Source organism: Ochlerotatus camptorhynchus, unplaced genomic scaffold (genome assembly GCF_037179485.1).
Source record: "Ochlerotatus camptorhynchus isolate MF236.1 unplaced genomic scaffold, CSIRO-AGI_Acam_v1.1 ptg000130l, whole genome shotgun sequence".
NCBI lineage: Eukaryota > Metazoa > Arthropoda > Insecta > Diptera > Culicidae > Ochlerotatus > Ochlerotatus camptorhynchus.
In genome coordinates, this window is record NW_027040620.1 from 616,576 (window position 1) to 860,368 (window position 243,793).

At 39.0% G+C, this 243,793-nt stretch overlaps 4 protein-coding genes across 4 annotated transcripts in view; 1 reads left to right on the forward strand and 3 right to left on the reverse strand.

Moving 5' to 3' along the window:
• Fur1 (Furin 1) overlaps window positions 1–59,178 on the reverse strand; it is a 650,713-nt gene extending 591,535 nt beyond the window's left edge. Inside the window, exon 1 of the mRNA XM_065220676.1 lies at window positions 57,902–59,178. The gene's annotated coding sequence lies outside the window, so the exon portion shown is untranslated. The remainder of the gene's footprint in view (window positions 1–57,901) is intronic.
• Window positions 59,179–82,563: 23,385 nt separating this feature from the next.
• LOC135700151 (mitochondrial potassium channel-like) lies at window positions 82,564–83,777 on the reverse strand. Its single transcript, XM_065220570.1, has 2 exons — window positions 83,127–83,777; window positions 82,564–83,058 (listed from the first exon to the last, which is right to left on the reverse strand). The coding sequence occupies exons 1-2, from the start codon at window positions 83,628–83,630 to the stop codon at window positions 82,579–82,581; spliced, it is 984 nt and encodes a 327-aa protein (XP_065076642.1). The 5' UTR covers window positions 83,631–83,777; the 3' UTR covers window positions 82,564–82,578.
• A 3,337-nt stretch (window positions 83,778–87,114) lies between these two features.
• LOC135700208 (protein fem-1 homolog CG6966) lies at window positions 87,115–240,238 on the reverse strand. Its single transcript, XM_065220651.1, has 8 exons — window positions 239,248–240,238; window positions 105,336–105,495; window positions 105,076–105,276; window positions 104,787–105,005; window positions 104,538–104,724; window positions 103,848–104,484; window positions 103,530–103,769; window positions 87,115–89,097 (listed from the first exon to the last, which is right to left on the reverse strand). Exons 1-8 carry the CDS (start codon window positions 239,320–239,322, stop codon window positions 88,912–88,914), a joined length of 1,905 nt encoding a protein of 634 aa, XP_065076723.1. The 5' UTR covers window positions 239,323–240,238; the 3' UTR covers window positions 87,115–88,911.
• Window positions 163,622–164,851, forward strand: LOC135700152 (uncharacterized). Its single transcript, XM_065220571.1, has 2 exons — window positions 163,622–163,952; window positions 164,013–164,851. The coding sequence occupies exons 1-2, from the start codon at window positions 163,725–163,727 to the stop codon at window positions 164,505–164,507; spliced, it is 723 nt and encodes a 240-aa protein (XP_065076643.1). The 5' UTR covers window positions 163,622–163,724; the 3' UTR covers window positions 164,508–164,851.
• Window positions 240,239–243,793: the final 3,555 nt, after the last annotated feature.

Consider the following 243,793-nt stretch of genomic DNA (forward strand, 5'->3'; position numbering starts at 1 on the left):
TCGGAACGGAAATTTCGACACCGTGAAGCTCTTGCAGGAATCCTCTCCATCATGCCGCTTCCTGGGTGGCAGAAGAGAGTGCCATATATTCAGCCTCGGTGGTGGAAAGTGCTACGGTGGACTGCCTCTTCGAGCTCCAAGCAGGAACACGTAGCCGGTAATGGAACGCCGAGTTTCGACGTCGTTCGCCCAATCCGCATTGCTGTATCCTTGAAAGTTCTGCTCGCAGTTGGCCCGATACACCAGCTTGTAGTCCTTTGTACCTTTCAGGTACCGTACTCATCTTCTCTTTCTCTACCACAGATTCGGGTTGCATCACTTTCGTCAACTTTTGGTTTACGTCCAGGGTGGTCGATACGGAGTTGGATCCGTCCATCCGGAATCACTGCAGTTTGTCAAGTTTGTCAATGTAATGCTCCTGGTCTATGGCTACCATACCATTGGATCGGTTGACCCGCAGTCCCAAGGTGTGCTTGACGTCCCCCAGGTTCTTCATTTGGAACTCTGAACACAGTTGTTGCTTGCCTTCGTCCACCGGGGCTTGATCGTTGGAAAACAGTAGAAAGTCGTCAACATAGACAGAAATGATGATCACCTTTCCATCGCCGAACCGGAAGTACACGCAGGAGTCATAGTTAGATCGCTGGAACCCAATCGCCTTGAGTTTCCGATCCACCTTCTGGTTCCAGATACGGCTCGCCTGCTTCAACCCGTACAGGGCCTTCTTGAGTCGGCACACCTTCGTCGATGCCCGCGCGTCCCGGAAACCTTCCGGTTGTTCCATTTGGCACACCAGCAGATCGTATTTGGCCGCCATTGCCAAAAGGTAGCGCATGGTTGCATACCGTACCACGGGAGAATACGTTACGTCGTAATCCTCACCTTTGACTTGGGAATACCCTTTAATCACCATTCGTGCCTTATGTCGTTCGATGGAGCCATTCGGCCCCGTCTTCAGCGCATACACCCATTTATTTTTCAGTGCTCTCTGACCCGCCGGTAGATCGACAAGGTCCCATGTGTCGTAATCCCAGTCACTATGACAAACTCCAATTGATTTTTTTTTCAGAATTATTTTCCTGGGAATTGCTAGAATTAATAATAATAGGGGAAATGCAGGTAATGTCGGCCTAGGTGTCCCTAATATGGGCCCATACATAAATTCAGCAATCGACTAAATTTTCAATAGCAACCAAAAATATCCATTAGTAACGTCCCAATAACGCGTTCATCTAGATAAAATTGATAAATAGCAGATTTTTAGCGATGGGCCCAATCTTAGATCCATAGGACAACATTAGAGACATTTCCCTTATGAAGATAATTGCAGAGTGAATTCAGAGTTGTTCCGCAGAAGATTTTCAAGAGTATTATGGAGGGAATTGTAAGAAAATTAATTTTTTTCATATAAAATGTCGAAATCATGAAGACAGAAAAATTGAAATATTGAGGCTTGGATTTTTATAGACTTCATGCCTAGAAAATTATATGATCCTGGATTTAGAAAAATCTTCAAGATTCAAGGCGTTTTATTTAAATTAAAATATTCCGGTCATGATTTACGGTTAACTATGACATAAAAGTATGCTAACTTTCACAATACCAAACCTGCAAAATGCTTGTCGTTGCTGACACAGCATGTCTGTAACATTGCCGTGAAGCATGCTTCATCTTATCATCGCCACGTATTTGCAGATTTCAATTGCAATACTGCATGGCAATTAAATACTAATAAATAGGGTAAACGCTCCTATAGTTGCGGTACGTTAGAAGCCTTAGGTTCCTATAGTTGTGTATTGAGTCCCTATGCACAACTATAGGAACCTAACGCTTCTAACGTACCGCAACTATGGGAGCGTTTCCCCTACTGCAATTTCCATATTTCAATTCTAATACAAAAGTTTGAAGTGTAAGCATTTCAATCATTCTGTACTGGTAATTATAGTTAAAAATATTTTGCAACTAATAATGGAAAGCTGGATAAAACTGGATGAATTCTAAAAAAAAACTGGAAGATTTCCAACTTTAACTGTTTGGCTGGATGCGTCAAAAAACTGGAAGAATCCATCATGACGTTTCATGCATTTTTAAGTCATTTGGCATAAACAAATCGAAAAATAAATTTTGTGTAGACACCCCCCCCCCTCCCATATTTTTAAATTAAATTAGTCTATTCATCACAGTCACCGTCTAGCATATTACGCCCAATTGATCAATCGATCCATCAAGTAATAAATAGATCGAGTGACTTACCAGCCTATCCACTTACTAATTTATTTACTAAGCCATAAACCAATAGAACAAACAGACACCCAACTGACCAACAAACCAACTAACTAATAACAAAACCATCCTTCATCCAATCCAACCTTTATGCATCGACGGAACCATCGACCAATAAACCAAACTACTGAATGACAGATCAACCGACTAACCATCTTTGTTCCTGAATCACCCCTGTAAAGTAAGAAGGTTGGTTGGGTGGTTGGCCAATCAGCTTATTGGTGGATCGGTCGATTGGTATGTTGGTTGTTTGATTGGTCAGTTGGTTTGTTTATTTATATCTTGACCGATCAACAATAATTGTAATCAGCTCCCAACCTGCCAAACTACAAACTAACTGACCAAACATCCAAACGGTTATGTCTCTGATTCTCCGCCATATCACGTAATTAGGACGGCCAGTTGGTTAGTTAGTTGATCACTTGGGATAAGAGCTGAACCCATGGTCAGTTGAGGTTGAGCATTTTCCTCATTCACTCCGGAATTATGGGTAAAGCAAGTCCTTACCAATTCTCAAAAGTCCTAAATCAAGGGTTATTTCTAAGGATTTTTTGGAGATAATAATCCTTAATTGCTGGAAGACCCAAGCAGGTAAAAATGACTTAATAATACCAATTTCAGGTATGAAAATAGCATAACTGGCAACCTAAGTATGGTATGAGTGAGGCTGAAAATAATACCTCAAAAATATTCTACGAATAAGTAACTAATAAATAATGTAGTTATTACAATAACAAACGGATAACAGACGCTTTTTTAGATGCCAGAATACCATAGTTTGTTATTTGGAAGGTCTTCTAATACCAATTCAATAACTCTTTCAGGTGTTTTTATCTAAAAACTGAAAGATCACATTTTGTTATTTTGGCATTCGTTTGATATTTTACAAAATATTTCGATAACTGAATAATATCAAAACAAGGTTTTATACTGTAGCCGACACTGGCCGATCTAGGCTAAGCCTGCGGCTTAAGCGCCACTCCGGTAAAGGAGACCGCAGGCCACGTTGAGTTTGCCCGGATGAGACTGCCTCAGGGCGAGTCCAAGTGAAAATCTTCATAGAAAGAAGAGATCGAGCCAGCTTGACTACTACCGAATTTGATCGAGTAGAAACCCCTATTGCGAAACAGCATAATCTCTCACAACATCGAAATAATTCTAAAAAGCTCCCGGTAAGAGAATACACAAACCCTAAACGACGTTCCACGTCAAGTTCTCCTCATCGGTAGCTTCACTTAAATTCCGCCAGAGGCGCAGCCGCAGCAAAAGAGGTACGCAACATAACAGTCAAATTCCGACCACGCGGAAGACAACAACATAATTACACGGACCCGAAACAACGTAAAAATACTTCTTTCTCTCATTCTAATATTTGATAGGATTGATCAACAACATAACATCGATTTCAAATCAAAACATTTATTTACGAACGGAAAACGGTAAGTTGATTTTTATTGTTTTTAAACTAAAGCATGCTTTTGCGGATCTGTTGTGATTGTTTGTATTTCTACTCCTTTTTATTCTACTTCTCTATACTTCTAGCCCTATACTTGTGTGCGTTCGGTACAACTACCTCCTATCTGTGCTGTGCTCTTCTCTGTCTCCTCGGTTAATCCCACGACGATGCAGCAAGCGGGAAACGACGAAGCTTGGCACCCGGGTGTCTATTATTAATGGGTTGGGTGGGCGTCCATATCTGACGATACGTGCGCACGATTTATATGCCTACACCCAACCATTAAATCAATGGACTTGTCCACATATTAGCAAAATATGCTCTTCGACCTTATGGTCGGCAAAAAAGGTCCTCCGTGGCGCCTTCGCCGGACGCCATATTCAACAAAGAAATTGGAACGGACTCACCAGTTGGTTTTCGCTGCTGTTGTTTGCTGCGCTGCTGTTATCGACAGCGACGATGATGTTCGACCGTTGGACGGCCAACGATTTCCACGTGGGTGGACGGTGATCTCTCCAACAATGGCAGTTGGTATCCACCAAGCCCCGATACGCGATGAGAAATTTGATCGCTTTCCACCGGACAAGGTGACGGTTGACGGGATCTTTCGCCCCGGGAAAGCAGGTGATGTCGTCGGAAGTTGGATGTAGTCGTCGGCTGTTGAAATTAATATTAAGCACAAAACACAAATGTTGTTCGACAAGCACTTTACCTGGCCTAGATTGTTTTTCTATGCACACAAAATCTAACCTATGCCGCACACTACATTTAGCTTATTATTCGTTATAACTAAACAATCCACGATAAATTAGAATTTTAAAACAAAGTAAAACCACGTTGATTTCACTCACTATACAAAACTATACCTTAACGCGAACAAAACGACACACTTCCACTGTAAACTGCGGTTCGGACGAAAGTGAAGCGAAACCGTGACCCTCAGATTAGGGAAGGTGACCTCGGCCGAACTTAACGGAAGTTCGATTTTCCCGCGAACTTCTTCGAACGAGATCGGTAATGCGAGAGATTATTCTGATCGTTGACCCTTCGTTCAAAGTCGGGTGTAGCCACACTCTCTCTTTCCCCAACTTTCCCGAAGGTTTCCCTGGACTCGGCCTTGGGAGAAACTACGCAAGGTCGAGTGGCGTTACTCGCGAGGCATTCCAATTTCAACGTAAATCAGCTAGTGTCGTTTCGCTACTGGCATAGTTTTTGGCGTATGGATTAGATCTATTTCGTGCAAATTTTATTTATGACTAATTTAATCTTTACAGCATGGAGCAAAGGCTACAATACCACAAGCATACCAAAATCTGGTATCATACCACATTAAGATATTCATTTGTTGTCGATTAGCTATCAGTTCCTGCTCGGGGAACTTACCCTAGAGATTTTTTTCATCAGCATTAAATATAAATTCATACAGAATTGAGTGGCATTATAAACTGACCTGCATTACTCTGCTGAAAGCTTTCAACAATAATTGCTAAGAACGTTCATAATGTTCAATTTAACTCAATTTGCGCGGTTCTATATACAACATTAAAAGCATCAATTTGCGTACTACCATGTTGAAAATGCAATAACAAATATGAAAGCATTTCTCCCTCAACGCAGCAAAAACAATAACAAAATCCAATCTATCCCCATCAGGGGAGCATTCGCGACAACAGAGTTCTTTTTTTTTTGTTCATTCGCTCCCATCCGTGTAGAGACATCCAATTTCTAAGCACAGGAAAAATAAAAACCCCATCACCAGTGTAGTAAGTGACAGCTCACTTCAGTAGAAAAAAAATAATAACGCTTGCAAACCCTATCATCGACGTTCGTTTCTACGCTTCTTATGCCTAGGCGAACTTCAGAATTCAAGTAAACTGAAACCTTTTTTTTGTTAAAACTAATCTGAAAATCGACCCTCCTATAGTTTTGAAACTTTCAAATACTTTTATCAGAGCCGATTTGGATAAGAAAGATTGGGTCTCGCTGGAGGTGAATTCCCTATATTTTTTTATTCTGTCCAACTCATTCGCTTTGAACGAGATCAACCGAAGCCGCCGTCACCACCACAACCACCACCAACTGTAGAAGTGCTACTTCTTATATTGCTGATGATGCTGCTGCTTGGTAACGACGATTGCTATGAATTAGATGTATACAAGAGAGTTTTTTTTCTCGAGGAGAAAATATGACGAGTTGGAAACAGGGGAGGCAGCACCGGGGAAGGGAGAAGGAGGAGAAGGTGACTAAAATTGTATGATCAATCAGTCGAGAAATGCTTCGATGCTGGATTCAGATGTGAAGTGTTGTACTTGTACCATTATGGGGGGAAAAAGGGTGGTTTTTGTTGGCATTAGTCATATACTAGCATTTTAAGCACTTCTTACGGATTGTTAGCATTGAAAGCTTCTAGATTATGTTTCGAAAGGTTGTTTTTTTGCGAATGCAAGCATTCTTACTAATGTAAGTACCATAGAAGAGTGTTCTGGTGTAGTGGTTAGCATCCATGCTTTTCAAGCTAAAGGCCACGAGTTCAAATCTTATTCCACGTCAGGAATGACCTAAATGTGTTTAAGTGACTAATACAATATGAAAAAGTATTTGAACATGCTAAACAATTAAGGACAAAGATGAAACTGATATTGGAACTGTTCCAAATTAAGATTTTATTTTATTTCAATTATTAAGGGAGATGTACAGAGTAAGTACAAATTTCAAAAATGGTTTTCTCTGAGACGACACTTCAGATTGCACAAAGCTCTCGTCGATGTTTCCCATTTATTTTTTCGCACAAAATGATGAGAGCTTATTCAAATCTAAAGTGATGTCTCAGAGAAAACAATTTTTAATTTTTATTCACTCACTAGGTCACTTTAACCTTAACGTCTAGTGATCTACTTAGAAATCGGTTGTGATTTTGGATAAAACATGAGCTTGAAAAAACTGCAAACTGTCGTCTTGCTCACTGGACTATTGAGGAACATGCGCATGGACATTAATGCACGTACAATTTGTAGTTGCTACTCCGCGATCGAACAGTACAACGAAATTTGCACACACACAAAAACAAATATTTAGGATTAGCAATCCATTCTGTGTAAAAATTCTAATGTATCAAAATTAACCGTCGAATCTTCTACAGCGGTGGTATTTTGCTTACACAAGAAACGAGAAGTTTACGAATTACACAACAAAGTTGCAAAGTGCAAATTATATCAGATCAAGATTCACCATGGTGTGATGTGATCTATTTTTTTTAAATTCTTTATTAAGGAGATATTTAGCCCAAATAAAGGTTTAAAAAACAATGTGTGATGTGCTCGTTTGTTTGCTTCGCGACAATACTTCTTCTTCTTCTTATTCACATTTCAAGCTTATTGCTTAGTTCATATTAGCTTATTGCGTGCTCTCAGCTTAGTGTTCTAAATGCACTTCCACAGTTATTAATTGAGAGCTTTCGATGCCAATACCAATGCATGAATTTGTATATTGTATGGCAAGCACAATGATACTCTATGCCCAGGGAAGTCGAGAAAATTTCCAACCCGAAAAGATTCTCTCGCCCGGACCGGGAACCGAACCATGCCTTTACTGGCTAGGCTATAAGGCCCGCGACGATAACAACCCTACATTTTGAAGGAGCTTGGGAATAAACCCATGATATTTAACGCAGTATACAAAAACGGTCGCCACCGGGCCACCGAGCCCTTTATATCGAATCCTCGATTGAGTTGCTGTTATTATTGTTCAATCCCGCCAGCGGCTTAAGGGGGTTACGCCTACCTGCAAGACCGAAAAAAAGCAAAAGTTTGGATTTTTTTTTCTCGAAAACGACGCAACATATTGAAAATCGGTTTTCTGCACACATTAAATGGTACATTTATCAGTCGATGCTGTAAAAACGAGGTCCTGGTGCCCCGCACGGCTGCTCCCCGTGGACGATGTTCTAAAAACGCTTTTTGCGGTGCCAACTGCGGTTTGTGATGTAATCATCTGAAATAAAAAAAATAAACCATGCCTAATCGTTAAGCATGTGTTAAACTAGTCCTTGATCGTTCGGTTTTTTTTTTTTTTTTTTTTGACAAAATGGCGGCTTTGCAAAGTTAAAGTGCCGATTTTTGATCCTTAAAATTTGTCTTTGATCGGCTGTAAAAAATCGAAATTAAATGATAGACGAAATCCGAACGATCGTGGACTGCACAAAATAGTACTGAACAGAAATCAAAACGAATCGGACGAATCGAATGTATACATTTCGAGAAATTTTTGGCACCGGTTTTGAAAATATGATTCCGAGATAATCGCGTTTAAAGTTTCAAGTTGGGTTTAGTCCACTATAAGTGAATATTTTTGTACGTCGCATAACTTTCACAATTTTCATCGGATCAACTTGATCTTTTGAGGAAATATTCTTGACTTTATATACTTTCGATTAGGACAATTAAAAAAATCGATTTTTTGAAAGTTTGCAGGTAGGCGTAACCCCTTAAGCGACGACGACAACGATTGTCACGCGAAATTAAACATCAGAAGGAAAAAGACAACGAAGAAGCCATTCCGATTGGATAAGCTCTCTGGAAGGGCTCAATAGTGATTGTCGAACAACACACTTCTCACATTGGCCATATTCGGATATTTTCCAGGTGCCTCCGAGGAAGTGGCCAGAATCTGAATAAAGTTTTGATTTTTTTCCAGCAGTTTGCTGATCTCAAATTTTTCTTTCTTAGTTTTTTTAGTGGATACAAAGTGGACTTATACAAATCTTTGCAATCCAAGGTATGAAAAAAAAATAGTGGAACATTTTTTAATCAATCTGAAAATAATTTCGACAACATTCCAGGATCCCAGATGTCATCCTGAAGTATTTTATAAGGTTTTAGAACTTAGAAGAATATTTAGGATTCTTTTTTAATGTTTAGACCATTAACAACTAACAAATTTTACACGAGTAAACAGTTCAAAACAAAATAGAATAATTTTACACAAAGTTGGTTATTGGCATTTAAAATTAAATTTACATAACTAGTAAACAGCCTCAGAGCCTGATACACTGGAGTCGCTTTTTACGCGGGTGATACGTCCCGCGTAAAAAAAACCGCGTAAAAAAAAACCGCGTAAAAAAAAACCGCGTAAATTCCGGAATCCGCGTAAAAAAAAACCGCGTAAATTCCGAAATCCGCGTAAAAAAAACCCAAAATCCGCGTAAAAAAAAACCGCGTAAATTCCGGAATCCGCGTAAAAAAAAAACGCGTAAATTCCGAAATCCGCGTAAAAAAAACCGTGTAAAAAAAAACCGCGTAAAAAGCGACTCCAGTGTATCTCCATCATCTATCAATGTTTGTTAATTCTGGAAAACTTAGATTTGCAAAACTTATCCTCCTACCTAGAATTGTTTCCAACTTAGGTTGAAGATGATTCCAAAGAGCGCTGGTGTGTTGGTAATTGATGAACTTGTGCTCTTTACAATGTTAGGGCAATGTTGACACATAGGACTATCGATTCGGTTCTGTCGATGTAGTAGCGCACCATGTGGAATCTTTCCATTTACTAACAGATAGTATGTAGATTTCTCGTTTGAGGTAAGACCTTTAATTATTATGTTGCTCCACACTCTTGTCCATACGTTAGATGATTGCATTCTCTTCCGTGATTTTTGGTTTCTTCAGCTTCTCACGATTGACATTATGATGGAATGTAGCAGAAGGATTTTCTCTATGTTGCCCGGGAATATAGAGCATTATTTTGGCACCCATTGTTCTTTGGCAACGTGAGCTGCTCAATGGGAACCCTGGTTGGATAGCGTTCCCAAATGAAGCTGCCGATGCTAGAAACCAGAGCCTTGATGTAATGAGCGTGTTCACAACAATTAATTTCTGATGTAATGTTAGAATTCTCGATTTAAACATCCACATTATCCGAGATGTTTTTCTGATAACATCGCCCCAGTTGGAGTCAATTGTTTGCTTTTGGGAGTTGAAGAATGTAATCCCCAAAATTTTAATCGACTCTCGCACACTTAGCCAAACAGTATCGTCTCCTGTGCGTTGGAAACCAATGTTGACCGCGATCGTTTTTTTTTCAGTTCAAAAGAGATCCCGAAACACGATCAAAATCCAGGAAAACTTCCTTGATGATAGGCAGCTTGCGGTCGTCAGTTATGATTATCGATATGTCATCTGCATATGCCACCACCAGATCCAGCGGGTTGTTACAGATAATGCGTAGTTTTTTTAGGAGGGGTGGACATATAGGACGAATAGGTGCATGCTTAAGGAATCGCCCTGTCTAACAGAGCGTTGGATTGGGAATTTTGGTGAGATTTCCATTTATAAGTAAACTAGAACTAGAAGCGGACATAATCTTCCCTGAGAGTTGCACAACATTTTGGTTTAATTGGATGTTCCGCACCACAGTCATTAAATAGTTTTTACTATCTCGATCGAAAGCGTGATCAGTCATAGGAAATTTATTTTTCCTTACCTACGTCTGTAATTTAATTCTGCAATTCTATTTTTGATTGCATTTGCCTACTGCTTCAAAAATAGTTCGATCAGTATTTGAACATTTTTGAAGGAACAACATAGAAGGAGGAAGAAGCCGTGAGTAGCTGTGGGCCATCTATGGCAAGCGCGTCATACTAAAGAGTATAAACAGAGAGAACCCTGCTTAAATTCCTATTCGTACACCAATCACAAGCTCCTGCTGCAGTTAACATTTATAACATTTATTATATAAGACCACGTAGTCCTACGTCACCATTGCGTACAACCCCATAGGGCTGTCTCTTTTTGAATTGAAGGTGTACAAAATTTGTAGAAATTTTTTTAAAAGAGAACGTTGATGAAGAGAATCGATGAAAATCACTTGCACTCTTGCTTCCAAGTTTGGTTATAAGATTACAACTCTGGAGAACATTTTGTGTGGTCGTTGGGGGCGTGTGGTGCTGAATATGGACAAACAGGCACAGATAAATTCTATTCCAACTTTCTGCTGTAATAAACTTGTTGGCCCTGAAAAGGGCCGTTTTGTTGCCAAAGTGGGCGATGATTTAACCTCCGCTTCGTAGACGACATCCATGGCCGCTTACGCTTGGCGTGTTCAGAGTAGGTGACAACATCACGGATCACATTTTCCAGGAACACCTTCAGCACACCTCGTGTTTTCTCGCAGATCAGACCGGAGATACGTTTGACACCGCCACAGCGAGCCAGACGACGGATGGCGGTTATCACGAAGAACCTTGCGATGATGCTTGACGCCTCTTTTACCAAGATTTTTTCCTCCTTTGCCACGACCAGTCATTGTTCCTTGTTGGGTAGAAGAGTGGACTACCTAACCTGCCAAGACCTTCCTACTGTTGCTATTTCTGCTTGTGCTGCCTGCTCACCACGGCATCCGAAGCGAACATGAGTTGAGGCTAGACAGTAGCGCTCTTTTAGGTTAAAGCAGAATGATGTACAACCAAGTGGTACTCGATTATGACGACTGGGTTTGGGAAGAGCGTTTATTTAATGAAAACAGTGATAAAATTATCACTTTTTATTTGTATATTCGACAATGCTTGACATAACCACTTTTTCAACAGTTTCTTGTTGAATATCTTTAGTCGGAAGCATTGCTATTGGAGCGTAGAAATATTTCTGAACGATTGGTGATAAAATTATTGAAATTGCTTCAAGGGCAGCTGAGTTATTAATGTTCAAAATCTTTCATAATTTTGTTACATTTTTGGATTTCAAAAAGTGTACTCCCATATAGAAATCACAGACATAGTCCCACGTAAAAAAAACTGTTGATAACAAAAAATGCAGTTTTAAGATTTTAAACATAGGTTTATTAGATAGCTTATCAAAAATACTAACTTTTCTAAAATGGACACCAGAGACACTTTAAATTGATCGAACATCAAATTGATAAATTCGATCGAAGTTGTCTATAATTGGTCTACATTTGTCAACTTGTTACTCCCAACTTAGTTTACCATTTTTGGGTAGGTTCAGTTTTGAACGATCAGGGTGGATTCTACTCAAATGTGGGTAGTTTTTAAATGACGAGACATTTTGCTTAAAAGATGGCGTATTTTAAAGATCTCAAATTGTAAAAAATCATGGTTCTTGGACATGGACACATTATAGCATTCTGACACTAATTTCAATTTATGATAAATTGAGGAAAATTCTAGAGCAAATCTAGAGCTAATTCCAAGGGATTTCTGGGGAGAATTCAAATTGAAATTAACTATAAATCTCACGCAAATTTGAAAAGACTTCTGACTTAGTGTTTCAAGAGAATTACAATGAACTAAAGGTGAATGCCACACAAGTCCTGAAAAGACTATGGGGATTATGAATATATCAGTGTTCACTCGACTGTCGACAGAAACAGGCCACTCTCGATGTGTGTCACGCGATCCTCTGTATACTCGGCAGCAACCATTGCGTGGTCCTCCTAATTGTTCTTCATCAGCAGTTCTTTCGGTCAATGCGTCGTCGCATTCTAAGTTCGGAGGAGCTTTCAAAGTGAATTAACCCTATGACAACCCTTATAATGATATGTCTACAATCCTGATGATCACCTACGGCTGAAAATCTCTTAAATTTTGAAGAGATGAACTAGCCTATGGCTAAAAATCTCTCTAATAAAGGAAAAAAAATCTTAAATTTTGATCAATCAATGATTGAAACAGAAATTCTGAGGAGAGCTCCAAGGAAATATGGGCAATAATTCTAAGAAAATTTAATTTAATTCAAATTCATTGCAGAATTTCAAACTAGTCCGAAGATAGCTTCAAGCGAATTTATACAGGAATTTCGAGGAGTTTTCGGGAGCGTTTGGCAAGAAATGTTGATCATGTTTCCAAAGAAACTCCGAGTAGTGTTCCAGAAGATTCTGAAGAAATTCCCAAGGGAATTCAAAGGTAAGGTGCATTTTGAGAATAATTTCAAGGAAAATTCAAAGAAATATTGGGATAATCCTTTCCTAAATTTCAAATGGCGTACCAAGAGGTTCCAGGAGAATACTCCAAGCGAATTGCAAAGAAGATTAAGATAAGAAATTCAAACAAATTCCCGCAACAATTATTAAGAATACGCACATAAATGTACACTGGAGTCGCTTTTTACGCGGTTTTTTTTTACACGGTTTTTTTTTACGCGGTTTTTTTTTACGCGGATTTCGGAATTTACGCGGTTTTTTTTTACGCGGATTCCGGAATTTACGCGGTTTTTTTTTACGCGGATTTTGGTTTTTTTTTACGCGGATTTCAGAATTTACGCGGTATATCGCTTTTTACGCGGTTTTTTCTTCCACGGTTTTTTTTTTACTCGGTTTTTTTTTACGCGGATTTCGGAATTTACGCGGTTTTTTTTTACGCGGATTCCGGAATTTACGCGGTTTTTTTTTACGCGGTTTTTTTTTACGCGGGACGTATCACCCGCGTAAAAAGCGACTCCAGTGTATAGTGATAGGGCCTCCCTTAGCTCAGTCGGTAAAGGCGCAGCTACAAAGCAAGACCATGCTGGAGGTGGCTGGGTTCGATTCCCGGTCCAGGCTAGGAATTTTTCGGGTTGGAAAATTTTTCGACTTCCCTGGGCATGAAGTATGATTGGACTTGCCACACAATTATACCAATGCAAAAATGGTACAGGCATCGAAAGCTCTCAATTAATAACTGTGGAAGTGCATCTTAGAACACTAAGTTGAGAGCACGCAATAAGCTAATATGCGATATGCAATAAGCTTGAAATGCGAAGAAGAAGAAGAAGAAGAAATGTATGGTGAATTTCCAGAGGTTTCTGGAGAAAATTCCTAAAATGTTCTGCACAGACTTCCGAAACTGTTATGAGAAGGTAAAAGTAATTCTATAGACAATTTGGATTAATCATAAGGAAATACTAGAGACATCTGTGAACATATTCAGAGATAAGTTCCAAAGAAATAATTAAGTATTGAAAAACTTTCCAGGATTAACAAAAATTCTCAAGGTTCTAAGACTTAGATTGAGAATAAATACCAAGACCCAGGTTTTAGAAAACTGTTCAAGATTATGGAGCTAAAAAATTCAGAAAACTGTAACAGTAAGGTATGTGATATCTCACAGTAGGTAAAATCTACTATGGACGTGTCAGATATGAAGTTTTTTTTAGATTCTGGGGCATGAACAGTTTTCAAGGATGTGAAATCAACAAAAATATTCGAGTTGAAAGACAATCTGAGATATAGCTCATTTGTTTAGAACTAAGACTTAATTTTTGGTATCCTGTACTATGGACAAGTAAATAATTCCGTTCTTAAAGAAATATTCAACATTTTAAGAGAAATGATTGAACTATACGAACTAATCGGACTTGGATTATAAATAAAAATAATTCCATTAATTATTTCAAGATTGGAACTCCCGGTTTTTCCTGGTTGTTTTCGATTCCCGATTAATTCTCGATTTTCCCGATACTGATAAGAGAAATATTCGAGATATCGAGATATCTAGATTAATATGATAGCTTTGGACCTATCTCTATAATATTGAAATCAGAATTCATCTGTAACAAGCCCAAATAATAATAAGAAGATGATGATGGTTATCAAGCCGTTTTGAAGATTAGCTAGTTTGGTACTTTTGAAACCATTTTTGGCGTTCTTAGGTCTGTTTTGGCGTCGCAATCAAATTGCCACCTCTATTTCGAAACCTAGCTACTAACCTTGTCCGAGTAATATTTAAAACGCATGTCAGCATTTCGATTCTCATTGTACTCTTGATTGCTAAGCATGTGGCAAAAACAGTAATACCGCGCCAGCCTCAACTCCACCTCACCATCCAATAAAAGCGGAACTCCTTAAGGCGTTGAAATCCTTTCATCACAAATCGATTTTCACAAATGTTATTTGCCAATTTATTTGGATTAGAATCGAACACGGTCGCACTCTTGCTCTGCACAAAGCTGCTGTCGCTACTGCTCTGAAACGCTACGATGTTGTATGGCATACAGCAGTAGTTCCACATTTCCAGACTGGGTGTTGTTGCTCGATGAAGTGAGATTGATGGAAAAAGAAAATCGGATGGCGAAGAGAGCTGGCGTAGTGGTACTATATAGCAAGAGCTGATTTCGAACCGGCAAATCGGTGGGAGGATCGAATTTGGGAAAAGATTGAGGTTATTGTTGGTTGTGAAAACTTGTGACCATTGTGTGATGCGGGTGCATTTTAGTTTGAAACGAATTGTTATTGATTAAAAAAAAGGGGTTCGAAAACACACCGGTTCGTCACACAATGTTATCAATCATACGGAAATTGAAATCCAATGGGTAGCGAAACGGGAAGGCACATTTCCGATAAAAAGGTTTTGTTAAGTGCCTGCTCAAAAACGGAGCCATCAATATCGATGCCGGTGATCGGAAAATTGCGTGTTGGTTGTTTTTTAGGGTCATTTTGGTACTTCCACATGACGATGAACGACTCTGGTATTTCGTAGAATGCAGTAATTGATTCGGGAAAGCGTGAATTGAAGTTCGCTGGAAATTGATCGAAAATTTCCATTGTGATAAAACATTTAGGAACGAAGTGATTGGTCGAAAATGTAATGTTGTACCACTAACTAATCATTCGGCGAATTAATCTTTCAGTCAATCGAGTTTTGGCAAATTGTCTGCCTCTAAATCACTTTACTAATCGACGCCAGGGAGGCAGCTCCCACATCTGGACCCTGACTATCGACTCATCAACTCATAAACCGGGGACTAACGGCTTTAATCCCAACGGCACCGACTGGGATTGAACCCAGGCCCTTTGGGGTGAGGGGCTGTCCACAACACCTCCGGCGCCGAAAATCTGATTAATCTAATGGGACAATTGGTCGAATTGGCATGTTTCGCCTCCGTTAGGCTGTCCTATCATTCGTAGAGCATTTCAGCCATGTCTTTAATTTTACACGCCTTCGTCAAACAATTTACGGCAGTAAAAAAGATCAAATTCCTCATCCGTCCGTTGAAGCGAAACACATAACTTTACAATCTAAATGAAAACTTTTCAATAGCTCCACACATTTGGGTTCACCAAACAGTCTGGAGCAATTTCCCTCGTCATCGGTGTAGGGTGAACCACGTTCATTCGTCTTCTGCTGGGATGCCCGAATCCCCTCCGCAGGAGGACTGGGCGATAAAATATTCATATGCAGTAGCGTCGTCGTCATTGTTATTACTATTATTATTATTATCATCATCATTGCTATTATTACATCCCGGCCCCGACTTCGGGCGAAGCGAGTAAATGCATATAGTGATTACATTATGGATGACAGCAAACTCCATATTCTGGGACGGAGGCGGGAGGGTGACGAAGAAAATGGAGCCCGACGTCGTCGCCGTCGCCGTCGGGCGAATTTATCAATTCTCCCTGGAGGAAAAAAGTGAGGAGTCTTGCCGTACGCTCGCGGTCCATGAAATTTATCGGCACCTCCTTCGGGGTTTGAAAAACGATCGTCAGAGAATAGTGATTCATTTTGAAGGGTGGTAAAAGGTTTGCGGTTGAACATATTTCCCTTAAAGCACCACTTTGCTTGTTCGGCTCGGAAGATGCAATAAAAGTGAAAGCCATTTGTTTTTATTTGGAACGCACACAATAATGTTTTATGTTACAAATCGTATCAGCATCTTGTAAACAACTTCAAGGGCCCGTTACTGGTATGAAGAGGAAGCTGAAACATTCATGCCATTTTTTTTTTCTAGAACCATGTGATTTGTTTTATTTGAAGTTCAGAGTCACGAGAAAAATACCATGGAATCAATATGTTGGATTTCCGGATAATCCAGAATGGCCGTAAAATTACCATACCATGAGAGTTATCGTAAAAAAATTGAGGGAAAACTTTGTGAAAACCAAAAATCGAACATGTAACGAAATTATGAAAGATTTTGAACGTTAATAACTCAGCTGCCCCTGGACCAATTTTAATAATGTTATCATCAATCGATCAGAAATATTTCTACGCATCGATCTGTTGAAAATGTTGAAAATGTGGTAAATATCAAGCATTGTTCAGAAGCGTCGAAATAACTAACAAATCCACCAATTGCGTACATGCATATGCTGCTTCCCCAACACAGTCATCAGAGAATCGTTTCTAGACGAAGCATGTCGAAGTGGCATTCGTCTCCTATCTTCGGGCGTGTGTGAATAGGAGGATGCAATTGCGTAACCTTTTGCATACTCATTGCCATATTTAGAACTACACGCCCCTAACCACCTAACAAAATGCTCTCCAATCTAGTCTTGTAACCAAACTTGGAAGCAAGTGCACTCTACGAAGCACCCGTGTCCAGCAGCAGCCGGGCCGAGACTCTTCCAAGTGCCCATACGTCGTTGAGGTATCCTTCACTGCGTCCTTCCAACCCGTCGAAGCCACCTAGTCAACCCGTGTCCAGCAGCAGCCGCGCCAAGACTCTTCCGAGTGCCTATTCAAGGTTGAGGTTTCCCTCGCTACGGCCTTCCAACCTGTTGCAGACACCAGTTTAACCCCATGTCCAGCAGCAGACGAGCCGAGTCTCTTGTGAGTGCCCAATCCCATTCCGAAGAATATGGGATTGTCCGGTCCGATTTGCTGATCCAGCTGCCTACACGTCATCATCATCTTCCAAAGGCTTTAAGCCTGTGATACCATCGGCTCTTTTCAGGGCCACCAAGATTTTCCTAAAGAGTTAAATTTCTGAGCATATCCCAACTAAAATTCATATCAGAAGTTTCATTTCAGGGCAATCATAGTCATACTAAAGAGTATAAACAGAGGGAACCCCGCTCAAATTCATATTTCTACACAAAACACAAGCTCCTGCTGCAGTTAACAAATAACATTTATTATATAAGACCACGTAGTCCTACGTCACCATTGCGTACAACCGCATAGGACTGTCCCTTGTAGTGTTTGGCGTAGGACTACGTCTGTGATTTCTATATGGGGGTACACTTAGTGAAAACCGGAAATGGAACATGTAACAAAATTATGAAATATTTTGAACATTAATAACTCAGTTGCCCCTGGACCAATTTTAATAATTTTATCGCCAATCAATCAGAAATATTTCTACGCATCTGTTAAATTTAAGACTTCATCATTTTTTTTTTTTCATAATGTCACTACTGAAAATTGCACGAATGTGTAACTGTTGCTATGATAATTAAAATTATCGCCGATTGCTTGCGAAAAATGATTTCCCTAACACAGATTTCAAAGTCGAATTCCATCCGGTCTCACCAAACGGTGTTTATTCAATAACCGCGTTGTAAGTGGTGGTGTTCTCCAGTACACAACGAAACGCTCCCCGCAAGCAGCGAGCTGCAGCCCACATGAGCATGCATAGAAGGAGGAAGAATGCGCACCGCTATTGATCGGAATCAGTAGCTCTTCATGAGTCGCTGTGGGCCATCCATGTCAAGCGCGTCATACTAAAGAGTATAAACAGAGACGCTAAGAGAGTATAAACGCTCAAATTCCTTTTCCTACACAAAACACAAGGTTCTCTGCAGTTAACAAATAAGATTTATTATATAAGACCACGTAGTCCTACGTCACCATTACGTGCAACCCCATAGGGCTGTCCCTTGTAGTTTTTAATAATCTCCAGTATCCCGCAAACAATCGCTATACACTAAGGAATTAAAATGGTCAGCGTGAACATAACCTGTTTCCCAAGATAAGCATTTGGATTACGAGAAGCGAAGTTAAACTTTACTTGGAAAATCGCAATCGAGTTTGTATTACGCACGAAGCGAAGTCAAATTTTACTTGGAAAAGCGCAATCGAATTTGGATTACGAGAAACGAAGTTCAATGTTACTGGGAAAAGTGCAATCGAATTTGGATTACGAGAAATGAAGTCAAATTTTACTTGGAATTCGGATTACGAGAAGCGAAATCCAATTTTACTGGGAAAAGCGCAATCGAATTTGAATTACGAGAAGCGAAGTCCAATTTTACTCGGAAAAGCGCAATCGAATTTGGATTACGAGAAGCGAAGTTAAATATTACTGGGAAAAGCGCAATCGAATTTGGATTACGAGAAGCGAAGTCCAATTTTACTTGGAAAAGCGCAATAGAATTTGAACTAAGAGAAGCGAAGTCCAATTTACTGGGAAAAGCGCAATCGAATTTGGATTACGAGAAGCGAAGTCCAATTTTACTTGGAATTCGGATTACGAGAAGCGAAGTCCAATTTTACTTGGAAAAGCGCAATCGAATTTGAATTAAGAGAAGCGAAGTCCAATTTACTAGGAAAAGCGGAATCGAATTTGGATTAAGAGAAGCGAAGTCCAATTTACTGGGAAAAGCGCAATCGAATTTGGATTACGAGAAGCGAAGTCCAATTTTACTCGGAATTCGGATTACGAGAAGCGAAGTCAAATCTTACTGGGAAAAGCGTAATCGAATTTGGATTACGAGAAGCGAAGTCCAATTTTACTTGGAAAAGCACAATTGAATTTGAATTAAAAGAAGCGAAGTCACTAGGAAAAGTGCAATCGAATTTGGATTACGAGAAACGAAGTCCAATTTTACTTGAAAATTTGAAACGAATTCAGAATACGAGAAGCGAAGTTAAATTTTAGTTGGAATAGAGCAATCGAATTTGGATCACTAGAAGCGAAGACAAATTTTAGTTGGAATAGAGCAGTCGAATTTGGATTACGAGAAGCGAAGTTAAATTTTACAGGGAAATGCTCAATCGAATTTGGATTACGAGAAGCGAAGTCCAATTTTACTTGGAAAAGCGCAATCGAATTTGAATTAAGAGAAGCGAAGTCCAATTTACTGGGAAAAGCGCAATCGAATTTGGATTACTAGAAGCGAAGTCAAATTTGAGTTGGAATAGAGCAGTCGAATTTGGATTACGAGAAGCGAAGTTAAATTTTACAGGGAAATGCTCAATCGAATTTGGATTACGAGAAGCGAAGTCCAATTTTACTTGGAAAAGCGCAATCGAATTTGAATTAAGAGAAGCGAAGTCCAATTTACTGGGAAAAGCGCAATCGAATTTGGATTACTAGAAGCGAAGTCAAATTTGAGTTGGAATAGAGCAGTCGAATTTGGATTACGAGAAGCGAAGTCAAATTTTACTCGGAAAAGTGCAATCGAATTTGAATTAAGAGAAGCGAAGTCAAATTTTACTGGGAAAAGCGCAATAGAATTTGGATTACGAGAAGCGAAGTCCAATTTTACTTGGAAAAGCACAATTGAATTTGAATTAAAAGAAGCGAAGTCACTAGGAAAAGTGTAATCGAATTTGGATTACGAGAAACGAAGTCCAATTTTACTTGAAAATTTGAAACGAATTCAGAATACGAAGTTAAGTTTTTTCAGAAGCGAAGTTAAATTTTAGTAGGAATAGAGCAATCGAATTTGAATTACTAGAAGCGAAGACAAATTTTAGTTGGAATAGAGCAGTCGAATTTGGATTACGAGAAGCGAAGTTAAATTTTACAGGGAAATGCTCAATCGAATTTGGATTACGAGAAACGGAGTTCTATGTTACTGAGAAAAGTGCAATCGAATTTGGATTACGAGAAATGAAGTCAAATTGTACTTGGAATTCGGATTACGAGAAGCGAAATCCAATTTTACTTGGAAAAGCGCAATCGAATTTGAATTACGAGAAGCGAAGTCCAATTTTACTCGGAAAAGCGCAATCGAATTTGGATTACGAGAAGCGAAGTCAAATATTACTGGGAAAAGCGCAATCGAATTTGGATTACGAGAAGCGAAGTCCAATTTTACTTGGAAAAGCGCAATCGAATTTGAATTAAGAGAAGCGAAGTCCAATTTACTGGGAAAAGCGCAATCGAATTTGGATTACGAGAAGCGAAGTCCAATTTTACTTGGAAAAGCACAATTGAATTTGAATTGAAAGAAGCGAAGTCAAATTACTAGGAAAAGCGCAATCGAATTTGGATTACGAGAAGCGAAGTCCAATTTTACTTGCAAAAGCGCAATCGAAATTGGATTACCACAAATGCTTTTACATGGCTATCCAAAGAGAGTATTCACGATTTCTAGAGAATTTCTTTTTTAATTTTGAAAAGAAGTTTATATGCCTAATGACGGGATATTTTTTGTTTCATCAGGAACCACTAAAATGACTATAATTCCGAGTTAGCACAACATTTGCTTGAATCTTGAAATTAGTTCTATGGAAAAAAATAAATCCAGAATCAAGAACATTGTACGGGATCTTTGAAATTTTCAAACCGAACATCTCTTTTTTTTACTAGTTCGTTCATTTACTAGGCTCAGTCGTGTGTGACACTTTGCGGAGCCAAAAATCAGTAATGTTTGAATTTACAATTTAAACAGCAGTAGTTCTAGGTTAGTATTGGGTACCAATTACTCGTGGCGGGCTCGAGGTTAATGGGTAACAATTTCGATTGGAAGGAGCTAGGTAGGAAACAGGTTTCTGAAGCCTCCTTTAGATACTACTCTCAAACGGTTGACCAAATGCTGGCTGGGCAGGGGCAAGTAGCACGGAAACAGGTGGATAATAAGACTGGGACACAATGGCTGGAAAATGTGTTGAATGGAGGGGATGGTCACATCAAACTCTAACATCAGACAAACAAAGGAATTCGTAGATCGCCTGCATGTAGGGAAGATCGCGGGTTCCCAATACATCTCTTACTTAACGGAAGGGTTGTCTACCTCGGGCCACTAGGGTATCCAATACCCGAGCAATGCCAAACTGCTGTCAACGAGGTTCCTCTGTAGAGATGTGCGTCTAGCAAGTGGTGATTGGACATAAGTCTTGACATCACGCGAATGAATTCCCGACTTACATCCAGACCTTTGAACCACGCTCTCGAAGAAACATTTGGAGTAATGGAATGTTTTACTGGGATGGAATTACTTGTCCAATCGTTTTGCCAACTTAGTAGAGAACTCTGACGTACTAATGGGAAAAATTCATCATGTGAAATTATTATATCATAAATCTCGCCTAGTTATGCACCCACCTTTACGAGAGAGTCTGTCTTCTCATTGCTTGGGATTGGACCATTGGTGAGAGGACCCATACAAAGGTAATCCTATATGATCTTTCGACCAGCAAACTCATCTGCTCCCTTACCTTTGAAAGCAAATAAGATGAGTGCCTTCTACCTTGTTTCATCGACCGAATAGCCTCAATCAAACTGAGACTATCCGAGAAGATGAAGTGATGGTCTGTGGGCATGTCGGAAATCATCCCCAATGCGAAGTTGATTGCTGCTAGCTCAGCAACATAAACGGAACAAGGTTCCTGGAGTTTCCGGAAGGCGGTTGAATATTCGTTGAAGACACCGAGGCCAGTGCATCCATCAATGCGTGATCCAGCAGTGAAAAATCATCTATTGCAATTGACTTGTTGGTACTCTTTATTTAATTCTGGGATATAGATTTCAAAAAAAATCCTAAAAAAGTCCAGTAGAAGTTTAAAATCTGCAATTTTTATCGAAGTCCGGCAATTCAATTCAAAATGTTTAGATAATATCAAAAAATAAATACCATTTCCATGCAACATTTATGGTTTTATTGAGATCTTCAAGTCCACTCTAAGCCTTATGAGCTGCCGCTCATCGCAAGTCGGTCCCTGTTGCGTTTTTGCCAAGTGGAAGTGGTAGCTAATCAGCTATAGTTTCATAATACTGAATAAAATCATCAACTTTGTTATGGAAAAACAGCTAAACGGGTTGTTTGTACCATTGCACAAGAAATTGCGGTACGAAGCTAACTTAAAACATGAGCCATGAGCGGCAGTAACCTCTTCAAAACCATGATAACACCTAAAATGTTACTTGGGTTGTGTTCCCTTTACGATTAAATCGGCCACAAACCCGATGTGTTCAACCATCCTAGCCACCAAAACATTCAACGTTCTGTACGCAGGTTGTAACATTTTCCCTCCTCCACATCATCATCTAATCAAATCCGACAACGTAAGATAAAAGCATGTAAATTTCCAAGGTTTCCCCATCCCGGAACAGATCAACTTTTCCCCAACCCCCTGAAAGCTATATTACCATCACAACGCGAATTGCGAAAACGTTTCCGATTTCCACTAAAACCAAGCATGCCATTTCCCAATCCGAGACGAAATCAATCCCGGTCGGAGTTAATAGATCCCGAAGCCATTTTCCACCGAAACCCGCCCGCAGCCATTCAGTTTCGAGAAATGTTGATCCTTTCGAGTAGATACAATTTCCAACATAGATACACACTTATACGCTCGGAGCTTTCGATGGGATTTGGCATTCGATAGCTGGGAGGTAATTGTTTTTCCAAAATTCCCCCGGACTAGCACTGGCTGTCTCGCTCAAAGTCCGAGTTCAATTCGATTCGATTGTTTTGAACAATCTAGATTGGATTGGAGCACTGGAAAGCCCAATTTTACTTTCGAGTACCCGGAGTCTTCGAAAGCTCTTTTCGAAGAAAACTTTCAACGCCTTTCCTTTCAGGGAACGCCTTTTGTCAACACTTTCCGGATACATAAGGCACCAACGACGTCGACGGCGGACGAGACAAGACAGGGCCACCGAGTAGTCGTGTTTATTTATGACCAGATAAGTTTCGCTGGTACCATTTTATCCCGAAACTGCTGCGAACTACTTTTGTACGGTCTTCTTTGCCACGGTCGACGGCGATGGCGGGGCTTGCCGCACTATGTGGCCCTAAAGTTGGCAGAAATCGGTGCAGAAGTTTTATGCGACCGTGCTTAGTACCCGAGGTTGACTTCCGCGAGAGCTGGTAAGCTAAACTTCCACCGGATGCCGATGCCGCTCCTTTCCACTAGGGAAAAGATGCAAAACTTTTCGCAATCTTGTTGAGGCTGCTTTCTTATGTCACTTTTTTTGGGTGTTGTTCTGTCGAACAAAGGAGATGATCAAGTTTTTCCGGGATCCGCTAAAATTTGATATGCAAATTATGAACCTATTGCTGAACGGAGCACTGCTTTTGGGCACATCCACTTGTCAGGTTTTAACTTATCCCTCAATCTTCCATACAATATCGCATCCAAATGAGGTTCATCAAAAGCGACAAAACTTCAATCGAATTCACAACCAACCCGAGTCGGGACATCTCTAACATCTCGAAAGGGAAGCTCTGGATTTGCATTCATGCCCTTTGAAAGGCTCTTCCACCACCGCCGGAATGCAAAGCGAAAAATTTCACGAAACAAATCTTTCGCATAGTTCGGCAAGCCCTTTGGAATCAAGTTTGTCGTCGTCCTTTGAACGTGTCACCGTCAGCCGAGCCGAAAGCAACGACGAGGACGTTTGCACATTTTTCGGTTGCCAAAGGGATAGAGAAAGAGGGCACTCGATAGTGCATGCAGGAGAAGGGTAGCGAAGAGGGCGAGGGCACTTTTGCTGCTCTACTGTGTTCTAGAGAAACTTGTTTTTTTTTTTCAAAAGCGGCGGCAGACACTTGACTATGGAAGTTGGATAGATCGATCTCTTTTGAACTTTATTCTTCAAATTGTCGAGACACGTTTGAAAACTTTGGGTTTGGTGGTGATTCCAGCAGAAAGGGGTTAGATTTGTTTGATCTCGAGAATTATGAATTGTGTGGTGGAAAAAATTAAGATGGCTAGCACGTTGGATCAACGTTTTCATGCTATAATTAACAATTTAGTCAAGCTTCTGCATTAATTGTTCATCAGATGTCACCTGCGTTGGTTGCGTTGACATCTATCGGAAACTACGCATAAACTGTGTTCCATTAGTTGTTCACAGAGGACAGTGCAGTCAAAAAACCAAGAAACCCCTTCCACAGACTACAAAATAGAGTACCTGACACTGCAAAACATGTTTGGTATCCCTATATATGCATTTAGATTCACATCCGAAATACCTCCTTTTTAGCATTCTCGACACAAAAAAAATTCCCAAACAAAGAAAAATTGTGAAATCCCGTAAGGGAGGAGCCTAGGAAGTATTGTTTGTGCCGAGTATGCTTAAAAGGAGGAACTTCGGATGTAAATCTGAATGCATAACTAAGGGAACCGCTTTGCCAGCTACTCTATTCTGAAGTCTGTGAAAGGGAAATGACAAATCGTGTGTCATCAAAATACATGGCATATAACACAGAGTTCTTTTCGGAATTTTTTCAAAAATAAATCTTGAAATTCTCACTGGAAGTTCCTTGAAATTGTCTGTAGAACACTCTTAAAATTCATCCTTAGATTATCTTCGAATTTTGTACTACAGCTTCGATTTTTTTTTATTGTCCGTAGAATTCCCATGCAATTCACCTCAGATTCTCAACCAACAATTGAAAAGGATCTATTAGGGGAAAATTCTCCCACCGAGAATTGTCTTCAAATATTGCTCAGAATTATCTAGATTCTTCTGGAAATTTGCATGGAATTCTCATTAAAATTCTCAAGAAATTCCAGTCGAATTGCGCTTGTAATTATCCTCGGACTTTCTTTACACATCCCCGCATAATTATGTTGGAATTGTACCCTCAAAATTCTCTTCCCTTAGTATTTTTCACGAATCCTGGAAACCTATTCACTCTTGGGAGTTCTAGTAAAACCTCTTCTAGAGATTACCCTGAAGCTCACTAAAAATATTCCCTGAAATACTTTGGTGTTATCTCTAGAATTCATTTCAAAATCTGCTCATATTTGTTTTAGAAAAAAAAAATCGAAAATTCTCTTATTAGTTCTTCAAAGTGAATGTATCCTGAAATTCTAATCCAGTCCAAGGGTCTTGAAATCTTACTGTTTTCAAAGAGAGGACGTTTTTTTTCAGATTTGTCATCAATGAATGTTCCCGGTGACTTCAAATTCCCAACTTTTTTACGGTTTTCCCGATTCACTGGTCACCCTGCATTTTACATATGAAACACTTGTTTTTAATCCCATTATACTTTTTTTTTCTTGAGCACATTTTGAGACCCAGCTCCGCAAGGAAATTGTCCCGGATAATACACTCAACCAAAAGAGGTAATTCACGGACGGATTCCTCCGGTGGGAAATCGTAAAAACAGCGCTTTCACCTCCAACATTCTGTAGGTTGATTCCATCTAAATTGCAATAACAGCATCATTACAATACTAAAACTTCACTGAGAAGCTAATTTTACGAGCTACCAATGAAGATCTAGAATACTCAATAAAGCCACGCTATGCTGTCAAGGCAATGCTTGTACACGTATATTTAAATCATTATTCAATCGTAAAAGTGATATTCCAAGCAATCAAGAAAAATCTTCCCAAGCAAGACCATTATTTTTAAGTTCTCATTTAGTTAGTTCTCTGAGCAAGTCAAGCTATTAAGAATACATTAAGAAACAATAACTAGAAGTATTCAGAAAACATCATCATCTTCTCTTAAAGCTGGATTCAGACAAGGCAAGTCAATTGATCAACTCAGTTGAAACCATACCATTCAACTGACTTGATCAACTCACTCGAATTGAAAAAAAAAGTTGAACCAGTCTCAACTATTCAAGCCAATTGAATTCAACAGAGCTGATCAAATGACTTGCCTAGTCTAAACCCAGCTTAACTCTTCACCATTCTTGCATTTACACAAAAAGGCACTCCAATGCGCTTAAAGGATTGATTTTAGTTGGACACAGCTGGATCGAGCAAACGCACCAATCTACTGGAAGGTTAAATTTTGTCAGACGCGATCAGGAGTAACATCTATTAAAAGACGCACGTGCCCATTAGCAGCTTAAATTTTGCAGCATCTAACAACGTCTAGCGTCAAGGGAAATGGATTTTATCTCAGTTCAAATCAGGAATGTGACAACACCCAGTGGGAGCTGAATTTATAATAGACTCAAAATCATCGCAATACCCTTTTATTTGATTAACTTTTGATCAACTTGCAAAAATACAACATCAAGCATTAAACAACCCCAAGTTCGCAAATCTATTTGAAATTTGAAATGAAATACCATCCTCCAGCTGCACTAAGTAATTAAGTTGTTTGGATCTAGCGAAGTCAGTCATACTTATTAATGAGTTAAGAAGAAAGATTTCCCTGAATTTTTATTAAACTCCCTGAAATTCCCTGATTTTCCAGGTCTAAAAATGAATTTCCTGATTTTCTCTGATTTTCCATGTTTTTTTTCAGGTAGTCGACACCCTGTTAATTGTAGCACTAATTTAACACTAATTTCCGAGATAGACAGAACGACAAAGTCCATGAATGATTTCTTCAGGTTGTCGTTCAATTTTGTTGACCTAAATAGGCATCTAAAGCGTATTATTTCCACATTTCTAAATGTCGTGAAAAATAGCCCTGACTAAATGGAAAATTTAAGTATTTCAAGGTTTATTTCAAGAGTTCACATGACCCTCTACAGTAAATATTATCGATTTTTATGGTTCCTATTCCGATCATACTTGAGATAATTCACTCAATCACACAAAAATTCACAGTTTAATTACCGGCCACAGCAACACCAGAGCATCTTCAGAGCAAGTCCGGCAAACCTCCAGTGGAGGTACAGTAAAGGTTCAATTTTATCACAGTCAAACTTTTTTTTTTACGTGAATATTTTGAATCGTGATATATGCAAAACATAACAAAATGATTGCTGAAGTAATTTTCTTATAGCAATTTCATTCATTTTTCTTTAATCGAAAACAACATATTAAGAAGAATGGCAACTGTGCCAGTATTAATGGAGCTGCGTTTGAGCAAAGGGGAAACCACCGGATAGACAAATGAGAAATACGCTAACTTCTCTTTTAAGTTTGTCATCTATGCTATCATATTCGTTCGGAGTTTTAACCTTTAAGCGATAGATGGTGATATTCTGTCTGTCTTTTGTCACTTGCATTGTCCATTTTTGCCATAATTCAGGCCAAGCAAAATATTGTATAGCAAATACTTGGGTAACATGACCCAAGTAACACAAATTCATAGAATTATGTTGAGTAAACTGATATACAACCAAAACTAGTCATACAAAGGTTATATAAACTGTTATTGAACATGTGTGTTGCTTGGGGAATAAGTGCTATATGCTTTTCAAAACACACAGCGATGAAGAACAGTGCATTTTGAAATTTAAACAAATAAATGGAAAGGTTCCCATCCGAAGGATCTGCAATAAGCCATGATTGACTGCCTCCGGTCTGCTACTCTGTTATTGCCAGATTAGCTACAATTACTCAGAGATCCAATAGACGATGCTTGGGACTAGCAATCATCCTCGATGTGTAAAAACTGGAGATCTAAAAATAGACAATACCAGCATCGGCCGCGCCACTATGTTGGAAGCCGGGAAATCCTCTGCACTTCCGTGAGAAATCACTGGGATACTGGATAAAAGGGCTGGGTTTGCAGCAGGATTCGTTTTGGTAAACGATAAGCTGGATTGATGTTCTAACGATCCTATAACGCAAAGGAGGTCTTTTGCTCAGTAAGCAATAACATTGTCCGCTAGGCGAACGCACCACTTGAGATCAAGTTGTTGGTATTACCATGTACTCATATTAACGAATCTTGAATGTGGAGGAGCTATTAGCTATTAGCGATATTAGCTTGAAGATTGACTCATGATTTTCTGCTCTGTAAGTTAAAACGGTTGCTCTAAGGCCACCGAGCCCTTCATATCTACGATCGCATTGTTGTTGCAGCCATCCCAACCCGGCACCGACGACGATAGCGAAAAAGATGACGACCATTTCCACAAAACGATATTAGCTTCATTTGAACTAGAGACGATAAAACAAAACAATTATTCTAATCTTTTAAATTTGTCGAACCTCTTAACGGAATCCCTTTATGAAGAACTTTGAGTGTGTTGGTTTATTTCCTTTAAATTCCGTTATAATTGCTTATCTTTTGACAGATACGCGTATTTCGTCTACTACTTGCAGACTTCATCAGTGCCAAGTGCTCAACACCACTGAAGAATCCATCTTTCATCTACGAGGTATATAATAATCAATAGGTACTCAAATCAGCAGGTATCCACTGCCATGTCTAACAGGTAGAGGCATGCTACGATCTGCTGATTTTAGTACCTATTGGTATATAAACCAATTGGAAAATAAACCAATACACTCAAAGCTCTTCATCTAAAATGAAGCTAAGTTCATTGCGAAAATCATTCAAAACGGGTGTTAAATATAATTCAAAATATGTCTCAATTAAGAGGCAGGCAAATCAAGAAGACTTAAGCAGTGTAAAAATCGTTTTGATGAATAATCAACATTGCAAAAATTGCCTTAATTTCATTTTAGAGCTACTGAGAACGGGTTAAAAAAACATTCGATGATTCTGAGGCTTTAACATTTGGTTAGAGTTTCTAAGGCAATGAATTTTTTTTTTTCAAGATTTTCGACTTTTACATTTCGTGAAAAAATAGCAGATTAGCGAAAAAATAGCGTACATTCGACAGATAAAAATACTCAATATTATGGATTGCAAAAAGACCAAAATCCAAGATTTGAACAAATTTCCCATTCCCTAAACTCTAAAATACCGAACAATCTACGAAGTTCTACATATTTTTATTGATTTCTAAGAAGGTCCCTGAACTTTTGTAAAAACTCAGTTGACAAAATCAGAAACAGTTTACATCTTTTGTCACCCATAATTTTTGAATGTAGAAATGAAGACATTTTGTCGATTCCCTTCATACAACGAACGATTTATGGTCAGCTAGGGTCATGGTCTATTCTAGTTACGCATATGGGAGCTTGTATACGAAAAAGGATCCACAAGCTTGCAGAACTGGAGCAGAGGTTTAAACAAGTCAGTTCAGTGAAATTATTTAAAAAAAAATTTAACTGGGCTTCATTTTGGGAATTTGGTTTCAAAATTAGTCTTGACAAAAATGACATTAACTCAATTTTGAACTCAGCTCTGTGAAGATTCTAACGCAACTTTGGTCGTCTTTACTGCCCTTAGGGGTCTATTTTTTATGGTGGAGCTCCTTATTTATTATTTATGTAAAATTTAGCAACACAATTGTAAAAAATACGGCTAAATTTCTAAAGAATGAGCATTGCAATTCTACGAATTACCCATAAACATATTGCGAATGATCCATGGGAGTAGTAGTAAAATTATGTTTATTTCTGTTGATTATGATAGTACATTGATTTAACATTTTAATTGATTAGCCTACCTGGCTCTTCATCTTTATTTAATTTGATATTCTAATTAAATATTTGCCTTTGGGGGTGTGTTTTGTTTGAATTGAAAAAAGTGAAAACCTACCTAACTACGAGTATAAGTTAACCTAACGTGCTAGATCACGTATGATCTGATGATTTGATCTCAGACAGATGTCTCTGAACCTTTCGAGGATCAATACTCTCCGTTCTTCTAATGTCTGAATTCCAGCCAGGAGGTGGATCTCATAATTTCCAGTCCGCTGGGTTCTGTTTAGGACCATCCTAAGGATCTTGTTCTGGATTCTTTGGAGTTTAAGGTGATGGCATTTGGCACAGCTCTCCCAGATTGGCATCCCGTATTCTATTACGGGAAGGATGATTTGTTTGTAGATAGCAAGCTTATTTTTCAGGGATAGAGTAGACCTCCTTTTGATGAGTGGATACAGTGATCTTATCAAGATGTTACACTTGGTTTTGGTTTTGTCAACGTGCTCCCTGAAAATCAGCTTGCTGTCTAGTGTTAAGCCGAGGTAGACTACCTCTTTCGACCATTCCACCGCTGTGCCGTTCAGGCAGATCTTATTATTCACCGGCCATCTGGGAGATTTAGAGTGTGAAAAGATGATGACCTGGGTCTTTGCCGCGTTGATAAGGATCTTCCAGCTGTTGAAATATTCAGACAGGACGTCCAGGCCTCTCTGAAGTTTGGCAGTTAGAGCTCCGATGACCCTACCCTTGTAGACGATGGGTCTGCGAACAGAGACAACGATCCACCATCAGGGAGAGCCGGCATATCGGAGATGAACAGGTTGAATAGAATGGGGCCAAGGATGCTTCCTTGTGGAACCCCAGCACCGATATTGAAAGCATTCGATGTGATGCCATTCAGAGAGACTCGGAACGTCCTGTTCGATAGATAGTTGTTAATTATCTTCACTAGGAAGATTGGAGACCGTAGTGCTGCAATAGGAACACCAGGCCATCATGCCAAACATTGTCGAACGCTTTTTCAACGTCCAACAATACCATGGCAGATGTTTTCGAAACAGACTTGTTCCGTCTGAGAATGTTTGTAACTCGAATCAGCTGGTGGACGGTTGAACGACCTTCCGAAAACCGTACTGTTCCTCGAGTAACAAGTTGTTTTCTTCGTCAGATGTTAGGAGCCGGTGGTAGACTGCTCTTTTGAACAGTGTCAGATGGCTGTAGAATCTGGAACTCAAGTGTTTGAGTTCCAGATTCAGGATGTTGTTGAAACCTGGGGCCTCCATGATTTTAGATGATTTGATATAGGTCAACAACAGTTCGCCAGCCGTAATCTCGGATTCCTCGTAAAAAATATTGGGAATCTGATGGGAGGTTAGTTGCATTTTCAGCAACCTCAGCTTCGTGAGAGCTGACGATGTTTTGTCCGAGATAATGGGAGCTGACGAAGTGGTGACCTATCGCGGTAGCCTTCTCTTCAGGAGTTATCAGATGAACCACTGATCGCCGTAACGATCCAGTGGGGTCAGTGGTGGAATGAGTTATGGCTTATTTTTAAGATTTTTGGTTAGTTTCCAAAAGGGTTTTGCACAATCTGGGAGAGAGCGGATCCTGTTAGCAAAGTCCTGATTTCTGAGGTCCACCATCGTGGCTTGAATTGGTTTTTGTTTAGACGATTACAGTGGGTCTTAAGGACATACAGACCAGAGCGTTGGTACTGCCTTCGGATGGTGTTACGGAGTCTTGTAAGGTCTTCGGGCGTTTCCGGAAGGACACCGTAGTCGACACAGTGTTGCAACTGATTCCAGCTGACACGATGATAGTTGCGTCGAGAAGCTTGGAATCGGTTGACGGAAGCCCAGCTTTATTGAGCAATACTTTTCGTTTTATACATTTTCATGGTCAATACCTGATTCATGCTAAAAGAGTAATTAATTAATAGTTCTAGCGCCGAGTGACTTAACATATGGCTTGTTTAGAATTGCATAATGGCATTCTTTGGTCCGGGCGTTGGCTTCGTTACCCGGAGTGGTTTGCTTTTTTTGTGGCTTGATTTATTTATGATGTTCAGTTCGGATGGAAATAAGCTACTACAACTTCCCTGAATTTCTCTTCAGAACTACTCTGAAGGTCTCCTCACAACTACTCTGAAACTCTCCACAGAACTACTCTGAAGGTCTCCTAAAAAATGTTCTGAAGTTCTCATCAGACTTATTTTGAAACTGTCCACAGAAATACTTTGTAATTCTCCTCAGAACTACTCCGAAGTTCTCCTCAGAATTACTTTGAACTTCTCCTCAGAACTACGCTGAAGTTCTCCTAAAAACTTCCCTAGACCTACGATGAAGTTTTCAACATTTTCCTGAAATCTACGAAGTTGTCTGAATATTCTCTTGAAGATCTTTGAAGAACTTTCCCGATAGTCGGGGCTCCCCTAAATATATCTTTACTGCCCAGAAGCTCTCTGGACTTCCCTAAAATTCACAAAACTTTCATTTAGTTCCCACAGTGTTCCTGATATTCATAACTCCTCTCCGAAGCTCTCGATATTTCCCCACTGTCCATGATGCTTCTTCATTTTTTTTTAAGTTAATGCAAAGAGACGATCACTGAACTTCGGAGAATTTCAGAGCCCCTTGGATAGTTTTACAAGAATTCAGAATAATTAATTATTCAGAATACTTTCTACTGCAACTGTTCAATCAGTAATCCCTCACATATTTCTTCACTATGTCAGCTGAATCAGTGTTCATTCAAATAACTGTAAGACTTCATGACTTCATGACGATTAGCTAGTTTGAAGATCTTCAACTGATTGAAAGTGCAAATATGATGCCGTCAAGTAGATCAAGTTTTATTCTGAAGATCTTGGACTGATCAAAAAAATCAATGACGTATGCATTCTTTTAAGATGCAAGCTCAGGGATTATTCAAAAGATCTCCCGGTAGGATTTTCTAGTGTTAGTGCATTGGAATTGGAATGCATTGGAATCAGTTGAATTCAGATCACCAACGCGGGTGTTTCAAGAGCTGCAAGAAACCGATGACCAATATATTATCTTAATTTCTTCGGTAGGTCTCCTTCCACAAGGTTGATCCATCCCTAAAGTGTCGAAATCCCTGATTTTCACATACTTTTATTGCCTTTCTGACACACTGTGCAGTATGGTAGGAATGTCTGATAATGAGAGGAACAATGCTTAATTGGCCATCCACCCGTCACACTTTGTCATTTGCTAAATAAATCGGCATCAACATTCCACATATTATTGATGGAAGCAAATCTGAATATCAAACTAAGTCGTAGGCGAAAATACCCAGACACTTACCTTCAGTAGCGAAAATAACACGATGATAAGCTAGTAGCTATGCTTCGTTTGTCTCTCGTTCCCACTGCGAGGTCTGTTATCAGGCAAAACGCGAACCACGATGATGAACCGCTGTTCCAGGCGTAAACAGATTACGAAATACGTGCCACGAGACACTTGGGTAAACAACATAAGACTGCAAAACGAAAATCGAATATCACACCTCACTTGTACATATAACCATTCTTTGGCACCTTCCAAACGGCGGACAAGAGTGCTCCGAAAATCAAAGAAACATAATTACCATGGAAAAAAAATCGAACGAAAGAAATCATCACCACCGCATTAATGCAATTACATTCAGCTCATTCCACCAGCCCCAGAGAGGCAGGCTCGGGTTGATGTGGAGTTGTATTGCACAAAACCTAGCCGAATTATCAATTTTCACACATACTGTAAGCGCGTCGCGTCGCACCGGGCTCTTCTCCGCACATTTCTTCCCTCCCCTATATTCTAGCAAACCAATCTACTCTACACGAGCAAAGCCGTTCATACTGGAGGATCTCTTCAATTATTAACAACAAATTTTTCACGATTTTTTTTTCTTCTTCGCCCCGAACGACGACGACGACTACTATGAAGACGACGATCTGCGTTGCGCTTCCTTCCCAGTTCCAGTCCCAGTCCGACTCTAATTTATAAATATCGCATCATCATCACCATCGTCATCGTCAGTAGCAGTCAGCAACAGCGATGGCTCTACAAAATGTTCACAGTGGAATCGATTCCGGAGATCGATCGGTACCTGCAATGAGGGAAACGGAAGGGAAAATATGGTTAGTGTTCTGGGGATACAAATTGAACTACATTGTGTTACTCTATAAATTTAAAATTCCGTCAAATTTAATTCGTTAAACAGCCAAGTCAATTCTGATTAATGAAAATATCATCCGCAAATAATGATTATGACCACACTGAATCACCCACCATTCCCCCACTCATCACAAACACTCGCGGGAATCCCCTCGAAACGATTGATCGGATTCCGCGAACCGGAGGCAGCAACGTCTAACTATACCACCTCATCAGTTGTAATTCTACAGCCTGACCGGCCGGCAGCTAGCGTCACAATGCGAATTCATCTTGGCAGGATTATTGCTTAATTTTTAATGAGATCCCCGAGAATCGACGGGCTTTTAATCTTTCGTTCTGGCGCTTCAAATTTCCAGGTCAACGCGTGCGCAGCATTGCAAACTGCAAAAACACTCGCTCGCAAGATGATTACGACGACTATGTACAGTGTAGTTCTTTCGAGAAAAATAATTGCCAGCAAAATGTAAACAATACTGCATACATACCTCGGCCGGTGCGGGATGATGAGGATTTACAACGCTGAACAAAGAAACGGAGGATTTTCCTTGTTCTTCTCGGGTCGTATGTAAAAGTGTAATGCATTTTTGCGTTTGTTCACCCTGTATGGAAGAATTAATTTACTCACATCATCAAATCATGGACATAAACGCATTGGATTAAAGGTTGTTATGTTTTGAAGATTATTTTGGGATTAATTATTCTAGGAACTGAGTTCCGATGGGTAAATAAATGAAGTGGGATAGGAAGATTACTTTGCTACTCAACAAAGATTGCTCAGGTCTAAACATCGTAGGAGTAATAAAATAGGAAAAGTTTCTCGAATGTTATCGTCTGATGTCACGAAAAGCCTCAGAAACTATTCGGCGAAATTACTTTCGATAAAGCTGGTCAAGTGGACAAGATCAACTAAATTGATGTAGAGCAGGGGTTGAAACTGTTGACGTGTTTTACTACACTCGCTTCGTTGTCGTGCGTGACAGTCTGTTTGTATTCGTACTCTCATGCTCTACCGTCGTTTCTCTTACACAACACAACCGGTAAAACAACATTCAAGCAAAAAGAAAATTATCAAATAACTATCATATGACATGTGTGATTTCGTTCTAATTCCTCAATTTGGTGTAAAATAAACCATGTCTGATCAGAAATGCTATTACTAGGACATCATTGCTTGCTATTTTCAGAATTCACACAAGCACAACATCAGCAGCTCTTATTATGAGAAAAACTAAAATACATACATACATTCGTGACGGTCTTCGGCGAAAATGTCGTATAACAAAGCCTATCATATGACATTTTAGTTTGGTACTGCTATTTGATATCTTGTTTTGCAAATGTCGGAAGCAAAGGCAGTCAATTATCACAGAAAATGTGTCGACTACGGTGACCGCTTACAAGACTGATGTAGAGAAATTTAGTTCGAAAATCTGTCGTTAGGTGGTACTAGCGTGTGCGATGGGTCATTTGTCCGAATGCCACTAGACCAAACACCATTGGTCTGAAATTATAAAAGCTTTACACTTTTCATTATACGCAGGGTTGGTAGCGATCACAGCTGTAAAAATAGTGATTTTAGTGACCATGCCAAATAAGTGACCAAATAGTGACTTATAGTTGTAAAAAAAGTGACTAAGGTCACTAAGAGAAAATAAATTTTTAATGTTTTAGACTTTTTCTATAAGTATCTCATAAACACTTATGTACGATACGAACATTTAAAGCGAAGAACTGCAAAAACCTGGAAAACCGGGAATCCTCAGGAAATGTTGTTTTTCCTTAAAATACCTGGAAGGCTCAGATAATTTAATAATTTTCTTACTAAGGATATTTTAAAGAAAAGAATGAATTTTAAAATCTACAGTGGACCAATCCTTCAATAACAAATAAATTTAAAAAAAAACAGAGGTTTGAATTTTTTTTCTTGGTTTGGAACATGCATATTTGCCAGAAATTTCAAATTTGATCTAGTTCTAGACTTAAAAGCTAAACTTTCAAGAATCTGGAGTCCAAAATCCATGCACAGTTTTGAAAGCTCGTGGAATTTTATTATAATTTCAAGCAGTGATGGAAAAGTTCGCGAAAACTCACTATGACTCGCGAACTTTTCCCTTGGTGAACTTCGTGAAATATCGCGAACTTTTCCAACACTGATTTCAAGGAAGTTCTTGGAAAATAATCTTTCAGAAAAACATCAAATGCAATCTGCTTTTAAGGTAGATCTGAGGAATTTAAATTTCTTGTGAAGCCTGATAGTTTTGAGTAGAATTTCAAGACACCCTGAATTCAATTAAGCATATTTTAATGAAAACTCTGAAAATTTCTGAGGAGCACAACTTCTTCAGAGCAAAATTACAGTTTGTGGGAGAAAACGAATCCGGAGCATAAGTCCTTGGAATCTTTTTGAAAATACTAAAATGAGGATTACAATTAAATCTGAAATAACTCCAGCACATCTTCAAAGGAATTCGGAAAATAAATTCAGAAGGATTTGCCAAACAAATTATGAGAAGAAATCTAAGGAATTTGTGGGGAGAAATGCCCCATGGAGACTTTCAATGTGAGTAGAATTCCAAGGGAAGGAATGAGATGCAAAAGGAAATCCGAAATGAATTCAATGAATATTCGGAATTTTTTTTCCAAAGGGTTTCTTATTGTGGAGAATTTCAAGGTAATTCCGAGGAAAACTAAAAGAAAATTGAATTCGTTTATTGAAATGTTGAGGAATATTTCAATGGAAATCAGAATGGGCTATTCTAAGGTTTTCAGAACTAGTTGAAAGTTCCCAACATTTTTCTGAAGTTAATGAAACTGCCTTGAACTTCCTTCTAAGTTTAAGAAACTAGCCGGATGCTCACAATACTTCTCATCAAATTCTTAAACTTCCCTGAACTTTATAGAACTTCCTAAAGCTTCTTCAATGTGTCTAACGATCATGGATCTCCTCTAAAGGTTAAACAATTTGCTGAACTTCTCTAAAATTCTTTTCTGAAATTCTCAATACTTCTCTAAAGTTTCTGCAGTTCTCATGAATGTAGTACTGCGCTGAATTTAATTGAACCGAACTTTTAAACGTATGTGAAGACCTCAATTAACTTTTTAGCGTCTCTGAAGTTATCTGAAAATCTAGGAACTGCTTTAAATTTCCCACTAATTTTCTGAAACTAATGTAACTGGCCTCTCCATTTTTTGAAGCTTACTTAACTTCTTTCAAATACTCCCGCATGTTGCTAATGTTCATAAAAATTCCTGAAGTTCGCGGATCTCCCCTTAAGCTCCATAGATTTCTATGAAGTTCTCGAAATGTTTCTGAAGACCACTTTTGTGCTCCCGCAATTTTCATGGAATTAGAACGAAATAGGGGAAATGGCTCTAAGGTTGGCTTATGGATCTAAGATTGGACCCATCGCTAAAAATCTGCTATTTATCAATTTTATCTAGATTAACGCGTCATTGGGACGGTACTAATGAATATTTTTGGTTGCTATTGAAAATTTAGTTCGATTGCTGAATTTATGTATGGGCCCAAATTAGGGGCATTTAGGCCGACATTACATCCATTTCCCCTAGTTCTATGATTTTCACTGAAGTTCTCAGGATTTTTTAGAAGTTCATGAAACTTCCCTTAAATCGACACTAGTTTAAAACTTCTTCAATAGTCTAGACTTTCCTTGTGGTATTAAAACTGCCTAAATGATTATTAAATTTCCTTAAAATTCTCTAGACTGCCCTGAAATTTCAGTATTTTTTAAGAACCCGCAACTTTACAGAAATTCAAGGATTTGCCTTGAAGTTTCGACAATTTTCCAAAAGTATTATAACCATTATAAACGCTCACTTATTTTCCCTGAACATATCTATGGTTACCTGAAGTTCTCTAAATTTGTTCAATAATACGGCAAATTTTCTGATATATATTCATAATTCCCTGACGCTTCTGACGGTTTTCGGATCAATCATAGAGTTACCCCCTAATTCCACGGAACTCCTTGTAAGTCTCTGCAAATTTGCTTAAAATAATGGGATTATTCTGAAGCTATCTGATCGTCCTTGAAGTACTCGGAACTTCGCTGAATATCATGAAACTATCTAAAAGTATCTAAATTTATTAGAAGTTCTCTGGTTCTTGAAGATATCACTGCTTGCTAAAAGTTCTCGCATTTTTTTTTCAGTAATGGAACTTCGTTGATTTTCTCTAATCAATTAAGCTAAGTTTTCGCATTTTTTTAAGTTCTTGAAATCTCTACGCCTTAAAATACTCTCAAGTTTTTCGGATGCTCATATGATTTTAATCACGTTCCAGAAATTCTCTCGGAGCTTTGCTGAAGTTTCCGGAAATTCCCAGAGTTTTCCGCAACTTCTTTAAGGTTTCTACAATTTCCTTGAAATTATTTCAACTGCCCTTTGATTCTCCAATCTGTCTTGATGTTCTCGAAGCTTCCCTAAAGCTCTCAATTCTATTGAAGATCTTGGTTCTGCTGCTGGAATGGAATTCCCGTAAACACCTTTTAATTTCTCTGAAATTCTCTGGACTTCTGTGAAGTTTCTGAAATATTTCTAAAGTTTCCATGAATTCTCTGAAGGACTCTGTACTTCCCTGAAATTCTCGGAATATCTTAAGGGTTCTCGATTTTTTTTCAACACATCATGGAACTATCCTGAATTTTTCTAAATTTACCGATTATAGATCTTTAAACTACTCCAAAAGTCTGGACTAAAGCTACGGAAACTGCTCTTAAGATCTGAAGAAATTCCCCAAAAAATCTCTAGATCTAACTTTTCTGAGGTACTAAAACTTCTTAAAAATTTGCACAATGCCCCTCATGTTTCCTATATTTCTCATGTTCGCTTGACACCTGTGAAGAGATTCTAGGAACTTCATATAAGTTCCCGAAAATTTTCGGATGCTAAAAGAACCGCTTTGAGGTTCTTAAAGCTTCCAGTAAGTTCCCCATATTCTCAGCGTATTAACTTCCCTTATGTTAACACTTCCCTGAAATTCTCAGCATTTCTTTCCGTTACTCAGAACTTCTCCAAAGTTCCAACATTTACAAACTTGAAATAAATCATTTATTTTTTCCTTGATTCTGGCACTTTGAATATTTTTAATATCATGAACTTGTACATGGAATACGAAACTTCAAGATGTTGAATAATTTTAGATCGTGGACTTACTCAAATTAAGTAAGTTTTTTAACTTTATTAAGTGAGAAATTAAGTAAGTGTTAAACTTCAACATTCAATGGATTTGATTGTAAAGCTGTTTCTTTAAAACTGATTGCCATGTCTTAAAAACGTTTTGGTAATTTGCTGTTGTTTTTGATCCACCAAAAAAAGCACATTTTTAACGCATTTAAAAAATAGCTTTTTTATTATAAACCTGAAATGTATCCGTTAAAGTACTGGAAAACCTTGGAAAAATCAGGTAATTTTATTTAGAAAAATAAGTAGACACCCTGTAGATAGCGAAAGACGATTAAACGCCACAAAGCAAAGAATGATCAATCTTGAAATAAATTCACGCTAAAAAAGTTGAAAATAGTGACTGATTGCAAGAAAAAGTGACTTTAGTGACTTGGCCTTAAAAAAGAAACGTTTTAGTGACTGGCTTGAAAAAAGTTACCAAGTCACTAAAAAGTGACTCGCTACCAGCCCTGCATACGGCATCAGTAAAGTTTAAGAAAAGATTGAGCAGCAACATAAAAAAAGGCAAGAATGATTGTTACAATATGAAAGAACTACTCATGGAAAAATCTGCTATGAAAAAAGTTTAAACTAGAAATGTCTTCATGCGAAAATTATGCGATGAGAACAACTCATAATTGAGTCGGTTTCGACTCGAACATTGGATGGAAAATTGGACTCCGTGAATGAGAAAAATTGTCCACCGTTTATAAGCTCTATGAAAATACACTGACTAGAATGTTCCTGGTTTTTCCTTATATTCAAGCCGACTCGTGATGAAAAACAAGAAAAATTTTACTCTCTCAATTTACAACCCCATTGCATAATTTGAGTCGAATTCAAATCAATTTGAGTTAGTCTCACCGACCGTGTGCTCAAATTTTAAATAAGAAAAAAAAAATCATCATTAGCTAAAAATTCCTCCCATGTTCTATATGAAAAATCTCGAAATTTATTGGAAGAATTTCTTGCTAAAATTTACCATTCGTGATTCGCGATCAATCATATAAATTCGAGATGTTTTTGCTTTTTTCTAGCGTGCTGGAGAAAACCTTACCTTAGTTCGAAGTATTTCTGGTTAATTGACAAAGTCATGTGGTATTCGGTCATTGTGAGAATTGTTATGTACCACTTCAATACTGTTACGCATTTGACCAGAAACTTTTGATTGCTGGGTACATTATCACAGAGCTTTGGAAATGATGTGTCTCTTAAAGAACAATAATTTATAGTGGTCCTGAAAAGAACCGTTTTGTCGTGATCGTTGAGTAGTGCTGAGCTATTAGGGTGTTCAACACAGATGAGGCTGGCGAGCTGTATGTTGTTTGGAACGAGAGTGACGCGCTTGGCATAGATGGCCCACAGCGACTCACGAAGATCTACTGAATCCGATCAGTAGCGGTGCGGCTTCTTTTTCCTTCATCGGTGAATGGACGCTCATGTAGGCTGCAGCTCGCTGCTTGCGGGCAGCCTTTCGTTGTGCACCGGAGAGCAATGTTCAATGTAGGATTGGGCGATCTCGGATCGATCTTTTTGATTTCGATTTTCGATTTTTAGGATCACTTTACTTTTTAAAAAATCGTAGAAATCGATCTTTCCGTTTGATCTTTTCGATCTTTAAAGAAGCAAACGAATGTAATTAATGAACATAGCCTCAAAATTAGCATCAGCATAGTCGATCCTAATGTCTTGATATGTTGCCTCTTTGAATATTACGCATTATGACGGTTAGGTTAACAACAGGGTTACTTTCATTCATTTCGCATAAAAAGCTGTTTAATGGAATAATGGAATCATGAGATATTATGATTATGATGATATTTTGTATTTGTAAGCAGCAAGAAGAGTTTGTATAGTTTGTGTATCATGCATAAAACCTGACAATTTCACTTTATGAGAGTCGTAATAAGCGATTTTACTATTTTCTTTCACTCACTCTAGATTCTTCGCGAACAGCGTTCAACGAAATGTTCAACGGAACCTTCGATCTCACCTGAAAACTTTTTGGAATTATGTGAATGAGCAACGAAAGGAGTCTGGCCTTCCATCGACTATGGTACTGAACGGCGAAGAAGCTTCATCCCCTCAGGACATTTGCCGTCTGTTCTCAACCAAGTTTGTGAGTGTATTCTCGGATGAGAACCTACCTGACGAGCACGTTTTTCTAGCAGCCAGTAATGTTCCAAGGTCCGGTCAATCTTTGGCAGCTATCAACATCGACCTCGCTATGATAACTAGGGCGGCTTCGCAACTGAAGTCTTCATTTAAGCCTGGACCTGACGGAGTTCCTTCCGTCTTTCTCAAGCAACACATCGATAGCCTGGTGGCTCCTCTCTGCCTTCTGTTCGAAATGTCCCTCTCCAGTGGGGTGTTTCCTTCCTGCTGGAAATCAGCTGAGATGTTTCCAGCGCATAAGAAGGGATGCAAAAGAAACATCGACAACTATCGCGGCATCACATCGTTGTGTGCCATATTTAAACTGTTCGAGTTGGTCGTTATGCAACCATTAGTCTCTCACTCCAAGCAGCACTTGAGCGAAGACCAGCATGGTGTTATGGCAGGGCGGTCGACTACTTTCAACCTACTGTGTCTCACCTCGTACATTACGGAGAGTATGACAGACCATATGCAAACAGATGTCGTCTACACTGACCTATCAGCCGCCTTCGACAAGTTGAACCATCCTATAGCGATCGCCAAACTGGATAGGCTCGGTATAAACCGCAGTCTCCTACGATGGTTCGCATCCTATCTATCTGATCGTCAGTTGGAAGTTGCAATCGACGACTGCCGATCTTCTTCGTTCCCTGCCACTTCGGGTATTCCGCAAGGTAGCCACCTCGGCCCGTTGATATTTCTTGTGTATTTCAACGACGTCAATTTCGTCCTCGACGGTCCACGACTGTCGTTCGGAGACGGCATGAAAATCTATATTCGAATCCGAGCCATCGCTGACTGCTACCTTCTCCAACTCCAACTCAACGCTTTTGCTAATTGATGCCAACTGAACCGCATGGTTGTAAATCCAACAAAATGTTCAGTAATCACGTTCTCACGGAAGAAACATCCAATTACATTCAGTTATATCCTAGAAGGCGTTGACGTACATCGTGTGAATCACATTAACGATCTGGGAGTCATCTTAGATTGTCAACTCACATATAGCCAGCATATCTCGTACGTGATCGACAAGGCATCCAGAACGCTCGGCTTCATTTTCAGGATAGCTAAAAGTTTCACGGACATCTACTGTTTGAAGTCACTTTACTACTACTCCCTCGTCCGGTCGGTGTTCACCACATCTCAGATTTCTACATCGAAAAAAAAATGATAAGATACACTTGATGTAAGGTAGAATCAGCACGATTTATTCAAATTGTTGCTCCAAAAACCACCTTTCAAAATTGAGTCACTTTTACAATTTAAAGCAACCCAGTCCAGCTTTCGCGATTGTTTATGCCAGTCACTTCCAAAACCTCTAAACTCGTAATGCAATTTACGATCGCACAGCTGTGCTGCTGCTCGACTTTTTCAGCTAAATATTCCCGGTCTACATTTAAAACTTTTTGCCCCTCCTCCCCCCTCCGGATCTTCCCCCCTATGCACCAAACCTGATTTGCACAACCACGCATCGACCGAAGGAATTCCCTCAGAACGATAAAATCACCCTGAAACGAAAAGAAAATACCGAAAACTTTCTACTGCCCCTGCAGCTACAAATACCGTACCGCCAGGTTGGGAGTCGTTGTTGTAAAACTGAAAACGTACATCAAACAACATAATTAAATTTTCACAGCTCGACTGGCACTAAAGCCAGGCGGGCGGGCGAAGCGAAAACTAAGACCCAGAACAGAGCGAAACTACACGACAGAGACCCAGTTGTTATATCAGGTACTTGTCCACAACAACAACGACGACAAACTGACTCAAGGGGAAGGTGGCTGCTCGTAGCTGCATCATATACAAGGTGCAACTTTGCGCGCAAAATGAATTTGAAAGATGCACACGTGCTCTACTTATTTCTTTTTGTCTTTTATTGTTCTTGCCCGTCGAGTCACATGCGAATGAAACGTTTTCCCTTGAAAGAAATGGAAAACTTTCTGATTGTCGCGGTTGGCTTCAGCGGCGAAGCGGGCCTCTACACGGTTGAAGCACGTCATGATCGATCGTGCTCGGAGCAAATCGGATAGGTGGTTTTCGAGATGCCATTTCGAATAACCCGCCAAGCCGACTTTTTTTCTGTCCGTGGACCTTAGAACGTCTATGTCAACCCTACACGGTCGCACAGCATCATCATCATCATCATCATCATCGTTGCCAGGGTGTAGCAGCCAGTAGTGTCCTCATTGCTTTTGCCATCTATCTCCCCCTGTGCTTTGCGAGATCGCTCTTTGCAATTTCATCTTTCGCTCACATCGTGTACGGTGTTTTTTTTTTTCTTGCCTTCGTTTTCAGTTTTGAAGAATAGGTAGGTTATCCAACTTACCTACTTTGAACGTGCTCGACAAACTGCACGGACACACAGCCGTACACTCTCAGGTTAAGACGTTGAAACACATGCACATATCTATGGTGGTACAAGACTTTTTGCTCATGTACTGTCTTTTCTTAACTTTGCTTTATTGTTGGAGGATTCATCTTTGTTCTTGATTTTTGTTTTTGCTTTGCTCTTAACATTTTTTTTTTGCTTTTCTCTAGATAGCACAGAAACTTTGGACTTTTCTTCTGATGCAAAATTGAGGCCATTTCGAATGCTTCTGTAACCAAATAAGGCAAATACATCAACATTTAATGTGAGTGTGATTTTTTTTTAACATTGGAAGTATAGTGAGGTCTCAAACACAGGAACACAAACAACAGAAAGTTTACATCTGCCCATATCGATTTGCATACCATTGGAAAGTTGTTTGACAATTTTCTCAAGTGTAGAATTGTTTTACTCAGCTTCGGCTGAATCCCGTCAAACAGTTCAGATTTTGGAATGCTTGTGCCCGCATGACTGTTATAAAATTTGGTTACATTCTTGTTTCGTCAGAGCATGTTTTATTGGATGTGAAGAACCAACTGAGTCATCAAAACTGTGCTTTTGTCGTTATTCTTCGGATTCGCCTGTGAAAATCTACGTCGGCAGTGAGCTGTACTGTTGACAGCCAATTAGTATGTGATGAACTGTTTGGTTCCTGTTACAGGTATCGCGTACTTTCTGTGGTTTTTTCTCAAACATATGTTGTTTCGGTTAGCCAGGTGAGTAAATTTTCTTGCTGATTGATGTGTTTTCCAAATTTCGATAACCTGTGCTGGAACAGAGTTTGTAGCTTCCTCTCACTGCCGAACATTATTTGCTGCTCTGTCAACCTCCATCGATTTTCCAACGACTGGGAATCCAGCAGTTACAAATATACTTTCCTTCTGCTGGGTGTCGATTCAATAATGAAAAATGAATTCCCTGATTTTCCAATCGTTTTTCTGAAAAATTCCAGACAGGGTTGAAATGATGGTCATAAAGGAAATCTAAATACACAGTTTTGTAACTAGGCTTTACTGAAAAATTATACCTTTATGGTTTGATTACTACGTAAATTGTAAAACTCGTCATTTATTAATAGGAACAATTTTTTATAGTTGTGGTAGTTGCTATTTTTGGTTCCTATCAGTGGCGTCCCGTAAACTCACTTTTTACCTGTGCACCAATTTTCAAAACCAGATTCAATGCCATATTCATACTCGAATCGGTTTAAAAATACACTTAATCTTCTAGTTTACTCGATATCCATCCATTGCAAGCAATATTTTGTTAATTGTTTATGTTTTGAGAGTTGGTGCACAGGTAGATTGATGTTAAGGAAACGCCACTGGTTCCTATAATAGAGAAAATTATTGTTTCTTATGGATTATACTACACTCTCCCCCCGAATAACGCGAACTCGGTCTACACGAATTCCATTTACGTTGGTCTCGAATGATTCCGTTTACGCGAGGGAATCGCGTAAATGGAGTACACGTAGCATATGGGATTTGACCTAATAGGGACCAAAATGAAATATCCCGCGATCCTGGACATATAGAAGGTTACTATCTTCGGCAAGATAGACCTAATGGTTGGTGAACAGAAGTTCGGAGTTTTCTCACTGCGCGGCGCTAGTGTGCTTGAATTTGATTCCCTAGTTCGTTATAACTTGAAATCCATGCAATAGATAGAAGTTCGAAATTTTCTCACTACGTGGCACTAGTGTACTTAAATGAGTGATTTCCTTGTTTTTGTGATATCTTGAAATCCTTGCCATCTACAGGGTGTCCATTCAAATTCCATTTTTCAATTCCCGTTTTTTCCCAGTTATTTAAAAAAAAACTCTACCTTAAACAAAAAAGGCGTTCAAAAATAATCCTTTAAAGATAATACAATATGCAGGGCTGGTAATTGGTTTATAAATAGTATTGACTACAATAACCATAAAAGTTACCATATAGTAGGTCGTATGAATAAAAGCGTTTACTTTACTTCTCCCATAAGAAAAGCACGAGAAAGTAAAGTAAACTCTTTTTATTCATACGGCTCAGTGACTTTAAAACAATAAAAAAGTGACCAATATTGACATTTATTGATCGGAACGATATTAACTGACATAATCCCAAGCCATCGAAACTTCCTCAAAGTACCAAGGCTGCAAAATTCGTGTCGATTCATAGTTGACATGGCTGGTTCTCAACAATGCAATGATCAATCGATATGATTCAGCCACCAATCGAAAGATATGGCTATCTAATTTTATTTTGAATAGACAGAAACCCAGTTGGACCTGGGTTTGGCCAACCGGAACGGAAAAAAAACCCGGAGAAGGGGAGAAGGAGCTCATCGATTCTTCCGGTTCGCCTCCTAGCATCGTGCTATAAGGTACCAGGCGATAACCAGGGTAGTTGATCGATAGCTCGATGACGTCATTTCGTTGGCGTCTGCAATGGAAAATTCTCATAGCAGGCGTTGACGATGGGACGTTGTCGAGTTGTTGAATAGCAACTATCGTGGTAACTCACCGATTACCTGTCGATCTGCCAAATTTGGAAAGACGTCTGCATTGAATTGTCTCATATAATAATATTCCGCCCACTATATCACAAGAAATTGCGAGTAGCTGAGTGGAATAGAGATAAGTTAAGCATTGGGTACAGGACCAAGTCTCCCCTGGGTGGTGCCAAAAGATGAGCGCAATAGAATCATCAAGTTGCCATAAGGCACGGAATGAGACTATTGCATGGCTGGGTAGTCAAAGTCTTTCATTCGTTAGTCATTTCAGGTGGATTAGAACAGGTTTAGGTTTAGGGTGGGCGTTGGCCAGATTTGGATTTTCCAGATGTAATCCTGGATAGGACCCTGTCAATGAACATCGCGTGAAAGTGGAACTTAATGAAGGCCTAAGTACTTTTTCGCAGTTTTTAGTTTTCGGATTTGAAAGATCGTCGGTTACAGTGGCCTGCTTACTGAGCAGAAAAACGCGGTCCCAGATCCTTACATATCAAAGAGATTTATGGTCAAATCGCTTGTGTATCGTGTATTTTGCGAAAATCGTTGTTGTCGTTGGTTCCGGGTTTGAATGGATACACAAATTTGAGCAACGGTATTATGTGATATGAGGGGCTCGGTGGCCTTAGAGCAACCGTTTTTGCTTACTGAGCAGAACCATCATGAGACTAATCTCAGGCCCATCCACATTAAAGATTCGTCAATCGTTTTATTTGTTAATATGACTACATGGTAATAACAGCAACTCGGTGATTAAAAAGGTGCTCGTCTGCCTAGTGGCAAACGTTTTTGCTTACTGAGCAGAAGACCGTGGGTTTAGTCCCAAGCTCCTTCGCGTTATATGATCGTTAGGACATCAATTCAGCTTATCGTTTACCAAAACGAACCCTGCTGCAAACTCAACCCTCTTATCCAACATCCCAGTGATTCCTCGTGGAAGTGCAGAGGTGTTCTCGGCTTCCATCAAAGCGAGTGTCATGTCAACACAATCCTTCCCATTCCTTTCTTGACCTGTGTTCGGGCGCGGCCGGCGCTGGTATTGCCTAATTTAAGATCACCAGTTTTTACACATTGAGGATGATTGCTAGTCCCAAGCATCGTCTATTGGTTCTCTGTGTAATTACAGCTGATCTGGCAGTAACAGAGTAGCAACCGTGGCCGGTCAATCAAGCTGAAGCTCGGAACGGAAAAAAACCCGGAAAAGTCCCTAGCAAAATGCGTGACGATTCATGTTGACATGACTGGTTCTCGGCAATTTGGTTACCACATCTTAAGATTGAGCCACTACTTGAAAGGTATGACTATCTACTTTCAAACGGAACAGACAAGGGGGTGGCCAATCGGAACGATAAAACCCGGGAAAGGTGGCTCTGTGGAAATTCGGATTCACCGGGAAAATGGTCAATTCCAGAAAGTAGACTTAGAGATCCGCGATTTTTTCTTAATTGCATACAATAATTAGCATAGAAGAAAATAGTCAACCGGGAAAATAGTCAACTCTTAAAAGTAGACCTGGAGATCCGTGCGTTTTTAGAAAATGCGAAGAACCCTCAGTTAAGAAGATATATTTCATTGACATATTGATTTGGTCCCCCGGTGTCCACTAAATGCCTTTCTGGATATCCGGATTCACCGGGAAAATGGTCAATTCTTAAAAGTAGTCCTAAGGCTGCGTGAGTTTTTTTTTCTAATTTGCATAAAATCATCAGGGTGGCAGTGAATTTCCATTTTGAAATTCCTGGTTTTCCTGGTCAATGATTTAAAAATTTCCTGGTTTTAAAAACCATGTATAGATTGTTCCAAAAAGTATAAGCACACTTTCAAAATAACAAAAAAGTCATGTTTTTTAAGTTTTAATAATTTTATTTGGCAAATCATATTTGTATTTGTATTTCAAATGATATTTTACTCTCGTTTAATCAACATATTTAATCATAGCCAAGACTCCTAACTTTTCCTCGAACATGACCCATTAGCTTCTGCACAGTGGTACTTTACACCATTTTGACCACTTTTGGTCAATCTTTTTTGAATTTTTGGATGTCGTCCGCTGGTTTTATTAATTTTCGAAGCTTTGCTTTGGTTAAAGCCCAAAAAGTCTCGATTTGCCGTGCCTCCGGGCAGTTCGGCGGATTCATGTCTTTCGGCACGAAACATACATTTTGAATTTTATACCATTCTAAAGTGTCCTTTGCGTAATGACATGACGCCAAATCAGGCCAAAATACTACTTGACCTTCGTGCTGCCTGATCATCGGCAACAATCGCTTCTGGGGACATTCCTTAACGTATTTCTGAGTGTTCATCGTCTCCGTTGTGATGTACGGACTAGATGTTTTACCACACTCGCATATTGCCTGCCAAACCATAAACTTCTTACCGAATTTTTCGGTAAAACTTGCCTTCTCCGTTTCGGGGATGTCCTTGCCTTTGCTTACAGTATAGAATTGTGGTCCGGGAAGCGATTTGTAATCTAGTTTCACGTACGTTTCGTCGTCCATTATTATACACCCATAATTTCGACACAATAACGAATCGTAGAGTTTGCGGGCCCATGGTTTCACGGACGCGGCCTGTTTTGGGTTCCTTTTGGGTTTTTTCTGCTTCCGGTATGTTTTTAGCCCAAGTCTTTCTTTGGCACGCATGACGTTACTCGACGTTACCCTAGTTTTTTCGCAACATCCCGAACGGAAGTCACTGGTTTTCGTTTGTAGGCATCCCTGATCTTTTTATCGATATCCGGACTTTCAGGACCGGATTTCCGGCCACTCTTCGGCGCATCTTCAAACGTACACTGTTCTCTATGTTTTTTAATCGCAGTTCGTACCGCTCCGACGCTTACACCCTCTTTCTTGGCCAATTTTCTCAAGGAGAGTCCGCTCACAGTGCACCATTTGTGCACGATACTTTTTCGTTGTTCCGGAGTAAGACCACGCATTTTGACAGGAAACACAAAACTGAGCACTTTTTTGATGCTATGTCATTCAGAAATGAGCAAACAAAAGGACGCAGCCAAAACATGTTGAAATATTTCATTATATTCAAAGTGACCGTTAAAATAAGGTGTGCTTATACTTTCTGGAACAGTCGTTATTTAAAAAACAATTTTTAATAAAAAAAATAAAGTGAATCCTTGTACCATCATTCTTTGCGCAATGCGGAATTTCAAACCAAAATAGGTAGGTTCTTGTGAATGCCCGTGAAATCTTTATCTGATTGTTTGCTGTAAAGAAGCTAGTAGGGAGCCGTGCTACTTCGTCGTATCATGGCGCCTATTTCCGTTCTATTTATGTGCTAAAACTATAATAGCAAAGCGTTTTCACTCATGTTTTTGCAAAAACATCTTTGCTTAAAAGATTAATTACGATTGACACTGACGAAGAAAAGCTGAGATACGACGGACTAGCACGGAGCCCTATCTAATGTCTGAAATTTAGAGATCTATAAGCCCCTAAATCTTGAGATTTCTGTTTTTGAAACTGCGATTTTTTTTAACTTTATTATTAAGATTTTTAACCAACGGGCTAGTTTATCTCAAGGTGAAATTGCGAAGTGTGATATGAATGAGGACTCTTTTAACAAACCTTTGCTTCTAACAATTTTACAAATTTCCAGTTCGTTTAGATTTTCCGCAAATTGTCAACGATTAAGGATCTTATTTAGCAGAATTTGGATTACAATATGATTTCAAAATCATATGATTAAAAGATTTCATAAACAAGGCTGGTTTAATAACTCTTATTATTAAAAAGACTGACTGCTTAGAAACTCCCTAAAGTTCGTAGAACTTCCCTGAAGCGTTAAGGTCTTTCCTCTTTCCTGAAGGGTTCATTGAAGTTTGTATTGCCTGAATTTCATGGGACTTCCCCGAAGTTCGAAGGACTTTTTTTAAGATCTTAGGATTTCCCAGAAGTTCGGAGTTTTCTGAAATTCATAGGAATTTCTTAAATATCGTAGAAGTACCACGAAGTTCGTAGAAATTCTCAGAAGTTCGTAAAACTTCCTTCAAGTTCGAAGAACTTTCTTGAAGATCTGAGGACTTCCCTGAAGTTTGAAGGACTTAACTGAATATATCTTCTTCTTCGCATTTCAAGCTTATTGCATATCACAGCATAACTGAATATATGAGGACCCTAAATTTAGAAGAGCTTCCCTGAAGTTCATAAGGCTTTAAATATCGAAGGGTTTGTGGGTCTTTCCTTAAGCTCCCATGAATTTCGTAGGACTACCTGTAGTTCAATCGACTTCTCGGATTTTCTAGAAACTTTTTTGAGCTTGGAGAACTATGTTAAGTTCAGAGGACTTCCCAACAGTATTGAAGACTTCTCTGAAGCTCGGAAAAAATCCATAAGTGTCTGTTCGGCCATGAACACAATGCAATCAGGTGTGGACTGGATCGGAACGCCAACAGTGTAGTAATGGCCCGAGGGTAATGTGCATCACGAAAGAAGAAAGATCTGGGGCCATGAAAAGGGCCGTTTGTGACACAATTACCACGGAACCGATGAAGGACACGGATGACCAGGATGGACTAGTGAAAGAAGTTCGTTGCTGCTCTACTTTGATTTATTGTTCTCTACAGGAAAGTGCTGCTCCTGAATGCAGCACCGCTGGGTACAATTATTGCTGCTGCTAGTCTGCTTCCGGTTTCTTCTGTTACTGCTTCTGTATTAAGTCACTTGTAGACTGCTGGTTTACTAATGAACGATACGCGTGAACAGGCCCGGTATATATACACACTCGCGACCCGACCAAACACCAATCACACGCGCCGTCGTAAGGAAAAAATATTCTTCTTCTTCTTTGCATGGAATGTTCTAGAAACAAATTGCGTCGTAGGAAATTTCACTTCTCGCTGGGAGCGTTTGATCGCGGACAGTGTCATAGGATTATCCTTAAGTTTTAAGCAATGCCTAAATGCCGTAGAAGTTACATTAAATCTGTAGAAAATTCTGTAAAATTCTTAGTTATTCCCCAAAGATTAAAGGACTTCCCTGAAGTTCGTAAGACTTCTCTGAAATTTGTAGAACTTCTCTGAAGGTTCGGAGAGATTTCCTGACCGTCGTAGGTCATCACAGTAGTTCACAGGATTATCCTGAAACTTGTAGGACTTTCCCGAATTTTGTAGAACTTGCAAGTGCCTTATCTGAAGCTTTTAGAATAGAATTTTTATTGAACATAGTAGTTAGTTACGCGTCGGCACTGCTTAAGTCTGCTATCAATTAAGCACAAATCATGCATGCAACTGATTCGAGAAAAAAATTAAATTAAAAATAAATACAAAATATACTTACTAAATTATCTAGGTAAATTTTGTTGATCAATGGCTAGTAGTGTGAAAGATTTAGCTTGAACAAAATGGTTAGTTTTGACCTGATTATAAAAAGAAACTTTGACATACATAAAATTTAAAACCTATTTAAATTATACAAACAAGATTATTTTCCTAATGGACTTATGAAATTCCTGGTCTTTTCCCGGTTTTTCTTGGTGAAAATAAATTCCCGACTTTTTCCCGGTTTTCCTGGTTCACTTGCCACCCTGGAAATATCAAAACTGAGGCTTTCGTAGTGTGTAGTTTGGCATTCTTCTCTAAAATACCTTGGTATCATCCGTAGAATTCCTTGGATATTCACGTCAAATTTCCATTGGAATTTTCACTGATAATTCATTAAAGACTTCTGAAAATCTAGCACAGACCAATATCTTTGAAAAGTTTCCAAGGTGCAGAATTTATTATCGAGAAGAGGAAGTTTATTTTCCCCGATTTGTCCTTGAAATTTAAAACATTCCAAGTTTGTTGCCCGGTGTTTTAAAATTCCTTGAAAATGTCCGGTTATAATTGTTTATTTTTTAACAGGTATGCATAACCACTGTAGACTTCCTTAGTGAAAAGTACTCAATTTAAACATTTTGATGATATTTTTTTGCACACCCTATATTGGATGGGAGAAAGTGACTATTTTTAGGAAAATAGTGACTTTTTGGCATAAAAGTAACTTTTTAGTGAATGACTTCAAAATAGTGACCAAGCCACTAAAAAGTGACCAACTATCAGCCCTGTACTACTTTCCTCAGATATGTACAAGTGCTTTCTGGAATTTGTTTCATGAAATATCACAAGGACCAATAACCCATGAAGAGTGGTCCAGTACAGTGATTCAAGCGTTCGATACATTTTATGTAAAGCACACATATGTCCTGGATGTTGATATGATTGAGTGATGTGTGAAAGAAACTGCAACCATCTCGATATAAATCTACAAAAAAAAGCCTTACTTATTCGATTAAAGATCTCAGCAAGTTCATTACCCATTTCTTACCTCGATTTGCTCCATGATACGAGAAGAGGTCCTTGGAATAACAATGTTCTAACCATTAGAAGTTGTTGTCTGACTGTTTCCGAACTTCACGCTAGGGGCAGACATTCATCCAGTTGTCTTACATCTTACATATAAAACAATTGTCTTTAATCCCACTATATTGTTTTTCCTTAGGTTCCGCAAAATAAAATCCAGATAATACACTGAACCATACGCTAATTCGCGGCCAGATTCCTCCGGTGGGAAATCGCAAAAACAGTAAGTTATTTTTATCTCAATTGCAACACAGTACTTTAGTGTTGCCAAAATCAAACGGATTTATTTTTAAATTTAATTTAATAGAGAAAATGGCTCTAATGTTGACCTATGGATCTAAGATTGGGCCCATCGCTAAAAATCTGCTATTTATCAATTTAATCTAGATGAACGCGTCATTGGGACGGTACTAATGGATATTTTTGGTCGCTATTGAAAATTTAGTCGATTGCTGAATTTATGTATGGGCCCAAATTAGGGGCATTTAGGCCGACATTACATCCATTTCCCCTATAACGTTGATTTTGAACCACAGTCTTCTTTATGACATAGACGTTATTGACATAGACGTTATTGACATAGACGTTATTGACATAGACGTTATTTACATCCGTTTGATTTTGGTACGGTGCCAAAATCGAACTCTGTTGCAAAATCGAACAGGTACTGTATCTGTAGCATCACAATACATACTTAGCTGAGTAGTTAATTTCCTTTGCTAACCTTGAAAACCTGAATACTCAATAAAGTCACTCTATGCTGTTTAGTCAATGCTTGTCTACGTATCTTTGATCTAAAATTTCTAGTCCAAGCAACCAAAAAAATCCGTCCAAGCAAGACCATTAGCCGAAATTCTTAGTGAGTTGATTCGCTGAGCTATTCAGGCCGTTAAGAACACAATAAGGAACAAGAACTACGAGTACAGTGAACTCTCTCCAACTCGGCATTAAAGGGATGATCAAGTTACAGAATTATTGAGTAATAGAATTACAATCTCATTCAAAATCGCTATCACATTAGCCACGAAATTCATGTTTGCTATGGTTATATAACTCGACATCCAGTTAGTGGACATCAAATTGTGAAGAATTGACTGGGACACAGCTGGATCGAAGGATAAATTTTGTCAGACGCGATTAGGTGTAAGATCTATTAATTTTAAATTTTGCAAAAACTTACAACGTTCAGCGTCTACGGAGATGGATTTTTATCAAACCGCAGGGACTCAGTTCAACTCAAGAATGTGCCAACACCCAGTGGGAGCAGAATTTAGATTACAGCCAAATCCTCTAAATATCATTTTATTCGAGTAATTTTTGCTCAGCGTGCAAAAATGCAACATCAAGCATTAAGCAACCACAAGTTCGCAACTCTGTTTGAAATTTGAAATGAACAACCATCCTCAAACTACACCGAGTAATTAGGTTGTTTGAAACTAGCAAAGCCAGTTATACTTATTAATAACAGGGTAGTCAGTGACTATTCATTTTGAAATTCACGGTTTTTTTTTTCCCGGTTCAAATCTTAAACATTTCCCGGTTGTTGATATTCAACAAAAAACGAAATTGTACGCATTTTTTAAAACGTTGCCAACTGTAAATTTTCAGTGAATATTTGTGAGGAAAATAAAAACCAAATTACAGAAAGTGTTAGAAGTGTTGAGTGCTATAGGAAAAATTCAACTCTATGAGTCACTTAATGTATTCAAAACAATTTATTGATCTTTCGACATACTTTGAAAATCGAATCCTACCACTTTTTATGCTCGATACATCTTATGATTTCAAAGCAGGTTATAAGACAGAATTGTGAAGAATAAGAGATTTAATTAAAAAAATGATTCAGAAAAATGAACCTGATACAAATGAGATTTAGAGAACATTGATAGTGATATCGGATAAAGAAAATGTGTATTCACTCCATTGTCTATACAAAACATAAACATTAACCTTTCAGTACTCGGCTGATGTACAAAGTTAAGCACGAAAAAATATATGTGAAACCTACTGACGTTTGAGTTCACTCAACATAAAAAAACTATACATGGTTCATGAAATTTAATACCCACGACCAATAGACCAATACTTGAAAAAAAAAATACTGAAAGAATATTTACTAAAAAGATAGATTCCCAAGATTCTGGGGCTTTGAAATTTGTGTTAGAACTTTTCTTCGAAATTTGGGATTAATAACAACCTTCGTGATGCAAGATTTGGAGAAAAAATAGTTAAAATGTGAGAGTTTAAAATTTTTCCAAGATCACAGATTTGAAGATGAAAAATAACATATTTATTAAATAGTCTTGCAGTCATAATTGTCAAGGCTCTGAAGCATTTTAAGGGTTATAACAAATTACAGAACAATCGATAGAACCTTGCGGGCAAACCCTGGAATTTGCAGTAAAATTTAAAAGTATTCAAAGTGTTGATTTCAAACAACTATTGAGGAGGATTCCCACATAGTTTTCGAAAGAGAATTTCTGAGCAGAATTCCAGAACTATTCTGACATGAAGTTCTTAGAAATTGTTAGAAGTTCTAAATTAAATTATTAGGTACTGTTTGAAAATTCCAAAGGAGAATTCAACAAGACATAGAGTTCTAAGAGTGTACTGGCGATAATTTCAACCCTAGTGTGATAGATGTAGCAGAGCTCCAACAAAATTTATTGCAAAAAATTGCTAATAACTAGAAATAAACTCTTTAAAATACTCCAAGGGGCTTCTAAATTGTAATTCCGAATTTCGAAAGATTTATGCTGTTTTGAATAGAGTTAAAAGAATATTTTGAAAAGGATTTCAATGAAATCAAAGTCTCCGAATAGGTTTAAGGGACAATTTCTTAGAAGGGGTTTCAAGGAAAATCCAAAAAGAATTCAACGGTAATTATTACGCAGAGTGTTTTCTGGTTAATTTAAGAATAATTCTATAATAATTGAGAGCAAAATTCCAAGTTCATTCTGAAATTCATATCATAAGAATTTTGAATAAAAAAACCCCGGAAAAAAATAGTTCAGTTTCAGTTTTTACAAATATTTGTTTCTTAAGTTCAGCATCTTCAATATTTTGTTTTAAGGCCCATGCACTTTGCATCTGAAATTGATTCGCAAAAATCAATTTGAAATGTTGCTGAGTGTGTGAAAAGAACATTTTTTGAATTGCTAGGTGATTCTGAGTAGAATTTTATGGGAATCGAGAATTCTGAGATTTATAAACAGAATTTGAATTTCAAATCAAATGGAGAAGAGTTTGTAAGTCTAAAAAAGGAAAATTTGTACTGAAATTTTGAAAATATTTGCAAAGGAATTGAAGGGAAGATTCCGAGGACATAAGTGTGAAAAGAGTTCCCATGGTATTTATTGCGAGATGAAGAAGAATCTTCGGGAGAATCCCATGACTATGCCGAGAAAAATTCTAAGATAATTATGGCAAAACAAAAACTGTTTGTTGCTTTTGAATAGGTTAATATTAAACCATATGGAAAAGTGACACATAGGGGAAATGTCTCTAATGTTGGCCTATGGATTTAAGATTGGGCCCACCGCAAAAAATCTGCTATTTATCAATTTTATCTAGATGAACACGTCATTAGGACGGTACTAATGGATAATTTTGGTCGCTATTGAAAATTTAGTCGATTTATGAATTTATGTATGGGCCCAAATTAGGGACAGTTAGGCCGAAGTTACATCCATTTCCTCTAAGTCGATAAAGTCGAAAGATCACGTCGCAATTGTCCTATTATTTAAATGGAAGTAAATCCCTGCACTTAAAGTTCTGCGTTTTAATGTGGTCTGTGTTAAGGATTATCCGGATCTTCCGAAAGGCCAGTTTGTGGTCATTTCATGGTCCACATTGAATAAAAAAAATATGGATAGTGGTTGTCCTGGGTCTGGAGTCTAGATTCTATCTGGACCAAGCTTCATAGACTATGGTAATTCTAGGGAAAATTCCACGATGATTCTGAGGAGGATTCAAGGTCGGAGATGAATTTCAATAGGGTTCTGATGTGTGATTGTAAGGTAATCACGAGAAGAACAAAATATTGCATTCTCGGGATAGTTTCAAAATAATGCTGGGCAAATGTCTAGGAAATCATGACGATTTCCAATGTAACTCCGAGAAGAATACCAATGAAACTGAATTTGCAGGTATAATTGCGAAGCAATTCTCAGAAGAAATTCAAGGGAACTACAAGGATTATTCTAAGAAGGATTTCTAGAGAATTCTGAGGAGCATTCCATGTGAATTTTAAAATAATTTGTAGCAGAGCTCCTAGACAATTTTGAGCAGAGCTTCAACATTTTTCTTGGGTACATTTCACTGGAATTCTAAGGAAAGTTCATGTGAATTTAAAATAGAATTATGGAAGAAAACTTTACAGGATTCTTGAGATAATCATAAAAAAAGAAAAGAATCTTAAATCAAAAATGCAGTTGCTTGATCTGTTAATAAGTTCATTGCCAATGATTATGATTAATGAATAGTTATTAAATAATGTGAAGCACATGATTAAGAATAGTGATTATTATCATTAACATTAATCTATAAAACATCATGAGTAGTATATATGGTTAATCATCACTCTTATTAATCAATTGTGCTTAATTTTATGATTAATCACTAACGCTTTAGGTAAAATTTGCTTCAGGTTTAAGATTTGAACAGTAAAATTCTCCATGGGATTCCGAAAAACATTTTCATTTGATTGATATTCGAACAATATTTTTATGTGGTCAGACAAGGATATTTCAATCGTTACTTGCTCAATTTTAATACTTTCAGATAAGCTGGCGTTACCTAGAGATATATCAAGAACCCTGACTCTGATTCTAAAAACCAATTGACTAACTGGTTTTAGTCGATTCCGCTCTCGTACTCCAGGATAGTTTTCGGTTTGATTTACCATGAGTAAATTTGATCCCAAAATTCCCTACTAATTGAGGTTCTTCTACATGGTGTTCTATCACCAATCACAAGCTTCTGCTTGTCTCATTTCACCGCAAATTAATCCCAAAATGCCACAACACACGTAACAATTCCGGTGCGATTCACCAAACCACTAAAACTTCAACATTAACCGTAGGTATACCTTTTTGGTTCTATTTTTCCCGGCCAGAAGACTCCTCTCCGGCCGAAAAACCCGGCAGTTTCTCGATGTCGCACACACAAACAATAAAACCGAAACGCTAAAAATGCACTTGCCTACATGCCGTCGTCGTCGGCTTCTTCCTCCCTCATAGAAATTTTATACAACACAAATTCCCAACCAACAAACGATGCACCGTCGCTTCGGCACACGAAAACCATAACCACGACTCAACTCGGTCGAACGCACGTACCTTTACATGAATACAATCAACACGACCACAAGTAGGTAGTGGCCCCGGATCGGTCCTCCTCTGCTTCTAGGTGGGCGCTCCTTTCCCGATGTGTGTCGGTATTATAAAATTTATCTTCAATGATTATTTTGTTTACTTCTTCTTCCTGCTACACGACGAGAGCTACTGTCGTGATTTCTGTTGTTATTGTTGATATTACTCGTTGTTGTTATTGTTCTTCTTCAGCGCGACGAACACGAACACACAAGACCACTTACACACAGATAAATCCAGCCAGAACACGTTTAGGATAGCGATGTTAAAAAAAAATCTATTAACTCTTTCGGCACGCAGAAACTCGCATCAAAGCGGAACGTCAAATCACGCACATTACAACAGTGACAGGCCTCAATCTATCGTTTTGTAAAAAACTGAGATGATTGTGTTATTGCTGATGCTGTGGTCTTCGTACAAACGTCAAACAACACCACTTCTTCTGCTCATTGCCTTCTTCCGAAACCCGAATGCGAATTGGATGGACGACAAACGAAAATACCGTAACACTGACACCTTTTTTCGATTGGAAAAAAAATTATGTTCAAGATGCGTTTCTGACATCCAATTTAATTTCTTTTCAATGAAAACTCACACACATTGGCCACTTTTCCGACTCCCAACGACACACGGCGCCACGGCGGTCTGATTTCTTCTCCAAGTTTCGGACGTCTTTCGTGTGTAGTCCCGAAAACAAAAAAAAAGAACACTGGCGACGAGGAAAATGATTTCGCTCTTTCCTTCTCCGAACTCTCACCTCACCACCACTTCCAGAACCGACGGTGGTGGCTATTGTCTGTCAATTTCCGCAACCGCAACAACCAATCTCGCGCGGGGGCACCGTTTTCCCAAAAATGACCCCAACGAAAGTGTGCCCGGAAGATTCCGAAGCGCGCAGTAAACACTTCAATTGACGGCGGAAAATAAAAAAAACTCCACTCGAAAAGGTCAAACTGCCTGGCCGCGCGACGACTACGACGGGGATCCGCTAATCAATCTCGTTCTTCATCTCTTTACTTATTTGCCTCTCTGTCTCACTTCCGCGCACACCGCACACAATACTTTTTTTGCCGTCCCGTTTCCACACACCGCTTTCGCCGTCGTCGTGCTCCACTCCGCGTAGTTAACTACTTTCAATATCCAAGAGAAGAACCTGACTTGCCTTGTCTTGGCAGGAAAACCAACAACCACAAAACGGTCAATCGAACAAACGAACGAACGAACGCACGAACGGGGGGACACATCCAATCCCGTCAGCTGATCCGAAGTGACTGAAACGATTCGCCGACGTTCGAGCCGAACGGATCCCGTTCCGCTTTGCTCTGGCTGGATTGGAATTTTTGCGCCGTTTCCGCCATCGCACACTGTTTACTGCACGGCGAAAGGGGACGTGTGAGTGCGTTCCTGAAACGACTTACACACACCTGTCAACAACGCACAGCAGGCATGGTGGGTGTGCGTGTGTTGGGAGTTTTGTTGAGAACGGACAAAGTGTCAAAAACGAGAAGAATCTGCGGGAAAGTAATCGCCTGATGATTCGATTTCAAGCAAGCAATTAGATTTGAGTGCGGTGCACAGAAACGACATCTTACGGGTTACCTTGGAAGCCATCAAGTGAAGAGAGACGAGAGAAACTGAGCGGGAAACTTTCTATCGAAACACGTGGTTGACGGTCGGTTTATTTCACGATTTGAAAATTAAAAAGCATTAAATTTTTACAAGACGTTTCTGATTCAACTGATGAAACAGTAATTATAATTAATTTCTTCACATGACCTCACCGCCACTTAATGATGGTAGGGGGCGGTGAGTGTTTTGATTGATTTATTTCCTTTATTCATGAGATTTTCAGCCGGGGTTCATCTCCGAAAGGGTGTAAGGAGGATCCTGCTAGGGTTCTCAAAAAATTCCGGCTTATGCGCCAGACGAAGAAGTCGTCTGCCGAGAATTGCAGATATGTGTGCCCAGCTAGCAGTTTTCTCAACCCAGCAGATTCCACCCACTAGAGTAACCCAACGACCAAAAACTATCAACGTCCCAAGTCATTTCATCTTTTCAATATTCCAAGTTTTGTTTCCGGTTCTATCTTGATTTCTAAAATTCATCATTAGATTTTCCCTGTCATTAATCATTGACATGGGTGAAAACACAGTCACCCCACTATCATCGTCATTTCAAAACAAATTGATTCGAGCACTCGAATTCACCTTTTGCCTAAGCACTAGGAGCAACCAACTCTAACGCTTCTATATGAAACGATCGTTTGACCGTTTCAAGGGTGTTGGGTGTTGTGAGTGTCTTTTTTTCTTTAATTAACCACTTCATTCGAGCAGATAAAACGACGTTTACTACCACTCGAACTTTGAAATGAAACATTATTTTGAGATTTTTTCTTCTAGAACCTCGAAAAAAGTAGCCAACATTTGTGCGTTTCACAAAAAAATAGAACTTAGTTGGTCCAGTTTTGTGAAATCGCTGGTAGAAAGTCACGCCAAAACTGCTTGACAAAGTGGTCAATTGGAGACATTATTTGTTATCAAACCCCTCTCAAATTCCCTGACAATGCAAACTTCCTGGATTTTGAAAATTTCACAAGTTCCTGTATCTTGACCGTATATATATAATATAGCCAATGGGAAGCGAGAAAATATGGTAGCCTGCCATTCGTCGTCTGGCTCAACGTGGTTATGTCAAGCGTCTCCGGTCTGATCTTCGAGGAAACCCGAGGTGTGCTGAAGGTGTTCCTAGAAAATATGCGTGATGCCGTCACCTACACTGAACACGCCAAGCGCAAAACCTTCACGGCCATGGATATCATCTACGCTCTGAAGCGACAGGGACGCTTTCGGAGGTTAAAACTTATCACCAATGTAACAAAACGGCCTTTTTCAGGGCCACCAAGTTCATTTCAGAAAAGAGTTAGAATAGAATTTATATAGAGTATCCCCTGCTTCCAAGTTTGGTTACAAGATTACAACTCTAGAGACCAGCGGCGCCCGTGGTGTAGTGGTAAGCGTCCCAGCAGGTCTGGGTTCAATCCCAGTCAACGCTGCCGGGATGTTCTGAGGCATAACATCTCTGATCACGCCTTCCTTCGGGGCTCCTGGTTCATGAGTTGATGGGTCGAGGTAGGGTCCAGGTGTGGGCATGCACAGTTGTACACACCAACTGCTAATTTGGTAATAAATTTTCACTCAGATGTTGAAATTTATTTTTCTTTAAAGTAATTGATAGATTAGGCTCATAGTTTACTACAGATATGCGAAGATTAGGTAAAGCTTAACATTTGAATCAACACTAATCAATTTAACACTTAAATTCCGAGATGTGTAGTGAGCATTTATCACCTCATTTTTACAACGCAAAAATAAATACAGTTTATTACTAGCATTAAAATCTACTTTATTTTACATATCTATAACAAGCTGACACTCTATTCTATCTACTGCTTCAAAAAGAACTATGTTCCGTCAACTGTGTGCAAAATTATAAGCAAATGAGCAGTTCGTGACCAAAACTGTGTATGCCAAGCATGGGTGTGGGTAGCATTGGTGTTCAGTACGGAAAACAAATCCAAGGAAAAAAAACAGCATTTAGTGTGGTCGTTGGGGGCGTGTTGTTCTGAATTGACAACAAAATGTTCCGCAATTGTATCCTCCCTATTCGTACACGCCCGAAGATCGTAGACGAATGTCACTTCGACTTGTTTCATCTAGGAACCATTCTCTGATGACTGTGTTGGGGAAGCAGCACATGCATGTACGTAATTGGTGGATTTGTTAGTTATTTAGAAGCTTTTGGACAATGCTTGACATTTACCACTTTTCAATAGTTTCAATTTGAAAATCAACAGTCAAGAGCATTGTTATCGATGCGTAGAAATGTTTCTGATAGATTGGTGATAAAATAATTGAAATTGGTCCTGGGGCAGCTAAGTTATTATCGTTCAAAATCTTTCATAATTTCATTTTACGTTTTTCATAAATTGTACCCCCTTCTTCCCGAAAGACGTAGTCCTACGTCAAAACATTGATAAAAGTAAAAGTTTGCATTGGTTCTTTTTTTTTTATAGAAAGCAGTTATCTTTCAAAATAAAAGTAATTCTACTATCAATTCAAAAGTTGCTCACTCCTAGGCCCACTCCCAACTTTAACAGCGTGCTTAAAAACAAACTTTTGGCATGAATGCACATAACATATGTGGAACTCGGTCATAAAAAATCGACCCCATTTCAGTGATTTCAAGTGGTATAGTAGGACATCGATCTGTCAAACTGATTATACCAGCTGTAAAATGAGAAAGGAGGTCAAGGGGGTAGTTAATTCTATTAATATAATGAGGTTTATAATTCTATGTCTTCTTAGCGCTCTTGAACTCATGTTTACGTTCTTTATTTTTTTAATTATATAAGTATCGTTCTTTATTTTTAATCATATAGTTTAATTTATAAATATAAATTATCGTTGGCATAAAACAGGTGACATTTTTTGAAAATATTTTAAACTATGACCTGCCACCTAAAAAACGTAATTTTAAGCTGCCATGGGTTAACTGTTAACAATTCAATTATGAAAGCGATGCGTATTGCTTTTCTGTAATTATTACCAAAAAATTTTTTTTTTCAATTTTCTTTCTCTATGATAATAAATGTATGTAGGGGAAATGTCTCTAATGTTGGCCTATGGATCTAAGATTAGGCCCATCGCTAAAAATCTGCTATTTATCAATTTTATCTAGATGAACACGTTATTGGGACGTTACTAATGGATATTTTACCATAGGAGTAAAGAGCTAGAAAGCCACCGTCAACGTCAATACTTACACGTTATTTCAAAACTACTCCAATTTGGGTAGAATTCTCCCAGATCGGTCACAACTGAACCTTCTCAAAAATGGGTAAACTATGTTACGAGTGACAAGCTGACACATGAGCAACATTGACATGGATTCGACCGACGTTGTTCAATTGTTAACCTCCCAACATAGTGTCACAAACGTAAACACTGACTTTTCCACGAATTTCTTGAGAATGAAAACTTGCTCTTTAAAATGTATTCATGTTTTGTCTGTTAAGAAATCAGCGATACGGTCTTTGGTGAACTCATATATATTCACCAGCCAACCTGAACCAGAAATTGATCGACGAGAAACTTGCTCACTCGCCCTTTCGGAGGTTCATCCACCAGTTCATTCGGAACAGGAAGCCTCTCCTTTAGTACAAAGTACTAGTGCAGCGTACAACGTTATTTTCATCAGCCAAGCTGAAGCGGAAAGTGGTAAATGTGAAGCTCGCCCACTCGCCCGGTCGGTGCTTCATCAACTGGTTGCTTCAGAAGAGGAAGCATCTTCTTCAGTTCAGCGTACCGTAGCAATTGACGATTTTTTTTCCATAGTGAAGTTATCACTGATGCGAGCACTCGGATTCTTGCTGAAGGTCTACCTCGACCGACACCGGTAACTTCAAATGAGTCAACTTCATCTCCAACTGAGACGCCTGTACTTCGCAGCAGTTGCAACCCATTACATGAGCTATTAAATCAATCCGAAGAGGGCAAAGACATGGGTGATAACCACAGCCCAGGTGGGCGAGTTGTGGGAAGCAAAACAACTCCAACCTTAAATATTCGTGTTTTTAATTTCAGGAGAATTACTACATAGTTAGAGAAGGTGTCAGAAAGAACCATGGAGGTAAAATTGCCATCAAAATCGGTAATCTAAAGAAGAAGAAACGCAAAGCCGATGCTTCGGAGGAACAACACACTATTGGTCTCAAACGTAGTGCACCAGCGGATGAAACAGTTCGTCATCATGACGAAAACAGCACCCAAGCTTACGAATGGCTCGTCCTGACTATAGAACTCTGGACAACCGTAACAGATAAATGGCCCTTGAGCTTATCCAAGCGCAAACCCTTCTTGTTAGCACATTTGGCCGTAGCTAAAGCCTTTACGTTCTTCCCTCACTACAAAAATCAATACGGTATCTCTCATGAACTGCAGAAATATTGGAGCCACTGGATTGTGCTGTTTCCGCTTCGTAAGCTTCCTCCCTTGTCGCTGATTGCAATATGAAATTCATCTGGTAACTGGAGATTAGACTGATGCAAAATTTGAAATTTTCGCTCCACAGTGCTCAAACGGTTCCAAACTGGACCCTGATTAGCCTCCTAAAATTTGAACTCATTTAGTGAGAAACTGACTTGGCACAAACCATTTGAAGTTTATATGGGAATTACTATGGAGAAACCATAATTTCGATTCATATGTGTTTCAAAATTCATCAGTTCACTTTACTTTAGAAAATGATAGCTGAGCTTCTTGAAAATTTTCACAGCTACAACTTTGTTACAGACCAGTTTTCGATCAAATGTAAGGAACAAAAGTTATTAATGATTCAAGTCACTGATGTATTGTGATTATGCTCAATCAACTGTTCAGCAGGCAACATTGGTGTTTTATGGCGCGTAGAATAGAGGACAAAAACCATGGCTACTATGTCACACTGCAGAATACAGTGTTGCCTACAATACAGTTGCTTAATCTTGCCATAAGATTATCAATCTCTTAAACAATTAATAATTATTTAATTTGACGTTTGGCTGAAAAACGATTTTCTGCAAAGTTGTAGCTGATAAAAATTCCCATAAGAATAGCAATAGAATTTGTCAACAGTACAATATGTAAAAAGGCTAAAAGACAATGAACAAAAAGTTTTGTTTTCCCATAGTAAATTCCATATTCAAATGGTTTTTTTTTTCCTCTGTTCGGGACATAAAACTACTGCGACCAGTAATTTGATCGATTGTAGTATATCCCGTGTCCTTAGTTTAGTGCATGTCGTATTACTCCATCACTATTGAGAAATGATGAAGCATTCGATTTTTTACAGTTGTCATTCTCGCATTTATCGCAAGGATCCGACTCTAATTGAAAGGTCCCGCTATTTATACCCTTCGGAGTGTTGGAACACCCTCCAAAGGCGCGCTCCTTTGTCAATCAAAATTGGATCTCTTAGCAACAAAAACAAGCAATGACACCGATAATGACCATGCATCAGAACCCTAGTCTTAACCACTTCAAACTAGGGAACAATGAATAGAAGATTTGGAATCACATAGGTGAAAACTAACTCATTTTTTCCTTGTTTCAAGATCATCCTCGGTCAAGGAAACCCGGGGACTTGTCACTATCAACAAGGCATAAAAAGTAACAAGGACTAAGATGTGTTCCTTTGATTACTGAAAAATCCTGTTCCCCTAGTTTGAAGTAGTGAGGACTAGGAATCGGTGGTAGATCTTACATCCCGTAACGTACCACGAAAAGGTGATCTACCCACGTTACGGGGCTATTCAAATGGTTTGTGCCAAGTCAGTTTCTTATCAAATGTGGATTATCAGGAGGCTAATCAAGACCCGATTTGAAAACTTTTGAACACTATGGAGCGAAAATTTCAAATTTTGCCTCAGTCTACTGTAGATGCTGGCCGTTTTTGTGAGCTCCCTGTTCCTAAGCCCTTTCAACAATTAAGCCCTGACGAAACGCTCTTGTTCAGAGGGGCTGCAGCCGCATAGCCTGACCTTCTCCTGGAGCCTGGCATGGAACGCCACAGCAGATTATCCAGTTCCTTGCATCGTCTCATGTTCGGCTGCTGTGTCCGTCATGGATTGTAGGTAGTTCCGCACGTTTTTCACAAAAAACTGTATAACAATCGGGTTCCGCTATTGTCGCCGCCAAAAGCTACTTTCTTCTCCGGTTAGGGAGAGTCTTTCGCTTCCAGGTCAGACACTGTTTCTTGATTCTAGGAGCTACTTTTTTCCCCGGTTAAGGAGAGAAGTTTTCACTTCTAGGCCGAAAGTTCTTTCGGATTCAAAAAAAGAGAAGAATCTGGAGTAACCTACGAAACTTAATTTTATTCAACAAAATTGTACAAAGTGATCTTACGGCTACGTGTTGCACAGTTTCCTCCAGACGGTCTGGTTTTATGTCAAGAACCATAGGAAGCCGGCGGTTATTTCCAAGAAAGGACAATAATGTACCAAACCTAATGCATGCTACTGGTAAATCTGTATCTCCAAGCCTAGGCAACTTCACTGTGCCTGCCCCGGTGGAAAAGTTTTGGATTTACCTATCTCGGATTTCTCGTGATGTGACTCCTGAGCAAATTGGTGAGCTGGCCAAAAATCGTTTGTCAACCGACGATGTTGAAGTTATCCGACTGGTTTCAAAGAACAAAGACGTCAGCACCATGTCTTTCATTTCTTTCAAAGTCGGTGTCTCAGCAGATTTGACGTCGAAAGCTCTTTCGTCTTCTACATGGCCCAAAGGAATGCTATTTCGTAAATTCGTGGACAACCGCAGAGTCGAAAATTTTTGGAAGCCTCAAGGATTGTTACAAATAAACATACCGCAAACAACTCCAAAGTCCGCCAATTCCAGTCATCAATCATCTATGACGGAGTGATATTGCCGGGTCAGGAACTTGAACCTCAACACCACATTTTTATCAACCGATTACCGGGACGCTCACTTGCCACTAGCATTTTGGAAGCCCCTGATCCCCTCATCACAGTCGAGCCTCTCCTGCCATCGACCTGCAGTCGTCCCGGTCCTGTGTTTGAGTCCGGAAACGGGGTCTTCCAAAATCCAACCACAGGCAAGTATGATCGCTTTCTGAATAATTCCGTCCCTGAAACGATTATCACTTCTAGTCGAACTTCAACAATGAACTCCTTCGTGATTGACCCATGTTGGACACCGGGACGCACGCCTGCCATATGTGTTATGGAAGCCCCTAACTCATCCATCACAGTCGAGTTATTCCTGCCAGCGACCTCCAGCCGTCCCTGTCCTGTGTTTGGATTTGATGAAGGGGTCTTCCAAAACCCTATCTCAGGCAAGTACGACATTATTTCGAACAATCCACTTCCTGAAATGTATTATGCCTACAGCCGATCATTTCCGATGAAAGCACAACCTGCTTTATTCAACTCGACACTCGGACGCACACTTGCAACTAGCCTTGTGGAAGCCCCTGATCCTATCATCGCAGTCGAGCCTATGCTGCCAGCGTTCAACAGTCGTCCCAGCCCTGCGTTTGAGTTAGGAGAGGGGGTCTTCCAAACTCCAACTGTAGGCAAGTATAATCAGCAAGCAACAACTGCTCTGTCTGAAAAATTCTTGGTTTCCAGAGTGCCATTGTATATGTCTGCTCCTCGACAATTGTGGTCTGAAGATAACATTAACAGTATACCAGCCCCACCATACCAGAAGCCGAGACGCTCCACAGAAAATTCACCGGAAGAAGCATTCAGATCCTCTGATCTAGTCCTGCCGAAGATTGACGACTTACACTATTATGATGAATCAACTTCTGTTTGTTTACTGGGACGCACTGCCGTTGGCATCATGGAAGCCCCCGAGCCCCCCGCCACAGTCGAGCCATTCCCGCCAGCGACCTGCAGCCGTCCCGGCCCTGTGTGTGGGCCTGGTGAAGGGGTCTTCCAACCACTCGTTTACGGCAAGTATGAACTCGTCCATGTGAATTCAACTGTTGATCCGCCACTTCGTTTCAGTTCATCTTCGCTTATGGCCACCACTTCGAGCCTTTCTACGTCAGGTGATCTTTCGCTGCCTGATAGTTCACCGTTCTCTCGTGCGGATCCTGGACAAGTTATCATTGACACGGCTCGCACCGAACCCTCTAGCGGTTTACGTGTATACTATCAGAACACCAGGGGGCTCATGACTAAATTGGACGATGTTTATCTGGCTGCGCTTGACGGGGAATATGACGTTTATGTATTCACGGAAACTTGGCTCGATGGGAGGATCAATTCAGTGCAACTGTTTGGTGACTCTTTTACTGTCTACAGATTAGACCGTAATTCATCCAACAGCATTCGTACTCGCGGTGGTGGTGTGCTCATCGCTGTTTCCAACGAATTCGCCTCCTGCGTAATCTCCAACGAACTATTTACTACAATTGAAGCGGTTTGGGTTAAGGTCAGCCTCACTTCGCGGGACATCCTCATTGGAGCGGTGTATATTCCCCCTGAACGTCGACATGACTGCACCACAATGCAGCTTCATCTGGATGCTATAGAATTTGCATCGTCCATGGCTGATATAACGGATGTGCTTCTTCTGCTTGGTGATTTTAATCAGCCTGGGCTTAGCTGGTCACCCTCAGGCCAGGGTTATGCGTTTCCAGATCCGATTGCATCTTCAACTACTCCTGCCAGCCGCTTGCTTGTTGACGGCACGGCTTTTCATGGACTGAGCCAGATAAACCTTGTTCCCAATTTCCAGTCTCGTTTTCTTGACTTGGTTTTTGTTAGCGAAAGTGCACTTCTGGACTGTGTCGTCGTTGAAGCGCCTGATGTCATCGTTCCTCTTGACAATTTCCACCCTGCTTTGGATATATCTATCGCGAACGGATCTCAAATTCGTTTTGATGAAACCATGACTGCCACTCGGCTCAATTTCCGGAAGACCGATTTCCGTTTGCTGAGACGTTCCTTGTCCCGGATCAACTGGAATGTGTTGAATGACCTTGATATCGATACAGCAGCCGCTCGATATAATAGCCTTTTGCGCGACTGTGTTTGTGCTTCAGTACCGAAGTGCCAACCTCCAAGAAAACCGCCTTGGTCTAACGCTACTCTCCGCAACCTGAAACGAGTGCGATCTAGAGCTCTCCGTGCTCTCACTCATCGACGATGTACCCTTACCAAGCGAAATTTTTCAATTGCCAGCAATGATTATCGCCACTACAACAAGCTTCTTTACAAGAGGTATGTCATTCGTACTCAACATAATCTGCAATGCCACCCCAAGGGATTCTGGTCGTTTGTGAATACTAAGAGGAAGGAAACTGGACTGCCGTCAAAAATGTTTCTCGGCAATGACGTAGCATTGACAACTGAGGACAAATGCAGCCTATTTGCTAGGCACTTCTTAAGCGTCTTCTCGAATGACTCCCCATCGCAAGCAGAAATTGAGCGAGCCGTCCGTGATGTGCCAACCGACGTCGTAAACATGGATGTTTTTGTCGTAGATGTACAAATGGTTCTCTCTGTGATGAGTAAAACCAAATCATCATTTTCACCAGGTCCGAGTGTTATTCCATCTGCAGTCCTAAAAAAATGCTCCGATATCTTAGCTGCTCCGTTGTCCTTGCTCTTCAACCTGTCACTTCGTCAACAGAAATTTCCCGCACTATGGAAACGGTCTACTATGTTCCCTGTTTTCAAGAAAGGAGACAAACGCAATGTGGAAAACTACCGTGGGATTACCTCGCTTGGGGTTGAATCTAAGGTGTTTGAGTCGCTGATAAATGAGAGATTGTTTGCTTCCTGCAAGCATTACATAAGTACATGTCAACATGGTTTCTTTCCTGGCCGCTCCGTGGAAACTAATCTCGTCAGCTTTACGTCGTTCTGTATGGAAAATGTATGCAAGAAACTTCAAGTGGATGCCATCTACACTGATCTTAAAGCTGCGTTTGATAGAGTTGTGCACGACGTTCTGCTAGCAAAGCTTGAAAAAATTGGATGTTCTGTTTCCTTCTGCAGCTGGCTTAGATCGTACCTCGTGCAACGTGAAGTTACTGTATGCATTGGAAACTACTCATCGTACTGTTTCTCGAACAGATCAGGAGTTCCACAGGGTAGCACTTTGGGACCAATGCTCTTCTCTTTATTTGTGAACGATGTAACGTTTATTCTACTACGAGGAGGTAAATTGTTTTTTGCCGATGACTTGAAGATTTATCTAGTCGTTCGAGGCTATGCCGACTGTTTAGAACTACAAAACCTTCTTGAAATCTTTAATGATTGGTGTGAACGTAATTTTATGGTCCTGTGCGTCTCAAAGTGCTGCGTAATTAGTTTCCGTCGAACTAGGACTGCTATTTTGTTTGATTATAACGTTGCTGGAACTGCAGTTCAACGTGTCGATCACGTTAAAGACCTCGGTGTCATGTTGGATGAAAAGCTCACATACACTCGCCACTTCTCAACCACGATCGACAAAGCTAATCGACAGCTTGGATTCATGTTCAAGATATCTAAGGAATTTCGTGATCCTCTGTGTTTTAAAGCCCTTTACTGTTCATTGGTACGCTCACTACTGGAATTCGCGAGTGTAGTCTGGAATCCCTACCAAGCTGTATGGAGTGGACGATTCGAAGCTGTTCAACGCAAATTCGTCAGATACGCACTGCGCTATCTTCCATGGAGTGACCCGCTGAATTTACCACCGTATGCTGACCGCTGTCGTTTACTGGGTTTGGATACTCTTGCTAAGCGACGAAACATATCGCAGGTCGTCTTCGTTGCTAAAGTTTTACTCGCAGAATATGATGTTCCTGAGTTACTGGCCAAAATTAATCTGTATGCTCCTGCCCGAACACTCCGTCCGAGAACCTTGCTACATGAAGTAGTACATGCAACCAACTATGCTGCAAACAGTTCCTTTGTCGCCATGATTCATCAATTCAACGAAGCCTCTGACCTATTTGACTTTGACATCAATGCCTCGATGTTTCGTCATCGTTTGCTGTTGACCAATTTTTAATTTTTAATGAGTGACTACATTTAGATTTAAGTGTTTCATTGAGACTATCAAGTCAGATGGACTATAATAATAATAAATAAATAAATAAATAAATTAGCAACTTATAATTATGTAAAACTTTTACATGATTTGTCCAGGGTTTTACATATCCCTTTCAATACCGGACTTTTGACCTAATTTTGCCTATTCTATTAGCTAGGATTTCGATCGCCCTTGAAAGGGTAAATTTGTGTTATTTCGATCCTATATACTATGCCCTCTCAGATCTGGGATTTCTCGGGTTATCTTGTAAGTTTATTTCTTTTTGTAACTCAGATCTGATATGGCTCTACAAATAAGAATGAGACATTTGTAACGTTTAAACATTATAATTATATCCTTCGTTAAGGATAAACAGAGAGGGAAAGCTAAACGTAACCTAGATGCGCAAGCATGCCATGCGTGGGCGTGTTTATCCTACTTGAACGCAGAAACGTTCCTAAGTAAATACTGCAGTTAGATTATGTAAAACGAGCTCTCGCTCCTTTTGCCCTACTTTTCATTTCGTATTCTTGGCCTTGGTATCAACGTCAGCTAGGGCTATGCAAACGGGATGCAACTGTGAGTATCTTTTGGTTTTGGTTTGAAATTAATTGCCTCGCGGTAACATTCCGGAGCCCGTAAATCCTTCTAGGTTTACTTATATATGATCGTTATTCCGCGAGTGTTTCGTCATTTACTTTGTGTATCATTCCCACAAAGCATTTTTTTTTTTAATGATAGTTTCAACATCTTGGTGTTTCAACACCCGTTTTGATGCTACTTGTTCTTTTTTATTGTCTTCATTTGAAGAAGCTTCTCCTGGCGGCTCAACATCCATAATAGCCAATTTAACTACTGGTCGAGTGTATTCTCCAGAGGCTGTTTTCACAACAGCCGATCTTACCTGACCATCCTTGCCTACATGTGTTTTCAAAACAATTCCCTTTTTCCACTTTGCCTTTTGATCATCTTCAGCAATCATAACGATGTCTCCTTCCTTGACATTTTTCACAGCTTCCGACCATTTTGATCTTTTGGCTAATGAAGGAAGGTATTCGTGTAACCACCTATCCCAGTAAGTTTTAGCCATAGTCTGCACTTTCTTCCATTGTTGTCTAGTGGCCTCTGCCTTCGACACATCATTCAATGATGGTTCGGCACCGCCGGCACAACCAATTAGGAAGTGGTTTGGAGTGAGTGGTTCGTCATCCGTTGCATCTAAAGATATTTTCGTCAAAGGTCTACTATTTATTATATTTTCGATTTCTGTTAATAACGCACGGAATGTGTGTTCTGGCATAGTTTGATTTGGTAAAAGACTTTTAACTTCTTGAACCAATCTTTCCCATGCTCCACCAAAGTGTGGAGATGATGGAGGGTTGAAATGCCATTCAATTCCTCTTGACGCAAGTCTGTGCTGAATCTTTTTTAGTTCATTGTCAGTTCCTACAAAATTAGTACCGTTGTCGCTATAAAGGAATTTTATTCTGCCTCGTCTGTTCTGCACTGAGTTCAAGCATAATAAAAATGCATCTGCAGACAGATCATGGGCTATTTCGAGATATACTACCCTTGTTGTAATACATGTAAACAATGCTCCCCATCGTTTTTCTGTTCTTCGTCCGATGGACACATTGTACGGCCCAAAGTAATCTACTCCGGTATGGGTGAATGGTTTCACGAACGGTTGCAATCGACACTCAGGTAGAGGTGCCATTTTAGGGGTATTTATCTTCGCATTTTCATTTTTACAATGTTGACATTTTTTTATTGTCCTCTTCATTCCAGCATCTATTTGGATAACATGATATTTTTGTTGCACTGCTGCTATCGTAGCCTTCATTTTTTTATGTTTAAACTGTTCATGTTGATTTTTCAATATTAAATCAACTACATGATGCTTTGCTGGAAGTATGTAAGGATATCGAGCCGCATAAGGAACGCACTCTGCATCCTTATATCGTGTTTCTGATTTTATTGTACCATTTTGATCTAGGAATGGTGTTAGCGTTCGTATTTTGCTAGATTTGTCAACCGTCTGTTTAACATTGAGTTCCGTTAACTCATCTGTAAATGCATCCCATTGAGTTTTCAGAATCAGCAAAATTTCTGCCTTTTCCATATCAACAGCACTGATGGTCTTATCGAATCTCAATTCTTTGTTTGTTTTAGACCTAAGCCACTCTATATATTTTATTGTAATGCATACAGACCTTTTTAAACGGTCCCAATCCGAACACCATTTAACGTTCAGCCAATCTAAATTTGGTTTGCTTATGCTCTTTATTGAATGTACGGGACGTAATTCTTCATGACTTAAGTCTGAACTATGATTGTCCAGCTTCAAAAACGCGGGTCCTTCAATCCAAGACGATTTCGATTGCCTTACTTTAGTTCCTTCATCAGCCGGGTTTGCTGCTGAACTAATATATTTCCATTGTGATTCAACGGTGCTTTCGAGGATTTCACTAACACGGTATTGAACGAATTGTTTGAACTTTCTTAATTCAGATTTGATCCAACTTATGACTGTTTTTGAATCGGACCAGTATATAACCTGGTCTATTTGTAGTCTTAATGCTCTCTGTACTGTATTAGATAATCTTGTCCCTAATACAGCAGCTTGTAGTTCTAAACGAGGTATTGACATTATTTTCGTGGGAGCAACCTTTGATTTGGCAGCAACAATCGTTACATCAATGCCGTCTTTGCTTACTGTTCTCATATATATAACAGTAGCGAAAGCGTTCAGTGAGGCGTCGCAAAAAACATGAAGTTCTCGACGTATCACGCCTTTAAAATAAGAGTAACATCTTGGGATTTTTATCTTAGATAAGGAAGACAATCTATTAATCCAGGTTTGCCAAGTCTTATTTATGTCATCGGGAATTTTATCATCCCAGTCTATACCACGTCGCCATAAATCTTGCATTATTATTTTAGATTCGATTGTTATATGTGCGATTAACTCAAGAGGATCATACACACTCATAATAAAAGACAACACTTGTCTTTTTGTCGGTTCCAACATTACTAAATTGGGAATGTTGATTTTAAATGTAAGTTTATCGTTTTGCGTGTCCCAATACATACCCAGGACCTTTTCATATACATTTTCGTTATCATCCAGTTTCACTTCCTTTATTGGAGAGATTCTATCATTTGGTAATTGCTTCAAGCAGGACTTCGAATTTGATATAAAATTCCTTATTCGGAAGTTAGCTTTATCATGTATCTGAATGATGTCTGATACAGTTTTTACAGCTTCTTTCACTTCGTTGAAGCTGTCTAAATAATCATCTACATAGTGATTTTTAATTATAGCCTCAACTGCTTTAGGTCTTTCATTTATGAATTGTTTAGCATTTTCATTCTTGACAAATTGCATACAAGCTGGTGAGCAAGTAGCTCCAAAGGTCATTACTTGCATTTCATAGATGTCCAATCTTGTATTAGGTTGCTTTCGAGATACCATTCTTTGTGATTCTCGATCTTCTTTTCTGATTTTCACCTGATGGAAGGCCTCCTGAATATCCCCGGTTATTGCTATTGGACCTTCTCTAAATCTCATCTTTATATCAAGAGCTGACTCTGTCATGTCAGGTCCTGCTAATAATTGTGAATTTAAAGAAACTCCATCAATCTTAGTTGCCGCATCAAATACCATTCTTGGTTTAGGCGGTTGTTTACTTTGGTTGATAGTTATAAAATGAGGTATGTAAAAGGTTCTCGCAGTCTCAATCATATACTCATCAGGACTTAACTTTTTAAGATATCCTTTCCTTACATACTCATCAATTTGTGTACTATACCATTCTTTTAAAGAAGAATCCTTCTCTAATTTCTTTTCTAATAACAGAAAGCGATTCAGAGCCGTAGAAAAACTATTTGGAAATTCGACCTTATCATTTTTCCACAAGAGACCGATTTCGTAACCCTTATCAGTTGGTTTCCATGTTTCTTGCATAATTTTTAGAGCGCGTTCGTCTAATTTTGATATTAATTCGCTCTGAGGTACCTTTACGCCAAAGGCTTCTGTAGAGAAGTAATCTGCCATTATCTCCTTCATTGTTTTTTCTTCTTCATTCACCTCATTCATTACAAACACATGATTTTTGTTTTCGGTGTTATTTCGGCTGGTACCGAATATAACCCATCCCAACTTTGTTTTCTTGGCAATAGGTTCAGAAAATCCACGCGATCTTTCTTCAATACCCTTAAAGAGATATGCATGTGGTAATCCTAATAATATCGTTGGGACTGCCTTATCGTAAGATTGCAGTTCTATTCCCTTTAGATATGGGAACTGTTCTTGTATTTGTTTTGAATCAATAGATTGCATGGGTAAAGCCAGTTCATTAATTGTACGTAAATCCTTAAGCAAAAACGATTTCTCGTTTTCACCTTTGATATGGACTTGAACGGTCATACTCTTAGTTTCTTCTTGGACCTCTCCGTTTGTCCAAGCTATAGTCATAGGCTTATTAAATCCTGAAATATTCAATCGTTCAACTACGCTATTATGAATTAAGCTTACCGATGAACCTGAATCGAAAAATACGTGAGTTTTTAAACTGTCTTTTCCGTTGTTCAAAGTAACAGGCAAAATTTGATAATACACCATGTTGTGTTTTTGTACGTGACAGTTTACTTTGTCAGACGCAATAGTGGTTTCAGAACTTTTCCTTAATTTTTCTTTTTTATCAGTTCTTGGATGTAGCAATCGATTATGTTTACTGGTACATCCGTCAATATTGCATGGTCGTGCTACTCTACAATTCTTTAATAGATGATTTGGATTGCAACATGAAAAACAAAGTTTCTTCTTCATTATAAACTGTCTTCTTTCTTCGGAAGACAATCCTCTAAATTCATTGCATCCTGTTAATCGGTGATTTTGTCCACACTTAAGGCACTTAGGATACCCTGTACTGTGGTAGTTCACTCTATCGGGTCTTTCCAATCTGGAAAACTTTTCATTTTTAATCCCCTTATCAGCTATCAACATTGTAGCCAGTTTTTCTTGGGGCTTTAACCATTCATAGAAATCACTTAGCGTTGGAGCGATAAATGGATTTAATATAGTTGACAATGTCTTATTTTCATTTACATGCATCAACCATTGTTGATGCAGCCCATTGGGTAATTTTCCCGCCAGATCTCTAATTAATCTTTGATCATTTAGATATTCCTTATGATCAAGACACGTCATATTAATTACCAAATTCCCAATTGCAGAGATGAAATCCACCATTGTTTTTGGGGTTTCCAAACGAGGATTTCTAGTTGCAAGAACCTCTTGCAATAATCCAGAATAAACCAATTTTACACTTCCAAATTGGTCCTCTAATTTTCGTATTATCAAATCCACATTATCGGAGTCGAGAAGAAGTGCGCTAACCGCGCGCAATGCATCTCCTTTTAGACTTTTCTGTAAACGGTGTAAATTTTCAAGGTCCGAAAAATTTCCCCGCTGTGTGGTTTCGAGGTATGTTTTTTTAAATCTTGGCCAAGCTTTGAAGTTTCCATCAAAATATGGCAACTCCAGTAATGACTGTCTTAAAATGTATTTTTCCGTTGTGTTTTGTCCGCTAGCATTGATACCATTAATTTTTTTAATGATCGCTTCGAAAGCTTCTACTTGGCTATCTGCATTAGTCTTGTATTCTTTCCTGTTTTGAAGAGTTTGTATTTGCTCTTCCTGTGTAGCCAAATGGACTCTAATCTTAGTACATTTTGTACATGTCCAAGGCTCTTTTTTCTTCGGTATGTGATCTAATCCTACACAGGTCAGGTGGAACCAGCGATCGCAATCGTCGCAGGTCACCATGTTATCACTGTCGTCTTTCTCAAAACAAAGACGACAGTGTCCGTTTTTATTAACAACAAATTTTTCACTCATCTTGTTTTTTTTTTTTTTTTAATTTATAAATTTCTATCTGATAATCAACTCTGATAATTATCTGATAGTCAACTCTGATTTTACTCACACTTTAATCTGAACTTTTTTGATATTAATGGCCTAGCAGCTCGCCATTGGTCTGCTCCTTGCCACTGGACGTCCTTCTAGGATTTCGGTTGGCCTATAGCTTTTGTGATATTTTCGGCCTTCAGCCGTGGGAGTCCGGATTTGATGAACTGGTAGCCTTGTTGCTTGTGGTCTGCTTCTGGCCTTCAGCCGTGGGAAAGTGCGGCGTTTTATTACTCTGGCTTGAGCTACTTCTTTGTGGCGTGGTGTAAAGTGAATTTGCTAATATGTTGCCGGAACACTTTTTCTTTATCGGTACCGCGCCACAAGGTCACTGGAAACACCTTGCTTACACAATACACTCCCTTTGGAAAGGGTTCATTTAGCCACTTTTTATATTTCTTTACTTTTTTTAATTTTGCAACCTGAATGTCGATTTCGTTGAAATACTCGACCAATTCATCAATTTCTTTTGCAAATCGTTCATGTCCACTTCCACCGATGTCCGGATTTTCTGAAACTTTTCAGATCACTTTGGCTCCACGGCCCACTTGGCTTTGACAAGCCCAAATGTTCGAACTATCTGACCTTTGTCAGATTGACACTTTGGCTTAACGGCCCACTTGGCTTTGACAAGCCCAAGTGTTCGAACTATCTGACCTTTGTCAGATTGACACTTTGGCTCAACGGCCCACTTGGCTTTGACAAGCCCAAATGTTCGAATTATCTGACCTTTGTCAGATTTGCACTTTGGCTCAACGGCCCACTTAAACCGCCAACTTTGCGGTTCTTTGCAGTCAGATTTCGACTGACTGCTATTTGGCTTAACGCCACACTATTTGGCACAAAGGCCCACTGGAACTGCCAACTTGCGGTTCTTTTACAGTCAGATTTCGACTGACTGCTATTTGGCTTAAAGCCACACTATTTGGCACAAAGGCCCACTGGAACTGCCAACTTGCGGTTCTTTTACAGTCAGATTTCGACTGACTGCTATTTGGCTTAACGCCACACTATTTGGCACAAAGGCCCACTGGAACTGCCAACTTGCGGTTCTTTACAGTCAGATTTCGACTGACTGCTATTTGGCTTAACGCCACACTATTTGGCACAAAGGCTCACTGGAACTGCCAACTTGCGGTTCTTTACAGTCAGATTTCGACTGACTGCTATTTGGCTTAACGCCACACTATTTGGCACAAAGGCCCACTGGAACTGCCAACTTGCGGTTCTTTACAGTCAGATTTCGACTGACTGCTATTTGGCTTAACGCCACACTATTTGGCACAAAGGCCCACTGGAACTGCCAACTTGCGGTTCTTTACAGTCAGATTTCGACTGACTGCTATTTGGCTTAACGCCACACTATTTGGCACAAAGGCCCACTGGAACTGCCAACTTGCGGTTCTTTACAGTCAGATTTCGACTGACTGCTATTTGGCTTAACGCCACACTATTTGGCACAAAGGCCCACTGGAACTGCCAACTTGCGGTTCTTTACAGTCAGATTTCGACTGACTGCTATTTGGCTTAACGCCACACTATTTGGCACAAAGGCCCACTGGAACTGCCAACTTGCGGTTCTTTACAGTCAGATTTCGACTGACTGCTATTTGGCTTAACGCCACACTATTTGGCACAAAGGCTCACTGGAACTGCCAACTTGCGGTTCTTTACAGTCAGATTTCGACTGACTGCTATTTGGCTTAACGCCACACTATTTGGCACAAAGGCCCACTGGAACTGCCAACTTGCGGTTCTTTACAGTCAGATTTCGACTGACTGGAAGTTCGCGGGCTCAAAACGTCGGAAAACGTCCTCCAAGATTCCTCTCTGGAGCCACCATGAAATGTCGCCGCCAAAAGCTACTTTCTTCTCCGGTTAGGGAGAGTCTTTCGCTTCCAGGTCAGACACTGTTTCTTGATTCTAGGAGCTACTTTTTTCCCCGGTTAAGGAGAGAAGTTTTCACTTCTAGGCCGAAAGTTCTTTCGGATTCAAAAAAAGAGAAGAATCTGGAGTAACCTACGAAACTTAATTTTATTCAACAAAATTGTACAAAGTGATCTTACGGCTACGTGTTGCATTAGCAACTTATAATTATGTAAAACTTTTACATGATTTGTCCAGGGTTTTACATATCCCTTTCAATACCGGACTTTTGACCTAATTTTGCCTATTCTATTAGCTAGGATTTCGATCGCCCTTGAAAGGGTAAATTTGTGTTATTTCGATCCTATATACTATGCCCTCTCAGATCTGGGATTTCTCGGGTTATCTTGTAAGTTTATTTCTTTTTGTAACTCAGATCTGATATGGCTCTACAAATAAGAATGAGACATTTGTAACGTTTAAACATTATAATTATATCCTTCGTTAAGGATAAACAGAGAGGGAAAGCTAAACGTAACCTAGATGCGCAAGCATGCCATGCGTGGGCGTGTTTATCCTACTTGAACGCAGAAACGTTCCTAAGTAAATACTGCAGTTAGATTATGTAAAACGAGCTCTCGCTCCTTTTGCCCTACTTTTCATTTCGTATTCTTGGCCTTGGTATCAACGTCAGCTAGGGCTATGCAAACGGGATGCAACTGTGAGTATCTTTTGGTTTTGGTTTGAAATTAATTGCCTCGCGGTAACAGCTATACTTGATCTTAGCTGGACTGCCCTTACTATGGCTTGGAGTTCCTTTCCTAAACAAAGGAACAGTAGCTTTGAACGTTGTACGGGATTTACAGCGTTTCCCAGAGACACCGCTATCTCAATGTTCTCAATGAACCTATTCCACGCTTCCCACATTTTGTTTTCGGGAATACCATTCGGGAAGGGTTTAATATGCACTCAAAGATTTAGTAAAAATCGGCAATGACCTTCCGTAATCGCTCGATCTTCTCAACGCTTCTCGATTTCGCTTTCCTTGGTTCTTCGGTCGACGTCCCGATTACCTGGGACCGTGTCGGATCCATACGATCTTCGCTTTCGCTCGACGGTGGTGGTGAATAGACTGATGATTCGGACGTAGTGGAGCATGAGGTCGAACTGGCGCAATCAGAGAGTTGATCACCCTGTTCCTGATCACCCTCACAGCTGGATTCATTCTCGTTCGTCTCTTGTATGGTGTCCTCCGAGTTATGCGACTCATCACGTCCACTTTCCGAACTGCCTGCAGCACGGATGTACTTTCCTTCGTGCTCCATTCTGATTTTAGGGGTTATCCCGAGGGGGACGACTCTATCTTCGATGCAGAAAAGATTGTGTTTTGCTGTGGCTAGCTGCACGCACGCTGAGTAGATAGAAGGAAGATTTATGTCCATTTTGAAGATTTCCTGCAAAAAGATGAAGCACGATGCAAGTAGATGCGAGAAATTAAAGATGATTTTTCGAAGAATGATTCGCTAGTGTGAGATTTTTTGAGCATCTATAATTGAGATTTAGATGTGTCGCCTCGGGTTATCCATGCTTCTCGCCGAATCGTTTCGTAACTGTAACCTGTAATTTGCAATAATCACAATGTTAAAATCTATGAACTAGAAAAGGGGACGATTTGCAAAATCTGTCAGGGCTAGCTCTATGACATTCAGGTACAGAGCATTCCTAAAACAACTTTTAGCTGGATTTAGACTTGCTTAGTTGAGTTGGATTCAAAGCATCCCGATTTTTTTTTCATTCGGTCAACACGAACCGATGTGTGTGATAGTACTCTGGGGTTCTCACGACCTACCCAGGATTTTTATTTTCGTGACCTCCGCGGTCACCCAGCGAGGGTAGAACAAGTAAACTTGACGTTGTAAAATGGCACTTCTTTGTTCCATTGGCCATTTTGCACCTACTGTGCCAGAATATATTTTTTTATGTTACCTCCGCGGCCTTTTATTTATTGAGAAGACATTCTCTTCCTTCAATTTTTTTATTGCGGTCAACCCGACTCGCATAATACATACATGCTTTTTTGTTCAGTAAAGCTCACTTTTCCCGAGGGGGGCGACTCTATCTACGATGCAGGGAAAATTGTGTTTTGTTGTGCTTTGCTGCGCACACGCGGAGTAGATAGAAAGAAGATTGATGACGATTACTGTAGTAACTGGAGCACCTAGGTTAAAATGAAATGTAATTTATTTTGAATTTGAAACAAATAAAGAGTTAAAAAATAAAAAAAAGAAATTGATGACGATTCTGAAGATTTCTTGCAAAAATATTATGCGCGATGCAAGTAGATGCGATAAATGAAAGAAGATTTTTCGAAGATTGATTCACGAGTGTGAGAATTGTTGAGCATCTAGAATTGAGATTTAGATGTGTCGCCCCCCTCGACTTTTCCATTGAGTTATTCCCGTCATGAGCAGGTCAGATTTTCTAAAATAGTTTGTGCCAGGTTCCTGACAGTCCAATTATCCAGAATTGTGCTCCTGGCAGGCTTGCCAAAATGTGAGAGCACAACACGCTGGAGTCTTACGTATGACGCAGGGCGGACAACTGCATGTCTTACCTCGAGGTCGGTCAGCAATCGAAAGAGGACGATATTGCTGGCTTCTGCTAAGAGGAAGAGGTGACAATTGGCTTCTTCCTCTTTTATTTCTATCTCTATCTCTATCTTTATCTATCTCTATCTCTATCTTACGCACATGAAATCGGCCAATCAGGAGCTGGTTCACGTTTGACAGAAAAGTGGTTTTTTTTCGCCCCTGTATTGTCACCTCTTCTCTTGGGGCTTCTGGGCCTCGATGACGTGTTGCCAGTATTCATGCAATACGTCATCGAGGAGTGTTGCCAACATCCTAACATCCGCACCTGCTTGCATCACACATCATCTTGAGCATCGTCATCAAACTTCTATCTATCTACTCAGCGTGCGCGCAAAACACATTTTTTCCTTCATCGTAAATGTCTGTCAAATTTAATTTTCAATTTTTTCGCTTAAAATGGATCAGGAAATTCCGTAGAAATTCAATAAACTATGTACAACTTCAAGAAACTTCGAAGAAAATTACTGAAATTCTAAAGAAGTTCAGGGAACTTTGTAGAAGTGCAGCGAACTTAATCGGAATACTGAGAACTTTGTAGAAATTAAGCGAATTGCGTAGTTGAAGATGCTAATTTCGAATAACTGACTGAAATGGTAATTTTTATACGATAGATGAGGAGGAGATGAAAGTATAGAATTGATAATTCCGTTTAGAATACGGCAGTGTGAAAATTGCATATATAAGAGTAGATAGCGAGCTAGGACAACTTTTAAGGAAGGCACAAATCGGTTTTATCATCTCTCTTTACCAATACCGTAGCAATGTAAGGATATTCGAAAAAGTTCATAGAATTGCTGTTCATGGAACTTCGTAGAAGATCTGCCAAAATTGTAGAAGCCCAGCAAACATCATAGGAGTAGGAATTCAGGAAGTTTCGTAGCAGGTCAAGATGTATTGTAGAAGTTCAGCATACTTCATAAAGGGTAGTCACTGAACCGGGGAATAAGCGGGAATCGAAAAGAACCAGGAAATAACCGGCAATTTAATTGGAACCTTAAAATAATTAATCGAATTCTTTTAATAAATATGCTACGCTCGATACCTCAAATATTTTTCTTAGAATCTTGATCATTTCTTCAAGTTCAGGAACTTGTTTATTTTTCCATAGTTCCAGACATTAAGTCTGAAATCTAAAAAATACTAGCAATGTCCCTGAACATTATCAATATTTTAGATAAGTTTGAAAAAAAAATATGCCGCAGAAAATCTCTCTATTTCTGGGATATTAAATGCATGTCCATGGAGGATTTGTAATCTCACATACCTCACTGTTACATTATTCTGAAATTTCAGGTACATAATCTTGAACAGTTTTCCAATACCAGAATCTTGAAATTTGTTCTCAAGCCAAGTCTTAGAAACTTGAGAAATTTTGTAAAGCCTGGATCTTAAATTGCAGTGTTCGAAATCTCGAAAAGATTGCTTTTTTTTTATCTATAGATACCTATGTATATTTTCCAAGATTTTCCTTAGGATCGTTCCAAAATTTCGTTAGAATAACCACTCTTTAAGAGACATTCCCAGAAATCAAACGGCACCTTCTAATCCCATGAAAAACTCTTATTTATTAACATTTGGTATGAAAAACCTGTAAACCCGCACGGTATTCCTCTTCAGATAGCTACCCCAACCTTCCGTTGCTCGTTGCTTCTGCTCTTCGGTTGCCTTCAGCGCCCTGAATCGTTCCCTTTCGTCTTCCTGCTTTCTCAGTGCTACATACTCTGCGATGTAGTCCAGCGAGACACCCAATCCACTCAACTTTTCATCCACCTGCATCAATCGACTGACGCCTTCGCTTGTGGTCTTTTTGATGGCTTCAAACTGCGTATTCCGGTAGTAGTAGTTGATGGAAGTGGCAATGATTCCTAGCAGGGCACCCGCGCACGAACCGATAATGGACCAGTACTTGACATTGTTTGCCTGTGTCCGTTCCTTCTCGTGGGACGTCTTTACGGCTGCCGTCAGGTGTGAAAACAAGTCCCGTTCCTCCTGATCGACAATCTGGAAGATTTGATTCTTTTCCTTCTCCCGGGCTATCACCTACAACAAAAAAAACAGGTAAATTCATTTCAACTTCGAACTCCCAACGACAACCGAGCTCAACTCACATCGAATTCATCCCTGATCAGCTCCACATAACGATGCTCGCCGCGAACTGCTTTCTGCAATTCCACATGGATATCCTGCATCTTTTTACGGATCAGCGTCAGTTCCAGCAGAATGTGCCTCCGGCGTTCCTGGACCAACTGCAGTTGGTCCTGAATCTCAATTACCTTGGCCTGGGCGGTAATGACTTCGCTCATGCCGCTAAATTCATTGTAAAACGATTGCGCTTCGTACAGTTTGCTTTTGGCCAAATCGAGCAGACCGATTCGCCGGAGTGCCACATTGCTGCCGGAGGTGGTCGATTGTTGCGCCTGATGCCGGCTCGATTGTGGCTCCTGAAGGGTTATGTACTCAAACTGACCTTGCTGTTGCTGCTGCTGCTGATTAGGGTCGTCCGTCGTCGAGGTAGCTTTGTTGGATGAGTAACCACGGTTAGCAATGATGTAATATCTGCTTCCGTGAACAGTTCTCCAGCAGGGAGCAAAGAGTAGATTTTTGGTGAGCATAATGCGTTGATTATTCTAGCCACTACTTTGTTGACTGTGAAAAACTTGTAGAAAAATTATTGCAATGCATGATTAAAGGGAAACTGATAAAAATAAATGCATTGTTTGCTAGGAATCAGGAGAATCACTGATAAGATTCTATTTTTTAGTGCGATTTAGTGCAGTTTTTTATGTGCTCTCCGAGAACTGTCAAAATCAGATGGAACATCAAAACAAACCCAGTGCAAAAATTAAGGGCATCAGAGTGGCTACAGTGAAACTGAATGCAGCCGGTCGATCCTGAAAAAATGATAAATTATTTTTTGTTCCTGCGTTCCCGGAAAAAAAATAACCATACAATTACCATAAAATAAAATACAGTTACAACGAAATCTATTGTCAACTATCTATCTTATTTTACGTATATTGTACTATAAATTTTAACATATAGTTATTACAATAGATGTAAAATACGTCCCATATTGTAAGGATTTTCAACAATAGAACAACATTACAATTTACGGTAAATGGCTCAAGTTTGTTCTGAAAAAAGTGACTCTAAGACCAGAAGGTCCCGAAATAACGTGCTCAACTCTGGTACTCTCTTCGGTCCCAAGCTAATCGATTCACCCCTCGAAACATAGGAAAATCCACTAACCCCTCATTTTATCTGTCAAACTTTCATAGCGAATCAAATCAAACATAGTGTAGTACTGGAATTTATACTAGAATGCGCAACGTTAGTCAATTTGCTTGGGACCAATAGGCTAGTCAAGTAGTGAGCCAATTTAAAATCGTTAGTTTCGTATTGATTGTTGGTTCTGCTCGAAAACCGATTGATCGGTAACACAGGGGTTTTCGAACATGGAAAATAACTTTCGAGATGTCACTTTTAGCGAAGACAACAAATCAAGAAGATTGGCAACTCTTCCATTTTCTCATACGAACGCCATGAGACGGGTACAATCGTGTCATCTGCCGCTCAAAGGTAAATGCTTCGAACGAATTTGATAGCAAAGATTACATCCTCAGAAGAAGGGTTTGTGTATTTGTTAATTTTTCTATGCGTTGCTACCACCTTCACTCAAGCGCAGCGCCATTGTATCTGTCGCTTGGATTCTGGCAAAGTTCTCGATGTGTTGTCTTCGCATTTAGGCTGTGTTCCATGTGGTAAATTTTCACTTAAATTTGACATTTCGAAAATTAATTAAGATGTTCGAAAATCCCTATGTTGTTGATCGGCCGATTTTCGAGAAGGTTTCTGTCAAAATTGATTCCTTGTCTGTCAGAAAGAAGTCTGCTGGAATAGCAGGTTTATTTGAAAATTTTCCATCTGTCAAATTTAAGTAAAAAATCACCAAATGGAAGACAGTCTTAACCACGAGTTAAATTTAACTCGGCTATTAGTTTACAGCCTTAGAAGCTTTCAGAAGTTTCTTTTGAAAGCTTGTTGTGGCCATGCTCTGTCTCTTTCTCTCTGTTACAATTAGTCCAGTGGCAGGCGCGTAGGCAACATGTTATACCATGACAGCGGGCCCAGCACAGCAAAATAAACGATTTGAGCCCGGGACATGCTGCCTTCTGTCAAACGCTGCTGTTGGTATAGGCCTTGTCTGGTTACAACCAAAGGGCGATTTTGTTCTGGATGCAATAGACCTTTTTGACGTTTGATAGTCTTTCTCTATCCAGCACACATGAATGAATGAACGGTTTGTTTTCCCACTAATCTGTTTCCCTCTTGCTTGCACTCGTTCGATTTAAATGGTGCAGTAGTGTGCGCCGATTAAACGTCAAAAAGCTCTATAAGATGATCCAAGAGACGTAACTCTGTGGAACTGACAGCTAGAAATCTAGAGCGAGGGGGAATACAGTGAGAAATTGAGAGCAATCCAGAGTAGCTCTGAGGAACTCTTTTGCTCTCTGATGAACGATTTTATTATCTCGATTGTTTTGACAGCGCAGTCCAAGGAACGTTAGTTTTTTCATCCGGTGATCTATGCCGTAAAATACACTCAATTCATCGGAGAACCTATCAGCAAAACAAACATCACGCAATAACGTTGCTATTTGGATACAAAATAAATGGAGCTAGGGGGGCGTATGTGGGGGTTTGGTGGAATAGTTTGTACGTTTTTATTTTTTGTTCTAGCAACCGAGACCCTCACAGGACTCATCATCAAGCACATGTCCCCACCAGAGCAGGTAGCCGGAAGGGAATATCAATTCGCTTGCTCTAAGCATCTGGATGCTCAGTACTACCAACAATCAATACGAAACTAACGATTTTAAATTGGCTCACCACTTTAGTAGCCTATTGGTCCCAAGCAAACGATTAACGTACCCTATTCTAGTTGAAATTCTATTACTACACTATGTTTGTTTTGATTCGCTATGAAAGTTTGACAGATAACATCAGGGGTGTGTGGATTCATGCAGAACATGCAGGGGTGAGTGAAATAGCTTGGGACTGCTTGGGACCGTTGTTCTGGTACTGAGTGAGCCAAAAATAATAATGATTTTCTTCGGGACCCAGTGGTCTTAGAGTTACCTCTATGGTACTACGGTAGCAAGATCCTGGTCAATTTCATTATCATTGCAAATAGAAAAGTGCGCTGCATCATCAGAGTGATTTAAGAAAATATGCAAAACTTCAATGAACTGGTAGAAAACGAGATTCTTTCCTTATTTAAATATTGCATCCATTTATTTTCTTGTTGTTGTTGTTGTTGTTGGAGTTTCGATTTGTTGGCCCGAGGAGCTGTGCCTCATAAACGCCAGTCGCTGATTTATTTTCTTCATTCATTGTTTTCGTTTCGTTATCAAACTGACGTTTGCATGGTCAGATTCCAAAACTATATGCCCTACTAATTTTGCTTTCGTAACAAATTAGATTAGATCCCAGAGCAAACCAGAGTAACTCTGAGAAACTCTGAGTAAAAGAGGTACTCAAATGAAAGCCGTCTTCCCCCTCGGTTAACTCGGCAAATGGTTCACAGCCTAACCCTGCTATCCCTGCATGGTTATTTCTGACAGACAAGAAGTTAGACTTTGACAACCGTAGCTGAGTTTTGCTCGAAAATCGGCCGATCGAACAAGGAAAATCACTTGCGAACCACGAATTAAATTTAACTCCACAATTCGACAGTGAGCATGCAGTCTATGCAATCCTTATGCAAAGTGGGACTCTTATGCGTATAACGGCAGTATACGCGATGATCGATTCTCTTCATTGATTTTCTCTTTGCATTGCTACAGCTAAGTGAAACAATTTTCTAGAATTTGTTCAATGTAGGGTTGTAACAGGATGTATTGGCTATCAAAAGCAACAACAAACGCACCGAGAAACGTTAATTCTAGCTAGTTATTAACTAAAAGATCCCAGTCGGCGCCGCCGTTTACGCCCTTATGCATGCTAACTGTCGAACTAATTCACAGCCTAAAACTCTGAAATTCATCAGAGAGGTTTTCTTTCGTTTCAACTTCAACGAAAACTATCCATAGGTCATTTTTAATAATTTTCGTTCTGTATAATCTTTCATAATAATAATAATCGTTCTGGTTCCTTTTTTGCAGCTTTGTTGTTCCTATTCGCTCTTATCCTTTTTATTTTCCATTTTCCTAATACCTATTTTCATCTTCTATTTTCCGTTTCCAGTTCCGGTAGGATACAGGTTTCTATTATACATTCGTCAACGCGGGTTAAAATGATACATTGCCTGCTGTTAACATGGTTCACTTATTATCTGCTTTGCTCTCCTTTGCTGTAACACATATGCAAATGGCGATTGTTTTGTTTCTTCTCATTCGTCCAATTCTCTATCCACGGCTACGTACTGGATGTCGAAGTATGTATGTGTGCGGGGGGTGTGGTTGATATTCGCAAACGTTGTTTCTCCTACTGGTTTTTTATTGTGTCTATATGTCACTACAATTGTTTAGTTTTGCTACTTTCATTTAAACGCTATAAGTCTGTTTTATTGCCCGTTCAACTGTTTATTTTTTTCTCGGGTTATTACACCAACACAGCACTATTATCCAACGATATAGATTGAGAAGCAGCAAGTTATAGTACCAAGAGTAGTCGATAAAACGATGTTTGTTTGTAAATTGTGATGGCGAGATGGTGCTCCGATATCACGGGACAATGTAGCTAAAGGTGGTGTTGTATGTTCGGTACCGTTTACATATAAGACCGAATAGGATTGATGTTGCAGTGAAGGATTTGATTTTGATATTTCTCTAGCTAAAGTTCCACCCGGGTGGATCAAAGATTAGGGAGCATTTTTTTTATTTGTCTGTTAAATGAAATTGTTCTATATTCAGTTATGTTTCGCAGATAAACCGGCTGCTTAGTACATTGTTCGTTACATTTTAATAACACGGGGGAGACTATGTTTACCTGAACACTTTGAAAATGAAATGAAGATGAAAATTCAATACATTCTAAGCGCTAACCTAAAACGTAAACGGTAGGAAACTGTATGAATCGTTCCACTAGAATAATAAAGCTAACAAAAATAACGAGTTCAATGAGCGAATAAATGAAATTTCCAGGGAGTTGTTCTCTTTAAAACCTATATCTTCCTTAACTATCACCGTACGTTTCTCACGACGTTTGTTCGTCTCTTTCTCTCACAAGCTTAAGCATATGTAAAGTTGGCATAGGAAAACTTAGGAGCTTCTATAAACTAAACGAAAAATCTTACTGCGAACACGAAAAATAAACTTAAATCTTCTCATTTGTAACGAAACCCACTTCAGGGGGTTCAGACACGTCCGAGGCTAAAAAAAAACAGCTGAATAGTAGCATTTCTCGTAGCTTTACTGCGAGCTCATCACAAAATAGCGAACTGTCACATTAGTTAAGAAATGAAACCTTCCTGGGTGTGTGTCTCGCAGCCGAGCTAAAGCCTGCTCTGAATAGTTGTTTATTCTTTACACTCTGAAATGAAACTCATCACTCTAGTCCGTTTTGAATTGCTCGCTCAAATCGGTAGCTGACGGTCGTAATAATCAATGAAAATCGTGTCAAAATTGTGATTGAGTTAGTGAGCATTCATCAAATCTAAGTCAGCACTTTTTCGAAAACTTAAAACCTGTAAATAGGTGTCAAATTCTTTACTACTCTACACTCACTCTCGCTCTCATTAACCTTAAATTCCAAAAAAATATCCAAACTTTCTGGAAGCTACAAAATACGTACAGCCACGAACGGGCCTGGGGATTTGTCCAACTAAAACGATCAATATCCTATACACATTATTGCTACCGTCCTGCCGCCGCCGTCGGGCGACTCCTAGGTCTAGTGGGAATCGATAAACTCGTACAAACACTTGGGCACCTGGTTGTGGTATTCGATGGCGTGACGCTGCAGGACCCGGGCGGCCAGACAGGACAGGCGGGTGTACTTGATCGGGTTGACCAGCTCGTGGAGGCGTTGGTTCTGCAGCAACGATTCGAACGTGTCCCCATCTAGGTTTTTGGTGTCCTGAAAGAGCGGAAGGGGAGATTCAGATTCAGAAAAGGAGGTCAATAGCGAGAATTCCAAGAACTTCGGGACAATTCCGTCACTTCTATTTTGTTCTATTTTGTTTCGAAAGTTTCGATATTTAACGGGAGTTTCTGTTTGTTTACACTAATTGTTGCTTGAAGCTGCAGGAGATCCAGGAATTCTCACGTTTGCCGAAATTTCAAAGGTTTCTGACGATTCCCGGGGTATTGAGGCTTTATTCTGAGTTCTTATGTCGTATACCAATAAGCTCATAACAGAATCGAAAAGCGGCAACAAGTGAACGCTATTTATGTTGATTTCTCGAAAGCCTTCGACAAAGTACCCCACGATCTCGCCATTCTAAAAATGGATCGCCTTGGGCTACCATCTTGGATCATAAATTGGCTGGAATCGTATCTATCGTCCCGTAAAGCTTTCGTTAAGGTTCATGGTGCTAAATTCGTTGAGTTTGCAATTCCATCTGGTGTGCCACAAGGAAGTCATTTAGGTGCCGGACATTTGAGACCGCGTACTCGGTCTCAAATGCTGAACAACTAGGGGAATTTACGTATTCTCGGCAACCTAAGCAGCGACCTTCTTTCTATAGCCTTTTTCTCTAAGGAACGCACACATATGCAGTATTGGTTTGTTTACAATCTTTTGCTGCCAGCTGCTCTAACAATTTCAGTCGAAAGAATTGTCAAAAACTGTTTTGAAACGCTTTTACAAAGCTCCAATCTTCTCTAGTGAGAGCGAGTATTGTCGGCAACCAGTTTTTCTTCGGCAACCGTTCCATTTGAACTGCATGTAAATCCGCTGTTCTATTATCGGCAACTCGAAATCAGCTACAATTTGTAGTGCGTGTATTTCATTTCAAGAAAACCTTGCTAGATTGCTTTTTCTCAGTGGTAAAAATATAGTCAAATTGAACCTGAAAGCATAAAGAATCGTTTGCATGCATTTAGCGAAGTGTTTTCGTAAGAAAATCCAGTGAAAATAGTGTTTCAATTTGGGTTGCCGAAAATAGTCTGTCATGCCGAAGCCGTCATTTCCCCTATATGCTGCTGCTCTCACCCTTAGAAAGAGACAATTTGATCAAGGATATACTTCGAAGTCGCTGTATTTCTCATTAGGAAATTCACCAAGCACCACACACTATCTCTTCAACGTCACTATGTCAGGATAAATCACGAATACAAACGAGTTGCGAAACGGTGCTCGACGTGGATTGCAGAGAAAGCTTAAGTCACGGCCCAAGCAGTCTATGATACATAATGGTAACGTGGCCTCATCTACGCAAGATATCTATCAGCTGTTCTCTGAAAAATTTACTAGTGTCTTCACGGAAGAGACTGAGTGACTGGCTGCCAGTTACGCACCACGCTCTGGCCAAACCATGGGCAGAATTGACATCAATCCCGAGATGTTTTCCAGGGCTTCCTCGAAACTCAATTCGTCGTACAATCCGGATCCTGACGTTTATCAACAGTCCGCGGACGTCGGCGTTTTCCCATCCTGTTGGCAGAGCTAGCACACATGTTTCCAGTATACAAGAAGGGCAACAAACAGGACGTTGGCAACTACCGTGGCATCACTTCGCTTAGCACTGTTGCTAAATTGTTCGAACTCGTTGTTATGGAACCGGTACTCGCTCGTTGTAAGCCGTATATTAGTATCGACTTAGTATTCATGGCTGGTCGCTACACTGCCACTAACTATGATGTGTCTTACTTCCTTCATCTCTAACAGTAAGTCGGATCGTGATTGATAAATTGAATCAATCGCAAAACTGGTCAGGCTTGGTATCCACGGCTGCCTTTTGCAATTTTGTTTCAGCCGTACCTCACCGATCGCTATCTTACTGTTGCAGTCCCGTATGTTCGCTGCCACGTCCGGCATACCCCAGGATAGTCACCTGGGACCGCTGATTTTTCCGAGTTACTACAACGACGTGAATCTGGTAATTGAGGGACCACGACTATCTTACGCAGGTGACCTTAAACTCTTCCTTCGAATTCACTCAATTGAAGACTTCAACGTCAGCTGAATGCTTTTGCTGATTGGTGTATTCTGAATCGTATGGAGGTTAACCCGTCCAAATTCTCGGTTATCTCTTTTTCGCGCAAGAAAGAGACTATTATCAACAATCAATACGAAACTAACGATTTTAAATTGGCTCACCACTTTAGTAGCCTATTGGTCCCAAGCAAACGATTAACGTACCCTATTCTAGTACTACGCAATGTTTGTTTTGATTCGCTATGAAAGTTTGACAGATAAAATGAGGGGTTTTTGGTTTTTCCTATGTTTCGAGGGGTGAATCGATTAGCTTGGGACCGAAGAGAGTACCAGAGCTGAGCCAAAAAGTTGAGCACGTTTCTTCGGGAACTTCTAGTCTTAGAGTTACCTCTATGCTATTATCATAGAGGTAACTCTAAGACCAGAAGGTCACGAAGAAACGTGCTCAACTTTTTAGCTCAGCTCTGGTACTCTCTTCGGTCCCAAGCTAATCGATTCACCCCTCGAAACATAGGAAAATCCACTAACCCTTCATTTGATCTGTCAAACTTTCATAGCGAATCAAAACAAACATTGTGTAGTAGTAGAATTTCGACTAGAATGAGGTACGTTAATCGTTTGCTTGGGACCAATAGGCTAGTCAAGTAGTGAGCCAATTTAAAATCGTTAGTTTCGTATTTATTGTTGCTATTATGTTCAAGTATTTTTGTTAGGCACTGAAATTGCACATCTCGTATGCCGTCGAGAAAGCTTTCAGAATTCTAGTGTTTATCTTCAGGATTGCCAAAAACTTCACGGATATCTACTACCTTAAATCGTTGTACTGCTCCTTGTATCGCTCCATATAAGAATACTGCTCGGTTGTCTGGACTCCTCACTACAACAACGGTGTCGAAAGAGTTGAATCTGTTCAGCGACGGTTCCTGAGATATGCGCTACGTAAACTGCCGTGGGCGAATCCCTTTCGATTACCTAGCTACGAAAGACGTTTGCAACTGATCCATCTGGAGCCCCGGTTCGAAGAGATACAGCAAGGGCATTGCTAATTGCAGATATTTTGCAAGGACGCACCGATTGCCCTGTTCTCCTTGAGCAAATTGACATCAATGTTCAACCCAGAGCCCTACGGAATAATTCAATGCTGCGCCTGCCTATACAGCGAACTAAGTCTCCGCACTATTTGACTTTGACCTGACTCGCCAGCTGCTTCGCCGGAGGCTTAGTTCGTTTTTTTCTAGATCAGTTTATTTTGACTAGCAATGTTCCTTTTTTACGAGATGACTATATTGACTTATTGATGTTTAGTTTTAGTACTTTTCATGTTTAGTCAAAGGGGTGGTCACTCCGCACAGTGTGCCAAAAAATACAGTTGGGCACACCTGGGCACTCTCATTGGCACTGTTTGGCATCCATAATTATAAATGTGCATGATCTTTACAGTTACTGGCAATACTGTGCTATATCTGCGCATGTGCCAAAATTTTAATCATTGTTGTTTACACAATCCAATTGGTTCATAACTGCAACCCCGGATTTCCGGCCAACTTCCGCCATGGATCCCTTAACAGCGCACATCCTAATGTATGCCCGAAACAGTAAATCATTTGTATCGGTATTATCCTTTCGGTTTTTAAGGGGGTGCTTTATCGAAGATCGTTAAATTAAAAAAAATAGCTCTTCTATGTTGATTTGTCCATTTCGAAAGAATGGAAAAGAAACGGATGGAACGGTGCCCTCAACTACTACTCCATGTTGTTTCGGTTTAACCAGTCTGAAATCATCTAGACTAGTTTTATTTAGCATTTATTTTGCGGGATGGTAGCTTTCGATGACTGTTGCTCCACCGGACACATGAACGTTCCGAGTGGTAGTGGCGGTCGCTGAAGACGCCAGCGACGACGACTGGGTGGTGGTTAGGGAATCCTGCTCACCGCTAAGGCAGCCAGCCGTAAGCAACAGGAACATATTCGTCGCATTCTTAACTTAACCACTTTGTCCCGTTTCTTGTCATCGAGTTGGAACATGAGCTTGGCCACCTCGAACCGTGCATCCGTGTTGTCCCAGTCGGATGGTTGACATCGATAGCGTGAGCCCGTTCCAGCAGTTGTAGATTTCGGATGCCATCAGATGCGTTTCGATGCTGTATTTGCCGTGTTCGTTGTACAGCGGGGGGAGGAACCTCCATCACGTTTTTAAAGGGATCCTCCGGTTTGGCCAGTTTTGTTTTCCCTTGTCGAGTATTTTCATCACTGCGACCATTTTTCTGATCTATTGTGATATATTCCCCATTTTCTTTAGCTATATCAAGATGCCGTATCACTATTATTAGGAGTGATCGCCATCGTTTGACTAATAGCATTATCCCAGCACGGCATTATACTTCGAATAAAGTGCACTGCCGTACTGGGAGTTGTTCTCCAAATGTCAAATGGTTCTATCAGCCCCTTGTCGAAGAACTTACACCTTTTATTGAAAATTGCCGGACAGTGGCATAGCAAATGTTCCGAGTCTTCCTTTTCTATGCCACAGAAGCGACATACATCATCTTGAAGTTTTCCAATCAGCTTCAAGTGATAACGGCTCGGACAATGACCTGTTATAAGACCTGCATATTTATATACTAAGATCTTTCTTAGAAAGTTCCAGGATTTTGTGGGTCACAGAAATGTTTGGATTAATAAAAATCGCTTCGACTGCTTAGCAATGGAAGTGTTCTTCCAGTTTTCCTCCACTTTTGAAGATTCCCACGCTTTTAGCTCCATTCTAAGAGATGCAGTCGATAAGCCAAAAAAGGGCTCTGGCCCGATGAACTTATGAGAAGATCCGAGTCTTGCTAGAGCATCAGCTCTTTCATTTCCCTCAATCCCACAATGACCAGGAACCCAATATAAGTTGACTTGATTATGACCAGACAATTTTTGAAGTGATTGAACACACTCCCAGACAAGTTTTGCTGTACATGTCGCCGACTTTAAAGCATTTAGAGCAGCTTGACTGTCGGACATGACGCATATATTTGAACTCTTATAGTTTCTACGCAAACATATAACGGAACACTTTAAAATTACTTGGATTTCAGCTTGGAACACAGTTGGCCATCTGCCCATAGGAACCGATATTTCTATCCCTGGGCCAGTTACTCCTGCTCCCACTTGATTGTTCAATCTTGAACCATCTGTATAAAAAACAAACGATCCTGGACGAAGAACCGGGCCACCAAATTACCATGAATTACGCCCAGGGTCAACTAAAGGGTGATACGGTCAAAATTTGGTCAATATCAACTTGACGTATTTCTTTCAATTTTGCATTTAAAAAACCTGAACACCCCTCATTTTGAAGGTGTGTGTGTAGAATGTTGCTCCTATTTTGATTTTGGAATTCACTCTTCAGTTGTCAAAATGCCGTCCAAGCAAGAAGAGCAGCGTATCAAAATTTTGCTCGCGCATCGCGAAAATCCGAGCTACTCGCACGCAAAGTTGGCAAAATCGCTAAAAGTTGCCAAATCAACCGTTACAAATGTAATTAAAGTGTTTGGGGAACGTTTGTCGACAGCCAGGAAGTCTGGATCGGGGGGAAATCGAAAACCGGAAGCCGCTGAGGCGACAAAGAGAGTTGCCGGTAGTTTCAAGCGAAACCCTAACCTCTCTCCGAGATGCCGCAAATAAGCTGGGTGTATTGTCTACAACCGTGCATTGAGCCAAAAAACGAGCCGGACTATCGACTTACAAGAAGGTAGTGACTCCAAATCGCGATGATAAACAAAATACGACGGCCAAAGCGCGATCCCGGAGGCTGTACACGACGATGCTGACGAAGTTTGACTGCGTGGTAATGGACGACGAAACCTACGTCAAAGCCGACTACAAGCAGCTTCCGGGACAGGAGTTTCATACGGCAAAAGGAAGGGGAAAGGTAGCAGATGTTTTCAAGCACATGAAACTGTCAAAGTTCGCAAAGAAATATCTGGTTTGGCAAGCCATCTGTACCTGTGGCTTGAAAAGCAGCATTTTCATAGCTTCCGGGACTGTCAACCAAGAAATTTACGTGAAAGAGTGTTTGAATAAACGTCTGCTGCCTTTCCTGAAGAAACACGGTTGTTCCGTACTGTTTTGGCCGGATTTGGCATCTTGCCATTACGGTAAAAAAGGCCATGGAGTGGTACGCCGCCAACAACGTGCAGGTGGTTCCCAAGGACAAGAACCCTCCCAACACGCCAGAGCTTCGCCCAATTGAGAAATACTGGGCTATTGTCAAGCGGAACCTAAAGAAGACCAAAAAAACTGCTAAGGGCGAGCAGCAGTTCAAGGCAAACTGGCTTTCTGCGGCGAAGAAGGTGGACAAGGTGGCTGTACAAAATCTGATGGCAGGGGTCAAGCGTAAGGCCCGGCAATTCGGATTTGGAAAAGCGGAAGCCTAACTGAATATTTTTCCTGAATTTTATACTAATTGAACTTGAAAAAGAAATTTAATTTGATTTTTTAAATAAACGATTTCACCGATTTACACGCGTTTTCCCCTGACCAAATTTTGACCGTATCACCCTTTACTTGAAAAAGTCGATTGAAATTGTATCTTTTCTCCATCCAGTCTTCGTTGTTCCTTACAGATTTTAGAATCGTAAGATGTCCTCTAAGGTCTCCTTCAAAGAGTTTCACTGACCTTGTAATCCTTAGAGCACACTTTTCGGCTTACAATTGTACAAATTGATGCAATGGTAGCATATAAAGCAAAGCATCCAATGCCTTCGATGGTGTACTTCTCATTGCTAACCTTTGGAGTTTTTCTAACGTTTGGCCAGTTTGTCCGGTACTGATTATCCAGCTAGGGTGCCTCTGGAACATCATCTTGGTTAGTATGGTTAGGATCTGGGATAGGATTCCACTGCTTGTTCTTTTGTTTCTTCAAAACAAAACATTTGAACTGTCAAATTAACCGGGTTGCCAGCAAGCAAATAAATTCAGTCTGATGATCTCGGTACTGCCGGCATAGCTGCGGCACACTGAGAAAAAGTTGGCGCAAAATAATTGCTTAGAGTTACCACCCTTTGAGAAAAACAAAGGGATGCCTAATTTTACGATTTATCTAGTTCGTTTATTTGAAAGGCTCAATCGCGTTCGCTTTACGGAGCCAATAATTCATTGTTTCGTAACAAAATTTACTTAATTCTAGGAGGAGTTGAGCCGAAAACTCGCAGATTACCAGAAGTTAAAGGAGATCTACGTTCACGATAAATTTTAATCGAATTTTCCAATAAACTTGAACATCCCATGTTTTGAAAAATCATTACCCATAAACGGGTCACCGTAGAATAAATGTTTTTGCGACAAACAATAATGACACATTTAAACGATTTTTTATGCTGTTTTTATATAGAATTTTTTAAAGCGTAAAAAGCGACTTCAGGGTATTCACAAATATTCAAGAGGGTAAATTTTAGTTATTTAAGTTTTAAACACTTTGCTGGATTCGCGAAGTTAGCGATTTTCAGAGTTGGTTGGAAATGCTAACATGAAGCTTTAGTGTGATAATTTATTAGCTAGAGAATGATCTTTAGAAGAGAGTAGGTGGATAGTTCCGTTAGAGTACGGCGTGGGGCTTTAGGTAGTGATGAAAACGTCGCTAGAACTATTCCACAGCCGCAGTCAGTTTATGAGCAAAAGAAGGACGCACATTTTTTGCCTGTAGACTTGGAGACGTACTAAGATCATTCTCTAGCTAATAAATTATCACACTAAAGCTTCATGTTAGCATTTCCAACCAACTCACTTTGCTGGATTTTTTACTCGAAATTACTTGAAATTTTCTACTGTGTATATTTTTCCAGTTCAGGAATTATGTTTTCCTACAACTTTGTCTCGGATGCCATTTCGATTGGAAATGACGTTTTATAGATTATTACGGAGATGAACTAGCCTAAGGCTAAAAATCTCCTAAATAAAGGAGGAAAAAAAAAGTTTATAGTTGTGATTTGTTGAAAAATATCGAATACACCATTTTGTTTTTGTTGGCATGGTTCAAAATGACCGAGTTTTTGCTCAATGGCTCTAATGTTGGCCTATGGATCTAAGATTGGGCCCATCGCTAAAAATCTGCTATTTATCATTTTTATCAAGATCACGGTACCAATGGATATTTTTGGTCGCTATTGAAAATTTAGTCAATTGCTGAATTTATGTATGGGCCCAAATTAGGGGCATTTAGGCCGACATTACATCCATTTCCCCTATGTTAATAATTGATCATCATTTTCAACATGGGTGAGATCTTTCCTTTATTTTTCTCTTAACTTAAATGCTGGTTACTGGAGGGTCCACCAGGGCACCCGTTTGAAGCGAAATGGATATGAAGAGTGGGAATGCCAACTCCCTGTCTCTAACATTTCGTGAATAGAGAACGGGCTCTTCTCCCCACTCCTGTTGGATGGCATGCTTTTGACCGGTTGAATGATCTTGTTGTTGGAAGGAGATTCTCATTTATCCCGTGGATGCACGTGGACGATGTTGCCCACGGATTCACCCAAACCGTTTTTGGCCCTTCATACACTGGCAGGCTGAGTACAATTAGAGGTTATTAAACTCGATCAAGTCGAACAGCGAGGATATTTCACAGCAGAGATGCCAGATTTTTTTTTCAGAAGTCTGTGAAATATGTCTGTGAACTTCGGGAATGTCTGTAAATGGGCTGCATAATATTAGCAGAAGTTTTGCGTATGACGGGGGGGGGGGGGGGGGGTTTATGAAATATATGGGAAATTTTAAATGTAAGTAAAAGTCATGTTCGAGCAAAACACAGACCTGCTTTTAACGCATCCATTTACGGCGTATACGTTAAAAGCAATTAATAAAAAAATAAATTACGACTACACGACAAATGAGATGAGGTCGACTCAAAGTTGAGATTAGTTCACTCATATTCTTGAAAACGTAGTTAACTCATAGACTGAGTAAAACTTTCCGAGCTTTTACAGAAATTCGTTTTCTGATATGAGCAACATCTCGATGTACATTTTGAAATTAGTATACGGAAAAAGTTTTCATGTAGTTTCCATTGGGAATGCACATAAAAATTTTCCATTAACAAAACCATAGATATGGTCACATGAATGTTATGTGAAATTCTAATGAATATTTTCCATTGCATACGTGATTTATTCTTTGAGTGTATACTTCTAGAATAAGTAAATTTTTCGTCGATTTTTCTCATATTCGAAAGGATTTATGAGGCTCGGAAAATTTTACTCAGTCTACAAGTAAACTACGTTTTCTAGAGCTTGAGTAATTTAAACTTAAATTTGAGTGGATCTTATATGCCATGTAGTGTGGAAATCCGTTAGTTACTTAGTACTGGTCTTTTTCAGCAGCGGGGGAACGAGCACATCTTAGTGAGAGATTCAACTTTCCACCACCTAAATATAGAGAAATCGACAGTCAAAAGAGCAATTTATAAGCTTATTAATACGATTCTAAATACTTCGTGCTCAAAAAGTGTTGATGAATCGCACTAAGATTCTGTTTTCGTGTTCGGTAAATTTTACCGAAATCAGAACAGCTGAACTTTCGGTAAAACTTTGACCTTCATTTTAAAGGCTATTGAATTTGAAAATAATTTCAAAACATGTTCAATCTTGTTTAAATGATCAAATCTTGTCATTTTAGTGGAGATTTAGTTTCAAAGTAGCTGAATATCAATTGAATTAAATTGCATAAATTTTACCGAACAGTTCAGCTGTTAAGATTTCGGTAAAAATTACCGAAGTCGGTTAAAATTTCTAAGTGTGATCAGGGTTGCTTAAACGATTCAGATAGGAAAGAATATCGAAATAAAGATCATCGCGCAATGGAGAGTACTGTACAACGAAGCCAAGTACGATGAATTGGCACTAAACACGAACACGAACAAGATTTTACAAATACAGTTTTAAAATAATATCAAGCAACATATTCATTTCATGGCTAAATATAACACAATTTGCTGATACCAACCTTTTTGCCTTTGTAAAACTTAAAGGGTGATACGGTCAAAATTTGGTCAAGGGAAAACGCGTGTAAATCGGTGAAATCGTTTATTTAAAAAATCAAATTAAATTTCTTTTTCAAGTTCAATTAGTATAAAATTCAGGAAAAATATTCAGTTAGGCTTCCGCTTTTCCAAATCCGAATTGCCGGGCCTTACGCTTGACCCCTGCCATCAGATTTTGTACAGCCACCTTGTCCACCTTCTTCGCCGCAGAAAGCCAGTTTGCCTTGAACTGCTGCTCGCCCTTAGCAGTTTTTTTGGTCTTCTTTAGGTTCCGCTTGACAATAGCCCAGTATTTCTCAATTGGGCGGAGCTCTGGCGTGTTGGGAGGGTTCTTGTCCTTGGGAACCACCTGCACGTTGTTGGCGGCGTACCACTCCATGGCCTTTTTACCGTAATGGCAAGATGCCAAATCCGGCCAAAACAGTACGGAACAACCGTGTTTCTTCAGGAAAGGCAGCAGACGTTTATTCAAACACTCTTTCACGTAAATTTCTTGGTTGACAGTCCCGGAAGCTATGAAAATGCTGCTTTTCAAGCCACAGGTACAGATGGCTTGCCAAACCAGATATTTCTTTGCGAACTTTGACAGTTTCATGTGCTTGAAAACATCTGCTACCTTTCCCCTTCCTTTTGCCGTATAAAACTCCTGTCCCGGAAGCTGCTTGTAGTCGGCTTTGACGTAGGTTTCGTCGTCCATTACCACGCAGTCAAACTTCGTCAGCATCGTCTTGTACAGCCTCCGGGATCGCGCTTTGGCCGTCGTATTTTGTTTATCATCGCGATTTGGAGTCACTACCTTCTTGTAAGTCGATAGTCCGGCTCGTTTTTTGGCTCGATGCACGGTTGTAGACGATACACCCAGCTTATTTGCGGCATCTCGGAGAGAGAGGTTAGGGTTTCGCTTGAAACTACCGGCAACTCTCTTTGTCGTCTCAGCGGCTTCCGGTTTTCGATTTCCCCCCGATCCAGACTTCCTGGCTATCGACAAACGTTCCCCAAACACTTTAATTACATTTGTAACGGTTGATTTGGCAACTTTTAGCGATTTTGCCAACTTTGCGTGCGAGTAGCTCGGATTTTCGCGATGCGCGAGCAAAATTTTGATACGCTGCTCTTCTTGCTTGGACGGCATTTTGACAACTGAAGAGTGAATTCCAAAATCAAAATAGGAGCAACATTCTACACACACACTTTCAAAATGAGGGGTGTTCAGGTTTTTTAAATGCAAAATTGAAAGAAATACGTCAAGTTGATATTGACCAAATTTTGACCGTATCACCCTTTATTTACTTTTCTCGACGATAGCAGAACCGATTTTTTGTTGTTGTTTCGGCTCTCTCATAGGACGCCAATGAATTTTATACCGATCGCACATTGGGTTCCAGAGATATGTCATTTTTTTTCTCTGGAAGTGGCAGAATACTGGGGGCATTGCACGACGGATTAAGATGAATGGAATAGGATGGAAACACACTGTCCGTTTCATTCACTTTTTCAGTGACTATAGACAGTCAAGATATAGATCGGCCAACGTGAGTTGACGAATCCAAACAAACCGTCAAATCGTATGGAAAATGTTCGTTTTGGATACAACATGGCAGCACATTGACAAATCTATAACTATGACCGTCTATAACAGTGACAGCTCGTTCATTGCGTGGATTTGAAAACGCGCGAATTTCTAATGCGTGTTGCAAAATGCATGGCACGTGTAATTTGATTAAAGATGTAGAACAGTGTAACCAAATAAATTTTAAAATTTGCCCTTGATTACAAAAGTCTGTGAATATCTGTGAAAAACTAAAAAGTCTGTAAATGTCTGTAATGAAAAAAATGTCTATGAAAAAAATAAAAGTCTGTGAATTCACAGACATGTCTGTGAATCTGGCATCTCTGGTTCACAGTCTACTGTGAAATAAATGACCAAAACAATACAAAACCAAAGCACACTACTGACATCTGGCTCCGTGTTCGTGGGAAATATTTAGCTAAGCGCCATGAACCCGCATGCAAATGTTATTAATTGGTTCGTGTCTGATCTATTCTAGAAAAATTATTTTTATCTAGATAAAACAATCCTATGGTTTTGACAGTTCGGATCACTGCACATTCAAATCGGCCGTTAACGATTTTCGGGCATAATTCAGAATTAAGTGTCATGTCGGTTTGTCGGTGGTTTCATATCATCATCATCATCATCAAATGTCAATGATTGATCATGAGCAGTTCCACGCCAAATGACGAATCGGAAAAACTCGACTCGATTTGCATAAAACTTTGCATAACTGTGCGTTATGAGCAGTGTTATGTTTTGCAAAAAAATATGCCATTTTAGATAATGTATTTTTTTCAAACTGGCGTCTTTGACATTTTTAAATAAACTGTAGCACGGAAACGTCACTTCTGATCGAAATGTCGTCTGAGACAAAGTTGTAGAGAAACTACTGCAAAATATATACACGGTATTTGGAATGAAATCTGACAGGAAAAAATAATAAGACTCTGAGATTACATCCAATTGAGTTGACATAATCAGCAAAGATTCTTGACTTAGTTAGGACTACTGCCGTTTCCGGGAAAATAATTCGACGCAACTGACAGCCACAGCATGCTATTAAAGCTGATAATCTGACACCAAATGCTAATTTTTCTCTGAATTGGAAATACAATTTAGTGCATTAAAATAGTTCAATTATTATTTTTATTTCGCACGCTAGAGATTTTCAGTCTTGAGCAAAGTTGCAGAATTTGACATTTTATGAAAAGTTGCTGAGGATATAAAATCTGTACATCTTCAAACAACAGAGATATACGATGTTTTGTAAAATTTGTCTGAAATTCACGTTTTTAGTATTGAGGTTTATAAATTCGTTGAAAACAATACTTTTATCATTTTTCGTCGATCGTTTTTGGTCGAGCCAATCTTTTCTAGAATAATACTTTTATTTTTAGAGTACTTATTCTATTAATTAATAGCCCAAGAAATTAGAAAAAAAAACATGATTTTCTGAATGATTTTTCTCAAAAAAGCTGAATCAATTTGCAGTCTTCAACAAAGATGTTTTTTATTGTTTTCTAAAAACATACATATTGTTCTGGAAAAGAGTGGCTGGACAACAACCGATCGACAAAAAATGATAAAAGTATTCATTTGAACGAATTTATAGAACTTAAAACTAAACACGTGAATTTCAGTAAAATTTTACAAAATATCGTATACCTCTGTTACAGCAGTAGTTTGAAGATGTACAGCTTTTATGCATTCATCAACTTTACATAAAATTTTACGTTCTTCAACTTTGGCCAAGACAGCAAACCTCTAGCGTGTGCAATACAAAAAGCTGGTATCGCTGCGCCATCTTTGCGGCAAACACTTGAACTATTTTTATCCACCAAATCATAGTCCTAACTAAAGTCAAGAAACTTAGCTGAAGACGTCAACTCAGTTGCATGCGATCCCATAGCGTTATTATTATTTTCCGGCTAGATTTCATTCCTGGCCCACTGTGGAATAAAGGGCGAAGAAATTTAGGTTAGGTTCCGATGAAGAATTTTAACCAGCCCATAGTAAGGGTTACCTCCAAGAAAATAACCATTACAGATCAGGCATGAATGCCGTAGATTATTTTTTTAAAGTTCTTAACCTATTCAGGGGTGTAGTTAAACCATTTCTGATATCGCCCATATATGGCACGGGTAGCATTCAATAAAATGGCTACTTAGGGCCTCGGAAAATCCGAAGAACTATGAGCCTAAAGATTCCCATCGAATTCAAGCCCTAAGTCAACGCACTATGGGCAAAAATGGGTTGAAAATCAACCCAAAATTCCTGTCATGAACAATGACTTTTTTAACGGCGCCGGTGGTGTAGTGGTAAGCGTGATTACCTCTCACCCCAGCAGGCCTGGGTTGAATCCCAGTCGGCGCCGCCGGGATGTTCTGAGGCATAACATCTCTGATCACGCCTTCCTTCGGATGGGAAATAAAGCCGTTGGTCCCCGGTTCATGAGTTGATGGGTCGATAGGTAGGGTCCAGGTGTGGGAGCTGCCTTCCTGGCACGTCGGTAGCATTGGTGCTCAGCACGGAAAACAAGATCGACGGAAAAAACAAACCAAAGGAAAAAAAAAAAAAACAATGACTTTTCCGAAAGAAAACAGTCTGAGGAATCGAAGGCACGTAGTTTCATACGCCACACAGACTTGTGTTTTGGATCATTACGAGTCTCTGCGTCGTTTAAAACCACAAAAAATCGATTCCCTAGAATGTTTCCCTTCGGAAAAGTAAATGTTCATGGCCGGAATTTCAGCTTCCTTCTGAGATATTGAATTTTGGACCCTTTTTTCCCCATCGTGCAACGGTGTCCATTTGACCGGTGGCAGATACTCACCAAATGCGCCCCGTACTCCAGCAGCGTCTGTGCCAGATTGGCCGGGCAGGGTCGCGTGAGGGCCGCTAAATGCAGGGGCGTGTTGCCGGCTTCGTCCTGTGCGTTCGGATCGGCACCGACCTGGAGCAGTGCTTTGGCGAGGCGTGGCGATGGCAGTTGGCAGGCCGGATAGCGTCCGACGAGGGCCGCCTCCTTGTAGCACGCGAGATGTAACGCCGTTCGGCCGGATTTTGCTACAATCTACAAACGAAAGAAAGAAAACCGAAACTCAATTAGAATCTATTCCCCCAATTGAACTGAGTGTCGCGTTGGGCCTACTTTTAAACTGACTAATTCGTAGAAAGCACGCAGAATCTGGTGTTTCATACTATCACAACAAATTTCCTCGTCCTCGTCGAGCAGCCGAGCCAGCAGGCAGGCCAAATGCAGCGAGATGACGAGGGCGCGGTTCAGGGCCGTACTGTCCCGTTCGTGGCATGGCATCTGTTCCATCATCCGCTGGCCGAGTTGCACCTCGCGGATCGATTTCTTGAAGATGATCAACATGTCGGAGGTTTCGATCGGCGGTACGATCCGTCCGCGGGTGATCGGTCGACCGGCTTCGCCCAGCATAAAGCTGAACAGCTCCGCAAACGAGAGTAGGGAGGATTGCGTCATCGGGTTCAGCGGTTCCAGGATGTTCTGCTGCATCGACAGTGCGTACGTCCACAGTTCTATGCACCGGTCGAAACGACCTGAGTCGGCGTAGACGGCACCTCGGAAGCGAATGTAGTAACTGGTATCGGGATGAACCGGCCCGAGTATCCGTTCGCGTATCAGCAGCGCCTGCATACGCATCTCGTCCGGGTCCATCACCAGCTCGTCCAGGGCGCTGAGGTCATTCACTTCCTGGCCGAAGTCGTAGGCGGGAACCTGGTCGCGCACTGGTTTCGGCAGGACCGGGCTGTTGTTATATCTGCAAAGGAAGGATTAGAAGAGTGTGTCTGGAGCGGTGTTGTTCGAACTAACCTATCTTCCATGGCACGTTTCCAGAACGAGAGTGCACCGAGCATATCACGTTTCTTATCTACGTAGGTTGCACCGAGGAGTTCGAGGGCCGCTACTCTATCGTCCCGTTTCACAAATGGCAGACTGATGAGGTGTTCTACGATGGGCAGGTGTCCTGTGACGCTGGCAGCCAAGAGGGGTGTCATTCCTGAAATCGTTAGTTCGTCAGTACAAAACAAACATCTTGGACTACCTTCGGCAACAACCTACCGTAGGAATCTACATCCATTGTGGCACCGTGCTGCAGGAGCAGTTGGAGGATTTCCAGCGAACCGGACTCGGCACAATCGTGCAGGGCAGTGTTGCCTTTCACGCTGCGTCGGTTCACGTCCGCTTTGAGCGACAGAAGGTATTGTGCAATTTTGTAGTGTCCCTTGTAGCAGGCGATCATCAGGCAGGTGTGACCGTGGCGGTTTGCCACTTCAATATCTACATAAAAAAAACAAATGGTTTATTAAGATTTTAGATGAAAGCGCAATCGCAGTGCAACGACACCTACCGGCACCATGTGATACTAGGTATTTGACGATTTCATAGTGGCCATCGAAGCAGGCCGCCCGCAGGGGTGTGCTGTTGGTTTTGGTTGTACTGTTCACTTTGGCACCGTGCTGGACTAGGAGTTTCACTATGCTGGTATGGCCGGCGGCTGAGGCGCACCACAGGGGCGGAGCACCCTCTATCGTTTCGCCGTCGAAGATCACTGGAAAGGAAAGGGAAATTTGAAACTTCGTACTTTAGCGGGTGTGACCCTGGTCCTACCTGATCCCGGCTGTTCGACATCGGCGTGACATCGTTTGATCAGGTACTGTACCACATCGAAGTGACCATTCCGGCAGGCGATCAGCAGCGGGGTGGCGCCACCTGTCTTTGCCGTTACCAACATTTCGATCTCATTTTGTGGTCGACCGCTGATGTATCGCTGCAAGGTGAAGGTAGAAATGATAAAGAAATCGGTTACAAGGTTGTCACCAAGTTGCATGCAGCTATAGGAGGGAGGGGATTGACAAGCCAACTGTTGATTGTTGATGGTCGCTGCAAACAAAATCGAAAACAGGGAAGTGCATTCTAATCGGATTCAAACGACCGCACGCGGTTTGAGCGGCGGTTCACCGTTCGTTTACATAAATATTGACACTTTCGAATGGTTTCTATAAATATTCGTCGCTTCCCGATGTCATCCACCATCCATCATCAAGCGCAGTTGTTGACGTGACGACAGCGACGACATCGAAAGTGGTGACCTCTAACTTATTACCACAGGAGGCGCTAACAGTTGCGAAGCGCGGTCAGTAGTGAGAGCGAGACCGTCACGACGCTCTTGGCAAACGTCGCAAAAACCAAAATCGAAGCCGCCGCCAAAAAATGCGACTAATCAGTCAAAGTGATTGAATCGATTCGACCCGCATTGATAGTAGTGTTGGTGATCGAAATTGTGTTGTTGTATTGTGATTTGGTGAAAGAAGCAGCACATCAATTTAGAATTCACGTGCCGGCTATTTTTTGTTTCGTTTGATTTGGTTTCGTTTTGATTTGCAAATTCTGATTAGATTGTGTTCTTCACATTAAAGAAATTGAATATGGAGTATTTTTTTTTCGTTGAATCGTTTTCCGGGCAAGGAGGCAGTTTCCAAACCAGGATCGAGGTACTGTGACTAAGCAATTATTGGAGATAGATAACACAGTCCAAGGATTTCAATAGAGGTTCCTCGAAGTTGTATATCTGATAACTGAGATAAGATGTCCAAACCAGGTGTTCATTATCTACACGGTAAAAAGTGGTCATATCTAATCCAAATGCTCTTGCACTTGACTTATTCTGTTATGCGGCACTACGAATCGAAGTGATTTATCGTTGAAAATATGTACTATATAACACCTTTAAATCAAAATGATTATCATTTGAATTGGCACCACTGTTTTCATCAATTTAATTTGATTAGTTTTGCTTTTGGAAGCAAATGTCAAAAACGCACATGCCAAATATTACTCGCGAAGATGGCAAATCAACAACAAATGAAGTCAAATGAGAGAAGCAATAATTCTTCATTTCAACCCGAAATAATTTGCATTCTAGAGCGTGAGTATTATGAAATGGATGCTGTATTCAATAATAGTGAATAATTACAAAACATTGTCAAACTTATCAAATTTATTGCTCAATGTATTGTCTTGCCCTCTTGCAATGTTGTTGACACATGTTCAATGGACATATTCTGGACATAGTTAAACTTAGGATAAATGAGTTAAACTTAAAGTGATAGATTGTTAATATCAGTATGGTCGACATTTCGACTTCAAAGTACAGCACATCAACAACGATGTGCAATACAATCTAAAATGAAGTGATTTACTGTTGATTTCATCGTGCTTCGATATGATCTCTTCCAAAGGATTTGCACATCGAATTGCAATGTTTGGCAAGTAGTGCAAAGTCAACAGTAAATCACTTTAAACGAACATGATGTTTTTTTACCGTGTACAATAACATGATTGTACAGGGTGTGCACGACATTATTTGCACACAGAAAATAAGTTGCCAAAATTTAAGTTTGAAGAACCCCGAGAATTCTTCAGAACGAGGAGCTCTAAACCTAACACAAAAAGGGTGATCAGTAAGCGTCAAAAGATCAGTGTGACAGAGCGGCACGAATTGGGACAATTTTACCGTAACAGACCATTTTGGATACAATCCGTGCTGAATCGTATAAATGCAAAATATATTCGAACACAACTTTGGAACGGACGCAGGAATGCCATCCGGGCCACCAGTAAATTGCAGTTTAGAGCTTTGCGTGCCTAACGTCTAAATTTTTAACGATTTTAAAAATCAATTAACTCTTAACCCATCATGCTGAACATAATATTTTCTCACTCAAATTATGTAATTTGATCAATGCTCAGTGGTTCAGAATGCAAATTTAGGTGGAATGATATGTTTTGAGCCTGTAATTGAAGCTTTAGACTAAAAGTCTCTTCTACAAAGTTGTTCCTTATAGTTAGGCCTTCATTTTTGTGACAATGAATTCCAGGGTGGTTCTTATTACCATTAAAATAAAAAATCTATCTTTTTTGTTTGAATAAATTAAGGTATACATTCTTCGGCAAAGTTATAGCTGAGCTAATTTCAAGCAACTTTGTATTTGCCAATAACTTATTTATTTGAAATTTCTCCTGTAAGTCATCTTCTAGAGACTATTAAAACTCTTTAAGACGAATGATTCATAGCGGGATTTGTTGTCTGTATTTCTTCTAATAAAAAAGATATACCCAAATATAGTAAATAATATAAATAAATTCAAATTGATTGTTTACGAATTTAAAAAATAACATACCTTCAATTATTGAGAATAACATACGCCTTTTAGAGGCCGTTAAAAGCTTTTGTTGTTGTTTGCCCCAACAAGAGATATAAAACGTCAATATCTCTTGATCGGCGAAAGATATGGACAAACTTTGTGCAGCAAAAATTTGCGCCTTCTTAAGATCTAAAAGTTATTTGAAGACATCTTTGTTGAGAAATTTGAAATAAGAAAACTAAAGCAAAACAACTGTTTTTTAGAGACACCTTAACTCAATTCAAGAAAATAGCTCTAAATCCGTCAATTTGAGAGATATAAAAGTTTTTTTTATGAAAACTTGCTTGAAATTAGCTCAGCTATAACTTTGCCGAAGAATGTATGCCTTAAAATATTCAAACAAAAAAGATAGATTTTTTATTTTAATGATAATAAGAATATAATAATAAGAACCACCCTAGAATTCATTGTCATAAAAATGAGGGCCTAACTATAAGGAACTACTTTGTAGAAGAGACTTTTAGTTTAAAGTTTATATGCTAAATCTGCATTCTGAACCACTGTGCAATGGCGCCTAAACCGATGGTCCATGATCACATTGGGCGTCCCAAAAAAGTACCGGTTCCCCAGGGGAAGTGGCCAATTCTCAAAAAGAACCAAAACCTATCGTGCGACATATCAAACTTCATGATTTTACATAACTTGTGCCGATAAGGGCCATGTTGACAGTCCACGGTCACACTAGCCCTCCCGGGCATGTTCCGGTGCCCCCGGGGAAGTGGCCAGTTCTCGACAAGAACCAAAATTCCAACTAGCAACAAGTGCAATTAGGTTCAGTGATTGTTGATAAATGTGGACTCCCAATACCCAAGTAACCATAGGCACGTTATTTAGCCTTTTTGCGAAGAAAACATATCAAGAAGACTGGCAACTTTTCCTGAATCTGAGCGACAGACAGAGTAGCGCCAACAATCGATACGAAACTAACGATTTTAGATTGGCTCACTACTTAACTAGCCTATTGGTCCCAAGGTACCCATTCTAGTATAAACTCCAGTACTACACTATCTCTGTTTTGATTCGCTATGAAAGTTTGACAGATAAAATGAGGGGTTCATGGATTTTCCTATGATTCGAGGGGTGAATCGATTAGCTTGGGACCGAAAAGAGTACCAGAGCTGAACCAAAAAGTTGAGCTCGTTTCTTCGAGACCTTCTGGTCTTAGAGTTACCTCTATGGTAGCGCTGCGCTCGAGCGAAGGTGGAAGCAAACGCATAGAAAAATGAGCAAATACATAAACCTTTCTTCTGAGGATGGAACCTTTGCTATCCAATTTGTTCGGAGCATTTACCTTTGAGCGGCAGATGCCGCGATTGTGCCTGTCTCATACCGGTCGTTTGAGAAAATGGAAGAGTTGCCAGTCTTTTTGATATGTTGTCTTCGCTTTTTGGCTAAATACGAGCTTCATCGAAACTTACAAACACTGGTATAGCCGTTGTTCAGCTGTATATAACCAAACAGGCGAAATAACGTGTCTATGGTTACTTGGGTAAGTTTGATATGTCGAACGACGGGTTTTGGTTTTTTTTTTGAGAATCGGCCATTTCCTCAGGGCCACCAGAATATGCCCGTTAGGGCTAGTGTGATCGTGGACCTTCAATAAGGCCATTACCGGCCGAGTTTTATAGAATCATGGAGTTTGATATGTCGCACGACGAGTTATAATCCTTGTTGATAATTGGCCACTTACTCCCGAGGCAACGGAACATTTCCGGGATGGCCAATGTGACCGTGGTTTCTCAATAAGGCCATTACCGGTCGAGTTTTGAAAAACTATGAAGTTTGATATGTTACGCGACGGGTTTTGGTTCTTGTCGAGAATTAGCCAGTTGCCCGGGAGAACCGGAACATGCTCGGGAGACCCAATATGACCGTGGACTTTCAATAAGGCCATTACTGGCCGGTTTCTGCAGGATCATGAAGCTTGACGGGTTTTGATTATTGTTGAGAAATGGCCAGTTCCCCGAGGGCACCGGAACATATCCGGTAGGAACAATGTAGGAACAACGGAACATTTCCGGGATGGCCAATGTGACTGTGGTCTCTCAATAAGGCCATTACCGGTCGAGTTTTGAAAAACCATGAAGTTTGATTTGTCGTACGACCGGTTTTGGTTCTTGTCGAACATTTTCCACTTCCCACCGGGGGCACCGGAACATGCCGTGGAGGGCTAGTGTGATCGTGGACTGTCAATAAGGCCATTACCGTCCAAGTTTTTTTTTTAATCATGAAGTTTGATGTGTCACAGGATAGGTTTTGGTTCTTGTCGAGGATTGGCCGATTTCTGCAAGATCATGAAGCTTGATGTGTCGCACGACGGGTTTTAATTATTGTTGAGGAATGGCCACTTCGGTGTACACGGCCTACACGGCCTGTACGGCGGTGTACGGGTTCGGCCTACACGGCCTGAGCGTCTGTTCACCATGGAGGTGCGGCTCAAACAGCGTCTGACTGGCATCCAGCGGCTGAATAAGAAATGCTGTATTGTGTCAGCTAAATCTAAGATGGCAGCCCCATCTACACAATAACTGAGCGTCTGTCCACCATGGAGGTGCGGCTCAAACAGCGTCTGCCTGGCATCCAGCGGCTGAAACAAGAAATGCTTATCCCCGAAAGCTATACCCAAGATGGCAGCCCCATCACGGCGGATAGGAGACCTTAGGCTAACTACCTACTGTCCCCGAAACTTTACAACTGTTACAGAAACCAATAGAGAAAGATCACGGACTGATATTACGGCAACGACTTTTAGCGCAAAACAACGGACAAGAATTGGAACATGGAATGTACTAACGCTAGCCCAACAGGGGAAGCTGGCACAACTCGCCAGCGAGGCTCGACGCATGAAGCTCGAAATCCTGGGACTAAGCGAAGTCCGTTGGCCAAACTTTGGAGAACACAAGCTGCCGTCGGGACAGGTACTACTCTATTCTGGTATTCGAGGTGAAAACGCTCCCCGCCACCGTGGAGTTGGTTTCCTGCTTAGCGCCCAAGCAAATGCGGCGCTCATCAAGTGGGAACCTATCAATGAGAGGATAATCGTTGCCAGATTCAGAACGCGGGTTCGTAACCTAACCATAATCCAATGTTATGCGCCAACCGATGCTGCCGAGTTACAGGACAAAGAGAACTTTTACAGTCAACTGAATGCAGTCGTGGATAAAATTCCGAGAGGTGACATCAAGATCTACATCGGCGACTTCAATGCGAAGATCGGCTCCGACAACACGGATTATGAGCGTGTCATGGGGCGCCATAATCTTGGCGAAATGAGCGAAAACGGTGAGCTGTTGGCAGAGTTTTGTGGCAATAACGACATGGTGATCGGGGGTTCGCTCTTCCCCCATCGACCAGTGCACAAAGTCACGTGGGTTTCCCGTGATGGACATACCGAAAATCAAATCGACCACATCTGCATCAGCCGAAAATGGAGAAGGAGCCTTCTTGACGTTCGGAACAAACGCAGTGCCGACATCGCGTCTGACCACCATCTCCTCGTTGGAGAGATCCGCCTTCGTATCGCGCGGGTCCAGCGGCGGGAGGAGCGGCTCGGACGGCGATTCAACACACGCCGATTGGAAGATCCAGCAGTAAAAAGGTCATTCGTCGAGGAACTGGAGACCAGAGCTGCGGATATTCCTGATGGTGGCAGCGTAGAAGAGCAATGGACGGCGATCAAGGATGCCTTTACTGAAACGAGTGAAAACAACCTGGGCGAGCTGCGCGCTCAGAGAAAGGAGTGGATCACGGATGACACCTGGAGGAAGATAGAGGAGCGGAGAAATGCAAAAGCCGCGATAGAGCGGGCGAGAACCAGAGGAGCGAAGAACCAGGCCCGCCAACTGTATTCGGCTCTCGAGAAGGAAGTGAAGCGCTCGTGTAGGCGGGATAAGCGAGCGTGGGTGGACTCCCTAGCCGATGAAGGTGAGAAAGCCGCAGCAACAGGCGATATCCGTCTCCTCTACGATATCTCACGACGCCTGAGTGGAGCAAGGATGAATCCTAGGATGCCAGTGAAGGACGCGACTGGTCAGTTGCTCACCGACCCCACTGATCAGCTGAAACGCTGGTTTGAACACTTCGAACAGCTTCTACAAGTTTCGTCGGTCAACCAGCCATCAACATCTCGGCATGAACCGCCAAGAGTGCGACGCATCACTCGCGTCAATTCTGAGGCGCCATCCCTACCGGAGATCGAAGCTGCTATCCGAACCATGAAATCCAACAAGGCTCCCGGGGTCGATCGCATATCAGCAGAGATGCTCAAAGCTGACCCCATGCTATCTGCACAAATGTTGCATCAACTATTCTGCAATATCTGGGACACCGCGACTTTTCCGGCTGACTGGATGCAGGGCGTCTTAGTGAAGGTCCCAAAGAAGGGGGACCCAACTGTATGCGATAACTGGCGTGGCATTATGTTACTGTGTTGTGTTCTCAAAGTTCTATGCAAAGTTATCCTCAACCGGATACAGGAGAAGATCGACGCGACTCTCCGACGGCAGCAGGCGGGATTCCGTGCTGGAAGATCCTGTGTGGACCATATTGTCTCGCTCCGCATAATCTTGGAGCAGGTCAACGAATTCCAAGAGTCCCTTTACTTGGTTTTCATTGACTACGAAAAAGCTTTCGACCGACTCAACCACGAAAACCTGTGGGGCGCCCTAAGGCGCAAGGGAGTTCCGGATAAAATCGTCAACCTCATCGAAGCTCAGTATGAGGCTTTCACGTGCAGGGTGCTGCACAACGGAGCCCTATCTGACCCTATTCGGGTAGTCGCTGGAGTGAGGCAAGGATGTATTCTATCACCGCTACTGTTCCTCATCGTAATCGACGAGATAATGGTTGGTGCGATCGACCGTGTGCCGAACCGTGGGTTGCTCTGGCAGCCTATTACAATGGAGCATCTAAACGACCTAGATTTGGCGGATGACGTTGCTTTAGTATCACAACGGCGTTCTGACATGCAGAGTAAGCTCGACGATCTCGCCGAACGCTCCTCAGCGGCAGGTCTCAACATCAACGTCAGCAAGACTAAATCGTTGGATATCAACACGGGAAATCCATCCAATTTTACGGTAGCTGGTCAGGAAGTGGAGAAGGTTGAAAGTTTCCAATATCTTGGCAGCCAGATAGCGTCGGACGGCGGAACCAAGAGTGACATAGGTGCACGGATCAAGAAGGCAAGGGCTGCTTTTGCGAGTTTACGAAACATCTGGAAGTCAAATCAGATTAGTCTCCGCACGAAGATCCGAATTTTCAACTCTAACGTGAAATCTGTACTGCTGTACGCTAGCGAAACATGGTGCGTATCAGCGGAGATCACACAGAAGCTGCAGGTGTTCATCAACCGATGCCTGCGGTATATAATTCGTGCTTGGTGGCCTCACAACTGGATTTCGAATGCCGAGCTCCATCGACGGTGTCACCAGAAGCCGATATCGACAGAAATTCGGGAACGTAAGTGGAGGTGGGTTGGCCACACTCTACGGAAGAGCGGAAATGAAATCTGCAAACAAGCGCTGGATTGGAATCCAGCCGGACATCGCAGCAGAGGCAGACCCAGGGGCTCATGGCGGCGAAGCCTAAACAAGGAGATTAAGCAAGTCGACCGGAATTTGACCTGGGCCCAGGTCAAGGCGAAAGCAAACAATCGCCCAGGATGGAGATCTTTCACGTTGGCCCTTTGCGCCAGGGATGGCGCTCAGGACACTTAAGTAAATGGCCACTTCCCCGAGGGCACCGGAACATATCCGGTAGGACCGATGTAGCCGTGGACTCTAAACAAGGCTATTACCGACCATGTTTTGAAAAACCATGAAGTTTGATATTTCGTACGACGGGTTTTGGTTCTTGTCGAACATTGTCCATTTCCCCGGGGGCACCGGAACATGCCGTGCAGGGCTAGTGTGACCATGAACTGTCAATAAGGCTATTACCGGCCATTTTTTGTAAGATCATAAAGTTTGATATGTCGCTCGCCGAGTTTTGGTTTTTGTTGAGAATAGATCACTTCCCCGGGGGCATCGAAACATGTCCTGGAGGGCTAGTTTGACCGTGGACTGTCAATAAGGCCATTACCGTCCAAGTTTTGTAAAATCATGAGGCTTGATGTGTCGCACGACAGGTTTTGGTTCTTATTGAGTATTGGCCACTTCTACGGGAGGAACGGGAACATGCCCGAGAGGGCTAGTCTAACTGTGAACTGTCAATGACGGCCATCAGTGATGCAAAATATCATGACACTCACGTGACACTCGTCTTCGCACCAACCGACTATCGCTGACAGATCGTTTTGTCACGCAGTGAGAGTTAGAGCCATGGCAAACAACAATCACCAGTAATGGTCGCTGCTCACAAGCAAAACGCTATACTCGCTGCTGATGATGAAAAGCACAACGAAAACAGTGAAGACTTCTGCAGTACGATCATGAGAAAAAGCGAAACGACAGAAGAAAACAAAAACAATGCCTACGCATTCCAAGTTCGTCTCGGCAGACGCGACTGTGTGAGTTACAAACAAAGCAGGCAACATGAAACGGAAGTTGTTGGGCTCACTCATTAACACACTCACATAAGCAAGCAAAGCAGCAACTGCTTCAAAACGAGCACAGATGAGTGTCGTGATTGTCGGGAATGACCAGATCGGTGATGGATCACAACAGAAGACGACATTCACCAGTTGCTTTTTACTTCTTTAGTCAACTTGATGGATGGTCATGGAGAGAGCTTCGACGAGCACATTGATAGGAATGTACAAAGCGTTACTACCATCAGCTGTTTGGCGATCGTGATTGTGATGGGTCGCATCTCTGACGGCCATTACTGGCCAAGTTCTACAAAATCGCGAAGTTTGATATGTCGCATGACGGGTTTTGGTTCATGTATTGATCCAAAATTATTCTAACAGATTCAAAAACTTGAATAGATTCTCGACAAAATGCAACTTGTTGTGCAGAAAAGGATAGAGAAATTATGTTTTTAGAGCTAATTTAATTTTCAAATTTATTCAAATTTAGACGTTAGACACGCATAGGTTAATCAAATGAATTTGCATTTCTTGAAATACATTTTTTTATCAAAACCACCACGCTAAGGTGATTCCTCGAAAAGTTCGTAAATGGCCGATATGCCCTATCTCTTCAAGTTATTTAGAGTACAAATCTCGGACATTGTTTGCGACATCGCTCATAAATCTGGAATCTATTGTACTCATGAAAATTGATGAATTTACGTTACGGTCGACCAGCAGATGAAAATGATGTGAAAATTATAATGACGTTTTGCTCCCTGTCAAATCGTATGGAATATTTTTTTAGTACATCATCAGTTTTGTAATTGCAAATCTGAAAACTAGGAGTCGCATGGCCAGTTTCGCGTAAATTCATCAATTCAGTGCCAACATTTCAAAGGGGCGTTATTGCTTTTGTAAACAATGACTTTAGCCGTCAATTTCTCGCGAATGAAATCTTACCTCTCCAAAATTACAATGCTAGCTGGTAGAGGAAACATTCCTCTACCTGTTGGTGTCATTTTTTCATATGAGTGAGCTTTTATTCGCGAGAAATCGACGGCTAAAACCATTGCTACAAATGCAATTACGCCCCTTTGAAATGTTGGCACTGAATTGATGAATTTACGCGAAACTGCACTAGTGCATGCGACGCCTAGGTTTGAAATTCAAAACCACATAAGTGATGATGTACTAAAAAATATTCCATACGATTTTACAGGTAGCAAAACGTCATTATCATTTTCACATCATTTCCAGCTGCTGGTCGACCGTAACGTAAAATCAATAGGAGGAGTAAAGCTTGCAACACTGATGTCGATCAATGGTAATTTTTTTTTATTTTGGCAACCTTTGTTTTTGTTTACACCTCGGATGACTTCACCTGATGGGTTGTGAAAGTTTCCTCTAGTTTCGACAACACTCCCCTCGCAACAGAATCAGTTTATCACTATGCTCGATAGGTAGACGGTTTGACAGTTCGATAGGAAGATTTTGGTTTCAGTCTGCGTAAAGGCCGGCGCACAATAGATACGTTTTCGGGTTTTTTGACAGATAATGCATGGGCTAACTGTCAAAAAACCTGAAAACGTATCTATTGTGCGCCGGCCTTAACTCTTCTATTATGAACTCTGGTGATAGCTTTTAAAATTGTACTTGATGTCCATCGGCGAAATGTCAATCATTTGGCAACACTGCCTCGTTAACCAGTTTTGGGGCGATGCATCGCATCATCGCTGACATTCAACTTGAGCGTAATCAAATCGAGGCCATATTCCACCTTCACGATGCCTCGCAAGGAAGAGAAAACCCGTCCCAAAGCAGCATTCGGATCAAAATAGTCAAAACTGCTAGCTCTCATGGAAACCGGTTGTTAGCAGCAGCTGAGGCGATATGGGAAAGAGTAGGTATTGTGCAATCGTATATCCACTTCCGAAATTGGGTATGTCATGCAAATCCCATTCCCAGGTGCGCTATGCCGGTTATGATGTTTTATTTATTTTTTTGCACTACGAGCGTCTGGTTCCTCTCGCCTGCTGCCGCTGCTGTTAACGGTTGTTTTCGAACCGACGACAACGGTTAGAGCTTGTTCAACGATGTAGTTGACAGTGAACACAAGATCAACCGGTGTGTCACCAGCTCACATGAGATATTTTCAAGGCCGGACACGTTGAAGGTGTTAATTTTTTCCAAAGCGCGATTCTGCGTCGTAGAGCATCATGCAAGTTTCGGCACTAATTTACCTGTCTCATCGACTGTTCCCATTCGCTTCTGTTCAGTCCGAGCCACAACCGGAGAATGATGATCCCGTCGAGCAAAATCCTCAACAGCACCTGCTTCGAAACGATGTAGCTCTTCAGACCTTGCCATTTGAGCAATTTCAAAATTGCACTTATATAGAACACCATGACGTCGCACATTTGAACTCCGTTGCTATGTTTTCCGTTGCACCACTTGCTTCCTACTGGAAGGCACTCGGCGAGATCTAGAACGATCCCAGATTAGTACTGGATTCCACTCTACATTCGATCTGGAGTCGAATGTCGGGATCCACTACAATGTGATCAGAATCTTGTTCTGGATTTGATTTTCCGGGTTTAATAACTGCCACAGAAACTGTGAGAAACCGTTCTCTTTTTGAGCTGCCTGACGACCAACGGGCGCCCGGGATGTGACAACAAGTCGACTCTCTCTAGAACACACTTTCGGAAGACTATAGCGGCTCAAAGCAAATTAGCGCGTGTGTGCTGTGCGCGCCCGACTCGTTCGTGCGAGAGTTCTAGAGGAATATTCCACTGAGACGTTCGAATCACGGAATCCGGCATCACTACTCGCACAGCAAACAACAGGATCGATCGTTGGAGGGTACTGAGACGTTGGATAACCCAAGAGGAACTAACGTTTATCTTTCAAATGTCGGCTGCGCTGGAGGTTTCGAATTTTTTTTTTCATTCGATCGAAAAAAAACTCATTATAAAGAAAAATTACTAATCGGTTATGTATGAAGAACTGGAAAATTCAAGGTTACCTAGAAAATTAAAGCACTTAACGAGTGTAGAAATATAGTGGAAAATGGATCACGCCGCACATAGGAGTAATTCGACCCAGAAAGTTGGCCAAAACTGTAAATCAATGATTTTTTGATGAAATTGATTTAATGTGTTGTTTTCGTAAAATGACAATAGTAAAAAAATAATCCACCTAAAAGTGCAAATTGAATGTTTCTCTATTTATTATAAATTATCTAATTCGATTGATGTAATTTTTTGCAACATTATTTCATTATCGATTATAAAAATAATCTTAATATACTCAAATGCGACGTTTTAGACCTAAAAAAAAATTAACAGAGCTTTCAAAAATTGCATACAAGTATTTAGAAAATCGCAAAGAGGAACCAGGAGGAAAATTTGCATCTGTCACAATGGTCCAAAGGCTCCAATCTTCCGTTTTACCTATTTTATTTTGATGTTTATCCTTTTGCTCCGAACTACTGAGAGAATGAATCTTTTAAAACGACAAAGTGATTACTCGAAAGGTGCCACTAATGACAGTTGGGTGGGTTTGTAACAGCATGAATCAGGTCCAGAATAGTAATTATATGGTGACTACAATATGTAGTTACAAAAACGTCAACCAATCATTCGATTCACACATCACGGATTTCGGACTTTTGGCCATCTTTTTCGGACAAATACTCCCTATGTGCCGGCGTGATTGCCCGAGACATTTCCATGAACCGTTGCTTGAGTTTGGGTGTTGTGGAATAATTATAGGTTTTTTTTTGGCAAGGTCGGTACTGTTTCGATTGTTTTGATCTGCCGAACAAGAATTAAATGGGTGGTGGCGACGAGCGTGAAGCTACGCTACGCTTGGTTGGTGTAGTTTCCTTAGTCGGTTCAAACTTAACACTTGTTAACAGTGTTAACTTGGTGGATGTCGGTGACAAATTGTTTACTAATTGATTTGAATTGTTTTTTTTTTGTGGTAGTGGTGATTAGATATACCGTTATGAGTTTGATTGTTGTAATAGTTATCGCTTGTATGTATGATTTCCATTTTGATTTAATTATTAATATTGGAATCTTCGAAAAACGTACATCGTCAGTTAGAGTGCGGGAAATTTACTGTATTTAATTTTTTTTAAACTCACAGCTCAAGAAAATGTACCCAAGTAACCGAGTGGCACGATCTTCAGGTAGTCCATCCAGCTTCTTGGCTTCACTGATGACATCGACATCATGGCACGGAACTTTGAGACGATGGCGGAAACGTACATCAGACTGAACGCTGAAGCTAGGCGGATTGGACTTGCCATCAACGCATCAAAATGAACATGAAAGGAAGAGGTTCTAGGGAAGACAATGTTAGCCTCCCACCCCGCGTTCAGATTGACGGTGACGAAATCGAGGTGGTCGATGAGTTCGTGTATTTGGGCTCACTGGTGACCGCCGAAAATGATACCATCAGAGAAATTCAAAGACGCATTATGGCACGGAATCGTGCCTAGTTTGGACTCCGGAGGAAGCTCCGGTCGAATAAAATTCGTCGCCGCACGAGGTTGACTGTCTACAAGACGCTGATTAGACCGGTGGTCCTCTACGGCCACAAGACCTGGACTATGCTCGTGGAGGACCAACCCTTGGTGTTTCCGAACGGAAGGTGTTGCGTATCATCTACGGTGGAGTGCAGATGGATGACATTGCAAAAATTTGGCGACTACGGTGGGCTGGGTACATCGTAAGAATGCCGCAAGATGACTCAGTGAAAATGGTTCTAGAAAGCGACTCAACAGGAACAAGAAGAAGAGGTGCGCAGCGGGCAAGGTGGATCGACCAAAAAGAAGGCGACCTGCGGACCCTTCGCAGACTACGAGGCGGACAGTAGAGGACAACAAGGCCTTAGCCTGATTGGTAAGGTAAATGGTAATGTAAGTAACCAAAAGTTCTGATAAAAGGCTATTTGTTGCTTAAGCAGCTTGGTTGAAGGTGGTCTATAGAATTCTAAGCAGCCTCATTTTTAAGGCGTTAAACGAACTTGAAAGTTCCGGTACCATAATTGAAGAGCATTCTAAGCAGCTTCTGGTGGAACTTGACCGAAACTTTTGGAAAATAAGTTAAAAACGGTTTTGTCCTCCACACCAATTTTATATTTAGTTCGCATTTTTATGAATGTTATTTCTAAAGGCAGGTATGAAAGTGTATGGATTTATCAGCATTTGTATTAGTATTGGAGCTGTTTGAAGAATTAAACCCAGTCCTTCTGCGTGGAAGCCCCAGCACGAGCCGCTACGTCATCTGAGATATATTAAAGTGAACTGTTGTCCCGCCTACTGTTGGAGTTCTTAGTGCCAGCTGACTGACTTGAATACGAAACACAACACCTCGATGAATTTACCGGATACACGGGTTCGAATCCAGGAAATTGCTCTTTATTTTTTTATGTTGGGATAGAATATTGATGCACTGCATACATATAAAAATTATGATTTATTTGAGCCACTGATCATTTCATATTTACGTACATTAAATTGTGTTACTAATAAAGATTTGTGCGGATTCCTTCATATAGCCCACATGACGGATCTTTTTCGAAACTTTCAAGTTGCTAAGAAGTTCCGCTGGGAACTTGTTCGGAACTTTGTTGTGGCCTTGTTTTCAGCCTTGCCTGAAGTTCCTAAGAAGTGCTTAGGGATGCTTTTTGGAACTTTTTTTTGAACTTTAAGTGGAGTACGCATCGGAACTTTATGGAACTTGAAAGTGGGTTTTATCGTTGAATACGGCACTTTAGGTTGCTTGGGAAGGAAGTTCTGTCGGAACTTTATTTGCACTTTATGGAACTTGGATGTTCTGTCGGAACTTTATGGAACTTGAATGTTCTGTCGCAAGAAGCTGCTTAGAACTTTATGGAACTTGAAAGTTCTGTCGGAACATTATTCGAACTTTATGGAACTTGGAAGTGAGTTTTATCGTTGGGTAACGCCTTGCAATGCCATGCAATCTTATACACTAAAGGGTCTCCACAGTATCATCACATTTAAAAAGCTGTTACATTTACAAGCCAAAATTTCATGACAATTGGTTGAGAGACTTATTTTTGGCGAGTACTTCTAAGTGATGCAATTTAACTGTGAACACCCTTTATATCTATGTATGGCTTCAATGATAAGGTTGTTAGAGAAATCCCTATTTTGAATACGTAAAATGCACCATGGGACTGCCATTAGCTTAATCGGAAAAGGCGCAGCTACAAAGTAAGGCTATGCGGGAGGTGGCTAGGTTCGATTCCCGGTCCGGTCTAGGAATTTTTCGGGTCGGAAAATTTCTCAACTTCCCTAGGCATAGAGTATAATTGTACTTGCCACACAATTTTACTAATGCAAAAATGGTACAGGTATCGAAAGAACGGTTGTGTGTTTTTGCTCCGCTGCGGGCGTGGAGTTTTTCGGTGCTTGCATATGATTATTTTTGTGTCCCGGGCGTGATAATATGATTTGCAATGGTGTGCTCTCGCCTCCCTTTGTTGTCGGTGTGACTCAACCGCGCTGATCTATTGTTAATTGGACCCTACACGATTGCTTTGATTGACAATAATCGTATTGTCAATGCAGTCCATATTGACATCAATACATCGATATTGACAATATCTCTGTATTCACATCATCAATAATATAGTCAATAAATTCCCTTCGTGTTTGATACGTGTGGGGTTCGCTTTAGGTTTTTGCGATGTGCATTGCTTTTGTGCACAGAGTGATTTGAAAAAGAAAAGTGCGTTAGTTTGACGCATAATCGGGGCGGTCCCGTGAAATATGAAGGAGAAAACAGTCGTTTTAAAACGCAATAGAGTCCGTCGAGATAGCATAAGAGATGTGCAATATTTGTACGCAGGTAAAATCGTCGCGTCAGTCGTAGTTTAATTTGTGAACTAAGGGTGGTAAAGTTTTTGGGATTCTGTTTCCATATTAGGGTTGTGAATCTAATTTCCGTCCTACTAAGCATAATCCACACTTAACCTCTCTTTTTCGAAAGGACATGAACTCAAAAATGGAGTTTACCTTTCTACCATTTATTGAGATATTGTAAGAAATCTAACACTGCTTGTCCTTGATTACAAATTCGTTATACGAGTTTCAATTCCGTCGCAACGCATTGAAGCGCCATTGGATTTTCTAGGTTTTTCTTCGTTCTACGAATGAATACAGAAAAATTGATTTGCTAGGAGCGCTTCTTTTGTATTGAAACAACGAGTTTAAATTTTCATACAACGCACTCGTATAGGCTTTGTGTTGTATCTTATAAGCTAACGCATGGAAACAAACGTATTATAAACGATAGAACGGAAATGGACAATTATGACGAAGTAGCGCTCTACCCTACGTAAGGACCAAATCGACGTCGAACGAACGAACGTCGCTTAAAAGTAGAATTTAATGTCTCCAGGTTTAAAAGATCATCGGTCGTAGAGAAAGAGCACCGCCGTCGAATTTGAGTTTGAATAAATCCCAGATCCTATCATATTAAGGAGACTTATAGTAACATCGTTTGTTTATCGTGTGTTTTGTGAATCTTAATATCGTCATCAACTTCACCGTCGGGGCCGGTTTTGAATGGTTGCAATAACAACGCGATGATGTGATATGAGGGGCTTGGTGGCCTTAGAGCGACCATTTTTGCTTACTGAGTAGAACATCATGAGTTTAATCTCAAGCCCCTCCACATTCAAGATTCGTTTATCGCTATATTTGTTAATGTGAATGCATTGGAATAACAACAATTCAATTCAATTCCTTTTTTATAGTCACTTTAACGCTATTGGGTCATTCATTCGTCCGGGGTGAGATTTGAACTCGTGACTTTGGCGTGAGAGGTATGGATGCTAGCCACTACGCCGGGGTCACCCCCTGCAATAACAACAAATGGATCATTGGTGTGTTGTAATAAAAGGAGCTCGTTTGCCTAGTGGCAAACTTTTTTGCTTATTGAGCAGAATATCGTGGGTTCAATCCCAATCGCGTTATATGATCGTTAGGACATCAATTCAGCTTATCGTTTACCAAAACGAAACCTGCTGCAATCCCAATCCTCTTACCAAATATCCCAGCGATTCTTCGTGGAAGTGCAGAGGTGTTCTCGGCGTCCATCAGAGCGAGTGTCACGTCAACACATTCCTACCCATTGCTTTCATGACCTGCATTCGGGCGCGACCGACACTGGTATTGCCTAGTTTTAGATCACCAGTTTTTACACATTGAGGATGATTGCTAGTCCCAAGCATCGTCTATTGGTTCTCTGTGTAATTACAGCTGATCTGGCAATAACAGAGTAGCAACCGTGGGCGGTCAATCATGCTCAGGTTCATGAACATCTATGGAAACATTGTAGATGAAGTCAGTTTAAGAAACTTTGTCGAAGACAACAATTTGCCATACCTCAAGTGACCGCATTTTACCATAACTTTTTTCATATTTTTTCCGATTTTCTAAATGTTCTACAAAGTTGTAAATGCTTCAAAAATTCACATTTTTGATAAATAAAACAAATCGCTATCTCTTCGTTTAAAGGATTTACATCCGTTTATATAATGTATTAACACTATCTTTAAGGGGGTGTATGCTAGACTGCATTAGCAGCTAATCTCAACGTTATTTTGTTCAGCAACTTACACCCTACTGTTACATATACAACTCATAGAGGGATCCAAGGGGATGCATAATGAGTTTTCTTATAAAGTACCTCAATGCTTTGTTACGTTTTGCTGTTTTCATGACCATTTTTCCAAGTATTTACATTAGGGCGGGTTGTAGCTTCAACAAAGTTGTTTGGTATAAATGTGAAATTTATGAGCCCTAGAATTATTCAAACTTTAATATCCACCCAGAATCATGGAAATTCCCTGATCGTGAGTTGTTCGGTCTTTGTTGACATTATGTATCGCGTGCGATATAATGTGCTTGCACCATCTGATAAAGCAAACATCGAATTTTCAATCGGCTCCTCTATAGAACGAAAGAGCTGGGCATTGAAGCCCTGATCTTCTGCTCAGTTAACAAAACCGGTCACCACTAGGCCACCGAGCTCCTTATTATAAATGCACATTTGACTGATGCAAAATTTTACATTTTCGCTCCATAGTGCTGAAACGGTTTTAGCCTCTCGAAATGCGTACTCATTTAGTAGGAATCTGATGTGACACAGACCATTTGAAGTTTACATGGACATTACTATGGGAAAACCAAATGTTTTGTTCATATCTACATAACAATTCACAATATCACTCTGATTTTAAAAATGATAGCTGTGCTTGTAGAAAATTTCTCCGCAACAACTTTGTTGAAGACCACTTTTCGATCAAATGTAAGAAACAGATCGTGTACGCAATCGATCAGTTTGCTTCGAAGAAGTTACAAAAAGAACAAATTTACCCTGCCTGGACCAACTCTCGTTTGAAACGTCTAAAAAAGGTTAAAAGGAAAGCATTGAAAAAAATCAGCTAAGCAAAAACTGCGTCGTTGAAAGTTCGTTACCTAAGAGCCAATAGGGTGTATGAAAGACTGGATAAGCAGCTATTTCACGCGCATTAAAATCGTTTGCAACGGAGTCTAAAATTTAAAGTGATTTAGAAGTTACAACTACTGATGAAATTGCATCCCGTTTTCGTGAACAATTTACCGGAGTTTTCTTAAATGAACCAACTACCCTACAAGATATCGTCGATGCCACTATCAATGTACCTCTTTTAACTGCCATTGGTCCTCACCAGCAATTGATATGTCATTGGAAACAAGTTACAAATATGGCGTATTTTAGAGATCTCTGTTTAAATAAAATTCGACAAAATTTTAGAATTCTGACACTTCGAAGCATAGACCTTTTTGGCGTTTAATCGTCTTTCTCTATCTAGCACACATGAATGAATGCACGGGTTGTTTTCCCACTAATCTGTTTCCCTCTTGCTCGCACTCGTTCGATTTAAATGGTGCAGTAGTGTGCGCCGATTAAATGTCAAAAAGCTCTATTGGCTAGAGAAATGTGATGAGAATGTAGAGGAGTTATAGGGATACTTACAGGGTGATTCAGAATAACTCTTAACGATTTTGCAAATATGCAATTCTCAATGGGTTAAAATGGGTATAAGTTCAAGTATTTTTGTTCTAAAGCGTGTACAACGCCATGGGCGTGAAAATGGAGCATGTCATAAATCTGTATAAATTCGTGTGTTTTCTTTTAGAAAGCGAAATCTCTTCGTAAGAATGAAATATTTATGTTTCGCATCATTATAGGAGGTTAAAAGGAAACATGCGTGGAAAATCCGTTTAATATCGGAGCTTAGATGCATCGCCAGGACTCCAAAAATGCAGGAATTAAAACGTGCGTGCCAACTGTGGTTCATTTTCGTGACAAATGAGGCTGGTAATTAAGGTAAAGGGAGAGAGATTTTAATTAAAGTAAGTTGAAGATTATATATGTAGTATATCTCGAATACACTGACATCAAATAATCATGCAAGCGTTCAATCGTTATGACTATTTTGAAAAGTGACAGTTATTCCGAATCACCCTGTACATTGCTTCTCGTGTCAACATGCTTCAAAAGCCCTGAAGGTCTTAGATTTTAGGCTTATAACTGTGCGATGTTCACAAAATGCCAATATTAGTCTTCTTTTTTTCATTTAGTTAATTTTGGTAAGGCTCAATTGTTTAAAAAAGCTTTGCGGAGCCGAAAGTATAATATATGGCTTACTGATTGAAAGCTTGTTGGCACTAGCCGTGCTGAATTAAAGATGAGTAAAGGCTTTGGACTATTACTTATGGTTACTAAGGCAGGGAACTGATGTTATAGAATGTTGTAATAATTACTGAAACTTTACAAGGATAAAACAAAATTCTGTTGCCCAGTGTCGCACAGTTCATAGAACCATGCACGAATGCTCGGCAAACAACAAATGACGGGGCCCTTGCCCATCCCATCATGCATGCACCAACAGAAGGAGCAGAAAGAACACGAACCAGATGTCAATGCAATTTTCTCCTTCGCGGTGATGATGCCGCTTGGTAGTGTCGTGCCTTCCTAGGAGACGAGTCACTGCCGCGCCTAACCCATCATGAGTAATCATCATCTCCGGGGCCTGTCTTCATTACTGAAACTGTTCATACCGAACATGTATCATTATTCTATGTTTGCGCACATTTCTCCGCGGATGGTTGATATAATTTTAGTGCTGTGATAGAAGAAGAAGAAGGCAGCAGCGAAAAACGCAACTAATTGCACTTCATCGCCATAGAGCTGCTCCAGAGGGTCGACGACAAAGGACGACGAATGTATCACAAGAATAAAACAAGTTACGATGGAAGACGTGTGCAATAGGAACAAGTTTTTTGAGTTGGTGCTTTTTTCCGCTTTGTTTACCGCGATTTGCACGGAGGTAAATACGAACTGCGGAGATGAAAATTAAGGTTATGTAGGTAGGTTAAGGTGTTACGGTGGGTTAGCATTTTTTACTATTTTTGTCGGTGTCGGTGAATTGATTGTCATTGATGCTATTGTGGTGTGAGTGTGCATCAAGCATTTCCGCATTTTTGTAAACACAAGGTGGCCGGTGAATTTTCAATTTGAAATTTCCTGTTTTTCCCGGTGCATAGCCTTAAAATTTCCCGGCTGTGAATGTTCAACAAAAAACTAAATTGAACACAACGTGATCTTAGAAAGTTATTTGTAGGAATCTTCAGAAGCAAAACTACAGGAAGTATTTTTTAAAGCTGAAAATATAATTCAACTCTATGAGTCACTAAATTTATTGAAAGCATTAATTTTTTTAGATTATTTGAAACATCAATTTGCATAACTTTTTAAAGCTCAATATGTTCTCAAAGCCCTAGAATTGACTGAGTAAAAGAGTCTTGGAGTCAAATGCTATCTGGCTGAATGGGTCTTAAGACAAAATTGCAAGGAATTGAATTAAAAAAATGTGTTAGAAAAAATTAACATGATCCAAATAAGATCATGAGAAAATGGTTGGAGATCTCGGTTCATGAAAAGGTGTCGTCACTAAGATATCTGTAGGTACTAACATAAATCTTAAAAAAAGATTTAAGAAGATTACCAAGATTCTGGCGCATTGACATTTGAGTCTTAGACTAGAACTTTTCTTCAAAATTTGTGACTAGTAACGATCTTCGTGATCCGAGATTGAGAGAAAAAATAATTTAAAATTTGATATTGGGAAAAAATTCCAAGATCACAGATTTGAAAAAAAAAATCATAATTATGATTTGGAGTCAAATTTGTTAAGGTTCTGAGACTTGCAATAAATTTAAGGGTTATAAAAAAAATACACAACATTCTATAGAATCCTGAGGACCATCCAAGTAACATTACAGGCTTTATAAAGGTTTTATAGCATTCTATAAGCCTAAATCATGGTCTACAGGACCCACATAAAACCAAAATTGTTACTTGGACACTAGGCTGATGCAAAATTTTAAATTTTCTTTCCACAGTGCTCAAACCGGTTCAAAACGGGTCCTGATTAGTCTCCCAAAATTTGTACTCATTTGGTAAGAAACTGACTTGGCACAAACAATTTACTATGGGGAAATCAAATTTTTCGTTCATTGTCTTCTAGCCTTTTTCCATATTTCACTGTTAGAAAGTTCAATAGTTATTCATATGGGACGTTTTCTCAGCTACAACTTTGCAGAAGATCGTTTTTCAGCCAAACATCAATATAAATAGTTATTAATTGTTTGAGAGAATGATAATATTATGGCATGATCAAACAGCTGTTTTTTGGTCAACACTGTATTCTGGAGTGTGACATGATTTGTGTGCTCTATTCTACCCATCAGAAACAATGTTGCCTGCTGAACAGTTGATTGAGCATAATTATAAAAATTAGTTGCTTGTACAATTAATAGCTTTTGTTCCTTACATTTTATCGAAAAGTGGTTTTGAACAAAGTTGTAGCGGAGAAAATTAATGCAGAGCGATATAGTGAATTGTTAGATAGAAATGAACAAAAAATTTGGTTCTCCCATAGCAATTTCCAACTAAAATTCAAATGATTTGGACCAAGTCATTTTCTTACCAAATGAGTTCAAATTTTGGTTGGTTTAAAAGAACCCAATTTGAAACCGTTTGTGACCACTGTGGAGCGAAAATTTCACATTTTGCGTCAGTCTATTAAACTTCCTGGAATTTGAAGTAGAATTTAAAAGGAATAAAAGTGTTGATTTCAAAAAACATACCGAGGAGGATTTCTACATAATTTTAGAATTAGAAGTGCTGAGAAGAATTATTCTGAGATGAAGTCCTAAGAAATTATTAGCTGAATTTTGAGGGATTTCTGTGGATAAGCAAGGAAGTTCTGAATTCCTCAGAAGATTTCAAAAAGAGTTGTGAAGAAAACTTCAATTATTCAATTATTATGTGATTCTCAGGAGAATTGTGTGAGGATTATGAGGAAATTGCATAAACATCTTAAGGAGCATTACAGGACAATTATGAGACTAAGAAACCTAATTTAAAGAGTGTTCTGGGGATAGACTACACACTAAGATTTTGTTTTCGTGTTCGGTAAATTTTACCGAAATCAGAACAGCTGAACGTACGGTAAAACTTTGACCTTAATTTTAAAGGCTATTGAATTTGAAAATAATTTCAAACCATGTTCAACCTTGTTTAAATGATCAAATCTTGTCATTTTAGTAGAGATTTAGTTTCAAAATACACTACCGATGATAAGTTTAAGGACACCCCAAAAAACCATGCAAATATGTTTTATTCAATTTTTGATCTTCAAAGGTTATTTGAATGGTATGAATGGTATAGCATAAGGGAAGGTCCATTAATTATGTCACGCAAATTTAATTATGTCACGCGAATTTGGCCCATTTTCAACCCCCCCTTGTCACATTTTTTAAATGGACCTTAATTGTTTATTGTAAGGCACGTCACAGTTTCCAAAACCCCCCTCACCCCCTAAAAGTGTGACATAATTAATGGACGATCCCTAAGTGTTCTACTACAACTTTTATTACAAAATTTGGCCAACCCAAGTCTGAGAAAATCAGTCACGATTCTTCAGAGTAAATTTTTAAAAATATTATAACACAAAATTTGAAAATTATATTGAACAATTTGCCTACGAGGCAAGTTCCATTCAATACCGATCAAATGATCTGAAGAGAACGAAAATTGGACGTAACATGACAGAGATATGAACATAACAAATTTGTCATGTTTTTTTTTGGGGGTGTCCTTAAACTTATGCTCGGGAGTGTAGCTGAAAAGCAATAGAATTGAATTGCCTAAATTTTACCGAACCGCTCAGCTGTTCAGATTTCGGTAAAAATTACCGAAGTCGGCTATAATTTCTAAGTGTGTATATCAACAGAATTGATTTAAAAAAATTACATTGAATTAGAAAGGAATTCGTTTAAATTCTCCAAGGGGTTTATTGAAGAAAATTTCTAAAGGATTTTGCTAAGAGTTTCGAGTAGAGTTAAAATAAAATTTGGAGAAACAAATCTAAGAAAATCAAATTTTCGGAAGCATTTTAATCGAATTCATAGTAAAGAGTATCAATGAAAATTCAAAGAGAATCATCTGGAACCGGTTGCTGGGCTGCCAACAATGGAAAAATAAACATTTTGGGGTGAACATTTTCGACAGCGAAGCTGCTATGTTACTTAATAACATACTGAAACCCCAAAGTGATTGCATTTATTCTTATGTTCTAAAAAAATTAAAAATACCCTATTTTCAACAGGAGTCGATCTCTGAAGTTATCTGAAAATTTGGAAACTTCTTAAAATTTCCCACTAACAGGGCTGGTAGCGATCAATAAAGTGACTAAAAAGTGACCTAAGGGAAGAAAATTAGTCGTTCTGATGGCATACCAAATGAATGTTTGATGTTTTAGACTGATTCAATTAGAATCTCATAAACACTCAAATATGTACGATAGAAACCTTTAAGACAAAAGATGCAATAGAAAGTTTATGACGAAACTTCCAAGTGTCTACTGCCTGGAAAATCCTGAAAAACCGGGAATTCTAAGGGAATTATATTTCTCCTGAAAATACCTGAAAGTCTCAGGGAATCTTATAATAACTCAGGAAATTTAATATTTTATTTACTAAGGATATTCCAAAGAAAAGAATGCATTTTTAAATAAAAACATTCAATATTCCTTGTTATTTTCATTCACACAAATTGGAGCATCAGTAATGTTATGGTGAATGCTTAGCGGGTGAAGGGGATGCTAAAAGGAGGATTACAGTTAAATCTGAGAATAACTCCAGGAGATCTTAGGAAAATAATTCCAGGAGAGATTATCAAACAAATTAAGGGGAGAAATCTAAGGAATTTGTGAGGGAAAATGAAAATGATTTCTTAGGACGCTTTCAATGTGAGTAGAATTCCAAGGGAAGGAGTGAGATTTAAAAAATCTGAAATGTATTCAATAAAAATTCTGAGAATCTTTCCATACGATTTTTTACTGAGGAGAATGTCAAGGCAATTAAATTAAAAGAAAATTTGATTCGTTGGATGGTTGCGAGAAGTATTCTAACTATATTCTTATTATATTTTTAGAGAATTCAGGCAAACGTTCCAAGTGAATTTCTGAAATAATTCCATGGTAATTCCATTTCGGGAAAATACGAGCGAATGGTGAGGAGAACTCCAAGCGAATCCTCAAGCGAAATCTCCGTTGAATATGTAATGGACTATTCTGAGATCTTCAGAACAAGTTGAAAGTTCCCAAAATATTCCTGAAGTTAATGAAACTGCCTTGAAGTTCTTTTGTAGTTTGAGAAACTATTTTTTTTATATCTTTATTAAGGAGACTTTCAGCCCTGGGCTGGTTCGTCTCCGTTGAGGAACTAGCTTGATGCTCACAATACTTCTCATCATTGTTATTAATTTTTCTAAACTTTTTCGGACTTTCTAAAGTTTCCACAATTTTGCTAACGATGATGAATGTTTTCTAAAGTTTTAAAAATTCTCTGAATTCCTCTAAACTTCTTTAAAAATTTACGTAATTTCACTGCTCTGAGGATATCTGTTCTATCTTGAAGTTTTTTTTTTTTACTTTTTAGCGAGATCAAGATCTTTCTTGAAGTTCTCGAAACTTCTCTTAAGTGTTTGCAGTTCCCATGAAGCTCGTTGTACTACTCTGAATTTAATTGAACTTAATTCTAAAAATGTTTAAGTTTCCGTGAACTTCTGGACTTATGTGAAAACCTCTATAATTTCCTTAACATCTCTAAAGTTCTCTGAAAATTCGGGGACTTTTTGAAATTTTCCGCTAATTTAGTGAAACTTATGGAACTCCCCTGAAATTATTCCCCTTGTTTTTGAGCTTTACCTAAACTTATTTGAGATGCTCCCGAAATGTCCATATAAGTTCCTGAAGTTCTCGGATCTTCCCTTAAGTTCCACCATAGACTTTTATGACGTTCTCGAAATGTTTTTGAAGATCTTTTTACTTCTTTGAAGATTTCGAAGTTATTCTGATATTTCAAGAACTTCTTTAAGCTCCCGCAATGAAATAATTAGAATAGTTCTATGATTTTCACTGAAGTTTACAAGATTTGTCAATTTTCGAAACTAATTCATAGCTTTTTCAACAGTCTAGAGTTTCCTGATGTTTTAAAAACTGGCCAAAAAATTTCTCAATTTCCTTAAAATTCGCTAGGCTGTCCTTAATATCTTAGTATTTTTTTAAAGAATCCACAATTTTACTGGAATTGATTGAATTGCCTTTGAGTTCTACGATTTTCCTGAAGTTTTAGAAAGTTTATAAACACTCACGGAACTTTGTCTTGAATCACTAATATTCCCTGGAAAGTCCAACCTTGAAGTTTTCTATGCTTACCTTAATTTCTCTATATTAATCAAATGTTCCGGTAAATTTTCTGATATATATTTATAATTCCCTGAATATTCTCAAGTTTTCAGTTCAATCCTAGAATTCTTGGAATATCCCATAATTCCAAGGAACTCCTTGTCAGCCGCTGCTGAAAATTTCCTTAAGTTAATGGGATTTTTGTGATGTTATCTGATCGTCCTCGAAGTACTCGGAACTGCACTGAATATAACGAAACAATCTTAAAATATCTAAATTTCTTAGAAGTTCTCTGGAATTTATTGAAAATATCTGGAATTTCTTGAAAGTTCTCGTATTTTTTTTTTAATTAATGAAACTCAACTTAGCTAAATTTTCGAAATTTTTTAGATCTTTAAATTTTCATGATATAACACTCTTGAAAAAAAAAACACTCTTGAAAAACTCTCACATTTTCCGGATGTTAATATAATTTTTATTGCGTTCCAGAAATTTTCTCTGAGCCAAACGAAGCTTCCGGATATTCGCGAAATTTTTTTTGAAACTTCGCTAAGGTTTCTGCAATTTCCTTGATTTTTTTTTAACTGCCCTTTAAATCTATGATCTGTCTTGATGTTCTCGGAGCTTCGCTAAAGCTTTCAATTCTAATGAAGATCTCGGTTCTGCTTTTAAAATAAATGGAATTCTAGTGAACACCTTTATACTTCCCTGGATTTCTCTGGATTTTTGTGGAGTTTCTGAAATATTTGTAAAGTTTTCATAAATTTTCTGAAGTCTCTGTACTGGATCTCTCGGAATAACTTAAGGGTTCTCGATTTTATTTCAGCACATCATGGAATTATCCTGAATTTGTCTAAACTCACGCTTATAGATTGTTTAGCCAATCCAATAGTCTGGGCTAAAATTTCGGGACTTCCACTTAAGATCTCTGGAATTCCCCATGATCTCCAGATCTAGTTTTTCTGAGATAAATATAATTTCTTAAAAGTTTCCACAATTTTCCTAGTGCGAAACTTCAAGACATTAAAAATGTTGTGATCTTAGACTTACTAAAATGAAGTAAAGCTGTTTCTTTAAAACTGATTGCCATGTCTTAAAAACGTTTGCGTTAATTTTTGTTGTTGTTGTTGTTGTCGTTTTACAAAAAAAAATCATATTTTTAACGCATTTCATAAATAGTTTTCTCATAAGAAACCTGGAAATCATCCGCCAAAGTTATGGAAAAACCTGAAAACCTCAGGGAACTATATTTAGCTAAATGAGTGTAGATAGAGAAAGACAATTTAACGTAAAAAAAACTCTATACAAGGTCGTTAGCTTCGAATTATACAAACATTAGAACAACATGTAGGCCTTTCCTACACACTGCAAGAAGAATGATCAATCTTGAAGTAAATTCACTTTAAAAAAAAAAGTTTAAAATTGTGACTGATTACAAGAAAAAGTGACTTTAGTGACTTGGCATTAAAAATGAGACTACCCCTGAAATTTTTGGAGCTTACGCATTTTGCTATTGTTCATGAAAGTTCCAGAATTTATAGGATCTTCCCCTAAGGGGGACACCTATTGAGGTCTCTAAAAAAGGCTATTTTTTGTTATTTTTTTAGTACATTAGAATAAATGCAATCAAATGAAACCAACAGGAACTGCACTTAAGTTACATAGACTTATATGAAGTTCTCTGCTCTATTGTGAAGTTTTCGAAGTTTACGATGTTTTTTTTTCTGAAATTTCAGGAACTTCTTTAAGCTTCGGCAATTTTTGGAATCAAAACGAAATAATTAAAACAGTTCTATAACTTTCACAGAAGTTCCCAAGATTTTTCTGGAGATCATGGAACTGCCCTTTATTAATCGACACTAATTCATAACTTCTTCAATAGTCTAGACTTTCCTGATGTTATGAAGAATGCCCAAAAGATTTAAAAATTTCCCTAAAGTTCTCTGAATTTCTCCGTATTTTTTATAAGAACCCTAAATTTTTCTGAAATTAGTTGAATTGCCTTGAAGTTTCCGCAATTTTCCATAAATTTCATAAACGCTCACGGAACTTTGTCTTAAATCACTAATTATCCCTGAACGTATCTGGACAACCCTGAAGTTTCCTATACTTACATGAAGTTCTCTTCGTGTATTGTTCCGGCAGATTTTCTGATTATATTCATAATTCCCTGACACTTTGGGAATTTTTGGATCCATCATAGGATTATCGTAATACCCCATAATTCCACGGAACTCCTTGTAAGTCGCTTTAAATTTCCTTTAGTTAACAGGATTGTTCTGAAGTTATCTGCTCGTTCTCGAAGTACTCGGAACTTTGCTGAATATGATGGAACCATCTTTGAAGCTCTCTGGAATTTTTTGAAGATATCGGTGCTTGCTGAAAGTTCTCACATTTTTTTAATCAATGGAACTCAGTTGATGTTCCCTATTCAACTTAACTAAATTTTTGCATTTCCTTGAAATTATTTAAAGTGTCCTTTGATTATCCGATCTGTCTTGATGTTCTCGGACCTTCCCTGAAACTCTCAATTCTATTGAAGATCACGGTGCTTCTCTGAAATAAATGGAATTCTCGTAAACACCTTTAAACTTCCCTGAAATTCTCTGGACTTCTGTGAAGTTCCTGAAATATTTCGGAAGTTTTCATAAATTCTCTGTACTTTCCAGAAATACTCGGAATATCTTAAGAGTTCTCAAATTTTGTTCAGTACAACATGGAACTAACGGGTGTTCAATAAAAAATGAGAATCATTTCAATACCTTTCAGTACTTAAAGTACAGAGCGCAAATTTTTTTCTCTCCAAGAGAAACACCTTTAAACTTCCCTGAAATTCTCTGGACTTCTGTGAAGTTCCTGAAATATTTCTGAAGTTTTCATAAATTCTCTGTACTTTCCAGAAATACTCGGAATATCTTAAGAGTTCTCAAATTTTGTTCAGTACATCATGGAACTAACGGGTGTTCAATAAAAAATGAGAATGATTTCAATACCTTTCTGTACTTAAAGTAAAGAGCGCAAATTTTTTTCTCTCCAAGAGAATTGCTCTCTGGACTCCCTAAAAATGGGTCGCATATTTCATTTCGCTCGAGTGCTGTCAGTTCAATCGAAGATGGCGTCGAAACAGCAAGCACTCCGCGAGTGTGTTGTACGGTTTTACGAAACGCATGGTCATCGAGGAAAAAAGTTTACGGTAGACCACTTTCGAGACGAAAACGTGCCCGTGAGTACAGTTTACCGGATCCTGGCATCCCTGAGCGTGGAGCGGAAGGCCGGTAGCGGCCGTCCGGCGAAGAAAATGACGAAGAAGAAGAAGGAAGCGTTGAAAAAGCTGTTCGACAACAAGGACGGAAGCGTGATTACCTCTCACCCCAGCAGGCCTGGGTTCAATCCCAGTCGGCGCCACCGGGATGTTCTGAGGCATAGCATCTCTGATCACGCCTTTCTTCGGATGGGAAGTAAAGCCGTTGGTCCCTGGTTCATGAGTTAATGGGTCGATAGGTAGGGTCCAGGTGTGGGAGCTGCCTTCCTGGCACGTCGGTAGCATTGGTGCTCAGCACGGAAAACAAGATCGACGGAAAAAAAAAAACAAGGACGGAACGAGTTTGCGTGACGCCGGCCGAAAATATCACTGCTCCCATACCTTGATTCACCGAGCCCTCAAGATGGAGGGTATCATCTGTCGGAAGAAGACTCGGTCCCCCGAGTACACGAACGAGGGGCGATATCGATCGTGAAAACGCAGTGCCTGTGGATGACGAAGAACTACCGCGGGACGTCGTTCATGCTGGATGACGAAAGTTACTTTCCGCTCTCGAAGACCCACATTCCAGGAAATGACAGCTACTATTCCAGCGACAAGTCGGCCAAATAATTGGCGGGCCAAGCATACGAAGCAGTTGACCACGAGGATCCGGAATTGTATCCGGAAGATGGACGTCAGTGCCGTCCAGCGCTCTTGTGAGAGCATCGCGACTAAGTTGCGTCGTACGGCTGACCAGGGCCCCTTCTCCAATATTCATTGACGTTTTTTTTTGAAGAATAAACATTATGTTTTTAATAAAAAAAAATCTGAATTCGTTGAAAAAAAAAATTTGTTTTACTAGCAATATGACTGAAATTTTTTTTATTTTTTAATGAACACCCATTATACTATTTTTATTTTTTTTCAAACTCACGCTTATAGATATTTCAACTACTCCCAATGTCTGGACTAAAGTTATGGGAACTGCCTTTAGATCTCTGAAATTCCTTAAATATATCTAGATCTAGCTTTTCTGGGGTAAGTTTCTAAAATTTTCCTCAAGTTCTCTACATTTCTGAAGTACTCTGAAATTCTAGGAGCTTCTGCAGTTTATCGGATCGAATCGGTTCTCCATATTTTCAGGATGTTATCTTCCCTTATGTTCCCGCAGTTTGTTCATGAAGCTTCAATGAAATTCTCAGCATTTTCTTGCATTCCTCAGAACTTTTGTAAAGTTTCTAAAATTGTTGTGAAGTTAATGGGATTTCACTGACGAATTCTAATCTTCCATAAAGTTAATTACAAACTTGAAATAAATCATTTATTTTCAGCGATTTGCAAATGTAAGTGTTAAACTTCAACATTTAATGGATTTGATTGTAAAGCTGTTTTTTTTAAACTGATGTTCATGTTAATTGCTGATTTGAACCATTTAAAAAAAAGCTGGAAACTATCCGTTAATGTTCTAGAAAACTCTGGAAATTTTGACGTAGTACTACGTCTGTGATTTCTATATGGGGGTACACTTTGTGAAAACCGAAAATGGATTATGTAACGAAATTATGAAAGATTTTGAACGTTAATAACTCCGCTGCCTCTGGACCAATTTCAATAATTTTATCACCAATCGATCAGAAATATTTGTACGACCATTGATTTTTAATAAAAAAAACTATTGAAAAAGTGCTGGTGGACATACTGCAAGTATTGAAAATCTGAACTTTTCTTTCCACAGTAAATCACGAATAACTTTTTAACGGTTTAAAATGAAGTTAAAGTATTTTCGGCAAAGTTTTTGCTTATAAAATTTACCATATATCTGCTGCATTTGATTGATAATAGCGCTATGTTTGATAACCACTTTTGATGATTGAATGCAGTGATGTACGACAAAAAACATCATTTTAGAGAATTTGAAAAATTGTAACTAACAAATTGGACACAGAACATGCCGTAGCAATTTTTTCTCTTATAGTTTTGACCCTTGAGAATCTGCGAAAAATATTAAATGGTGAGATTTCAATGAATTTTAAAGAACTAAAAATATTGATTGGATAATAGCTATGAAAAATGAACTTTTTTCAAAAATCTCGTCGGGGCGACCTCTAAGCAACATTTCCCAGAGTTGCCGCCATACAAAAGTTGGTTTGTAACACCTTTAGCTATCATTTGGAGGGTGAGCCCCCAGATTTCCAAACATAGTGCAATTTTGGGACACCCTACTGTAGATAGAGAAAGACGATTAAACGTCAAAAAGCTCTATAGAAGCACAACACCTTCGAATTGTTCGAAAATTAGAACAAAATGTAGGCATCTGTTGGACTATCAAATACTACTCACTGCAAGAAGAATGATCAATCTTGAATTAAATTCACACGTGTAGAAAAAAAAAATGGAAAATGGTCATTTATTATAAAAAAAAATTACTTTAGTTACTTGGCTTTAAAAGAGGAGACTTTTAGACTTTTAAGTGACTGACTTGAAAATAGTAAAGGCGCAGCTTCAAAACAAGACCATGCTGGAGGTGACTGGGTTCGATTCCCGGTCCGGTTTAGGTATTTTTCGGGTCGGAAAATTTCTCGACTTCCCTGGGCATAGAAGTATGATTGGACTGCACAATTACACTAATGCAAAAATGGTACAGGCATCGAAAACTCTCAATTAGTAACTGTGGAAGTGCATCTTAGAACACTAAGTTGAGAGCACGCAATAAGCTAATATGCGATAAGCAATAAGCTTAAAATGCGAAGAAGAATACCTGCTACCAGCCGTGCACAACACGTTTAGTTAATGATCTTGAGGACAGCCATTTTCGCATGACGTACCGTTGTACCTTAAGTTCACGAAGAATGAGAAGGATACGGCAAAATAGCACTCAGGTTTCGTTGAACTCGCTTCGTCTGGCGTTTGGAAGGGAGAGCTGGTAGAATTGAAAGAGGAGAGGTTTTCTGACAGATTAACTTTCGGTTGTTTGGAGAGGTGAGACGCAGATTTCGCTGATGAGTCATGGAATGTTCATTACTGTGCAGTGATCAAGATGTAATTAAATGTAGAAGGTGTTCACTCTTGCTCACTTTGTGCGAAGAAGAAGGGGTATGGAGAGTGACAAGAGAGGCTAGAGAACCGAACAATTTGTTTACCCACATGCAAGATTCTCGCAGCTCGCCACCCATTAAATGTTTGTAAACAGAATGTTCAGCAAAACGGACAAAGAACAATATGACTGCTGATGACGATTTGTCATTGGAGAACACCTTCTACATTGACTTACATCTTGCGCCGTTTAGGTGCAATTTCAACATTGCTTTTGAGCTGAAAATTTGTTTTCACTGCACTGAGAAAAATAATTCCATGTCGCCCAGTGTAGTCCGCTACATAATGGAACTGAACTAACTAAGGCGGAGGCGTTGCTGTCAGACTAACTTCACAAAGAAACTAACAAACGAATAGGGTTCATGACCCTTTTCCGCAGTTCATATTCTTTGTAAACCTATCCTTCAAATACAAAATCACTATGATTCATCAATTACAATAAATTCAACCCGAACAGGTTCCAATGACGCAAGGACGGCGAAATTCAGGAAGCTGTTCGCCGTCCGTCGCCGCTTCGATTTAAAACTTCAAGGTCACGAGAAGGCAGGTTCATCGAACAAAAAAAAACCCGTCAAATGGACAAGCCGCACTTTCAGCCAGTTCAGTTAGTTCGAGCTGGGGACGGACAGGGCAAAAGTAAACGTACGGCTGCTGAATGTTTGTAGTTGGAAGGAACTTGTTTTGCCTTTTCGTTTCCGTACCGCCGCCGCGATCTCGCGAGACAACTTTCGTTCGCCTGTTTGTAGGTTGGGTGCCGATGACCAGCATTGTGATCAGGGCTGGCGAGGGCCGAGCTAGTTTAAAAGGTGGCCCTTTTCAGGTAGACGACCATTCGTGGGATAGAATCTTAGCATTGGCGGTGAGACAATGCTGACTGGAATTGATATCCAACCTGAAGGGTCAAGTTCTAAGAGGAATTCCTGCTAATTTCTGTTTTAGATGTTCAATTCATATATTTTAAATGCTTCAAAATCTTACAATCCAGCTCTCAAAGGACAAAGTACGATACACCGTTGAACTTTCTTCCTTGATTCCCACATTTGTGCGACGCGCAATAATCGAATCTGCTTCCTTTGTGAACAGACCTGCCAGCCACTTCCTAGAGCGATGATAGAATTTATTGCGGTCACAGCGACGAATCGGTCGACGCAATTAGAATTAGCACCCTCCGCGTTACGAGAAACAAAATTCAAACCTTGACCTTGTTGAATCTCTTTATCCCCGCGATCGAACGTCACATCCTACACAATTTATAGCCGCTTTTACAAATAGCGAATTCGTTTATTATTCAGTTCCAACCTGGATCGGGTATCAAGATTGGGTCTGCTTGTTTTGTGACAAACGTCAGTTTGCTCGTTTGTTTTTAAAACCTAGCTCAGGTTGAGGTTCGCACTGACAAAAAGTTCGGTTTCGCACTGGGTTGGAACTGGTGTTAACCCCGATAATAAACGAATTCGCTAAAACACGTGTGACCCAAACTGTGCGATACCACTCCATCATGAACAACACACACACACACACAAAGTGGTCAAGTTCAAGTTCGTCACAAGGGTTTCCGTGTTGTTTTTGAAATTACAAACGTGCCTTATTTCGGCGGACTCGAGAACACCGTACGACGCCGAAGACGACGTTGGAGAAGAGAGCAACAAACTCCGATCGCATACAACCGGACAAGCTTCCTTATAAGGGAGATATGCCCCGTAAGGTATGATCACGTTGTGGAGTCTTTTTTTTTTGTTTTGCGAGGGCTTAACGTTCTTTGTGCACGCTTGATTTACGCTTAGATAGTGGTGGAGGTGAATGGATCGTTGGAATTTCTGCGTATCTAATTCTTGGTCTCTTTAAATGTGAAATAAAATACTATTTAATCTAGGAAAACATATCAAGAAGACCGACCACCCCTAAGCTTACAATCGCTTAAAGACAGAAACAATTTCGCCAAGGTAGAATCTACGAACGAATTGATGGCAACGCTACCGCATTTGTCTCTTAGATTCCAGCAGGGTAGCCAGTCTGCTTGGTAAGTTGTCTTCGATCCACTATTGTGATCATAGATTTTTAGATTCACTACGGATCTACGGGGCCTCCCTTAGCTTAGTCGGTAAAGGCGCAGCTACAAAGCAAGACCTTACTCGAAGTGGCTGGATTTGTTTTTTCGAGTTGGAAAATTTCTCGACTTCCATGGGCCTAGAGTATGATTGTACTTGCCACACAATTATACCAATGCATAAATGGTACAGGCATCGAAAGCTCTCAATTAATAACTGTCGAAGTGCATCTTAGAACACTAAGTTGAGAGCCCGCAATAAGCTTATATGCGATAAGCAATAAGCTTGAAATTCGAAGAAGAAGAAGAAGAAGAAGAAGAATAGCTATGGACTGACCATACAATTCTACGGATTTTCCAGATTTTTAGGGATTTTTTGAAAAGTGCCGAAGAAATGCTACGGTTTCTAAAAACTTTGGCTCACCCACTCATCACTTTTGAAAATGTTAGCTTTTAGAATGACTGTTTATGGAGAATAGACATTAAATTAACCAATAATTATTAAACGCAGTCGTATTCCACGAAAAGCTAACAACACTGACCATAAAAGGTTTGTTCGAAAATACTGCCCTTGGACGCAACTTGCTCTTCCTTATTGCATTGTGAATCGAAATGGACTGCATTTCAATCGTAATCAAGTGCAGCTGGTTGATGACACCAACCACGCAACCGAGCAAATCCAAAAACAAAGACTACACTGATACAAAATCCATTGGCAAAAATACTATATTGCTGGTTTAAATTAAATACCCTCACCAATAGATTTGTGCAGAAAACAATTTCATTTAATTTTACTATTATTTCTATCAAAATTACTATGCATTTTGAGCAAGCATAGTAGTTTCGTCAGAATCATAGTAAATTGTTTTACATTCGTAGTCAACTATACTGAATTTATAGTAGATTTAACAGTAATAAGCGCGGTTATATTGATAATAAGTGTTTTCTGCAAAATAGTATTTCTAACTATGATCCTTGTTTCAGTGTACAAAGTGAAGCAAATTATCAACAGATCATCCCGCACATGCGGCGGGGAAGAGAGAGAGAAAGCATAAATAAATTCCAGTCTTATCAGTTCGTTTACGGGAGAGGAACCTTTACAATATAAGTTCAATCGTCGTTCGTCATGAGATGCATTTGGTGCTGTTGCACTCGGCAACATGGAAAGATAGGTTTGATTTTATAGAAGTTTGTGTAAAAATACGTCGTTTTTCATTGATTTTGAATACGAGACGGCCCCGTAGAGCATTTCCAGGCTAAATGGCAAATAAAAATTTAATTTCATACTTTACCTTCTCCGATTTACATAAAACTCATTGCATAATTGTTTGTTGTGGTCAACCATTTACTAAACTTCGGATATTTCGAATCTCGCAAAAGCAAAATTCAAAATCGCAATGCAATCAAATCATAACTTGAAAACGCCATGTCTAATATAAATAGCGTCTGAGACACAGTTGTAGGAAAAATATACACAGTTAAAAATTTCAATCAATTTACGACTAAAAATAAAATAAAAAGTGATTAAAACTTACGTAACAAAAAATGGCCGTCTTCAATATTTTTAAAATATTTTTAATTACAGGGTGATTCGGAATAACTGTTACCTTTGAAAAATGGTCATAAGGATTGAACGCTTGCATGATTTTTTGATATCACTATAGTCCAGATTTACTACATATATAACCAGCCACATTTGTCACGAAAATGAACCACAGTTGGTACTCACACCACCGGCGCCGCTAATAAAATATGGTTTGATAGAATTATGTTAACTTGTTAACTGACTTGTACTTTTCAGAGGAACGCTTATCGACTTAATTTTCCTTAGTCTGGGATAGAAAAAAAAAGTCCTTAGTCTCAGGCATTTCAGCGTCTCACAACACTTTCTGTCCTGAGGTGGTTTTCCAATCAGACTTACACATAATTGGGTCTGAATCATGTCATGTGAATCTGGCTTTCTTTTTTGAAGAATTTTCTTTTTAAATGAAATGCTAACAACTGTTCGGCCGTAGAATAAAAAAAAACAAAATTTCTGTGCTCGGAGTCTTGAATTTTTTTCAATGCTTTCATTTTCTAGATAATTTCAAGATTTATATAAGATGTAATTCTCCATAGGATTTCTAGGGAATTTTCTCAAGAGTTTTCTTAGAATCACCGCAAGATGTCTTCAGAGTGGCTTTAGGAAATACCCCTTTCGTTTGAGGTAATGCAGCGATGTCAGAAGTTCACGGCCATATATAATCTCGTACACCTGTGTACGTGTCGAAGCGCAGCTCTGCAGGGAATTTCTGTTTACCATTCGCATAATGGAAAATTTAATCTCTCGAGGTATACGATAATGCACAAAATTGTCAATTTCGCTCATCGATTCGGACAATGGAAACAAATGGTATTCTTCACGACAAAGTGATCGATTTGTAGGCAATGTATAAAACGCACCGAAACAATACATACTATTGAATATACAGACAATAGCGACATTCACATTGAAAGGTGCAACAACTGAGAGTGAACTGATCCTGCATACTTAACTTGGTTGTAGTAGAAGAGCAGAAAATCATACCTGAATATATAAATATAAAAATCATATATAAAGGGTTTTCCAATCTTAAAAATATCCCGGTTATTGACATTCAACGAAATTCGAAATTGTACGCATTTTTTAAAACGTGGCCAAAACTGTAAATTTGCAGTGATTATTTGTGGGAAAAATAGAAGCCAAATTACAGTAAGTGTTTTCTAAAACTATAGGAAAAATTCAACTCTATGAGTCACTAAATGTATTCAAACCAATTTATTAATCTTTCATGATACTTTGATAAATTGAATTCTACCACTTTTTATGCTCGATACATCTTAGGATTTCAAAACCCTAGAATTTATTGAATGAATAAGAGATTTAATTAAAAAAATGTTTCAGAAGAATGAACTTGATACAAATGAGAATTAGAGCAAATTGATAGTGCTTTCGGATAAAGAAAATTTGTTTTCACTCCATTGTCTATACTAACATAAACATTAACCTTTCAGTACTCGCGCTGATGTAAAAAGTTGAACACGAAAAAAAAAATGTGAAACCTACTGACGTTTGAGCTCGCTTAATGTGAAACTAAACATGGTTCATGAAATTTAATACGCGCGACCAATAGACCAATATCTGGAAAACATAAATTACTGAAAGATTGTTTACTAAAAATATAGATTCCCAAGATTATGGAGCTTTAAATTTGTGTACAGTCTGAAAATAGAACTTTTCTTCAAAATTTGGGATAAATAACAATCTTCGTGATGCAAGATTTGGAGAAAAAATAGTTAAAATGTGAGAGTTTAAAATTTTTCCTAGATCACAGATTTGAAAAAAAAAATATCATATTTATTAAATAGTCGTGCAGTCATAATTGTCAAGGCTCTGAGACTTGGAAGCATTTTGAGGGTTAAAACAAATTACAGAAAAATCGATATAATCTTGCGGACAAACCGGATTGGATGGAATTTTTGAGTCAAATTTAAAAATATTCAAAATGTTGATTTCAAACAACTATTGAGGAGGATTCCCACAAAGTTGTCGAAGGAGAAGTTCTGAGCAGAATTCCAGAATTATTCTGACATGAAGTCCTTAGAAATTGTTAGAAGAATTTGGAGGGATTTCTGTGGAGAAGATTGCAAGTTCTAAATTAAATTATCTAATCTAAATTGAAGAATCCCAAGAGACAGACACAGAGTTCTAAGAGTATTCTGGCGATTATTTCAACCCTAGTGTGAAAGATTCATCAAAGAGCTCCAACAAAATTTATTGCAAAAAAATTGCTAATAATTAGAAAGAAATTCTTTAAAATACTGCAAGGGGTTTATAAATAATTCCAAATTTCGAAAGATTTATGCTGTTTTGAATAGAGTTAAAAGAAAATTTTGAAAACGATTTCAATGAAATCCAAGTCTCCGAATAGGTTTAAGGGAATTCCAAACAATTTCTTAGAAGGGGTTTCAAGGATATTCCAAAAAGAATTCAACGGTAATTACTACGCATAGTGTTTTCTGCTTAATTTTAGAAGAATTCTATAATAATTCAGAGGAGAATTCAAGTTCATTCTGAAATTCATATCATGAGAATTTTGAATAAAATTAAAACCCGGGAAAAGAATAGTTCACCCAACAAACAATTTGAGTTGATTAACAGCTGAATAAACAATTTTTTAGCTAAAGAAGTTTATTTTCGCATGAATAAGCTCTTATTAAACATTCAATGTTTGTTAGGCAGTTTCAGTGTTTACAAATATTTGTTTCTTAAGTCCAGCATCTTCAATATTTTGTTTTAAGGCCCATGCACTTTACATCTGAAATTGAATCGGAAAAATCATTTTGAAATATTGCTGAGTGATTAAATTCTAAAAACAATAAGGCGGGAATCTGAAGAAAATTAAACATCAAATAGAGAAAGACATTCATTTGGTAAAAAATCACTCTGTTTTAATGGTTTATTTTGAAATTCTGTTCTGAAAATTTATTCCTATGGTGTGGTTAATTTATTTTTCCCGGTTCTCTCACCGAGTTCCCGGGGTTTTCCCGGTTACTTTTCAAATTCCCGGATATTTCCCGGTATTCCCGGTTCTGTCCCTGTAACTTTGACAGTTCATTGTGGCCGTGTTGTTGAATCTACAAGTGTCAAATTAACTATCAATTATTTAGTGTGTCTTGCCAAATTACCATGGAGAGTTATAGCGTCCAACGGCACGTGCAATTGATAACATTGTTTTATCAATGTAAGTGTTCTTTGCCAGTAACGTTCCGAGCGCCTCGCCAATTTTACGGTCCTACCGAGAGCACTATTCGCAATGTGGTAACCAAACTCGAGGAAACTGGTTTGGTGGTTGCTCAACAACCACCCGTACGTGAACGGAGCCCAAGGTCTGCCGAGAATATCGCCGCTGTACGCGAAAGTGTACAGGAGAACCCGCGGCAGTCGATTCCTCACCGCGCACAAGAGCTGGGCCTTTCGCAGGCTTTTTTTTTAAACTTTATTAGAGAGATTTTTAGCCGTTGGCTAGTTCATCGCAGGCTTCAACTTGGCGAATTCTGCGTCGAGACTTGGGTCTGCACCCATACAAGATCCAATTGAACCAAGAGCTCAAGCTTAACGATCATTGACAGCGCCGTGTGGCTGATTGGGTTTTGGAACAGTTAAAAACCGATTTTGCCCGAAAAATCTTCTTGAAGAACGGGTGAGTGAACAAGCAGAATTGTCGAACTTGGGACAAGGCCAATTCACCCGAGGATCATCAAGTGGCAATGCATCCCCATAAAGTCACTGTTTGGTGTGCATTTTCGGTCCGTACTTCTTGGAAAACGACGCTGGCGAGGCCATCACCGTCAACGGAGAGCGCTCCAGGTCGATGATTACCGACTTCTTCTGGCCAAAAGTGGACGATATGGATGCCCAAGTATCATTGAAAGTTTTATAGTGGTTTTAAAGCATGCTACAAGTCCGAATCATGGTCTACAGAACCCTCATAAAACCAAAATTGTTACTTGGGTGTGAACGATATGTGGTTCCAACAGGACGGTAAAATGTGCCACACAGCGCACGAAGCAATCGATATTCTGCATGAGCGATTTCCGGGTATGGTTTTTCGCGCGGAGGCGATGTCAACTGGCCACCAAGATCGTGTGATTTAACACTGCTAGACTTCTTCTTGTTTGGTTATGTTATGTTATGGTCGCCAATAAGCCACAAACCACCGATGCCCTCAAAGCCATCAACGAGATTCAGCCCAATTTATGCGCCAGAGTCATAGAAAATTAGACCTTTTGGATGCACGCCACCAAGCGAAGCCGACCCTAATACACAAATACCATAAACGAACTGTATCCCGGATGGAAAACTATCCCACAAATGGTTTGAATGATACCCCGAACACGTCGTTAAGCCTTTTTCATGGTAATTTTTATTAGGGTAGGCGGTCATTTGAACGATGCCCAGGTAACAAATGGATGCTTAACAAGTGTCTTAGTTTGAATAATTGTTGTACATAGACCACTTTAACCTTTGTTCAACTTTTAAACATCTAAATCTGGTGATTTTAATCAGCCCAAAGCTCAACAGCAATATGACTTATAAGTTTTTCAAGGCATTAACCAACAGTCTTTTCCAACCCTTGTTCAGCCTTCTTGTTTTATTTAAAAAAATAATAATGCAAGACCGCTTCATATCTCATACTTTTTATGAAACTGCTTTAGAATGTTGCTAACTGATTGGATTTACATATTTATATTGTAATAATATGCCTTAAAATTACCTTCACATTTCGGGATTTGAACCGGCAGTCGCTGATTCACAAGCGTCAACTATACCCACTCGACCACATAAGCATATTTGTGGCAAAAGGTATGATATTTAACAATATTGTGCAATAAATTCATATTATTCTATCAGGCTATCAAAATATTTGTAGTGCATTGCTGGTTTGTGGAGTAATATTAAGTTTAAATAAGTCTTGTTAAGTCTGTAGATCAGCTAACTTGGTTGAACTAACTCAGCTAAGAGGTTGAATTATGGGGATACAATTCGCTTTATGCACTACTAATCAACTATATATTCAGCTTGGTGTTAATCAGCTTCGTACACCTTAAATCAACCAATAATCAACTTCTGTTCTAACAATTCAGCTTGAATTGTTACTTGGGTGTCATATTCCATACATAATGGTATTGATGGGTCTTTCAATCGAAAAATAAATCTCGTAATTGTCGCACACACAGTTCGTTTCATTCAACTTTAAAAATAGAAAACGCTTAATGGAAAATCGTTTACAAGGGATTCCAGGACAAGCAATCAACGGCGGTGGGCCATAAGTAAATTCAGAAATCGACTAAATTTTCAATAGCGACCAAAAATATCCATTAGTACCGTCCCAATGACGCGTTCATCTAGATACAATTGATAAATAGTATGTTTTTAGTGATGGGCTCAATCTTAGATCCATAGGCCAACATTAGAGCCATTTCCCCTATGTGCCAGGTTTGAAAAGAATATTTGCGAACCGGGACGTGTGTATGTAATACCAATATCCATTTGATACGGGGCTTATTGTAAGTGAAAGTGACCTCGGAATGGGCATGACTCTCCAGATATTCTGAAATGGGTTGCTGGATCTGCAATAGAGCTACCACCTTCTAACTCCTGGAATAAAGCTGTCTACAATTACCGCAAACGAGAAATTGTAGATGGCTTTCTTCCATAAAACCACTGCCGTGGTTTTCGTGTAAAAACCCTAAATTTTAAAATTATGAATTTTTGGAAAAAACAGTTATTTTTGAAAAAAAAAAATCGAATTTTCGGACGGGTCAAATATTTTGCGATAAGGAAGAAAACTACAAATTTTTACAAAATTCTGAGAACCACTATATCGTTTTGCTATGGAATGGCTGAATATAAAGAAGCCTGGTACTGAATCCACGATCTGCTGCAATCTTAGCAAGCAAAAATGGTCACTGCTAATCCACCGAGCTCCTTACCTCGGAACCAACTACTACAAACGACTATTTATCGCTCTACCCGGGCAACATGAAGCTATTCAAATGAAACCGATTTGATACATCATGTGTAAGTTTGAGCCTGGGATTGGACTTAAGATTTTCTGTTCAGTAAGCAAAAACGATTGTTATTAGGCCACGGAGACCCTCATATCACTATAAACCACTGCGACGGTTACGAACACCTTGATCGTGTGTTGGTATTACCAATCGGTGGAAATTAACGATTTTAAATTTGCTCACTAATTGACTAGCCTATTGGTCCCAAGCAAATCGATTAACATACCCCTTTCAAGTTGAAATTCTAGTACTACACTATGTTTGTTTTGATTCGGTATGAAAGTTTGACAGATAAAATTAGGAGTTCGTGGATTTTTCTATGCTTCGAGGGGTGCATCGATTAGCTTGCGACTGAAGAGAGTACCAGAGCTGAGCCAAAAAGTTGATCACGTTTCTTCGGGACTTTCTGGTCTTAGAGTTACCTCTATGGTATTACCATTGACGACTATCAAGCTAAATTAAATATAAATTAGAAAACGACAGCTTCAAAGATATTCACATAGAATTCTCTCTTTAGAAGGTTTCAGCTATGATTTCCGATTAGGAGCAATCACGCTTCCCATTCTACCACAAATATCGCTCATGTTTAAGGGATTAGTCATGAGGAATCATTGTTCCGCTTCAGAAAACTCCAGATGATTTGTGGATTAATGATCTTGTGCGGATTCAATCTTGGCCCTAACTATAGACGAGTCAACTTCAGAGGTGTTCAAAATCTTTAACCTTTAATTGAATATGTAAATCCGCCATAATTCGAGCAAAATCCACATACCGTAGCTGTTGAAACTCCACCAGAACACCTACCCTATAGAAACACATTTACATGGTCTTGATCTATAAGTTTTAAATAATAGCTAAAAGGTTTTGCGACCATGCTGCACGGAGAGCATGTTGGAGCATAAGAGATCCAATACGGCGAATTTAAATAATATATTTGATAATTAAATCGATTCAATAGACGTCCAAAAACTACAATCAAATTAGGATTTGGAGACGAACCAGCCCAGGGCTGAAAGTCTCTTTAATAAAGATATAAAAAAAAAGTTAGGATTTAAAAGAACATTTTATAAGTGATCTGAGATAAACTCAATTTCTACATCTAATAACAAACTCGGAATCTTGGTGTGATCGAAATTTATCAATATTTTAATGCTTTCGAATATTGAAAATTTGTACAAATTCGGGATCTTCTCATTTTCTCAAGTCCTACAACTCAAATGTTTGTTTGAGGTTTGGAGTTGATGATTCTATGCCTAGATGTTTATCTTTTCAAATGCTAGCTCTCGATGTATTATAAGTCTCAGATTCTTAGTCTAGAACCTCTGGGATCCTGATAATTTGTTCGAGTACAATATCATGAAGAATTGGAAAATTCAGGACATTGATATTTTTACAAGACCAACAATCTTTAAAATTGCTCCAAGCTATGAGATTTGGCTATGTCTTGGATCTTCTTAATATCATATCACGGGCTTTGTTTTTCTAAAGTCAGGATCTTGGTTTGAAATTTGGAATTACTCTGGACCTTGATATTTTTCTGTTTCCAAGTCCGGGATCGGATCATTTTCAAATGTCTCACAACCTGGGTTTTAGTTGTATGTCTAAAAAAACTAAATTCAAAACTAAAAAAAACATCAGTACGAAACCTTGCCAATCTTTCAGGTTGAGAATATTAAAAATAAGTTCAGGCCCCTGGCTGAATGAAAGCTGGCAAGCGAGCTGACAAAAGATTTTATTAATAATTGTCTTTTTGCAGGTCAGCTCGGTCACCAGCTTTCACTGTAGCAGTTACTTAGTCGGAAAATTGTAGAAACTCAAATGATCCAGAACTTTGGATTTTAATAAAAATATAAAACCGCAATCTTCCAAAAATTCCTAAAGGCGAAACCATGAAATAGAAATACTTCCTAGAATATTGAAGAACTTGACCATGTTTTAGATCCTTAGTCCAAGAACTTTTTCCATGAATTTTAATTGTTCGAGTCTAAGGCTTCTAAAACCTGATTTTCCAGGTTCTTCAAGATACTGACACTGAGAATGGTTTTCTAATTCCAAGCTCCATTCATTTGGTTCTTCGTTCCAATTTCGCAATGCTCATGCTCTTATCTGCGGAGACCTGCAGGTATCTTTTGGGTTAATTAAATAGGTTAACACAGCATCTTGCCTCCGGACTTCGAAGATCCTACGAGATAACTATAGAGGGCTTGCGGATCAACTCCTGCAGCCTTATGATTAAATATCAGTGACTTCATAAATAAGAGTTCCAATGATTCCAGTCCAGACTTTTAGCCTGAGACTGTTTCGTATCCGAACTCAGAATCTTTATGGGTTAAATTCAGAGACCTTATGAATATTTTTTTTAATTCTACGGATCAACTCAAGAGGGGCTTATATGATGAGATCACAGACTTTGCGGTCTATAAATAATCTATTTCAGAGGTCTCATGGGCCAGCTTCAGATATTGTATGGTACAATTCTGGATCAAGACTTTAACAGATTATATTTATATATCTCATTGATGAATTCCAGAAATCTTACGGTTGACCGTAATGATTTTATAGATTAATTCCAGAAACTCCGGTGGTGTTTCAACGTGGTTGAGGCAACTTTGATTGCTGCTGAGACCTTATGGACCAGCTCCGCTATGATAATAGATCTAATGAGTCATCATCATGCCTACAAACCATACATGTCAACTAAAGAGACCTTCTCACACAAGTTCTGAGGATTGGTCGGTTAAGTTCAGAGGACATAAGGGAGAAGTCCTGGGATCTTGCTAGTCATATCAAGTCCAGTGGGACGATTATTGGTCTCAGTGGCAAGTCTAGAGCTCTTTTGAAGCAAATCAGATATCTTTTGGGGCAAATATATCATATTTATAAATCCCGACATCTTTAAGAAGTGTCCCATCACCAATAGACAACTTTACGATTGCTTACTGAATAGACTGAAAGAATTTTTGGGGTCAATTTAACACATTTTAAGTTACGCTTAAATTCGTGACATATCCGGAGATGTTAACCACTATGTCGGGCCCATCCCCAGCCTGGAAGAATATTAAAGAGCATGATTGGAGTTTGGAGAACATTATATCGAACAACGGTGTCGGTTTCAGTTTGTATGCATTCAGTAGTGTTTGCACTCGACAGGGAACGTTGTTTGCATTCTTTCAGTTTCTCGTTTACTTCGTTCTACTGCTGTCAATCCAACGTCTACATGCAGAGTGACTATTTTGCTGTAATTTACATTTCTTCGGCAAATTTAGGCTATCGAGGATGGCCACCCTCAAGCAACACAAATTCATAGAATTATGTTGAGTAAACTTCTATACAACCAAAACTAGTCATACAAAGGTTATCTAAACTTTAATTTTAACTTGCTTGGCATATTTTGTATACGCTCGCGTATACCATGCTAAATGTATCTTTGTTATCATCAATATTTATTCTAGCGATGATGCCGGCACCGAAATTGAGCCTAAAAATTGTGCGTTTCTTGGCTTAAATTTTAAATATTCAATCTGAAACTGTCTTGCACAAAGCAATCCACATTTCAACCATGACCACACCCATCGTCGTACCAGTGCACCACCAACGATGTGCTTTATCACGAAAATAATGATTCAGAGTGTAGCTACACTCACACAGGAGATAGCAAGTTGAGGGTACATTCTCTCCAAATAATCACTTCAATCAAATCCTCACCCAAGAGAACCATCGACGGCGACGACGACGACGTCGGCCGAGACGGTCCGGATCCCTCGGATCCGGATGATGTTACAAGCGTAAACAATTACATCAGCTAGAACAACATCAATAATTGATTGGATTGCAGTGCATTCATCGCCCGCTTACCATTGATGACTGCTTCTTGCGGAATCTGGGTCGTTCCCGTTAAGATTGCGATGATGAATTGACCGCAAGCAAGCGTGTTCCCAAGACCTTGTGTGAGAATTTCATTGGGAGCTAATTACTCACTTTCGAGAGCGTAATCTTCGCAAACTCGAACTAACGACGACCTCAACCGTCGACGAATGTGAAGTTTTCCCGGCAAGGTCAATCTCCTTTTTTCCAGTGAATCGTGCCTGCCAATGAATGGCTTAAAATCATACCGAACGAACCGAGTGTATTATAGAAATATTTCACCGCCAGTCACGCATCACCCAAAAAAAACGCCGACAAACCGTAATAACAAATCAAAACAAACCTCCAACTGTGAAAATACCCAGTTGATGGAGGGGGAAACTCTGTTCACAAAATTCATTCATCGAACGACGGTGGCGCACCCTTACGTGAAAGTAGGTGTAGGTTAAATTTCGTATAATTTCCACCCCACGCCACACGATGGTGGGGTAGTGGGTGGTCCTTATTATTCGCTTTTTATGCCTTCATTCGGAATCCACGGCAACGACGAAAACCGATGGCCCCACTACTGCCGCCCTTGACATAGTCTAGATTTGATTGTTGTTTCCCGTTAAATTCGTTCGTCCAGCAAATAGTACCGAGTCCCACTCATGCGGCAAGACGAAGACGAACATCACTTCCTTCCTACGCAGGAGGACCATTACCTTCTTCGGCTAACCCAACATATGCCAAGTTAATTAGCAAGCACTAGGACCTTGGCTGACGAAGAATTATACTGCCGGTATTAATTCCATAATTTATGTCGGTCGACCTTCAGCGAAGGCCTCGAAGCGATTTATCGGATTTCGTTTCCGTTGGCTTGGCAGGTGATTTTACTTACCAATGGAAGGATCGTTTCTCGCTTCGACATTATCAAGATTGGGGGAAATTACCTGGAAAGAAAGAAATTGGGAAAAGTTTGTTAGTTTGATGGGAAAGTCAGCACGGACAAGCGATTAGTGGGAGAAATTCAAAGGATTTGTTTTCCAGCACGCGCACGAGTCCCCGTGGAAGCGAAAAAAAAGATCGGAATTCGATCGATAAATCACGCGGTTGCAAACAAAGCCTCTCACCCATTAGCATTATCTATAATCGGTATAAGGTAGACAAAGAATCCCACATGCAAGTGAGTGTAAATAATCTGCCAATCCGATCGGCAGCAAGTTTATCATTAGCTGAAATCTCCTTTTTGGGATCTAGAGAGAGAGAATCACTCACACCACAACTAGTTGTTTCAATTAATCCGACTGTTGTTGCATAGTCGATGTTTTGATGTTTTCGTTTGTGTTGTACTTATTTGTTTGATAATATACCTACCTCACATTTACTCTCACGGAGAGCGTTGCAAACAAAGCTTGTCACAGCTGGGTAATGCATGGTAAGTCATGCACACCCGGTGACAGACCCGGTGCACAATGGCAGTGTAGGGTCGTAAATGATGAGATGTTGTTATTTATATTAATATTCATATCATTCCGTAACAGTGGATTTACGGTGGAATAGTTTTCTGTCTCAAACAGATGATTGTAAAAGAGGCGAATGTCGAGATGATTTATGAACTCGTCGTTGGGGTTGGTTAGAATAAATGCAAATAGGTACCTTATTGTACAGAGTCAGTTTATACATTCTCTATTTTTTTTATTTGTTTTCCGTACTGAGTACCAGTGCTAACGACGCCAGGGAGGCAGCTCCCACACCTGGACCCTATCTATCGACCCATCAACTCATGGACCGGGGATTAACGGCTTTACTTCCCTTCCACGCAATTCCAATGAGGTATCTGAAATCCTCGACCTTCTCCGATTTTTATAATTGTGTGTTATGGATAATCATTTACGTTCTGCAATTAAAAAACAAAACAAAATCGACTGCGTTACGAAAAGTGGTTAGGCTTTGACCATTTAAAACTCTGTCAATATCGGATGGATTTCAATTCTAAACGAGCCATTCGATTGGATATTTTTCTACGAGTCTGTCTAAAATGAAAACTTTATCAATTTCCAATAGATCACTATTGACAATTACACAAATGTCCAACTGTTGCAATGGTGATCAAAATGATAACCGATTGCATGCAAAAAGCACTTTCCCTAACACAGATTTCAAAATCGAATTCCATCCGGTCTCGCCGAACGGTGCTTATTCAATCGCCGTGTATGGTGGCGTCCGGTTGGTCGTCATCAGCAGCAGCAACAGCAGTGCGTGGCATTGACCATTGTTCTCCAGTACACAAGCGAGCTGCAGCCCACATGAGCGTCCATTCACCCAAGAAGGAGGAACAAGCCGCACCGTTTCTGATCGGATTCAGTAGCTCTTCGTGAGTCGCATCTATGTCAAACGCGTCACCCTCGTTCCAAACAACATACAGCTCATCTGTGTTGAACACCCTAATAGCTCAGCATTACTCAACCATCACGACAAAACGGTCCTTTTCAGGACCACCATAAATTTGTTAAAGGTTATTTTCTGGACATTTGTCAAGGTCATCAATCCCCTGCGTCGTTGTGACAATTTGATCGTGGCACATTTCGAGTATGAGAGAGTTATTGCAGTTAGATCATGCAAGTACTTTCGCGGATTACCCGAAGTTGCGAGAGTGAATATATAATCACAGACAAGCAGACATAGCACTCTCAACATGTTCATCGAAATAGCTGTAAACGATAAATTTAAAAGTTTCTTAGTTGGTAGTATCCCAAGTAACAATTTTGGTTTTATGAGGGTTCTGTAGACCATGATTTAGACTTGTAGAATGCTATAAAACCTCGATAAAACCTCCAATGTTTCTTAGGTATCACCCCTTGTCAATCAATTCCCTCGCGTTTGACGTTTACACAATTAATTAATTTCACCATCACTAAAGAAATCCCACAGTTTCTGCACACTTTGTTCCGCTTAGCCCCTCCGAATTACCCAGTAGCATGCCGGCCCTGTGACACAGTGCAGGAGTCTCATGCTACTGAGCTAGTTATCCGGGAGTCTTGGTTGAGCCACTAGGGTGAGTCTCATCTAGTCTCAAGTTCAGAAATACTTCACTTCGCAACCGATGAACCATTCTGACACATGAGTACCCAAGTAACCGCATAGCCACAATATAGATTATATATACTTGGTCTTGCTTGAGTATGGTTAGTTGATGAATCCGATGAACCTGTCACTTCATGAAACTAATCCCTTTTGTATTTCTTTCAATCTCTTTTCGCACTTTGCATATAACACCATCTCATACTAATTTCTACATCGATCCAATGATCCATTCCGAGTGCCCGGTGGACCAGATGACCTTGGCAATGCAAGCAAATTTGTTTTCGTTTAAGGACGTACCACAACACAGGTAATTGCTATTCGATATTTTTGCAGACAGTGACAGACGGTGGACATGAAGATCCAGTAAAGGTGCCGGGCAATGGTAAGTTCCAAGTTCGCTGTTGGAACAGCATTCGATAAGGTCAACCATCAAATTGCTGTAGCGAAGCTTGAAAAACTTGGAATTCATGGAACTCTTTTGGATTGGTTCCAGTCCTACCTGAACGGTCGTAGTCATCGGCGAATCCACTTCAGCTTCATTTCCAATCACGTCAGGGATTCCGCAGGGAGGTCATCTTGGACCACTCATCTTCCTTTTATACTTCAACGATGCAGTGCTGGATGGACTAAGGCTTTCGTTTGCTGATGACTTCAAGCTACATTTCAAGATTCGTTCTGAGGCTGACGCTCAGTTCCTACAACAACAACTTGATGCATTCGCTCATTGGTGCAAGAAGAATCGTATGACCGTAAATCCTGCAAAATGCTCAGTTATTACGTTTTCTCGACTGAAAGATCCACGATTATTCATTTTCTGGAGTACCACTGGTAAGGGTGAACGAAATCAAGGACTTGGAAATTATCCTCGACTCCCAGTTGACCTTCAAGCAGCACGTGTCGTTCGTAGTGAATAAAGCTTCAAAATCTCTAGGCTTTATCTTCCGGTTAACAAAAGAGTTCACGGACATTTACTGTCTAAAGGCGCTCTACTGTGCATTAGGTTCGGTCGACATTGGAGTACTGTTCGACTGTTTGGAGCCCTCACTACCGAAATGGAATTGAGAGAATAGAATCAGTGCAACGGTGGTTTGTTCGATTTGCACTTCGTCGACTACCATGGCGGGATCCATTTCGTCTCGCAAACTACGAACACCGATGTCAGTTAATTCGTCTGGATACACTTAGTACACGAAGAGACTTTGCTAAGGCTATGCTGGTTTCTGATGTCTTGCTGGGTCGAGTTGATTGTCCTGAAATCCTACAACGAATCAACTTGTACGTGCGACAAAATCTCTACGGAACAATGCGATGCTACGACCTCAACCTCACCGCACCAATTACGGAATGAACAGTGCCATTACTGGGATACAGAGAGTTTTCAACCGGGTTGCCAGTCAATTTGATTTTAACGTTCCGCGTGACTTGCTACGTACTAGATTTATTAATGTTTTTGAATAATTTGAAACATATGTGTAGTTTTAATATAGGGGAATTTACGTATTCTCGGCAACCTAAGCAGCGACCTTCTTTCTATAGCCTTTTTCTCTAAGGAACGCACACATATGCAGTATTGGTTTGTTTACAATCTTTTGCTGCCAGCTGCTCTAACAATTTCAGTCGAACGAATTGTCAAAAACTGTTTTGAAACGCTTTTACAAAGCTCCAATCTTCTCTAGTGAGAGCGAGTATTGCCGGCAACCAGTTTTTCTTCGGCAATCGTTCCATTTGAACGGCATGTAAATCTGCTGTTCTATTATCGGCAACTCGAAATCAGCTACAATTTGTAGTGCGTGTGTTTCATTTCAAGAAAACCTTGCTAGATTGCTTTTTCTCAGTTGTAAAAATATAGTCAAATTGAAGCTGAAAGCATAAAGAATCGTTTGCATGCATTCAGCGAAGTGTTTTCGTAAGAAAATCCAGTGAAAATAGTGTTTCAATTTGGGTTGCCGAAAATAGTCTGGCATGCCGAAGCCGTCATTTCCCCTATATTAATTAAGTTCATTGGCAACAACTTATCCATCATTGGGCCAAGAAGCCTGTTGATGAAGAAATAATAAATAAAATAAAATATCATCATATCAATTCATTGGGTAGGGATGGTCCCATCGTATTAAAGCGATTTGGATGGGGAGAGTGAAATTGCCTGTTGTTAACATTTCACGAATTGAAGGTGGGCTTATTGGGACATCTCCTCGTATGATGGCTTGTTCTGTATCGGGTTGGAACATTTTTATCATTGGCAGGAGATTATTCTTGCTCCCGTGGATCATGCGTAGGTGTCTCTGCCTATGGGTTCACCCTTCGTTTTTGGCACTTCATACAGTGGTAAATTGAACACAACCAGGTACTTGATCAAGTAATACGAGCCATTGTTGCAGGGCACAGCCTAATGGCTGTGCTCTGCAACAATGAGCGGTATCCTTTACATTCATACATACATACATTTGTCAAGGTCATCAATTAGACGTCGGTTGAAAGTAGTCTAATACACCAATCGATTGGAAATTAGTCTACGAATCTACGAATTAGTCTACTGTTGCATTTATTTTTTTATTTTACTCAACTGTAGTTAAATAAGATTCGTGAAGATGCTATTCAATCAAATCGCGTCAAGGCAACTTGTTGTTGAGTAATTTTTTTCTGTGACCAATATTATGACATCGAGGTATTTTAATGGTGAAAAAATAAAGTTGATTATATTTATTTCATAACAACGATTGGGACCTCGATTGTGAGAGCCTTGAAAGCTTACTGATTTTGAACGAGCAATGATCGTTTGTTTATGCTTTTTGTAATGAAATGTCCGGATCTCATAATTTTAAGCATATCAATTTTAAGAAAATTCTCAGAGTTAGGTAAATCCATGAATTTTGTAAAAAGGATTTTTTTAGATTCTGAATATTTCATCATCATTTTATCTCAGACATAGAAACCAATGGCGTCGCGTAACCTCACTTTTTACCTGTGCACCAACTTTCAAAAACAGATTTAAAGCCATATTCATACTCGAATCGGTTCAAAAATACACTTAATCTTATAGTTGACTCGATATCTATCCATTGCAAGCAATATTTTGAGAATTGTTTATGTTTTGATAGTTGGTGCACAGGTAGATTAAGGTTAAGGCGACGCCACTGCACTGTGGTCCAAAACAGCAAAAAGTGGAACTTTATTCCTAGAGCCTAGCCTTTACATTTTAGCCATATAGTGTCTTCAGAAAAAATGTTTGTATAAATATCTTACATAATATAAAATTGTCAAAAATTAGTCATGTCTTACTATGCAAAAAATAAAAACACTAACTTTTTTCTTTGAGGATATAGGGGAACGATGTCTTCAGCAAAGTTGTAGACAATGTAAAAACAAGCAACTTCACTCAATACGTCAAAATTCTAAATCCTGTATTTTCAGAGTTATGGAGCTTTTTCTATGGAAGTTCCCTTAAATTTAGTTTTTTATACTTAACTTCTTTAAATTTCATTTTTCAAGTATACAATGTTCTAGACAATTATTTGAACAATCAAAACACACGTTTTTGCTGAAAATCATGAATCATTATAATTACTCCTTGTAAAGTTATAACAACTTTTATCTTTATTTTTCCATTACTTCATAAGCTTTTAGGAGAGAATGGGGCAAGTGAGGACACAAAACCAACTTTTTTTCTTGAAGCTTAGCTCAAGTACTATAAAGTTGAGAAGGTTTCATTTGTCGCTCCCTTCCCAAATTTGAGTACAATAACCTTATTATTTATGGTTTTTCATATATTTTTCACTTTCTTTTTTAGGTTTTTTATACATAATTTTTTACTCTTTTATATTTGAAGTATATAATGTTCTAAATAATCTTAAAACAGTAAAAACACATGTATTTGTAGAAGACCGTTAGTCTCTAAAATAATGCATTGCAAAGTTATAGCTTATTTTAACTTTATTTTGCTTTATTTTTTGTTTATATGGGAGAATGTGGCAATGGGAACACAACATCATCTAGCCTTCTTGAAGCCCAAGTACCAAAAAGCTATGCAGATTCAACTTCACCCTCTCCTCCTTCTATTTGAGTATGACAACTTTACGCTGTTACATATTTTCTTGTTTTTATAGAAAACTTAATATATTGAACATTCGCAGCATTAAATTATAGCTCAAAAATAATACACCATGTATTATTTTTGAGCTATACGCGAATAGCATAACAGTTTGTGTGATTTCACTGCCTGTTGGCAGTGTTGCTGATATTTAGGTGTACGTGTCGTGAGCATTTGGACAAAGAAAGAAACTGAATATATTATTCGCGTAAGTACATGGTGTATTATTTTTGAGCTATAATGTTATTGCAGCGAATGTTCAATATATTAAGTTTTCTATAAAAACAAGAAAATATGTAACAGCGTAAAGTTGTCATACTCAAATAGAAGGAGGAGAGGGTGAAGTTGAATCTGCATAACTTTTTGGTACTTGGGCTTCAAGAAGGCTAGATGATGTTGTGTTCCCATTGCCACATTCTCCCATATAAACAAAAAATAAAGCAAAATAAAGTTAAAATAAGCTATAACTTTGCAATGCATTATTTTAGAGACTAACGGTCTTCTACAAATACATGTGTTTTTACTGTTTTAAGATTATTTAGAACATTATATACTTCAAATATAAAAGAGTAAAAAATTATGTATAAAAAACCTAAAAAAGAAAGTGAAAAATATATGAAAAACCATAAATAATAAGGTTATTGTACTCAAATTTGGGAAGGGAGCGACAAATGAAACCTTCTCAACTTTATAGTACTTGAGCTAAGCTTCAAGAAAAAAAGTTGGTTTTGTGTCCTCACTTGCCCCATTCTCTCCTAAAAGCTTATGAAGTAATGGAAAAATAAAGATAAAAATTGTTATAACTTTACAAGGAGTAATTATAATGATTCATGGTCTTCAGCAAAAACGTGTATTTTGATTGTTTAAATAATTGTCTAGAACATTGTATACTTGAAAAATGAAATTTAAAGAAGTTAAGTATAAAAAACTAAATTTAAGGGAACTTCCATAGAAAAAGCTCCATAACTCTGAAAATACAGGATTTAGAATTTTGACGTATTGAGTGAAGTTGCTTGTTTTTACATTGTCTACAACTTTGCTGAAGACATTGTTCCCCTATATCCTCAAAGAAAAAAGTTAGTGTTTTTATTTTTTGCATAGTAAGACATGACTAATTTTTGACAGTTTTATATTATGTAAGATATTTATACAAACATTTTTTCTGAAGACACTATATGGCTAAAATGTAAAGGCTAGGCTCTAGGAATAAAGTTCCACTTTTTGCCGTTTTGGACCACAGTGCACTGATAGGAACCAAAATTAAATACTAGGAGTTTGAATTTTATCATTTTCTCAAATTCTGGAAGTCTCAAAGAATTTAAAAAAATTCTTACTGAGGATATTTTAAGGAAAATAATAAATTTCAAAATACAAACATTTAATTTTTCTCGTTATTTTCATTCACACTTTGAACTTTAAAGATTCACAGTGGATTAATCTTCAGTAAGAAACAAACTTAAAACATAAATAATTCTTTTTTGTTTCTGAAGACCACTGTCCTTCTGTGAAGTTTCCGAAGTTTTCGAGAATTTATAGAATTTTTGTGCTCTCGCAATTTTCTTGGAATTAGAACGAAATAATTAATATAGTTCTATGATTTTCACTGAAGTTCTCCAGATTTTTCTGAAATTCATAAAACTTCCCTTAAATTATCGACACTAATTTAAAACTTCTTCCTGGTGCCTAAGCGACTATTGAATTTCTTTAAAGTTTCTCTAGTCTGCCTTGAATTTATCAGTATATTTTAAGAACCCGCAACTTTACTGAAATCAATTAATTTGCCTTGAAGTTTCTAAAATGTTCCTTAAGTATTATAACCATTATTAACACTCGCTATTCCCTGAACTTATCTATGCTTTCCTGATGTTTTCTAAATTTGTTTAATAATCCAGCAAATTTTCTGATATACATATATTCATTATTCCCTGACGCTTCTGACGTTTTAGGATCAATCATAGAATTCTTGGAATACCCTATAATTCCACGGAACTCATTGTAAGTCGCGACAAATTTGCTTAAGTTAATGGGATTATTCTGAAGCTATCTGATCGTCCTCGAAGTAATCGGAACTTCGCTGGATATCATTAAACTATTTACTTCTCTGGAATTTCTTAACGATATCGCTGCTTGCTAAAAGTTCTTCGTTGATGTTCTCTAATCAACTTAGCTAAATTTTCGCATTTTTTAAGTTCTTGAAATCTCCATGATATAACACCCTCAAAATACTCTCATGTTTTCCGGATGTTCATAAAATTTCCAGGAATTCTCTCGGAGCTTTGCTGAAGTTTTCGGAAATTCACTGAGTTTCTCGAAACTTCTTTAAGGTTTCTAATATTTCATTGAAATTATTTGAACTGTCCTTTGATTATCTGACCTGTTTTGATGTTCTCGAAGCTTCCATAAAGCTCTTTGTTCTATTGAAGATCTCGGTTCTGCTCGGAAGTAAATAGAATTCCCGTAAACACCTTTAAACTTCTCTGAAATTCATTAGACTTCTGAGAAGTTTCTGAAATATTTCTGAAGTTTCATAAATTTTCTGAAGGTCTCTGTACTTCCCTAAAATTCACGGAACATCTTAAGAATTCACGATTTGTTTTTCAACACACCCAGGAACTATCTTGAATTTACCCAAATTTACGATTATAGATTTTTAATCTAGCTAGCTTTTCTGAGGTGCTTAGAACTTCTTAAAAATTTGCACAATACCCCTCATGTTTTCTAAATTTCTCAAGTTCGCTTTACATGAAGTTCTTTGAAATTCTAGGAACTTCATAAAAGAACCGCTTTGAGGTTCTTACAGCTTCTAGTAAGTTTCCCATATTTCCAGCGTGTTAACTTTCCTTACGTTCCTACAGTTTGTTTATAGAGCTTCACTGACATTCTCAGCATTTCCTTTCATTCCTCAGAGGTTCTCCAAAGTTCCTACAATTGTTGTAAAGTTGATGGAACTGCATTGAACTTGAACGCAATTGAAATAAATCAATTATTTGTTTACTTAATGTTGGCACTTTGAATATTTTCAATATCCTGAACTTTTACATGGAATACGAAACTTCAAGACATTGGATATTTTTAGATCTTGGACTAACTTGGAAAACTCAGGTAATTTTACCCAGAAAAATGAGTAGAAATCCTGACAATAATTAGCTTCCCTGAAATAAAATAATGTTCCCTTAACTTCTACGAAGCACCTCAAACTAAAATAAATTTTTCACTTCTACGCAGTTTTCAGAACTTTTCCAAGTTCCTTGTTTCTATGATTTTTTCGGAAGATCTATGAAGTTCTCAGAATTTTTACTAAGTTTACTCAATTTCTACGATGTCTAAATTTTAATGAAAAATATATAAACATTTTGCACCCTCTGTCTACAAACCATAAAAAAAAACAAATATAATCAATGTTTCTCAATACAAAATCCCATTTTTATGTTATTTTATTTTACCTAAAAAGTATTTTTTAATTACCTTTCATTTGATATTTTGATCTTTGAAATCGGCCCAGTTGTTTAAAAGTTATGAATTTTTGAAAAAAAATGATTTATTGGACCACCTTTACATGGAAATGGTCACCGTGATGACAAAAAAACGTGCCAAATATTTTGAGATAAGAAAGAAAACTACAAATCTAGATAGAGCTGGAATTAGGGCGTAACAGCTTTTGTAAATAATGACTTCTCTCGATGATTTCTAGAAACCCAAGACTCGCCCAAGAAAATCAATATCACCATCAGGTAGATGAAGTCTTCCCATACCCGATGGTTATTTTGGTTTGCGTGGGTGCGCCTTGAATTCCTAGAAATAATCGAGAGAAGTCATTGTTTACAAAAGTTGTTACGCCCTAATTCCAGCTCTATCTAGAAATGTTTACGAAATTCTGAGAACCACTATATCGTTTTGCTATGGACTGGCTGAATAACTACATTATTTATTAGTTCGTTTTTCGTCGAACATTTTTGAGGTATCTAACCTCTTATGTCCGGCTCGTCAATACCATATTTAGGCAGCCAATTGTGCTATTTTCATACCTGTTATTTGGTATTAATAAGTTATTTTCTCCTGCTAGGGAAACCAATCAATCGAAATGGACATATTTATCAGCAAACGCGACAGTTAACGATGATGACCAATCACTGGTAAATGACGGCAGCTCTCTCTCCGTCTGTCTCTCTCGCTTTTCCGTTGTATAACGATTTCATTCCAAATTGGCGACAAACAATTCGAAAGCTAAACGACCTCTCCATCATTGTTGCAGTTTAGCTAATGCATCTTTGGAACGCATTCTCTTGTAATCCCCACGCGAAGCATAAGATCCAGAGCTCCAATTTACCAATTCAAGCCATCAAGCCTGTGCGTGGTTCGTTTGGTTTGCTTGTAATAAGCTATGGAGCGCGTAATTCACCGTCACGAAATGGTTGCGGTTGCGATTGAATTTTTTTGTACTGGCATATTTGCTGTCATGCAGTAAACGAAACGAATGAGTCAATTCGTAGGAGTAGGAGTGCGCTGCTTGAGGGAGTGGTCCAGTATGTTGCAATTGCAGAGCTAACAGCTCGTAAAATTACTACTAAAAGAGTTAGAGCCCAGTGCCGCGGTCTGGGGTGGTCTGTGCTGGCAATGCAACGCTTTGGATTAAATGCGATTTCAGGAGCAACCCTACGACACACCACACTCGTATGGAATGGGTCTCATCTATTGTAAGCATCGTATCTATCGGGTGTAATTTAATGCAGTTTACTTTCATTGAGCTCACATGCCCCGCACTTCCACGATGGCCGGTCTGCTTGTAGGTAGAGGCTAGCAAACAATCGTTGTAGCATAATAACAATGCTCTGAGCCTTGTCATTAAACTAGCATATTCGCTCAGACAAACACACACACACACACACACGCATGGAGGGAGCAACAGAGAAGAAATTATGTCACAGCCTGCAAACCGATAGACACTGTTTCTAGTCAGGCCCTGGATTTGATTATGGATGTTTTATGTGGACATCATTTTGTAGAATTGGAAGAATGAAAATATAAATTTGCTATCAAGAAATGAAAATAATAAACTGAAAATAGAAAGTTAACAATTGAAAATTGAAGTTCGGAAAACAGAAAAGTGGATATTGCAAAAATTAATGATACAGAAATAATAACAACAAAATTTGAAAACTACAAACTGCGAACAAAATATGTCTTTTTCTTCTTCTTCTTTTTCACATTTCAAGCTTATTTATTACTTGTGCTCTCAACTTAGTGTTTTAGATACACTTTCACAGTTATAAATTGGGAGCGTTCGATGCCTGTACCATTTTTACATTAGTATATTGATTGGACCGAGAATCGAACCCAGCCACTTCCAGCATGGTCTAGCTTTGTAGCTGCGCATTTACGGACTGAGCTAATAGAGGCCCAATAAAATACCGCTAAAGTGCAAATCTACCCCAAGTGATGGTCCATCCACCATTCATTATTCATTTATTGCACTCACTGATCAATTTCCTTGAAATTTCAATTACCCCGCCACTGGCAACAGTTGATCCAATATTTACCCAAACTCGCCTAGCAAAGATCAGCATCTTCTATAAAATTAAACCTCCCCATCGGAATAAGTTGCAGTTCGCTTGCAGAATGATTTCCGTTAAGTTTTGTGCTCTCATTGGACTGACACTAGCTCTGGTAGCTGCTTCATTTCAAGCATAAAGCCATACAAATCCTAACCTCCCACCCTTCTTCCAGCTCCCCTCAACTCTGGGAGTGCCAATCTTCTGGTTCCCATGGAACTACCTACTCCCAACAACTAGCACCAGCGGAAGTAGCAGCAGCAGCAGCAGCAACAGCAATTCGGCCAGTTCCAGCAGTTCCTCAACGACCCTTCGTCCGATAATGGCTAGCATTGCCATCGGAAATCGACTCAATACCAGTGCCATGACGGACAACGGAACCGTAATCAACGGCTTGACCATCACCCGTGGTCGTCGGTCGGCGGCCGCTCAGCAGACTGAACTTTCGGACTACGTACGTTCACAAACAAGAGAATCGTTCATCCAGGTGGGGAACCAAATCATTCGCCTACCGCCGGGTGATGTAGCCAACTTGACGATCAACATCGTCGATGGAGTTCCCTACGTGTTCGGGAATACTGCCCCTACGACGACCGGAAGCGAAGCCATGACCACCGGGATATTTTCCCAAATCAGGAACTTCTTTGGAGAATTCTTCAATCGTGCCTGATTGATGGAGAACTTTGACCCTTGCGTTCTATTTCGGGTTGAACGGCACCAGTTGCCCGATCGTAGTGAAATATATCCCCAGTGTTGTAACATGGATCGAGTGCATGTTTATTTTTAAAAATTTCATCGTTCTACTTATGTGATGATACTGCAGCCGGCGGTAGACTAAATAGGAGACTGGGGTGGTGATGGAGCCGATGCCAAATATAAAATTCAAACACAAGCTTTGTTTCCTTCCTTCCTTGTGGTTTCGTTATGCGATGACTTAGAATGACAGTGCATTTTTTAGTGTCTTGAGATTCAACCGTCTTTTCGTCAATTTTGCTAATTTGTACACCTAACCGGGGGATGTAAGATTTGCTTGCAGAGGGATTTATCATCGCAGGATGTTAGTGGATACTGCATGATATACCGAGCTGTGATCTAATGTAAGAAAATGGGGACCGAAAAATTAGGAGCGTATTAGTGAGTGAAATTAATTAAATCGAAAAAAAAATGGAGTTTCTAACTGAACTAGAAACAAGAACGATGTGATAATCAGACCTGTGCTTTCTCTACTGCTCTCTCCATGATTCGGAATATGGATAGGCTAAAGCGAATAAGAAGCGCTTATTTCATCTCATACTCGATTTCGTATGCTTGTTCTGCTGAACGGGAATTGGAGCGAATCGTGGCAAGTGTGTGCGTCGTCAATGTTATAAAAAAAATGTTAAAATGAATGCTTGTTGTATAGTCGAAAGCGTAGACAGAACATGAAATGAAAAAGATAAAAAATCATTACATCGTCTGCAAGGTCAACCTATATCATCCAATTAGGAGTGTATTAGTAGAGAATGATAAGAATTGCAACTGACATTCAATGTAATACATTTTGGGTTGCGTGTACAACTTATGCAATTTATCGTATCGTGTCAAGTTGGTTTATCATCAGGGCCGGATTTGAGGGGGGAGGAATACTTTGGCAAATACCCAGGCCACTCCAGCCATGTAGGCTGAGGCTGAGCAAATAGTTGTTGTATTTGCCGATTTCTCACGAATAAAAGCTCAAACTCGTAAACATACTATACCAAATGACAGAGCAATAAATCCTCTACCTGATGGTGCTATTAGTTTTCGATATTGAGTATGTATGATGTATGTATGTATGTATGTATGTATAATAGTTTGTCCCGTAATTGGAGCACATTTTCCGCGATTCTAAATGCCAGTGATTACCTGTGATTAACTGTTTAAATGAAATGGTGCTGTTTCGTGTTGTATTTATACTTCGGTGCTGATCCGGTCAACAACCATATGGACCTGGATTCGATTGCCCGGTTCTGGGTTGACACCAACGCCGAGATTCAAGATGTAATTTGCACAAACTGCACGAGCAGCTCAATTTCTGACGCAAATGGTCAATCATCAGCTACGGAAGATCATCCATTCGGAACTCAGCGAGTGCTTTCTTTCGTCAAAAGAAATCGGTGCTATGGTTCAGTAGGCACTCAAACTCCCGCAGACTAACAACTTTTCCCATCTTGGATTTCAAAATGGCGTCAGACATGGATTTCTTATAGATACACATCAACCTGTTTCCAGAAATACCAGTGGCGTCCCGTAACCTCACTTTTTACCTGTGCACCAATTTTCAAAACCAGATTTAATGCCATATTCATACTCGAATCGGTTGAAAAATACGCTTAATATTCTAGTTTACTCGATATCTATCCATTGCAAGCAATATTTTGATAATTGTTTATGTTTTGAGAGTTGGTGCACAGGTAGATTGATGTTAAGGAAACGCCACCGAGAAATAAACAGAAATACTGGGTTTTCAAAATGGCGCCAGACAACGTTTTCCGTTCCCTACATGTTATCCCGATTCCACAAATACCTAATATTATGGGGTATTTGACACCTTTTTTTCTGTTTTCTGTAGCTGGAAGACGCCATATTACATTTCAATATGCCAAAAATACCCATATTGTGGAGTATTTGACAGTATTTTTCATTTTTTCTGTACCGGAAGCCGCCATCTTTGATTTCAAAATGGAGTCAGACATGCATGTGGGGTTTGAACAGTATTCCCTAGTTTTTCAACAACCGGATGCCGCCATCTTGAATATCAAAATGGCGTCAAACATGGATTTCCGGCTCCTGCACGTCACTGCGATTCCAAAAATACCCATATTGTGGGGTATTTGACAGTAACTCCCAGTTTTTCTGTAATCGGAAGCCACCCTCTCAATCAAAATGGCGTCAGACAACGATTTCCGGTCCCTACATGTTATCCCGATTCCAAAAATACCTATATTGTGGGGTATTTGACACTTTTTGTTCTGTTTTCTGTAGCTGGATGGTACCATCTTGGATTTTAAAAATGGCGCCAGACATGGATTTCTTGTCTCTACACGACACCACGATTCCAAAAAATACCCATATTGACGGTGTTTTAACAGTATTTCCTAGTTTTTCTACAACCGCCATCTTGAATATAAAAACGGCGACAAACATTTATTTCCGGTTCCTGCACGTCACTGCGATTCCAAAAATACCCATATTGTGGGGTATTTGAAAGAATTTCCATGTTTTTCTCGAACCGGAGGCCGCCATTTCAAAATGGCGTCAGAAATCGAGTTCCGGCCTCTATACACGTCACATCGATTCCAAAAATTTCCGTATTGTGGGGTATTTCCCACTTCCCAGAATCGCACCAAAAAAAACTCGTTATTGGGCATTTAATTCGTAAAAAGAGGGACGTAAACTGAATACTGCGTAAAAACAAGACTTCATAAACGGAGGTTTCACTGTACCTGGACAAGGCTGGTCTGTTATTAATCAGAACGTGACGCAAACGCCATTGACAATATTTCATGCTTCACGCCGTGTCCGAAATGATGATTTATTGAAATTTCAAGTACCTCGGGTTCTCCATCATCAAAAGCTAGTTACATTCCTGAATCGGTTGGTTTTAAAATTTTCCATCAGGGGGAAATATGATTTATTAAATTATAAAACCGTCATAAAACCACAGTCAATCAGAGTTAAAGTCAAAAGGCTGGTCAATTGTTACTTGCGCGATCATTGTGGGTTTGCGATTAGCGCAGGGCTGGTAGTGTGGATATGTAATATAACAGTAGTGACTTTAGTGACTAAAATAACCAATTAGTGACTTTAAAGCAATAAAAAGTGACTAATAGTGACATTTATTGATCGGAAAAAAGTGGTTACAATATTTCGTTGACTGCGACCCACTTCGAGAAATTTTATAAACTCACAATCACAACCCATCGTGAGCATTTTTTATGCTCCTTTAAAATAAAACAAATAATGGTTAACCTAACCCATAAATTTTACAGTGAACCAGGAATTCAGGAAAACCGGGCAAAAGGCGCGAATTCGAAATCGCCGGGAAAAAATCGGGAAAAGCCCGTGAATTTCGATGACAAACCGAGAAAAATAAGATTCTGGACCTTTAAACAATTGCAAGACCCCTGGACTGGAAAATGTTTTCAGGATACAGTCTCTTTAAAGAACTAAATATCATGAGAATTTTGAAGGGATTTAAGGATAACAACAATGTTTTTTAGAGAAAATTACCAATAGATCTTTTTTAAGAACTCTAAGAGAGAACTCCCAGTCATTTGTGAGACTTCAGACGTTCAGAGTACAATCTTTAGGTAGTTGTTTTGGAAAATTCATGGCGATTGTGAAGCGGATTCCAGGTCTATTTCAAATGAATATTCAAAATAGGTTCTTAGAAGAATTGTGATGACAATTCGAAGGATATTCGTAGAAAATTTAAAGATTATATCAAGTGAAATCTATAGATAGTTTCAAGGATCTCACGATAAATACCAAGGGAATCGAACTTTTAGGGAACAATTCCATAGGAATTCTGAGATGAGTTTGATAAGAATTCCGAGTTCAATTCCAAGAGCATCTCGAGAAGAATTTCAAGGGTGTTCTGAGGAGAATTCCAAGCGAATTTTCAGAAGAATTTAGTGGAGAGCTCCAAGATAATTATGAGCAGAATTGTATGACAAAATTATAAGGAATATTCAAACTAATACTAAATAGAATGCAAGGAGTAATGTAATGAAGTTTCAGTAAGTATTTTCGAAACTAATCTTAGGATGAATTCTTCGATCTCAAAACAACCGGGAAAATCACCAAAACTCCGGGAAAACCCCGGGACGAAATTGGGATTTGCTGGTCACCATGATTATGACTAATGCAGATTTGATTTTTGTTTTATGTCATCCAAAATTTGAAAATTTTGCTCTTTTTAAAATCGTTTTCAACTCTACGCTTTATACTAAAAGTACACAAAATATTTTTTTTTATTTTTAATTGAGTTGCTTATACGTAAATTTATTTCTTTTTAGTTATTTAATATTTGCCCCTCCTCGACCTATTTGAGTGATGTCGGACATAAAATGGAAATATTATTTGCATCATCCTTATGCCTTATAAGGTAATCAATAAGGTAAACATAATAAGGTAATCAAATAGGTAATAATAACAAGACAAATGTTGACAATTTTTAGACAATCAATTTTGAAGACCTCGGATATAGAAACTTTTGAAACACTTCAAATTTTTATAGCTCCAATTTTTCTAGATAGCGGTCCAAGAAGAAATCTCATTATTCTGGATCGAGGAAAATTTTCCAAGTTGGAAAAATCGAGAATGCACACGGCAAATTGATCTAACTCATATTTGAGTCAAGTTCACTTAAATTCACAAAAACGTAGGTCACAAGAATGAGTAAATTTTTACACAAAGATGCATAAATGTCACTCATATATGAATGAATGTCATTCAAAAATAAGTGATATTTGCTCATATTTGAGAAAAAAATCTACTCACATATGAGCCAAATTTATTTGCCGTGTAGAATATTTTGCATGCGTCTCGGACTTAACATTTGGAGAAAAATTAAAGATTCTGGGATAATTTTCATATTTTGAATACAGTACTTTCCCGGTTTTTGTCAGCCCCATCTGAAATTAAGTTTAACCATTATTTATCCACTATTAATGGAATTACTGATAAATTTTTACTATTCATACAACAAAGGGTACACCAAATGTCTCGAAAAGTTTGCGTACGGTTTGTTGAGCCGGTACGTACTGTTCGGTTTCCTTAAATTCCACTTGGTTTTCAGCGCTGCAACCAAGGCTGAACCTCCATATCTCAGAATCAACGTAAATACACTAGCCAGGAGCCGTCCCGAGATGTTCGGTATGATTCGTAGGCGTATTCTAGGTGGCTATTGAAGCCAACCGGTCGTCGACCATCACTCCCAGGCATTTCAACAAGCACTTCTAGTTTATTGTGTGCTCCCCAATGGTAATTTCTGGCCACTGCAGCCCTTTAAATTTACTGATCAATACCACCTCGCTTTTGTTGTGGGCTATCTGCAGCTTCGCTCCATGCATTAGGTTTCCAATCATATCGACCGCCTCGGTCGCCAACATTTCCATATATTCCAGCGTTTTGCCAGTTACCGTAAGACGACGTCGTCCGCAAAGCCAACGATTTCAACTCGTTTGGGTAGCTTCAGCGTTAGACCGCCGTTTTAAATCACGTTCCAGAGCGTTGGACCAAGGATGGAGCCTTGTGGAATTCCCACCGTGATTCTAGTCGATCTCTGTCCCATATTTGGCTCGTAGATCAGAACCCGGTTCTGGAAGTAGCCTCGGCCTCCCAGCTGGAGCTGTTGAACGTATTCTTGACGTTGATCGTTATCACAGCGTAATATCGATCTCCTCTCCACTTCTGTTTCGACGCCTTCACGGCTCTCTAGAATTGCATCCACTTTTGCTCTTCCTTTTCGAAATCCGAACTGCCTCTCCGACAATGCTTGCTCACTCTCTGCGGATTTTATTCAGCCTGTTTAGGATCATCCTCTCCAAGAGTTTTCCGAGTGTATCCAGCAGGCACGGCTACGAGTTGCTCGTTGGTGACTTCGTGACTTGACATCTGATCTTCGTCATCACGACACGGTGTACGTTGTTGGCAGCAGCGTCTCGACCCAGCTCCAGTTGACAGTTTGACTTGCTCTGCTTTATCTCTCGTTTATGTGCTAGGAACATTCCTCTATATTCCTCTCTGTCTGCTTCTGTTCTTGCTCTCTGAACACGTCTTCTGGCTCTGAGACAACTAGCGCGGAGGGTGCTAATTGCCTCGTTGCAGCAGTAAGCTGGAGGTTCCACTTCAGGTCGCAAGTTCTCGTGCCCTGTACTGCCACAGGATTCCGTTGGCCGATGCCATATTGGATTGCCTGCTGGTCACTATGGGTATATCCTTCACACACTCTCCAATTCATGTTTTCCACCAGCGACGGACTGCAGTCCGCATGAAGTGATGTCGATAATGGATTCCCGACCATCTCTGCGAAAAGTGCTGGTGGTGCCTTTATTGAACAGCCGAATTTCCAGCTTCGCCAGAGCTTCCAGCAGAATGTGCCCTATTGCGTTAGTACATCTGTTTTCTCACTCCTCTGCCTAAGCATTGAAGTCTCCTCCGATGACTACCGGTCTTCGTCCGATCAGCTCTTCGGTAAGTCCAACAAGCGTCTCGTGGAATTGCTCCATCTGCAATATTCTGTTAATTTTGGCGATCACGAAACCTTCTTCTTGAATGGGGTATCTGCCCATAACTTGTATTGCAGCCAGCATAGCTCTATTCGCCACCTAGTTACCTTTATCGGGAGGAACTAGATACAGTTGTGCAGTGTCGCAATAATTGATGTTCATTTGAGTTACCTCTGTTATTGTTGCAACAAAACAATTAAGTGTCATTTGGAGCAAAATGCTTGAGAATTCATGCTTAAAAACCAAAAAGTTCAGCAAAACCTTCAGGCTGACAAAATCGGGAAAAAAAGCTGACAAAATCGGGGGGTAGACAAAATCGGGAAAGCACTGTATATGAAATGTAAGTACACAGGCCTTGAAAAATTTAAATACTTCTGAAACGTGAATAATATTTTATGATCTTGGGCATAGATTTTTTTCTCTAAAATCTAGTCTTGGAAATGTTTGGACGAATATTAAAGCTACCGAGCTTCAAAGATTTTTCAAAATTATAGTCTTTGAAAAAAATGTCTAGCGCAAGTAAATTTTCCTAGACCATTTTTTGAAATTAGGTCTGCGTTTCTCGTTGTCTAGTGATAAGTGTTCAATCTGTAAAATCTCTGATTCAAAACGATTTGAATTGCATTTTTATAAGTAGTTTGTTGTTATATAAGGGGTTCAGTGGCTTTAGAGGGACCATTTGTGCTTACTGAGCTGGTTGTAGCTTAAACTAAATCATAAATGATCTGTTGTGATATGACGGGCTCGGTGGCCTTAGAGCGACTATTTTTGCTTACTGATCAGAATATAGTAGTGGGTTCAATCCTAGGCCCCTTCATATTCGTTCGTTTGGACAAATCTTTTCTTCAGTAGATTTGAATGACGTATGTTGGGCGATTCATTTGAACTTACCGGACCACTACTTTAAACTTCCGCTAATCTGAACGACACTTCAATCAGATTAATAGACCAGTGTAAGAAAATTGTGGTTTTGGTAATTTGACATTATTTGCCTGAGTTCAATTCAAGTGGGGATCAGATTAAAAGTCACCACATTATAAGGATCCCCTGTTACGTGGGATCTCAAAGCAAACTTTCGCCGCAAAGAGGTCTGCTTTGTCTTAGCTATTGTGACTCAACCGATCCGATTTGGGATCGGAATAGAACCTCTTGAGCAGAGCCGAAATTGTTTTCAAGAAGCCTCCCACCACAGCGTCGTCATAATCCGTTATTGTTATTGACTTTGCAGTCAATTTCAAATTCGACCAGAGGCAAGTGTCGTCGTTTTTGGGCCAACTTCACTGCTAAGCTCCGCCAAAGTTTGACCGATTCTATCCAAAACCAACCAAGTGGATTCACACTCTTGTCTTACTTTTCAGCGCTTGTGGGAGCTGGAATAGTTAATCAGGATGATTTATTCTGAAAGGGGAAACACATCCAGATATGGATTACTGTAATTACCTAGGTGTGCTACTTTGGTGGAGGGTGCTGACGACGCATAACTTAAATGACGAATTTCAGCAAAAATTGAACATTTACAATTGTGGAGAAATTTTTCCCGTCGATGCAATTTTAAAGCACAACCAAAGTCAAAGCAATTAGTTGTTCCATAACCTGCCGCAGAGGGGGTAGATGGCAACCTTCGGATAATAGCTACACTTGATGAGCTCCGGTGTTCGGTGAGTGTGTGTGTTCGTGTTGTAGAAGGCATGCAAAAATCCAATAGCCAACTCCAAGAGCAAACTTTGAACGTTCCTACAATACACATTGGAATGGCTGAGCTGGTGTAATTATGTTTAATTTCAATATTTAGAACCGGTTCCGTGGCGCGCAGGGCTAGCTGTAGGTAGGTAAATACTAGTTAATGAACTCTCACGAACGAACGAACGACCGTCCTCGACTGCAACTACTTCAAGTGCCAGGCTAGTTCAAGCGACTGGGTGACGACGACGACGACGCACCTTGGCGGTTGCAAACAGGCCAAGAACTTTCAAGATGCGATACATGGATAAATATTGGCCAGATAAATAGTTTTTCTCCTGGATGCGGGCGGATGCTTAAACAAGCAATAATTTCATGCACTCTTATTCGCTTTGTGCCATGATGAGGATTGAAGAGTCTCCTCGACAAGTTGAGACTAGGATTGTTGGGTAAGTAACAGGGCTAGAGTAAATGCAGACCTTCCTGGGCTTCGAGTTAGCTGTTTACCTTCCCGAGTAAAGTTTTATACCAAATTGGGAACAAGTTTTGGAACCCGGTTATCAAGATTTGATAGCCGAATAATGCGAGCAGGAACGAATACATTGAAATTGTATGGATTACCCTGACATAAGAGGTAAAATACCAAAGAATAATAACAACAAAAAAAATGTTCCCAGAATATCATAACATCTATAACAAATTAAGCAAATGTAATGCCAAAACGATACCACACAGGTATTATTTTGATATACAAATATCGATTTCCGTTATTTAGAAAGTATTTTAGAAACAAATTGCAGTTTGAATTACACTTTGATATTTTACGTCTGATGTCAGCCTGATTAACACCAAATTTAGGTATTCAAAAGTTAATTTATTCAGCTCGGAATGTTATTATTATGGTTGAATAAATAGCGTGTTATCATTGATAACATCTTGATAACAAATCCTATGATCTATGCAACCAACTTCAAATTATGTTATCAATTTGATAATAAAGCCTTACGGTGATAACTGAAAGATGATTAGCGGTGTAAGCAAATTTTGATTTACCATGCGGGTAATATTTAGAGAGTTGAAATAACCTTCCACCGTTCGTAAACAAATATCACTTTCTTTCATGATAAAAACTGATAGCAAAATTAGTCAATGTTGATAACTAAATTAGTCAATGTTGATGACTAAATTAGTAATGCGATAACAACTGAAAACAAAATGCTTTCTCGGATAAAAAGACTTGTTATGATGTTGTTATTTTACTTTTCTCGCCTGTGATACACTGGGTTGGATGTTGACACTTTCCCATTATTGGTTAGCTGCTTGCGGTGTGAATAAGCATTCAACAGTAGATTTTTGATAACTAACCTGAAAGGAAATAAAAAAGAAATTTTATAAGAATTTGTTAATTAGAGCTGTTTGATGAGATATATTTGATGAACGCATATTTCGGCGAACACGAGTAACTTAATATCTTGTTTCTTGTATCGCAGTAGTTGCATTAGCCTGTACTTCATTTATTTGGCTTCAACAAACAACTCGGAACATTCAAGTCTCACCAAGTCAAAGGAATTATCTCATCGACTATCATTTTAAATAAATACACCAATGGTAAACAATCACCGTCTCTAATCACACCACCACCACGACCATTGCAGGAGAGTAACATTCATTGCATCCATTCGTTTTCTTGAACAGCTTCCCTCAGTCAGCCAGTCAGTCAGTTAGACTTGTTATTATACAATAGTCGTACGTTTCACCACCTCCCTTCTTCTGTGTCTCAATTTTGAATAGTTTCACTGTCTCTGTCAGCACATAGACGCTTTACTTTCTAGTAGCTTGGTACCCGACGAAAAATTTAGTATCTCCAAATCTCATCGATTTACAACATGAAGTAATTATTGAAAAATTGTACATTGTAAAACAATCACACATGAGTATTGAGTCATCCAAATTGAGGTAAAATTAACCCTTTCGTGGCACTAACCATGGCACAAATTTTAGAAATCCAATCCAGAAATCTCACGCTAGCGAATCAATCTACGAAAAATCTTTTCTTCATTTCACGCATCTAAATCGATCTTCTCGCATCGCGTTCCATCTTTTTGCAGGAAATCTACAGAGCCTTCATCAATCTTCTAACGCACAGCATCTAACCCTATGTTTTGGATAGAGTCGCCCCCCCCCTCGGAATGCACAGATTACTTTTTATTCGGGTGGCGAACTACACTTCTTGGCATCGTGACAAACGTGAGCTCTCCTGCAGCTGTTTTCTTATCGACGCGTGGTTGATTCTTTCTCTTTTCTGTTGATTCCGACTCAGCTTTCCGCGTTTGGTCAATGTTGATGTTTTTGAGGCGGTAGGAGACGTGACTAACGGAAAAATACGAATCAAATGCTTGCGATCGAAACATTGTACTGTTGTTAACGGCATGTTGAACCTGAATTTCAGTGACATTTTTTTCGAACATGAGTTTTCGTCTAATTTCAATTGTTCAAATTGCAATTTGAACTTTGAATTTGTAGAGAAAAATCATGAATGCGAGAAACGTCGCGATTCAGCATAGTCTTCCATAAGCGCAAAACGATATTATCGAAATTTCACTCTCGCACGGTCGTCGATCGAAAGCCGGAATCCCGTGCTAGTAGGATGTGTCATTTCCGAAAAATTTTAGTAATGCAATTTTTCAATTCCGATTCACACTTGGATGTGTGCGCACCATGCAGCCATTTCCGATGGCACCAGCGGCGCGAATGCCGTCTGAAGTCCATCCTCTATACTAGACGTGATAATGCTGTTAAATCTGCTGTAAATCCAATTTTTCTTTGCACCGCGCGTCGTCGTCGTGGTTGTCGTTCGGGGAAGTCGAGCGAGTATGCGACGTGGTGTTTAATCGAATGACAACGGAGGTAATCCATTCAAGCAATGGATAAGTAAATGGAGTTGTTTATCGCACAGAGAGGATCGAAAAAGGGATGAAAATGGCTTTGGAGTGTAGTTCATTGCATCGAATCTGTGGACGAGGAAAGACATTCGGCTCTTGATGGGGGGCCTTGATAAATGTGCTAGCGTTTGTTGATGCAAATCGTTTCTTTGGTGTTACAGTAGGGGCTGAAAATGGTTCCTTTAAGGTGTCTTACTTATTTTGCTTAATAAAATTCCCTGAGATTTCCAGGATTTTTATTACTGTTGTTTTTGGATCTAAAACGCGCTTTTGAAACAATTTCTAATCCCTTATTGTTACAATTAATCAAGCGCTTTGGAATGACGAGTACTGCATACAAATTGTTTGAAAGCTATTTGTGTGACAGAACTCAACGGACGGTTTTTAATGATTATGTTTCCAGTCCCGTGGGGAATAACCTTGGAGTGCCCCAGAGAAGTGTATTAGGGCCCTTTTTTATTTATTATGTATATTAACGACTTGTGACGAGTTTTACGATTTTGCGACATTAATCTTTTTGCAGATGATACTGTGTTTTTCATTGCAGCTAAGGATTTTGATGATGCCGTTTTAAACTTGGATTAAGATTTCCATTCTCTAAGCAGATGGTTGATTTATAAGCTATTGAGCTTCATTATAAGTAATACTAAATCCATGGTAATTTCGTGGAATCGGGTAAATGAGAGCATTTCCGTTGCAATTGACGATGAGGCTATTGATCGCGTTCGGGAGATTAAATATCTTGGCGTGATTATTGATGATAAACTTAAGTTCAAGTCTCACATTGACAATTTCTTCAAGAAGTACGGAATTCTATGTCGATTTAACTATTGCTAGTAACATACAGCTATAAAAATCAATCATCTCTCCACAACTAGAATTTGGCCCTTCCATTTTATTTCTGGCCAATGAAACACAAATATCGAGAATACAGAGCTTGCAGAGTAAAATAATGCCTTTACCTTGAAATGTAATAGATTCACTTCCTCAACTTTGATGCTAGACGCTTTAAAATGGGTGTCGGTGAAGCAAAGAATTGTATATTTAACTATGATGTTCATTTTTAAAGTAGCTAACGGTTTGCTGCCTCGATATTTGATATGATGGATATAATACAAGATACGCAGATGAAATAAAAACACTACATTTCTTGACCTTTCCCATTTATTCAAGTCTTACAACTCAACTTTTTGTTTGGGTTTTGGAGCTATTAATTTGTCAAGGCCCGGACTTTTATGTTTTCACCTTCGAGGTATCGATTTATTATATTTTAATCATTTTTCCAAGCCCTAGAGAAGCAAAAGTTTCTTAGTATAGAACCTCCGGGATCATGTATTTTTTCGAGTTCAACATCATGAAAAATTGGCAAATTCAGAATATTGAGTATTCTTCTTAATTGAGGATATTCGATTTATACACAAGTTCGAAAATCTTTAAAACTGCTCCAAGCTCGAGATTTTCATTGTCTGGGATAGTTTGATGTGACCATCCCCACCTTTCCAAGCGTTTTCCAGCTATTGTGTCCCAGTCTTATTATCCTTCTGTTTCTGTGCTACTTGCTCCTGCTCAGCCAGGATTTGGTCAACCGTCCGAGAGTTCTGAAGGAGGCTTCAGAAACCAGTTTCCTACCTAGCTCCTTCCAATCGAAATTGTTACCCATTAAACTCGAGCCCGCCACGAGTATTTGGTACCCAATACTAACCTAGAACTACTGCTGTTTAAAATGTAAATTCAAGCATAACTGATTTCTGGCTCCGCAAAGTGTCACATACGACTGAGCCTATTAAATAAACGAACTAGTTAAAAAAATATCTGGGATATTTTTAGTATTTTGAAGCCCATGATTTTGTTTTTGTTTTGGCTGAATCCAAGATCCTGATTTGAGATTATGTTTTAATCTGGACCTTGAGTTTGTTTTTACATGTTCCAAGATTTTAATTAAGCTATGTCCACAAATCCGAGATCCGATTATTTTTAAATGTCTTACAACCTTGGTTTTTGATCTGATTCTGGAAAAACTGAAGTCAAATAAAAAGTCATCAGTATGAAACGTTGCAGTTCTTTAGGTTAAGAATTTTAAAAATATGTATAAGTTCAGAATTTGTAGAAACTCAAATCATCCTATTAATGCTACAACTAGGTATCCTTATATGAAATCTGTACAAAAATACCTAGCTGTAGCGCTAAGGAGATGAAATTATATAGTATCTTGTCCAACGCTTGAGGATTTTAATAAAAAGTTGGCCTGCAATTTTCAAAATTTTCCTAAGTACGAAATCATGGAGCCCAAATACGTCCCAGAATCTTGAAGAAATTTTTCATGTCTTGGATCATTAAAAAATGCTTCTCTGGATTCCAATTGTTCAACTGTAAGGCTTCTAACCAGAGGCGCTAACGAGACTTATTTTTACAAAAAATATCACTATGAAAACGCATAGGGGAAAAATGTCATGACATTTTTTTCCCCATATAATTTACATGACATTTTCCACCTCTGTCTATAAAATTAATTCATTGTTTCACTTTCCCACATGATTGGTGATATAATTATAGTTTAATTGCAGTTATTAATAAGGATTGAGAAATATTTCCCTGATGTTAATGAAAATTCACTGACATTTTCTGAGTTTCCAGGGTATACATGGAATTCCCTGAGATTCTAGGGTTTCCCAGGTCGACAAACTGTTTTTTTTTAATTTGCCCTTTTGGACTGACTGAAAATCAATCTAATAAACAAGAAAATAAAATAAAATAACAGAACGATTGAAAATTGTGTAACTTTCCTGTGAGTGAAATTCAATGATCTTCTTGAGAAAAGTTTACTGCACTAAAATGACTTCCAGGCGGCCAAAGCTGTCAGTAACAATTTAAGACAGATGAACATATTCACCTTTTTTATAACAACAAACCATGTGATGCCAAGGTCAAGGCGTGTAGCATCTTCTTCACCCGTCCGCCGGTGCCGAGAAAACAAGTTTCACGGCTGCAGCCGGTGGTGGTGCGATGACATTCAAACCGAATTTAGGTACATGTAAATCAAGGTGAAAGAAGCCAAACCGGTCATAAAGTTCACCCCGAGCCCCGATAAATTAAGCTAAAAACCGGTTGAAAGATCTCCCTCGTTGGGGCATTTTTCACCTCCTTATAATCGATCACCAAGAACCCCCCCCCCCTTCTTCTTTTTCACCCGGTAGCAGCGCGCGGGAGGACTTAATTCAGCCAGTTTTCGTCGATTCATTTTTGGCTATCGTGGCGTGCGCTATGCTACAGCATTGCGGGGGAGACCTTGGCCCCGATTTTCACTTTCAATCAGCAGCAGAAGCAGCAGCAAACGGACCAAAAACTCGGACACAAACCTGGCGGCCCCAACAACGGTGCCTCCGATAATTATTATTGAGTCAGAGTCAGCAGCGAGCAAGGCGGGAAAGCGAAATTGCGTTGCGTTTGTTCAAGACACTACTGCTGCTGCTGCTGGGGGGCTGGCTGGCTGGTGTATGTCGGTTTGAAATTTTGAATCCGCGGTGGAGTCGAAAATGTAAACAAATCGGCGAGGCGATGATGGATGCCGTACCGTCAGCCGATACCGGGGGGAGGGAAATATCTACGCCCATCAAAAAATGACCTTTTGTGTGCGCGATTGCTTAGCTATTAGCTACCTTACACGTCGCCACCAACACCGGCAGAGCAGTGCGTGTGATTCGGCGGATGGGATCGGCGGAAAAAGAGCGGCATTCACGTGTGTGTGCAAAGGAAATGAGCGGACCTGTGGACCATGAATTTGAATGCTATTGATGTAATTTGGGATTATGAAACAGAAAGTGTTCGGATGGTCAATGTCAGCATAATCTTACCTTTGTGTGAGGTTTTTAAAGGTAAAGAGAAACTATTTTTAAAACTACGCGGAAGCATCCTCTAGTAGTTTCGTGCAATCAACAAGCACTATGTTTGTGGGCAAATTGAATCAACCACAAATTGTGTTGAAACATACAAAGGATTTCATTTCATTGTGTCATTTTACTTCGGAAATCGCAATCAGTTTGTCGTTGGAAATAGAACATTGGATTTGGTCTGTGTTTTTGATGTCTGTGTAAGGGATTCATTAATCAACCTTAATTCCTCGCGGACTATAAAGTTCAAATGGTGTGCTAATAGTCGATGTTCTACGATTTTGGAAATTTCGAATAGATGAACCGTTTTCGTGCTATGATTTATCGAAAAATATCGAATACGTCATTTTGTACGATTAGACGAGAATCAAAATGACCGAGTTCCAGCACACAATTGGTTAACAATTATTCGAAGTTTCATGGGATTCGAAGAGGTAAAATCGTTTAATGTGTGATGTGGGATTTTCAAGGCGACTTTTTGACCTTTAGAAGGTTTTATTTAAATCTTTAGCTGAAAGGTAAATGTTCCAACCGAATGTGATAGCAAAGATTCCAACGTCTGCAGAAAGGTTTGTGTATTTGCTCTCCTTTCTATGTCGATCAAACACAGCGCTACTGTATCTGTCACTTGGATGCTGGTAAAGTTATCAGCCTTCTTGATATGATGCCTTTGATTAATCCTAATGCGATTGAGCTGAAGAGATCAATAGGTTAAATGGTTCATTACTCATTACTAAGACAGCAGCATTTCAAGATCAACAATTGAAAAGGCCTCATCAACTTTTGTAAACATAACTTTTTGCAGCCTCTTCTCGTGAATCAGAGCTCAACTATTGTGTAAACCTAGAACACCGTCAGATCTCCCTATCCGATAATGTTATTGGTATGCGTAAACGAGCTCCACTTCACGAGAAAATGCCGCAAGAAGTTTCGTTTACAATAGCTGATGAGCCCTTTTCAATTGATCCTCTTAATTTTTCCTGGATTTTAAATTTGGTTCTGCGTTCAAAATCTTCAAAATTTGTCGAAGTATCAACTACCTGTAAAATTAGGTCAAAACTCTTTAAAGGATTTTGTTGGCGTTTTTCTAAAATAAATATGATATTATCTCTGGGAGTCCCATGAACATTTCTTTAAAACGGCTTAAAAACGGCGAATTATATAGTTTGAGCATGAGCATGAGCATGATTGACCACCCACGGTTGCTACTCTGTTATTGCCAGATCAGCTGTAACTACACAGAGAACCAATAGACGATACTTGGGACTAGTAATCATTCTCAATGTGTAAAAACTGGTGATCTAAAACTAGGCAATACTAGCACCGGCCGCGCCCGAACGCATGGAAGCCGAGGAGTCCTCTGCACTTCCACGAGGAATCACAGGGATGTTGGGTAAGAGGGTTGGGTTTGCAGCAGGGTTCGTTTTGGTAAACGATAAGCTGAATTGATGTCCTAACCATCATACAACACGAAGGAGCTTGGGATTGAACCCACGGTCTTCTGCTCAATAAGCAAAAACGTTTGCCAGTAGGCAAACCAGCTCCTCTTTAATAATAGAGGCGTTATTATTACTCATATAGTCATATTAACAAATGAAACGATTGACGAATCTTGAATTTGGAAGGGCCTGACTGATTAGACTCATGGTGTACTCCTCAGTAAGCAAAAACGGTCGCCCTAAGGCCACTTAGCCCCTCATATCACATCATACAAGTTACTCGAGTTGTTGTAACTGTTAAAACCCGGCACCGACGACGACAAGTTTCGCAAAATACACAATAAAGAAGCGATTTGACTATACATTTCTTTAATATGAAAGGACCTGGGACCGCGTTTTTCTACTCAATAAGCCACTGCAACCGACGATCTTTCAAATCCGAAAACTAAGGGCTACGAAAAAGCACATAGGCCTTCATTAGGTTCCACTTTCCCGCGACGTTCAATGTTTCGATTTGCTCTTTACGCATTGTTCAGACTACCGTTCTTACATCACAATCTCTTCGAATTATAATGTTTGTTCCAAGAAGTCATTGAAGCTTCCTTCTAAAATTCTATTCAAAATTCATTTGAATTCCCCTTAGAATTCCTATACAGTTCTCATCAGAATAGGGTTTAAAAGTTGCTCAGAATTATCTTGGAGTTCTCTTTCAAATTCTTCGGAAAATTCTCTAGAAATTCTCATTAAAATTCTACAGAAATTCCTTTCGAGATGTTTCAAGAATTATTCTCAGGATTCCAGACTTTATTTGGCACGTTACCCTACAAATCCGATTTACGAATCTTGAAATCCTCTTCTGGAAAAAAAAAATTCAATTTCTCTTAATAGTTCTTCAAAGTGAATGTATACTGAAAATCTAGTCCACTTCGACGGTCTTGAATTTTTTATCAAGGTACAATATTTTATTGTTTTCGAAGAGAGGACAAAGTATATTTTTCCCGATTGTCACACGGCCAATGAGAGTAACTCAAAATTGAGTCAAATTTGACTCAAAATTGCATAAAAAGTTATGTAACTCAGTGAATGGAGCACAATTTTCCTCGATTTTCCTGGAAAAAATCTTGAATGTGAGGAAAATAGTGGGCTATTTCACTGTACATTAGTATACTTCTAGTAAACCACTTTTAATTTTTTTAATTTATCAAGTTTTGAGTTTTCACTCAATACTCCAAAATTGAAATAAGTATAGACAAGGTTGCAAATACTCATTTCAGCTAAAATAATGTTTTTCGAATAATAAAACCAAAATATGGTGTGATGGCATGTTTTACTTGTAACTTACAAGAAGAGGTTACAAAGTATGCGTTTGAAACATAAAACCTGTAAATTTTGCTTTCTATGAGTCACAATCAGCGATTTGCTGATCGCTGAGTGAGTGAGTGAGTGTGTGAAAAATCGCTGATTGTGACTCTCATGAAGTGCAATAAACAGGTTTAATATGTCAAACACATTCTTTGCAACCTCTTCTTGTATCCTACCAATTCAAAATATGAATGACATCTAATTATTTCATAATAAAAAAAAAAACATTGTTTTAACTGAAATGAGTATTTGCAACCTTGAGTATAGATAATGAGACCATATTACAGTCGCTATAAATCAATGGAGATGCATGGTAGACGGTAGAAGCGAAAACCGAACACTTGATAACTTAAAAAAAAATATAACTTAAAAACGAAAAAAAAAACACATCGCCGATTAAAAAAAGCCTAAATTTTCAGGGAAAAATATAAAAACATATTGCGCCTTCGGTATACAAACCAAAAAAAAAACAAATACAACCATTGTTTTTAACACAAAATCCAATTGTTTTGTTACCATTATGTTTTTTTTCTAAAAAATATTTTTTATTGTCTTACATTTGATATTTTGATCGTTGAAATCGACCCAAAGTGGTTCAAAAGTTGTAAATTTTAGAAAAAAAAACGATTTTTTGAACCATCCTAACATGGAAATGGTTAACCTAATGACAAAATAAAAGAATACGGTTTATTTCATACATCAGCTTGAATAACGTAGATCGATATTACTTTTTTTTTTTTATGTATAGGAGCTTCCTAAAGTTTTATCAATTATCCTGAAATATTTCAGGTTTGATGGAGCACTACCCTGAACCGGGTTGTTAATGATGATATCGTCACTAACGACAGCGTCATCATTTACAATGAAAATTTTCATTGCAGACGTTGATGCTGACGTTTTTGGTGATAGCGTTATTGACAACCCTGGTCCTGAAATTAGTTTTGAATTAAAAGAAAACCCTAAACTTCCTAGAAGTTCCCACAACCCAAAGATTCTCTGAAGTTTTCTTAACATCTCTGGACTTCTTGAAAGCCTGGAACCTAAAATGTTTCTCTTTTTTTCTGAAATTAACGGAACTACTATGACCTGCTCTTAAGCACTCCCGATAATTAATTCTCGTACTTTCCTGATGTTCACGAAACTTTCCTGAAGTTCTTGAAATGCATCTCCTCAACGATCGCAGATCTTCCTTGAAGTTCTCATTTACCAAAAATTTGCCCGAAGCTCTCCAAGTTTTCCTGAATGTTTATAACTTTCCCTAAAATTTCAGATCCAATCAAGTTTCTTAAAATTTAAACGAAATAATTAATGTAGTTCTTAGATTTTCACTAAAGTTCTCGAAGAAATTCTGACGTTCAAGAATCTGCCCTTAAATTATCAAAACTAATTATTCGTTGTATTAAAATCCCCTCGGAAATCAACACTGTCCAGATGTTTTAGGTGCATTCCTGATGATATTGAAACTGGGAGTTTGATCCGGTAATTTTGCTACTGTTCGTGCTTTAATTTTGAAATGAAATCTTATGAATCAAAATGTGGTTTAAAGCGAGTGGGAGTGATCAGTGTTCGGAAAATCATTCTCAAATCTCATTCATTGAGCCTCCCTGCGAGAATAAACTCGCGTGCGAATGCGGCAAACAAAATTCACGCTTGAGATTCTCATGCATATTCACGCACTCACACTCATAACGCCGAAAAATCATTCCAGCTCTAAACTCATAAAAACCACTCAAACGTTAATTGATATCATGCCTATGCATGTTATGTTAGTTTTCCAACCCTGATGCGCAAACAATAGTAATAACAATGAATAACGCCAAAATATAAAAAGGAATGAATTTTTGAACCCGAAAACTCATCGGTGATTTTTGCTGCGTTGAATTTTGCAAGGCAAAACTCATAGGCGCATAAACTCATGCATGAGATTTGAGTTTTTGAGATTTTCCGAACACTGGGAGTGATAAATAAAATGTCAATTGGGTGTGGTTTGCTGCGAATTCGGGAGCTCATGAACTCTATTACCGACTTTAACGGGCTCCCTAATTTGAAGATAAGTAGATTCAATTGACATGTATCTTTCAATCCCACTCACTTTAAACCACAGCTTTTAAGATTTGATTTTAAAATAAAATACGAACAGTAGCGGAATTACCAGATGAAACCTCCATTCAAACTGCCCGAAAGATCTTTGACCTTCCCTTAAGCTCTCTAAACTTTCCATAAGTTTCTGACTATTTTTTTTTAATTTCCCAGAATTTTAGTGAAGTTAATTGAATTGTTTTGAATTGCTTCACAACAAGTGATTTAAAGAAAAATCGTGGAAGTCTAGAATCATTTTTATGAATTGACCACTGTTACACTTTTACAACAATAATTTATGGTGCTCCTGAAAATAACCATTTTGTCGTGATGGTTGAGTAATGCTGAGCTATTAGGGTGTTCAACACGGCGAGCAACTGAATCCGGTCAGTAGCGGTGCGGCTTCTTCCTCCTTATTCGGTTAATCGAGGGCTCTTGAGGGCAACCTTGATAGCTAGCTGCTTGCGGGGAGCCTTTCATTGTGTACTGGAGAACAATGTACAACGCCACGCGCCGAAAGCACTGCTGCCGCTGCTGATGATGACGACCGGCACCAGCACTCACCGCACACGTGGTGTTTAAATAAACACCGTTCGGTGAGACCGGATGTAATTTGATTTTGAAATCTGTGTTAGGGAAAGCGCTTTTCGCAAGCAATCGGGGATAATTTAAATTATCATAGCAACAGTATCACTTAGCACATTTGTGCAATTTTCAATAGTGATGTGTTGAAAATTGATAAAGTCTTAATTTTAACATCTCTGCATCAAAATCAGACCACTTTCATGCCGCGACCGACCTTGGTTTTCTTTAAATTGCACCCCCAATGTTGCTTTAAAAATATATGGTATGTTAGATTTAAACTTATGCGAACTGATACCGATTGATGACCTGGACAAATGTCCAGAAAATACTGTTTAACAAATTTATGGTGGTCATGAAAAAGGCCCGTTTTATGGTGATGGTTGAGTAATACTGAGCTATTAGGGTGTTCAACACAGATGAGGCTGACGAGCTGTATGTTGTTTGAAACGAGGGTGACGCGCTTGGCATATAAGTCCCGCAGCAACTCACGAAGAGCTAATGAATCCGATCAGTAGCGGTGCGGTTTCTTTCTCCTTCTTCGGTGACCACCACACACGGTGATTGAATAAGCACCGTTTGGCGAGACCGGATGGAATCCGATTTTGAAATCTGTGTTAGGGAATTTTGATCACCATTGCAACAGTTGGACATTTGTGTAATTTTCAATAGTGACTTATTGAAAATTGATAAAGTGTTCATTTTAGCAGATTCGTCGAAAATTTTCCAATCGATTGGCTTGTTTAGAATTGAAATCCATCCGCTAGTAACATAGTTATAAATGGTCAAAAACCGACCACTTTTCGTAACGTGGTCGATTTTTTTTATATTGAAACTCTGCAATCAGATCAGCTCAAAGTTCTACGATAGGTTTAGCAAGTAACGCACCATATTTTTGCTGTACAGAATCTTACAGAAAAGTAAGTACGGAAACAGACCAAATTTTAATTACTCTTATTTAAACTGCTTTGCTTTGATTACAATACACGCGAACTTGAAAGTACAAATAAAGGAGCAAAATTCACCAATTTTAAAGCAAAATGGCTTACTCATTAATGGGTTCCTGTAATTCGATAAACTGGCATTTTAACCTTTTTCAATGTTAGCTACTTTTCTTCAAATGGGTGATATTATACTCATTGTGTGTTCTTTCAAGCTAGCGTGCAGACAAAAGACAGACGAGAAGTCTGACAAGTTTACTGCGGTTATTTCATTATAGATTTCGTATAAAGGGTGTCCACGATGAAATTGCCACACTATGAAATTGCTCTAACTTTTTAACCGTTGGGTAGAATTTAATGAAAATTTGGGTGGATTTAGTTCATAGTGCATTATTTACATCCTGCAAGTTTTAAAGTCCTGTGATCAAAACTCGCGGAAATGGAGTCGAAAGAACAGCTCGTGCGTGATAAAATCTTGCGCATTCATCACGAGAACAAGGATCTCTCGCATCGTTCCATCGCTAAAACGTTGGGAATCGCGAATTCCACGGTGTCGCGAGTGATTAAGCGGTTCGAGGAACGGTTGACCACCGATCGGAAGCCCAGAAGTGAAGGAAAAAGTATTCCGTACAACACCAAAAATCACAACCGCGTAGTTGGGGCCTTCAACCGAAATCCGAACGCCTCCGTTAGGGATGTGGCTAAGAAGCTGCACCTAAGCCGAAGTTTTGTCCAGAAGGCCAAAACTAAGGCTGGGCTTCGAACGTTCAAGGTACAAAAGGCCCCTAATCGCGACGAGAAGCAGAACAAGTCCGCCAAAACCCGTGCCAGGAAGTTGTACCTCAACATGCTGACGAAAGTTGAATGCTGCATGATGGACGACGAAACATATGTGAAGGCCGACTTCAAACAAATCCCCGGCAACCTGTTTTTCACGGCCAAGGATAAGTTCAGCGTTCCGGAGCATGTCCGCACTCAGAAGATGTCCAAATTTGCGAAGAAATTCCTGGTTTGGCAAGCCATCTGCACGTGCGGGAAGCGGAGTGCACCTTTCGTGACCCAGGACACGATGAACGGACAGGTGTACATAAAAGAGTGCCTCCAGAAGCGGCTGCTTCCTCTCCTGAAGGCCCACAACGTCCCAACAATCTTCTATCAATGCCACTACTCCAAGGACGTGCTGAAGTGGTATGCGGACAATAAGGTCAATTTCGTGCCGAAAATGTTCAACCCTCCCAACACTCCGGAGCTCCGCCCCATCGAGAAGTACTGGGCGATTATGAAGCAGCACCTTCTTAAACGACCTAAGGTAGTGAAGACAGTTGAGGAACTGAAGAAAGTATGGGTTTACATGCAAAAAACGGTTGATTCACAGGTTGTGCAGAATCTTATGGCCGGGGTTAAGGCCAAGGTGCGGGCATTTGCGTATGGACTGTAAATAAAATACGAGTAAAATGGTAAAATGAAGTTTAATAGTTATTTCTCAATCCCTGAAAATTTGATGGCAATCGGATGAAAACTCGAATTTTGCGAATCAATTTTGTGTGTGGCAATTTCATCGTGGACACCCTTTAAGCTTATAATGTTAGCTGTAACTCATCTGAAGTTGAGAAATGCCGTGGATTTTGTTTACCATAGTTCAGGTTGTGTTCTCTCAATTTGCATGCAGTAGTGATGGTCGAAAGGGATTTTCAAATGATGAACACTCGACGGGGAAGGTGAGGTAGTTTCAGGTTAGCTTGCCAGACAAACATTGCCATCACATTTCATTTTGCATTGTTGAGAATCAATACCCATCTATTATAGATCGCATGACGTTCATGACAAGCATTGTCTAGTGCCTCCCAAATCTAGCCGTCGTTACTGACTGTAAATAACCACTCGTTCGCCACTAGTTTGCTTGTTCGCTATTGTGATTCTGTTCACCTTTCCACCTATTCGCCAGGTTATGTTCGGGTTATAACCAGTGATGCCACATTTTTCATGTTTTTTTTTTTTTAAATATCGACAATGATTTTCAGCTTAAGAAACCCTTAATATCAAGATTTTCCGAAAATCTGTTATCTGTTATACAGATTTCTGTATCAAACATTGTCTAACAATCTGTACCATTCCATACCATTCACTGCTTCCAAAACGGTTAAGTCGATTCCCATCAAATATTGAACCTTTCTCTCGGTTTCGGTTCTGAATGCGCCTCATTTGTGCATTTCTGCTGTTTGCTACCAACACAAGAGCAACCGTGGCAATCGAATCCCAATAAATTGGTGCATTGTTTCTGCTTGCGTTGCTGTTTTTGTTTTGCAACTTGAAGCCATTCGCTCCACTAACTTACCCCACTAGGTTCGAGTAGGTAGGTACTGCTGCTCTCGTTGCATTACCTATTTGGAACCTCCACCTTGCCACCTCCCTAGGGGTGATGCTCAGTGTCTATTTTGCTTGGTTTCTTTTCGATTTGCGCTCCCTCTTACTCTTTGTGTGTTTCTGTTTGTCTGTCTGTTTGTCTCTCGAGTTAAATAACCGGGTTATGGCATTTTAAGAGTTGCGCATTATTATTTTTAGGTCGTAGGCACTCGCTGGTAGCTAGCCTTTACCTTTTGCCCTTGGTTTTTGTTGTGTTTTCGGAAACGACTTTCGAGCGTTCGTTTTCTTAGCTTCGAAATTACTGGGTTCCAATTGAAAGGTTTAAATGTTATTAAAGTAATTACCCATCGATTGATCTCTTGGGTGGTGAATCATAGACGCATGGAAATGTGTACAATTAATATTCATATAATTGACTCGAATTAAATTCAATGAACACAATGAGCAAATGAGCAAAACACGATTTTTTCCAACGCAAAACAAGAAATGCAAATTGAGAACCATGAATCTTATTACGCTTATTTAGAACTGACGTTATGTATCATACCAACCAGCTTCCATGTGAAGCCTGAAAAATCAATTTTCCACTTCATTTCCCATCTCAACCTCCCTCAGCCCGAATGACCCGGCGGGCAAATCACTGTTCAACCCTACAGAGCAGTATTCAGGAAAATGACATACTACGAACCTTCGCCCAGTAGAAGTGTGCATGGCATCCGAGCGAGCGAGCAGCAGAGATATCAAATGCAACGACGATGACGACGCGGAGTACGCCTTCAACTCGTTGCTGAAAGGCAGGCTGGCAGGCACGGATAAGAGATGAAGATGACAGCGCGAGCAAAACAAAGAAGACGAAGAATCAAACTGGGTCACTTCCTTGTAGTACCTCGCCCGTCCCCTCGGTACCACCCATCCACCCACCACCCCCCGGTTCAGAGCACAGAGAGTTTGTTATTATTCGGTTCGCCTTTTTAAATTGCACATTACAGAGTCTCAGTGTCTCAGTGTCAGTGATTGAAAAATTCAACGCGTTTTTTTCGGCCATTTTCCCACACATTTCTGTCTCTGCATCACGTGCAGCAACAATCAGATCGGACGAAAGAAGAAGGTGGAAGCGAACGACGGGACTCTCGTAACACATTTTGCGAGTTGACTTTGAAGAAATGGTTACAGTCTACCAGTGAGTCAATCATAATTCGACGAAATGTGAGGATCAGCCTTCGGGCTTGTTAGTTATTCTAGTCTTCTCGAAAAAGCTGTTACCCTGACTTTTTTCTTCTTTGATTTGAACACCAATGCTACCGACGCCAGGAAGACAGCTTCCACACCTGGACCCTGGACCTATCGACCCATCAACTCATGAACCGGGGACCAACGGCCTTACTTCCCGAAGGACGGCGTGATCAGAGACGTTATGCTACACAGAACATCCAGGGGGCACCGACTGGGATTGAACCCAGGCCTGCTGGGGTGAGAGGTAAACACGCTTACCAGTACACCACCGGCGCCGCTTGTTATCCTGACTTGATTTCCAAAATACTTTCCAATCTTAATTTCCAAAAGCATTCCATTCTCAGTTTGTAAATTTAGATGAATCAGTACTTTCAAGATTAATAGCGACACAAATCACGATCTTACGGTCATATGGAAGCGACAGATTGCTAGTATGACAGACTATTTGCTATTGGAGACTATCGATCATGGGAATGGAATTAATGTTAGTGGAAAGGTAGCAGATGAGGATTCAACATGTTATGTGATGTGATCGTTTGTTTGAATTGCAACCCTAACAACTTTATGGAAAGAAAGTTCTGGCAAAAACGGTCGCCACTTGGTCACGAGCCCTTTATAAAGCAATCACGGTTGTAAGATTTTATCCACGGATTATTTCTCGATCGCCAAAGTTGGACTGCTTAGATGTCGATTTCGGCGTGCAAATCCTCCAATCAGAGCCAGTATGAAAAGTTAATCCGAATTGGAGCTTACCGCCATTATAGTCGAGTTTCCGATCGAGTCACAGTTGGACCGTTCTGAAAAAAAAAGACGTTCAAAAGCCTATTCTCAACTCTATCAACAATTTAGTGCCTGCGGATAAATTTCTTGAAATGTTGTTCTGCAATTTTTGAAGCATTATGGTGGTATTACACTTGGAAACTGTGGCTTTTTGCAATAAGTTTGTTTCTGCCTTCGTCAAAATTGTAGAACAATGAATTTTGAAAAACTTTGCTCAAGATACCAAGTCTCTATACCTCATTTGGATATCTGTGACCTTTTACACAGAACAAACAGAAAACATGGGTACCTCGTTTTTTTTTTGCAAGTAAGCTTTAGCTGAATCTAGGTAATTTGACACACAGAGATCGACTCAATATTGAGTATAATTTCGCTCATTTTTGTAAAAGCTGGATCTCCCGAGCAAACTTTGAAATGGACGTGAGTGATTTAATTCTAAACAATGACTTCTCGAGTACCCTTTGAAAATGGCCTATGATCAAAATGTAAACAAACCAGAATTTTAATTGTAAGTTGTTTCGCTACTATTTTTATTCATATATAATTAAATTGAACTATTTTAGACATTAATATTGTTCAGAATAACAATAGTAACTGTATCTCAGTACACACACAACATCCAAAATATGCGAAAAGTTTTTAAAAATTCATAATAAATCGATAACATTTTAATTTCATAAATGGTTAGGCCCTTTTTGTTAAGCCGTTGTGCTTGTCATTCTAGGTCCTTTGCTAAGCCTTTTCATAACGAAAAAATAAATGAATAACAAATCAACGGCCCTGCCCCAACCGCGAAGCAGCAGTGGGGCCTAGCTTTGATCAGATAAATTTCAATAATCGGCCCTTCTACGTCACAAGACTTATCAATGGAACCTGATGGATCAAAAAAAAAATATATATGTTAGGCCGTTTTAGCGTGTGGTCCTATGTTTCGAAAAATTTCGTTAATCGGCCGTTTTGAAAATCAAGTTATTTTAAATGATTTTTATCGATAATGCGAAACTTTTATAACTGTTTATACTCTTTAGTATGATGCACTTGACATAGATGGCCCACAGCGACTCACGAAGAGCTACTGATTTCGATCAATAGCGATGTGGCTTCTCCCTCCTTCTATGGATGCTCATGTGGGCTGCAGCTCGCTGCTTGCAGGTAGCATTTCATTGTGTACTGGAGAACGCCACCACTCACCACGCGGTGATTTAATAAACATCGTTTGTTAAGACCGGATGGAATTCAACTTTGAAATCTGTGTTAGGGAAATCGCTTTTCGCAGGCAATCGGTGCTAATTTTAATTATCATAGCAACAGTTGCACATTCGTGCAGTTTTCAATAGTGAAATTTTGAAGAATGATAAAGGATTAAATTTAACAGATGCGTAGAAATATTTCTGATCGAATGGTGATAAAATTATTGAAATTGGTCCAGGGGCAGCTGAGTTATTAACTTACAAAATCTTTCATAATTTTGTTACATGTTCCATTTTCTGTTTTCACAAAGTGTACTCCCATATAGAAATCACAGACGTAGTCCTACGTCAAAACCAATTTGTTTACATTTGGGACAAATGCCCTTTTCAAATGTGATGCACCTTCCTAATAGTGGTGTTAGTGTGCGTGGGCAGAGCTATCAGTTTCGATTAATTGGTTGTACAGTCAGTCCACACTTATGGGCCAGCTCAGTCCAGTGTGTTAGTCAACTGAAAGTGATCCATAACCCTTATGTGCGGTGAGGACAACACGATATTTTATTATCCTGTTGGGTACATTTCTGACCAATAATGTGACCTATTATGATGAGGCTTTACTATAACTTTAATGGCGAAACATTTAATTTGATTATATTTATTTCATAACAACGTTTGGGACCTCTTTTGGGGGAGCCTTAAAAGCTTACTGATCTTGAACAAGCAATGATCGTTTGTTCAAGATTTTGTAATGAAAACACATAGGATTTTTTTTTTATTTTAGTAACTTTAACGCTCTTGCGTCATTCGTGACTTGTCCGGGGTGAAATTTGAACTCGTGATTTTGGCGTTAGAAGTATGGATGCTAACCACTACGCCGTGGTCGCCCCTAATTTTAAGGATCTCAAACTTAATGAAATTCCCATGTTAGATAATTCTCAGAGTTAGATAACTCCATGCATTTTGTAAGTAGCTTTTTTAGGTCTTAAATGTTTAATCATCAGTTAAATCTCAGTCATAGAAAACAAAATTATTTCGAAGGACATTGATTTTTTTTTAATTTACATTTTAATTTTAAACATTTAGAACATAAGAAAATGTTCAATATATATGTCCGTTGCATGCACAATTCCGAAACTACCCAAAAAAGTTTTGAGGTCCCAAACCCATATGTTTTCAAGATTTCATAACTTAAAAAAATAGATATCTCTGATGCAGATTGTAAAGATTGTCCTCGAAAAAAAAATGCAACACTTTCTTTTGTAACAACATGCAACACTCAAATTTGAGTAAAACTAGTTCAGAGTGTAATGTTTACATGTGTAAAATCTCGTCACAATCTATCAAGTGGTTATCGAGATGGCTTCCAAGCAAGAAGTGCTTCGACAAAAAAATATGGGAGCTGTCTTGGAAAATCCAGGCCAGTCCCACAGGTGGATCACGAAACAGTTTGGAATCGACAATTCGACCGTGTCCCGTGTGGTAAAATCGTTCTCGACGCAGCAGTTTTCAGAAGAACAATTGATAAAGTTTGCTGCACTTCTATAAGCTCACAGCGCGGTACTGGTGGAAGACTACATGGCGATTCTGAAGGAAGTTCACATGACGATTATTGGGATAGTCAACAACATGATACTGTAGAAAGTTCACAGGACGATGCTGGATGAAGTCCACTGGTCGATTTTTGAAAGTAATCCACAGGACGATTTTGGAGGAAGTCCACTGGATTATTCTAGTGGCGACTCACTAAATGGCTCTGGAAAAAGTTCACAAAATGACTCCAGGGAATCAAAAGGACAACTATGGAGAAAATCCACAAGACAAATCTGGAGGAAGTTCACAGGACTAAGGACTAAACGATTGTGAAATTCCACAGAATTATTCTGAAGTAAGTTTATTAGATGATTTCGGATAAGAGTCCAGAGTTAGTCTATAGGAAATCCTCACGACTAATATGGAGATTTTCGACAGGATGGTGCTGAAAATATTTCACGAGACGATTGTGGAGGAACCTAACTAACAACTTTAGTTGCAAATAAGCTTATATATGCAAAATTTGCCTTATTCAGCTAATTTTTGCCTGCTTAAGCTGGTTTTCAGCTAAAATTGCTTGTTGGAAAGTCCTCACGGGGATTATGGATGAAGCTCACTGATTCCGGACTAAGTTCATAAGACGATTCTAGAGAAAGTTCACAAGACGATTCCAGGGGAAGTTCACAAGACAATTCTGGAGGAAGTCTACAGGACGCAAAGTTCCAAGAAAGGAATTTCTTTGTACGTAATTTCCACAACTATCAAAAAGTGCCCTGAAATAATATAGAGATCCCCAATCAATAATGAGGCTCCCTGAAATAAAATACTGTTCTCTTAGCTTCTACGAAGATCCTCAAACTTAAATAAAGTTTCCACTTGTACGTAGTTTTCAGATCTTTTCCTAAAACTCTAAAAGTTCCCATAATGTCTACTAAGTTTCCATAATTTCTACGATGTTCCCTGAGCTTCTTAGAATTCGTGGAAGTTTTACGAAGATCCCTGATGTTAATGAAAAATCTCTGAACTGATGGTCAATTTGTTAAAAAAAAACCAATTGAATGAGTAAATCTGTTTAAGTATAACATACCTAAACTAAGTGAGTTTCGAAAACTGAGAGAGTTCCAAACGACGCGCGAAACAGCTAATTAGTAAAGAACCACCAAAATAAATGTGATAGCCTATGGTGGCAAGTAGATTAATTTTGGTTTCCTCCCTAAATATTCTACTACTATAGAGATTCTAAGATTTCTCGTCCGTACCGACTAAACTCCAAAAACGACATAAGCCCAGAACGCCATGGTTCATCAGAGACGCCCGCCCATGACAGATGCCGGCCATAAACCCACCATCTCCAACGCTCCATTACGACATGAGATTAAGCACCATCGTCAAGGTGCAAAAACTAGTACAAATGTATAACTTTTTTTCCACAAATTATGTGTATTGATTTTTATTCAAAAACACATTAATAAAAAAAAATGTTTCCTATGAACAATTATACACATATCGCGTGAAAAAAAAATAAAAATTTAATAAAAGTTTCTGTTTATAAAAGTTTGCATTTTCGATAAGCTTTCAAATAAACATCAGTTTGAACATCTTAAAAATGTACTTTTTTTGTTATTGATGTTTTTAGCAGGTTTTTTTTTTTTAGTTTTTGACGAAAAAATTTAAATTTTGTTTTTTTAGTGTGTATTTTTTTCGGAAAAGTCAATCCAGTTTCCTACAACTTTGTTTCCGACGCCATTTCTATTACAGCCATTATAGTGCTATGATTCATTGACAAATATCGAAAGCACCATTTTGAAAAAAATAGCCGTTAGTTAAAAAGGCCGAATTGCAGCACAAACTTGGTTCATTTCGCCTAGTGAACAATAAAATGGAATTCTGAGAGGTAAAATCTTAAATTTATTTCATTTTTCGCATTTGGCTTGGAACTGCTTGCCAAAAAACACAATCAATCCACTGCCCAGTTTCAATTTCCCCGACAAATTGCAAACCATTTAATCCGACCCGATTACCTAATTAGACGTACTGCCAAGTGACAGAGTGCAACAGCGAGTCACTTTGCGGAAAATGACCATTCGCCTCCCTTCGTTAAAACACCCGTTTCAAATTGTTCAGCATTCGGTTCGGCCACTATCTAGCAAAGCCCCATCATCATCATCATCATCGCCTTCGTCGTAAAACGCCGATTGAATCTGATTTGGCACTGCAGGCAGCACGAGTCAATCAACTGGCAAAGCCCACAGACCCACATTTTCCGAAATGCGTTTGTATTTGTTCACCGCACCAGCCCCGTCGTCATTGCCACGCCATCGCCGCCCCGGTCTAATAAAATAATTGCGCAGACTTGTTACATTATTACACATTTTTTTTTCCATTTAAAAAAAAGTATCAATATCTATACACCCAATCGGAAAGCAGCAGTGGTGGTATCGCCGCTCCACGGTCGGTCGTAGTTTCACTTTCGCTTTTATTTGGCACCGAGGGAAGTGTTTCGAGGAAAATTGTCCAAACGTGGGTTTTAAAGTGCATCGAAACAATTTCCCTCCGTGCCTGCATTGATCAAACACCGGCTCCTCGTGTTCGCTGGGCTGGATGCGGCATGCTAGAGGCCTGTTTTGACGACAACAAATGCCGGCTATGCAGCACCTGGTAGCAGAGGGTCGAAGAGGGGCGGTGGTACTGCAAAACCGATCGAGATTGAATTTCACTACCTACTTACAGGTGTAAATGGTGTAAATTTATGTGGCAATGGTGCAGCGGGGGGTGAGTATTATGCAACATGCCTAGACGAGAGCTAGCCTCCCTTACAGCACACGTTGGTGAAAGAGACTGCTCGCTGGAAAATAGTTCAATCGCATCAATGCCACCAACGGCGGAAAGCCTATTCTTGCATATTTCGTTTGTTTTTTTTGCACGTGGGAAAGGGAATATCGCGAGGTCGTACGGACGGTTGCCGCGGCAGAGCTTGCGAAAATCTCGTCGGCTAACGCGTGCTGCGAAGTGTTCAAATTTTTGATTTAATTTCAAACCAACTGCTCTGCGGGCAGGCAAATCACCGAAGGAGAAAAGTGTTGCATTTTGCTGGCTGCCTGCAATAAGGGGGATGGGAAAATTGCATCGCATTAGGTTGGTTGGTTGGTTAGTGGTGCGCGGTGTAAATTCATGTGCAGTCGCACGTGAGAAACTAGGCCAGAGAAAGGCAGACAGGCGTGAAGATTCTGCCGGAGTGGATTGTTGTGTTGCTTTCAGCGCGAATACCAACTGGAATCGGCTTGATTGACATTTAGGAAGCTGAGTTTCGTAATTGTCCAAAACAAGGTATTTTTTCGAAAAAAATAGGTTGCTTCATAAGATTCCTGAAGCGGCCTAGGAAGTCTTTTGGACTGTCCCTCGAAGGCTTCGGAGAGGTTTGGATGTTAACCACTACGCCGGGGCCGTCCCAAGGTTCTATTAGTTCCCTACACCTCTACACTTAATCTGATATGGCGTGATGTGATGTGTTCTCTGCCTGTTACGGGCCATCAGGTGACAAATGTCACTTTTGTTAGATGGCAGATGCCCATAAATTTATAAAAATTTTGGTAAGACGCATAACTAATTTTTGTTGAAATAAGAGATTGGCCACTTCCTATGGGGCCTCAGGAACATGTTCCAGGGACATTGGGTCGCTATTGTCGCTCAATTGAAATGGTCTCTTATATCCATAAATTTCTGAAAATGCTGATATGGGATCGTCCAATAATTATGTTACACTTTTAGGGGAGAGGGGGGTTTTAGAAACTGTGACGAGCCATACAAAAAAAAATAAGATCCATACAAAAAATGTGACAAAGGGGGGAGGGAGATTGAAACTGGGCCAAATTTGCGTGACATAATTAATGGACCTTCCCTATGCCGCACGTCTGGTCGACATCAGAGATTGGCCAAATCCTCCGGGATTTCCGAAACCTTTTCCATTACATTGGATGGCTATTGTCAGGTGCAGGCAATTATAAGATTTTCAAAATTTGATAAGCAAAATGCACGATTCCTAAAAAAAAACCAAGATTTCAACTACTGATCCCCGACAAATAAAAAACTGTTTTCATTGCTTAAAAAACATTTGTATTACTACTACATGTATTTTGTAGCTTATTGCTTATAGCATATTAGCTTATAGCCTGCTCTCAACTTGGTGTTCTTTAAAGCACTTTCAAATTTTAATTGAGAGCTTTCTATGCCTGTACCATCCAATGTTCAAGGAAGTCGAAAAATTTACCAACTCTATTAACTTTTCAAGTTGGTAAATTTCTCGACGGGATCGGACGGGAATCGAACCCAGCAACTTCCACGATGGACTTGCTTCGTAGTTGCGCACTTACCTTACCCTTAAGCTTAAGGATTATTGTACCCTTTGGAAACAAAATAACAATGTTTTCAGTTATTTATGTTCTTGAAAGTATAAATTCTGAGCATTTAGTGAACATGATAAAACACCCTTACATTATGAGATTCTATTGAATAAATGCGGCCTAGCTTTTCTGAAACATTAATTTAAAACATTTATGCATTTTCATATAAAATGCAAATTAACTTCAAAATGATTAACATCAAAATCCGAACGTCCAACAAAATTTTGAGGAAAATTTCTAAGAAATTCTGAGTGATAATTTTTAGAAAATTCAAAAGAGCGTTCTGAGGAAATTTTGAGGAGCATTTCAAAGAAATAATAGAAAATCTGAGCAGAACTAAAAAATAATTCCTATAGTAATTCAATGTGATTTTCAGGAGAATACTAAGTGAATGCTGAGGCGAACTCCTAATGGTTTATTCATAAGTGTTTTTCGGGAAATTGCTAGAATTATTAATAATACGATTTGCTTTGCAGAGTGAATTCAGAGACTGTTCTGGCAATCTTCAGCCAAGATAATTATTGAGGAAATAATAAGAGAATTCAATTTTCCATAAACAATTTCGAGATTCTGGACACAGAAACCGGATCAAGATTTGAAAAGGGGCGTAGCTTCCGAGAGGCTGGGACATTTTCGATCAATGGTTATCAACAATGAAGAGACTACTAACAAATCTCCCACTCCCAGTCAAACTACGCTTCTGGATTCAAAGTTTAAAAATTCTGAGGCTTAGATTTTTTAAGATTTCATGCTTAGGATAGTATAAGGTACTGTTTTATTTAAAATTAAATATCCCGGACATGGAGGGGGGGGGGATTGGATTAGGGAGAAAATCAAGGAACGTGAGAAGTTTTAAAGTTCCCAAACTAGCAAACATATTTGAAATGCAGAACTTTCAAATTTAAGGTTGAAAATTTGAAATTAATCAAATCGCTGAGACTTCATTCTTCTAATTCTGGGATGTTGGCACTTTGAAATGTTTTTAGATCTTGGACTTGGAGTTCAAATCTTTATGGCTTTGAAGTTTTATGAGATCTTAGACTTAAGTAAATGTTAAATTTCATCTTTTGATGGTTCTTCTAAATTGCTATCTGTGCAAAAATAACATAAAAAAGTTTGTTAATGTTTCAATAACTGACTAATAGCAAAACAAGATTTTACACCTCAAGCATAGTATCATTCCTAATAAAGATATTCATATGTTATCGCTTAGCTATCGGTTCTTGCTCGGATTTTTACGATTTGAAGAAACTCAATGAAGGTAAAGAAATATACCAAAACTTTAACGAGTTTCCTCAAATATCTACAAATTTCTATAAAACTTGATGGATTTCTAATAAATAGTTTGCAGATCTACGAAGTTCACTAACTTTTACGAAGCTCACTGGGTTTCTATGAAGTTCGCTGAGCTTTTGCAATAATAGTTGCACTCCTATAAAATTGAATGCACTTCTAGAAAATCTCCAGAACTTTCGTGAAATTCTTAATAGTTTTCTAAAATGCTATGCAATTTCTGAAGATTTATGAGGTTTCTTAAAGTTAAATAACAATCCCTAAACTTTTGAAAAGTTTCCTAACAATCTACTAGGTTCACTGAAATCAGTCGCTGAAGCCATAGCTTCTCCGAATATCCATTGATTTCCAAAAAGGACCCTGAAATTCTGTGTTAAAAATCTGAAAGAGTGTTCATCTTTCGAGCGATTTGAGTTCATCTTGGCTTTCTTGGCTAGTTTTGGCGTATTTTTAGTATGTTTTACGATGTTTTAAGGACTGTTGGTTAATTTCCAACATTGCATTGAAACACTTTATAATTTTTTAGATTTACTACCGAAACGAAGTTTGGATTCTCTTCGGAAAAAGATGAATCGCTCCTAAAGGCTCTTGCAATGTCCTTAAACAAAAGAAGCCGAGTAACATCGAATATTAAAAAAAAATCGTAAGTTCTTCTAATTGTTCCAGGTAGACCTTGATTTTTTTTCGTCGTTTTCCCGTATGAATTTTTCAAAATGTTTTTCCTTCATTGACGTCAACCGCTGGTTCTTTTCATCGTTCTTAACCCATTGCTTATCCATGGAGTCAACAATTCCAAACTTACGTTATTCTGATGTTTGAACACAATTGGCTGTAGTTTCTGGGCATCGCTTCCTTCCTCTCCACTGTTCTTCTAGGCCTCCAAAACACCACGCCCATATCCAGCACCTCATTCTCTTCCTAAGTGTACTTATGGTTAATGTCCAAAGATGCACCTCCATCCACTAGACCAGCGTAGCGCTCTGTTCTTTGTTCCATGATTGCTTTTCTGGCTACTTCCAAGCCTTACGATTGGGACAAGAATTCATCCGTTGCCCCTCCATCTTGCAAAAGAACTTACCTTACCTTACCACCCTAATAAAAAAATACCATACCCGAACGTTAAGCCAAATGATAGAACTATTCCACAAATGGTTTGGATGATACCCGGAATACGTCGTTAAGCAAAATAACTATACAAATTTTACAAGGGCAGTCAGGATAAGACCTGGATGTTCTTTGCTGAACACAGAAGGCTTGCATATGAAACACTTGTGTTTATTTCCGTCGTATAATTAATTCCCCTTCCGATTGAAGAAATGCAGCAGTTTTACTTTCTCATATCTAGTAAAATATTGCAGCTCCACGGGGAAGTCCTTCCGGATGACAGACCTAACATTATCGTATTTTCTGAGTACTAATGCTAGATCGCTTCAGAGTGTCAGTTTTGGCATCAGTTGTTCCTTTGTTGGCCAGATTTGGTCGTAGTGGTTGTTTCACCGGAGCATTCTTCCATTGCTAATAGATGCATGAAACCTCACTGATTTTGATAAAAATTCACCTTACAAATTTATAAAATTACATAGAATGAGTTTCAGTGAAGATTGTTCCAATCCTGATATGATTGATATTGCCGTATGTTGGGCAGTCGAAGAATTTTGTTTTTATATGATTTAGCACAAATCTAGAAGATGCACGAACCAAGCCTAGTGGCATGGCTCCTGAGTGCATGTTTTTGAATGGCCAATCGTTTTTGAATCGCACATGAGGAATCTGTCTCTGTTCATAGTAGCAGTTGTCGTTGTTTGTCCCCGAATTTTCCGATGGGGAAGTACGAACTCAAAACAATATCTGGTAAAGGACAATCGGTATGTCTTATAGACGACGACGACAATGTGTGATGGGTTGAATCCGATAGGATTGGGGTAACGTTTTCAATTAGGTCAATCATCATCGAATAGCGTGTCAGGGAACTCTAATTGAACTGTGTACTTAGTTCTGGAGTCTTGTTCAACGAGAAGTGCATATCACAGGGAATCAACGATCTGCACAAAGAACTTCGTACTACCGCTAACCATACCACACCACGTGCGAATCGTTGATTCCCAGCGACATGCACTTCTCGGCGACGTGCAAAAGAAAGGTGTATGGCGAAGCCTCATCACGACAAGCCTTACTTTCCTTACACGAAAAATGCTTTCCTTTTCAGACAGATCGGTGGGATCACGAGTTCAAGACTTCTTCCGTAAGTCCCGTGAAGGTTTTGTTCTTGAGCCATTCGATGAGTTTGAAGTTTCTGTGGATAAGTTTGGATAAATGGAAGTGTAGCAAAAAACAAACTGGCGCTGTCAAAACTACTATCACTAAACACTAGTGCCAACAAGCGCACTTTAGAATCAAAAAATAATGCGGAAAATTGAATTATTTCACATATGTTATTTTATTCATAATTCCAGCTAGGGCCAAAACTGGCTCACCTACTTTATACGTCAATTCATGCAGCATCGATTCTTCTAGTTTGAACTTTATGAAAAGTGTATTCTCTTCCACAATCCAGTAAGTTGCTTCCATTTGAATGGGATTCGCATCCAGAGTTTTCACAAAATTTGGTATATCGCACCCCCATCGTAAATGGGACAATTGAATTTGATCGTTTATTCACTTCTTCACCACTCACTAGCTAATTTTCGCATTCAAATGCGATGAAAAAAGTGACCGAGCTGCAGGCAATGAACAAAACGCACCGAAATAAAACCTGCTATTGAATGTACTACGTTACCCACACTGAGAGGAAAATTTATCTCAGACGGCACTCCGGTTAAACGAGACGCTATTTTGAAAAATGTAACTCGAATCAAAATGGCAAAATTCCAATACAAATTTTAATTATTGCCCATAGCGATGAAAAGTTTTTTTATTGGAAAGGGCAAAGTTTGAAATTAATTTTTATTTTATATTTTGCCAGGATTTGCTCAACGTTCGGGATAATAGAAGAAAAAAAAACAAATGTTAAAAGAACTAAAATTTAGGCATGAAAATGATAATTTAAAAATGAACGTTGAAGATTTTCAGTTGATAGCTTCAAATTGGTAATTGAAACATGAAAAATTAGAAACAGTAAATTTGGATTTTTTTTAAATTTAATACTAGGAAATGAACTTAAAATTTGAAAAATCTACCAATGTCACATTTTTGGATCTTTTCATAATCTTGACATAATTTTGAAAAAAAAAACAAAATGTGTCAAATTCTTCGGCCCAATTTGATTAGCTTGCCGACGACTTGTTCCGTTTGTACTCGGCGAGGAGGGTATAAATTTTCCCGACACTCATAAAAACTTCCCATTTTCACACGGGCCGAGTGTGTCCACAGATGCAGATATAGATACCTACACCGAAGAAGATGTTGTCAAACGATTCATCCGACGCAACGATCCAACAACGCAACAACACGGTTCAACGTAATACACCTAACTATACGGCCAGAGACAGGCGGTTAATTCACGTCTGGCTGCTGCTACTAGGCGTGCTAAAAATAGCTCACGCGATTTTTGTTTTGCTTTGCCAACCAAGCCGCCGCCGATGCCGGCAAGCGAAGCTTTTCATTTACACGCAATTTGTTATGGGAAAATCCATCCGAAAGACGAGTTGCCAAGCGAGGCAATACTGCTTACGCGTTTGTTGGCGCAAGTTTTGCTTGGCAGTAGTTTGATGATCATTTTTTTTTTGAGATTGTGAAATTTAAGCTGAGAATTTTAAAAATCAAAGGTAATTGAAAAAATATATACAGTATCAGCTGTCTTCTACATATTTTCATCTCAAAATCAGTGCTGCCACCTATGTCTCACCAATGCTAACAGTCGGTACACGATCCTGTACGACTGTTTATATTCCTAAGAAACAGATGGCAGAAACCAATATTTCCCCTGTGAAAAAACGAACAATCAGCTGCTGTTGCTCTAATTCTACCAAAAACAAAATCCCAAATACTTAAACAAAAAAGCTATTCATGCAACTGATGTCCATATTCATTGGGTAACCGTCATAATCTTGCGCAATTTTTTTTTCTTTCGACTGTCTTCTGCAGCTTTGTTTCGCTCGTTTGGCTCAACTTTTCGGCCACTACATACACAAATCGGTTCAGCTGGACTCCCGACGACGACGACGACGATGATTAATAACCAATCTATCCAACGGCTCTCACTCTCGACATCGATGTGATCCAAATCGTGCCGGTGTAAACCCAAATCGCTTACCTATAAATAGAGAGGAAAAAAAGAGAAGCAAAATAAAGTAATTAGTTTAGAGGCGATTGCTTGGGCTAAATGATGGAGAGCGAAAGCAAAAAATGCTAGGAAAATGCTGCAGAAGAAAACTTGAACCAGCGTGCGCGGGGAATAACAGGAGGAGAGGTTGCGGCGGTCTGATGCGTTCGTGGCCCAGGGGAGCCATGGGGGTGACATAATCTCACAGTTCACTGTGCAATTAGATGAGGTTTTTGCGTTTCGTTTCAGTTTTGCACCGGTCGTGTCTCGTGTAAGGGGTAAGTCAGTTTTGTGGGCAAGATAATGAGGGAAAGAGACCGTTTTAAGTTGGTTTTATGTAATTTCGAAAAATTAAGCCATTAAACGGGTTATTTTGAAGAGATACTGTAAATGGCGAATGCTTAAGCAGTTTTGCATTTTGCCTTAATTTTTTGAAATTCAATAAACCCTTTTCAAGTTTAAAATTTTCATTTGACGCTATCAGTTTTTTTTTTTTTTTCTTTGGTTTGTTTTTTCCGTCGATCTTGTTTTCCGTGCTGAGCACCAATGCTACCGACGTGCCAGGAAGGCAGCTCCCACACCTGGACCCTACCTATCGACCCATCAACTCATGAACCGGGGACCAACGGCTTTATTTCCCATCCGAAGGAAGGCGTGATCAGAGATGTTATGCCTCAGAACATCCCGGCGGCGCCGACTGGTATTGAACCCAGGCCTGCTGGGGTGAGAGGTAATCACGATTACCCCTACACCACCAGCGCCGTTTTAACGCTATCAGTTTTCAGTTTGATATTTTCTGTTTTCGACTTTCCACGTTCCATGTGTTATATTCAACTATCAATTTTCAATGTTCAATTCCCATGTTCAATGTTCAACTCAATAGTCAAAGGACATCGTTCAATGTCCAATGTCCAATGATGATGATGATGATGATAATATGGAACAACCAGATTGTAGACTGTCCTCACTGTTCGACTTGATCAAGCTTAATAGCCTCTAATTGTACTCAATCTGCCATTATACGAAGGGCCAAAAACGGGTTGGTGGATCCGTGGGCAACTTCGCCTACATGCATCCACGGGATGATTGAGAATCTCCTTCCAATAATAGGATCTCCTACAACCGGTCAAAAAACAAGCATTATAACATGAGGATGTCCCAATGAGTGGGGAGAAGAGCCCGCCCTCTATTCACGAAATGTTACGACAGGGAATTTGCACTCGAACTCTCCCTTCCTACTTAGCTTTAATTGGATGCCCTGATGGTCCCTCTCGTATGCTGGGTTTAGTGATTAGTGATTAATATATCAACGTTCTATGACCCTTAAGGTCACGGGTTCAAATTTCATCCCGAATAAGTTACGAATGACCTAAAATGTGTCATCACTTAAATTAAAATAATAATAATAATTTACTAAAATGCTAAATTTACGGGCACAACATCTTCACGACCATGACAAATTAAAAACGCTTGTTGAGACTCTCCCAAAACAAATTAAAAGTGAGCCAAGGGGATTCAAATCATGACATTCAATAATTTAATTTACTTTCCCCATCAAGTGCACCTTCCGTGCATTCCTGAACGCCCTAGTTCCTAACTCTATCTCTCTCTCTACCAATCCTATCGTTCTTTTTGTACACTAAAGCTAATTTTTCTGCCGTACTCAGGTCGCTGCAACCAGGGGTTGAAACTGTTGACGTTTTTTACTACACTCGCTCCGTTGTCGTGCGCGACAGTCTTTTTGTATTCGTACTTTCATGCTCTACCGTCGTCTCTCTTACACAAAACAAACGGTAGAACAACATTCGAGCAAAAAGAAAGTTATCAAATAACTATCCTATTACATGTGTGATTTCATTCTAATTCCTCAGTTTGGTGTAAATTAAACCGTTTCTGATAAGAAATGTTATTACTTGGACATCGCTGCTTGCTATTTTCTGAATTTACACAAGCACAACTCTTATTATGAGAAAAACTAAAATACATACATTGATGACGGTCTTCGGCGACAGTGTCGTATGACAGAACCTGTCATATGACATTTTAGTTTGATACTGTAATTTGATAGCCTGTTTTGCAAGTGTCGGAAACAAAGGCAGGCTACAGAAAATGTGTCGACTACGGTGACCGCTTGCAGGACTGGCTGCAAAACACCCGTGTCCGTGCAGAAACCGCTTGATTCGCGCCGTCCATCAGTCGATCTTCCGCCTCAGCAATGCCATACACCGTCGAAGGCGAACCAGGTCAACGCCCTGGTGCTCGTTCGCCACCGTCTGGAAGTTTCACTTGTCGCGTTCGCACTTAGTCTTCTCGCGCATGCAGTTCCGTTAGTTCAGCACTCTGGTCGCCGGCGATTCTTCAGCTACCCATCGTCCTGCTCGCTCGCTCGCTGGCAAACACGCGATCTCCCTCTACTAGCAATCACATCTTCTATGGCGCTATGGCACTATTACTCCATCCAGCGAGGATTCGTTTATACGTCCGTCTTCACTAGGCTCCAGCACCGAAGCGGGGACTTGAGTCCAGCATTAAAAAAGGGATCCTTTGTGTGAAAGAAGGTTACAGTTCAAATTTATCAGTTCTTCTCCGAATCAGTCCGAACAACCGACGTGACGACGACGCGAGTGTCGTGCTGGTTCGACCATCAGTGGATGTTTTATCTCCTGCACCACCTTTGAGTGTGGTCGGTTTGGGAACCGTGCCGTGAACCGTTGCGACTGTGTCAATTCCCGGCCGGTCTGTCGGATTCGCTTCGGTGATCTTCCTAGGTGCACTGTTTAACAGGGTGCTTGTCTCCCAGTGTCGCAAACTCTAGCGTCGCTAATTTTCCTGCGTCGTAGAATACCGTGCACTTAGTGTTGTGCCAGGTGGCAATCGTACCGTGAACCGCTCGGATTCACGGATTCAGATATCGGGATTGCGTGCACCTGGTTTACCGGATGCTGATTTGCTCTGGGAGGGAGGGAGCACGGAGGTTGTGATTCTAAAAACAACTCTCAAAAACGGTCTACGTAGTTTATGAACAGCCCCGTAGGCGGATTTCCCTGACATCGGCCTAACGGCACTCATCCAAGTAACAATTTTGGTTTTATGATGGTTCTGTACACTATGATTTAGATTTGTAGAATGCTCAAAACCTCGATAAAGCTTGCAATGTTACTTGGGCGGTTCAATATCCATAAAGGTGGCCAATTCGCGAATCTCATGGAATCATTCTTACATCACAACTAGAATTGTGACAAGGGCTTTAGAATCAGGTTGATCATTTGATCACTTTTAGGGTTGCTTCGGAACTTAACTAGTTAGATCACAACCGCAAATTAATTCTCTAGGGTCAATTACTTGATTTGGCTACGGTTGGGTCAGGATCGTGGTTTCCGTTAAAATTTAACCGGCAGGGAAATTCGATGTGCACTGTAACTATGGTGAGTGGGGGTGAGAGCATCGACTAACACTCCAGTTGATTTCTTGCTCAGAACTTTTCGGTTTTCGCCTAACCGCCACTAGGAGTAACTTCAAGGAAAAACCTTGCAACTGGGATTTGGATTCATTGACCTGGATTATTCGATAGTTCATTCTGGAATTATTTATAATCAATAATTCAGTTAACTCTAAATCTAATTTACTACTACTACTAACGTAATATATTTAATCCTACTTATTTCCAGTACTACTTACGGAATATTTCCCAAGATTTTCTTCGAGTTATTATTGATTCATCCATGAATTCTTGGATGCAGCTTCCTTCAATAATTCTACATATTTAAAATAAACTTGAATTATCTTACAATTTCCATGCAACTTACCTCAGAATTGCCTTGAAATTGAGCTCAGAATTATCATAGTTCTCTTATAAAACAACTGGAATTCTGCTTAGAATTCTCTAGAAATTATCCTCAAGATATCCTTCGAACTATGCTCGGAATTCTCATAAAACTCTTCTCAAAATTCCGTTGGAACCTTACCTTAAAAATTCAAAACTGTTGGAACATTCTGCAGAATTTACTTGAAATTATCTTTCTAATTTCCCCAGAATTCAATGCCCTTCGGAATTTCTATGAAGATTTCATTAGGACTATCTTCACACTCTCCTCAAAACTTATTAAGAATACACCTTATTAAGTTGGTTTTCTTTTAATGCTACTACTATTGTATCACTAATTCACTTTCTCTATTTACTTTCACTATCACTTTGCAACCCGGTATTTCTGACACCTTGAATGTTTTGGTTTGAAACCGCAAGGATAAATCGGATTGAGGATGACGCTGGAAGTGACGGGTGTTGGTATTTTATGTTCATAGGATGATAAGGCAGACCAGAAACCTAACCTATCGTGACTGATGAATAGACTTCTGTAGTTTGTTTTGTGTGAGTTGCATCATTATTTGAAATAAGGGTGCTAATGGGGTCTGAATAACTGCCTCTTTCTGTTGAGCCCACTCTAGAACCTACATTTCGTATTTATATCTAAAAGTAAACTGTTGGTCTGAGTTCCTCTGGTATATTCAATTAGAGGATGTTCCTGAATATATATTCAAACAGCAAGTCATGTTGTGAATAACTTCAATTACAGTTATCGAGCAGTGCTCCCATTTTATTTACAACAACCTAATGCCTAAGAGATTGTGCCGCAGGTACCGAAGGTATGTCGAAAGTGTGCCGATGAATGTGCCCAAGCTGTGTCGAATCTAATTTCGGCGCAATGTGCTGAGTGACTTACCCCTTGACCCACGTCCTATTGACCAATACTTGAAAAAAAAAGTACTGAAAGGTTATTCAATAAAAGAATAAAAAATTGATTTACGTATATTCCCAAGATTCTGGGGCTTTGAAATTTGTGTAGGAACTGAAACTAGTTTTTTTCTTCAAAATTTGAAGCAAAAAATAGTTAAAATGTGGGATTTTGAATTTTTTTCAAGATTACAGATTTGAAAAAAATATCATATTTATTAAATAGTCGTGCAGTTATAATTGTCACGGCTCTAAGATTTCTAAGAATTTTAAGAGTTATATCAAATTACAGAACAATTGATATAATCTTGCGGACAAACCCTGGAATTATTAATAAAATTTAAAAGTATTCAAAGTGTTGATTTCAAACAAATATTGAGGAGGATTCGCACATAGTTTTCGAAGGAGAAGTTCTGAGCAGAGTTCCAGAATAATTCTGAAATGAAGTTCTTAGAAATTTTTAGAAGAATGTGGTGGAACTTCTGTGGAAAAGATTGCAAGTTCTAAATTAAATTCATAGGTAATTTTTGAAGATATCAAAAGGAGCTGTAAAAAAAAACTTTAGAGAAAATTCCTACGTGATTCCGAAGAGATTTGTATGTGGACCGTGAAAAAAAAGAATTATTCCTAGAGAATTATGATGAGAATTCAACAAGACACAGAGTTTTAAGAGTGTTCTGACGATAATTAAAACCCTAGTGTTGTAACACAGAGTTGTAACAAAATTTATTGCTAATAATTAGAAAGAAATTCTTCAAAATACTCCAAGGGGTTTCTACATAAAATTTCGAGAGATGTCTCCTGTTATAATTATTACGCCGAACGTTTTCTATTTAATTTCAGAAGAAATCCATGATAATTCAGAGCAGAATTCCAAGTTAATTCTGGAATTTATTTCATGACATTTTTTTTTTCAATAAAATTAAAACTCCGGAAAAGAATAGTTCAGTTTCAGTTTTTACAAATATTTGTTTCTTAAGTCCAGCATCTTCAATATTTTGTTTTAAGGATCATGCACCTTTCATCTGAAATTGAAATGACAAAAATCAATTTGAAATATGACAGAGTGATTAAATTATTAAAACAATAAGACGGGAATCTGAAGAAAATTATGCACTTATAGAGAAAGACATTCATTTGGTAAAGAATCACTCTCTTCTAACGGTTTATTCTGAAATTGTGCTCTGAAGGAATGAATTTCTGATTGTTCCGAAGGCTTCTTAAGCTCCGGAACTATCAGAAATTCATTCCTTCAGAGCACTTCTGGATGTGTTTTGGAAGCTATTGTAGCCCTCAATGTTCCAAATTCTTTTAGATCTGGCAAATCCAGAACTTGTAGGGGTTCAGGAGTTCCGATGCAAGAATCTCTGGAGATTTTACATACTACATAGAGTTCTGCGAGCATCTTGAAATTCCTCCGAGTTTAAGGTTTCTTTGTTTTTTTGTTTATCTAATCTCTTCAACACTCTTGTGTCATTCATGATTTGCCCGGGACGAGATTTGAACTCGTGACATTGGCGTGAGAGGTATGAATGTTAACCTCTACGCCGGGGCCGTCCTTTCCGATTTCTTAAGTTCCAATAAACGCGCCTAACACAAAATGCGCCCTGCAATTTTGAAACTTGATTTGTTTTTAATTTTGAATAACGTAAAAAATTGCTCTACAGGCACCTGCATCACTACACTACGTATAAATCAGATTTTTATTTGTCACCTCCATTATTAATTTCCTTATTTGAAATTCATTACCGCGCGTCCGCATGGTGAATAATTGATTGCAATTTTCACATGGACATTAATTTATCGGTACATGGATTCTAGTGCTGGAATGTGTACTAATATACAACGCCATTCGTGGCAAGAGACTGAGCATTGCATATACCAATAGGTACGTTTGAATGAGTTGTTGATTCATGAATCTTGTTCACCAGCAGAGATAGAACGATAATGATAATCATTTGGCTTTCTATAGGCCACCTGGCTCGTGGCAATCAGAAACATGAAGGGGTAAAAAAGCTTCTCTTCTCCTACCGTGATCCACTTCCCGATTAACATTTTCCTTCATAATTATAGGTTCTACGGTTTGTAACAGCAAAGCTTCATGGAACTGTATACGTTTAAAGTTCAGATTTCCTGTAACACCTCTGTCGATTTTTACTCGGGTACCCAGAACCAACAACAAGGTCAGCTTTCTACCCCATTCTAACCATATCATTCGCCCTTATTGCAATAATTGCAAAGCTTCATCATGGAAAGCAATCCTCTATACTATAGTCTATACCTATCTACACCATCAGGGGGTCGTTCGTTGGCTCGTTGAGCACACTGTGACATGTGTTGCGCCTTGTGCTTTCAATTTCCGTTTTTATCGATTTCTATACCTTCATCGCCGTTAATCCTAGCCAGGGTAGGAGGGCTAGCTATTTATAGAGAAAATACTAGAATCCCAACCATCTTGGATCCGCAATCGCGCAATTTTTCTGTTGACCCCGGAAGAGATTACCGACGACGAGGCGGTCGTGATCGTTCGACAACTGCCACATGCCCAATAAGGAGCGATCGTCGAAGGGATCGGGTAGTTTGGCGCGGTTTAGTATTGGTATTTATTTTCCGGGTCACGATCCCCTTCTCCACGGTTCCCGGATGTGCCTTTTCCGTCGGAAATTGTGGCGTTGTTTTAACTAGTAAGGATGATACGCAAATCTTGCATCCGTTCGATCTTCGGTGACCTTGCTGGGAAGGATCCGAATCGATATTTCCTCCTAGAGATTATCGAATTCCAACGCGTAGATCATCTTTGGCAAAACAACAGCCGGTACTGCGATCGATAGCTGGGATGAATCTGAGTAGTCATAATGACGTGCTTATTTATGTATACAATATAAGCAGAAATACTCGAAAAGCAAAGGCGCGAAAACCGGTAATCCGAGTCGCGTCGGGTTCTGTTTGTTTACGAGCGGTGATTAATACGTCAGCGCCTTATTCGGAGCTAGTCGGTTGAGAGGATCACAAATGAAGGAATTCCGTGTTGGTTAGGCTGGGTTCTCTCTTTGTGTTTGGGATAATCCTTTTAAATTCCATTAGATCAATTTCTTCTATGGTGTAATTTATTTGAAAGAACAAAATTTCCTGTTTGAATCAATTTCATGCTAAGAGAAGAGAATTAATTCCTTTGAGATGAGTCAAGATTTGGTTCATGCCATTCAAAAATATGCGAATAATTTACAACATTTTCGTCAACTCAATGTCTGACGTTACAGGTTTTTGAAAATTGATCCAAGTAAAATTATATTTAAGTAGAGAAATAAAAAAAATTGTTCAAGTTTGCAATTTGTGATAAGTATTCAAATTCCAGAACATGAAAAAATAAACAATTCAAGTCTGTGAATTTTGAAATTTTAATTTATTACTGAAGATAAATCTGCTCACGATCATAACATTTGAAAATTCCCTGAGAATTCCAGATTTTTTCCAGGAAAATAAAATTCCCTGGATATTTTGATCTTTGAAATCGGCTCAGTGGTTCAAAAGTTATGTCATTTTTGGCCCTACCCTCCAGCTCCGTAGCACTTATGAGGCTGTCGCTAAGTCGGTGGTCCCTCGTTAAGTAAGTACAACATCAACATATCCTTCCCTATCCCAAGTTATGGTAAGGATGGGTGTGGCCGGGAATAGCGACAGTCATGCTTCTTAATCTTATTTAGATTGGAATCAATGTTTACTACCCGCATTATTCCTGAAAAAAGTCTGGCTGAGAATTTCAAAAGAGTCTTGAGTGTCACTAGTATCTAATCTACGAAGAATATCATAACAACGCTAACGCTAACTCGGACTTAAGTAAATCTACATTGATCAGCATCGAGCATTTGCTTCCAGAGATTTAACCAAATAGTAAATTTAGTCAATACCTTAACATTAACAACAAAGGCAAAAATCACCATTAGGTGAATTAATCACGGAAAATTTTTACCGTATCATCACCACCGTTTCATGTATAAATAAATGCCCTATCGTTAGCATTCTCTTGTTTCAATCTTCCAGCTTTGTTGAAATACTAAAAGACAGGCCCGATGAGACACCCAAAGGTTAAGGAACTAAACAGCTGAACGTAAGCATGTTTTATTCGCTCTCTCATGCTTCCCATCGGAGCTGCGGTGGTGCGACCTTGAATGTGGGATTTTATTTTTCGCTTCCGTTCCTTTTTTCTGCCACTTGCGAGGAAAGGCAAATAAACATATAAAATAACAACACACCGACCGTCCGGTTACCTACACGGAATTAATATTGGTTCGAGTCGTACGGTGCTTTGCTGCAGCAATATTTCATTTGAGGAGGATGTTCGAACGGTATTTCTATTCTTAAAGTTTGTTGTTCTTAAACGGAGATGGCAAAAAAATCTTCCAGCAATTCATTGGTTGTTGTTTTTGTTGCTATCGAAACAAGTACGATTTCCATATTCAGTTAGTGGAGCACTTAGTCATAATCGTAGTGTGGTTACATGCTTCCCTCGCCCCCTGCCGTGGTGGACGTCGTTTGTGTTAATTACTCTCGAGCCCCTCGGCGATATCCATTTCCAAAGTGCCCTATCATGCCTCATCATATGAATAATACATATGAACGTATGTATGTACTGTGCATACATTTAATGGACCCGTAGCTCACGCGAACCGGGATGACCGCGCGCGCGCTAATTGTGAGTGTCCATCAGCCTCCTCATACATAATCTGAGCTGTCACTTCCTTATTGCCTGGTCTCATGCCCGATAAAACTTGCCTTCTGAACAAGCTTCGGCGCAGCGAGGAGGGCCAAAATGCGACACCGACCGGTCGTTAATCTTCTTCCATGTATGGAAGTAATACCAATTACCCTACTACGAGCGATCAACAGCCCAGCACTTGATAACAAAAAAGCAAGAAGTCTCATATCAATAGAATCACGCTTGGCTAGTACCTATACCTATGTCCGCGTGTCGCCGTTCGTTGGATGTTCCCCGGGTGGCGTTCGTGTTTTGTTATTAACCGAACGATGCAAACAAGTTAAAACAGCGGAAAGCGAATACACAAAGGTCATGAAACCACAGAACCATGTGTGAGTATATGTGAGTGATTGTGCATTTATTGGAAAACCACTCCCTTCCCCTTTGTCGAGTTGTCGGTTGCTCAGAGAATCATCGCAGTAGTACATGTGGTGGATGGTGGAATTCCGATCGGTGCACTTCCAAACAACGACTCGGCTAGACGACCGACGGCGATCGATCGAACAGTCGACAATCGACCGACCGAATCGGGGAGCTGTTGACCTTCACGGCTGGTGCTTAGTGGTGCTGCAGTGGTGCGACGACGACAAAGGCTCGTTGCGGCTTCCGGATTCGCACCTATATAGATGCAGAGAGACGGAACGGGAGAATGGATTCTTGTGGCGATGGGCCAGGGTGGTTCGAAGGAAATGAGGTCCATACAGGTGTGGCAGAAGAGGGTATTTGTTGGTATTAGTAACCAAAAAGAGGTAAACAATCGGTGATGACGTAAAACTCCCAAAAAATTGTTATGAAACAAGTGGAGTTTGACGGCACGAAAGGTGTACTTCACAAACACTTTGACATATTTTGCGCTAAACGAACACTATTTTGCGATCATTTCCTCATCAGTATACACCTCATTGGTGTTGTTCGAAGTATGTTAGGATAATGTATGTTTTATGGAATACATATTGTGGAAAATTGCAATTCTGGGCAAATGAAAAACTGCAAACAAAAAAAACCAGTTAAACAGTCCTAGATAAATCCAGCATTTTTTTTAATCTGCCCGACGAATGTGCGTCGTGGGAATGATGAATCCTCCTAAAAGTGAGAAACAGAATTTATTTCTTGAATGAGATGAGATAAAGTAAAGCTTTGTTACGTAAAACTGTAGAGGGCTTCGCTGTGAACAACTTTGATGAAAACTTAACTTGCTAGCTCTTATAGTTACCGTAAACGGGGTAACATTGATAGCTTTTTGAAGTATAGTCTAAATATTTTTTACAGCAATTCATGTTTTTCAAATTTTATTTTTTTAAACAAGTACTGGGGATCCTAGAGTCAATTCGTTAGTAATATGTTTAACGGAAACTAAAACATTTGCAGTATTTTTCTAGTCTTGTAACCGAATATCAGTATTTTGATTTGGGGTTACGTTGATAATGCTCGATGAATGTAGAAGAAAATGCGTTCCTGACATATGAAACTTTGACTGGGTATATAATCAGAAAGCATCATAAGCAATAAGAATACAACATTGATAATGACAGAGAGAAGGATTAGTAATTTCCATTTAATTCCACTGCCTTATTTGGTTATCCTTGACAGATCCTTCTCTCTCTCATTATACAGGTATTCCACTAAGACGCCCACATTCATCAGGATACAACATTGAGTTTGTGATGGCTATTAAGAAAATACATTTCATAAGTGATGGTTTAAGTGCTTTTTCAAACAGGTGAAAAACAAGAAAATTGTTTTTTAATATGTTTGTAAAATATGTAACACAAGCTTTATAAAAACTATATACCATATCAACGGAAATACCCTAAGCTACAATATGGGACCAATATTTCCAATTTGGGAAAAGCGCAGAGAATAAATTCAATCATTATATTATACTATCAAAGTTATCCACATTATCAAAGATACCCCGTTTTACGGTACTGATATATTGCACGTTTTAAGTTCAAACTTCGTGAAAATTAGTTTATCGTTCGGCATGTTCTACAAAGTTGTTTAAACTGTCAAATTACGTAACTTTTCAGAAGACAGCAACTTACTATCGTCAATATTGGAAAAGTTATTCCAATTGTTTGTGTAAAAATTACCCGAATTCCAATACCAATAGCTTCTGAACGCCCAAAAACAAGCAGGCCATTCATTAAGCATGGTGAAATTACAAGGAAAATCAGCTCCTATCTTATATTGTTCAAAAAATAAATTTTGCATCTTGCTTATTGGGGGGAATAATCATTCAATTGCTTGTACCATATGAAGGAGATTTTCATATTGAGAAACTTTTCTGAAGTTGGTGTCTGCTATAATGAACAGGGTGGCCAGTGAATTTTCATTTTAAAATTCCCGGTTTTTTTCGGTTTTCCCGGTTTAAATCTTAAAAAGATTCCCGGTTGTTAATATAAAACAAAAAAACCAAATTGAACGCATTTTTAAGAACGCTCTTAAAGGAATTTGCTGAAAGGAAAAAAATGTGTTTTAAGAAGATTCCCAAGATTCTGGGGCTTTAAAATTTGAGTAGTGTCTGAAACTAGAACTTTTTTTTTTCAAAATTTGTGATTACTAACAATCTTTGTGATGCAAGATTTGGAGTAAAAATAATTAAAATGTGAGATTTTGAAAAAATTTCTATATCACAGAAATGAAAAATTAAATAAATATCATACTTATGAGTCGTGGAGTCATAATGGTCACGCTCTGAGACTTGGAAGCATTTTAATGGTTATAACAAATTACATAACAATCTATAGAATCTAGCGGACAAACCCTGGAATTTTTAGTAAATTTTAAAATAATTCAAAGTGTTGATTTCAAACAAATATTGAGAAAGATTCCCACACAGTTTTCGAAGGAAAAGTTTTGAGCAGATTTCCAGAATTATTCTGACATGAAAGCCCTAGTAATTGTTAGATGAATTTGGAAGAATTTCTGTGGAAAAGAATGCAAATTCTAAAAAAAAAGATTTAAAGAGGAGTTGTCAAGAACAAAACATTGCGGAAAATTCCTACGTGATTCTGATGAGATTTTTATGGGTATCGTGAAGAAAATTAGAGATGAATTTTAAGAAGAATTCCAAGAGAATTATGATCAGAATTCAACAAGAAACAGAGTTCTTAGATTGTGCTGGCAATAATTTAAACCCTAGTGCGAAAGATTCATCACAGAACTCCAACAAAATGTATTGCAAAAAATTCTGAGAATTAGAAAGAAATTCTTTAAATACTCCAAGGGGTTTCTAAATAAATTTTCGAAAGATTTCTGCTGTTTTGAATAGAGTTAAAAAAAAAATTTGAAAATATTTTCAAGGGAATCAAAGCCTCCGGATAGGCTTAAGGGAATTCTAAGAAGCATTCCAATTAAATTCTTATAAGAGGTTGCAAGGAAATTCCAATAAGAATTCATCGGCAATTATTACGCGAAGTGTCTTCTGGATTGTTTCAGAACAATTTCAAGATAATTCAGAGCAGAATTCTAAGTTAATTCTGGAATTCATGTCATGAGAATTTTGAACAACGAAAAATTAAACCCCCGGAAAAGAATAATTCAGTTTCGGTTTTTACAAATATTTGTTTCGAAAGTCTTCAATATTTTCTTTTAAGGACCATGCACTTTACATCTGAAATTGAGACGACAAAAATCAATTTTCAATATTGCTGAGTGATTAAATTCTAAAAACAATAACACGGGAAACTGAAGAAAATTATGCAGCAAATAGAGCAAGACATTCACTTAGTAAAGGATAACTCTGTTTTAATGATTTATTCTGAAATTCTGGTGTGAAAATTTGTTTCTATGGTATGGTTAATTTATTTTCCCGGTTCTTTCACCGAATTCCCGGGTTTCTCCCGGTTACTTTTAAAATTACCGGATATTTCCCGGTATTCCCGGTTTGCTGGCCACTTTGAATGAACCATATTGGAGTTATTGAAAAAAAAACGCGTGTTTTGATATTAAGCTCAAATCCAATAACAAAATTGACTAACCAAACCTTTGCCAACCAACTCTAAAAACGTTGTAAATAAAAGGAAAAAATATCAAAATTTTAGAAATATATGCATCAACAGCGTATTGAAAGAATTTCCACAACAATGTATGGTAACAGAATCGTATATCTTATATATGAATAATAAAAGTGACAACTTGGCTCTGTTATGTTTATTCGATTGAGCCTGAACAATTAAAGTACTTTACAAAAAAAAGTCTCCTATACCTAAAAGCAAAATGCTTTATGATTCTTGCTTATTGCTTCTTAAAATAAATCAAACTGAATTCCACAAGTTTGCATTATGAAGCGTAATTATTCCAACAGTTTATTTGTTCTGCTCAAAAATCCAAAAGCACTCCACGGAGCCGAGAACCTTTAAATAATTTAAAAAATACATCGAACTATTAAGAGGAACATAGTTTATGAGTTCTTCTTACTCTCCCTTGGAGGCGACATGAGTTCATCTTGCACTTTCATCCGATCCCTTAACTCCCTTTCTTACTTGTAACCGAAATTGAAGGCATTTTCCAGTATTTTTCCGGATCTTTTAAAGTTCCTTAAAGTTCCTTGAATGTTTGCACTGGTCACCCTGGTTAAAATTGTCAATTTTTCAACAGATTTGCATATTTTGCCATAACTAGTGCAGACTTCCTTAGTGCCCAGTACTCAATTTAAACATTTTGTTGATATTTTTTCAATTTCACTCTATTTTGTGGTTGTGAAAAAGTGACTTTAGTGACTTTTTGGTTTAAAAAGTGACTTTGTAGTGACTGACTTCAGAATAGTGACCAAGTCACTAAAAAGTGACCTGTTACCAGCTCTGAATTGAGAAATTCTTTAAGAAATCATGAATTTGATACCAATGCAATCTTGGGAAAATTTTTGGAGATCTTCTGGAATCTCCGTAGTCTGTACCAACAAAAAAAAATTTCCAAGATTCTGTGGCTTTATCATTAGTAAGTTAGCAAGCTCAGATGTGCTACTTCATTCAGACTAGCTGGATTCAAAAAAAATGTTCAAAATTGTTATATTTGAAGAAATTTTTTAGATGCTCCGGACCAGGCAAAAGTAACTATCTAATTTATAATGGTCGTGTTTTCAAGCTACGCTAGTTAAAAGGACATGGACATACAATAGAAATAAAAAATCCCTTGTTTTACAATGATTATGTCTAACGCATCGTAAATTTTAGAACTGCCCGACGATTGCAAATCCATTAATCTCCAAACAACTGAAATTGCTCAATTTTTCCACAAGAGTTCCCCCCCGTGTGGCATCCACGGCTCGACGGCGTGGCTTAATTTTTACTCATACATGACCGTAATTGTGCAATAAAATTTAGTTCATTATCACACAACGTGCTCAGCGAGTGAGTGAGTGAGTGAGTAAGTGAGGCAACTAGCCGCTCAGCTGTGTCTTGTGTTGCGGGTGGGAACCCAGAGGGTTTTGGAAAGTCGTGGTTGCAATTGCGACGACAACAACAACGACGACGACGACGATGACGAAGTAGCAATGGATGGCGGCGGCACGCTACAGTCACGCTAAATTAGTCACGAACGTTCGTTAAATGTGTATCAGGTAATGTTGGGAAAAAATTCGAATGATGAAACATGCAATTTGACACAGTGAATACGACGGTAGATAGATGCTCAAATCGATCATCGCGATATGAGAGGGTAAGATTTATCGGGCGACAATGTCCTCACTCGTGATTCTCTCACATGCAGAAACACAGGAAGGGTCGTCACACTTTGCTGACGCTCGTAGGACGGCCAATATACTCGCAGGATAAAGTGGTGCCGAAGCAAAACCGAAAATCCATTTAATGCCCAAAGGAATGCTTTTCCGCATTCGGGTCAACCATGTGGAGCGAAACATGTTTCCCTGGCTGTGGTCATCATCGATGATGACGGCCATCCGTGGCAATCAATCAATTATTCTCACTCGACTGTTGTTCCACTCGTTCTGTCGAATTGCACGATTGAGGGGTTCACTCACAATTTTCGATTTTACTATTTCAATGTTCAACTTTTAAATTTTCCAATTTTAATATTTTAATGTTATTTCAAAAAAAAATCAGTCAATTCACAATTTATGATCGGCTTCCGGTTTCCGATTTTCAATTTAATTCCACCCCTCACCTCAGTAGTCAGTCAGCCCCGATGAAAAATCGCACATTATCGACCAAATAGCTGCGTTCCGCACCGTGTTCGCGCCGATGCTGTCGGTGGCAGTATTTTTCCGTGCAAAAAATTCGGAAGATGCCAAAAACAACAACCACACGCCATCCACCCACTCACGCGTTTTTCCCATTCGGGTGGCGACCTAGAATCAGTGCCAAAACCAAACACTGCTGCTGACGTTTTTCCTTTCGGCACATTTTTCTCTCGTTGGTCTGGTGGTGGACTGGATTTCCTGCTGCTGGGCTGCATCTTTCCGATCAATTTCAGCTTTTTTTTGTGGAAGGTCAGTGAAAAATCAATTTTATGTTGATTTGTTCCGAGTTATATGGGCGCACGTGTAAGTGAACAAACTGTAACCAGTGGATTCGCTTTTCCAGACACCCCCCAGCCGCACGATAATGGCAAGCATGTGAATCGATGATGGCAATGAAAATCCTTACTTTATCGCTAACTGGGCGCTAAATTTACTCAAAACTCACATACATAGTTGGGGCGAAACTAGTCAAGTGTGTTGCCCACACACCCCGGCGTGTTTCCTTTTCGCTGATTTACGTCCTTATTCTGAACAGCGAAGCGTAAACACAACCGTTCACATTTCCAAACAGTGTTTCTACTATCGGCGGTGTAAATGCTGACCCTGATGGGCCAGCAGCAGCGTCGTTGGATTGGGTGTACAAACGTCACGTGTCCTACCATTCCGGATTCACATTTTTCCGGTTGTTGTACGTTGAATTCTTGTAATCTGATTAGATGCGTTTCGTCAATGGGGACTGATACCACGATCACCATCACCTCTAGGTCAGTCGGTTGGAAGCAATTACTAATCAGGGTCACGGGCAATGATCGGTGTAAGTCACGCGATTGTGACGTTCGGTGATGGGCGGAATTTTAAGCCGATGCAGAAGGAAATCCATTTGGTGTCACCTTGGATTTCAATGGAAGAACATGTGAACATGTCCGGACATTGACCAGTACTCCTGTACAATTAATATGATTTCCTCAATATCATGTGTTTGATGACACATGATGGTGTGATAGAATTTTGAGCTACAATGCATCCTGGACATATTCTGGGGGGCATTGTTCAGAACCGTAAGACGAAATCAAATAATTAGGTTAACCAGAGGCGAATGCACAATAGTGTAAAGCCTCTTAAATACAACAACAACAAAAAGAATTATGTTGATTCGTTTCGAACACTGTATCATTAAATTGACTGTGAAATAGTGCAAATTGGCTGGTCTTCGAATACAACTCATCCAGTGGCGTCGCGTAACCTCACTTTTTACCTGTTCAACGACTTTGAAAACGTTATTTAGGGTCATGTTTACATTCAAATCAGTTTCAAAAGGCTTAGGGTCTTCTAGTTTCACTGATTTTTATCCATTGGAACCCATATTGTTTTGTTTGTTTACATTTTGAGAGTTGTTGAACAGGTAGATTGAGGTTAAGGCGACGCCACTGAACTCATCATATTTTGGACACTCTGAGCGGCCGTTTTGTTCCACCATCTCTTCATCTCTGTCCCATCCCGAGTCACCGTTCCACACTTCTTTAACTTCTGTTTGACAATTGCCGAATGTTTCTCAATTGGGCGGAATTGCGGGCAGTTGGGTGGATTGATGTCCTTTTCGAAGAAATCTACCCCGTTGTCTCGATACCACTGTAGAACTTCTCCGCTGTAGTGGCAGCTTGCCACATCAGGCCACAACTTTAAAGATCCATTGGTAGTCTTAATGTTCGGCAGAATACGTTTTTTCAGGCACTCCTGCTTGTACATTTTGGAATCCATAGTCTTGGGACTTCTAGGGACATGCCCTCAATCAGTGGCTTTATAGAAATTTCAAAAATCCATCTTCACGTACGTTTCGTCGTCCATGAGGATGCATCCTTCGTACTTTGTAAGAACCTCATTGTACAACTTCCGGGCACGTCTTTTGGCCACTAGATACTGCTTCAGTGTTCCGTTTGGTTGCTTACTGGCCCGAAACGATCGAAATCCTTCTCGCTGACAAATCTTTCTGACGGTGCTTTGGCTGGCATTGAATTTCTTGGCGATATCATAATCCGACAGCCCTGGGTTTGCCCTAACCGTTCTCAACACCTTCAAATGCAGCTTCCGATCCTTAGTTCCACTACGACGCTTGCTATGATCCTGCCGATCGATAGTATGCCGCTCACGGAAACGTTTGAGAACACTGCACACGGTCGATTCAGACAATTTCAACGACTTCGCAATTTTTTAACCTGACCAAAATGAATCTTGACGAATTTATCAGCACTGAAAGAGGAAACATTTCAAAACAAACTGCTGTCAAAATATTCCAGACCCGACTTCTAGGAGTAAAATAAACAGTGCGTCCAGATATAAAATGCCTCAAGCTTTAGTAGTGACTAAAATAACGATTGACTGTTTCCAAATAATGACTTTAAAACTATAAAAAAGTGAACAATAGTGACATTTATACATCGGTAAGATATGAAAGATATGGATCCAATCTTTCGTTGATTGCGATCCGCCTTAAGAAATATTCAGCCATTCCATAGTGGTTCTCAGAATATCGTTAAAAGTATCAATTTTTGGGTTTTCACTCAGTACTCCTATACGATTAGACTAAAATAAGTCGTGACCATGATACAGTCGCTATAAATCAATGGAGACGCATGGTATCTTTCATTTGATATTTTGATCTTTCTAATCGGCACAGTGGTTCAGTGGAAATAGTCACCCTAATGACGAAATTAAAAAAATTACGGTCTAATATTTTGCGATGAGGAACAAATCTACTAACTTTTATGAAATTCTGAATTCAAAACCCTCCGAGAGCATTTTTCAAGCTCTTTTAAGGTGTTTCCTTGTGGTGTCTATTTTTCCATCACACCTCACAATTTCATGAGCAAACAACTCAAGATCTACGAGGTTTATGCATCTGTAAATTTCAGACATTGCTTGCTTCTCCGCAGTAAACAACAAGTAGTAGTTTCAGCTACGTGCATTCACAGAAAGCTTAATATTTTCATATGTGAAATTGCTAAGTGTAACACGAAAAAGGACGCTACAGGGAATCACCTTAACATACCGAAAATGCTAGAAGGATCCTATAAATTTGTTTTCGGAAAATCAGTATTTATTGAATAATCAAGAGCACGATTCATTTCTAACCTCCATTTCCTCACACAGTACTCATTTTTTGGAAACAAACCATTTACTATGGCGAATATAGATGCAGATCGCGAATTAATTATTAGAATAAATTTTAGAATGCGAAAGTTTGGGAAATCTTAAACTGTGGAAAAATTGGAGCGCAGAAAAAAATGTTTAAAGTCTCGGACTTGAACAAATTTTGACAATTTTAAGACATGCATTTTTAAAGACCTGAAATATAGGCTGGCAATGAATTTACATTTAAAAATTCCACGTTTTTATCGGTTTTCCTGGCCGAAAATAAAAAAAATCCCGTATTTACAAATCGTGTTTTTAGAAAATAACTAAGTTGATTTTTTGTTGAGGCCTTTTTTGCATAAAACTTAGCAATTTCATAAGCCATAAACCTTTTTGAAAACCGCAATTAAGGTTTCTGTGATAACACGTAGCTGAAAGCAATAGTTAATTTTTATTGGCTTAAAATTAATAACAGTGATATGGAAAAGAGCTCAAAGAAGCACTTTAATGCATAAATAAAATTTTCCGCACTTTATTAACAATTAAAACTTCGTTCCGATTTAGCCTTGTTGGTTGTAAGGATCTTATTCAAGCACAATTTTTATCACATGCAACCTGATTTTTAAATCATATAATTTTTAAACAATTAAATAACTCTCACAGTACCAAGGTTGCAAACTGCGTGTCGATGTTGTGAGCAAGCTCGCTACTCGACAACAGGACAGCATCGACACGTAGTTTTCACCCTTGCAGGGCTGGTAGTGTTGATGCGATATAATAGTAGTGACTTTAGTGACTAAAATTACGGAAATAGTGACCAAATAGTGACTTTTGAATGCTAAATAAGTAACCATTTATATGGTAACTTAGAAATTTAAATACTGTTTGATATTAAAATAAACTTTTTATGTCATGGAACTTAAAATAAAATTTCGTAAATTCCTCTAATTTAATCGAATCTCACAACGGAATCTCCTGTTAAGACCATTTGAAGGGATTTGAATAATTTACTTTTGCCTACGTTATACATGATGACTACCAAATAGTAATTCTCATTTTTTTATGATCTTGAATTTGATTCTGCATTCGAAATCTTTAAAATTTGGATATATCTAGGTAGATAACTTTGATAATTCGCTGAGAACATTTCACAGAATTTCTTCAGAATGATCTCGAGAACTTTTTCAGAATAATTCCCCTTCTCATAAACGTTGAGGCAAATAAGCTTTTACAAAAATAATATTGCATTCTTGAAATTCTTTGCAGAACAATCAACAAAATTCTTGGAAATATATTATTTTCGTAGTTCGAAATGCTTAACATCAAATATGAGGATTAAAGTGGACATTTAATACGATAGATGAGGAGATGAAAGTAAAGAATTAATAGTTCCGTAATAGTGTGAAATTTGTATACAGAAAGTAGAAAGCGACCAAAGGATAATTTTGAGGAAGGTACGAATCGGGTAGAGCATCTCCTTTACCAAGCTCATCAAAAAAAAAAAAAAAAAAAAAAAAAAAAAAAAAAAAAAAAAAAAAAAAAAAATTAAAAAATTAAAAATATTTTAAATGACCTCAAAAATTTCATAAATTTGCTGCTTAGAATAATCTTAGACTTCTTCTCTGCATTCGATTGGAAATTCAATTCGTATTCTCCTTAGAATTCCAATATTTAGTATTTCCTCAAAATTCTCAAAACAAAAATCCATAACAGAACCCTCAAAATTCGATTCTATTGGAATTCTTCTAGGAATTTATTTCAAACTCTTTAGAATTCTCTTGGAAGTATCTTCAGAAATCACCCCAGAATTTTTTTTGAACTACCATCTTTGGAGTTCACGAGATTTTCATGGAATTTTCATCAGAGCACCTTATGCAAAATTGCAGAACCAATTTTGAATTCTTATTAGAATTGGACCTAGAATCCTCGTCCAATCATCATTATTTTCAAAATAGCTGAATTTTGCGTCTCTATTAATTTAAACAATAATCAAAAGCAACTCTCGTATGTGTTAAGCCAAGTTTGACTATATAGGTAAACCTGGCTTAAGATTTAAGTTGAAATAAAGAAATTGGTCCTCAGAGCACTTAATTTTACACGAAACTTACGTAGTCTGTGCTTTGGTATTCTTCTCTGATATATCTTGGTGTCATCCCTAGAATACTTTAAAATTATCTTAAAATTTACTTTGGATTTTTTAAAGTTCTTAATCATCCTTGAAAGGCTTTTGAAAATCCATCGCAGACAAATACCTTTGGAAAGTTTACAAGATTTACAATCTATTTTCTGGGAAAAAAAGTATGTTTTGCCAGATTTTTATTCGAAATTGATGGCATTTCCCAATAGTTTTCTTGGTCTTCTAAAGTTTTGGTCATCCTGGTTAAAATTTTCAATTTTTTTAACAGATGCGTATATTTTGTTAAAACGACTATAGACATTCTTAGTGAGAAATACTCAATCAAAACATTTTGTTAATATTTTTAAATTTTACTCTATTGTAGTAGTGAACAAGTGACTTTAGTGACTTTTTGGTGTAAAAAGTGATTTTTTAGTGACTGGCTTCAAAATAGTGACCAAGTCACTAAAAAGTGACCTGCTACCAGCCCTGCCCTTGATACTCTGAGAGCTAAATGCACCATTCCGTACAGAGTACCAATGCTACCGACGCCAGAGAGACAGCGCCCACACCTGGACCCTACCTATCGACTCATCAACTCATGAACCGGGGACCAACGGCTTTACTTCCCTTCCGTGATCAGAGATTTTATGCCTCAGAAAATCCCGACGGCGCCGACTGGGATTGAAACCAGGACCTTTTGAGTGAGAGGTAGTCACGCTTACCACTACACCACCGGCGCCGCTATATAAATTGGAGCTACAATGAGGGCATTTATGAGCAGGGCACTTAAGTAGAATCAGAATGTATTCCGACATTCAATATTACTTTGAAGTATTATTTTTTTCTATAAAGTTGTGGAAACGATTGTGTGTTTCGGATGAAAGAGCATTTGAACCGATTTAGAGTGGTAAATACATTCACTCTAGTGAGCAGAAAAATAGCCATGGTTGGAAGCTAAAGGATAGTTGAACAAGTGTTGATTCTACCAATATGACTGCACATATTCTCAGAATTGACAGCAGTAGAGCGCATCAGGCGAGAAACTGAAAGAATATGAAAAACATTCTCACCGAGTGCAAACTAGAAAATGATAGATTGAAGGCTGAACGATTTAGATCTAAAATCAGCGAGAAATTGGTTTTGGATTAGACTCCCCCCATTTGGATTAATTTTATCTGCTAAAACATAGGTAAAATAGTATAAAGGTAGGAAGAAAATTATTGATTCGCTCTACAAAGCGACCGCTTAACTGGTACAAATAAATGCTCTTGAAAACGGCTCAGCAATTAGCAACGGTATGTTCAATTTTCGCTCAATTCTGCGATCAATGAAGCATGTAGCCATCCTTACCGAATCAAAATGATCAGAGAAAAAATAAAAATAGATATAAATACGTAGCACGTCTACTAAACACTTGGTCCTCTTCATTGTTCTTCATCAGCAGTTCTGTCGGTCGATGCGTCGCCGACTTTGGAAAGCAACCGTTTCGTGATGAGTGTGTGACTGATGACCACGTTTTGCGTCCATTGCTGCAATAGAAGCGCTCTGCCCCCCCCCCCCCTTTGGCGATACTGCCATACAATGAAACCATTGGAAGCGGATCCCGTTCTGATGGAGGAGGCTTATTGGATAGTGGAAGATAAAGTGTTTATTGTGTTGTACCTTTCGACTATAGTTTTACGATGTTTTGAATAGTTAACAAGAATCATCGGCTCTTTAAAGTTAATTCGATTGAGCCTTATCAAATAAATCAATAGCAAAAAAAAAAATAGAGAAGATTTCACGATCTTTGACATCGAAATTTTTCTAAGATCTGGGCTTGTAAAGCTTTTGAATTCGGACTTTTAAAACATACAATTTGATGGACTTAAAAATGAACTCAATATTTTGCTACATGAGTTTTTGATTCGAAGCTACCGGACTTTCAAACAAAAAGGTAATTCCAAGGGAATTGAATTCACAATTCCGAAGATAGGTAGTTCCAACAAAATGGTAGTTCCAAGGAAAATTTCTTAGGAATTTTGAGGAGTGTTCCAAGCAGAGTTGTTAATCGATAACTCGATAACGTCTTTTCGTTAACGTTTGCTATGGTGATTTCCCATTGCAGACGTTAACGAAAAGACGTTAACGAGTTATCGATTAACAACCCTGATTCCAAGAATATTCCGGTGATGATTTTTAGACAATTTCAAAAAAGAGTTCCAAGGAAATTATAAGTTGCACTTCAAAGAATTAATTGGAATTATGAGCAGAACTAAAAAGAAATTCCCATGGAAATTCCTTGGGATTTTCAGGAGAATACTAAATGCATACTAAGGAGAATTTCAAGTGATTTTTTTTCAGGCGTATTTTTCGGAGAATTGCAAGTACTATCAATAACGTGAATAATATGAATTCAGGGAGTGTTCTTCTACTGAAGATTGTCAAGAGTATTATGGAGCAAATTCTAGAGTATTCAATGTTTTTATAATAAATTACGACATTCCGGACACAGTAAAAGATCACAATTCGTGGGTTGAGAAAAAATTTCAATTCTGAGACTTAGATTTTTTAAGATTTTATGCTTATAAAACTATATGATCCTGGATTTACACAAATGTTAAAGGTACAGGGTGTTTTATTTCAAATTAAATATTTCGTCCGATAAAATAAGAAGAGTAGGGAACGTAAGAAGTTTTCATGTTCCAAAACTAGCAAAAATATTTGAAATGCCAAACTATGAAATTTAAGGTTGCGAACTTGAAATAATCAAATAGCTGAGATTTCTGGAATATTGGCACAATGAAGAGATTTTAGATCTTGGACTTGGAGTTCGAAATTTTTGATATTTAACGACATCTTAGACTTAGACTTAAAACTGATTGTCATGTCTTGAAATCGTTTGAGGAAATAAAGTTGTTCTTCTATGTACCAAAAATAACGTATTTTTACCGCAATAAGAAAACAGCTTTCTTATAAACGTAATAATTATCCCAAAAGTTCTGGAAAAACCTGAAAAACTCAGGAAATCTTATTTAGCTAAATGAGTAGGCAACCTTGCATTAGAATCAACTAAAATGTTGATTCAATTTAATCAAATAAATTCAGAAGAGAATGCAACGAAGGCATAAGGTTCCCTGATAATTTCCAATAATATTAGTAGATAAACTAGAGATACATCATTAATACTGACGGCAAGTTGACAAGTCCCCAATATCAGTTAGGTTAAATTTTACATAAAGTTATATTAACTCTCATAAAACCAAACCTGCTAAATGTGTGTCGAAGCTTTGACACAGCACGCCTGCCGTGAAGCGAGCTTGATCGTAGCATTTTACACATTCCAATTGCAATATTGTACAGTTCCTTGCATCGAAGGAGGACTGCTCCCCTTTGATCGCTTCATCTATCTGCCAACGAGCCATCGGACTTAACCAGAAGACATCACGAGACGACGACGAAGATTCCCTCCTCACGGAGACCAACAATTCACTCAGGGAAGCATCCAACCCGACTCTTCCCCGAGTATCCAAGGTTCACTGGGTTGGAGCGAGGGGTTGGAACAAGCCGAGACTCCCGGATCAGTGGTCAATTTTCTCTGCGGAAGCAATTGCCAATATCTTCACCGCACCCGCTAGTGTGGCACTGGAATCCGATACGAGCAAACAACCTTGGATCCAGGCGATACAGGAGTATGTTCCAAACAACACAGTCTTTGTGTGGATATCTGGACACTGCGGGGTCGTAAGGTAACGTAAAAGCGGATCACCTAGCCAACTCAGGTCGTTGCATGGCCAAGTACACGCGACTTGTACCTGGTCCGGACCTCAAAAAATGGGTATCAACAGTCACCAACGAAGGATGGGCCCGCGATTGGGCGGCCAGCGGAACCCCTGCCATTAGAAAGATCAAAGGAGACATCACCAGATCGGCAGACCCACCGTTACATCGAGAGCAGGTCTGCGATCAATACCAAATTCCACAAACGGTGGATCACATTATCCGCTACTGTCCGAAATACAAAGCACTAAGAACACACTACGACATCCCGAGAAGCACTCGCGATGCCCTCGGAAACGAATCTACCAGAATTACAACCCTTCTAACTTTGCTGCGGGATCACCATAAGACCAAACGCAACGACAACGGACCACGCTCGGAATCTGAATCTCACAACTAACGACCCACATCATCATCAACTATACAGACCAACACAACGAAAATGGAATTCTCGAACAAAATGACAACCACCTTATGTAACTAATAGCGAATTCGTTTATTATCGGGGTTGGAACCAGTTCCAACCCAGTGCGAAACCGAACTTTTTGTCAGTGCGAACCTCAACCTGAGCTGGGTTTTAAAAACAAACGATCAAACTGACGTTTGTCAGAAAACAAGCAGACCAAATCTTGATACCCGATCCAGGTTAGTACTGAATAATAAACGAATTCGCTATAAGGGATCCTCTTTTGGGGTCCCATCTCTTTGTTAATTCCTTTTAAAAAAACTCTGTTTTTGGGGACCCTTTTCCGGGCCCCACGTTCTTTTCGGAGATCCCCCTCTGGGATCCAAACTATGTTATTTGGGTAAGTTCCCAGAGACAAACCAGCCTAAGGCTGAAGGTCTCTTTAATAAAAAAAAAATAATTAGACTAAGTACTGCATTGACAGATTTCAATTTCAATATAAAAGTTTAAAGTGTAAGCATCTTTATCATTCTGTACTGGTAATCATTATTCAAAATATTTTGCTATTAATTATGGAAAATTGGATGAATTCTAAAAAAGCTGGATAAAACTGGATGAGTTTTAAAAAAGCTGGAAGATTTCAAATTTTGACGGTTTGACTGGATGCGTCCAAAATAGTTAGAAAAATCCAGTTTAAACTGGAATGTTGGCATCATTGCTATGTATACCATAATGCACAATAAAAAGAAAATCGTGTTAATATTTCTCTAAAATTACCATAAACAATTCGTGCCATTAAAATGAATTCCGTAAATTTTGGGATAGTACATCACGCTCTTTGCGATTTTCACGACTTAAAGTTCAAATCCGCGAAGATCACGAAATCTGCGCCTGTTGTAACGTATTGTTTATAATCCCTGCTAAATTTTAACTGAAATGGTTAAATGGTAAAAACATGAACGTTTGTGTGATAAAGTTTTAACCTTATGTATTAAGGTTTTAGTTCCATAACCATTTCAGTTAAAGTTTAGCAGGAATTGTAAACAATTTTTAACCATTTTAGGTAAGCTCGAGTTTTCAAATCTTCATCAAGAGGCTTTTCAAAATGACCGCGAGAGGTCTAGTTTTTTTTAAGGGATTGGATCCCGTTTTGAATGTTTTCAGTCCAGAAGCCTTATAAGGGAAAAATCCAGACACTTCATGTGTGTGACAAATCCAGAGTTTTTGCGGAACAAGTTCAGAGCAATACTGTTTTAAATAGGCCTTATTTTAAAACCTAGCACTAATTCAATTTAACCAGTGATGCCAGTATTGGTTAATTCTTCTCTTTTATTTATTTTTTACTCTAACATGGTCCGTAAAATTCGGCTTCATTCTCACGTCAATCCGAAGCTATTCGCTTCTGCATTCGGTAAGCCGTGCCGAGTGTTCTTATCTTATCGAGCCCTCTTGACCGCAACGCTGCATTACACGTAGCTCTGCTGGTCCTGATGTTGTTGGAAATGACCGAAGCTAATTTCCACAAACATACAGGAACAGAAAAATAATCACCGGCAGACCACTCACCGTGGTTAATTTTGTTATTATTGTGTTCACACCAGGCCAAGAAACGTGATTTGTGGGCCGACCTAATCATAAACACGACACGTTATCTATCGCACTTGCTTCCACCGAACTGAAGTTGTTCTACATCGTTTTTTTTTCTAAAGAGAATGCTCTTCATGGCCAATAACCGAGTCGAATTCGCGCTCGCTCACCCCGGTCAGCTGATATTGGCAAAATTAAATGTAGATTGTTTTCCACATCTGACTCGGCAACACAAAACGAGCCCAAAGTGGAAGTGTCGCGCTATCATTGCGGCTTTTTTGGAAAGAATTTTATTGCAATTCAGCACGCGACTCGAAAAATAGCTTATCATCTCGCCAAAACCATTTTTAATTGTGGGTCAACGATTTTCGGTACGGAATATAATGTTTTGGTCATTCATCATCAAACAACGAGCAATAATAACATAACAATATTTACATACAAATTTTCAAGACTGTCCCCCATCGGCCATATCATTTACAGTTACTATTCCTTGCGATGGCCCTCCTTGGTATTTGTAGTCCAGTCTCAGTCAGTCAACAGTTACTAAACAGTCAGTGGTTTACGATGCAATCTATTTGTTCATGCTTGTGTTGGTGTCGTCACACGATGCAACACAACAAACAGCTGGAGAGAAGGAGTTAGTTAGCAGCAGCAGCAGCAGCATACATTGAAAAGAAATTGCACTCTCGTCATCGCCGTAACAACATCGGCTGGGGCCAAACACGGCAATTGCATCAATCTGTATTTTATTTTATTTTTTTGCTTTTCTATCAGCACCATGGCAATAAAGGCAACAAAAAATAAATAGAAACATAACAAACAAGACAAGTCGAGAGTCTAACCGACAGTCAGGAGGAATGACTGATGAGTTTCTGAAAAAGAAATAACATTATGCCTACACCATCACGGGTGTGAGAAGGAAGGCACACTTTGATGATAGGATGTTCTTGTTCGTGTGGCTGGTTAGATTTTCTCGCTCGCTTTAGCGTCTTTACGATATCGCGTGCTGCTGGCTGTTTGCACCAACCAACAGAAGTAGAGAAGAGAACCCGCATATGACGATCCAAGTGGGAGGAATCGTCGCAAGTGGATTCGCCTTATTGAGATTTGACCGATAAGAGCCGGTGTACAGCTATGTGGTTTCATATCAACATGACTTCTCGATTACTTTTTCGAAGGGCATTTGATCGTCGGTTTGGCGTAACTGATAGCTCACCCACGCATGCTAACACTTCCATAAGATAGGGAAATTTACCCCTATCTGATAGTAGTGTTAGTATGGGTTTGCAAGCTACCAGTTACGCCAAACCGACGATCAAATGCAATGTTTACAAAAGCTGATACGTCCCTTCGAAAAAGTAATCGAGACTTGTAAATCGAAATTGGATGTTGAATGTTAGGGGGAGATCGAAATGGATTTTCTATATGCTAAAGATTATTTTTGTGTAGGAAATTCGTTTCGATCAAAATAAGAAATTTGGTGTGATTCCAACCAGGAGGTGAACAATAACTTTCAACGATCCATTTCTGCCGTAATATAGAAAAATGAGAATGCCATGTATACGTAGAGCAAAATTCCACATCCCTGTCAAGTTGACTTTTTATTTCCCATACAAATTTTACTCATTGTTGTAAAAAGTGGAGCTACTCATAGCATTGAAACTGAGTAAAATTTGTATGAAAAAATAGGTAGGGTTGTGTACAAGACCCGACCACATGGTTGACGTAGACTACGTGAAGCTGTTTAGTGATCTTCTCGTGCATTTTTGTTGACATTGATTTAAAATACAGTAGAAGTAACTTATTATGTTGGTCATTTTGGATTTGATACCTAGTAAAACTTGGCCAAATTTAAAACCTCAAAAATTTCAAATACATAGCGGAAATGGCTCTAATGTTGGCCTATGGATCTAAGATTGGGCCCATCGCTAGAAATCAGGTATTTATAAATTTTATCTAGATGAACGCGTCATTGGGACGACACTAATTCAGGCATAACATTTGATAAAGGCACAAAAGCATTTGTAAACAAACGTTCTAAGACCCTTTACACGTGAACCAAAGTACGCCCACGCAAACCAATGCCTCTGTCGGAAAGGTGATAGTTGCCCCTATCCGATGATTTTGTTGGTTTGCGTGGGCGTACTTTGGTACGCATGTAAAGGGCCATAGAAAGTTTGTTTACAAATGCTTTTGTGCCGTTATCAAATGTTATGCCTGAATATTTTTGGTCACTATTAAAAATTTAGTCGATTGCTGAATTTATGTATGGGCCCAAGTTAGGGGCATTTAGGCCGACATTACATCAATTTCTCCTAGTGTATAAGATTTGGTTCCTAAACTGTAATCGGATATGAATATTAAAATAGGAACATATGACGAAATATAAACAAACTCCCCACATAAATTTAGGATTGAGGACTGAAATAAAGTTTCAATTATCAGAATACTTTGAAGTTCTTCCAGCATTATTAATTGTGAGCTTACGATGTTTTTACAAATGCATGAAATGGTATATTGTGTGGAATGAACAATGATACTCTATGCCCTAGGTTCTAGAGCGGACCGAGAATCAAACTAGCCTCCTCCGGCTTAGTAATTTATTTATTTATTCGACAATCAATCAAATGATAGACTATGACTTCGCAGGGTTCTGAAATATATTTTTAATTCCTTTGAGGGCATATTCAAGTTCATCCTACAATTTGCTGGCGATCAACTAAATACGATTTAATCCAGGTGAGGAGCTTCATCTCAATTCTCAGCATTGGGATATTAATTTTGGCAAACGCTTTGCTGAAGTCCTTATAAAGAGCTTCTACTTGGTTACCTCTGTCCATAGCATTTAATACGAAGTCCACAAATTCCAAAAGGTTTGTGGTGGTTGAACGGCCTTTAAGAAAACCGTGTTGTGCACTAGTTATTCTTTGTTTTATTTGGTCAAAAACGTTTTTATTTACAATTGATTCGAAGTGTTTTGGAATGCACGAAATGATAGCAATCCCACGATAATTTCGAATATCGGATTTTTTACCAGATTTATACATGTAGTAGGATTTTTGTCCATTCCTTCGGGAATGTACCGGATTCAAGTGACATATTAAACAGCCAGAATAAAGGGGTTGTGAGTTCAGTTGCTGAGTGTTTCATCAAAATAGCTGGGATTCTATCTGGTCCTGAACCTTTAGTGAACCTACAACCGGACCTTAACCGACAAGGCTATCTGAGGCTAAGCCTTCCGTCATGCAAAAAAAAGCAAAAAACATAATTGACATGCACAATTTTGCACCTATTTTTAGTGAAATTTCGCAACTGATACATATTTTATCTACCGATTGAGCAAAGAACAATGACAAACTGTTACTGTTTTTAAATGTTTTGAGCGTTCTGTGGACGCACATCAATCATTTTGCATCAGAAAACGGAGCTTTTCTGTGGTGGAAAAAAAAGTGATTTCCGTATCACAGAGTACACATTTCAGTACCTTGCCTTTTTTTTTTCTTAATTTGTTTTCCGTCGATCTTGTTTTGCTGAGCACCAATGCTACCGACGCCAGGAAGGCAGCTCCCACACCTGGACCCTACCTATCGACCCATCAACTCATGAACCGGGGACCAACGGCTTTACTTCCCTTCCGAAGGAAGGCAGTACCTTGAAAAACAAAAAAAAAACAAAACCTATTCGTGCTTTTAGAATAACATTGTAAGAGTTATGCTAATGGAATGGCTTGCTATACCCCGCCCCCATCGGGAAATCAAAATTGAGGCGGAACAGGGAATAGGAAAATCAGTAATAGAAATATTGCACTTATTGCAGGGTGACCAGTAAACTGGGAAAAGTCCGTGAATTTCGATGACAAATTGGGGAAAATATAAGATTTTGGACCAATTTTAAGACCCTTGGACTGGATTTTCAGAATACAGTCACTCTGATGAACTAAATATTAAGAGAATTCTGTATAGAAATCTGGAGATAACAACAATGTATTTCATAGAAAAATACCAATAGATTCAGTTCAGAGTACAATTTTTAGGTAGTTCTGTTGTAAATTGCATGACGATTGTGAAAATGAGTCCAGGTCCATTTCTAATGAATATTCAAAATATGTTATGAGGATAATTTTAAAAGAGTTAATTTTAATATATTCTAAAGAGATTTTTGTGAGAATTCCGCGAACAATTTCATGGGCATATCCTGAAGAATTTCTAGATAATTCTAAGTGAATTTACAGGTCAGCCCCAGGATAGTTATGAGCAGAATTGCAAGGCAATTCTTAGGTGAACTGCATGGAAACTCTAAGGAGGAATCAGGCTGATTTCTAATATAATTATGAAAGCAAGCTTCAGTGAATTCTTTCGAAGCGAATCTTGTGATGAAACGCCGTCAGCTGCAAGGCAGTTTTTCTGCACGACGGCAAAGAGAGCGAAAAATTTCACCTTTTACCGCTGGCGATGATGTTGCTACTGCTTGAAGCTGGCATACTAAGAAAATGAGCGGTGGCGCGACATCAGCGCTGTTTTACAGCTTTACAGGTTCAAGCAGAACGATGCGCAACTAAATGGCACTCGATTATGACAACTGGGTTAGGGAAAACGTTTATTTAATGAAAACAATGATAACATTGAATTTAAAATTGAAAAAGTATTTATTTCAGCAGATTTGTAGAGTCATGATGTATTTGGATTATAATTTCATCTGTAAATGATAAAGTTTTGAGCGTTCAAAACCTAACACCTTTTCGTGACGGTCGCTGTTAGAGATTTTCGTAGTCTACGTCAAAAAAAGAAAGTTAGTCAACTTGACCTAGTCTCTAAGTTACTTTCGACGGGCGTGCATGGGAATTCTGAACGGAATTTTGAGAGGAATTTACGTTAGATTCAAGCAAATTCTACATAAGAATTCGAAGACAATTTGCTATTACTATTGAGAATACGAAAATAGTTGTAGATGGAACTACAAGAGTAACTTAGAGGTATTTTGTTAACTGATATGCAGAGAAACTCTATACTGCATTGAATTCTATTTTAACGCGATTTTGTTTCGTTTTGTGCGTATTTTTGATCGTGTGAACTCAAATTTAAACCTTACCAAATTTGATGCAACTTGTTCCAAAAAATCAAAAAAGATCAAGCAAAATAACAAAGGAAGTTTAAATATCTGTACTCATCTTGATTCGCATATTTTTTTTCCTTTTCCAGCTTTGGTTCAAATAGCTAAATCTATTGATTTAGACTGAATACTTTCAGCCCATCGATAGTGGAATAGCGTAGGATCCACATTGTAAAGATTCCCTATTTTCAGCTTTTCTACAGGCTGGAGTTGTTGTTTGAACTATTTAGTTTATCAATTCAATTTATCTGTATAACAATTATTCCCAAGCATTCTTCCAGGTTAATTCAAGAATAGTTTGATGATGATAAATCTTCCTAATATTCACATTATAGGTAGGACCCGATCCTGTCAGCCTCTCCGCGCATCAGACTGTTATTTTTCAGTAACTCCACATAATTGTGATTTCATATTTTCCTCCTTCAAGATGGATGATACTTTGCTAGCTGACAAAATGAGGTCATTGCTGTATAATTATTCTCTTTTTTCAGCCTTTATTCAGACTGGATCTATTGATTTAAATTATTTAAGTTTTCTTCCAGCTCTTCGATAACGGAACATCATTAGATTTATACTGTAATGATTCACTCTTACAGCTTTCACCCTGGTTTTGTCTGTTGATTTGATTTGTTTGAATTGATTTTCAGCTCTTTGGTGTTGCCAGTCGCGGGCGGTCAATTTTGCTCATGCTCATGCTCTAAGTTTTTTTTTCAGCTTTTCGATGATGGAACGTCTTCAGATTTATGTTGTAATGATCCAACATTTTGTTTAGGCTTCAGGCAAATTCAAGTATGATTGCACTGATTCATTTAAAACCATGGTCGCATCACTTATCAAGATGTATCCAGATCCAACGAACCCAACTTACTAACAAAATCTCCTTTCCTGTGTCTTTTGTTGGGGTGCAGAGGTAAACACGGCCCACAAACAACAAAGGTAACTCAAATATTCCTTCCCTACTCCCACCTGATTGCAAGGACGTGGCCGGCGCCGTTATTGATCTACAAAATATAGAGTCACTGAAACTTGTACAATGAGAATGGACGGTCACTCCCAGCCCCATTCAGTTGATTCATTGTACAATTTCACTGATTCTGATCAATCACGGAGTAGCAACAGTCAGTCTAAGCTAAGCAGTAGTGCAGTCAGTCTAAGCTAAGCTAAGCTAATAAATATATCAATAGAATTCTGCCAATAATACTTATGTAAATTTGGGGTTAATTAAAAAAGGAATGCACGTTCGAAATCAAAAGAAATGCTGAAAAGGATTCCTAACAAGTTCTGGGTTATATTCTGAGGGACCATAATTCCAAGAGAATTTTGATATAATATAATAGATTCTGGGAAAGATTGTATTTGAATCTCAGACTTCTCAGAATTTTAAGAAAGATTCCAATGTTGTTCTAATGAGAGTTTCAATGGAATCCTTCGTGGAATCCTGAAGATAATTCTAAGCTTATCAAGAGGAGAGTTCCAATCGAATTTTCTGGGTAGGTTAAACGAAAATTCGAGTGCAAAACTTTCTTTAAACTGTTTGCATAATTTATGAACAGCCCCTTTATGATTAAACAGAGAGACTTTTAACTGACAGAACCCCAAGAGTAAAGGTGCAAAGTGCGGGTGGCGATGCTGTGAAACAACACACCTGTCCTGTTGCCGAGAAGCATGCTTTCTAACAGCATCGCAATGAACTTTGCAACCTTGGGGTTGGAACTACTGGTGGAAGATCATAAACTCGCACATATTGATTATAATTCTTCGCATGTGACATACAGTGTATCGCAAAATTGAGCGTACACCCTAGTAGAACATTTTTTGAAACATTGTGATAAACAGATGTTTATTGATTTATCGCTTTAGTTTTGGACTTTATTAGGAGAACCTGTATAAAGTTAGATTTATTGTAGTAAATCGGTCGATTTTCAGCTTTTTACCTAGTGGACGTAATTTTAGTAAAATAAGTGAAATATGAATAATCTTTATTATGACTAAAAATGGGCAAAATTAAAAAAAAAAAACGTTTAGTTCATTGTATTTCAAAATATTATGGTTCTTTCAAGGAAAAGGCATTTTTCTCAAATATCTCTTACTTCTAATAAAAGCAACCAAATAAGCCCAACACTGTACCAATAATTGATAAATTAGAGACGAACCAGCCTACGGCTGAAAGTCTCTTTAATAAAGAAATCAAATCAAATCAAAAATTGATAAATTAATGATGATTCAACAGCCACAAATTCAGAAACGTATCTCTTTAAATTGTAATTTTAAAGCTGTTTTACTAAAATTTAAGGACATCTGTACGCTTATTTTTGAGATACACTGTACGTACATCGACTGCCTTTCCATTCGCATAATGGAAATCAAATCTTCCGTACTAAACGACAATGTATGGAACATCGATTCTTCAGATTTAAACGTTATGAAAAGGGATTTCTCTTCAGCTATCCTTTATGTCGCATCCCTTAATACGGGATTCGCATCCAGTGCTTTCACGAAATTAGCATGGTGGGTTTCGCACTTCCATGCCTGAAGAAAAACTTGACGCTATTCTATTCTTAATTTCAACGCCACTCATTATCAAACTGGCAACGACAAAAGCGATCGAGTTGCAGGCAAGAACAACAGCGCTCCGAACAATCACTTGATTGAGTAATAAATCTGTTGATAGCGATCGAAACCGAGAGATACAGCTGCTGCTGCCTCTACAGCTGAAAGCGAACTGGTTTATCTTTATTGATAGTGAATTTCGGCCTGGTTCGAAGGGGGATCCCCCTATGCGCTAGCTTGCAGCTAAAAGGGCCCGTTCAAATATTACGTAACGCAACAATATAATTTTTACAAATTTTTTCACTTAGATGTTACATGAAAACATACATAGATTTGTTCCATCTAGTTTTCACGTAAATTTTATGTTTTCATATGTAGATCGGTTTGAAAGTTCTAATTTCAATCCACATACAACTCTAATAGGTAGTATAGGCTTTCAATTTCAATCCACATACAACTCTAATAGGTAGTATAGGCTTTGGAAGTAAATTTCACTTTATTTTCATGTCTAAGTGAAAATTAATCAAAGTGAAACAGATCTTTGCCCAATCCACTAGAAAGCAACATAGACTTATGGTAGTTTCTAAGTAAATCTTATTATGTTTTCACTTAAATTTTAGTAAATTTCTTCGTAGCATGATCCATTGTTATTTATTTTAAAATTATTTTTTTAAATAATAAAAATTTTACTGTTCAGAAAGCTGATCATATGCCTTATGTATTCCAGTAACCTCCGGCCAGCTACACTTCCTCTGCCAATCTTTCGGGTGAGATCATTCCTCGTCCGTCGATTCCTCGTTCTATAAACATACCATAAATAAATGGTGTATCATGCCAAAAGAAAAACATCATACTTATCAGAAAATTCAACAAATCCGATGGTATTTGTGAATCCAGCAACAACTCGTCAGCAATGCACCGTTCGGACGCCATGTTAGGTTTTGTTTGTGCCATCACCACTCAGAAATTTTCACACTATTAATTCATGTAGAATCGAAGTGAAATTATCTTACATGAAATTCACTTGAAACTTATATATAAGGCATAACATTTGATAATGGCACAAAAGCATTCGTAAACAAACATTCAAAGGCCCTTTACACGCGAACCAAAGTACGCCCACGCAAACCAATACCACTTTCGGAAAGGTGATAGTTGCCCCTATCCGATGATGTTGTTGGGCGTACTTTGGTTCGCGTGTAAAGAGCCTTAGAAAGTTTGTTTACTAATGCTTTTGTGCCATTATCAAATGTTATGCCTGATATATTCATCTAAGTTTCAAAGCTTTTTTCAAAGTGTTTTTTCCAGTGAAATTTATGTGACATTTTTTTTTTTGAGAGTAGAGTTCCACTTACATCTCTACCGAATCATGAATACAGCTTATTTGACACTTTTTCAAGCTCATCCCTTAGTATAAAAAAAATATTGTCTAGTCTCAAATTGCGAGATATTTCTGCTTTAAAAAAATAAACTACTAGAATTTTAAAATAAACGTGTTCAATTAATTTTTAACGATCTCTAGAATCGTTTTTTTTCCACATCAAATGACAGATCTCATCCAAAGCTTTTTTCCCAACCAACGACAACAAACTAATGCTCCCGAACGTCACATTTCCTGTTTGGGTGTGAAGAAGAGAGCAATATTATGTAACAATCTCCCATTCGAAGATAAAAATAAATCTCGGTCTTCGTTAAAAGATCCGAATGCCCGCATCCCATTTCGACACCGACCGAAAACAAAATCAACACGAACAGATAAGAGATAAAAATTAACGTCATTCAAACGTTAGTTCGCATAATATTATATCCTTGAACCTTCCCCGTATCGGACAGCAGACCTACCTTCAGTACAACCAAATTGCCGTCCCGAGCTCCGTTGAAAACGTTCTCTTTGTTATCCATCGCTGTTGCGAGCATCGATAAACTGAACACACAATATTCTTCCCCTTTTGAATCCACACAATATACGCTGCACACACACACACTCACAAGACGCACGATCTATAAAACTGGCCCCAAATTTGATTCTAGATTTTTCTCTTTCGCACTTGGTTGTACAACTCTTTCTGCTTCTCTAGAAACACTCTTTTAATTTCGGTTTGGGTGTTTTATTTTTAGCTCTTCCTTCCTGAATCGGCACTCTTTCTTCTATTGTTTTCTTCACAGTTTCACAAAATTCTACGTTTCGATCACTTTGTAGCTTTGCACCTTTATTTTTCTTTGTTACATTATACACTTTCTCTATGGCATTCTTCTTAGTTCTGCGCCCTTTCTGTCGTTCATCCCAGGCGTGGCAGAAGACGGAAACAAACACAAAAATCACCTATTTCGGATTTTGTACCAATTCTTGTGCACACTCTGATACAGGATCAAACAGATGGTCTCGGCTGTGGGTCGATTATTTTCCTTAAACTTTTACTCCGATTTGCGGGTCAAGTTCTTCAGCGCAAAGTTCACACCGTTCCGGAAGTGCACCAAAAATTTACTCTCCAAATTTGTGCGAGAGTAACTATTTTACGTGTAATCCTTCGAAAGGATCCAAGCAATCCTCTTCTGGGGGGGTACTTCTTTCCCGATTCAAATAGATGAGGGGCCTCCTTTGATTGCCCTTCGATGCACGCGCGAATCACGAACTACTAATTTTGCGAACAACAAATCCAATTGAATGCTAACTGCTAGATTTAGACTTTTTGTTCTTGGATTCTGGTTCAAAGAATCGCGCTGACTCTATTTTGCTATTAATGCACACGGGGAAAGCGAAACCCTTCTGGGGTGACTTTGTTTCGGTTTTCTCACTGCGAACCTAACGAATGCGAGCGAGCAACTGAGCGACCCAGCTGGTAACGGACTGCCAACAAGCCCCAACCCAAGCTCAAAAATCGTTCGACAAACGACGACGACAAAGGAGGCAACGGAAAAGCAGAACCGCTACTTCTTCTGGCTGTGTCAACGCTTTGTCGCGCAATCATCCCGCTGTCGTTATGGCCGTTAAAGAGAGACTGTATATAGTTGCGAGTTGTGAAAATATTCGTTACATCAATGCTAGATAATTTTCAACATATTTTAGTTGTTATTTTTTGCCCATCAATATTGGCAAATCAAAGTTGGCACTCGTGGAGAATAGAAGAACTATGAGAGTGATGATGGTTTCAAAATTTTACACGGTGAGGTATACGAATGCAATCTTAAAATGCTTTTATTTTGCAAATGGAGCATTTTATTTAAATCTGGTTAATGTTACGCTAGTAGAAAACTTAAGGACTACTTAATAGACATATAATATAGAAAAAATAATTTCTTTTCAGATTTTTATGTGTAGACATAGATTTCAGCTTTTCTACAACTGTAGCAGCAACCAGATTTAAATAAAATGCTCCATTTCCAAAATAAAAGCATTTTAAGATTGCACTCGTATACCTCACAGTGGAAAATTTTGAAACCATCATCACTCTCATAGTTCTTCTATTCTCCACAAGTGCCAACTTTGATTTGCCAATTGGCAAATCAAAGTTGGCACTCGTGGAGAATAGAAGAACTATGAAAGTGATGATGGTTTCAAAATTTTCCACGGGGAAGTATACGAGTGCAATCTTAAAATGCTTTTATTTTGAAAATGGAGCATTTTATTTAAATCTGGTTACTGCTACAGTGGTAGAAAAGCGGAAGTCTATGTTTACACCTAAAAATCTGAAAAGAAATGATGTTTTCTGTATTAGGTATATGTCTATTGAGTAGACCTGAAGTTTTCTACTAACGTAGCACTAACCAGATTTAAATAAAATGCTCCATTCACAAAATAAAAGCATTTTAAGATTCCACTCGTATACTTCCCCGTGGAAAATTTTGAAACCATCATCACTTTCATAGTTCTTCTATTCTCCACGAGAGCCAACTTTGATTTGCCAATTAACTGCCTATTACAGTAATTTTTAAGTAAAATACGAATATTTCACATCATAATGAACACAATTTTAAAAATGAGATAAGTTTTCTTGCTTTTAAATATGTTACATTCAGATTACTGTTTGGTATCATTTGATTGCATTGCATGACAATTTACTTTCGAACTGTATGACGATCACCCTACCTTCTCAATATAAGTCATACGGTTTGTTCATTTCTAATTTTTCATCCGATTTTCAATATTCAGCTGAAGTAGTGAATGATAATTATCCCCAAACTGACACAATATCCGTATGGGGCTCCAGTGTAGTAATTTAATCATACACTCGTGAGGACAATTTGTGCACAGAGAGTGGTTGACAAATTTCCGTAATTGTTCTGAGACTAATAAATTTGAAAGATGGATCATACCTTGTTCTAAGTATATTTTGCAGAGTTGAATCGAATCTGTTGAAGGGTGAATTTGTATTACCTATTCATAACGAATTTCATAACTGAAACATTATTGCAGGTTTGTTTAAACCGAGGTTTAAACTCTGTCGATTATGCGGTCTTCGTAAAAACCCCAAACGCTAAATTATTGCATTGATTTAACGACGTAGTTCAAATTCAACACATGCACAAAACTTTATTCAACCTAGTGTAAAATTCATAATAAACGGATCATGACCGAGTGTTGGAATCCACAGCGCATGTGCAGACTCACTCAAACACAACATGGCTGCCGTTGAACGGAATAATGTGCTCTCCTCGTTGCTCTCCGTATATGGTAACGTGCTAACGGATCGCCTGCGTTGCCACGTTCAACGGAATCAACGGATGTCATGAAACGGGGAGATTGATTGAGAGGAAAACGATAAGAATCCATTGAAAGAAAAACGATAAAATTTTGAACACAAAAAACGCACATTCGCTTTCTGCAAGGCACTCGAAGATGGCGCTGCGGGGCAATAGAGTCGGGAACTAATGATAATTTATTCTCTTATTGATCATGAAAGGAAACATCATTCACATCGTTTGTTCACATTTAAATTTACATGGACAAATTTCTTATACATGTTACGGTTTCCTACAGACCTGAATTATTGATTTGCAATTTAACTGAAATACTCACTGACCCACACAAAAATATCGTCAATAAAATTAAAAAAAAAACATTGGTAGAATTAAAAGTTAGCATTGGCTCATTTTGGTAGAAAGTCTTCAGCATTCAAAACAAAAGTCAGCCAATTGTCAATTCAAAAGTACATCGTTCTCCACTTTTACAAGTTCTGGATTGATTTTTTTTTTACGTATGTTTTTTAAATTTATTCATGAAAGGGTTTAATTCAAAATATACGCATTTTTGTCGTAATTACGTATGTTTTCATCTTAAGTACACATTCTTTTCAATTCAATTGCTCTATGCTTTGAAAACAAGAGCCACAGTAATGTTTTTTTTTCTTTCCTTTGTTCGGGACATAACACCACTGCGACCAGTAATTTGATCTATTGTAGCATAGCCCGTGTCTTTAGTTTAGTGGATGTCGTATTGCTATTGAGAATGATGAAGTATTCGATTTTTTTACAGTTGTCATTCTTGCATTTATCGCAAGGATCTGACTCTAATTGAAAGGTCCCGCTATTTATACCCTTCGGAGCACAAACGAAGTGACAGACGACTAACTGGCGAAGAAATCAATTAAAATATTGTGGTTCGCTGTAATAGAATTTTCTTAGAAGCTTGTGCCATCATCCACCAGATGGGATAGTATTTTTGTTTTGGTTTTGCACAAAGTTGATTTTGTGTACAATGATTCTTTGACAGTGTGCAAAGAGTGCGTATCATTTTGTCATGTTTTTATGCATTTCAGTTTTGAGTAGAGTGAAAGAGATAGAACCAAAACATTCTAGTACATTTGGTGAAAATGCTAGTTCAATCCAGTAGTAGTGTTGCCATGTGGTTCAATCCAGTAGTAGTGGTCTTGCCATGTGGTACACTGAAAAATTGCAATAGCAGGTTAGTCACCAAAGTTTTCGAGCCGCTCCGTCTGTCACTTCGTTTGTGCTACTACTGAATTGTACCACATGGCAACACTACTACCATAGAGGTAATTCTAAGACCACTGGGTCCCGAAGAAAATCATTATTATTTTTGGCTCACTCAGTACCAGAACAACGGTCCCAAGCAGTCCCAAGCTATTTCACTCACCCCTGCATGTTCTGCATGAATCCACACACCCCTGATGTTATCTGTCAAACTTTCATAGCGAATCAAAACAAACATAGTGTAGTAATAGAATTTCAACTAGAATAGGGTACGTTAATCGTTTGCTTGGGACCAATAGGCTACTAAAGTGGTGAGCCAATTTAAAATCGTTAGTTTCGTATTGATTGTTGCTACTACTGGATTGAACTAGCATTTTCACCAAATGTACTAGAATGTTTTGGTTCTATCTCTTTCACTCTACTCAAAACTGGAATGCATAAAAAAATGACAAAATGA

Coding starts and splice junctions, on each gene's coding strand:
- LOC135700152 (XM_065220571.1), top strand. CDS start 163,725: ATGGTCCATCCACCATTCATTATTCATTTATTGCACTCACTGATCAAT. Junction 163,953..164,012: donor TTGGACTGACACTAGCTCTG/GTAGCTGCTTCA, acceptor CCCTTCTTCCAG/CTCCCCTCAACTCTGGGAGT.
- LOC135700151 (XM_065220570.1), bottom strand. CDS start 83,630: ATGCTCACCAAAAATCTACTCTTTGCTCCCTGCTGGAGAACTGTTCAC. Junction 83,059..83,126: donor TGATCAGGGATGAATTCGAT/GTGAGTTGAGCT, acceptor TTTTTGTTGTAG/GTGATAGCCCGGGAGAAGGA.
- LOC135700208 (XM_065220651.1), bottom strand. CDS start 239,322: ATGCTCGCAACAGCGATGGATAACAAAGAGAACGTTTTCAACGGAGCT. Junction 104,485..104,537: donor AAACGTGCCATGGAAGATAG/GTTAGTTCGAAC, acceptor CTTCCTTTGCAG/ATATAACAACAGCCCGGTCC. Junction 89,098..103,529: donor TGGAGTACGGGGCGCATTTG/GTGAGTATCTGC, acceptor CCGCTCTTTCAG/GACACCAAAAACCTAGATGG.